General features: G+C 41.5%; 5 protein-coding genes and 1 pseudogene across 11 annotated transcripts; 4 read left to right on the top strand and 2 right to left on the bottom strand.

The window, feature by feature from the left end:
* The first annotated feature begins 16,376 nt into the window (after nt 1-16,376).
* LOC117527815 lies at nt 16,377-17,872 on the top strand (annotated as a pseudogene).
* Nucleotides 17,873-39,813: 21,941 nt separating this feature from the next.
* On the bottom strand, nt 39,814-52,511 carry st8sia6 (ST8 alpha-N-acetyl-neuraminide alpha-2,8-sialyltransferase 6). Its single transcript, XM_034191022.1, has 7 exons — nt 51,885-52,511; nt 45,721-45,795; nt 45,536-45,610; nt 44,163-44,307; nt 42,433-42,545; nt 42,225-42,317; nt 39,814-42,141 (listed from the first exon to the last, which is right to left on the bottom strand). Exons 1-7 carry the CDS (start codon nt 51,983-51,985, stop codon nt 41,658-41,660), a joined length of 1,086 nt encoding a protein of 361 aa, XP_034046913.1. The 5' UTR covers nt 51,986-52,511; the 3' UTR covers nt 39,814-41,657.
* A 17,758-nt stretch (nt 52,512-70,269) lies between these two features.
* Nucleotides 70,270-83,973, bottom strand: rpl19 (ribosomal protein L19). Its single transcript, XM_034190854.1, has 6 exons — nt 83,873-83,973; nt 83,515-83,621; nt 78,336-78,458; nt 75,018-75,138; nt 70,748-70,858; nt 70,270-70,459 (listed from the first exon to the last, which is right to left on the bottom strand). Exons 1-6 carry the CDS (start codon nt 83,875-83,877, stop codon nt 70,336-70,338), a joined length of 591 nt encoding a protein of 196 aa, XP_034046745.1. The 5' UTR covers nt 83,878-83,973; the 3' UTR covers nt 70,270-70,335.
* A 10,584-nt stretch (nt 83,974-94,557) lies between these two features.
* On the top strand, nt 94,558-191,036 carry cacnb1 (calcium channel, voltage-dependent, beta 1 subunit). 7 transcript variants are annotated; one of them, XM_034189462.1, is made up of 16 exons: nt 94,558-94,807; nt 109,085-109,171; nt 151,381-151,500; nt 151,723-151,845; nt 154,310-154,446; nt 158,574-158,641; nt 159,263-159,423; nt 168,168-168,248; nt 168,326-168,384; nt 176,279-176,388; nt 181,913-181,921; nt 185,428-185,579; nt 185,667-185,762; nt 187,061-187,246; nt 189,513-190,047; nt 190,088-191,036. In XM_034189462.1, coding segments are annotated over exons 1-16 (2,016 nt in total). In that variant the 5' UTR covers nt 94,558-94,717; the 3' UTR covers nt 190,090-191,036. The 7 variants fall into 7 exon arrangements, with proteins under 7 accessions (XP_034045353.1, XP_034045352.1, XP_034045355.1 ...); XM_034189461.1 differs by having other exon boundaries at nt 189,513-191,036; XM_034189464.1 differs by lacking the exon at nt 159,263-159,423 and adding an exon at nt 159,876-159,904 and having other exon boundaries at nt 94,559-94,807; nt 189,513-191,036.
* A 10,118-nt stretch (nt 191,037-201,154) lies between these two features.
* On the top strand, nt 201,155-207,693 carry arl5c (ADP-ribosylation factor-like 5C). The gene is made up of 6 exons (XM_034189468.1): nt 201,155-201,300; nt 202,601-202,661; nt 202,778-202,925; nt 203,785-203,868; nt 206,000-206,151; nt 206,249-207,693. The coding sequence occupies exons 1-6, from the start codon at nt 201,255-201,257 to the stop codon at nt 206,295-206,297; spliced, it is 540 nt and encodes a 179-aa protein (XP_034045359.1). The 5' UTR covers nt 201,155-201,254; the 3' UTR covers nt 206,298-207,693.
* Nucleotides 207,694-208,967: 1,274 nt separating this feature from the next.
* Nucleotides 208,968-260,391, top strand: LOC117528617 (plexin domain-containing protein 1-like). The gene is made up of 14 exons (XM_034191239.1): nt 208,968-208,972; nt 211,598-211,676; nt 237,763-237,911; nt 238,188-238,331; nt 252,365-252,434; nt 252,521-252,643; nt 252,730-252,848; nt 252,944-253,043; nt 257,410-257,505; nt 257,633-257,714; nt 257,796-257,856; nt 257,944-258,070; nt 259,774-259,931; nt 260,024-260,391. The coding sequence occupies exons 1-14, from the start codon at nt 208,970-208,972 to the stop codon at nt 260,138-260,140; spliced, it is 1,428 nt and encodes a 475-aa protein (XP_034047130.1). The 5' UTR covers nt 208,968-208,969; the 3' UTR covers nt 260,141-260,391.
* The last annotated feature ends 10,424 nt before the right edge of the window (nt 260,392-270,815 follow it).

Genomic DNA, 270,815 nt, shown 5'->3' with positions numbered 1-270,815 from the left:
AATGATGCCCACCACTGATGATAACTAAGCATGATACAGTAGTGTTCAGAATAATAGTAGTGCTATGTGACTAAAAAGATTAATCCAGGTTTTGAGTATATTTCTTATTGTTACACGGGAAACAAGGTACCAGTAGATTCAGTAGATTCTCACAAATCCAACAAGACCAAGCATTCATGATATGCACACTCTTAAGGCTATGAAATTGGGCTATTAGTAAAAAAAAAAAAAAAAAAAAAAAAAGCAGAAAAGGGGGTGTTCACAATAATAGTAGTGTGGCATTCAGTCAGTGAGTTAGTCAGTTTTGTGGAACAAACAGGTGTGAATCAGGTGTCCCCTATTTAAAGATGAAGCCAGCACCTATTGAACATGCTTTTCTCTTTGAAAGCCTGAGGAAAATGGGACGTTCAAGACATTGTTCAGAAGAACAGCATAGTTTGATTAAAAAGTTGATTGGAGAGGGGAAAAAATTATAGGCTGTTCTTCTACAATGATCTTCAATGCTTTAAAATGGACAAAAAAAAGAGATGCTTGAAAGAAAATGGCCCCCAAACTCTGAATTCAAGCCACAGTTCACAGTGAAGACAGTGAAGCATGGTGGTGCAAGCATCATGATATGGGCATGTTTCTCCTACTATGGTGTTGGGCCTATATATCGCATACCAGGTATCATGGATCAGTTTGGATATGTCAAAACACTTGAAGAGGTCATGTTGCCTTATGCTGAAGAGGACATGCCCTCGAAATGGGTGTTTCAACAAGGCAATGACCCCAAGCACACTAGTAAACGAGCAAAAGCTTGGTTCCAAACCAACAAAATTAATGTTTTGGAGTGGCCTGCCTAATCCCTGGACCTAAATCCAATTGAGAACTGAAGAAATGTGAATGAATTGTGGAATGTTGTTAAAAAATCTTGGAGTGGAATTACAGCTGAAAGGTGTCACAAGTTGGTTGACTCCATGCCTTGCAGATGTGAAGAAATCATGAAAAGCTGTGGTTATACAACTAAATACTAGTTTAGTGATTCACAGGATTGCTAAAAAAGCAGTTTGAACATAACAGTTTTGAGTTTGTAGCGTCAACAGCAGATGCTACTATTATTGTGAACACCCCCTCTTCTACTTTTTTTTACTAATAGCCCAATTTCATAGCCTTAAGAGTGTGCATATCATGAATGCTTGTTCTTGTTGGATTTGTGAGAATCTACTGAATCTACTGGTACCTTGTTTCCCATGTAACAATAAGAAATATACTCAAAACCTGGATTAATCTTTTTAGTCACATAGCACTACTATTATTCTGAACACTACTGTACATGGTCCAGACTATTTCTTTTTAAAACCCTGTTAACTTTAAAATTCAAGTGGCTAGTCTTTTTTTTTTTCAAAAGAGTAATGTCTAAGGAGTATTTCTGCCGAATTTGATGCTTGTATCACTATTTGCAGGATTTTGCTCTAAATATTCTCCTGCAGATTACTGAGCTGTGTTGTTGCGCCATTTGTACTTTCTGATCATTTGGAAAATTACTGACTGATAATGAGTTCTGTTCATCAGATTGATCCCAGATTTGATTTGTTTTCAGGCCACTGCTCTGCAAAGCGCATCGGCATCGTACTTCTTGAGACGTAAAAAAAAAAAAAAAATCACGACAAGCAAGGCAATACAACAGAATGTCATAAACGCATTAAAATGAAATCACAGTGTAAGTCAATGGCAGCGCCAAAAGCGGTGACCTTATAACGCAACAACTTGACCTTCCTGAAGGCTGCGTTGTGTCACTCATGTTCTGTGTCTGCCACCTCTCCAGTGAGACTCTAACGTTGTTCTGGCTGTGTTTGACCAATTGCATTATGTGCGCGTGCGTGCATGTGTGTGTATGTCTTCATAACACAGCAGCTGTTGCTCAGGAAGCGATGAGGGCAGCAGGAGGATCTTCATCTATACTCAACAAAAATATAAACGCAACACTTTTTGTTTTGCTCCCATTTTGTATGAGATGAACTCAAAGATCTAAAACTTTTTCCACATACACAATATCACCATTTCCCTCAAATATTGTTCACAAACCAGTCTAAATCTGTGATAGTGAGCACTTCTCCTTTGCTGAGATAATCCATCCCACCTCACAGGTGTGCCATATCAAGATGCTGATTAGACACCATGATTAGTGCACAGGTGTGCCTTAGACTGCCCACAATAAAAGGCCACTCTGAAAGGTGCAGTTTTGTTTTATTGGGGGGGGATACCAGTCAGTATCTGGTGGGACCACCATTTGCCTCATGCAGTGCAACACATCTCCTTCGCATCATCCGTGAAGAGAACACCTCTCCAACGTGCCAAACACCAGCGAATGTGAGCATTTGCCCACTCAAGTCGGTTACGACGACGAACTGGAGTCAGGTCGAGACCCCGATGAGGACGACGAGCATGCAGATGAGCTTCCCTGAGACGGTTTCTGACAGTTTGTGCAGAAATTCTTTGGTTATGCAAACCGATTGTTTCAGCAGCTGTCCGAGTGGCTGGTCTCAGACGATCTTGGAGGTGAACATGCTGGATGTGGAGGTCCTGGGCTGGTGTGGTTACACGTGGTCTGCGGTTGTGAGGCTGGTTGGATGTACTGCCAAATTCTCTGAAACGCCTTTGGATATGGTAGAGAAATGAACATTCAATACATGAGCAACAGCTCTGGTTGACATTCCTGCTGTCAGCATGCCAATTGCACGCTCCCTCAAATCTTGCAACATCTGTGGCATTGTGCTGTGTGATAAAACTGCACCTTTCAGAGTGGCCTTTTATTGTGGGCAGTCTAAGGCACACCTGTGCACTAATCATGGTGTCTAATCAGCATCTTGATATGGCACACCTGTGAGGTGGGATGGATTATCTCAGCAAAGGAGAAGTGCTCACTATCACAGATTTAGACTGGTTTGTGAACAATATTTGAGGGAAATGGTGATATTGTGTATGTGGAAAAAGTTTTAGATCTTTGAGTTCATCTCATACAAAATGAGAGCAAAACCAAAAGTGTTGCGTTTATATTTTTGTTGAGTGTATTTCCTGAATGAAAACGCTCGATTTAACAGGGTGAATAAGTAATTCATTCTTCATACCTTTACTTTTTAAAATTTCTCTTGGTTCTTTGTTAAACAATAACTCTGACTGCCCTCTAGTGGTAGCATCTGTACAGGGCTTCGCTTACAGGGAGTAGGTACCAGTTGCCACGGCTACCTGCATGCAGCCACAGATTAATTCAATCAATGAAGTCTTCCTCATATGCACAAGGCTGTTCTATCAAACCGTGCCAGATGTTCTAATGGAGATGGTTTAAAGCCATTATGATAAAATAATACGACCAAACACTGTTTGTGCGATGCAAGTGTCAGTGCCAAGATCCTAAAGCGGCCTGCCATCAGGCCTGTTTTACTGTAGCTATGGAATACTGTGGCCATGATCCTCCAACTGTCAGAAAATGCCTAAGTGAAACCTTTTTTGTTTTAAGTTTTGCCTATTGCATTTAAAGCATCTATCTCCAAAATGGAGCCAATTTTTTATGTTTCAAACTTGCGTTTTATATCAAAAGGATTTTTCCAAGGGATTTTTTTTTCATGTAAAATAAAGGATGAGTGAAAATATGGATGGTTATTTCTGTGATTTAATTGCCTTTCAATTGTTAAAAAAGTGAAATATGATAGTCTATTTTTTATAAAATGTCAGATACAATGACTTACTGACATAAGCTTAAAAAACAGACATTTACTTGTATGTTATGTGTAAGTATTTAATGTATGTATTTTAATAAACAGTGTTATCGCTTTTTCAATATTGTTGTGAGATCTGCTGAAGTGTCTGTGGAGAATAAACGACTCATTGAGTCCCCCAAGGAAAGAAATCCAAGTCGAATATTATAACAGAACCTGACAGGAACCTTCCAGTTACTTTGGAACACATAATTACAACAGACATCTAAAATACAGATGAACCCCGTTAACTTGGCTTTACTTGCGGTCGATTTGTGGGCCCAGTAAATTTATACTAGTGTAAAAAGTCTTTTTTGATCAACCTCATTAACTTACGTTTCAGATAACTCAAGTTTGATTTTGTGGACTCCAGCTTGCGCAAGTTAACAAGGTTCACCTATAATAACAAGCAACAGTGGCTCATTTCAAGCTACATGTAAATTCAAAACCAGACACATATTAAGAAACACAGCGAGAGAATGAAGAAGTGTCTGCTTCACAAGCTATATTTATACGATCCTTTCTGCAGGGTTGTGTGGGCTCGGGACCTCAACGTCTGACATTTAGGATGTAATTGCTGTGAAATCAATCAATCACTCAGTTTTATTTATATAGCGCCAAATCATAACAAACATTTGCCCCAAGGCGCCTTATAAGAAATCTGATTTTCTTTGCAAAAACCTTCTCTCTGTGTCTTGCTCTGTCTTGGACCCCACTCATTCTATACCTCTCTCCAGCATCTCATTTGTTCTCTTTTTTCTGTCATGGCTAAATTTTTTACTGAATCCTTTCTCCTGGGTTGTATGGTGGTACAACCCTGTTGTTTGGGTTTTAGAATATAACTGCTGTTAATCAGAAAATAACAATTTATTTCTCTCATTTAAAGCTATAGGGCCTTTCAAATTTTACAAAACTGAGAAAATTTAGTTTCCACCAAAATCCAAGCCTCACAATGTAGGTTTATTTTTGTAACATGTTGCAAAATTATAGCTCGTTTTAATGAAGAGGACATATTTAGCTGAAGGGAAAGCCCATAGTAAATAGTCTTTTTCCTTCATCACCATCATGCAGGTTAACTACAGGAGAACACACGTGTGCAAATTGCAGATGCATGAGATTTTAAGATTCCCTGTAACCCATCTTTCATTAACATCCATAAGATTTCTTAAATCTACCAAATGTTGGTCATAGCATCTGTTCCCTTGAATTTCTCCCCTTCAGGGGTTGAAATTCTAAATCATTTCCAGACAGCATGAATTATGATCATATTGGCAATATCATATCAATCCCCTATTTGAATGCTAAGGAATACAATTATATTCACGCTAAAGAAAATCCTTTTATTGACTTGAATTTTAAAAAACCCAGTGGCACTATACCTTTAATAAATTTTTGCATGGAATCGGTCTGTCTCTCTCACAGACCCCATTCAAGTTTCAAACTCAACCATCTCACTAAGTTAATCAAAATCCTTTCTGCAGGGTTATGTGGTGGGTTAACTGTATTATTTGACTTTTCAGGCATAACATCAAATAATCCAGCCCAGTCTCACACTTATTTTTATGCTCCCGTCATGAAATGTCACATTTTCATTGCATTTTTTAAAATGTATTTATTTTTTCTATCTCTAATCCTAACCATAACCTAACCCTATCCATAATCCCCACAGACTCCCCCACCACCACCACTCCACATTTCATGATACCATCACACAATGAATTCATGCTCCCGTCATGAAAATGTGGCGCTTTTTCGTGACGGTATCAGAAACTGACAGATTGATTTACTTTAAGTGATGCCATCAGGAAATGGTGTGAGATTGGGTTGAATAATCAGAAAGCACCTGTTTACATATCTGATTTCCAACATTTCTGTCTGCCTCTGTCACTAACAACTTCACCTGCTCCTAATGTCCATCATCTATCCAACAGCCACTAACCTTCCAGCAGGTGGTAGACCCGTCTGTGGTATATTACCAAAGAAAGACTATCCAGCTTTTTGGATTGATCCAGTCTACAATGTACAACTCAAGGCTTTTCCAAAGCCTCAGGTTGTTTTTTTTCACAATTCAGTACGTGCATGTGAAGTACCGATGTTTACGTCATGTACACACTACAGTAGAGTACTCACGACTCTGTCAACAGTTTGTTCACCAGAGCAGAAGACACACATAAAAACCACTAAGTGTACATTAGGAGGCCTCTCCTTGAGCAACAACTACCACCGACGCCGGTCTGACCGCAGTAAGTCGAAGGTGATTTGTCCAAATCCCTCCTCCCCTTCAGAGCAGTTCGCCCTCATTAAAGTCTTCACTAAACTGAGTTTCTTGTCTGAAGCATTTACTGCTGTTTGAGGAAACCAGAGTTTACTTTAAAAGCTCGGCGGACAGTTTAAATATGGGGACAGCAGGGGACGTCTGTGTCTGTCAAAGAGACGCAAAGGCAAACTGAGAATAGCAAGCATTCATTTTAATTTGGATTTTTTTAGTTCGCACCATACCATATACGTATCTCAAACATGCCAAGTAAGACCCTTCGGCTGCTCCCTTGTTTGCACTCGGGGTCGCCACAGCAAATCCAAGGTGGATCTGCATGTTGAATTGGCACAGGTTTTACGCCGGATGCCCTTCCTGACGCAACTCCACATGACATGGAGAAATGTGGCAGGGGTGGGATTTGAACCCGGAGCTTTCTGAACTGAAACCAAGCGCATTAACCACTTGGCCACCACGCCAACTTGTCATTAACTCAGTGGTTCGCAAAGTGGGGGACGTGCACCCAAAGGAGAATGCTGTAGAATTTCTATGTATGCTTCGTAGGGGTTCGGGGTGGATTCTTTGAGGCATCACGATGCAGATGTGGATGATTCTGAACAGATTCACAAAATGTAAAAAACTGATTTGACTAAAGTTATTTGCAGGGGCAGGTATGAGTGAAGGGTGCTGGTCACTGTCAACAAACACTTCAATGTTCCTGATATACACCGTATTTTTACTTTTACTAGTTTTTTTTTTTGTTTTGTTTTTTTGGAGCAAGTAAACTACGTTTTACTCATGTACATTTGCCAGACAGCTTCATGACACAGTGACCACGTGCAGCCGCTGCTGAGTGAAGGCTGCGTGATGAAACAGAAAAACCAACTGTTTAAAGCTAGTACGATTTTAAAAATCTCAAATCAGTTCAATTTAATCAGCTTATAAAGCGCCAAATCACAACAAAAGCCGTCTCAAGGCGCCTCACACAGACAGAGGTGTCAAGTAACGAAGTACAAATACTTCGTTACTGTACTTAAGTACTTTTTTAGGTATCTATACTTTACTCCATTACTTTTTTTTTTGCCTACTTCTGACTTCTACTCATTACATTTTCACACAAGTATCTGTACTTTCTATTCCTTATATATATATATATTTCACGTCATGTGCGCCTGTAATCAACTTTTCTGCAGCGCGGCTTTGCTTTGAACCGTGAACCAATTGAAGCAGTGGTTCGCAGATTGAAGCAATGCTTCGTTTATACTTTCTTTCTTTCGCTTAATTTTCCCCCGCTAAAACCCTAAAGAGCATACTTCTGTGAGTATTATTTACCTTTTCTATGTTAAACCGACCTGTTATGGTCTTCTGAAACAGTTGATAGATGTATTTTATAACAGGTTACTTTATACTTTTATACTTTAAGTAGGTTTTGGAGCACATACTTTTTCACTTTTACTTGAGTAAAGAGGTCAAGTTGATACTTCAACTTTTACCAGAGTGCTTTTAAACTGCAGTATCTATATACTTCTACTTAAGTAGCAAATGTGTGTACTTTTGACACCACTGCACACAGAACAGTTCAACATAAAAAATAAAAATAAATAAATAAAATGTAAAAAATTCAAATACATAATTAAAAACAGAAGTAAATGAATAAAACAGATAAAAAATAAAAACTATTCATAAGAAAGAGAATACCACTTTTGTGTTTTAAGTCTTGATTTAAAAATGTCCACGGACTCCGACTGCCTCACAGTCACGGGAAGACCGTTCCACAGAGCGGGTGCACGATAAGAAAAGGCTCTTTGAGCCGCTGACTTCTTCTTCACCCTGGGAACACAGAGTAGTTCCGCATCCTGCGACCGCAAAGCCTGGGCCGGCACGTAGGGTTCCACCATGTAAGCACATTGGAGGCTCAGCTGAAGGATCCCGTGAAAGCAGCTTGAATTCAGTTACTTTTTCTCTTCCTAGGCATTGGAAAAGCCTAGGCTTGTACCTTATAAAATGCTGGGAGGGAATGATTAGATAAATGAGTCTGTCCCCTCCAGTTTGTTAAAGCAGTAACTCAAAAACAATCAATGATGTCATCATGTACTCAGTAAATTAAATTGGCACATAATGAAGATGAACTGATTAGATGGTGGTCTAATTTCAGACATCAAATTTGGACATATGTGTAAATAGTGCAGGTATTGATCTTATCACATGCCAATGACAAGGATTAACCACTTGTGGTTAAAGTTGCATGTATCTTGAAATGAGTTTACGTATTTGTCATTTTCTTTTATTTCTGAAGCCGAGGCCTGATGGCCAACGAGACTACCGCTGCTTCTATGTTACAACGGTGAGCTTCTTACTGTGAGACCAATAGCTCAGGTCCTCCAACTAGACAGATAGATCTGGTTGCTGAGGTGTGAAAATAGGAAGTAACTGTTAATTTTCCTTTGGGGTTTTGCAATTAACTCTAGAAAAGTTGATTAAATCTCCAGTGATTCATACAATTGTCGCATTATTTCCTTTACCACGGAGGTTACAGGATGCCTTCAGTCGCATTTGTTTGTTGACATTTAATTCTGATTACTGAATATGTTACCTTGACTTCTGACCTTTGATCATTGATATGTGATCACCATCACTGATTTCTAATCTCCGATTGCAATCCTGCTTTTTGATCCTTAATCTCACCCTTAATTCTTGAGTCCGGTTGATGTTGTGGGTTTGGGGCTTGTCAATAAATTTCCATGTTAGTTGTACTTTGGAAAACAGGGGCCCTCATGTGCACAGAACCTGCTGTTCAAGCAGTTTTATGCTTTTCCATGGCAAAGGTCCTGCAAAATATTCTCATCTGACTTATTTATAGTTTGGTTTTATGTTTTGTTTGAGTTTTTCCACCTTTGGTTGAATGACTGTTCAAGTGTCTCCTGAGAAAATGCAACAATTTGAGCTCGAGGCCGCTGACTTAAAGTATTTAATTTGCCAGAATTAGGTTACTGCAGAGGTAAAAGCTGTGCAAGGGTGCAGGCGTGATGCCCGTCTTCCAGGTGCAGGACAGTTTTGTATTTATTATGCATAAACATTATAATAGAAGCAGGCAATTAAAAAAAAAAAAATCAAGTTTTTTTTTCTGAGCTGCCTGGACTGTATCAGATTCTTCAGGGATAATGTTCTCTCTCAGCATCTTTCTGTCCACGTGCAGCTTCTCAGAAGAGACTCTCTAGCGTTTCCCTACGTGTTATTACCATCACCAGTGTGACACATGCCATTAAAACCAGAGACATTTCGAACTGATTCAAACATGCATTTTTGTGCTTTATATGCCTTTTGTAAAATGTGCATTTCTTTTTTTTTTATTGTTTTTTTTTTTCCCATTTGATTTGCATGTTAAAAATGCCTATTTTCCTACAAAAATAAATGAGAAATGCATATTAAAATCAGTCTCCATATGATTTATTCAGGCCGCACCGCAAACAAATCCCCAGATGAAAACCTGGAAGATTTTTGTCGTAATCTTGTTGTCAATTAGTGAAGTGTGTTGATTTTGATTGGCAGGCAGTGAGGGGCCTATCAGGAGAATACAGTCGCATGTGTTGATGTCGTGTCAGTGTCAGCAGACACGCAAAGATGCCCCATCCGCTTATGTCAGCCGTGTCATTTTATTTGTCACTTTGGCAGTTCGTTTAGTGACAGCTGATCTTCAGAATGTCTGAGTCAGTGATGCTTAAAATTCACAAAAACATTAAGAGCTCTGTGTTACAGTTAACCCCTAACAAACCTATAGTTATCTGAAGTGTTCAATTATGATCCAGTTATTATTTAATATATATATAAACACAATTTTCTGAAATTAATTAGTATTAAGCGCCAAAAAACTGAGACATTAAAATTTGTAATTATAAATATATTCATGTGTGGAATCATCATATCATGAGAGAAATAGCAAAACATAAGCATGTTGTAAATTTTAAAATTATAAACTTTTTAACCTTTATTGCAAGCGGTTACAAGTTGTTTTAAAAACAGAAAACAGATCATTAAAAAACATTTTGTTTTTTTATGTTTATATGGTGCAGATACATGAAAAAATTCGTCAGTCTGTCGTATGAGTATCAGATATTTTACTGTGTCACTGACAGACGACTGATTCATCAAATGTTATCCACATTTAAATCCCAAATGGTGGTAATTTTACAAGATGGCTACCTTTATCACTGTTGTTTTGCAGGTTTGACGATGTGTTGATTGCGTAGGTCAGTCCCCATGACACTGACATGAACTCTTCCTGGGGGTTCCCATTCCCAAACCAGCTTTGAGATATAATCCTTCCAGTATTCCTGGGTCTTCTCCGAATCTCCTCTCAAATGGACGTGCCTGGAAGAACTCCCTAGGGACACCACCAGGGGGCATCCTCACTAGATGCCTTTTGATGCGAAGAAGCAGCTGCTCTACTCTGAATCCCTCCCAGATATTCAAGCTGCTCACCCTGTTCTGGAGTGTAATGGCCAAATGCCTTACAGAGGAATCTCATTTCCGTCGCTTGTATCCATGACTTTCAGTCATTATTACCCAACACTCATTATGTTGTGTGGTTCCAGAACAAAGTCCTTACTCACCAGACATGAGTCTACATTTTTCTGCTGCTCAATCATAAAATTATTTCCTCAAAGCTGTACACAAAAATCAGAGAGAGTCTTTTTTTTTTGCAGGCAAAAGGAAGCACCACACCGATCACGTTACAGGCGGTCACCGAGCCCAGTCTCACGTTTTGTTTTTTGTTTTGTTTTGTTTTGTTTTTTTGTCCTCTATCACGAAATGATTCAAATGACAGGGTTTTTTTAAACTCACTATTACTAACCCTACTCCTTCCTCTAACCTAACCATAACCACCCCCAGCCCCCCACTGCACATTTAATTACATGCAGCCATCACGGAATGAATTAGAATGAATTTTGCACTTTTTGTGACAATATGTCAAACCAGTAGTTTAATGTATATTTCGTGCTGCTAAATCATGACATGCCGTGAGACTGGGTTGGCATCACCATGACCGCTTCGAAGAATTTACACTGGACAATGCATTTTATACACTTCAGGGGTCAGTGACTCCAACCAAAATGAGTGGCCTTTCTAAACCTAACACTTTTTTACACCAATCAAAACAGTTATGACTTCATTATGCAAGATGCAAATAAGCTCATTTCTTGGAATTCAACCAGTCAGTGGGGTCACTCTTGGTCAGTTAGTAAGTAAGTAAAATTTATTTCTAAAGCACATTTTAGTTTACACTGACCAAAGTGCTGTACATAGTTAAAAAAAATAAGTAAATAGGCAGGAAATATACAAAGAAACAAAACAACTGATTACAACATCAGCAGCAAGATACAACAACAACATCATAACAGACAAAACTTGGCATAACCAGCTAGCGGTTCATTAGTAGGGAATGCTAGTGTAAAAAGGTGTGTCTTGAGCTTGGATTTAAAAACAGTAATAGATGGGGCATCTCTGATATCAGGAGGCAGATGGTTCCACAGTCGGGGACGCGACTGCGAAAGCTCTGTCCCCTTTTAACTTGAGGCGAGTTCGGGGGACATGAAGGAGAACTTTACTGGAAGATCTCAGAGACCTGGGAGCAACAGCAGGATGAATGGCAGTAGCTATGTAGTTAGGGGCCAGGCCATGAAGAGCTTTAAAAACCATTAACAATCATTTAAATTGGATCCTGTACTGGACAGGAAGCCAGTGTAATGTGGCTAGGACAGGTGAGATATGTTCATGTTTTTCCTGTTAGTGAGCGACCTAGCAGCAGCGTTTTGGACCATTTGAAGCCGTGACACCAGTGTTTGAGGGAGACCAAAGTAAATGGAGTTACAGTAGTCTAGACATGAAGTTATAAGTCTAGACGTGAAGTTACAGTTTGCAGGTGATATCATGGAAATTTACCAGGTCAGGGCCTTTGTGTCTGATTCACCAAAAATTTACTCCTCTAGTGAATCCCACGTTTTTAATCCAATGTTCATTTTCTTTACAGATTGTGTTTCACTCAAATTGTACTTTTAACTCCAAATTCTGGTCTTATAGTTTCCTTTGAAAGAAAACATACATTTTTGCACAAAACATATTTTCATTGATTTGATCCGGCACTGAGTACCCGTCCAGCAGGCTGTACAACCCTCTCTCGTCCTGAGCGCGAATCAATGGAGACCTACATCCGGGACTCCTTAGCTGCCGGGTTGATCCGGAACTCCACCTCCCCGATGGGTGCAGGTTTCTTTTTCGTGGGCAAAAAAGGCAGCGGACTCCGTCCATGCATAGACTACAGAGGGCTGAACGAAGTCACGGTTCGTAATCGATACCCACTGCCCTGTTAGATTCGTGTTCACGCCCCTGCATGGAGCCCAAATCTTCACCAAATTAGATCTTAGGAACGCGTATCACCTGGTTCGGATCCGGAAGGGAGACGAGTGGAAGACGGCATTTAACACCCCGTTAGGTCACTTTGAGTACCTGGTCATGCCGTTCGGCCTCACCAATGCGCCTGCGACATTCCAGACATTGGTTAATGACGTCTTGCGGGACTTCCTGCACCGGTTCGTCTTCGTATATCTGGACGACATCCTCATCTTCTCCCCGGATCCTGAGATTCATGTGCAGCATGTACGTCAGGTCCTGCAGCGGTTGTTGGAGAACCGGCTGTTTGTGAAGGGCGAGAAGTGCGAGTTCCACCGTACTTCTTTGTGCTTCCTGGGGTTCATCATTTCCTCCAACTCCGTCGCACCCGATCCGGCCAAGGTAGCGGCGGTGAGAGATTGGCCCCAACCGACAAGCCGTAGGAAGCTGCAACAGTTCCTCGGCTTCGCAAATTTCTACAGGAGGTTCATTAAGGGCTATAGCCAGGTAGTTAGCCCCCTGACGGCCCTGACCTCCACTAAAGTCCCCTTCACCTGGTCGGACCAGTGCAAAGCCGTGTTTAGGGAGTTGAAACGTCGGTTCTCGTCTGCACCCGTTCTGGTGCAGCCCGATCCCAATCGCCAGTTTGTTTTGAAGTGGATGCCTCTGGCTCAGGGATAGGAGCTGTGTTGTCCCAGAGCGGAGAGTCCGATAAGGTTCTCCATCCTTGTGCCTATTTTTCCCATAGGTTGACCCCAGCGGAGCGGAACTACGTCGGCAATCGAGAACTCATAGCGGTGAAAGAGGTCTTGAGGAGTGGAGACACCTATTGGAGGGAGCTACGGAGCCCTTCACGGTTTTCACGGACCATCGGAACCTGGAGTACATCCGGACCGCGAAGCGTCTGAACCCCAGGCAAGCCCGCTGGTCACTGTTCTTCTGGCGTTTTGACTTCTGGTTTACCTACCGCCCCGAGACCAAAAACCAGCGATTCAACGCCCTGTCCTGGGTCCATGAAGAGGAAGTCAAGGTCGAGCTGTCAGATCCACCGGAACCTATCATCCCCAAGTCCACTATCGTGGCAGCCCTCACCTGGGACGTGGAGAAGACCGTCCGGGAGGCCCTGGCACAGAACCCAGACCCGGGGACCGGCCCAAAGAACAGACTCTACGTCCCCCAGAGGCCAGAGCTGCTGTCCTGGACTTCTGTCACGGGTCCAAGCTCTCCTGTCACCCAGGGGTGCGAAGAACCGTGGCAGTGGTCCGGCAGCGCTTCTGGTGGGCGTCTATGGAAGCTGACATCCGGGAGTACAGCCAGCAATTCAAGGAGAACATGCGGCTAAACATGTCACTCCCGGTCCGATTGGGGAGGGGGGTTATAAACCCAACGTTAAGCTAGTCGTCATGGCTGGATTTTCCTCTCACTCCACTGCTTTGTCAGGGGTAAAATTCCATTCGAGATGTCACAATCTGTCCCCAAAGATCCTGTGAGGGACAGCAGTGTTTGGGTTCAGCTCCACTGCACCAGCTAATGTGGGTCTGCTGCTCGAGTCCCCACTCCAGTGCTTTGTGCTCAGCCACCTGCTGATCGTGCCGGTTTGGACGGACGGCCTGGAGCCCAGACCTAACCTACATAGGCAACGTGTTCCATTCCGTGACAGTGTGCTCAAATACACACGAGTGCACTGCGGCACAATGCCATTTACCTCCGCGCCAGACCAAACCAGTCAAGTTAACGCAATCCTGAAAACTGCACCTCACACTGAAGAAGGCTCACTAAGAGGATTTATTTCTTCAAAAAGCAGATATGTGCGTATTTGGCGATAGCACATTTCCCATTTGGATTATTTTGCCTCCTTCTCAGTGCTGCTTGATGTTTTTTTGATGCCAATATCCTCTTTCCCTCCTTTTTTAGTCTCCTAATTCCCCCCCCAAAAGCCTGAACTTGACAGCGACCCAACTGTGACACTGAGCTCAGAATTCTGTGTATTTATCCTGCAAGATGCAACACAGCAAGTTAACAATATCGACTGCCTCCTTCTCAGACAGCACTCATTTTAATTAAGCCACTCAGTCGTTTCACGTCTTGCTGCTGAACTTGCAGAATTGTCATTAGAAAAGAATTCTGACATTTTTAATGGAGTACTGTTTGTCAAATATTTGAATTCCATCATTTTTTGTACATGTTTGATCCAGTTAAGGGTCACGAGGGTCATTAAGCAAGAGGTGGAGTACACCCTGGACAGGACACCAGGGCTGCATTTGAAAATTAAAAAAAAAAAATTTAGCCATAATAACATGGTAACATAATAATTACCCATTTAATTAATCTTTTATGTGAAAAAAATTAACGACAAAACTTTGAATGTATTGTAAGTAAAGTTATTGTTTACTGACTAATTTTAGCAAAAACTTTCCTTTTTGCTAAAGCTTATAGTTAGGGCTGGATCAGGTGACCCTGAACCATCCCTTAGTTATGCTGCTATAGACTTAGACTGCTGGGGGGTTCCCATGATACACTGAGTGTTTCTTTCTCTTTTTGCTCTGTATGCACCACTCTGCATTTAATCATTAGTGATTGATCTCTGCTCCCCTCCACAGCATGTCTTTTTCCTGGTTCTCTCCCTCAGCCCCAACCAGTCCCAGCAGAAGACTGCCCCTCCCTGAGCCTGGTTCTGCTGGAGGTTTCTTCCTGTTAAAAGGGAGTTTTTCCTTCCCACTGTCGCCAAGTGCTTGCTCACAGGGGGTCGTTTGACCGTTGGGGTTTTTACGTAATTATGTATGGCCTTGCCTTACAATATAAAGCGCCTTGGGGCAACTGTTTGTTGTGATTTGGCGCTATATAAATAAAAATTGATTGATTGAATGATAGTTTAAAAAGAACTGCTGTACGCATAGCGACTATATGTATATATATATATATATATATATATATATATATATACATATATATATATATATATATATATATATATATATACAGTGATGCCGGTAACGCGTTACTAAGTCGATAGCAGCATTAAACTTGGTCTGTGGGCAGGAGGTCGGGGTTCGACTGAACTGCCCACTTTCAGTGAGCTGTGAGCTTATCATCCGCGGTTTTTTGCAGCTGCTCGACTCGTCGTCTCCTCTTAAAGCACGGTGATCAGCACACCTGCACTGAGCTTTACAAAGACATTTTTATACTTTTTTCCTCCTTTATTTAGAGCTGAGCTGAGCCGCTCTGTATCTGCACGTTAAAACAGCTGATCCTCTGCGACACGTTAACAACTAACACTATTTTCCACTCAAATGCACCTAAACTCTCTTTCTGAGGACCACATGATGTGAAAACACAATAAAACTTTCTTACCTGTAAATCTGGTCACGTTTTCTGCATAAATAAATGTTATCATTCTTTGTGCTCAAACGCCAAAGTAGGGGCGAATCCAGATGGAATGGGGGCGTGGGGCAAGGATGTGCCCCCCTCACAACACCCCTAGATTAAAGGTCCAGTTTTGAAGCCTTTTTTTACTACAACTACTAATACTACTTAATATATATATATATATATATATATATAATATATATATATATATATATATATAATATATATATAATATATATATATATATATATAATATTCCAATTAAATATTTTGCTAAATGTTTACATTGATGTATCTATATATTTGTTTCATACAAATATAAAAGTTTAATTGTTACATGTTACAACACAAATGTGATATTCTAATATTAAACAGTTTAGCTTGAAATACAATTACAGATAATGTTTTAAGTTAAATATCGAGAAAAAAGTGAGCTAAAAACATGTATGCTGATTTTAAAATGTATTTATTTTTGGCTGATAATGAAATGTGTCAAAATTTACCCTGTAGTATTTTTTATATCTTTATTTTCTTGCCAAGAGTAAACCTCTTGTTGGGACTGTAAACTCATACCATTTTCATTTCTTTTTTATTACCTTTTCTTGTCTTCCTGTTTCTTCTTTGCAGAGTCTGTGAACAGGTGAGAGAGGGACACTGTCTGCCCCACTGTCCAGCGACACCATGAGCTGGAGCTTCCTCACGCGGCTGCTGGAGGAGATCCACAACCACTCCACCTTCGTGGGGAAGCTGTGGCTCACCGTGCTCATCGTTTTCCGCATAGTTCTTACTGCTGTCGGGGGAGAGTCCATCTACTACGATGAACAAAGCAAGTTTGTCTGTAACTCAGGTCAGCCGGGCTGTGAGAATGTCTGCTATGATGCTTTCGCTCCTCTATCTCACGTTCGCTTCTGGGTCTTCCAGATCATCTTGGTAGCAATGCCTTCTCTCATTTACATGGGCTACGCTGTCAGCAAGATTGCACGATTGGACGAAGCCAAAAGGAGGGACCACCACTACAGCCAGGATAGCAGGAGGGGGCTACACACACAGGAAACCCAGGAAAATTTGCTTTGGAGCACGCCAGCACCGAGGCATCGAGGGAGACAGAGGAAGACCAGGAGGATGACCCCATGATCTATGAGGTGCCTGAGATTGAACCTCCAAAGAGACCACGGGATCCACTGCAACCAACACCCCGTCCCAAGTGCGCCACGACGGTCGAAAACGTATCAAAGATGACGGGCTGATGCGAGTTTATGTTTTGCACGCTAGTACAGTACGGTTCTAGAAGCGGGGCTTTCTTGCAGGTCAGTACTTGCTGTATGGGTTTCGTGTGATGCCCGTGTTGTGTGCTCGAGTCAACCTTGCCCTCACAGTGTTGACTGCTTTGTGTCCCGACCTACAGAGAAGACATCTTCCTACGCAATCATGTACGGTGTCACTGTCCTCTGCCTCACACTCAATGTTTGGGAGATGCTCCACTTGGGCATCGGATCCATTTGTGATATTGTTCACCGTAGGCGCTGCCCAGCTCAGGACGATGAGTACCAGATGGTTTTACTTGGCGCCAGTAGTGGATGGAGGGCTCTGGAGGAACATCAGGACCTGAAGCGGGTTCCGAAGGAGAAACAGGTGGAGATGGTACTGCTGACTATGTCGGATATCCCTTTTCGTGGAACACGCCGTCTGCTCCACCAGGCTACAACATTGTTGTGAAGCCTCGCAGATGCCATACACAGACCTCAGCAATGCTAAGATGGCATGCAAACCGAACAGGGGCAAACATTGCCCAAGAGGAGCAACAGCAATTTGGGAGCAAGAGGATAATTTTCCCACCAGAGGAGAGGCCCGCATGGCTATAAACAAAGACACGATCCAGCAAGACCAAGAACAGCTGGAGGCGGCCATTCAGGCCCTACAGTCAGCGCAACGAGCAGAGGAACAGCTCGGGAACAACCAGGATGACAAGCCCTCAAAGTAACATCATTCCAGGCCCAGCCTCAGCCACTGCCTCAAAGGAGCGCAAACGTCGGTCAAAGCACGCAAGGCAGGTAGCAGCGGGGAGGCAGCAGGCAGCAACAGCAGCAGCAGCAAATCAGGAGAGGGGAAGCCCTCTGTATGGATTTAACCCACTACACCACCCCACAAACAGAGATCTCTAGAACCACCTAAACTGTATGTGTGACAATGTAAGAGATATTTAAACGCCATAGTGCCCTTAAAGAAGTGAAAGCTGTAGAAGATTTGTGTGCCCAAGGTTTATAACGTACCCCACTAACGTTAAAGCTGACAGCGGTTTAGTCTGCTGTGATCATAAGCTACAACAATTGTGCCATCACAACCTATTGAGCAATCCCATCATTTCGTGTTCTAAATAGTGCAGCAGAGTAACAGAAACACTCCTGCAAATGGTGATACAAGCACTAAAGTCAGCACAAATATCCTTAGACATTACTCTTTTGAAAAAAAAAACAACTAGCCACTTGAATTTTCAATAAGCAGCCAGGTAGGGGTCAATTGAAGAATTACACAGGGGTCAAATTAACAATGCTTCAATCAAATTGAAAACTACATTAGTTATTTGTCTGATCATAATGATTACAAAAGGTATAGTTTGCACCAATTGTGACTAAATGTTCAGGAGTTATGGTGTAAAAACAGCAAAAATGGTGACAAAGGTCAGTTTCAGTTTGTACAGGGGTTCAAAAGTTAAAGTTACTTCAATTTTGTAATAACGTGGTGCAAATTATTGGTTGAGCTAATAAGATTAATAATGGAATAGTTTTGATTGTGTTGAATGTTTGGTCTCCAAAGTAAAGGTCAAACAGGTCAACGTCCATTGGATTCTATGACATGTGACATATGTTACCCTGTAACATGATAAGCAGTGATGGGCACAGCTGACCAAAAAGTTAGCTTCCATTACAGCTAATCATCTAACTGAAAAGTTAATCTTAAACTGATAGACCATCCAAAAATTTATCAGACGCTATAGCTAACGATAACCAATAACTTTAAAAACACCACGATCACAGACCCCAACAATGAATCACCACTTCTGTCTTTGTGCGCTGTGCCCCTGCTGGAAAATCCTGTTTACTACATATTTTACTCTACCGAACCATTACCACCAGGTTGTCACAAAAAAACGGAATATTCCTTAAACACATACAGCAATTCTGCATGAGGCAGAGGTCTTGGAAATAAAGCAGGTTTGACTTTTGCTTTTGATTTAGAAAATCAATTTATTCTGGATAGAATAACTACATTAATGACAATTCTGTCATTTGTGCAAAGTTAAAATATAACACGTATATTTTAATTTTAAATAATGCACTAATTTTGAAGTTTTGTAACACACACAGATGCCAAAGGGATTATGGGTAAAATGAGCCTCCGCTAACACTGATTGGTTGGACTCATTCATTCTATGTAAAAACAAACACATTAATGTGATGTGGGTGTTGGTTTACATACAACCCCTGGCAAAAATGATGGAATCACCGGCCTCGGAGGATGTTCATTCAGTTGTTTAATTTTGTAGAAAAAAGCAGATCACAGACATGACCACAAAACTAAAGTCATTTCAAATGGCAACTTTCTGGCTTTAAGAAACACTATAAGAAATCAAGAAAAAAAGATTGTGGCAGTCAGTAACGGTACTTTTTTAGACCAAGCAGAGGGACAAAAAATATGGACTCACTCAATTCTGAGGAAAAAATTATGGAATCATGGAAAAAAAAAAAAGAACGCTCCAACACATCACTAGTATTTTGTTGCACCACCTCGGCTTTTATAACAGCTTGCAGTCTCTGAGGCATGGACTTAATGAGTGACAAACAGTACTCTTCATCAATCTGGCTCCAACTTTCTCTGCTTGCTGTTGCCAGATCAGCTTTGCAGGTTGGAGCCTTGTCATGGACCATTTTCTTCACGTCCACCAAAGATTTTCAATTGGATTAAGATTTGCAGGCCATGACATTGACCTATGTGTCTTTTTGCAAGGAATGTTTTCACAGTTTTTGCTCTATGGCAAGATGCATTATCATCTTGAAAAATGATTCATCATCCCCAAACATCTTTCAATTGATGGGATAAGAAAAGTGTCCAAAATATCAACGTAAACTTGTGCATTTATTGATGATGTAATGGACAGCAATCTCCCCAGTGCCTTTACATGACATGCAGCCCCATATCATCAATGACTGTGGAAATTTACATGTTTCTTTCAGGCAGTCATCTTTATAATCTCATTGGAAGGCACCAAACAAAAGTTCCAGCATCATCACCTTGCCCAATGCAGATTCGAGATTCATCACTGAATATGACTTTTCATCCAGTCATCCCAGTCCACGATTGCTTTTCCTTAGCCCATTGTAACTTTGTTTTTTTTCTGTTTAGGTGTTAATGATGGCTTTCGTTTAGCTTTTCTGTATGTTAAATCCATTGCCTTTAGGCGGTTTCTTACAGTTCGGTCACAGACGTTGACTCCAGTTTCCTCCCATTCGTTCCTCATTTGTTTTGTTGTGCATTTTCGATTTTTGAGACATATTGCTTTAAGTTTTCTGTCTTGACGCTTTGATGCTCTTCCTTGGTCTACCAGTATGTTTGCCTTTAATAACCTTCCCATGTAGTTTGTATTTGGTCCAGAGTTTAGACACAGCTGACTGTGAACAACCAACATCTTTTGCAACATTGCGTGATGATTTACCCTCTTTTAAGAGTTTGATAATCCTTCTCCTTTGTTTCAATTGACATCTCTCGTGTTGGAGCCATGATTCATGTCAGTCCACTTGGTGCAACAGCTCTCCAAGTGTGATCACTCGTTTTATATGCAGACTAACGAGCAGATCTGATTTGAAGCAGGTGTTAGTTTTGGGATGAAAATTTACAGGGTGATTCCATAATTTATTCCTCAGAATTGAGTGTATTCCATATTTTTTTCCTCTGCTTGGTCTAAAAAAGTAACCGTTACCTGACTGCACAATTTTTTTCTTGATTTCTTATAGGGTTTCTTAAAGCCAGAAGTTGCCATTTGAAATGACTTTAGTTTTGTGTCATGTCTGTGATCTGCTTTTTTCTCTACAAAATTAAACAACTGAATGAACATCCTCCGAGGACGGTGATTCCATAATTTTTGCCAGGGGTTGTATAAATGTGCTTCTGTAAAATATGCCATTTTTTCATATGTAAAAAAAAAAAATAAAAAATTGCAAAAGCCAAACTTCAAGTTGTGATTAGACAACCGTCTGATATAACCGGGGTCAAAATAAATAGAACACTGCCATCTACTGGTGCCCAGATGCTCAGACCCTAACCCATAATCCTTTGTGCACAAAGGTTTTTTTAACATTTAACAGGTAGGGCTCTAAAATCTTTGATATCAGACTTTAAAAATGTTTATTAACTGTTAAAACTTTATTCACTAAGCTTGCAATAATATGTTAGTGGTCTAAAAATTATCAGACCAAATTTATCAGAAGATAATTGATTCGATGATGGTTTTCAAAGTTATCTGAAAAGCCAATCCGATAATGAAACATTAGCTTTGATAATTAGTGGTGAGCGGATTAGCGGAATGATGCCCACCACTGATGATAACTAAGCATGATACAGTAGTGTTCAGAATAATAGTAGTGCTATGTGACTAAAAAGATTAATCCAGGTTTTGAGTATATTTCTTATTGTTACACGGGAAACAAGGTACCAGTAGATTCAGTAGATTCTCACAAATCCAACAAGACCAAGCATTCATGATATGCACACTCTTAAGGCTATGAAATTGGGCTATTAGTAAAAAAAAAAAAAAAAAAAAAAAAAAGCAGAAAAGGGGGTGTTCACAATAATAGTAGTGTGGCATTCAGTCAGTGAGTTAGTCAGTTTTGTGGAACAAACAGGTGTGAATCAGGTGTCCCCTATTTAAAGATGAAGCCAGCACCTATTGAACATGCTTTTCTCTTTGAAAGCCTGAGGAAAATGGGACGTTCAAGACATTGTTCAGAAGAACAGCATAGTTTGATTAAAAGTTGATTGGAGAGGGGAAAAAATTATAGGCTGTTCTTCTACAATGATCTTCAATGCTTTAAAATGGACAAAAAAAAGAGATGCTTGAAAGAAAATGGCCCCCAAACTCTGAATTCAAGCCACAGTTCACAGTGAAGACAGTGAAGCATGGTGGTGCAAGCATCATGATATGGGCATGTTTCTCCTACTATGGTGTTGGGCCTATATATCGCATACCAGGTATCATGGATCAGTTTGGATATGTCAAAACACTTGAAGAGGTCATGTTGCCTTATGCTGAAGAGGACATGCCCTCGAAATGGGTGTTTCAACAAGGCAATGACCCCAAGCACACTAGTAAACGAGCAAAAGCTTGGTTCCAAACCAACAAAATTAATGTTTTGGAGTGGCCTGCCTAATCCCTGGACCTAAATCCAATTGAGAACTGAAGAAATGTGAATGAATTGTGGAATGTTGTTAAAAAATCTTGGAGTGGAATTACAGCTGAAAGGTGTCACAAGTTGGTTGACTCCATGCCTTGCAGATGTGAAGAAATCATGAAAAGCTGTGGTTATACAACTAAATACTAGTTTAGTGATTCACAGGATTGCTAAAAAAGCAGTTTGAACATAACAGTTTTGAGTTTGTAGCGTCAACAGCAGATGCTACTATTATTGTGAACACCCCCTCTTCTACTTTTTTTTACTAATAGCCCAATTTCATAGCCTTAAGAGTGTGCATATCATGAATGCTTGTTCTTGTTGGATTTGTGAGAATCTACTGAATCTACTGGTACCTTGTTTCCCATGTAACAATAAGAAATATACTCAAAACCTGGATTAATCTTTTTAGTCACATAGCACTACTATTATTCTGAACACTACTGTACATGGTCCAGACTATTTCTTTTAAACCCTGTTAACTTTAAATTCAAGTGGCTAGTCTTTTTTTTTTTCAAAAGAGTAATGTCTAAGGAGTATTTCTGCCGAATTTGATGCTTGTATCACTATTTGCAGGATTTTGCTCTAAATATTCTCCTGCAGATTACTGAGCTGTGTTGTTGCGCCATTTGTACTTTCTGATCATTTGGAAAATTACTGACTGATAATGAGTTCTGTTCATCAGATTGATCCCAGATTTGATTTGTTTTCAGGCCACTGCTCTGCAAAGCGCATCGGCATCGTACTTCTTGAGACGTAAAAAAAAAAAAAAAATCACGACAAGCAAGGCAATACAACAGAATGTCATAAACGCATTAAAATGAAATCACAGTGTAAGTCAATGGCAGCGCCAAAAGCGGTGACCTTATAACGCAACAACTTGACCTTCCTGAAGGCTGCGTTGTGTCACTCATGTTCTGTGTCTGCCACCTCTCCAGTGAGACTCTAACGTTGTTCTGGCTGTGTTTGACCAATTGCATTATGTGCGCGTGCGTGCATGTGTGTGTATGTCTTCATAACACAGCAGCTGTTGCTCAGGAAGCGATGAGGGCAGCAGGAGGATCTTCATCTATACTCAACAAAAATATAAACGCAACACTTTTTGTTTTGCTCCCATTTTGTATGAGATGAACTCAAAGATCTAAAACTTTTTCCACATACACAATATCACCATTTCCCTCAAATATTGTTCACAAACCAGTCTAAATCTGTGATAGTGAGCACTTCTCCTTTGCTGAGATAATCCATCCCACCTCACAGGTGTGCCATATCAAGATGCTGATTAGACACCATGATTAGTGCACAAGTGTGCCTTAGACTGCCCACAATAAAAGGCCACTCTGAAAGGTGCAGTTTTGTTTTATTGGGGGGGGATACCAGTCAGTATCTGGTGGGACCACCATTTGCCTCATGCAGTGCAACACATCTCCTTCGCATCATCCGTGAAGAGAACACCTCTCCAACGTGCCAAACACCAGCGAATGTGAGCATTTGCCCACTCAAGTCGGTTACGACGACGAACTGGAGTCAGGTCGAGACCCCGATGAGGACGACGAGCATGCAGATGAGCTTCCCTGAGACGGTTTCTGACAGTTTGTGCAGAAATTCTTTGGTTATGCAAACCGATTGTTTCAGCAGCTGTCCGAGTGGCTGGTCTCAGACGATCTTGGAGGTGAACATGCTGGATGTGGAGGTCCTGGGCTGGTGTGGTTACACGTGGTCTGCGGTTGTGAGGCTGGTTGGATGTACTGCCAAATTCTCTGAAACGCCTTTGGATATGGTAGAGAAATGAACATTCAATACATGAGCAACAGCTCTGGTTGACATTCCTGCTGTCAGCATGCCAATTGCACGCTCCCTCAAATCTTGCAACATCTGTGGCATTGTGCTGTGTGATAAAACTGCACCTTTCAGAGTGGCCTTTTATTGTGGGCAGTCTAAGGCACACCTGTGCACTATCATGGTGTCTAATCAGCATCTTGATATGGCACACCTGTGAGGTGGGATGGATTATCTCAGCAAAGGAGAAGTGCTCACTATCACAGATTTAGACTGGTTTGTGAACAATATTTGAGGGAAATGGTGATATTGTGTATGTGGAAAAAGTTTTAGATCTTTGAGTTCATCTCATACAAAATGAGAGCAAAACCAAAAGTGTTGCGTTTATATTTTTGTTGAGTGTATTTCCTGAATGAAAACGCTCGATTTAACAGGGTGAATAAGTAATTCATTCTTCATACCTTTACTTTTTAAAATTTCTCTTGGTTCTTTGTTAAACAATAACTCTGACTGCCCTCTAGTGGTAGCATCTGTACAGGGCTTCGCTTACAGGGAGTAGGTACCAGTTGCCACGGCTACCTGCATGCAGCCACAGATTAATTCAATCAATGAAGTCTTCCTCATATGCACAAGGCTGTTCTATCAAACCGTGCCAGATGTTCTAATGGAGATGGTTTAAAGCCATTATGATAAAATAATACGACCAAACACTGTTTGTGCGATGCAAGTGTCAGTGCCAAGATCCTAAAGCGGCCTGCCATCAGGCCTGTTTTACTGTAGCTATGGAATACTGTGGCCATGATCCTCCAACTGTCAGAAAATGCCTAAGTGAAACCTTTTTTGTTTTAAGTTTTGCCTATTGCATTTAAAGCATCTATCTCCAAAATGGAGCCAATTTTTTATGTTTCAAACTTGCGTTTTATATCAAAAGGATTTTTCCAAGGGATTTTTTTTTCATGTAAAATAAAGGATGAGTGAAAATATGGATGGTTATTTCTGTGATTTAATTGCCTTTCAATTGTTAAAAAAGTGAAATATGATAGTCTATTTTTTATAAAATGTCAGATACAATGACTTACTGACATAAGCTTAAAAAACAGACATTTACTTGTATGTTATGTGTAAGTATTTAATGTATGTATTTTAATAAACAGTGTTATCGCTTTTTCAATATTGTTGTGAGATCTGCTGAAGTGTCTGTGGAGAATAAACGACTCATTGAGTCCCCCAAGGAAAGAAATCCAAGTCGAATATTATAACAGAACCTGACAGGAACCTTCCAGTTACTTTGGAACACATAATTACAACAGACATCTAAAATACAGATGAACCCCGTTAACTTGGCTTTACTTGCGGTCGATTTGTGGGCCCAGTAAATTTATACTAGTGTAAAAAGTCTTTTTGATCAACCTCATTAACTTACGTTTCAGATAACTCAAGTTTGATTTTGTGGACTCCAGCTTGCGCAAGTTAACAAGGTTCACCTATAATAACAAGCAACAGTGGCTCATTTCAAGCTACATGTAAATTCAAAACCAGACACATATTAAGAAACACAGCGAGAGAATGAAGAAGTGTCTGCTTCACAAGCTATATTTATACGATCCTTTCTGCAGGGTTGTGTGGGCTCGGGACCTCAACGTCTGACATTTAGGATGTAATTGCTGTGAAATCAATCAATCACTCAGTTTTATTTATATAGCGCCAAATCATAACAAACATTTGCCCCAAGGCGCCTTATAAGAAATCTGATTTTCTTTGCAAAAACCTTCTCTCTGTGTCTTGCTCTGTCTTGGACCCCACTCATTCTATACCTCTCTCCAGCATCTCATTTGTTCTCTTTTTTCTGTCATGGCTAAATTTTTTACTGAATCCTTTCTCCTGGGTTGTATGGTGGTACAACCCTGTTGTTTGGGTTTTAGAATATAACTGCTGTTAATCAGAAAATAACAATTTATTTCTCTCATTTAAAGCTATAGGGCCTTTCAAATTTTACAAAACTGAGAAAATTTAGTTTCCACCAAAATCCAAGCCTCACAATGTAGGTTATTTTTGTAACATGTTGCAAAATTATAGCTCGTTTTAATGAAGAGGACATATTTAGCTGAAGGGAAAGCCCATAGTAAATAGTCTTTTTCCTTCATCACCATCATGCAGGTTAACTACAGGAGAACACACGTGTGCAAATTGCAGATGCATGAGATTTTAAGATTCCCTGTAACCCATCTTTCATTAACATCCATAAGATTTCTTAAATCTACCAAATGTTGGTCATAGCATCTGTTCCCTTGAATTTCTCCCCTTCAGGGGTTGAAATTCTAAATCATTTCCAGACAGCATGAATTATGATCATATTGGCAATATCATATCAATCCCCTATTTGAATGCTAAGGAATACAATTATATTCACGCTAAAGAAAATCCTTTTATTGACTTGAATTTTAAAAAACCCAGTGGCACTATACCTTTAATAAATTTTTGCATGGAATCGGTCTGTCTCTCTCACAGACCCCATTCAAGTTTCAAACTCAACCATCTCACTAAGTTAATCAAAATCCTTTCTGCAGGGTTATGTGGTGGGTTAACTGTATTATTTGACTTTTCAGGCATAACATCAAATAATCCAGCCCAGTCTCACACTTATTTTTATGCTCCCGTCATGAAATGTCACATTTTCATTGCATTTTTTAAAATGTATTTATTTTTCTATCTCTAATCCTAACCATAACCTAACCCTATCCATAATCCCCACAGACTCCCCCACCACCACCACTCCACATTTCATGATACCATCACACAATGAATTCATGCTCCCGTCATGAAAATGTGGCGCTTTTTCGTGACGGTATCAGAAACTGACAGATTGATTTACTTTAAGTGATGCCATCAGGAAATGGTGTGAGATTGGGTTGAATAATCAGAAAGCACCTGTTTACATATCTGATTTCCAACATTTCTGTCTGCCTCTGTCACTAACAACTTCACCTGCTCCTAATGTCCATCATCTATCCAACAGCCACTAACCTTCCAGCAGGTGGTAGACCCGTCTGTGGTATATTACCAAAGAAAGACTATCCAGCTTTTTGGATTGATCCAGTCTACAATGTACAACTCAAGGCTTTTCCAAAGCCTCAGGTTGTTTTTTTTTCACAATTCAGTACGTGCATGTGAAGTACCGATGTTTACGTCATGTACACACTACAGTAGAGTACTCACGACTCTGTCAACAGTTTGTTCACCAGAGCAGAAGACACACATAAAAACCACTAAGTGTACATTAGGAGGCCTCTCCTTGAGCAACAACTACCACCGACGCCGGTCTGACCGCAGTAAGTCGAAGGTGATTTGTCCAAATCCCTCCTCCCCTTCAGAGCAGTTCGCCCTCATTAAAGTCTTCACTAAACTGAGTTTCTTGTCTGAAGCATTTACTGCTGTTTGAGGAAACCAGAGTTTACTTTAAAAAGCTCGGCGGACAGTTTAAATATGGGGACAGCAGGGGACGTCTGTGTCTGTCAAAGAGACGCAAAGGCAAACTGAGAATAGCAAGCATTCATTTTAATTTGGATTTTTTTAGTTCGCACCATACCATATACGTATCTCAAACATGCCAAGTAAGACCCTTCGGCTGCTCCCTTGTTTGCACTCGGGGTCGCCACAGCAAATCCAAGGTGGATCTGCATGTTGAATTGGCACAGGTTTTACGCCGGATGCCCTTCCTGACGCAACTCCACATGACATGGAGAAATGTGGCAGGGGTGGGATTTGAACCCGGAGCTTTCTGAACTGAAACCAAGCGCATTAACCACTTGGCCACCACGCCAACTTGTCATTAACTCAGTGGTTCGCAAAGTGGGGGACGTGCACCCAAAGGAGAATGCTGTAGAATTTCTATGTATGCTTCGTAGGGGTTCGGGGTGGATTCTTTGAGGCATCACGATGCAGATGTGGATGATTCTGAACAGATTCACAAAATGTAAAAAACTGATTTGACTAAAGTTATTTGCAGGGGCAGGTATGAGTGAAGGGTGCTGGTCACTGTCAACAAACACTTCAATGTTCCTGATATACACCGTATTTTTACTTTTACTAGTTTTTTTTTTTGTTTTGTTTTTTGGAGCAAGTAAACTACGTTTTACTCATGTACATTTGCCAGACAGCTTCATGACACAGTGACCACGTGCAGCCGCTGCTGAGTGAAGGCTGCGTGATGAAACAGAAAAACCAACTGTTTAAAGCTAGTACGATTTTAAAAATCTCAAATCAGTTCAATTTAATCAGCTTATAAAGCGCCAAATCACAACAAAAGCCGTCTCAAGGCGCCTCACACAGACAGAGGTGTCAAGTAACGAAGTACAAATACTTCGTTACTGTACTTAAGTACTTTTTTAGGTATCTATACTTTACTCCATTACTTTTTTTTTTTGCCTACTTCTGACTTCTACTCATTACATTTTCACACAAGTATCTGTACTTTCTATTCCTTATATATATATATATTTCACGTCATGTGCGCCTGTAATCAACTTTTCTGCAGCGCGGCTTTGCTTTGAACCGTGAACCAATTGAAGCAGTGGTTCGCAGATTGAAGCAATGCTTCGTTTATACTTTCTTTCTTTCGCTTAATTTTCCCCCGCTAAAACCCTAAAGAGCATACTTCTGTGAGTATTATTTACCTTTTCTATGTTAAACCGACCTGTTATGGTCTTCTGAAACAGTTGATAGATGTATTTTATAACAGGTTACTTTATACTTTTATACTTTAAGTAGGTTTTGGAGCACATACTTTTTCACTTTTACTTGAGTAAAGAGGTCAAGTTGATACTTCAACTTTTACCAGAGTGCTTTTAAACTGCAGTATCTATATACTTCTACTTAAGTAGCAAATGTGTGTACTTTGACACCACTGCACACAGAACAGTTCAACATAAAAAATAAAAATAAATAAATAAAATGTAAAAAATTCAAATACATAATTAAAAACAGAAGTAAATGAATAAAACAGATAAAAATAAAAACTATTCATAAGAAAGAGAATACCACTTTTGTGTTTTAAGTCTTGATTTAAAAATGTCCACGGACTCCGACTGCCTCACAGTCACGGGAAGACCGTTCCACAGAGCGGGTGCACGATAAGAAAAGGCTCTTTGAGCCGCTGACTTCTTCTTCACCCTGGGAACACAGAGTAGTTCCGCATCCTGCGACCGCAAAGCCTGGGCCGGCACGTAGGGTTCCACCATGTAAGCACATTGGAGGCTCAGCTGAAGGATCCCGTGAAAGCAGCTTGAATTCAGTTACTTTTTCTCTTCCTAGGCATTGGAAAAGCCTAGGCTTGTACCTTATAAAATGCTGGGAGGGAATGATTAGATAAATGAGTCTGTCCCCTCCAGTTTGTTAAAGCAGTAACTCAAAAACAATCAATGATGTCATCATGTAACTCAGTAAATTAAATTGGCACATAATGAAGATGAACTGATTAGATGGTGGTCTAATTTCAGACATCAAATTTGGACATATGTGTAAATAGTGCAGGTATTGATCTTATCACATGCCAATGACAAGGATTAACCACTTGTGGTTAAAGTTGCATGTATCTTGAAATGAGTTTACGTATTTGTCATTTTCTTTTATTTCTGAAGCCGAGGCCTGATGGCCAACGAGACTACCGCTGCTTCTATGTTACAACGGTGAGCTTCTTACTGTGAGACCAATAGCTCAGGTCCTCCAACTAGACAGATAGATCTGGTTGCTGAGGTGTGAAAATAGGAAGTAACTGTTAATTTCCTTTGGGGTTTTGCAATTAACTCTAGAAAAGTTGATTAAATCTCCAGTGATTCATACAATTGTCGCATTATTTCCTTTACCACGGAGGTTACAGGATGCCTTCAGTCGCATTTGTTTGTTGACATTTAATTCTGATTACTGAATATGTTACCTTGACTTCTGACCTTTGATCATTGATATGTGATCACCATCACTGATTTCTAATCTCCGATTGCAATCCTGCTTTTTGATCCTTAAATCTCACCCTTAATTCTTGAGTCCGGTTGATGTTGTGGGTTTGGGGCTTGTCAATAAATTTCCATGTTAGTTGTACTTTGGAAAACAGGGGCCCTCATGTGCACAGAACCTGCTGTTCAAGCAGTTTTATGCTTTTCCATGGCAAAGGTCCTGCAAAATATTCTCATCTGACTTATTTATAGTTTGGTTTTATGTTTTGTTTGAGTTTTTCCACCTTTGGTTGAATGACTGTTCAAGTGTCTCCTGAGAAAATGCAACAATTTGAGCTCGAGGCCGCTGACTTAAAGTATTTAATTTGCCAGAATTAGGTTACTGCAGAGGTAAAAGCTGTGCAAGGGTGCAGGCGTGATGCCCGTCTTCCAGGTGCAGGACAGTTTTGTATTTATTATGCATAAACATTATAATAGAAGCAGGCAATTAAAAAAAAAAAAATCAAGTTTTTTTTCTGAGCTGCCTGGACTGTATCAGATTCTTCAGGGATAATGTTCTCTCTCAGCATCTTTCTGTCCACGTGCAGCTTCTCAGAAGAGACTCTCTAGCGTTTCCCTACGTGTTATTACCATCACCAGTGTGACACATGCCATTAAAACCAGAGACATTTCGAACTGATTCAAACATGCATTTTTGTGCTTTATATGCCTTTTGTAAAATGTGCATTTCTTTTTTTTTTATTGTTTTTTTTTTTCCCATTTGATTTGCATGTTAAAAATGCCTATTTTCCTACAAAAATAAATGAGAAATGCATATTAAAATCAGTCTCCATATGATTTATTCAGGCCGCACCGCAAACAAATCCCCAGATGAAAACCTGGAAGATTTTTGTCGTAATCTTGTTGTCAATTAGTGAAGTGTGTTTGATTTTGATTGGCAGGCAGTGAGGGGCCTATCAGGAGAATTACAGTCGCATGTGTTGATGTCGTGTCAGTGTCAGCAGACACGCAAAGATGCCCCATCCGCTTATGTCAGCCGTGTCATTTTATTTGTCACTTTGGCAGTTCGTTTAGTGACAGCTGATCTTCAGAATGTCTGAGTCAGTGATGCTTAAAATTCACAAAAACATTAAGAGCTCTGTGTTACAGTTAACCCCTAACAAACCTATAGTTATCTGAAGTGTTCAATTATGATCCAGTTATTATTTAATATATATATAAAACACAATTTTCTGAAATTAATTAGTATTAAGCGCCAAAAACTGAGACATTAAAATTTGTAATTATAAATATATTCATGTGTGGAATCATCATATCATGAGAGAAATAGCAAAACATAAGCATGTTGTAAATTTTAAAATTATAAACTTTTTAACCTTTATTGCAAGCGGTTACAAGTTGTTTTAAAAACAGAAAACAGATCATTAAAAAAACATTTTGTTTTTTTATGTTTATATGGTGCAGATACATGAAAAAATTCGTCAGTCTGTCGTATGAGTATCAGATATTTTACTGTGTCACTGACAGACGACTGATTCATCAAATGTTATCCACATTTAAATCCCAAATGGTGGTAATTTTACAAGATGGCTACCTTTATCACTGTTGTTTTGCAGGTTTGACGATGTGTTGATTGCGTAGGTCAGTCCCCATGACACTGACATGAACTCTTCCTGGGGGTTCCCATTCCCAAACCAGCTTTGAGATATAATCCTTCCAGTATGTCCTGGGTCTTCTCCGAATCTCCTCTCAAATGGACGTGCCTGGAAGAACTCCCTAGGGACACCACCAGGGGGCATCCTCACTAGATGCCTTTTGATGCGAAGAAGCAGCTGCTCTACTCTGAATCCCTCCCAGATATTCAAGCTGCTCACCCTGTTCTGGAGTGTAATGGCCAAATGCCTTACAGAGGAATCTCATTTCCGTCGCTTGTATCCATGACTTTCAGTCATTATTACCCAACACTCATTATGTTGTGTGGTTCCAGAACAAAGTCCTTACTCACCAGACATGAGTCTACATTTTTCTGCTGCTCAATCATAAAATTATTTCCTCAAAGCTGTACACAAAAATCAGAGAGAGTCTTTTTTTTTTGCAGGCAAAAGGAAGCACCACACCGATCACGTTACAGGCGTCACCGAGCCCAGTCTCACGTTTTGTTTTTTTGTTTTGTTTTGTTTTGTTTTTTTGTCCTCTATCACGAAATGATTCAAATGACAGGGTTTTTTTAAACTCACTATTACTAACCCTACTCCTTCCTCTAACCCTAACCATAACCACCCCCAGCCCCCCACTGCACATTTAATTACATGCAGCCATCACGGAATGAATTAGAATGAATTTTGCACTTTTTGTGACAATATGTCAAACCAGTAGTTTAATGTATATTTCGTGCTGCTAAATCATGACATGCCGTGAGACTGGGTTGGCATCACCATGACCGCTTCGAAGAATTTACACTGGACAATGCATTTTATACACTTCAGGGGTCAGTGACTCCAACCAAAATGAGTGGCCTTTCTAAACCTAACACTTTTTTACACCAATCAAAACAGTTATGACTTCATTATGCAAGATGCAAATAAGCTCATTTCTTGGAATTCAACCAGTCAGTGGGGTCACTCTTGGTCAGTTAGTAAGTAAGTAAAATTTATTTCTAAAGCACATTTTAGTTTACACTGACCAAAGTGCTGTACATAGTTAAAAATAAATAAGTAAATAGGCAGGAAATATACAAAGAAACAAAACAACTGATTACAACATCAGCAGCAAGATACAAACACAACAATCATTAACATGACAAAAACTTGGCATAACCAGCTAGCGGTTCATTAGTAGGGAATGCTAGTGTAAAAAGGTGTGTCTTGAGCTTGGATTTAAAAACAGTAATAGATGGGGCATCTCTGATATCAGGAGGCAGATGGTTCCACAGTCGGGGACCAGCGACTGCGAAAGCTCTGTCCCCTTTTAACTTGAGGCGAGTTCGGGGGACATGAAGGAGAACTTTACTGGAAGATCTCAGAGACCTGGGAGCAACAGCAGGATGAATGGCAGTAGCTATGTAGTTAGGGGCCAGGCCATGAAGAGCTTTAAAAACCATTAACAATCATTTAAATTGGATCCTGTACTGGACAGGAAGCCAGTGTAATGTGGCTAGGACAGGTGAGATATGTTCATGTTTTTCCTGTTAGTGAGCGACCTAGCAGCAGCGTTTTGGACCATTTGAAGCCGTGACACCAGTGTTTGAGGGAGACCAAAGTAAATGGAGTTACAGTAGTCTAGACATGAAGTTATAAGTCTAGACGTGAAGTTACAGTTTGCAGGTGATATCATGGAAATTTACCAGGTCAGGGCCTTTGTGTCTGATTCACCAAAAATTTACTCCTCTAGTGAATCCCACGTTTTTAATCCAATGTTCATTTTCTTTACAGATTGTGTTTCACTCAAATTGTACTTTTAACTCCAAATTCTGGTCTTATAGTTTCCTTTGAAAGAAAACATACATTTTTGCACAAAACATATTTTCTGTTAAACATCTGTTCAATGTCATCAGAAGTACACAATATAATCCTTTGAGGACAGGAGTGTAACTCGACTCGTAAAGACAGAGCCTCGCCTCTTAGCTCAGTTCGTCTTCGTTCTTTACCACACCGGTCCCTAATCCATCTGTGGATCTCCTGCTCCATGACATCACTGTATATATTTTTGAGCTTTTGTAATCTGATTGAACACTGTTGTATTTGGATTAACTGTGATTATTTTGCATGTCGAGATTTCTCTTTTGTGTCTGTGTGTGTTTGTGAATCCAAAACCACACATCCTGGGAAATTTACAGTAAAAAAATATATATATAAACAGCCTGAGTGTATCATTGTGATTCTTTGTAATTGAAAGGTTAGTGCTGATTTGTGCCATGGGGTCATTTTCTTCAAAAAGACACAAACAGTTCATCTAATTTGTAGGCCTGCTGGCTGCATGTGCTGAGCTTTGCATAAGGCATTTTGATGATGGGGTGCACAAGCTACCACTGTGAAGCAAAAGAGGACTAGACCAAAAAAATTAAACCTGCCCTGGTTCTTTCCAGAGCTATTCCAGTCTGTTTGTGCCCAGAGCATGTGAGAGTACTGTACAGATGTTTGCACGCTGGATCCACCCGGTAATTATGGTTTGCCTTGCAGCCAGACATACAGGAGGAATTTACTGCAGTGGAAGGTGTATGAGCACCAAAATATGAAGGTCACGATGGTCACAGATATTAAAACAGATTCACAAACATACATTACATACAAGTGTGTAGAAAGAACAGAGCAAAATACAAGGATATGGGGCCATTATTGTAGCAAATGTATTTGCAAGTGTGTGTGTATTTCAATCTGATCTGGTTACACACACACAGATTTTTTTTTTTACACATTTGTAGATTTGGTTACACACGCACAAATTGAAATACACACACACAGATTTTTATATATATATATATATATATATATATATATATATATATATATATATATATATATATATATATATATATATATATATATATATATATATACACACACATTTGTAGATTTGGTTACACATGCACAGATCGAAATACACATTTGCAAATACTTTTGCTGCAATAATGGCCCCATACAAGGGCATCATTTATAACATTCTGCCCACATTCAAACACAGATTGTCAATGCAAAACACCTCATGAATATTCATGAATACACGTGTACTTATCATGGCAACCAGGGTAAGGGCATGAAGAAGAAAAAAAACATTTCTGAAACACAACTGGTTGCACATTCAACTCAAATATTAGGCCATTACAGTTTATGACTTTTTAAGTTATATCCATATTATATGTGCCCAAAACACATGATTTTTTTCTTAGTTTTGAAGTAATGGAGTGTGTGTTTTTGAAATAATCAGAATCAAATGAAGCACTACTTAATAAGTGTAACATAACAGTATGTATTGTTTAGACATTATAACAATTTCCACTGATATAGGCTATTTTACTGTACAGTTTATCGCTAATTCTGCAGTTAGCAAGCTTGGCTAAGCTGGGCGTTAGAGGTGGGCAGGTCGATCCTAATATTGATAATATCAATACCAACACTGGTATTGATATCGAACAATCCTCGTGTAAAAAGATCGATACTCAAGCTTTTTTCTCTCCTACGCGCACGGACTGCTGCACACGCAGATTCGTCAAAGTCTACTTTCTGTCTGTAAGAGCAGCGCTGCGCTGTGTCAAACAAAATCTCCTACCTCAGGAGATTTTGTTTTAAGTTTTGTTGAGTGATATGTTTTTAAACAAAAATGTTTATTGTGATAATGTATTTTTGTTGTCACGTGCAATGTTTGGCGAAATTCTATCCTAGGTCTTTTGGATCCTTTGGATCTATGAAGCTTAAATATGAAAAAGTATCGGTATCGGTATTGATATCGGCAATATGGGGCCTGTATTTACTTGGTATCAGATCAATGCCTAAATTCTAACATTGTTTCTCTGGTCACACTTTGCTTGAAGGTATCGTCATAATAATGACATGACACTGACATAACTGTTACATGACACAGTTATGAATGTGTCATAAACATTATGTCAATGTCATAAACATTTATGAAGGCTGTCATTAAGTGTCATTCGGTTTTTAGAATGACAAGTTGACATTTTTTGCTTGTCTTGATTATAACAGCTTGACTTTAATCAAAGTGACATGACCAGAAGTTGTCTTTGACCTTTTTGGTCTTCAGCTGTATGGCAACTTGTCAACTTGTCATTATAAAAACTGAATGACGCTCAATGACAGCAGTCATAAACATTTATGACATTGACATAATGTTTATGACACAGTTATGACAGCGTTATGTCACTATTATGACGATACCTTCAAGTAAAGTGTTACCATTTCTTTTCCATGGTAGCCATTATTTAAAATAGGCATTTCTGTTTTGGAACTTTAAAAATAAAACGGTTGTGGTTTTTCTTTATTGTCATATAGCAATTGTTTCTAGTTTTTGCTGCTTGACCCAGTCAAAGGCCTTGGTTGCAACCAAGTTTATTTGAAAATGTAGCTGTTAGAATGAGGCAATGATTCCCAAATTGTGAGCCAGGTACTGCAAATAGGTCGAGGGAGGTCATTAAAAATAATTAAATTAAGAAAATATTTTTTAGCAATTTTGGAAGAAAGTTTCAAATCACCCAACTTATATGTTGTCCTGAAGTTATCCAACGTCATTCTTAGTTCCATGGTGTTTTTAGATTTGGGCGCGACTGTTGTTGTAGCATCCTTAAAAAGCTAAGGAGATTTCTTTGCTGTACAATAACTGTTCTCTTTACCTCTCTCAATCCCGTCCTTGGCATATACGTATAACATAAAATTTGAAGAACCTGTCAGATAAATATTTATTTGTTAACATTTTTATCTTTCATGTTGACCCTCCAGCTATTCACAAACATCAATTTAACAAACATTCATGTGATTTAATAATTGGTTCACTGAAAGTTCTCAGGTTTGGTCATACAGCATGTACATTATACATGTGAATTGAAAAAATACATAACTGGAAGAGTATTACAATCTCATTCAGACTTGAACCAAATATTATGTATAAAAAACAAAACAAAAAACAAAAAAAAAAAAACATTTTTAACCAACGTGTATAACAATGGAGACAGTTAAAGCTGCAGTACCAAAGAAACTTTTACAACTGTTCAAGAAAAAAAAAAAACACTTTACCAGTCTGGCAACTATGGTGATGTGGGATGATGTGCTGTCGTGGGATAACGTGACACCTGCTGGATCGTGTTTAGAGCCCTCAGAGGGCAGGCACAATGGCTTCCATTTGAGGCTTTTGTAATGCAGTTTAGAATGAAATCAGCCATCGACATCATCTTATTACAAGTGCAAGTGTTTAAAAGTGTGATATTGACTTAGACAGCAGAACCTGTGGGTTGATGGGGCTTTTGTCAGTTTCAGTTAGAATCATCTTCCAGTGAAGGACATATTCAATTTAAAGGGGTCATATTATTCACCTGTTAACAAGTTAATATATAGCACCAGGGGTCTCATTTATAAAACACTGTGTAGACTTCATGCTAAAAGTGTATGTACAAAGGCAAAAATGGTGTACAAAAAAAACACCTGCAAGCAAAATGCTCTTCATAAATCACACATTAGGGTGAAGAAGGATACATTCAGGAGTGGAGACATGGAGGAGCTGAAGAGTGTGCAGCTTGAACTGAGGGAGAAGATCACAGAGTAGAAGGGCAGTTACAGGACGAAGCTGGAGGGCAAGCTCGGCGCCTCCCATCACTACCTCTGCTGAGGATGTGAGAAGAGAATTTAGTCACCTGTGTCCAGGAAAGGCTGCAGGTCCCAACGGTCTCAGCTCCAGAGTACTGAAGGGATGTGCTTTCCAGCTGTGTGTGATTTTCCAGCACATCTTCAACTTGAGCTTGAGCCAGATGGTTGTTCCTGAGCAGTGGAAAACCTCATGTCTGATCCCTGTGCCCAAGAAGAACCCTAACACACTTAGGGACAACAGACCTGTGGCCCTAACATCAAACGTTATCAAGTCACTTGAGAGGCTTGTCCTGAGGCACCTCCAAACAGTCACTGAATCATTGCTGTGCCGCCTGCAGTTTGTGTACCAGCCCAAAAGGGGAGTGGAGGATGCTATCATCTTCATGCTGAACAGAGCTTACTCTCACAGGCACACAGCACTGTGAGAGTCATGTTCTTTGACTTCTCCACTGCGTTCAACACCATCCGGCCTGACTTCCTCAGTGATAAGCCATGTAACATGAACGTGGAGGCTCCACTGGTGGCCTGGATTAACAACTACCTCACAGGCCGCCCACAGTATGTGAGGCTTCGTGACATTACATCCGACTCTTCTTATGGCCTCGGACAGTGGACTCATCTCTGTGCTTGTTCTGTTAGACCTCAGTGCTGCTTTTGATACTGTTGACCATAAAATTTTATTACAGAGATTAGAGCATGCCATAGGTATTAAAGGCACTGCGCTGTGGTGGTTTGAATCATATTTGTCTAATAGATTACAATTTGTTCATGTAAATGGGGAATCTTCTTCACAGACTAAAGTTAATTATGGAGTTCCACAAGGTTCTGTGCTAGGACCAATTTTATTCACTTTATACATGCTTCCCTTAGGTAGTATTATTAGACGGTATTGCTTAAATTTTCATTGTTACGCAGATGATACCCAGCTTTATCTATCCATGAAGCCAGAGGACACACACCAATTAGCTAAACTGCAGGATTGTCTTACAGACATAAAGACATGGATGACCTCTAATTTCCTGCTTTTAAACTCAGATAAAACTGAAGTTATTGTACTTGGCCCCACAAATCTTAGAAACATGGTGTCTAACCAGATCCTTACTCTGGATGGCATTACCCTGACCTCTAGTAATACTGTGAGAAATCTTGGAGTCATTTTTGATCAGGATATGTCATTCAAAGCGCATATTAAACAAATATGTAGGACTGCTTTTTTGCATTTACGCAATATCTCTAAAATCAGAAAGGTCTTGTCTCAGAGTGATGCTGAAAAACTAATTCATGCATTTATTTCCTCTAGGCTGGACTATTGTAATTCATTATTATCAGGTTGTCCTAAACGTTCCCTAAAAAGCCTTCAGTTAATTCAAAATGCTGCAGCTAGAGTACTGACAGGGACTAGAAGGAGAGAGCATGTCTCACCCATATTGGCCTCTCTTCATTGGCTTCCTGTTAATTCTAGAATAGAATTTAAAATTCTTCTTCTTACTTATAAGGTTTTGAATAATCAGGTCCCATCTTATCTTAGGGACCTCGTAGTACCATATCACCCCAATAGAGCGCTTCGCTCTCAGACTGCAGGCTTACTTGTAGTTCCTAGGATTTGTAAGAGTAGAATGGGAGGCAGAGCCTTCAGCTTTCAGGCTCCTGTGGAACCAGCTCCCAATTCAGATCAGGGAGACAGACACCCTCTCTACTTTTAAGATTAGGCTTAAAACTTTCCTTTTTGCTAAAGCTTATAGTTAGGGCTGGATCAGGTGACCCTGAACCATCCCTTAGTTATGCTGCTATAGACGTAGACTGCTGGGGGGTTCCCATGATGCACTGTTTCTTTCTCTTTTTGCTCTGTATGCACCACTCTGCATTTAATCATTAGTGATTGATCTCTGCTCCCCTCCACAGCATGTCTTTTTCCTGGTTCTCTCCCTCAGCCCCAACCAGTCCCAGCAGAAGACTGCCCCTCCCTGAGCCTGGTTCTGCTGGAGGTTTCTTCCTGTTAAAAGGGAGTTTTTCCTTCCCACTGTAGCCAAGTGCTTGCTCACAGGGGGTCGTTTTGACCATTGGGGTTTTACATAATTATTGTATGGCCTTGCCTTACAATATAAAGCGCCTTGGGGCAACTGTTTGTTGTGATTTGGCGCTATATAAAAAAGATTGATTGACTGACTCCATCAGGAGCAGCACAGGGGCACCACAGGGAACAATCCTGTTCCCCTTCCTGTTCACAGTCTACACCTCAGACTTCAGGTTCTGGAGGCTGAGTACAGGAGTGTGGTGGACAGGTTTGTGGAGTGGTGCGGACTCAACCACCTGCAGCTCAATGTATCTAAGAAGATGGAGCTGGTGGTGGACTTCAGAAGATGAAAGACCCATCCGAACCCAGTTACCATTCATGGAACTGAGGTGGACATTGTGGACTACTACAAGTACCTGGGTGTCCACATAGACAACAAACTGGACTGGACTGTAAACACAGATGCCGTTTATAAGAAAGGTCAGAGCCGACTGTACTTCCTCAGGAGGCTCAGATCTTTAAATGTCTGCAGAAATGTGTTGCTGATGTTTTATCACTCAGTGGTCTCTAGTGTCATCTTCTACTCTGTAGTGTGCTGGGGCAGCAGGCTGAAGGCAGCTGACATAAACTCAACAAGCTCATCAGGAGAGCTGGCTCTGTCCTGGGGCTTGAGCTGGAGTCTGTGGTGGAGGGGTGATAGAGACGAGGATGCTCAGGAAACTGCTCAGCATCCTGGACAACACCTCCACCCCCTGTATGCCACACTGACATCCTGTCAGAGCACCTTCAGCCATAGACTGAGACCCCTGAGGTGCACCACAGAACACCACAGGAGGTCTTTCCTACCACTGGCAATCAGACTCTATAACTCCTTCCCTTTCTGCAGGATGAATACATAACAGTTAGTTATTCAGAGTTATTCCTTTATTCAGCGTTACGTATGTGCAATATTATCGAGCATCTTGTGCAAATGCATTCCAGTCATGTCATATAAATTTGTACTTATTGTGTAAAAAACCCAAAACACTGTTTCTGTTCTCTGACAAAATAATTTTCTTTGGCATAAATAAAATTGATCTTATATCTAAATTTGAATTGCACGCAGATGGAGCTGCCTCATATCTCTTCCATCCTCAAATGGTCAATACAAAACACCTCATGAAGCCCAAAATGTGTAGTTATCACAGTCACCGAGAGGAAAAATAGAAAAATGAAAATTCTGAAACAGAAATCAAGGCACTGGTGTGTGATTACAGCAGCGGGAATACACACACAGACACACACAAAAAAAAAATTAAACCAAATGTCACTAACGGGTACCAAATGTAGCACAAATGCTTTGAAGATGATGCTTCTTAATAACCATTCACTTATGGTCCTACAACTTAAATTGAGTTTGACATTACAATTACTTATTGGCATAACGTTAGCAAGTTTTAAGAAGCTTAAACTATAACTATCTTACAAGAACCAACATGAAACATTGTTTTTCCTCATGCCACAATTGATTTTCTACTTTTACTGACACAAAATTGTTGGAATTTGGCAAAGTTGAACAAGAATTAGCAACTATGTTCCATGTGAACAGGTAGATTGAAACAATATGACCCCTTTAAGACTACATTCAAAAATGTATTTGGCTCTAAAAACAACCACAGTGAACTATTTAACGATTACTCGTATGTTTAACAGAAGGCAACAATGCCTCACAAAATGTGAGTAAAATTCTCCAACCAGACTGGTGCTGGATTTTGCAATAAATACAAGTTTAAATACACGTTTATACAGTCTTGATTGTTCAAAGTTGAGTTCAGTGCAAATGTCTCATTTGCTGATGATTTGAGTCAAGTATCAACAGCATTCATGGCACACACTGAAGCCTTTCATCCATTCCAAAATATGACAAAGGCTTCATCCAGAAGCTACAGAAAAGGCACTGATTAAATCAGTGACCTGGAGCACATTCACTATATGTCGCTTAAAAGATCCAAGATCAGCTAGCTGATCCAGGATCTCCTGATACTGGTCATCCACTTTATTTCCAGTTCAGTGAGCCCAGGTGAGGTTTTGATTAGACAAGCTAGACTCACTCATCGGACACAACTGTGCACACTAGTGAAGCCTAACTAGGGTGTATCGGTTCTGCACATTATACAAATTTACAAAATTCTAAAAGTGGACCAGACCATATCAGAATTCTGTGTCTGTCCAAGACATCCAGAAGTCTGCAAAGCCATGGTACCAGTTGGGATGTTTTGAAAAAAATAATTTAGAAGGTTGTGAGGTAGCTGAGACATCAGCTCAGAGTCTCCAGAGTAGGCTGGAATAAAGGGGCATGTTATGATCGCACTAAATCATCAACAAATTAATCCAGCTACCGTGGTCATCCACATACAGAGAATGGGCTCCTGGTCACAGGTCCTCAAGTTTGCATTTGATTGGACTGACAATCTTCAAGGTGAATCCTCAGTACGCCCTCAGTGTGAAGTTGCAACAAGTGGTTAAACTCAGCAGGCATGGTGTGGAACTTCTTGTTAGTTGGTCTGTTGTCATAGTAGTGGTTAGTAATGGGCCGGAGATCATGAGGGTGAAGAGGAAAGGGCCAGAAACCATACAGGTGCACATTTGTACAGAGTTCTAGTGCCAGGCTCGCCATAATTATACCGGTGCTTAGCCGCACTGTCCTGAGGCCTTGGGAGCGCCAGAAGTGGGCCAGACTCTGGAGGTACTGAGGGTTGAAGAAGAAAGCCTGAGTGGGGCTTCCAAAGTCCTCAATGGTGTACAGGACCCGTAGGGAGACGGGTGTGTTGTGGCCAAAGGAGAAGGCAGGGAGTAGGAGCAAGGCATCACCATAGGTATGAAGGTTCTCCACAAATGTACGACGGCGTCCCAGCAGACCCCCGTACCTGATAAACCAAAACCAGCAGAGATGAAGAAGGACAAATGCAGCATCATGAGGAGACAGTCTTCTACCTCCACATTCACTCACCTCTCCAAGAAAATGCTCGGGTTTGCTGTCACAAGGTCAGTCTTGCTGCCTACATGTTTCTTATAGCCATTTTTCAAAGGAGGTAGATTACACCTGAACAAACACAAAAACCATCAGACAGTGTGGAATTTCAACAGGATCATGGATGAGACAGCTGATTAAAACTCTCATCTGGATTTCTGTCCCTTTGATTCACATAGATTCCCACCTGATAACAAACTGTGCTGAATCGATGGTGTCTCCACAGCTGCTGTTCACCAGGATTCCCCCGTTCCCAACAACTGCACATGTGTCCCATGTTTTATTTAAGAAAGGATGCACCTGGAATTAGCAGCAATGGATAATGCATGAATATTACATTCACCTGAAAAATGGACAGTATTTTCAAAAAGAGCACATTGTTCCCTATTACAACCCCAAATATGTGTGTATATATATATATATATATATATATATATATATATATATATATATATAAAAACACACAGTTGTGCTCAAAAGTTTACATACCCTGGCAAAATTTTTGTTTTTTGGCCGTTTTTCAGAGAATATGAATGACAACACAAAAACTTTATTTTCACTCATGGTTAGTGGTTGGGTGAAGCCATTTATTGTCAAACAACTGTGTTTCCTCTTTTTAAAATCAAAATGACAAGAGAACTACCCAAATGAACCTGATCCAAAGTTTACATACCCCTGTTCTTAATACTGTGTATTGCTCCCTTTAACTCTAACTTTAGCTTGGAGTCTTTTGTGGTAGTTTGTTGACGAGGCTCTCTGATGGTGAAGCTGCCACTGAATGTGTTTCGGACTTTATTTACATCAATTACAAAGAAATACAAAGAATATGGCACTCTGTGGTACATCTGCATGGCGTAGACTGTTCTGAAAAACAGAGTGACTGTGCAAGAAGAAGAGTGAGGAAAGCCACCAAGACACCCAGACAACCCAGAAGAAGTTATAGGCTTACGTGGCTGTGATTGGAGAAATTATGCACAGTACAAGCTTTGTATTTTGTATCACCATTTATTTATCTTCATGATGAAGTGGTATAGAGGAGGATTTTCTTTAAAAAAAAAAAGACCTGAAAGTTTAGCTACAAATTGCCAGAAGGTACATCTGAGATGCAAGCCTGGATTTGATCTGTATTGGTGAAAGAAAATCCTTCTCTGCTCTACTCCACTATGAAGCTAAGAGTAGTGATGCAAATCCAAAACTAGTTCTCTTGTCATTTTGATTTAAAAAGAGGAAACACTGTTTGCCAATAAATGGCTTCACCCAACAACTAGCCATGAGTGAAAATAAAGTTTGTGTTGTCATTCATATTCTCTGAAAAATGGCCAAAAAAAAAAAATTCTGCCAGGGTATGTAAACTTATAGCACAACTGTATATATATATATATATATATATATATATATATATATATATATATATATATATATATATATATATATATATATATATATATATACACACACACACACACTTGTGAATCCTATGTTGAACCCTATCATTAAATACTTCCATGTTTATAGTTCAACATATTTTGCATTTTAACATGCATGCTGCACACACTACTGTTTTCATATCAGTCATCTAGTAACACGAATACAACTTCTGTCAAATGTTTCTGAAAATGTTATGAAACCTGTAACGAATATGACACAGGCTGTATGTAAATACATAATGACACTTTTATATTTGCTATTTCTACATAATTGAAGCTAAACAGTTGTACAGAGTGTCAATGTCTCAGGGGTTGTTTGTGAACCCCTGACCAAAAATAAACTGTCCCGTGGAAGTCATGTGGATCAGAGTGCTGACATGTGAGAATGCATGACTTATAGCTGAACGTGCGTGAGCAAAGCTGCCGCAGGTGGTTAAAAAAAGCACACACACACACACATTTTAACCTTCAGGAGTGAGAAATAACAAACCTTGGCAAATGTGCTGAAGATCTCAGGCGTCACCTGGATGGCCTTCCTCCTTTCCCCATCATACACAATCTTTGTCCCAACTGGCGTGTTGGCCTGAGTGATGATGGCCTTACTGAGTCCATGGCACCGACTGCTCAGCTGAGATCTAAGGAGATAAAAATATCTTTATTTTAAAATCAATCAAATCTTCTTCTTCCTCCTTCATTGGGGGGCGCCACATCATCTCACCCTGTCCTCTGTATCTTCCTCTGTCACACCAACCACCTGCATGTCCTCCCTCACCACATCCATGAACCTCCTCTTTGGTCTCCCTCTTCTCCTCCTGCCTGTTGGCTCCATCCTCAGCATCCTTCTCCCTATATACCCTGGGTCCCTCCTCTGCACATGTCCAAACCATCTGTCTGGTCTCTTTGATGCCATTTCCAAACTGTCCTACCTGAGCTGTTCCTCCTTTACTGAGAGCAGTTAAAAGGGCAACAAAAGGAGAAGCCAGAAGAAGAACTATAAATCCTGTCCCTTTGTTGCTCCATGTCACCACGGCAGCTCTGATACGGATCTGCATGTTGATTTGGGATACGTTTTACGCCAGCGGTTGCTCTTACTGATGGAACTCCACATTACATGGAGAATAGACAGGGGTGGACATGAACTGGGATCCTTCGGGGTTGTTTGTTTGGTTGCTTGAGTTTTTCACCAGACAGACAGACTAACTAAGTAACATATAACACACAGATTTACATCTTACAGAATTATGGTATAGATAATTATGAAACAAAGCGATGCACTCATGACTAAACTCTGCAAGATGAACATTCACAAACACACACTTTATTTAGAGCTCGGCTGGTGTTCTATTGGTACCCATGTATTCTCAGCAATTTATATAACTAATTTATTCATTCATTTTCTGCTGCTTATCCGGGTCACAGTGGCAGTTATTAATATTATTGTTATTGCTACTGTCGTTTTTGTTGTCTTACGACATAATTGTGAAAGGTGAGTCGTACTATTGGAGGTTTTAAGGCTAACAATGTTTTTATGTGATTTGGGTTGTTAAAAGGGTGAACTTGTCCTTTAATTAATCCAACTGAGTGAAAACCCTGCCGCCGGCGCCTGCAGCTGAATTCCCTCTGTCTTTGGATCGCTCACATGACCTTAAGAGTGTGTGGTTGAACACTTCCACGTTCAATTCTTCCGCTTTGTACTTCTACTTTTATGTCTGTACTTGTTCCTTTTTCTGCTCATATAAATATAAACTAACTCACAGGACGTTTGTTCATCATAGTAAGTCTTTGAGAGCTCCCCCTCTCCCCCCACTCACATCCTCCATACGTCTTTTTTTTTTTTTTTTTTAGATTTTTTTAAAAATTTACCTGAATTTTTGTAAATTGTTCTCCTCCTTCTTCCAGGGCTGAGAGTAGCGCTCCACTGCCTTCTTAATGTCTTCCCTGTGACACGATAAAACACAGTCAGCTGTGACACCACACGATGTAATGATGACACTCTAAACTATGAGGCTGCTTGAGGTCAGCTTGTTGTTTGACACGGCTTGCGTCACCTGCAGGCTTTGCTTGTGTCAGAGGGCTTGGGGTCATTTTTCCTTTGAGTGTGCAGCCTGTGAGGTCCCACGTTACTGTGCAGAGATAAAACACTGATGGTGAGATGAGCAAAATGCAGTGTCAGGACTGGACGAGGGCAGGACACAAATGCAGGCTCGACAAAAGGAAATATACTTAAAGGGTGGTTTATTCAGGCTAGGGATCGTTAACAGCAAGGCAGTCCACGGAGCAAAAGTACTTGACAAGGATTAAGCAAAAGACGTGGTCCAAAGAACAAGCAAGGTCAAAACACGAGCAAACAGGTATGTCAGAGCAGAGGCAAAAAACAGGATCCAGAACACAAAACAGAGTCCAAAAACAAGGCTAGGCAAAACAAGAACGAAACAAGAGGCTGGTAAGTGAGGGAGTCAACAAACGAGCAGGGAAGAAGTGAACAGACGCAGGTTAAATAGGGACAGGTGTTAATCAGGAAATGAGGTGCACGTGGAGGAGGAAAGGCCTGGAAAGGGGGGCGTGGTCAGGTGACAGCTAAGAGGCCAATGATGCAAAAGGGCGGTGACAAATGGGCAAGAGAATGACAGATGAAGGGGCGTGGCTGACTGAGAGGACAAAGTGCAGGTGCGGAACAGAGTGCAGTGATCCGGAAAAGACTGTGGAAACAATGAGAGACTGACAAGCAGGAGCAAGAGAAAGGTGATTAGATACAAACATGACAATAAGAGATAGTACAAAGAAAACCATGAACACCACCCTAACTTGATCAAAACTGAAAAGCATACAAGAACGTGATAAGTGAATCATGGGAAATAATACAATAAACCTACTTAGAACAGACAGAAGAACTACAAGAAAACAAAACTGAAAACCAAAACCAGAAATACCCAAATACTTAACAGAAGAGAGAACAGTAACATAAGCAAACAAACACTAAATGCTGAAACATAAAAACAGACTGTGGGTAAACTAGAATGGAACTAAAACATAGCTGTAAAGTAACAAAGAAAGAAAGTGACAAAGCAATATGAGAACATTGAATAAACGTGAAGAAAGAGGCAATAACAAAACAAGACTAAAACATAACTGAGGTGAACAGTAACAAAGGAAGAAAGTGACAAAGCAAAAATCAGAACATGGAAAAAAAAACCCCACATGAAGAAAAAGGTAATTAACAAAACGAGGCTGATGCCAAAGGAACAGAACTAAAGGAAGAAGGGACATATGGGCTGAAGCCTGGAAACGGCCGGGACATGACATGCAAAAGTGAGAGATAAAACAGATCATCGAACTGGCTCTGACTCATTTCTTGAGTCTTTCTGTTCTGTTGTTCACAAAAATGGAAAAGGAAATCCTTTTCAATTCACGCTGTACTTTTTGATGCAAAGTGATTTCCTGCATTCCATTAAACTCACAGTACACTGCTTTTTTTAAAAGTAAGTCCCTTCGGCTGCTCCCTTGTTTTCACTCGGGGTCGCCACAGCAAATCCAAGGTGGCTCTGCATGTTGACTGGCACAGGTTTTACGCCGGATGCCCTTCCTGATGCAACTCCACATTACATGGAGAAATGTGGCAGAGGAGGGATTTGAACCCAGAGCCTTCTGCACTGAAACCAAGCGCATTAATCACTTGGCCACCACCCCTATTACACTGCTTTTTTTTAATGGTGCTAAATGTCACAAGCCTCTGCTCCATGTCACATATTTGCACCTCTAAAACATTTGAATAAGACACACACACAAAAAAATAAATAAAACAACATAAAATACATTGTGAAATATCTAGTATTTCTAATTAAATATATGCAAGTAAAATGTGGTTCTCCTCGTGTTTGTTCCCTCCGGGTGCTCCGCTTCCTCCCACATCAAAAAAACATACAGATTAGGTGAATTGAAAACTTTAAGAATTGACTGTAGGTATGTGTGTGTGTGTGTGTTTGTTTGTCTCTACACAGCCCTGTGACAGATTGACGTCCTGTCCAGGGTGTACCCCTCCTCTAACACTATGACTGCTGAAATAGGCTCCAGACCCACTCTAGCCCTTAATTGGAGTGACCACGTTTGAAAACCAGAGGAGATAGGACCTTCTCAATAGCTGCTCCCAAGCTGTGGAACAACCTTCCTTTAAATATTAGATCTGTGTCTTTCTTAAGTGATTTTAAGTCATTATTGAAGACCCCTCTTTTTGCACAGGCCTTCAACATTTAAGCAGTGTTGTTTTGAACTTTTATTGTATTTATTAGTGTTTGGATCTTGTATTATCTATTTTTGCATTTTTTATACCCTTTTATTTTGTATCTGTGAAGCACTTTGGGCAGCTTTGGTTGCTGTAAATGTGCCATATAAACAAATTTGACTTTGACTTTGACCAGGTATAGAAAATTTTCAACTTCTAAAATACTTTTTGCGTGATAAAATGACAAAAAAGGTAATCTGCAACACTGAAAGGATAGAAAATTATAATTGTGTTCTATTTTAAATGTAAAAAAATATATATTTAAAGCATTGAATATTTTAGCATTGAATGATCATCAGTAAATGTTTATATATTTTTGTGTACCATATAATACGTTTCATTTTTAATGAAGATTGTAATGGGATAACTGATTTCTTTAATAAAACAGAACATTTCACTAAAAAAAACTATGCCCATTTCACATTTTTTGTTGAGCAACTGATGAAAAGACAACACACAAAACACAGCTTGACTGTTTCTGGTGTTTATTACCAACAACTGGTCTTATTCGCTTTTTATATTAATTTCATTCATTCACTTCCAGGTCCAGGTCCAGGTTGCAGTGGCAGCAGACCAAGCAGCTCGTCCCACACTTCCCTATCCTCTTCCAAGTCCTCAAACTCTTTCCAAGGGATTCCATGTGTTAATTACAGTAGCTATTCACATATTAAGCATAGTTTTACTATGTTACATTCTTAACACAGGATTTTTTTTCAACTTTTGTTTATATTGACTTTGTATCACTATACTCAGCTTGTATCACTATACTTTGGAATTCTAATCCAATTACATTTTTTTCGCAAATCTGATTGGTTAATCATGTGAGATTTCAGACGATAAAATATCATGTAAACGGTGGCAAAATATTAAAACCATTTCACATTTAATGTATTAGTCCGCACCCTGACCACACGCGCTGCTACGCAGATTTAAATAACTGCGCTGTCACATGAGGGCGACAGAAACTAGTGCAACAAGGACGATTGCAAACTGCGTGGATTTAGTGGATTTAACTAGATTGATTGATGGATTTACCGTGGATTTAACTCAATGCAACTGATGAGATGGAAAAATCTATGGGTCTGCTCACAGAATTTCCAGTTTGGCATGAAGATGCTGTTGCAACGTAAGCTTTGACAAGACGACCACACCCTTTCACAACGATTCGCTGACCAAATTACTTACAGAAAAATAAACCGTGTAAACGTTGGAATTGTATGAGAATGTTAATAACCCTGTTGTGTTTGATGATTTGCGGACGTTAATGCTGGATTACGGTCGCAAATAGCTGTTTTACTCAGTTTTACCATTTAAAACTCAATTTGCGACCATAAAATCCAGCATTAATGTCCGCAAATCATCAGACACAACAGGATTATTCCCTAATTGTTAATCACTTTGAATTTGCCTAAAGAAACTGCTATATAAAAAAACATCACATCAAATCTGACTTTTTCATGTGTGATTCTAGATTGGATTTGAGTCTAATTTGGGTGAGTATATGTGGAACACATGTTTTAACACATTTTTGCGCTGGAGGTGACTTGAATTCCAAAAATGATCAAAATGAACAAATAAGTTGTATGATGTATGTACGAGTAAGTTGGATGATGCAGTTTGAACAACAAAACATCAGATGCACATGGATTCAGAATTGAACTGTATATTTTTACAGGACATGTGATATACAGACTTGCATACAGTAAAACTCACAAAAAAATGGATTCAGGTGGACCAGCGAATTTTGTCCATAATTTTTATTATTAGTTTCTTCTGTTTTGTGCATTAATCCCTGGAAAACCCTATATAAATAGCTATTAGTGTTAAGAAAAGTGTAATTTATTTATTTATTTGGTATATACTAAGTCGCACCGGAATATAATTCTCAGGGCCACTCAAACTCATGAAAAATAAAATAAAATAAAAATTGTGACTTATATTTCAGAAGATATCATAGATTTAAAATAAAATTTAGGGTACTGCAGCTGGCAATATAAATTTAGGGTGATGTTTTCAAAAAACTGTTGAGGCTCTAAGTGACATTATCTGAAATTAAAAAATTCTTCTTGCATCTTCATACCTTTTGTAAATGTGTTGTACTAGTTAAAATTAGGAAATATGATCAATGACAATCAACAATATCAAATCAGTCTTGTTCCTCTTTTGGCTGCTCCCGTTAGGGGTCGCCACAGCAGATTAATCATTTCCATGTCACCCTGAGATGGAAATGAGCTGAGCTGAGATCTAAGGAGAAAAAAAAATCTTTATTTTAAAATCAATAAATCTTCTTCTTCCTCCTTCATTGGGGGACGCCACATCATCTCACCCTGTCCTCTGTATCTTCCTCTGTCACACAAACCACCTGCATGTCCTCCCTCAGCACATCCATAAACCTCCTCTTTGGCCTCCCTCTTCTCCTCCTGCCCGATGGCTCCAACCTCAGCATCCTTCTCTCTATATAACCTGGGTCCTTCCTCTGTACATGTCCAAACCATCTCAATCTCACCTCTCTGACTTTGTCTCCAAACTGTCCCACCTGAGCTGTCCCTCTATGTTCCTTCTTAATCCTGTCGCAGAGAATCACAGGCTCTTCAGCCTGTCTTTTTGTTAGTGCAACTGTCTCTAAGCAGCACAACATAGCTGGTCTCACTACTGTCTTGTAAACTTTCCTCTTCACTCTTGCTGATATTCTTCTATCACAAATCATTCCTGCCATCTTTCTCCATCCACTCCACCCTGCCTGCACTCTCTTCTTCACCCCTCTACTACACTCTCCATTACTTTGGACAGTTGACCCCAAGTATTTAAACTCATCTACTTTCACCACTTCTACTCCTTGTAACCGCACTATTCCACTGGGCTCCCTCTCAGACCCCTGTCTGATCTCATCTGTCAACCTGTCCATCACCATTGCAAACAAGAAAGGACTCAGAGATGATCCTTGCTGTAATACCACCTCCACTTTGAATGAGTCTGTCATTCCTACTACGCATCTCACCGTTGTCACACTATCCTTGTACATATCCTGTACCACCCTCACATACTTTCTGCCACTCCACTTCATCCTTACTTTTCCTTAGCTTTTGCCACTTCTCTTTTCGCCTTCCTCTTCATCTCCTTGTACTCCTACTTTCTTTATCTCTCCAACTATCCTAATTCTTTTTTTGCCAACCTCTTTCTCCTTTTTGCTTTCCTTGACATATTTGTTCCAAGTCTCCTTGTCTTCAATCCATTGTCCAGATGTCACACCTTCCTAGCTGTCTCTTTCACATCTGCAGTACTTCCAGTTGTCCAAAATTGCTTCCCCTCCTTTCAGTGCCTCTGCCATGCTCATTGAATTTCATACAACAGTGTTTCTCCTTCAGCTTCCATCATCTGATTCTTTGTTGAGTTCTCACTCTCTTCTTCTTCTTCACTTCTAAAGTCATCCTACAAACCACCATCCTATGCTGTCTAGCTACACTCTCTCCTGCCACCACCTTACAGTCTCTCGTTTCTTTTAGCTTGGATCTCAAAGAATGTAGTCCACCTGGGTGCACTTTCTTCCACTTATATGTCACCCTGTGCTCCTCCCTTGTCTAGGTGTTGTCCAATATAAACCAGTAATAATATTTATTCAGTTTTGCACACTTTAGAGCTTGCCCAAATTTCTGTATCCTGGGTGTGTGGGAGGAAGTTAAAAAATGTTTAACTATCAAAGTCTGTCAAAAGACTCAATCTGCACCAACATCTTCCATGCTTCAGTGTACATCAGTTGTCTTTCTCTTTTGTGTTTCCTTCCTACTTGTATTTTTTTTGCAAAGAACTGGTCACCAAACAGCAACACGTCTCTTTACCTTTCCCCCCAATCCCACGAAGCAACCAACTCGACTTGCCAGACAGGATTTGAACCTATAGGGGATATGAGTGCATGGGGTTCGGTGCTACACTTACCTATCGTTGAATATGTACCAGATGAGAGTGGTCAAAAAAGTCACAACGAAGATGACAGTGATCATCAAAGACAAGAGTGACTTCAAGACCGTTCTCCTCATACCTCCTCCTCCGGCTAACTTCCTCCGTTAACCCCCTCTGCCTTATCTCTCTCCTGTTTAATGTCCACTTCGTATCTTTGTAAGTTTCCGAGGCCCTCTTCAGTTTGTGACTGAAGCTCCTTCTCAGCTCTTCCAGAATGTCACTCTTTAGTCTCTCTGCTTTCTGATGTTTTGTTTCCCTCCCCCCCCCGGCCGCCTTGTCTCTCTTCCTGTCTCAGTCTGGTCTCACACGCTCTCTCTCCCTGTGGGCACGTAGCAGCACGCCTCCTCAGTTATTGGGCTGTCTTGTATTTCTGCCTCATGTACACATTAGTCCACTGTCCTCTGTGCACCTCACCTTTTCCCACTTGTGTCCAACTCATGTCTCTCTTTTGTTCCACAGAGTCCTACTTTGGATCCTTGCGGTGCGTCGTTGGCTCTCCCATCATCTTTGTCTTTTTCTTGACAACTCCTTTCTCCTTTGGCCCAAAGCAACAGCAGGCACTCCTGATCTCCACCCCTTTCCCAGAGCCACTGCTTTCTCTGTGATTTCGCCTCCCTCCCCCAGCAGCCCTCCTCCCACACACCCCTTAAGCCCCTCTTCCCTTTCCACAAAAAGGAAGCAGTAACATGAGTGCTTGGTACCAAATTAGCCCACAATAACTCTCTTGTTGAGTGTGTCAGGGAACACATGCAAAGCCAACCTCACATTGGTGTGCTTCAAAGCAACCCACCCCAAGGCAGGATACAACCCAAACCCGCCTCTAATTTGTAAGTCACCGAGTTTGACAGCCTGTGGGTGGACGTTGCTCAATTAAAGAGGATGTATACCTGGAAAAAAGTGCTTTTCATACTTTTTCTTCCTTTTTTTCACTTCAACTTTGTCAGAGAAAGATACGCCATTTAAAAAAAATTTGTACTGCTGGATGTTTTTAGCTGTGCTTGGGGATGCCATCTCAGTTACTTCCAGGGGGGGGGGGAAACTTCCAGTTTTTCAAAGGTCAAGGTTAATATCTGTGTCAGGTAAGGTCTGATCCAGTCTGGGAACATGCTTAGCTGCTTCAACCACCCTACAGAATGGCTTAGGCTCCAAGACAGCATCCACCCAGGTGGCCAATTGAGATGAGATGAGATGAGATTTATTGTCATTGTCATTACATGAGTGCAACAACAATGAAACTACATTTATATTCCAATTACTTCAGTCGTAAGGTAAAGTGGGTGAAGGCTGCAGCAGGAGGGGCCCACACCGCCCAGCTTGGGGTCCCAAGCTGACTGACAAACTGGTCTATTTCCACCTCTCAGTGGTAACCATCTATCTGCTGCAGTCTCTCTTGGTTACAGGTCATTCCAGTGGTCCCCAAGGATTCTCCAATGAGAACTAGTATTAAGGACAACCAGTCATCACCTTGGGTTGCTGCTTAGCATCATGGCAAAGGGTGTGAATACTTGTTTACATGTTATTTCTTTTTCTTTTTTTTTAAATTTTGAATAAATTTGTAAAATTTGAAAAAAAAAAATCCTTTTTCACATTGTCAATATGGGGTATTGCATGTAGAATTTTTAGGAAAAAAAATAAATTTCATTCATTTTGGAATAAGGCTGTAACATAAAAAAAATGGAAAAAGTACGGTAAACTGCGACACTGTGTACAAAAAGAGACGCCAGCATCTGTATTATCTGAGAAAACTGTCCACTTTTAACATTGACAGAACCATTCTAACCTTGTTTTATTGTGCTTTTATAGAATCAGTTTTATCCTTTTGTCTTTTTTCATGGTTTGGAAGCGTGTGCCTCAAAAACAAAATTTTTTTAAACCGAATACTGAAATGGTCGAGCAGCCAGAGTCCGTATATACTAAACAGGTACAGAGGACAGCTGGCTCGATTCTGAGAGACGTCTCCCACCCTCTTCATGGTGAGTTCCAGCTGCTCCCCTCAGATCGGAGGTTCAGGGTACCAGCTTATAAAACCAAAACATTACAAAAACAGCTTTGTACCAGCAGCCATCGGTGCTGTTAACAAGTAACAGAAACTCCAATATAACTTATGTATTTATTTTTTTGTATAGTTTCTTTTACCTTGTTTTTATGAAAGGCCCATTTTTATTTATTTTTATCCTTTGGCTTGGTATGACATGTTCTTAGAGTTTTTATCTTTCTATTTTATCTTAGGGCCGTCCCTGTTCTTTTAACCTTTGCATTGTCGTCACTTTGTCTTGTTCTGCGTTTCTCTGCATTTTTACAAAACAAGATGACTCACTTGTGGTGAGTTGAAGAGCTCTGCATCAACTCACCACAAGTGGAGCATGTGTCAAATCGCTCAAGTACGTCACATATCTTGCACGTCATTAATGTGATAGTCCTACCACAATTGCCTTGACACTTTTGGCCATCACTGGATTAAGGACCTGTTAATTCTAATATCTTAAAGGCCAAGTTCACTTTTTCACTTTTTAACAACCTTAGGCATATTAATGTAGCAGGATGAAGGTCCTGGGCCCTGATTGAAAAAGACATTCCCGCTAGCTTGGTTAACGGGGAATTCCCCTTTGGCTGATGTGGTAGAGGAATGGTCTTTAATGCGTGCCATCCAGGGTTTGATCCCACCACCGTCCCTGCCACAAAGGTCCTACGGTCACAATTGGCGTTGTCGGCAGGATGTGGGTAGTCACAGAACATGCTTAAATGCACCTGTGACTTCGGGATAAAGTCAAAAATGGTGGTTAGATATGTAGCAGGATGAAGGTCGTGGGTCCTGATTGAAAAAGACGTTCCCGCTAGCTTGGCTAATGGGGAATTTCCTTTTGGCTGACCTGGTAGAGGAATGATCTTTAGTGCGAGCCATCCAGGGTTTGATCCCACCACCGTCCCTGCCACAAAGGTCCTACGGCCACAATTATTGTGACCGTCAGCCAAAGGGGGCCGTAGGACCTGTGTGGCCGGGACGGCGGTGGGATCGCACCCCAGACGGCTTGCACTAAAGACCATTCCTACCAGGTCAGCCAAAGGAGAACTCCCCATTAGCCAAGCTAGTGGGAACGTCTTTTTCAATCAGGACCCAGAACCTTCATCCTGCTACATTAAAACATTGTTACCAAAAAAGGCACTGAGCGGTAAGTAGGCCAATCATACCGAGAAACTGTACACTGAGTGTGTTCATTACAGCCGCAGCCACCCCGTACACTTTTGCCATCAGATTCGATACAACAGAGCTCTTGGAAACTTTTTATTTTGTAGATGTTTGGGATTGCATTAAACTTTAGCAATTCATTGTTGGGTTGTTTGGGTAATTTGGCCACATATAGCGAGCGGTGCAGCTAATAACATCAGCTAATAGCATCAATCAGATCAGACAGTCCTTAAGCAAAGTTAAAGCTACACTTAACCTGCTGTTAACATCAAACAGTCAAGTAACGGCACTCGAACTGATGTGTGGTATTCAGTCCGGACCCACTGATCTGGTGAATCTGAGCCTCTCATGAGGAATGCTAGCTATGTGTTAGCAAAGCGCTGCCCACCAACTGAATTTTATACATTCTTTGACAAATGACAGCTATAATTTGACACCACTGATGATTAATTTAATGATTACTGAATGACTGATAGTCAAATAAATCTATTCATTTTTATTTCTATATCAGTCTTTTCTGGATATAGGCTATTTAACATATTAGCTTGATTGTAAACCAGATTTCAAACTCACTTCTGGATGAAAAAAGGCCAATGACAGAAAATACGTGTGACCTTTCATGCATCATGAGACAAGAGCAACAATTTGATGAGAAATATGTGGTGAAAATGGGTCTGAGAAACCCCTTACTTCGCTTGTACACTGGTAGATCAAATAGCGAGACCCCACAACTCATGTCCCGTCGTCATAGATTGTGCTTTTGCCTCTAATACAGTCGGTGCCTTTTTTATCATCTGAGCTCCTCTTTTCAGCTCTGGTGAAAATACTATTAATGTCCTTCTTATGGAAGTACATTTCCAGTACATTATAGTTGTAGAAGTAGTTGTAGATGTGAAAAATAATTACACAGAAATTCAATATTATGAAAACAAGTCACATTTTCCAAATCCTGTCATTACAAATAATGATAATTTCAATTCAGTGTCTCGACACTTTGAAAGACAAAATGTTGACTGTTTATTTTATGACTTACAGCATCGAAATATTGAGTTTGTATCTCATAATTTGGATTTACAAAGTCAAAAATTTACTTTTGTCTGACATAAATAGTCAACAATTTGCCTTGATATATCAGACTTGTAAACTCAAACTTTTGACTTTTATTTCATAATGATAATTTAGGATGATGCACTGAGTCATAACTTCAACTCATGAGCTCATGATTTCAAAATGTTGACCCTTTATTTTAAGAATAAGAATAAAAAGAACTTTATTAATCCCAAAGGAAATTGTTTATTTTATCGCTTACAGAGTCAAACATTGGACTTGATATCTCATGTTTAATACTTATAAAATCAAAATGTTGACTTTTTATCTCTTAAATGTGATGAAAAGGTCAACATTATGATCTAATAAGTTATAATAAATTTTAATGTTTGACTTCTATGCCATAAGGATAACTTTGAAGTCCAACAGCACCTTATGACTTTTAAAGTAAACTATTTTATGACTTAGAAAGTCAAAATTATGACTTTGAATATCATATTTTGACTTGTAAGTCAAATTTTATTTTTTATCTGATATGTACAAGTTATAAATTCAGTATTTTAATTCTATAAGTGATCAAGGTTCAACAAAAATCTGTGATGCCAAAAAAAAAACCTGCAATATTTTGCACACACCAAATTTTGACTTACAAAGTCATAATTTGAATTAACACTGACAGTTATGTCTAGTTGGATTAAGAGACCAAGGCCCAGCCTTGGTCTCTTAATAACCTTTCTTGATAATAGTATGGCATCAGTTAGGGCTTGTCACTAGGTTGAAAGCATTCTTCTGAATAGTTAATCCCTTTGTTTAATTAAAAAAAAATTGAAATCCCCCCTTGTGTTGCAGCTAATCAATTTTATCATATAATGCCACTGATCACTGTCTAGCACTTTAAAAGTTGCAAAATATTTTCAGCATCTTATTTTGAAATTTCTTTGTTAAAATTATCAAAATGTTACATGTGTACTTTCTGGCATGAAATATGTAGTACCACAGGGATCATCATAGAGTAAATTTCTAATCCTTTGTTGGTGAAGTTCTGCTGTATTTAACAAAGTTGAGAATAAGTGTGTGAAACCTAAAGGGTGGGAAAGTACAAGATGCTGGTCATTGTTTCAGACAACCATAAAGCAAAAAACAACAACAAAAAATGTTTGTTGACATACAGTAGTGTTCAGAATAATAGTAGTGCTATGTGACTAAAAAGAATAATCCAGGTTTTGAGTATATTTCTTATTGTTACATGGGAAACAAGGTACCAGTAGATTCAGTAGAATCTCACAAATCCAACAAGACCAAGCATTCATGATATGCACACTCTTAAGGCTATGAAATTGGGCTATTAGTAAAAAAAAAAAACTACAAAAGGGGGTGTTCACAATAATAGTAGCATCTGCTGTTGATGCTACAAACTCAAAACTATTATGTTCAAACTGCTTTTTTAGCAATCCTGTGAATCACTAAACTAGTATATAGTTGTATAACCACAGTTTTTCATGATTTCTTCACATCTGCGAGGCATTAATTTTGTTGGTTTGGAACCAAGATTTTGCTGGTTTACTAGTGTGCTTGGGGTCATTGTCTTGTTGAAACACCAATTTCAAGGACATGTCCTCTTCAGCATAAGGCAACATGACCTCTTCAAGTATTCTGACATATCCAAACTGATCCATGATACCTGGTATGCGATATATAGGCCCAACACCATAGTAGGAGAAACATGCCCATATCATGATGCTTGCACCACCATGTTTCATTGTCTTCACTGTGAACTGTGGCTTGAATTCAGAGTTTGGGGGTCATCTCAAAAACTGTCTGCGGCCGTTGGACCCAAAAAGAACAATTTCACTCTCATCAGTCCACAAAATATTCCTCCATTTCTCTTTAGGCCAGTTGATGTGTTCTTTGGCAAATTATAACCTCTTCTGCATGTCTTTTATTTAACAGAGGGACTTTGCGGGGGATTCTTGCAAATAAATTAGCTTCACACAGGCGTCTTCTAACTGTCACAGCACTTACAGGTAACTCCAGACTGTCTTCATCATCCTGGAGCTGATCAATGGGTGAGCCTTTGCCATTCTGGTTATTCTTCTATCCATTTTGATGGTTGTTTTCTGTTTTCTTCCACATGTCTCTGTTTTGTTTGTTTTTTTTTTGTTTTTTTCCATTTTAAAGCATTGGAGATCATTGTAGATGAACAGCCTATAATTTTTTGCACCTGCGTATAAGTTTTCCCCTCTCCAATCAACTTTTTAATCAAACTACGCTGTTCTTCTGAACAATGTCTTGAACGTCCCATTTTCCACAGGCTTTCAAAGAGAAAGCATGTTCAACAGGTGCTGGTTTCATCCTTAAATAGGGGACACCTGATTCACACCTGTTTGTTCCACAAAATTGACGAACTCACTGACTGAATGCCACACTACTATTATTGTGAACACCCCCTTTTCTACTTTTTTTTACTAATAGACCAATTTCATAGCCTTAAGAGTGTGCATATCATGAATGCTTGGTCTTGTTGGATTTGTGAGAATCTACTGAATCTACTGGTACCTTGTTTCCCATGTAACAATAAGAAATATACTCAAAACCTGGATTAATATTTTTAGTCACATAGCACTACTATCATTCTGAACACTACTGTATAATTGTATACTCCCAACAGCAAGACAGTTATGGACCTTGGTGAAGTCTTCGACACTGTCTTATCATTTGAACTTGCCACGATCTTTCGATATGCTTCGAGTTTCACTGCCCTCCTTCGATTGTAGTTGTACAGCTATGAAACCTGTGTGAACCTTTGTGTGACTGATTTGACTATGACCTAAGGGCTGCAATCTCCTCCATCTGTGGTTTTGCAGTAATTCTCATACAACTACAAACCACCTGTGTTTCCTGTCAAGCTTTGGGTTTATAATAGTTTTTACCATATCAGGACAAAAATGTATACGCTGTTGGCAACATCACTGCAGTGACGCATCCTGTTATTGTCATCTATCTCCTCCTACCATAGCCACAGGCTTGCATGACTAATTCAAAGAAAAGAAAAATAAAATTTAATTATGCAAAGTGTCTATAATGATTTTAACTGAAAGTGCAGGAAATGAAAATGAGAAAAGTTTTGTGAATAATTGTATTTATCATTTGGCACATTCAGTTGGTGTCATGTTTTACAACTGGCAAGATTGAGACGTTTCCTTCTTTCAGAGTTTGGTTACCAGAGACTGATTAATGGTGATATCAATGTCCATTGTTCACTGTTGTTACTTAATATCCCTAATTTCTCTAAAAAATATTACTCTTAGCAACACTCCGTTTTCACGGCATTCATCCTTGACCCAAAATACATAAACATATACCAAACAGCAAATGTCAGCTCTCCCCAGTTTCTCCGTGATCAAAGTTACACACACACATAGACTTTATTTGTGTGAAGCGCCTTGATGCAACTTTGTTGTGATTTGGCACTATATAAATGCAATAAATTGAAAATGAAACACACACGCACACAGAGGCCTTTTAATATATAGATGAGAGCATAAATTTAAGCACAGACGGGGAAACGTGTTTGTCTCTCCGCATAAGCGTGCAAATACATTGTGAAAGAGTCAAAGCTGTATGTGTGTGATCTGAGGCAGGATCTCCCAAAATGTCGCTTCTAATTTAATTTTCCTTCCATTACACCACTGATTAGGGTTGACTAAAAAGATTCTGGTCCAAGGAGCAGGGGGGCATCTGGCCTAACTGTTGGAGTAAATGGGCCCTTTTCTTTCAGGGGTGGAAACAGTTGGCACTGAGCGTGTGAACCAATAGGCATCAGCATTTTCATTCTACAGAGCTCAGCAAAACAGCCATCAAACAGATAAAACTCAGACACACATTACTGTCACGCCACTTCAAGGACTCAAACAGAACCAGAGTGGAAATACTACGGCTTGTAACCATGTTGATATACGTCATAGGGAAAAATCCTTGGGATTGAATTCTGTTGAGTTAAACAAAAAAGCTGCAGGGGACGCTGTCCTGGTTGAGGGATCCATGTTTCCATGCTTTCCATGCATGTTTCCAGGGATCCATGCATTTATTTCCTCTAGGCTGGACTATTGTAATTCATTATTATCAGGTTGTCCTAAAAGTTACCTAAAAAGCCTTCAGTTAATTCAAAATGCTGCAGCTAGAGTACTGACGGGGACTAGAAGGAGAGAGCATATCTCACCCATATTGGCCTCTCTTCACTGGCTTCCTGTTAATTCTAGAATAGAATTTAAAATTCTTCTTCTTACTTATAAGGTTTTGAATAATCAGGTCCCATCTTATCTTAGGGACCTCGTAGTACCATATCACCCCAATAGAGCGCTTCGCTCTCAGACTGCAGGCTTACTTGTAGTTCCTAGGGTTTGTAAGAGTAGAATGGGAGGCAGAGCCTTCAGCTTTCAGGCTCCTCTCCTGTGGAACCAGCTCCCAATTCAGATCAGGGAGACAGACACCCTCTCTACTTTTAAGATTAGGCTTAAAACTTTCCTTTTTGCTAAAGCTTATAGTTAGGGCTGGATCAGGTGACCCTGAACCATCCCTTAGTTATGCTGCTATAGACGTAGACTGCTGGGGGGTTCCCATGATGCACTGTTTCTTTCTCTTTTTGCTCTGTATGCACCACTCTGCATTTAATCATTAGTGATCGATCTCTGCTCCCCTCCACAGCATGTATTTTTCCTGGTTCTCTCCCTCAGCCCCAACCAGTCCCAGCAGAAGACTGCCCCTCCCTGAGCCTGGTTCTGCTGGAGGTTTCTTCCTGTTAAAAGGGAGTTTTTCCTTCCCACTGTAGCCAAGTGCTTGCTCACAGGGGGTCGTTTTGACCGTTGGGGTTTTACATAATTATTGTATGGCCTTGCCTTACAATATAAAGCGCCTTGGGGCAACTGTTTGTTGTGATTTGGCGCTATATAAAAAAAAATTGATTGATTGATTGATGTTCTAATCCAGACTTCAGACCCAAAGATCAAGATGTGCAACTCTCACTTTTTCATTGCAGATAAAATACTTTAAAGAATCACAACCTTGTGGATCAGTCGTCTCCCTCGACCGCTAGGTGGCAGTATTTTAGCAAAATTAATTTAGGATTTTATTCACCCTTTTCTGAAATTGGTGGCAGATGGGGAAAGAAAATTAAAGAGATAATTCCTAATGGGACTGATAACAGACCTGAAATCATCAGATTCAAACACGATTTTGTAGTCAGATGGAAAAGGTTTAGTATGATTGTGATACTGTCTCTTCAGATGAGTCCCACTGGAAGCATCACCAGACTTTTTGTGTGTGCATTATCCAGCACACAGCTGGATGAGGACCTCAGCAGCTGGAGAAGGTCAAGAGAACACCATTTCATCTGGCTGGGGCAGATGGTTATTTTAGAGATGTGAGGATGGACTTGTTCTCTGCTTGATTGATTGCCATCCAAAACCCAAGGCAGTTCTGTGTTGGTGTTGTGGATGCAGTAAATTGGAGCACCAGCACATAGATTAGATTAGATAGAACTTTATCAATCCATTGGGATTATGCTCCTAGACTATTTGGATCATTGTGGGGTGTTATAATAATAATAAATCTTTGTATACTGTACAACAAAATGCATTCATATGACCCAAAAATTACTTTTCCCCCCCAGAAGGTATTTTTCATACCCAAGTATTCACCAGCAAATGAACAGAATTCAAATCATAATAGCATTTTGTGCCTTTGAATTCAGCACTCTTTTGAGAAGGTGCAAACAACAAACTTCTGCCGCATTCTTACCTTCATGGATGTGGTTCCTGTGAAGTCCATCTACAACCATGATGACAGACTGCGTAGGACTTGTATTATATGATATGTGCAAACCAACCACAGTAAACCTTAGTATGCACACAGCCAACCTTTTCACAACCTTGACACTTCCTTTGTGATGTCACCATGTACATTAACAAGATCCATGGAAATACAAGGGATTATTAAAGAACAGCAAAGGGCACGATGGATAAAAGGAACTTTCACACACCTTGAAAATCCCACCATGGTGAAAACAAGCCCGTAAGACCACAGCGCAGATGGAATATTGTATGAGTGATGGGACAGATTGGAATTTTTCTGTCAATTTTGCTTATTAGTCTAATTCTTTATCAATTCCTGGTCAATCTTCAACAGGTCATCAGCACCATTACCAAATATAATTGGTATTGATTTAAATTAAAATTTCAGGCCTTTAGCCAGGATTCTGAAATTGTTTTGTTTTTTTTTTGGAGGGGGGGGGTGCTTTTGTCAGCAGAAAATTTCAAGTTTTTGACATCCAAGGATTCTGGAGGGTTTTTTTTTTTTTTTTGCCAACCATTTTCTTCTTTTGCACATTTTCGCCATGTCTTTGCCTTTAACCAAAATGATATCACAACCTATGTTTGTTTAATAAAATTACTAACCACAAGAGCTGTAATTGTATTTCTATTTTTGGCTTCCCTCATCCTAATTGGCCTGATTTTAAAGCTAGAACCCCAAATAGAACCAGTACATTAAAAAAAAGAAAAGATATTGCTTCACATCCCACTTTAGTTATGCAGAAAAGTTAAATTAAGTGAACATATTTTTATATGGCCCATCAATTAAACTTAGTCCAGAACTATAGTAAAACACAAAGAAATACTTATTTTAAACATTGTAGTTGTTAAAATTAAGTCACTTCAGCTGGTTCTTGGTTTTCACTCATGGTCACCGCAGCAGATCCAAAGTGGATCTGCATGTTGGATTGGCACAGGTTTTATGCTGGATGCCCTTCCTGACAACTCCACATTACATGGAGAATTATAGCAGAAATGAGAACTGAACAAGGAACCTTCCGCAATGAAACCAAGCACTCTAACCACTTTGGCCACATTGTTATTATTACAATGTTCAGTTGAAGAAAAAAGCTGCAAAATGCCTTCAAAACTGGACCTTTATCAAGGGGTGTTATGAAGGGCACCCCCTACCCCCACATCCTTTTTCTGTCTGGATGTGTCCCTGGTTTGCGTCTCTGGACAGTAACAACCGAGAATTTCTGCATTTGAATGCGGAAAGCTCGACCTGATTGAGAGGTAATAAGGTTTTGAGTTATTTTACATCATGCTGCCCTCAGGAAGAGATTATAGGCATACTTTTTTGGGGGAAAAAAAAGCATGTTTGTTGTTAACGCATCTGCAGCAGTTTTTAATTTAGCCTCAGCGAGGACATTCGGAGCAGACTTCGAAAGTTTAAAAAAATGCGTTCGTAAAACTGCCCACTCATTACAGCATTGTGAGACAGCAAGCTACTTGGTCACCTCCCTGATTAAAGCCCTTCTCCCCAAGTCAATCAGTTTAGACAGGTGGCCAGCTCTAGGAAGAGTCCTGGTGGATCTGAACTTCCTTCCATTTACAGATGATGGAGGTCACTGTGCTCAATGGGACCTTCAAAGCAACAGAAATGTTTCTGTACCCTTCCTCAGATTTGCACCTCAAAACAATCCTGAGACAGGATTTGACTTCATGCTTGGTTTGTGCTCTGACATGCACTGTCAAGTGTGGGACTTTATATGTATATATGTTTGCTTGCCGCTACTGGTGGTTGGCTCTCACTGCGGTATTGTATCACTTCCTGTTCCGGAGCACAGCGGTGTTTTTCTGTATCTGTTAGCTGTTTAATCTGCGCAGTTAGATTGATCTAGTTACCTATACTCAACAAAAATATAAACGCAACACTTTTGGTTTTGTTCCCATTTTGTATGAGATGAACTAAAAGATCTAAAACTTTTTCCACATACACGATATCACCATTTCCCTCAAATATTGTTCACAAACCAGTCTAAATCTGTGATAGTGAGCACTTCTCCTTTGCTGAGATAATCCATCCCACCTCACAGGTGTGCCATATCAAGATGCTGATTAGACACCATGATTAGTGCACAGGTGTGCCTTAGACTGCCCACAATAAAAGGCCACTTTGAAAGGTGCAGTTTTGTTTTATTGTGGGGGGGATACCAGTCAGTATCTGGTGTGACCACCATTTGCCTCATGCAGTGCAACACATCTCCTTCGCATCATCCGTGAAGAGAACACCTCTCCAACGTGCCAAACGCCAGCGAATGTGAGCGTTTGCCCACGCAAGTCGGTTACGACGACGAACTGGAGTCAGGTCGAGACCCCGATGAGGACGACGAGCATGCAGATGAGCTTCCCTGAGACGGTTTCTGACAATTTGTGCAGAAATTCTTGTTCCAGCAGCTGTCCGAGTGGCTGGTCTCAGACGATCTTGGAGGTGAACATGCTGGATGTGGAGGTCCTGGGCTGGTGTGGTTACACGTGGTCTGCGGTTGTGAGGCTGGCTGGATGTACTGCCAAATTCTCTGAAACGACTTTGGAGACGGCTTATGGTAGAGACATGAACATTCAATACATGAGCAACAGCTCTGGTTGACATTCCTGCTGTCAGCATGCCAACTGCACGCTCCCTCAAATCTTGCGACATCTGTGGCATTGTGCTGTGTGATAAAACTGCACCTTTCAGAGTGGCCTTTTATTGTGGACAGTCTAAGGCACACCTGTGCACTAATCATGGTGTCTAATCAGCATCTTGATATGGCACACTTGTGAGGTGGGATGGATTATCTCAGCAAAGGAGAAGTGCTCACTATCACAGATTTAGACTGGTTTGGGAACAATATTTGAGAGAAATGGTGATATTGTGTATGTGGAAAAAGTTTTAGATCTTTGAGTTCATCTCATACAAAATGGGAGCAAAACCAAAAGTGTTGCGTTTATATTTTTGTTGAGTGTAGATAACGATTTGCTTCACAGTGTAATCTTCACGTGCCTTAACTAAAGCACTCCCTCTGCTGAATCACCTCTAAATTATTTACACATTATTCACTTTGTGTGTTTTTAGGAATCCGCTAGCTTAGCGCAGCTACTAGCTCTTAGCTGGTTTAGCATGGCGGCTTCTCCTGTCTCTCCCGCACTTTTCTGCTCTGGGTGTTAAATGTTTAGTTATTCCTCGGCCTCCTTTAGCAGTAATGGTACTTGTAATAAGTGTAGCTTATTCGTAGCTTTGGAGGCCAGGCTGGGCGAATTGGAGACTCGGCTCCGCACCGTGGAAAATTCTACAGCTAGCCAGGCCCCTGTAGTCGGTGCGGACCAAGGTAGCTTAGCCGCAGTTAGTTTCCCTCTGGCAGATCCCAAGCAGCCGGGAAAGCAGGCCGACTGGGTGACTGTGAGGAGGAAGCGTAGTTCTAAACAGAAGCCCCGTGTACAACGCCAACCCGTTCACATTTCTAACCATTTTGCCCCACTCGACGACACACCCGCCGAGGATCAAACTCTGGTTATTGGTGACTCTGTTTTGAGAAATGTGAAGTTAGCGACACCAGCAACCATAGTCAATTGTCTTCCGGGGGCCAGAGCAGGCGACATTGAAGGAAATTTGAAACTGCTGGCTAAGGCTAAGCGTAAATTTGGTAAGATTGTAATTCACGTCGGCAGTAATGACACCCGGTTACGCCAATCGGCGGTCACTAAAATTAACATTGAATCGGTGTGTAACTTTGCAAAAACAATGTCGGACTCTGTAGTTTTCTCTGGGCCCCTCCCCAATCAGACCGGGAGTGACATGTTTAGCCGCATGTTCTCCTTGAATTGCTGGCTGTCTGAGTGGTGTCCAAAAAAATGAGGTGGGCTTCATAGATAATTGGCAAAGCTTCTGGGGAAAACCTGGTCTTGTTAGGAGAGACGGCATCCATCCCACTTTGGATGGAGCAGCTCTCATTTCTAGAAATCTGGCCAATTTTCTTAAATGCTCCAAACCGTGACTATCCAGGGTTGGGACCAGGAAGCAGAGTTGTAGTCTTACACACCTCTCTGCAGCTTCTCTCCCCCTGACATCTCCTCATTACCCCATCCCCGTAGAGACGGTGCCTGCTCCCAGACCACCAATAACCAGCAAAAATCTATTTAAGCATAAAAATTCAAAAAGAAAAAATAATATAGCACCTTCAACTGCACCACAGACTAAAACAGTTAAATGTGGTCTATTAAACATTAGGTCTCTCTCTTCTAAGTCCCTGTTGGTAAATGATATAATAATTGATCAACATATTGATTTATTCTGCCTTACAGAAACCTGGTTACAGCAGGATGAATATGTTAGTTTAAATGAGTCAACACCCCCGAGTCACACTAACTGCCAGAATGCTCGTAGCACGGCCGAGGCGGAGGATTAGCAGCAATCTTCCATTCCAGCTTATTAATTAATCAGAAACCCAGACAGAGCTTTAATTCATTTGAAAGCTTGACTCTTAGTCTTGTCCATCCAAATTGGAAGTCCCAAAAACCAGTTTTATTTGTTATCTATCGTCCTCCTGGTCATTACTGTGTTTCTCTGTGAATTTTCAGACCTTTTGTCTGACTTAGTGCTTAGCTCAGATAATTATAGTGGGCGATTTTAACATCCACACAGATGCTGAGAATGACAGCCTCAAACACTGCATTTAATCTATTATTAGACTCAATTGGCTTTGCTCAAAATGTAAATGAGTCCATCCACCACTTTAATCATATCTTAGATCTTGTTCTGACTTATGGTATGGAAATTGAAGACTTAACAGTATTCCCTGAAAACTCCCTTCTGTCTGATCATTTCATAATAACATTTACATTTACTCTGATGGACTACCCAGCAGTGGGGAATAAGTTTCATTACACTAGAAGTCTTTCAGAAAGCGCTGTAACTAGGTTTAAGGATATGATTCCTTCTTTATGTTCTCTAATGCCATATAACAACACAGTGCAGAGTAGCTACCTAAACTCTGTGAGATAGAGTATCTCATCAATAGTTTTACATCCTCATTGAAGACAACTTTGGATGCTGTAGCTCCTCTGAAAAAGAGAGCTTTAAATCAGAAGTGCCTGACTCCGTGGTATAACTCACAAACTCGCAGCTTAAAGCAGATAACCGGTAAGTTGGAGAGGAAATGGCGTCTCACTAATTTAGAAGATCTTCACTTAGCCTGGAAAGAGTCTGTTGCTCTATAAAAAAGCCCTCCGTAAAGCTAGGACATCTTACTACTCATCACTAATTGAAGAAAATAAGAACAACCCCAGGTTTCTTTTCAGCACTGTAGCCAGGCTGACAAAGAGTCAGAGCTCGATTGAGCCGAGTATTCCTTTAACTAGTAATGACTTCATGACTTTCTTTGCTAATAAAATTTTAACTATTAGAGAAAAAATAACTCATAACCATCCCAAAGACGTATCGTTATCTTTGGCTGCTTTCAGTGATGTCGGTATTTGGTTAGACTTTCTCTCAGATTGTTCTGAGTTATTTTCATTAGTTACTTCATCCAAACCATCAACATGTCTATTAGACCCCATTCCTACCAGGCTGCTCAAGGAAGCCCTACCATTATTTAATGCTTCGATCTTAAATATGATCAATCTATCTTTATTAGTTGGCTATGTACCACAGGCTTTTAAGGTGGCAGTAATTAAACCATTACTTAAAAAGCCATCACTTGACCCAGCTATCTTAGCTAATTATAGGCCAATCGCCAACCTTCCTTTTCTCTCAAAAATTCTTGAAAGGGTAGTCGTAAAACAGCTAACTGATCATCTGCAGAGGAATGGTCTATTTGAAGAGTTTGTCAGGTTTTAGAATTCATCATAGTACAGAAACAGCATTAGTGAAGGTTACAAATGATGATCTTATGGCCTCAGACAGTGGACTCATCTCTGTGCTTGTTCTGTTAGACCTCAGTGCTGCTTTTGATACTGTTGACCATAAAATTTTATTAGAGATTAGAGCATGCCATAGGTATTAAAGGCACTGCGCTGCGGTGGTTTGAATCATATTTATCTAATAGATTACAATTTGTTCATGTAAATGGGGAATCTTTTTCACAGACTAAGGTTAATTATGGAGTTCCACAAGGTTCTGTGCTAGGACCAATTTTATTCACTTTATACATGCTTCCCTTAGGCAGTATTATTAGACAGCATTGCTTAAATTTTCATTATTACGCAGATGATACCCAGCTTTATCTATCCATGAATCCAGAGGACACACACCAATTAGCTAAACTGCAGGATTGTCTTACAGACATAAAGACATGGATGACCTCTAATTTCCTGCTTTTAAACTCAGATAAAACTGAAGTTATTGTACTTGGCCCCACAAATCTTAGAAACATGGTGTCTAACCAGATCCTTACTCTGGATGGCATTACCCTGACCTCTAGTAATACTGTAAGAAATCTTGGAGTCATTTTTGATCAGGATATGTCATTCAAAGCGCATATTAAACAAATATGTAGGACTGCTTTTTTGCATTTACGCAATATCTCTAAAATTAGAGAGGTCTTGTCTCAGAGTGATGCTGAAAAACTAATTCATGCATTTATTTCCGCTAGGCTATTGTAATTCATTATCAGGTTGTCCTAAAAGTTCCCTGAAAAGCCTTCAGTTAATTCAAAATACTGCAGCTAGAGTACTAGCGGGGACTAGGAGAGAGCATATCTCACCCATATTGGCCTCTCTTCATTGGCTTCCTGTTAATTCTAGAATATAATTTAAAATTCTTCTTCTTACTTATGTTTTGAATAATCAGGTCCCATCTTATCTTAGGGACCTCATAGTACCATATCACCCCAATAGAGCGCTTCGCTCTCAGACTGCAGGCTTACTTGTAGTTCCTAGGGTTTGTAAGAGTAGAATGGGAGGCAGAGCCTTCAGCTTTCAGGCTCCTCTCCTGTGGAACCAGCTCCCAATTCGGATCAGGGAGACAGACACCCTCTCTACTTTTAAGATTAGGCTTAAAACTTTCCTTTTTGCTAAATCTTATAGTTAGGGCTGGATCAGGTGACCCTGAACCATCCCTTAGTTATGCTGCTAGACTTAGACTGCTGGGGGGTTCCCATGATGCACTGAGTGTTTCTCTTTTTGCTCTGTATGCACCACTCTGCATTTAATCATTAGTGATAGATCTCTGCTCCCCTCCACAGCATGTCTTTTTCCTGGTTCTCTCCCTCAGCCCCAACCAGTCCCAGCAGAAGACTGCCCCTCCCTGAGCCTGGTTCTGCTGGAGGTTTCTTCCTGTTAAAAGGGAGTTTTTCCTTCCCCTTGTTGCCAAGTGCTTGCTCACAGGGGGTCGTTTTGACTGTTGGGGTTTTTACGTAATTATTGTATGGCCTTGCCTTACAATATAAAGCACCTTGGGGCAACTGTTTGTTGTGATTTGGCGCTATATAAATTAAATTGATATGTAGACAGATGTTTTACAATCAATGGAATTTACCTCAGGTGGAGTCTAATTTAGCTGTAGAAACATCTCAAGGATGATCAGTGGAAACAGGATGTACCTGAGCCCAATTTTGAGCTTCATGGCAAAGATTGTGGATACCTATGTACAAGTAATTTATTTTTAATAAATTTGCAACAATCTCAAATACTTTTTTTTTTTTTTTTTACTGTCACATGGGGTACTGAATTATTTTGAATGAAAATAAATAAATAATTTCATCCATTTTGGAATAAAGCTGTAAAAGTGCAGCACTGTTAACACTTTCTGGACGCACCGTCTACCTTGCGTACTGCCTCAAATTTACAGCTCAGAGTGAAACCTGCCTTTTGGCAACCCAGCTGACGAAGTATATCGCAGTGACTGAGAACTTTAATCCCTACATTACAGCCATTTGCCTTGTCGATAGAAGCAGTCTGAGGTAATAACTTGTTACAAAACAGAAGTGCCAGAACTGGCAAGAGGAACTGATAATGTCTAACACATACAACTCCAATAGGTAGAAAAATTTGCAATAGGTTCTTGGTCCAAATTCTGGTTCACCACCGATACCCTCCTGAAACCTGTAAGTCCGCTGGCCAACCACACGTGGTGAAGACTGTGCAAGCTTTGGTTGCGTACAACCACCACAGCAAGTCATTTCACAGACGACCAAGACCAAGTTGAGGAGGTAATCAGTAAAACCACCAGCAGGTGATTGGATGGAAGGACGTCCAGCACTGCCTACCCCTCTTCTACTTTCCAAGAGTTCCAACAGCAACCATTTCCAAAGAGGAAGAAACGATGAGACAAGTCATCAACTGTATGTACACTTTTATTTTCAGAGTTGGACTGGGAGAGTCGGGCAGGACAGAGAGAACCAGATTACTTCTTGCTCTCCTCCTCCTTGGACAAGGTTTTGATGATCTCCTCCTTCTTGGCCTGGAGACGCTCCTCTCTGCGCTTGCGGGCCTCCTTCGTTTTGGAACGACGAGCCTCAGCCTGATCACTGGATTAGAGAGAAAGGATGATGAATTTATGACAAATCCAATCCTTCCAGGAAGGCATAGTTAAACCAAAAACTGAGAACCAAACAAAAAACCTTCCGGTTTTAAACTTAAGGCTTGTCATGACTACTCTGCTAATCTGCTAAAGCACAGCCAAACGACTCCACGTTTTTTTTTTTTTTTTTTTTAAATACTCTGTCCTGAGTTTGCAGTGTGACTGGATGATGGGTAACACAGCACAAAAACGGGCACTTGGACCCAAAAACGGAATAAAGTGGATTAGGACTTACGCCAGGAGCTTCTTGCGAGCCTTGTCTGCCTTCAGCTTGTGAATGTGTTCCATCAAGATGCGTTTATTCTTGAACACATTACCCTTTGCCTTCAGGTAGAGGCTGTGGTACCTAAAATAACACGCAAAACAGAACCCATTAATCCAAACACCAGGCAACAACATGCCACTAACCATGGAGCTGATTTTACATATGTTCAGCACCAGTCTCCAAAGAACAGACTGGGGGGGGGGGGTGTACGCACACATATACATACATAATATATACATACATGAGCAGCTCTCATTTCTAGAAATCTGGCCAATTTTCTTAAATCCTCCAAACCGTGACTATCCAGGGTTGGGACCAGGAAGCAGAGTTGTAGTCTTACACACCTCTCTGCAGCTTCTCTCCCCCTGACATCCCCTCATTACCCCATCCCCGTAGAGATGGTGCCTGCTCCCAGACCACCAATAACCAGCAAAAATCTATTCAAGCATAAAAATTCAAAAAGAAAAAAATAATATAGCACCTTCAACTGCACCACAGACAAACAGTTAAATGTGGTCTATTAAACATTAGGTCTCTCTTCTAAGTCCCTGTTAGTAAATGATATAATAATTGATCAACATATTGATTTATTCTGCCTTACAGAAACCTGGTTACAGCAGGATGAATGTTAGTTTAAATGAGTCAACACCCCCGAGTCACACTAACTGCCAGAACGCTCGTAGCACGGGCCGAGGCGGAGGATTAGCAGCAATCTTCCATTCCAGCTTATTAATTAATCAAAAACCCAGACAGAGCTTTAATTTATTTGAAAGCTTGACTTAGTCTTGTCCATCCAAATTGGAAGTCCCAAAAACCAGTTTTATTTGTTATTATCTATCTTCCACCTGGTCGTTACTGTGAATTTTCAGACCTTTTGTTTGACTTAGTGCTTAGCTCAGATAAGATAATTATAATGGGTGATTTTAACATCCACATAGATGCTGAGAATGACAGCCTCAACACTGCATTTAATCTATTATTAGACTCAATTGGCTTTGCTCAAAATGTAAATGAGTCCACCCACCACTTTAATCATATCTTAGATCTTGTTCTGACTTATGGTATGGAAATTGAAGACTTAACAGTATTCCCTGAAAACTCCCTTCTGTCTGATCATTTCTTAATAACATTTACTCTGATGGACTACCCAGCAGTGGGGAATAAGTTTCATTACACTAGAAGTCTTTCAGAAAGCGCTGTAACTAGGTTTAAGGATATGATTCCTTCTTTATGTTCTCTAATGCCATATATCAACACAGTGCAGAGTAGCTACCTAAACTGAGTGAGATAGAGTATCTCGTCAATAGTTTTATATCCTCATTGAAGACAACTTTGGATGCTTTAGCTCCTCTGAAAAAGAGAGCCTTAAATCAGAAGTGCCTGACTCCGTGGTATAACTCACAAAACTCGCATCTTAAAGCAGATAACCCGTAAGTTGGAGAGGAAATGGCGTCTCACTAATTTAGAAGATCTTCACTTAGCCTGGAAAAAGAGTCTGTTGCTCTATAAAAAAGCCCTCCGTAAAGTTAGGACATCTTACTACTCATCACTAATTGAAGAAAATAAGAACCCCAGGTTTCTTTTCAGCACTGTAGCCAGGCTGACAAAGAGTCAGAGCTCTACTGAGCCGAGTATTCCTTTAACTAGTAACGACTTCATGACTTTCTTTGCTAATAAAATTCTAACTATTAGAGAAAAAATTACTCAACCATCCTAAAGACATATCGTTATCTTTGGCTGCTTTCAGTGATGCCGGTATTTGTTTAGACTCTCTCTCCGATTGTTCTGTCTGAGTTATTTTCATTAGTTACTTCCTCCAAACCATCAACATGTCTATTAGACCCCATTCCTACCAGGTTGCTCAAGGAAGCCCTACCATTAATTAATGCTTCGATCTTAAATATGATCAATCTATCTTTATTAGTTGGCTATGTACCACAGGCTTTTAAGGTGGCAGTAATTAAACCATTACTTAAAAAGCCATCACTTGACCCAGCTATCTTAGCTAATTATAGGCCAATCTCCAACCTTCCTTTTCTCTCAAAAATTCTTGAAAGGGTAGTTGTAAAACAGCTAACTGATCATCTGCAGAGGAATGGTCTATTTGAAGAGTTTCAGTCAGGTTTTAGAATCCATCATAGTACAGAAACAGCATTAGTGAAGGTTACAAATGATCTTATGGCCTCAGACAGTGGACTCATCTCTGTGCTTGTTCTGTTAGACCTCAGTGCTGCTTTTGATACTGTTGACCATAAAATTTTATTACAGAGATTAGAGCATGCCATAGGTATTAAAGGCACTGCGCTGCAGTGGTTTGAATCATATTTATCTAATAGATTACAATTTGTTCATGTAAATGGGGAATCTTCTTCACAGACTAAGGTTAATTATGGAGTTCCACAAGGTTCTGTGCTAGGACCAATTTTATTCACTTTATACATGCTTCCCTTGCATTTGCGCAATATCTCTAAAATTAGAAAGTTCTTGTCTCAGAGTGATGCTGAAAAACTAATTCATGCATTTATTTCCTCTAGGCTGGACTATTGTAATTCATTATTATCAGGTTGTCCTAAAAGTTCCCTGAAAAGGCTTCAGCTAATTCAAAATGCTGCAGCTAGAGTACTGACAGGGACTAGAAGGAGAGAGCATATCTCACCCATATTGGCCTCTCTTCATTGGCTTCCTGTTAATTCTAGAAGAGAATTTAAAATTCTTCTTCTTACTTATAAGGTTTTGAATAATCAGGTCCCATCTTATCTTAGGGACCTCATAGTACCATATCACCCCAATAGAGCGCTTCGCTCTCAGACTGCAGGCTTACTTGTAGTTCCTAGGGTTTGTAAGAGCAGAATGGGAGGCAGAGCCTTCAGCTTTCAGGCTCCTCTCCTCTGGAACCAGCTCCCAATTCAGATCAGGGAGACAGACACCCTCTCTACGTTTAAGATTAGGCTTAAAACTTTCCTTTTTGCTAAAGCTTATAGTTAGGGCTGGATCAGGTGACCCTGAACCATCCCTTAGTTATGCTGCTATAGACTTAGACTGCTGGGGGGTTCCCATGATGCACTGAGTGTTTCTTTCTCTTTTTGCTCTGTATGCACCACTCTGCATTTAATCATTAGTGATCGATCTCTGCTCCCCTCCACAGCATGTCTTTTTCCTGGTTCTCTCCCTCAGCCCCAACCAGTCCCAGCAGAAGACTGCCCCTCCCTGAGCCTGGTTCTGCTGGCGGTTTCTTCCTGTTAAAAGGGAGTTTTTCCTTCCCACTGTAGCCAAGTGCTTGCTCACAGGGGGTCGTTTTGACCGTTGGGGTTTTACATAATTATTGTATGGCCTTGCCTTACAATATAAGGCGCCTTGGGGCAGTCTGTTCCATTTTGCTCCATTCTGGCTGTTTTGCATTTTTAATTGCATGCGAGACACGTTGGTAGTGGTTTAGTGTAGCCTGGTCTCACAAGGCCTGTGTCCATCTGAAATTTTCTACATACACTTTGCCCCCACCACACCACAAAACCATCCTGGAACCAGTAAACAACCACAACAGCACGTCGTCCACCTGCACCTATCAACAGTAACCGAAATGAAACGTGGGTGTCCCCTTAGTCGTCTCCAGCTACTCGGGTCCTCAACGTGGAGGCACCTGTGTGCTGGATCATGCCCAGAGAAACGTGCCATGTGGCCACAATGTCTCATCTGACATCAATTCCACACCACTGAGTCCAAAATAACCCTTGGGTTGTGGGGGAGGCGGCTGTACTGTTGCATGCCCTTGTCCCTGGTGGGTGAACTCGGGTGGGGCACTGGCCTTCTCCCTCATGTCAGACTGGGGGTCTGTGCCCAGTATCTTGTGCAGCTGGGTGCAGACTCCACGCAGAGTTCCCTGGGGTCAGTTCTTGCATCCAGGTCTGCTGACCCGTGTTGCTCGTTTTTTCACTGCATGTCCTCCCTCACGCTGGCTACATGCTGTGGGGTCTCACCCACAGGGCAGAGGTGGTGGGGCCCCACTCATTAACTTCATCACACATCTGTGATACTCCATGTGATCACATTACCTCTAAAAATCAAGGAGGGGGGAATAGCCTTTTAGATTTAAAAATTACATGCTGTATTCTAAACAGTATGAACAGCTATGACTCTCACAACACATACAAACAGGGTGGGGCAAGGACTAAAACATTTAGGTGGATAGTAAAAAAAAAATAAATAAAAAAAATCCAGTAGAACAGAAATAAATAAAACCTACATGTGCCTGTCTATCTTCTTAGACTGCCTGTAGCGACGCAGCAAACGACGCAAGATCCTCATGCGACGCATCCAGGAGAGTTTCTCTGGCATACGAGCGTTGGCAGTACCCTTCCTCTTACCTGACAGGGTTGAAGACAACATGTCAGCTTCGTTTCAACTCAGTTCAGCCATGCAAGTAGTAACACACCCAACAAAATGAAGTAATCCTTGAAAACAAATTTTGTAGTGTTTCCTTACCAATATAACATTACGTCATGCAGTTTGAAATTAAACTTGTTATACCGACAGTGATTCATATTTCAAAAGGGTGTTTTACAGGCAAATGACCCCTTGGTGCCTGAAGTAATGGGCCATTTTCTCTAAACGAACGGCCCTTCTTAGACACCAATGGGCCTACACAAAGCAGAATAAAATAAAAGATTTGTAATGCTTTTTTTTTTTAATCTATTGTCAGAGCCACAACTCAAAACAATTTAGGCTAGTTAATTGCAGGGCTGTGAAATGAAACTTTTGAAATCTGAGGAAAATTTGCAGGGGGTCTGTTGGTGGGCATAGGCCCCCAGAAGCCGGGATCTTGGACCCCGTGGGATCCCAGAAAACAAATTAATTTTCTATCTAATGATAGATTTTCAGCATCTCCTGGAACAACAACAAACAAAAAAATCTCAAAATTAGTGCATATTTAAATGACCTTGAATTCAACCTTTCATTTGAGCGCTAATAATCATGTTGAAATAACAGAATATGACATGGAAGTAGGACCTGGAATGATTTTCCTTTTACTGGTAAACCAAATGATGCACTGACTCAGAACAATTAAACTACATGAAATTCATGAAGACTGTTAAAGCATTCCAACAACCACAGCTAAAGCTTGTAGAATATTTTGAAAATCAGGGTAAAATATCAATAATATACCTTATAGTAAAAAAGTCACATATTCTTGTAAATTCCTGTAAATCCACTCAAAGCCAGTGTCATTTTTCCCATGAAAAAAGTCTACATTAATAAAACAATTATATTCTTGTGTAAATTAATGTAAATCCATTCAAAGCCAGTCTTTTCCCCCCCCAATGAAAGAAAGCCTAGATCAATGACAAAAGTCACACAATCTTTTCTGAATCCTGTTTTAACAGCACAATGCTTATTTTCCAGAAAGAGAAAAATTCTTGCTGTGTTTCCTGATGGCACAGTTCACTTTTCCCGTTTCTTTTATTTTTCAGGTGTATTGATGAAGACAGCGACAATTCCACGGAGACTTTTTCAAACCATTTTTCTCGCCATCTTCTCTGTCTGATGTCGGTCCGTGACACAGACATGCTGCACAATTCTTTTAAAAACTTTAGAGCTCTAAAGGTTTGCGATGTCCACATGCTACATTTAGCTTAAGCTTCGCACAGGAGCCACACAGCATCACCGCAGCAACCAACCAGTCCCGCTTTACAACAGCCAGGCTCTGAGAAGGATTTTTCTCCTCGAAACTCTGCGGATCTGAGGACACCCGATTTGTATCTGGGTGATTCTGTGGTAACGGAATTACAACGGGAAAATCTGGCCATATTTTAGCTCCCCATTAAAAATGTGCTCCGATTATAATTCCGTTACCATAGAATCCGTTGACCGTTGGGGTTTTTCATAATTATTGTATGGCCTTGCCTTACAATATAGAGCGCCTTGGGGCAACTGTTGTGATTTGGCGCTATATAAGAAAAAAGTTGATTGATTGATTGAATCGCCCATCTGTAACATACAGGTCAGTGTCCGCGGACTTATAAAACTTGCACTGTGTCGTAACTGTGACGATCAGAGTAAAAGACTATAACAGCCCCCTCCTCCTCCCCATGATGAAATCTGCAGAATTTCGCAGATCCGCAGAGTTTTCACAGCCCTGTTAATTGTGAAGCATGTCTCATATTTCACATCATTTGATGTTAAGCACAGAACATAAATAATGTTTAATAGATGAAAAATAATATCGGCTGGACACAGAAATTCCTCCCTTCAGAATTTAGTTACATTACCTCTAATCTCATGAGACACAGCTGCTTTGTCAGGTATGGGAGCTTTCATTCTCTGCTGTGTCAGAATGTAAATGCAAATTTTCTTTAGTCATTAAACTGAGTTGAATTACATCCTGTCATTTATGTTGGAGGAAGTTACTGTGCTTTCAGCTCTGCAAGTTTCTGACTTTGAATGATATGCCACACCTTCAATAACATGTCAATTTCATGTTTGGGTTTTGCACAAATGGCAGCATCTCAAAACATCACACTGTAGAGTTTTAAAAATCATTGTAGACTGTCACTATTTGGCAAACATCCTATCTATGAAATCTTACAATAATTCCTTCAAAACAAATTTTTGTAACAAGCTCAGTGGCATTTTGCCACTGGTGGTAGTAAAGGAGATAATGTGGATCGGTGAAGTTTTACATTAATATTTCAGAATAAAGAGCAAGTTTGTTTGGAAGCTTTTCAAAGTGTTCTAAAAAAAATAATGCATCAATATCAGAAGCCACACTGAACTATGAATCACGTCATTGATCTCCCGCCTCTCAGTTTCTTTTAAATCGTCTTTCCATGACTGCTATAAATCGCGACATACAGTAGACTTATCTGCAAGTAGCTCATATTGGCTGATTATATCAAGCTTTTGATTTATCAGTCAAGCTCCAACGCTGACTACCAAACCAAAACTTGAAAACTTTACACTCCAGGTGTGAAAAGAGGACAGGCAGAAGAAACAACAGGCAATTTAGTTCCATAGAAAAACAACTCTCTGGTGAAGCATTTTGTGTTTCCATAAGAGAACATCACAAACATATCAGAATCTGAAAAAGGCACATTTGATGACTGTACAACCAAAAACTCAATTTGAAAGTAATGCTGGGAGATACAATAAAAATGTAGTTATTTGCAGGCAGAATTATGATCCATTCACTGTTCGTTTGGCAAATTACTGAACAGACCAGTAAACCAAACAGTTTTCCTTATTTAATGTAGTCTCCACAGAAGGTAACAAACCATAAAAAGAACAGACCTTTTGGCCAAATTACTTTTTCAAACAGAAGGGTAGAATTATGCAAAATATGAACTTTAAACTAAATGGCTGATGTGGTTTAAACTGGGAAACTTTCATGGACACCTTGATCAAAACACAGAATAACTTTTTAAATAAGTTAGACTTTGATGTTGTTCAGCCCTAATCCTCCCTTTAAAAAGGTTTTTTTGCCATTCACAAATTGCCTACTAACACATCTCAAGACTCTCACATCTATTACACATTTTATACTTTGTAGACAACACTTCACACATACCGACTCCCATGTGTCTTCCCTTGCGGCGTGCCAGCGTGTTCTTGCGGCAGCGGGCCCGGGAGTGGACAGTAACAGGTTTGCGAATGATAAGACCATCCTTCACGAGTTTACGGATCTGCTGACCTGAAGACAGAAGAGTGACAGAGATTCTCTGGTGTGTCTGCAGCACCCAGCACACTGTGCCCCGCCCTCCGCTCAGGCTGCCGAGCCTACAATGCAATTCTGAAACACCTACAGTAGTAGTGTTCAGAATAATAGTAGTGCTATGTGACTAAAAAGATTAATCCAGGTTTTGAGTGTATTTCTTATTGTTACATGGGAAACAAGGTACCAGTAGATTCAGTAGATTCTCACAAATCCAACAAGACCAAGCATTCATGATATGCAAACATTCCTCCATTTCTCTTTAGGCCAGTTGATGTGCTCTTTTGCTATTGTAACCTCTACTGCACATCTTTTATTTAACAGAGGGACTTTGCGGGGAATTCTTGCAAATAAATTAGCTTCACACAGGCGTCTGTCACAGCACTTACAGGTAACTCCAGATAGGGCTGTCACAATTATTACAATATTTGTCAATCGTGATTATTTTGCATATTCGCGATTACCGTGGATTATTTATTTTATCCGCAAAGCATAAAACGACTCAGAATCTGACGTCATTGTGCTGCAGCCTCGCTCTCGTCTTAAGGCGGGACAATAACATAGAGGCTGAGGAGAGAGATTTTAACCCGAGTGAACATGTTAAACAAAACGTGAAGCTTACTTCTCTCTGAACTTTCTCTAAAGGTGTGATTCTGCCGTTACCATCCTGTTCAACCCATGTGTGCGTCGTATGCTGAATTTATGAGATCATGAGATGAAATAAACGGTCAAATATCTTTAAAAACATATTTAAAAATGAGAATATATGAATGAGCTGAGCCACAAAAAAAAAAAAAAAAAACCCTGACATGAAGAAGCTGTGGTGATGTTCAGACGCGCAGATCACAAAAAGCAGGTGAGAACTCTGAACTTTAACAGCTATTACTTTCCAAAGGTATTTATTTGTTCAATCTTGAGCTTAATGTAGTGTTTAAGCACAAAACGTGATGAGGAGAAACAATTTCAGAAATGCAACAGAAACAACCACAAATCAGAAAAAGTTGGGACTGTATGTAAAATGAAGATAAAAATAAAAATGTTGCACCATTCCCAGTTTCTCCACTCACAGAAGCCAAACGTTTTCCAGAGTTGTGTAATTATACTACAATAGTAGAATATAAAGGGGGAAAAAAGAAAAAAAAAAATAGACAATATATTCGTCAATCGCAATTATTTGTCTGACAATTAATCGTCTCCAGAAATTCCTAACCGTGACAGCCCTAACTCCAGATTGTCTTTGATCATCCTTGAGCTGATCAATGGGTGAGCCTTTGCCATTCTGGTTATTCTTCTATCCATTTTGATGGTTGTTTTCCGTTTTCTTCCACGCGTCTCTTTTTTTTTTTTGTCCATTTTAAAGCATTGGAGATCATTGTAGATGATTGCTCAAGCAATGTCCAAGCATGAACCAGTTCAAACAGCGGTACAAAAATATGTTTTTTTCTGGGTATAGGGAGGAGGAAGGGTAATGAGGGTTAGGGTGTTTTTGGTTTTTGCTTCGGCATGTAAATATATAGTATTTTGTATGTAAGTAGGTAGGTGTATATTTATGTTTGTGTATATATATATGTGTATATATGTGTATGTATATGTATGTTGATGTGTGTATGTATATATGTATGTGTATATATATGTATATATATATATATTGATATCAGTTTAGGTGTGTAGGAATCTATGTGTATATGTGGCAAAGGGTATTACTGGTTGTGGGGAAGAAGGGGTAGGGATAAATAAGCTGATGCTTCACCCTACCCCTTTTCGGACATGTTGGGTACGCAGTAGGAACTTTTTTGTTGTTGTCTTTACTGATCTATCTTGTAATTGTTGTTGTATCAAATGTTCGAAATAAACAGTTTTCATTCATTTTCATAGATGAACAGCCTATAATTTTTTGCACCTGCGTATAGGTTTTCCCCTCTCCAATCAACTTTTTAATAAAACTACGCTGTTCTTCTGAACAATGTCTTGAACGTCCCATTTTCTTCAGGCTTTCAAAGAGAAAAACATGTTCAACCGGTGCTGGCTTCATCCTTAAATAGGGGACACCTGATTCACACCTGTGTGTTCCACAAAACTGATGAACTCTGACTGAATGCCACACTACTATTATTGTAAACACCCCCTTTTCTACTTTTTTCACTAATAGCCCAATTTCATAGCCTTAAGAGTGTGCATATCATGAATGCTTGGTCTTGTTGGATTTGTGAGAATCTACTGAAACCTTGTTTCCCATGTAACAATAAGAAATATACTCAAAACCTGGATTAATCTTTTTAGTCACATAGCACTACTATTATTCTGAATACTACTGTAGCGCGTCATATGGTGGCGCTCACTGCGCCCCAGCGGTACCAGGTTTGTCAACTGAAGGAACATTTGTCTCAATTACAAATATAAAATTTCTGCTCATATTTGGCCCTGGCTTGCTGCAAGAGTTCACTATAAAGCTGGTACGACATTGTGATGCTGTTACCGCATTGAAGCGGGAACCACCAAGTCCTGCGTTCAATTGCACATTGGAAGTTGTTAATTCTGAGCCTGTACTTCTGACGTCCGATCTAAATGCAATCCAGTGTCAGCTTCAGGAGAAGGACAAGCTCCTTTTTCCAATATTTTCATTCTCCATCCTGGGAGGGGAAGTGTTAGGAGCCTACGACTCACCACTTCACTGAGACCAACACCAAGGTCTACAACTCAATTCAGGCCCAGTCAGATGTGCGACTGCATAAACCCACCACTAAACACTACATACCAGCAAAAAAGAGAGTTATACGGAACAAATTTCCTCCTTTCAAATCAGTTTGTGTTAAAATTCCCAGATCAGACGTGAGATATCCCAGTTACCTTCAACTTGTGAAACACAGGTTTTTTGGACGATAATTAGCTTCTTTGAACGGTACAGCGTTTGCACAGTAATATCAAACAGTAAGATCTAGCTCTGAAGGCAATTTAAGAAGTTAACTTTTTGTGACATTCACCTCATTAAAACCTGAGACTCTGTGGACTTAATGATCTCTCACTGTCTCTCCTCCTCATTAAAGTTTAAAACAGCTCACAGTCTGCTACTTGCAGCCAATGTGGAAACACAACAAACAGTGTTTGTACCAAAGTCTACCCTTTTTAAAAATGTGAATTAAATAACAAAACACATTCTCCCTTGAAATGTATGGACTCAGCTCGAACATACTTTTAAGACATTGGTCAGGTCAGATTTTTGCTCATTAGTCTCTGCATATTTTTTCCTGGTAGGGCGGTGTGGATCACCTAACATGTTAAAAAAATTCTGCAGTTAGCAGTGACTAACAGATGATTGCATCATTTCTGCTTAAAACTGACTTTAGAATGAAAGAGAATTGATGTTGTCATACAATAGTTAATAATCACATTATTCCCTTTGATAGCTTTAGGTGTAGAGTCAGACTAAAGCCCCTTTCACAACGGGCCCACTTCGAGTTGCGTCGTGTGACGTCAGACATCACGTGGACGCAACCCAGTGCCGAGATGATGTAGCTCAACGCCACAACAGCACGAGGGATGCAAACAACAAAGCGAATTGGACGCCAAAAATTAAACATGTTTAATTTTTTTTGTTGCCCTGTGCTCAACGCAGAAATTAGGTGGTTTCAGTGCAAAAAGCCTGGACATCTCCAGTCCACTCACTGATGATTCGTTCGCGCGCACATGTGAACAATCAAAAGGGAAAAAAAAAAACAAAAAAAAAAAAACAACTGTCTGGATGCTGCAGTTCCTCACTCTCCGCTCAAACTCTCTCATCATTCTCTTAAATAAAGGACAAAAAAAGAACACAAGTCCTGCTCACAGACAGTCCTGCCAGAGACACGACATGTCCACATCAAGTACAACTCCAGACATCTCATTTACTGCCGGACGGTTCATTCGCGCACGCAGCTTACGATCAAAGGAAGAAAGATAAACTATAACAGAACTCAGAGCACAGACCTGCAGCTCAGCACAAGAACAAATATAAACTAGAAGAGAAATCAGAGCGCACAGTCTGGCTGCAGCCAAACTGCACACTGATTTCTCTGTGCAGGGAACCTGCAGGCTGCATCCTCACCTGCTTTCTGCCCCCTGCTACGCGCACCTGATGCAGACATTCCTGCGTCGTCATGACGCCACATGAAGCGGCCCGGTATGAAAGGGGCTTCAGTGAGAGTCTCAGACGTGCTGCTGTCGCGCTGTGATTGCTCCCCATTGTGGAAATGATTGTTGTACAAAAGCTTCAGATATATGTCGCTGAGATATATGGTGACTGGAGCACAGTTTTAAGCAGAAACGAGGCAATAATCGGTGAATTGCTACTGACACAGGGAGGTGGTGGCGTAATGGTTTACACGTTGGACTGGGATGCCAGCAATCCAGGTTTGCTTCCTGACTGGAGCCACACTACCAACGGGCACTTTCAACAACAGCACTGGGAAGGAGTGAGAGACACGTGCCATGGGCCCTCCTGGAAACAAACTTCAGGCTTTTGTTGGCTACCCACGTTAAATAAGAACCTCTACGACGCTCAGAAATGACGCATGCGCAACGAAGGCACAGTGAAGTGCTGAGCTCCTCACACAGGGAGTCTGTCCTTCGTAATTATCCTGCTTTTTTTAGACCCCCTGCTAAGTCCTTCAGTGCATCAAGACTCCCCATATTTCACTTTGTAGTATTTTCCCGCCGTAATTTGCAAAAATCAACAATAACTGAAGCCGAATCAGAGAAGAATGCGATCATATATTTAAAATCTTTTGGCCGCATTGGTTTGTGTACACAGCATTACCCTAGACCTCTACCCATGATGCCTTGCGTGCAGAAAACGTCGAAATCGCTTATTTATTTTTGAACGGCCATTCTATCGCAGTTTTCCCGAGTCGGAGATAGGTTTTTTTTCACGAGTACAATCGATCTCAGCAAAATTCTTGGATGTGTAGGCCGCCCCGTTATTGTCCCGCTTTAATAACGGACTCCATTCAGGCCCCTCAGGAAACTGGAACCCACGGAGACTTTTCTGTTTTTTACTTACGGGAGTTGGCGTTAGCGATCTCATTGGTCTCGTTGGGATCCAACCAGACCTTCTTCTTGCCGCAGCGTAGGACGCTGGAGGCCAGCCTCTTCTGGAGCCTGAGCATGCTGCAACCACACATACCGGGTCAGCTAGCCACACTTAGCCGGGTGACAACATGGCTTCTCCGGCTGTTACATCGTGTCACACCAGCCACGTACAAATACGACATTTTGCTTTCAGAAGATGGTAAAAACATTGTGTAGTTATGAGTAAGACACTCGATTGGAATAAAAAAAAAAAAGCAATGCAGCACTCAAACATGTGCGTTTTAGTCGGAAAAGGACAACTTTTAACGTAACACGAATCAAAATCTTACCTCATGGCTGCTACTTCAGTCGGAAAAGGAAGGCTCGCGAGCCGCAGGGGACGCTACCATTATACAGGAGAGCGCATCTCTGACCGTTAAACACGTATTTATAAACGCAGACTAGAACGAATACAGTAAATGTCTTAGATAATTTGCTGTGCTAATTTTTCGAATATGTTTTCAAATATTACACTGATAAAGTGATAAGCAGAGTGTTATTTTCACACTTCAACGATCTCACCCCTCTTCCTCGGTGTTGGTACCGCCCTGTAATGTTGCAAAGGATTATGGGGGAGCGTAAAAATCTTGGTGCAGTGTGTCTTTATGCCACAGGGCGGCAGTGTTTCAGACTACAAAGTTTTTATGTATTAATTTATTTTACGTGATTATTATAAATGTTTATTAATACACGCTAATAATTTAAATTAATGATATATGTTTTGGAATGGTTTAAACAATGGCTTCAAATAATATAATAATAATAATAATAATAATAATAATAATAATAATAATAATAATAATAATAATAATAATAAAGTGTAAGTTTTTTTTGTTGTTACAATATTTTTTTGTTATAATTTTGTTTGTATGGCTTTTTTGCTGACCCCGGAGGATAACAATGGAAATAAGTTGTATGCTTTTTAATATATCATTTAGATTTTACATACTTATTAATTCAATTACCAATTTCAAATAAATTAATCAGTTATTTGGGGAAATTTTCTGCTGGGTTTTATGGTTTTAAAAATACTTTATACCACCCACAAACATCACCATCACATTTTCAACAGTTACAACATTCCTATGATTTGGAAAACCAAATGCCTACATAGGCAACAGAAGAAAATTGCACCAAGTGGGGGTGAGCATTATGGGAAGAGGCCCCGCCCCCCTTCATGTGGAATGTTTTTATTCTGTTAAATGGTGCATTCTGAATCATTATGTGTACTTTGTACAGTGACTTTAATCAATGAGTGTCGATAAAACCAACTGCATAAGAATTTACTTTTTTCTTCAGAATCACAATCAGAATCAAATTTATTGCCAAGTAAGTTCTGACATACAAGGAATTTGATCTGGTGTTATTGGTGCATAAACAATAATAAAAATAAAAGGAAAAAATACTTCTGTAAGAAGTAAAGGATTCAAATAGGCAAAACTATGTTCACTGTTTTATAATATATAATCTTAAATATAATCTTACTGATTATTTTTAATAAGGTGGGTACAAATTCTGGTTTATTTATTTTTTATTCATTGTATTCTGGGCTTTGTGTGATATTAAATTTTATACTATTACATCATTTGATTAGTTGGTGTCATGTACTCAAATTATTTTATGTTTCCATTGTTCTGCAAGAAAGATCCAGCAGCAGAGTAATGCTCATGTCCCCCCCCCCCCCCCAAAAAAAGACAGAAAATTGGTTATGCAATAATTAATAAAATTTGATTTTAGGAAAAACATGAAGGCTTTATGTGTTATAAGGATTAAAGGCTTCTTTCTGTGTGTTGCATATCACTGTTTAAAGATGTGATCTGTTAATATAAATATGATGAAAACTTTCCTGTTTTTAAACTCAGATAAAACTGAAGTTATTGTACTTGGCCCCACAAATCTTAGAAACATGGTGTCTAACCAGATCCTTATTCTGGATGGCATTACCCTGACCTCTAGTAATACTGTGAGAAATCTTGGAGTCATTTTTGATCAGGATATGTCATTCAAAGCGCATATTAAACAAATATGTAGGACTGCTTTTTTGCATTTACGCAATATCTCTAAAATCAGAAAGGTCTTGTCTCAGAGTGATGCTGAAAAACTAATTAATGCATTTATTTCCTCTAGGCTGGACTATTGTAATTCATTATTATCAGGTTGTCCTAAAAGTTCCCTAAAAAGCCTTCAGTTAATTCAAAATGCTGCAGCTAGAGTACTGACGGGGACTAGAAGGAGAGAGCATATCTCACCCATATTGGCCTCTCTTCATTGGCTTCCTGTTAATTCTAGAATAGAATTTAAAATTCTTCTTCTTACTTATAAGGTTTTGAATAATCAGGTCCCATCTTATCTTAGGGACCTCGTAGTACCATATCATCCCAATAGAGCGCTTTGCTCTCAGACTGCAGGCTTACTTGTAGTTCCTAGGGTTTGTAAGAGTAGAATGGGAGGCAGAGCCTTCAGCTTTCAGGCTCCTCTCCTGTGGAACCAGCTCCCAATTCAGATCAGGGAGACAGACACCCTCTCTACTTTTAAGATTAGGCTTAAAACTTTCCTTTTTGCTAAAGCTTATAGTTAGGGCTGGATCAGGTGACCCTGAACCATCCCTTAGTTATGCTGCTATAGACTTAGACTGCTGGGGGGTTCCCATGATGCACTGTTTCTTTCTCTTTTTGCTCTGTATGCACCACTCTGCATTTAATCATTAGTGATTGATCTCTGCTCCCCTCCACAGCATGTCTTTTTCCTGATTCTCTCCCTCAGCCCCAACCAGTCCAGCAGAAGACTGCCCCTCCCTGAGCCTGGTTCTGCTGGAGGTTTCTTCCTGTTAAAATGGAGTTTTTCCTTCCCACTGTAGCCAAGTGCTTGCTCACAGGGGGTCGTTTTGACCGTTGGGGTTTTACATAATTATTGTATGGCCTTGCCTTACAATATAAAGCGCCTTGGGGCAACTGTTTGTTGTGATTTGACGCTATATAAAAAAATTGATTGATTGATTGATTGATTGGCCAGGATGCATAAGAGCATCATTAGGGCTCTGAGCGTTAATTGTACAAGTTCACTATGCCAAAATAATCAGTTTTACAAGAGCAGTTCTGCACTGATCATGATTTTGTAAGAAGAAACTGTGCATCTTGTTCTGCATGAATGCCAGGATTGCTATTTGTATGTGTGCGCATGTGTTATTAAAACAAACAACTTGATTTCAAAGTGGGTTAAGACTGGCACATTTAAACCAAGCCAATATAAACAGTCGATGGCTTCCCTCACCTGTGCACGCTTTCTCAGTTTGCACAATAATTTTATTCTTGCACTAAATATTCTGCTGTCTTAATTCTTGGAGACTCTGTGCTGCAGTTTATTCAAGATAATTGTAGACTGTTGAAAAGCACAGTGGACCCCAAATGTGTGCGTTTCCAGCAGGGGACGTCCTCAGACTGCTGCTGGAGCATCACAGGGGCTCATCGGAGATCACAAAAAGCATCGCCTCAAATTTAAGCAGGATGAAGGAAAGGCTTTGTGACAGTTCATGGTGAGAGGAAGTCTGTGGAATCAGCATGGTGTAAAAAAAAAGGATTAGAATATCAGCAGCATGTCAACCTGTCAGACCATTGAGGGAACAAACACCTCAGACAAACCCGCAAACACACAACACCTCACAAAACCGACAATCAGGTGATTTAATTATATGAAGACAATCGGACATCCGACCCTAGCAGTTTTGACCTTCACCCAGATTGGTTGACCTCTGGTTGTCCTTGCCAGAGCAATTCTGGTATCCACCTAAGTGTGAACATGTGATCCAAATAGGTTTGAAAATCAAATCCTTTGACCTCACCCTTTGCTCATCTGTTACAGTACCAAGATATCAGTATTGAGATACAGATTTAGTTTAAATCCCTGCAAGGCAGTGAAGATTAAAGATTCTGTGCTTTTTTATTTTATTTTATTTTTTTAAATCAGGGAACAACATGACTCTTGCTTTGTCTGCATTCAGAATAAGTTTCAAATCACATAAAGTGTGTTACACAGCTTTAAATCAAGTTGTTGCTGACAGAGATCCTGATTTGTTGTGGGTGCAGGAGATCACGGTATCATCAGCGAAAAAGTGAATTAATGGTCTTGCATTTTCGTGCAAGACCATTAATATATATAATAAAAAGTAGTGATCTGAGGACTGATCCTTGGGGCACACCTTTGGAAACAAGCCCTGGGATTTTCCTGACAGATAAATCACTAAAAAGGGCTGCACATTCATGCATGCAGTTGAGAAATGTATTAAAATCATGAACTATTTTTAAGACTGCTAAATTTGAATTACAAAAAAAATTTGATTGTATATTAAAAAGTCCTTCTGTTGTTCATTGACAATCTAGTCCTGGTTCCAACTGAGAATCAAAGTAAACCACGCTGATGATAAGCTGAACACTGTTATAAGGCTTCCACCCTGAATAAACTCAACATGAAATGATCATTACCTACTTCAAGAAGAAATGAATGTTATCTTGCATATCTTAAAGTCGTCTTATTGTGTAAAAATCTGTGTTTTTGAAATCTGCCTTTTGCTGTTAAATATGGTTGGAGTTTCACCTTAAATGTCCTTCAAATTAAATTTTTTTCTAAGTATGCACCAACTGCAGTGCCATAAATCAAATCAATGCCTGAAACGGCTCGTGTTAACCTTCTGTAACATACAACACAAAAGTCCACATACGGACTACCGCTGCTCCATGTGACACGCCCACAAGCTGTGCTCATATGTCACTGCAGTAAAATGCATTTTGCAAGTGTTTCCTCCATTATTGCGCACAGTTTTGCACAGCAGAAAGAAATACACTTTACAGAGGCGCACTACAATACAGGCTCAAATTTCGTGAATTTTGACCATGTTCTTCACTGACCGTTGTACATGCTGCCTAGGAGTGGGCGGAGTGTGGAATAGGTGGAGGGCGGAGTATGGCGATGACTCTGCTCGCGTTGAAGAAGCTAATGCTATGTGGTTCGGAATTTGCAGAATTATGGAAAGCAGAATCAGTTTCAAGTCAATCTCAGCATTAAATGTGAGGAAATCAGGTTTCAAATGGAGCTGTGCAATTTGTTCTCACAGTCATTTCAAACCCGAATGAATGCAGCGAATATAGTTAAGTGACTGACACAGCTAATGCTAGCAATGGAACCAAACCGGAGCGTAGCATCGTCACCACCAACAGTGTTGGGGTTATAAAGAGCTGACTGACATCGACTGTAGTGAACCCAAACAACTGTTTTGTGGTTAGCAGAAGCAATTTTTATTCTTTATCACATTAGGCAACAATTATTAGCTTTTTTTTTTTTTTAACAGTGCGACAGTTGACTTTCCGCCAACACGCTTTGGGGCCCCTGTTTCTGGAAACCACTAGTTAACAGCGCTCTCTCTCATACTGAGGACCCATCACTAAAATCACATAAAATACAAATAATAAAAGGAGCCGGTGGTTGTATTGTTCTTCCATCAATCCATCAGTGAAGGTGGGGTCTGATCAGCGGGGCGTGGCCCTCGAATCCCAGCTGGAGTCTGTGGAGCACACGCAGAAAGAAAGAGCGTCAAAGCAAACTGAAGGAAACAAAGTGATTCCTGTAAGGGGGACAAAATTTGCCTTCAAAATAAAAGCCTACTGTTATTACACGAACTGCATTCTAATTACATTTTGTTGTAAGTCCGTAAGTAAAAGAGTGCTGGTTAATTGAATCTATATGAAATGTGGAGTATTAAATGCTCATTTGTTTGTTTAATTTTTGTGCATCCTGTTGTATGACAAAATCAAACTATCTTTTGGGGGAGGTGATGGTCTAGTGGTTAAGGTGTTGGGCTTCAGACCAGAGGATCCTGGGTTCAAATCCCCACCTGACTGGAAAATCACTAAGGGCCTTTGGGCAAGGTCTTTAATCCCCTATTGCTCCCCTTTAATCCCCTATGAGCACCTTGTATGGTAGCACCCTGACATCGGGGTGAATGTGAGGCATAATTGTAAAGCGCTTTGAGCGTCTGATGCAGATGGAAAAGCGCTATATAAACGCAGTCCATTTATTTCTTTTATGCTATCTGTTGGAAGGTGTCCATCTATTCTATTCTATTCTATTGTTAGATTATGCACAACAGACCAAACACAGACATTTCCCCCCATTATATTATTTATATTATTTGGTGTTTAAGTCAGGAATTCCAAACTGAAATCAGCTTGTTCTCTCTAAGGGGGCCAAATTAATACTCAAATAATTACCAAATCAGCCTTCACCTTATCAATCAATCAATCAATTTTTTTTTATATAACGCCAAATCACAACAAACAGTTGCCCCAAGGCGCTTTATATTGTAAGGCAAGGCCATACAATAATGATGTAAAACCCCAACGGTCAAAACGACCCCCTGTGAGCAAGCACTTGGCTACAGTGGGAAGGAAAAACTCCCTTTTAACAGGAAGAAACCTCCAGCAGAACCAGGCTCAGGGAGGGGCAGTCTTCTGCTGGGACTGGTTGGGGCTGAGGGAGAGAACCAGGAAAAAGACATGCTGTGGAGGGGAGCAGAGATCGATCACTAATGATTAAATGCAGAGTGGTGCATACAGAGCAAAAAGAGAAAGAAACAGTGCATCATGGGAACCCCCAGCAGTCTACGTCTATAGCAGCATAACTAAGGGATGGTTCAGGGTCACCTGATCCAGCCCTAACTATAAGCTTTAGCAAAAAGGAAAGTTTTAAGCCTAATCTTAAAAGTAGAGAGGGTGTCTGTCTCCCTGATCTGAATTGGGAGCTGGTTCCACAGGAGAGGAGCCTGAAAGCTGAAGGCTCTGCCTCCCATTCTACTCTTACAAACCCTAGGAACTACAAGTAAGCCTGCAGTCTGAGAGCGAAGCGCTCTATTGGGGTGATATGGTACTACGAGGTCCCTAAGATAAGATGGGACCTGATTATTCAAAACCTTATAAGTAAGAAGAAGAATTTTAAATTCTATTCTAGAATTAACAGGAAGCCAATGAAGAGAGGCCAATATGGGTGAGATATGCTCTCTCCTTCTAGTCCCCGTCAGCACTCTAGCTGCAGCATTTTGAATTAACTGAAGGCTTTTTAGGGAACTTTTAGGACAACCTGATAATAATGAATTACAATAGTCCAGCCTAGAGGAAATAAATGCATGAATTAGTTTTCAGCATCACTCTGAGATAAGACCTTTCTGATTTTAGAGATATTGCGTAAATGCAAAAAAGCAGTCCTACATATTTGTTTAATATGCGCTTTGAATGACATATCCTGATCAAAAATGACTCCAAGATTTCTCACAGTATTACTAGAGGTCAGGGTAATGCCATCCAGAGTAAGGATCTGGTTAGACACCATGTTTCTAAGATTTGTGGGGCCAAGTACAATAACTTCAGTTTTATCTGAGTTTAAAAGCAGGAAATTAGAGGTCATCCATGTCTTTATGTCTGTAAGACAATCCTGCAGTTTAGCTAATTGGTGTGTGTCCTCTGGCTTCATGGATAGATAAAGCTGGGTATCATCTGCGTAACAATGAAAATTTAAGCAATACCGTCTAATAATACTGCCTAAGGGAAGCATATATAAAGTGAATAAAATTGGTCCTAGCACAGAACCTTGTGGAACTCCATAATTAACTTTAGTCTGTGAAGAAGATTCCCCATTTACATGAACAAATTGTAATCTATTAGACAAATATGATTCAAACCACCGCAGCGCAGTGCCTTTAATACCTATGGCATGCTCTAATCTCTGTAATAAAATTTTATGGTCAACAGTATCAAAAGCAGCACTGAGGTCTAACAGAACAAGCACAGAGATGAGTCCACTGTCCGAGGCCATAAGAAGATCATTTGTAACCTTCACTAATGCTGTTTCTGTACTATGATGAATTCTAAAACCTGACTGAAACTCTTCAAATAGACCATTCCTCTGCAGATGATCAGTTAGCTGTTTTACAACTACCCTTTCAAAAATTTTTGAGAGAAAAGGAAGGTTGGAGATTGGCCTATAATTAGCTAAGATAGCTGGGTCAAGTGATGGCTTTTTAAGTAATGGTTTAATTACTGCCACCTTAAAAGCCTGTGGTACATAGCCAACTAACAAAGATAGATTGATCATATTTAAGATCGAAGCATTAAATAATGGTAGGGCTTCCTTGAGCAGCCTGGTAGGAATGGGGTCTAATAAACATGTTGATGGTTTGGATGAAGTAACTAATGAAAATAACTCAGACAGAACAATCGGAGAGAAAGAGTCTAACCAAATACCGGCATCACTGAAAGCAGCCAAAGATAACGATACGTCTTTGGGATGGTTATGAGTAATTTTTTCTCTAATAGTTAAAATTTTGTTAGCAAAGAAAGTCATGAACTCATTACTAGTTAAAGATAATGGAATACTCAGCTCAATAGAGCTCTGACTCTTTGTCAGCCTGGCTACAGTGCTGAAAAGAAACCTGGGGTTGTTCTTATTTTCTTCAATTAGTGATGAGTAGAAAGATGTCCTAGCTTTACGGAGGGCTTTTTTATAGAGCAACAGACTCTTTTTCCAGGCTAAGTGAAGATCTTCTAAATTAGTGAGACGCCATTTCCTCTCCAACTTACGGGTTATCTGCTTTAAGCTACGAGTTTGAGAGTTATACCATGGAGTCAGACACTTCTGATTTAAAGCTCTCTTTTTCAGAGGAGCTACAGCATCCAAAGTTGTCTTCAATGAGGATGTAAAACTATTGACGAGATACTCTATCTCCCTTACAGAGTTTAGGTAGCTACTCTGCACTGTGTTGTTATATGGCATTAGAGAACATAAAGAAGGAATCATATCCTTAAACCTAGTTACAGCGCTTTCTGAAAGACTTCTAGTGTAATGAAACTTATTCCCTACTGCTGGGTAGTCCATCAGAGTAAATGTAAATGTTATTAAAAAATGATCAGACAGAAGGGAGTTTTCAGGGAATACTGTTAAGTCTTCTATTTCCATACCATAAGTCAGAACAAGATCTAAGATATGATTAAAGTGGTGGGTGGACTCATTTACTTTTGAGCAAAGCCAATAGAGTCTAATAATAGATTAAATGCAGTGTTGAGGCTGTCATTCTCAGCATCTGTGTGGATGTTAAAATCGCCCACTATAATTATCTTATCTGAGCTAAGCACTAAGTCAGACAAAAGGTCCGAAAATTCACAGAGAAACTCACAGTAACGACCAGGTGGACGATAGATAATAACAAATAAAACTGGTTTTTGGGACTTCCAATTTGGATGGACAAGACTAAGAGACAAGCTTTCAAATGAATTAAAGCTCTGTCTGGGTTTTTGATTAATTAATAAGCTGGAATGGAAGATTGCTGCTAATCCTCCGCCTCGGCCCGTGCTACGAGCATTCTGACAGTTAGTGTGACTCGGGGGTGTTGACTCATTTAAACTAACATATTCATCCTGCTGTAACCAGGTTTCTGTTAGGCAGAATAAATCAATATGTTGATCAATTATTATATCATTTACCAACAGGGACTTAGAAGAGAGAGACCTAATGTTTAATAGACCACATTTAACTGTTTTAGTCTGTGGTGCAGTTGAAGGTGCTATATTATTTTTTCTTTTTGAATTTTTATGCTTAAATAGATTTTTGCTGGTTATTGGTAGTCTGGGAGCAGGCACCGTCTCTACGGGGATGGGGTAATGAGGGGATGGCAGGGGGAGAGAAGCTGCAGAGAGGTGTGTAAGACTACAACTCTGCTTCCTGGTCCCAACCCTGGATAGTCACGGTTTGGAGGATTTAAGAAAATTAGCCAGATTTCTAGAAATGAGAGCTGCTCCATCCAAAGTGGGATGGATGCCGTCTCTCCTAACAAGACCAGGTTTTCCCCAGAAGCTTTGCCAATTATCTATGAAGCCCACCTCATTTTTTGGACACCACTCAGACAGCCAGCAATTCAAGGAGAACATGCGGCTAAACATGTCACCTTATAGATTAGCAGTATTGCCACAGTTACTTTGAAAAAGTAATCTGATTACTGATTACTCCTTGAAAAAGTGCCTTAGTTACTTTACTGATTGCTCAATTTAAAAATACTTACTTAAGTTAGATTGCTACTTACTTTATTAGTTACATTTGGCAGCTGCCGAAAATAAAGTAACAAAAGTAACTGTGGCAACACTGTAGATTAGAGTAGATTTATTGTCATTGTCATTGCACAAGTGCAACAACAACAAAATTACATTTACACTCCAATTACCTTAGACAAGATACAGCAATTAATCCACAAATATTACTTATTTACCATAATAATGGCACACATCAGAATTAAAGACAACACATATACATTTGACATTGTTTATGTGCACTAAACTTGAAGCAGTCCATCATCCGAATTGAGGCAAAGTGGGTGAAGGCTGCAGCAGGAGGGGCCTGTGCCGCCTAGCTTGGGGAGTTGAAGGCTGCAGCAGTAAAAAAAAAATGCACTGCCTCCAGGGTGGCAGGGAGGAAGCCAGGGTGAGGGGAGTGGAGGAATGTGACCGTCCTTGCCGGGGTCCCAAGCTGATGAGACATGATACTGTTGTAATATTAAATTCAGTGATGGAATCTATATTGTCCATACTGCATTCTGACCTTCATTTCAGATTTATAAACATATGTTCTGGAGTAAAATTTAACGTTTTTGTTAGAAATAATAAATTCTGAAACTGAGGCGTTCGTATCAAATATTTGCAATTCAATGATGATGATGATGATCACGGTGTTGGTGGCTTAGTGGTTAGCACTGTTGCCTCACAGCAAGAAGGTCCTGCGATTGTTGATTCTTAGGTCGTAACTTTTCCATCCCCCACCCTCCGCAAAAAAGATAAAAATGTCACTTTTTGTATTAATACCATTACTTTGACAGTGCTATCCGGATGTGCCGTGTTTTGACTGCGATGACTTGACAGCGGTGTGAGCGCAGTGTGGAACGCTATTGGCTGGAGGGAGGCAGCTGTTGCCATTATATTAGCAGGCAGCTCAGATACATCAGCGCTGTTATTACCTTCAACCTCAAACCCCCAAAAATGAGCTTGTCGGTGCCATAATAATACCAAAACTGAAAATATAGATTTAAAAAAAAAAAAAAAGTTAAATCAATGGTACAGAAAAGTAGTATGTCCAGGACGCCTTCGACCTCAACCCAGGAGATCCAAATGGACATGTTCGACCATCATCCACACACACAGGTAAGAAAATAAAATAAAATAAAAAACAGCGACAAAAACTCACATTACTGACTGAAAGCTTCAAATGTGCAAAGAAAAGCGAAAGGTATGAAAAGGCGTTTGAAAGAAAGCAAAGCAAATTGGCCCTGAAAGATTAACAGGTTGTTCCTCAGTTAAACAAGGCAGAATTTTGGTGTAAAATGGTGTTTTAATGTTGTTTAATGCAGAGATTTCAACAGTTAAAGGATTTTTAATTTTTTTTTAAATGAGATAAAAATATAAAATAAGTTTTAGTTTATACCTTTAAAAAAAATCTGTATTCCGTGTCTGTTTCCTTTATAACTATATATTTATATGATGTAATAAATGTTTATGTCTTTTGGAGTAAAACCAAACCTTGTTTGAGCTGATAGATAATTTTGATATGTGGACAGGGTCACTGAATTATAACACAGGTGAACTTTTCCTACCAGATGTGCAATTTTATTTTATTTTATTATTTGTTATTTTTGAACCAGTGCCATGAAATCAGTTTTATCTCCACACGTTCCACCCTTTTCAGAAAAAGAAGGAAAAAACCCCACTCGTCATTCAGTCACTTGTGATGGTGTGACTTTTCCACGCTAACACGACGCTGTGGGCAGTTTGAATGGGAGAGGATACATGACGAGTATATCGAGAACAAACACACCCACTGTGCCGAAAAAACAACAACAAAAAAAGAATCCTCACTACACACACAACTAATCCAAATCTCCCGCTCCTCCTTTAGCTCCTCGTCCCCCCTTCGGCTCATCAAACCTTCCTTTCACCGTCCTCCCACCACCTCGTGTCTGTTTTTAGAAATTGGATCTTTATCAGTTGCGCTGGGAAACAGATGGACCCCCTCCTGTGTGGCCCCTTGGATCACTTCAGTATGAAGTTGACACAGATCTGCGGCGGGTCACGGTACTCGCCGTGGTTATAACTCTGCTGTGGACGGAACAGGCAGGGAGCGGCTTTTCTCATATCCTGAAGGAGGCCGCGGGGTTTGTACCTCCAGAACGCTTGAGCAGATCCAAAATCAAAAAGTAGGATGAGGGGTGGGGTCGCTTCCATTAAAGATGATGTCCACTAGTGGCTGAGGGTTGGTGGCGATATCGTTACGCGACATGTCCTCAACATTCACTCAAGACTGATATCGCACATGCAACAGCATCTTTAATTAAGATGGGAGGATGTTCACCAACAGGAATCCAACCCCCTCCCTTCCTGTGGTATTTTCCTGCCCTTTGGCAGCGGGAATCATTCGTGGATTGGGGCAGCAGGTGTATCCCTAAAACAGAGATACATACAAGGGGACATCAAAATGATTTAACTGAAAATTAAAGGTTCCTGAACAAGGGCTCATAGTTTGAATCCCAATGGGGTCAACTCCAGTAAGATTCCTTATTGTTAAACAACTAAGCCTACTGGGGCCACTCAGTGTCCAAGAACAAGATAAGTGCTCAATCTTTCATTATTTTGTTGGTGTGCACCCTAAAAATGAGGTGGTCAAGGTCAAATCAACCAATATCTTATGTTGAAATTGCAGTCATCTGGGAAGTATTCACAGCACTTCAAGTTTTCTACATTTTGTTATTTTGGAGCCTTCTACCAAAATGGAGGAATTTCAGTTTTGATCTCAAAATTCTAAACACAATACCCCATAATGACAATGTGATTTTTTTTTTTTTTTAGATTTTTGCAAAGTTAGTGAAAAAAATCCCCCTCACATGTACATAAGTATTCACAGCCTTTACCACGAAGCTCAAAATTGAGCTCAGGCTCATCCTGTTTCCACTCGTCATACTTGAGCTGTTTCCACATCTTAGTTGGAGTCCACCTGGGGTAAATTCAGTTGATTGGACATGATTTGGAAAGACACACACCTGTCTACATATAAGGTCCCACAGTTGACAGAGCACAAACCAAGCGTGAAGTCAAAGGAATTGTCTGTAGACCTCCGAGACAGGATTGTCTCAGGATTGTCTTGGGAAGGGTACAGAAACATTCCACGTCCCAACAGCCAGGGGCTGTGAGCATGGACCGGGCCGCCGGGCCACCCGCCCTTGACCGCCACCCAATCCTCTCTGCACCCAACTCCCATGGCCCCCTCTGCAGGTGCTGAACCCACAGGAGGGCGGGCCCACGTCACTCTTTCGAGCTGAGCCCGGCCAGGCCCCATGGGCTAAGGCCCAACCACCAGGCGCTCGCGCGCGAGCCCCAACCCCAGGCCTGGCTCCAAGGTGGGACCCCGGCTCCGCCATACGGGGCGACGTCACGGTCCTTGATCTTTTACTGGTCATGGAGGTTCTGAACTGCCCTTAGTCTGACCCGTCACCTAGGACCTGTTTGCCTTGGGAGACCCTACAGGGAGCAAAAGCCCCCCGCGACCCGACTCCAGATAAAGTGGAAGAAAATGGATGGATGGATGGATGGATGGATGGGTACAGAAACATTTCTGCTACTTTGAAAGTCCCAATGAGCACATTGGCCTCCATCATCCTTAAATGATCCATTTACTTATATTTGTAATCTGTCTCTGTCAACTGGGGTTTTTCCAGATGAAATGAAAATTGCTAAGGTAGTCCCATTATATAAAAATGGAGACAAACATAATTTTTCTAATTACAGGCCAGTATCATTGCTTCCACAGTTTTCTAAAATTATGGAAAAAGTTTTTGTAACAAGATTGGATACATTTATTGAGAAACATCATATTTTAAATAATGCTCAGTATGGATTCAGAACAAAACATTTGACAGCTATGGCAATTATGGAACTAATAGAGAAAATATCAACAACAATAGATAATAAGGATTATTTTGTAAGTATTTTTATTGACCTGAAAAAGGCTTTTGATGTTATAGACCACTCAAGATTGCTCCACAAGTTACAACAATATGGAATAAGAGGTGTTGCACATCAGTGGGTAAAAAGCTACTTAGAAAATAGAAAACAGTTTGTTCAGATAAATAATACCAAATCAGAATTGTGTAACATTATTTATGGAGTACCACAAGGATCGGTACTTGGACCCAAACTGTTTATTTTGTATATCAATGATTTTGTGAATGTATCCAATGTGCTTGGCAGCATTTTATTTGCTGATGATACAACGCTGTTTTACTCTGGATCAGATATACAGGAAGTAGCACAAGTGATAAATACAGAGTTGGAAAAAGTTAAACATTGGTTTGATATAAACAGATTGTCACTAAATGTTAATAAGACAAATTTCATATTGTTTAATGATAGAGCGAAAAAAAATAATGTGTCATTACAAATAGATGGAATGGATATACAAAGGGTAAAAGAAATGAAATTTTTAGGAGTCATGATTGATGAAGATCTTACATGGAAGTCACACATAAATTACATAAAAGGAAAAATAGCGAAAGCCATTGCTGTTTTGCATAAAGTAAAATATTCATTAAATAGTTATGGTTTATTAACATTGTACAATTCATTGATTGTCCCATATTTAACTTACTGTGTAGAAATCTGGGGATCAACATATACAACCTATATACAACCTTTATTTATTTTGCAGAAAAGAGCTTTAAAAGTGATTAGTAACAGTGGTTTTAGAGATCCATCTAATCCATTGTTTATTAAGTATAGGGTACTTAAATTTCATGATTTAGTTGATTTTAAAATATTACAAACGATGTACCAAGTTAATAAAAATACTTTACCAACAAACATTCAAAATATGTTTGAAAAAAGAGTAAGTAGTTATAAATTGAAAGGAATAGAAGTCTTTAAAAAAACAAGATTTAGAACCAAAGTAAAGGAAAGGAGTATTGCAGTAAATGGTGTCAAATTATGGAACAATCTTAATAAAGAAATTAAAGAATTAAGGTCGCTTAAATTATTTAAAAAACATATTAAATTAGATGTATTAAGTAAGTATGAAACTATGAAGTAAGTCAGTGGGCTGCAAGAAAGTCAAAAAAAAAAAGTAAACTTAATAATGTTTGGAGTGTCTTAAGTTTAAATGTAACCTATCAGTGATGTAATCTATTAATTAATGGTCATAATTATGAAATGGGTCAGTGGTATGTGACAAGTTAAAGAAATGCAATCTGTTAAATAATGTTGACTATGATGCTGTATATTGAAAGATTGTATTGTTAAAAGGGGCAGAAATCATAAGACTTGTTCTTCTTTCTGCTCCTTTTCATTCTGGTATTGTGGTGCTTTTGTTTTTTGCTTTTCTGTTTTTCTTTTAAATGAATGAAATAAATATAAAAAAAAAAAAAAAAATGGAAGAAGTTTGGCTCCTCCAGGACTCTTCCTAGAGCTGGCTGCCCATCTAAATTGAGCAATCTGGAGAGAAGGGGCTTAGTCAGGGAGGTGACCAAGAACCCATCAGTCACTCTATCAGAGCTCCAGGATTCCTCTGTGGAGAGAGGAGAACTTTCCAGAAGGACAACCATCTCTGCAGTACTCCACCAATCAGGCCTGTATGGTAGATTGTCCAGAAGCCACTCCTTAGCAAAAGGCACATGACAGCCCACCTGGAGTTTGCTAAAATGCATCTGAAGGACTCTCAGGCCATGAGAAAGAAAATTCTCTGGTCTGATGAGACAAGATTGAACTCTTTGGTGTGACTGCCAGGGGTCATGTTTGGAGGAAACCAGGTACCATCCCTACAGTGAAGCATGGTGGTGGCAGCATCATGCTGTGGGGATGTTTTTCAGCAGCAGGAACTGGGAGACTAGTCAGGATTGAGGGAAAGAATGAATGCAGCAATGTACAGAGATATCCTGGATGAAAACTTGCTCCAGAGCGCTCTGACCTCAATCAATCAATCAACTCTTTTTTTATATAGCGCCAAATCACAACAAACAGTCGCCCCAAGGCGCTTTACATTGTAAGGCAAGGCCACACAACAATTATGAAAAACCCCACCGGTCAAAACGACCCCCTGTGAGCAAGCACTTGGCTACAGTGGGAAGGAAAAACTCCCTTTTAACAGGAAGAAACCTCCAGCAGAACCAGGCTCAGGGAGGGGCAGTCTTCTGCTGAGACTGGTTGGGGCTGAGGGAAAGAACCAGGAAAAAGACATGCTGTGGAGGGGGGCAGAGATCGATCACCAATGATTAAATGCGGAGTGATGCATACAGAGCAAAAAGAGAAAGAAACAGTGCATCATGGGAACCCCCCCACAGTCTACGTCTAAAGCAGCATAACCAAGGGATAGTCCAGGGTCACCTGATCCAGCCCTAACTATAAGCCTTAGCGAAAAGGAAAGTTTAAGCCTAATCTTAAAAGTAGAGAGGGTATCTGTCTCCCTGATCTGAATTGGGAGCTGGTTCCACAGGAGAGGAGCCTGAAAGCTAAAGGCTCTGCCTCCCATTCTACTCTTACAAACTCTAGGAACTAAAAGTAAGCCTGCAGTCTGAGAGCGAAGCGCTCTATTAGGGTGATATGGTACTACGAGGTCCCTAAGATAAGATGGGACCTGATTATTCAAAACCTTATAAGTAAGAAGAAGAATTTTAAATTCTATTCTAGAATTAACAGGAAGCCAATGAAGAGAGGCCAACACGGATGAGATATGCTCTCTCCTGCTAGTCCCCGTCAGTACTCTAGCTGCAGCATTTTGAATTAACTGAAGGCTTTTTAGGGAATTTTTAGGGGTAACGGTTCATTTTTCATCAGGACAGTGACACTAATCACACAGACGAGATATCAAAGGAGTGGCTTCAGGACAACTCTGTAAATGTCCTTGAGTGGCCCAGCCAGAGCTTGGACCTGAATCTAATTGAACATCTCGGGAGAGATCTGAAAATGGCTGTGCATCGACACTCCCCATCCAACTTGATGGAGCTTGAGAGGTGCTGCAAAGAGGAATGGACAAAACTGCCCAAAGATAGGTGCACCAAGCTTGTGATAGTACATTCAAGAAGACGTGAGGCTGTAATTGCTGCCAAAAATTTCATCAACAAAGTATTGAGCAAAGGGTGTGAATACTTCTGTATGCGTGATTTCTTTTTTTGTTTTTTTTTTGTTTAATAAATTTGCAAAAAAAAAAAAACACTTTTCATGTTGTCATTATGGGGTGTTGTGAGTAGGATTTTGATAGTAATAAAATTAATTTATTCCATTTTGGAATAAGGCTGTAACATAAAATGTTTAAAAAGTGAAGAGTTGTGAATACTTTCCAGATGCACTGTACATAAGGTCGTGTGAGCTTCATAGAGCTGAAGGAACACAGTAGACCTGCAAAAAAAAAAAAAACAAGAAAACAATATAAAACAGGCTACCAGAAAATGCTGGATAAAATCTCAACATACAGTTGTATGTAAAAGTTTGGGCACCCCTGATGATTTCCATGAATTTCCTTTATAAATCATTGGTTGTTTGGATCAGCAATTTCAGTTAAATATATCATATAGCAGACAAACACAGTGATATTTGAGAAGTGAAATGAAGATTATAGGATTTACAGAAAGTGTGCAATAATTCTTAAACAAAATTAGGCAGGTGCATAAATTTGGGCAGCTCTAAGGAAAAAAAAAACATCAATATTTAGTAGATCCTCCTTTTGCAGAAATAACAGCATCTAAACGCTTCCTATAGCTTCCAATGAGAGTCTGGATTCTGGTTGAAGGTATTTTGGACCATTCTTCTTTACAAAACATCTCAGGTTTGTTGGTTTCTGAGCATGGACGGCCCGCTTAAAATCACACCACAGATTTTCAATAATATTCACGTCTGGGGACTGAGATGGTCATTCCAGAACATTGTACTTGTTCCTCTGCATGAATGCCTTAGTAGATTTTGAGCAGTGTTTAGGGTTGTTGTCTTGTTGAAAGATCCAGCCCCGGCGCAACTTCAACTTTGTCACTGATTCATGAACATTGTTCTCAAGAATCTACTGATATTGACTGGAATCCACGTGACCCTCAATTTTAACAACATTCCCAGTACCTGCACTGGCCACACAGCCACACAGCATGATGGAACCACCTCCTAATTTTACTGTAGGTAGTAAGTGTTTTTCTTGGAATGCTGTGTTCTTTTTCAGCCACGCATACCGCCCCTTGTCATGTCTAAATAACTTAATTTTACTTTCATCAGTCCACAGCACCTTATTCCTAAATGAAGCTGGCTTGTTCAAATGTGCTTTAGCATACCTCAAGTGACTCTGTTTGTGGTGTATACACAGAAAAGGCTTCCTCTGCATTACAGCATCATACAGCATCTCTTTGTGCAAAGTGCGCTGTGTAGTTGAGCGATGCACAGACACTATCTGCAGCAAGATCATATTGAAGATATTTAGAGCAGTTCTGTGGGTTGACTATGACTGTTCTCATCATCCGTTGCTTCAGCTTATCTGAGATTTTTCTTGGCCTGCCACTTCGGGCCTTAACTAGTACTGTGCCTGTGGTCTTCCATTTCCTCACTATGTTCCTCACAGTGGAAACTGACAGCTGAAATCTCTGAGATAGCTTTTTGTATCCTTCCCCTAAACTATGATGTTGAACAATCTTTGTTTTCAGGTCATTTGAGAGTTGTTTAGAGGTTCCCATGTTGCCACTCATTGGAAGAAATGCAAAGAGGGGAAACATTTGCAAATGGCCACCTTAAACACTCTATCTCATGATTGGATTCACCTGTGTAAGGAGGTCAAGGGTCAATGAGCTTACCAATTTCTCAACATTGCACCCAGTGAGACAAAATTTCACTTTCTCGATGCCATAAAAGCTGACTTTAAACCTTGCACATGTGCATTCTCTTTCATGTTGTCTGCAAAATCTCACAAAGTGAGTTCACTATATTTACCATTTAACACACCCCCCATCCACCACCACACACACAAAATACTTTACCAGTAATATTATACCACAGAAATAAAAGTATTTTATAATTACTACATTTTAGCATGTAGAAACATTTGTCAGTCTGTGGAAATTATAAAGGCACAACGACTTTAAAAGTTTTCCTGAAAATTATTAACATAACGCAAACAGTTCAGCAAAATGGTTCCATTAAAGTGATAGGCTTAAAAAAAATGCAAAAATGGCACAATTTCCCCTCTGTATTATGGTGACACTATACAGAACCAATGTTTTATGTTGTTAATAATTCGACAGTAAAATCTTAGACAGCCAGTCCAGAAATCTACACTTACTGGCAGATTGTGACATGAGCGGGTTGTGCACCACAATAAAGGTATGCCTGATAGCATACAAACAAAATAAAAAAAATAAAAAATCACATTAAAATTCATTTTAAACATCTAGCTGCAAATTAACCGTAATTTTCATATTTGTAACATTGCATATTATTTGAGTAGTTTGCCCACTATATCTGTTTATAACAGACTTGCTGATTTAAATAATCAATTGACTACTATTGATTATTGATAAATCATTTGCATAAGGAGATTTATCAAGTACATACGTCTTATACTTTAATTTTGGGGTTTTGGACTATTGTTTGCGCACACTAAGAGGGATGGAGATGACAGTTCGGGAATGTTTCTGAGCATTTTTTTCCACTAATTTCTGACATTTTATAGACCACGCGATGCATCATTAATGGAATGGATGATTCAGTCAGGGAGTTAATCATTAGCAGCATCCGTTACCTGTTATTACATTTTATGCACCAGCCTTGTTGCTGAGATATCAGTTGATATGGTAACAGCAGGTCATGCAGACTATAAGGCAGATTGTAAACAAATCCGCAGAAGAACCGTTCTGCATATCAACAATAACCATTTTTCTTTGCTGTCTTTGCAACACATTTTACACTTCAGATGACTTCTGCACAAATAAATCGAATTTACTGTTTCACAGTCACATGTTCAGTGTCATGTTTGCTTTTAAATAATTTTTTATAATTTGAATGTTTATTGTCAACTGACCGTCTTACCTTTCATGCTGCAGATCTTAGCTGTTTAGACAGTGAGTAAAATATTTTCCAGTAATACAGAAAGTTGAAATTATGTTGCACTTTTTTTCTTTAACGCCAGGAAAAGTAGTTTCTTAAAGAGGAGCTCTTTATATTTCCAGCATGGTGTATTGCATTGTCATGATTCTTATTATATTTTGTCAACTGTATCTATTTTTTGTCTTCGATCTGCATACGTGCACGTAGATTTCAGCCTCAGTTGTCCATCTCCATCAAACCTTTTCTAGGATTTTGTGACCTCTTCTCAACTTTAACATTAAAATCTGCGTACAGGTGTCAGACTTCATGCATCATCACTGTGATCAGATATCATCACGGCGGCGGTGGCAGCAGCAAATTAAGGTTGGCATGCAAACCTTTTCAGATACGGGAGGTTGAAATAAATTTTAATGAATTCTCGAGTGCCGTTTTTGGATCGGAGCATCTGACAGATGTGTTTTCTCTTTTATTTCTCGGCCACACTGTTTTGATGTTCACGCCATTTGGTGCTGATGTCGCTGGTCATATTTGTTTAAAGACAGACAGACAGAGTCATACGTCTGAGGCCCTCAGTCTGCCTGTGTTTTACCACGATAACAAAATACTGAGCGCAGGCCCAGTTTCTGCCATCATGTAGTTGACCTGCCGCTGTATCTGGGATTGTTAATTTGTTGTGAGAAATAGCCCTATCTTCCACCTGGTGCAAAGCAGTGCATAGCGCAAGACTGGCATCATTCATAGTTTCCAGCTTTCCAGTTGGTGCAGTTGTCATTTTCACACCCGGTGCACGAGTCCTTTAATTTGCAAGTGCGTTTCCCCTCATTTGTGCACATAAGGGCTGGCTGATCGAATGTTGGTCGTACACCAACACATTGGTACGACACGATTCCAGGTCACTGCAAGACTGTAGAGGACAGCAGGCTGCGGTGCAGCATGCACTGAGTAACTGTGAGAGGATTGTGTGTGTTTCTGAGATATGATTGCATTGAAACATTTCAAACATGCTCAAAATGTCTGCAATGCCATTTGTGTCGCGTGCCATCATGACGCATGTTGCATGGTGTTACATTCATGTTATTACAGAAAAGGAGGTAAACACAGCACAGGTGTGCACAGGGGCGCACGCACACACACACACACGCTACACATTTGTACTCGACACCACTTCATCATCCATAAAGATGCTTGTGTTGATTTGATATGTGTGTCTCCTACTACGCCAGATAGATAGATAATAGATAGATAATGGGCGTCAGGACCAATATAGGCCCTACATCTTGCTACATGCTGGTTTATATCTACCCTGCTCTGTTCTTGGAAGATAGTTCCAGTTATTTTCTTTACGGTGGATGTGGTGCAATTTTAAGGTACTAGAAGTCATGGTTTGTGTTAATGTAGAGCTCTACCATAGTTGCCCTACTAATAAAGGAGCCCAACCGGTATATCAGTTAGCTTAGAATATCAGCCGATATGAGCCTTTCCAAACATATTAGTATTGGCGTTATTTTTCTCCAGCAGGGGGCACTCCTACAGCGTTGTTTACAATGTTGTCAAGCCTGCTGCGACTCCCCCCCCCTTCACTGCTCAGTCACATTAACTATGAGAGACAAAGGCAAAGCGATAAGCTGCTATTCATTTTCAATCAGAGTAGCCGTTGTACAGCGACAGAAGACAACACAACTATGCCTCCAGCTGGGTGGGGCCAAATGACGACTGTCGATTCGAGTAAACACAGCCTAATGCCGTGTTCACACCGGACGCCACGCGATGCCACAAATTCATCATTTGCTGCAGGAGCAGCGTCTGGATGACGGCCGCTTTCAGCGGTACTTATGCCTCTCCAGGACCCAGTTTGAGGACCTCCTGTCCCGTTCGCGCGCGCACATGTAAATAAATTAAAAAAAAAACTGGCTGCTACTGAAGCTTATCACTCTCCCCTCAGACTCTGTCATAATTGTGTTAAATAAAGGACAAAAGGGACATAGGTCCTGCTTTGATTACCAGAGACAGGACATGTCCACATCAAGTATAAACTCCAGACATCTCCACATCTCTACATATCCAGTCCCTGATTGGTCATCACTGCATGACAAGACGAGAAAGTTCAGATTTTTCAACTTGGGGAAGAGGGCGACGCGGCGCGTTGCAACGTGATATCAATCAATCAATAAATCAATTTTTTATATAGCGCCAAATCACAACAAACAGTTGCCCCAAGGCGCTTTATATTGTAAGGCAAGGCCATACAATAATTATGTAAAACCCCAACGGTCAAAACGACCCCCTGTGAGCAAGCACTTGGCTACAGTGGGAAGGAAAAACTCCCTTTTAACAGGAAGAAACCTCCAGCAGAACCAGGCTCAGGGAGGGGCAGTCTTCTGCTGGGACTGGTTGGGGCTGAGGGAGAGAACCAAGAAAAAGACATGCTGTGGAGGGGAGCAGAGATCAATCACTAATGATTAAATGCAGAGTGGTGCATACAGAGCAAAAAGAGAAAGAAACAGTGCATCATGGGAACCCCCCAGCAGTCTACGTCTATAGCAGCATAACTAAGGGATGGTTCAGGGTCACCTGATCCAGCCCTAACTATAAGCTTTAGCAAAAAGGAAAGTTTTAAGCCTAATCTTAAAAGTAGAGAGGGTGTCTGTCTCCCTGATCTGAATTGGGAGCTGGTTCCACAGGAGAGGAGCCTGAAAGCTGAAGGCTCTGCCTCCCATTCTACTCTTACAAACCCTAGGAACTACAAGTAAGCCTGCAGTCTGAGAGCGAAGCGCTCTATTGGGGTGATATGGTACTACGAGGTCCCTAAGATAAGATGGGACCTGATTATTCAAAACCTTATAAGTAAGAAGAAGAATTTTAAATTCTATATTGCACAACAAATGCACCATTCACTCAAAATCGCTTTATTTGCGTCGCTTTATTTGCATCCATTGCGTCTTATTGCGTGGCTTGGACTTTTGTGGTGCCACAACACGTCCTTCCATAGGGACATGGCAATCTATCGCTGCCGTCGCTCACTTGGTGTCCGGTGTGAACGTAGCATAATGTGCGCTGGCTGGGTGTTGGTTATATTTTTAAAACATCGAGCGTTAATAACATTTCTTTGTTATAAGGGTTTGATAATGAAGTGTTAGGAAGTATTGCCATTTTTGAATTATATATCAGCCAATATACTGGTTTTTACTTCCTGTATTGGCGCCCTGTAGTTAATACTCATGTATCTCCTTTTACAACTATTTTTAAAAAGTATTCCTCAGAGTCCTGCTTGTCTTGATGATGATATGACTGAAGTTGTAAAAAAAAAACAAAAGACAAATAAAAAAAAAAGAACTTGTGTTTGGATCATATCACTGTTTTTATCATTGTGATAATAATCTGAAACAATAAAGATTAATGCAGGTTCAGTGCAAAAGTTGAACTAAGAGCGTTCACAGTTGCTCCACTGTGTCATGCACATTTACGTTTAAATGTGATTTTCTGTGTTTTGTTGGTTGAAAACAAACCACAGTGTGAAATGACAGGTAAAACAATCCTACATGATTTTGTAAGTAATACTGAACTAATCAGTGCTGGTTAGTGCTACACGCTCCATCCGTTCATATCTGGGTCCATAATAACCTTCTACCCCTGAGGTAGGGACTAAATAAAGCTTTTACAACATCATCCTTAGAGATGCTGTTCTTCCAGTGGAAACACACAGTGTTTGCTTAATTCCGCTGTTAGTTCCTGCAGTGAAAATCGCTTTTACTTGAAATTGGTGATATTAATCCACTTGCTTAATCAAGAGCAATCATTAACGGCAATTACTGTCAATCGTAAGTATTGCATATTGTTCCAGTTCCAGTTGCATGTTTTGTAAAAAGACGACGGGTAAATGTACCATCTGTGCAAATTGTATATATTGGGTTGAAACATGCAAAATAGCTGTTAAGGTCGTTTTACAGTAGAAGTGATCTAATAAAAAAATCATGATTGGCGATGCAGACAAATCCTCTACCACTGAGCTATACCCTATCTGTTTTGTTGGCATACTTGAAGCTTATTCCACTTCCAGTTTTACACACTCTGGGAAAACAGCCATTTTCCTGATGGCCAACAAATGCAATTAGTCAGGATTGTGTAACCATGGCAATGTGGGCATGTTGGGCTCGTAATGCAATGCATGGCCTCTGCCCAACCCGGATAAACCATTTGCCAGTGGTCTGCCAGTCACATTACAGAGTCTCAGTTTGCATCAGAACATGAAAAATGACAAGTGTTGATCCTGATCAGGAATAAATTGGAATAAAACCAGGAAACAGTCACTGTGGTCCAATCAGGGCCTGGTGACGCTCGGCAGGGCTGGATTTAAATCAGATGATTTAAATCACTGTAAAAAAAAATCAAAAAGACCGTCAAAAATGATTTTTTTTTTTTTTTTTGTGGACAAGTGGTTAATGCGCTTGGTTTCAGTTCAAAAGGTTCTGGGTTCAAATCCCCTGCCACATTTCTCCATGTAATGTGGAGTTGCGTCAGGAAGGGCATCCGGCGTAAAACTTGTGCCAATTCAACATGGATTTGCTGTGGCGACCCCAAGTGCAAACAAGGGAGCAGCCGAAGGGACTTACTTTTTAATACTTATAACATCACCGAACTATGAAATCAGTACCATTAATTAATGGTAATTGTGGTTACTTGGACAAATGATGACTGAGAATCTCAAGTCAGTAATTTCCTGTTAAGATCACAGTGGGCTAATTAGAAGATTATCTTCATGCATGAATGGAGGCCCCATGAAAAGAAATCTGTCAATCATGGGCCCCTAGAACCCTTCTCCTTATTCTCCCTTTTTCGGCAATCCTGCCTGTCACTTCTTATGATAAGAAGGAAGCTTGAAAGTCGCAGCCTGAACGTTGCATATAGCTAAATAAGTACCAAATAGGACTAAAATGCTTTAAAATATTGAACAATGGCATTCTCCAAACCGAGAATTTCCTTTCAGAAAATGGGACGTTAGTTGTAGTCATTATATTTAGCATGGAATAACCTTGTACCTGTTGTATTTTCACCTTTATGTTTTAATATGTCAATAAAGATTTTAACTCATGGTATCATTTGTATCATCTCATTTAGAAGAGTGAAATGAATAAAAATGAAAAAAGTCGATTTAAATCAATAAAGGTCAATTTTAAATAAAAAATGATGACTTTTTACAAAAAAGTTGATTTCTTTACCAGCCCTGATGCTCTGAGTCTTGTAGAAGTGGTCTGTCAGGGATGTTGAGCTCTTGGAGCTTTTGAAGAAAAAAAAAAATCAAGACAAACTTGCCATAGACCATCACGATTATTCTCTCCTTCCAATGCTGCTTCTTCATTTTTCTGGCAGGGAAAATGTGCCAAGAGGAAGAGTCGATTCAAGCGTTCAGACGGAAGCACCTCTTCTGACACCACCTCCAACAGCTTTGTCCGACAGGTAACATGTCACACTCAGTGGTTGTGTCAGGCTGTTGACTCAGGTGATAGTCTTATCCTTCCTCTCACTAAGTATGAAAGTTTAATGAAGTTGAAGTGGCCTTAAAGGCTCCATCTTACCTCTGCCTCCTTCTGTTTCACTTCATATCTGTGTCTTAGCAGGATTTTTCCAATTAGTATTGAACCCATTTTTGTTATGTTCCTCACGTGTATGTGTTTCAAGCTGTCTCAATACATGGTGGACACTTGATACTGTCACCATAGGTAACCCCTGATTAGGGTTTGATGCATGCCCTCTTTATTTGGTTCCTATGATAAAGCAAATGGCAGCACACAGTAAACGTGGCATGTAGATCTACACTGAACAAATATATAAAAACGCAACAACTTTTGTTTTTGCTCCCATTTTCATGAGCTGAATTCATTGATATAAAACATTTTCTATATACACAAAAAACTTGTTTCTCTCAAATATTGTTCACAAATCTGTCTAAATCTGGATAAAGTGAGCACTTCTCCTTTGCCCAGATAATCCATCCCACCTCACAGATGTGGCATATCAAGATGCTGATTAGACAGCATGATTATTGCACAGGTGTGCCTTAGGCTGGCCACAATAAAAGGCCACTCTCAAATAATGAATGTTTTTTCATTTGTGCAATGGAAAGATGGAAAGAATATTTCAAGATGAAATATTCTTTCCATCTTTCCATTGCACAAATGAAAAAACATTCATTATTTACATACTTAACATATTTGGAATATGTGTATAATATGGTGGCACAATGTAATGACAGAAATGTTCTTGAATGGTTGATGAGAGTCTTCAAGTTCATTGTGTGTGGGGGGGTGAGACGATGGTGTAGTATCCAGTTTGTTTTTGTTTTTTATACACTTTTTCAATTCAGTTTCAATTTATTTCATTTATATAGCTCCAAATCATAGCAAATCTGCCTCAAGGCGCTTCACACAAGTAAGGTCTAACCTTACCAACCCCTAGAGCAAGCACACAGGTGACAGTGGTAAGGAATAACTTCTTCCAATGATTTGAGGAAGAAACCTCAAGCAGACCAGACTCAAAGGGGTGACCCTCTGCTTGGGTCATGCTACCAACACAGTTGACAATATAAGTATTAACAACTCTTTAATTTGGGATTTTTGTGCATTGCTGTAGTGTAGGTCCTGATTTTTTTAAATCAGGACCTTCAGCGTGCACTGGGGCAGTTTGCAGCCGAGTGTGAAGCGTCTGGGATGAAAATCAGCTCCTCCAAATCCGAGGCCATGGTTCTCAACCGGAAAAAGGTGCCTTGCCCTCTTCAGGTCGGTGGAGTGTCCTTGCCTCAAGTGGAGGAGTTTAAGTATCTCAGGGTCTTGTTCACGAGTGAGGGACGGATGGAGTGTGAGATCGACAAACGGATCGGTGCAGCGTCTGCAGTGATGGGGTCGTTGTATCGGACTGTCGTGGTGAAGAGAGAGCTGAGTAGGGGGACAAAGCTCTCGATTTACCGATCGATCTACATTCCGATCCTCACCTATGGTCATGAGATTTGGCTCATGACCAAAAGAACAAGATCGCGAGTACAAGCGGCCGAGATGAGTTTCCTCCGCAGGGTGGCTGGGCACTCCCTTAGAGATAAGGTGAGGAGCTTGGTCACTCGGGAGGAGCTCGGAGTCGAGCCGCTGCTCTTCCACGTAGAAAGGAGCCAGCTGAGGTGGCTCGGGCATCTTTTCCGGATGCCCCCTGGACGCCTCACTGGAAAGGTGTTCTGGGCACGTCCCATTGGGAGGAGGCCCCGGGGAAGACCCAGGACACGCTGGAGGGACTATGTCTCTCGGCTGGCTTGGGAACGCCTCGGGGTTCCCCCCGGAGGAGCTGGGGGAGGTGTGTGTGGATCGGGAGGTCTGGGCGGCTTTGCTTGAGCTGCTGCCCCTGTGACCCGTCTCTGGATAAAGCCGTTGAAAATGGATGGATGGATGTTGTAGTGTACTCTTTCTTACAGGCATTTATTATTGTGTTATTAGAGTTTATTTTGTTTCATGTTTTGATTCCCGAGAAAGTCCTTTATGAATCGTCATCATCATATTAATAATAATTATTCATAAGGGATGTGTGATTTTTAGGTATATACATCTCACTGGAGGATAAGTCACAGAAGCTCCCAAGCTAGTAAAAAAAACTGCGACCTATACTCCGGAAAATACATTATATATATATATATATATATATATATATATATATATATATATATATATATATATATATATATATATATATATATATATACAATATGTGTGTGTATGTAATGGCATATACAGACATGGTAACTGGAGTGCCAGCTTGCAAATTTTGCATTATTGTTATTTTTTATTAAAGATTTTGAATGTAATTCTTTTAAAATTGATTTTTGTAAAAATCTGATTAGGTAAAGGAAATAAAACTGAGAAGGAATTATGGTCATTACTTCCATCAAAAAACAAAAATCCCTTAAACTCAATGGGTAGTTTGACATATTTCTATATTCAAGAAGATGATGATTAACTGAATATTGTTTCATTTTTTTATTACTTTACTATTATTGTTATTATTTTGAAATTAAATCAGAATCCTTAGGTGCTTTAACCTTCTAAAGACCAGTTCAAGTACTGTTATTTGTTAGAAATATAAGTTTATACAAGATGAAGAAACCATCAGAATGTGCTGTTGATCTGCAGTACAGATCAAGGAGTTCATCGTCATCTTCTTGAATATAGAAATATGTCCAAATACCCATTGAGTTTAAAGGAGTTTTGTTTTTTAGTGGAGGTAATGACCATGAAGCCTTGTCACTTTTATTTCCTTTACAGACTCATCTTTTTTTATATTTATAATTTTTTAAGAGTTGTGTTAAAAATCTTTCAGTACTCTCGCCTAGATAATTATTTAGCAGCCTTTAAAGATTAGTTTTGACCAAACCATTAATGTAGCTCTGATAAACAAATGTATTTATAACCTCTGAATTATTATTTAATAGAAGTAATGATATTGGAGGCACAATTCCTGTCTGTTTTACAGGAATTAAATAAATAAAAAAATAAAAAAGCAGACACTCCTTTACAGCCATACTGGTGACCACATATAAGAACACACTGAGCATTAATTTAAGCTACAATACAATAAGCAGTTATAAAGCTTTACTGCTGTATTTTCTGTATCCTAATTATTCTTTAACTGTTAAATCACGTTTTGGTGTAAGCGACATGTTAATGCTTGAATTCCATCCCCAAACAATAGACATCACATCTTTTGATTGCAAGCTTTCATTTTCTTTAGGGACTTAAAATGTGGTTGTAATTATTTGTACTTTGTGTATTTTTTTTTAAACTGTACAGTAAAAAATTTAGCTGAGACAGAAAATGACAGCTAATTTTTACATTTATAATTCTAATAACAGCACACATGGAGGTGAGAGATTCAAAATAATAAATTTCAAGTGTGGGTCAAATTTATTACCACCTGTGATACAAAATTATTTGATATTACAGCAAAATGGATTTCATTTGCACCACTGTTATAGTACCTTGTGATCAAGTCTCTGTTTATCTGCTCTAACTTTGCTTTTTTTCATCTTTGTTATTTTCCAGTTTATCTGCTGTGTCTGTGAGAACTTTTTTTTTAATGCCCTTATCTTGTGTCACAGCCCACATACTTCATCTCGCGTACAGTAAACACTTTGGATAAACATCACCAGCGACAGCAGTAAAACATCCGTGAATAAACCCAAACACATCTTTATTGTTGCAAAAGCAAACCTCCGGTGCTGAAAAATGAAGCCCACATGGAAGTGCCAAATCCTGCATTTCCTCAAACGGCCACTTGAAGTTGGTTCCAAAAGCGAGTCAATCCCCATGGATCCAACATGTTAAAATGTTAAAACTTTACAGCAGCAGTGAACATGTTTTGCAGCCTAGTACACAAAGTGATAGGACTGGTTTTTTGCTCATGACAACTGTACGGGGATGGTGGTGGTGGTGGTGGTGTAGTCATCAGCTGAAATTTTATCAAGCCATAAATGCATGTATAATTAGAGGTGTGTTCAATTTGAGAGCCAGCTGCTAGCGTTTCTGATGATTTTAATACAAATATCTGAAATAATATGGCATATTGTATATTAAGTATACTATCAGACTGTCTAAGATGTCTGTACTCCAGTGTTGTTGGTGAGTAGTATTTTAGTATTTTTTAAAATTTGTATGTAGGGGCACTAATTAACAGGTATTGATAGCTAGATCACTTCAGCTATACTGGCAGTGCCACAGTTTTTGAGGCTATATGCCAGTCATAGTTTTTAATACCCACATGCAAGCCGCCCGTCATTAGATCCACCACCCAAGTCAACTCAAGCTCTCCAATGCACAAAATATGTATGAATCAATCACCCAAACGCAGATCTGTCAGCATGTTGGGCTTATGACCCCGCTGAAGCTTCAAACCCATCTTCAGGAATCCTACACAGTCTGTGATGTCAAGAAGGTTTTGTCCAGTATTTTTCTGTGACCACAACTGATGGAGCTACTTGTAAGCAGCTCTTTTATCAGTCCTGCAGGAGCGGAAGTTAATGTTTCCGGCTGGGAATGAGAAAGCAGACCTCTCTTTACTAGATTTCATTCCCTCTGGGAGTTCAGGCGGTGGGTTGCGACGCCACACACTTATGACCCAAGTGCCCGGCCTCTGTCTGAACAAGACATTTCTCAAAACCACACTGTATCACAGTTAAAAGTCCCACTTTTCCATCTGACCTCTTCATTTGTGAGAGGGGATGTTGAGTGACATTTAACAGCTCCGTGGTGGTGTTGCTTTAAAAATAAGTAAAGAAAATCAGCCCCCTGTGCCGGAAGATGCAGGGAGCTGATCTCTCCTGGGGTTTGTAAAGGTTAGCTGCGCCTCCATCTGCATGCACCATCCTTCAGGCTCCTCTCCGACTTGGCATGGAGAAGGAACCTGTGAAAAAGTCCAGCTGAGGCGGCATTGAGGACAGTTTAGGCTTTCTGAATGTCCTCTGGTCCCTCATGTTATTGCAAAGCCTTTAAATACTTATAGTGGAACAGACATGGAACAATCATGCATTTGGTGGTAAAAGCTTCAAATCTGGCACGGTGATTCACCTGATATTAATTAGCATACTTGGTTGATTGGCCAGTTGAAAATTCAAAATGGTGGCCATTTTCCAAGATGGCCACCAAAACGGCCCATCAGAAATCACTTTTTGCAAAGATATTCTCCTATATGTTTGATTAATATGATATTGATGCCAAATTACATTTTGCTCTATTATACTTTATTTTATTTGCTATTTATAGCATTTGCTATGTTTTAATTATCTTCTGTGCCAAATTAGAGTGAAGTTTATTACATTTAGTATGAATGGCTTCCATTCAGCATGCTTTGAAAGTTTTGATCTCTTAAAACTATTGTGTGTAAGCCGATTTAAAAGTCTTTAGTGTTGAAGATATTGTGTTGTTATTTTTAATGTCTACAGTCATCATGGACAAATGGCAATTTATGCCTCTAAAACTGTCATATTGTTTGTTGGACCATGAAAATTAAAGCCAGCATGCCTTAAAAATGTACAATTTAACACCAAAATCACACAAATCAAATAAGTAACAAGGAGGATCAATTTGGATGCCGTCTTGACATTCACTGCTGTTGTAAAACAGATCCATTGTGATCGAATCATTTCTATGCAAAAAGTAATTTTTGATAGGTCATTTTCCAAGATAGCCGCCATCTTGGATTAAATGGCCAATTGACCAGATTTGGGAAGTGTGACCTTGGGTATTGTCATGCAAAATTTGACACATTAGACTTAGACTCGTTTTTATTGTCATTAAGTAAAAAACATCACAGATGCTATCACAGAACGAAATATCGAGACACATGAATAGATACGTGAATACATAGAAATACATGAATAGATACATGAATACCTACATACATGAATAAATAAAACACAGAATAAAGCACAGAATACCAGTCCAAGGTGTGTGATAGTGGTAAATAATGTTTTTTTTAACCTATTGATAACTGTCTTTGCATCTGTGTATACATAACATGCAATAATAAATAAAGGACACACGATATTGCACATATGAAGATGCTACAAGGATAAAGTTGCAACCAGATCCATCCATCCATCCTCTGTGTAGCATCTGTGCTAGCATCTGTGTATCCTGGAGAATACTCAGATGCTACAGTGTATTCTATATCCTACATTCTACATTGCACAGTTCTTTCTATCGATTTGTATTTAACTGTCTTGTGGTTGGATAAAAGCTGTCTCTGAATCTGCATGTTTTGCAGCTGAGGCTACTGTACTGTCTACCTGAGAGCAGGAAGGAAAACAGATTGTATATATATATATATATATATATATATATATATATATATATATATATATATATATATATATATTCAAGATTCATCACTGAATATGACTTTCATCAAGTCATCCACAGTCCACGATTGCTTTTCCTTAGCTCATTGTAACCTTGTTTTCTTCTGTTTAGGTGTTAATGATGGCTTTCGTTTAGCTTTTCTGTATGTAAATCCCATTTCCTTTAGGCGGTTTCTTACAGTTCAGTCACAGACGTTGACTCCAGTTTCCTCCCATTCGTTCCTCATTTGTTTTGTTGTGCATTTTCGATTTTTGAGATATTGCTTTAAGTTTTCTGTCTTGACGCTTTGATGTCTTCCTTGGTCTACCAGTATGTTTGCCTTTAACAACCTTCCCATGTTGTTTGTATTTGGTCCAGAGTTTAGACACAGCTGACTGTGAACAACCAACATTTTTTGCAACATTGCGTGTTGATTTACCCTCTTTTAAAAGTTTGATAATCCTCTCCTTTGTTTCAATTGACATCTCTCGTGTTGGAGCCATGATTCATGTCAGTCCACTTGGTGCAACAGCTCTCTAAGGTGTGATCACTCCTTTTTAGATGCAGACTAATGAGCAGATCTGATTTGATGCAGGTGTTAGTTTTGGGAATGAAGATTTACAGGGTGATTCCATAATTTATTCCTCAGAATTGAGTGAGTCCATATTTTTTTTTCCCTCTGCTTGGTCTAAAAAAGTAACCGTTACTGACTGCCACAATTTTTTTTCTTGATTTCTTTATAGTGTTTCTTAAAGCCAGATAGTTGCCATTTGTGTCATGTCGGTGATCTGCTTTTTTTCTACAAAATTAAACAACTGAATGAACATCCTCCGAGGCCGGTGATTCCATAATTTTTGCCAGGCTCCACCATCAATGCTGTGCAAATATAGCAGGATGTTAACAGTCTGCTATAAAACAAGTGTTTCTACATAAGTATTTGTGAAGCGACACAGATTTTTTATTTTGCCTCTGTGCAGCAAATCAATGCGTTTTAGCTTTAACACTCAAAGGTGTGCTGGTTGAATAGACTTTAGCTTTAATTCAAGGAGGTATAATGAAAATATTACATTAACCATCCATCTGGGAATTGTAGCCAAATATATACCCAGTCCCTCCATTTTCACCTTAACTAATTGGACAATTGACCGGCAAGCAGTATCATGGCCAGGTGTATCAGTTCCCCCATTATTCTACAGCAAATTAAGCAGATAAAAAGTCTGTTGATTCAAATTGATTCCAAGTGTTAAATTTGCATTTGGTAGTTCTCCAGTGGAACGCTCAACATGAAGTACAAATAGGTATTGATTCAATTAAGGGAGGCCATAATTAGGCTGGAAAAATGAATAAAAACCAAAGTCACAACTATCAGATACTTAATGATAAATCAATAATTTTTTTTTTTTTTTTTTTTTTTTTTTTTTTTAGCCAAACCACACCAAAAGGCTCCTAAGATCTAAGAAGACAACTAAAGTGGATAATAGCAGAATTATTTTCTTGGTGAAGAAAAAACCTCTTCACAACATCTAACCAAGTCAAAAAGTGTCATTGTCACAGTCTACAATCACGAGATGCCTTCATAAATGTAAATACAAAGGGTTTTTTACGTAGAGGTAGAAATCACTCAAGAACACGAAGGCCAGGTTAGACTTTGCCAAGAAGACATTTAATAAATCCTGCCCAGTTCTGGAACAAGATTAATTAGACACTAGCACGAGCCGATTACTCGCCCCAGGGCAGCTCTGATTCAGAAAGTGAGCTGAAAACTTCATCTTCACCAACAAAGCCGTCACCTTCCACCTATCCTGGATTCCGTGACACGACTAAAGCTGCTTCAAGCAGAGACAGCTGCTATTATTATTACTACTACTACTACTACTACGACTAGTAAGTCAAAGTATAGGTGTGCCAAGTTTGGCTCACTTGTGCAACACAAAAGTGTCTCTCCTCTTAACTACAACAACTACTTCTAATACTGCTACTACTACTACTGCTAACCTATGCTACTCCATGTAGAAGCATGCAGAGAAGGAAAGGAATGGTTCATGAGTCAAACTATACCGAGTGCCAAAGTACGGCTGCCAATGGAAATGTGACACTTGTTTATTGGTGATGTGACCAGCATTATGAAGTGTATAATTCCTACACTTCAGGCACATTGTCCAAATACATATGGACCTAACTGTGTGAGCACATCTTAAAATAAGAGAGGGAAAAACTGGCTTTAATTACAGAAAAAGAAAGGTATTATATTCTATAGGCCTTCGGTACATATAGGCTATTTTTCTTCCCTCCACTTGAGTAACTTGAAGCATGGCTGCATATAGGCTTTACAGTCAGACACACCTACGCACGTGCACACACACACACACACACACACACACACAAATGCATGCAAAGCCACAATCAGCCAGTGTTCGAGCTGGCTGATACACTTGGCCTAGTTTCCATGGCAACCGGGCCACTGAGTCTCCCTGTGTTTGCAGGCACAGTGGGATGGAGAGACGGAGGAGAGCACGTTTCCATGGGTTTGCGCGTGTGGGTGCAAGCCTCCGTGTTTGAGCGCTGCTGGTTTGCGTGACGCGTTCGGCACAAAGACTCAGTGCGCAGGTGTGCAAAGGTAGATATTCACTGTCTGCTGGCGTCAAGGAAAATCAGCAGCATGCACCAGGAGTGTGATGGTTTCTAAGGCTGAGGGTTTTTTTTTTTTAGTCATTAAGGTCATTTCTGAAGCCCATATTGTTCTGTTCTGATTCTTTTTATTTCAGGAAACCTGGTGCAGCCTGTGCTTAGCAGCATGCACCAATCACACTTTTTTTAACACACGTAGTGAGAAATGTTTAAAATCGCCCCAGTTGTGCAACGTTCAACCCCAAGGGCTCCCAAAATGAAGCTCCAGACACGCCTGTCTGATATTTTATGATCTTATTGAGTATTTACCTGATTGTGCGAGAAACAAAAGCATCTCATATGAATCATGATCAGTGATGACAATATTCACACATCTCTATGATCTGTTACATCTCACCCAAATCTTAAAATAAAAGAAAATGTGGCTCTGTCGCGTGGCTGATGCTTAGCGTTCATCATCACCTAATGTTTAATTTAGTCTGTGCTCCACGCTGGGCCGGGTACAGTCAGCCGGTCTGTGCTTGTTTACGGGAAACAACTGCCTAGAGTTCTCTGCATGGTTTTCTTCTGAGTGATCCCATTAACATCATATAGAGACTCGTGAGTCATCGTTAGGACCAAAAATAATGACCTTATTTTCGGCACAGATCAATGGCTTTTCAGAGCTGTACTTTGATCAAGACTTAAATAAAAACAACAACCATACATTCGTGCAGTGAACATCATTTGTCTGTAATTTGTACCACGGCATTCAAGTGGCTAAGTGACAGACAAATTAGGAAACATTCACTTAAGTGTGTGTGTTTTCTGATGGTGTAATTGGAAATAAAAACATCCTGCTGTGTTGCTGATCTAACTATGTTATCTCATTGGGATTTGGCTAAAAATATGGCCGGTCTGCTTTCAAAGATAGGTTTAAATTCATGTACATCAAGTACATGAACGGGCGGGATGGTATTGCATTCGTTTTATCGTACTGTTGTGACAAAACGGGAGCTGAGCCAAAAGGCCAAGCTTTCGATATACTGGTCAGTCTTTGTTCCTACTCTCACCTACGGTCACAAGGGTTGGGTCATGACCGAAAGAACTAGATTGCGGGTACAAGCGGCCAAAATTGGTTTCCTCAGGAGGGTGGCTGGTGTCTCCCTTAGAGATCAATTCAATTTTTCAATCAATTTTTTTTTTTATATAGCGCCAAATCACAACAAACAGTTGCCCCAAGGCGCCTTATATTGTAAGGCAAGGCCATACAATAATTATGTAAAACCCCAACGGTCAAAACGACCCCCTGTGAGCAAGCACTTGGCTACAGTGGGAAGGAAAAACTCCCTTTTAACAGGAAGAAACCGCCAGCAGAACCAGGCTCAGGGAGGGGCAGTCTTCTGCTGGGACTGGTTGGGGCTGAGGGAGAGAACCAGGAAAAAGACATGCTGTGGAGGGGAGCAGAGATCGATCACTAATGATTAAATGCAGAGTGGTGCATACAGAGCAAAAGAGAAAGAAACAGTGCATCGTGGGAACCCCCCAGCAGTCTACGTCTATAGCAGCATAACTAAGGGATGGTTCAGGGTCACCTGATCCAGCCCTAACTATAAGCTTTAGCAAAAAGGAAAGTTTTAAGCCTAATCTTAAAAGTAGAGAGGGTGTCTGTCTCCCTGATCTGAATTGGGAGCTGGTTCCGCAGGAGAGGAGCCTGAAAGCTGAAGGCTCTGCCTCCCATTCTACTCTTACAAACCCTAGGAACTACAAGTAAGCCTGCAGTCTGAGAGCGAAGTGCTCTATTGGGGTGATATGGTACTACGAGGTCCCTAAGATAAGATGGGACCTGATTATTCAAAACCTTATAAGTAAGAAGAAGAATTTTAAATTCTATTCTAGAGTTAACAGGAAGCCAATGAAGAGAGGCCAATATGGGTGAGATATGCTCTCTCCTTCTAGTCCCCGTTAGTACTCTAGCTGCAGCATTTTGAATTAACTGAAGGCTTTTTAGGGAACTTTTAGGACAACCTGATAATAATGAATTACAATAGTCCAGCCTAGAGGAAATAAATGCATGAATTAGTTTTTCAGCATCACTCTGAGACAAGACCTTTCTAATTTTAGAGATATTGCGTAAATGCAAAAAAGCAGTCCTACGTATTTGTTTAATATGCGCTTTGAATGACATATCCTGATCAAAAATGACTCCAAGATTTCTCACAGTATTACTAGAGGTCAGGGTAATGCCATCCAGAGTAAGGATCTGATTAGACACCATGTTTCTAAGATTTGTGGGGCCAAGTACAATAACTTCAGTTTTATCTGAGTTTAAAAGCAGGAAATTAGAGGTCATCCATGTCTTTATGTCTGTAAGACAATCCTGCAGTTTAGCTAATTGGTGTGTGTCCTCTGGCTTCATGGATAGATAAAGCTGGGTATCATCTGCGTAACAATGAAAATTTAAACAATACCGTCTAATAATACTGCCTAAGGGAAGCATGTATAAAGTGAATAAAATTGGTCCTAGCACAGAACCTTGTGGAACTCCATAATTAACTTTAGTCTGTGAAGAAGATTCCCCATTTACATGAACAAATTGTAATCTATTAGACAAATATGATTCAAACCACCGCAGCGCAGTGCCTTTAATACCTATGGCATGCTCTAATCTCTGTAATAAAATTTTATGGTCAACAGTATCAAAAGCAGCACTGAGGTCTAACAGAACAAGCACAGAGATGAGTCCACTGTCCGAGGCCATAAGAAGATCATTTGTAACCTTCACTAATGCTGTTTCTGTACTATGATGAATTCTAAAACCTGACTGAAACTCTTCAAATAGACCATTCCTCTGCAGATGATCAGTTAGCTGTTTTACAACTACCCTTTCAAGAATTTTTGAGAGAAAAGGAAGGTTGGAGATTGGCCTATAATTAGCTAAGATAGCTGGGTCAAGTGATGGCTTTTTAAGTAATGGTTTAATTACTGCCACCTTAAAAGCCTGTGGTACATAGCCAACTAACAAAGATAGATTGATCATATTTAAGATCGAAGCATTAAATAATGGTAGGGCTTCCTTGAGCAGCCTGGTAGGAATGGGGTCTAATAAACATGTTGATGGTTTGGATGAAGTAACTAATGAAAATAACTCAGACAGAACAATCGGAGAGAAAGAGTCTAACCAAATACCGGCATCACTGAAAGCAGCCAAAGATAACGATACATCTTTGGGATGGTTATGAGTAATTTTTTCTCTAATAGTTAAAATTTTGTTAGCAAAGAAAGTCATGAAGTCATTACTAGTTAAAGTTAATGGAATACTCAGCTCAATAGAGCTCTGACTCTTTGTCAGCCTGGCTACAGTGCTGAAAAGAAACCTGGGGTTGTTCTTATTTTCTTCAATTAGTGATGAGTAGAAAGATGTCCTAGCTTTACGGAGGGCTTTTTTATAGAGCAACAGACTCTTTTTCCAGGCTAAGTGAAGATCTTCTAAATTAGTGAGACGCCATTTCCTCTCCAACTTACGGGTTATCTGCTTTAAGCTACGAGTTTGTGAGTTATACCACGGAGTCAGGCACTTCTGATTTAAAGCTCTCTTTTTCAGAGGAGCTACAGCATCCAAAGTTGTCTTCAATGAGGATGTAAAACTATTGACGAGATACTCTATCTCACTTACAGAGTTTAGGTAGCTACTCTGCACTGTGTTGTTATATGGCATTAGAGAACATAAAGAAGGAATCATATCCTTAAACCTAGTTACAGCGCTTTCTGAAAGACTTCTAGTGTAATGAAACTTATTCCCCACTGCTGGGTAGTCCATCAGAGTAAATGTAAATGTTATTAAGAAATGATCAGACAGAAGGGAGTTTTCAGGGAATACTGTTAAGTCTTCTATTTCCATACCATAAGTCAGAACAAGATCTAAGATATGATTAAAGTGGTGGGTGGACTCATTTACATTTTGAGCAAAGCCAATAGAGTCTAATAATAGATTAAATGCAGTGTTGAGGCTGTCATTCTCAGCATCTGTGTGGATGTTAAAATCGCCCACTATAATTATCTTATCTGAGCTAAGCACTAAGTCAGACAAAAGGTCTGAAAATTCACAGAGAAACTCACAGTAACGACCAGGTGGACGATAGATAATAACAAATAAAACTGGTTTTTGGGACTTCCAATTTGGATGGACAAGACTAAGAGTCAAGCTTTCAAATGAATTAAAGCTCTGTCTGGGTTTTTGATTAATTAATAAGCTGGAATGGAAGATTCCAGATGGAATGGAAGAGATAGGGTGAGAAGTTCGGTCATCCATGGGGAGCTCAGAGTAGAGGTGCTGCTCCTTCACGTTGAAAGGAGCCAGCTGAGGTGGTTCAGGCATCTCGTAAGGATGCCCCCTGGGCGCCTCCCTAGGGAGGTGTTCCAGGCACGTCCAACTGGGAGGAGACCCCGGGGAAGACCCAGGACTAGGTGGGGAGATTATATCTCCACAATGGCCTGGGAACCCCTCGGGATCCCTCAGTCAGAGGTGGTTATGCCCCCGTCACACATAGCAAGAATGTACCAGAACCATGCCCAATACGGCAAATATTGCCATAGTCTGACGCAGTCGGGAGGAAAAGAGGTGTGGTCAGCCTTGTCATAGTGCAGACGGACTGCCTTGTCCACACCTGTTAGATTGTATCCAGAGCGTATGTAGACGACACAGTCTGGTGTCAGATGGCCATAAAAGGCGCTGCAGACTGCCTGTTCTCCAAATGTCTGGATGGCAGACCGGAGCGCTGTTTTCCTCACTCGCACGTGTGCTCTGCGCACACACATGGGGCTGTAATTATCACTCAGCCGTGTGTGTGTGTGTGTGTGTGTGTGTGTGTGTGTGTGTGTGTGTGTGTGTGTGTGTGTGTGTGTGTGTGTGTGTGTGTGTGTGTGTGTGCATAACGCTGCATGGGCCACTAAGTACGCACGCCTGCCACAGGACAGCTTTGTGCCGAAGTTTGCTGGCATTGGGCCATGCAGTCCCTCAGACGGAGCGCCTTTCCAGGGAACTTTCTTTTTTCTTGTTTGCACACTTCAGGAGCACAATGCAACTCTGGACACTGCGATGGTTGGATTATCACCTGAAATTAATTTTTTTTGTTTGGGTTAGAAAATTCTAACCGCAGGTTGCTGTCCTGGCTTCATGTACATGTTCTGCACCGTGAATCACTCCTGGAATGCTGTTGGAGGCGTGGCCTGGCACAAGCTCCATGTCTTGTCACCTCCAGAGTTAGAAGGTGAACATTTATTACAAAGGCGAGATCCGTCCAGCTCCGCGCCTGACGCGTGCAATGATGCGTTACTGCGCACCACGGAGAGGCGCAGCTGCCTGTGTTATGATGGAGACAATTGTTCACATTATTTACGTTGCCCATGAGAAGGAATGGACAAATATCTGTACTGTAAGGTCTATTGTGGATATAACAGCCTGCTTTGCAGCGGCATGCGCACAGTAGCGCACGGTGCTTTTGCTTTGATAGCAGCTGTTAAAATTCACTGTACATGATAATAATTCAGAATTATTATCGTGATGAAGCGTCCCACATACATTTCAACAGTTCCTTTATGCTCCGGGGGAAGGGGGGGTTGGGGCATTATTATACGTGGCAGTGCAGGTCATACCGGCAGGCATACTGTGCAAGATCTATCTCGAGGTTCCCTCATATGTACTCAAATCATTTTGGATCGCATTTTGCTGCCATCGGAATAGTTAAATTGGGGTCAGATGCTCCTCAGATAACACATGGACCACCGTTGGATAGGTGTCCCATCTGGACGATGCCCGAAGAGTTTTGAACATGTGCGGAACACTTGGGGCTGCCGGCTGATTTTGACCAACTGTGTTGACTTCCACAGATGGCTGTCATAACATTTTGGAACTGAAATCCGACACTTTTTGGATGTGCGCCAATTCATAAGTCCAACATCATTCTCCATGATTCCGGCTATGTGTGATGGGGTATTAATGTGGCCCGGAAAAGGAAAGTGTGGGGCCTCCTGCTGGAGCTGTTGCCACCACGACCCAATCCCGGATAAGTGGTTGAAGATGAGTGAGTGAGTGAGTAGATCAAGTATTGACTTTTTTGTAGCTAACTGAGATATGAATAAGAATCAGCTGATTCTAAAAACAACAATGACAACAACAAAAGAGGCCACAATAAATATGATTATACCATGGTCAGTGAGAATTTTGTGTATACGCACACATAGTTTGGCAAGTTAAGTCACTGTTATAATCACTCCGCTCTGGTTATCACCATAGCAATGTGCAAATCAATTGGTGCAGATCAGCTTTGTTTTGACAGGTGAATGACAGAAACACGATAAAACATGGACTTCCAAGTGAATTTTAATATTTTTGGCCAAAATAAAAAGTTTGAGGAATGGAAAGAGGAGGAGAGCAAATGAGAAGAACAGCAAAAGCAACGGCATAAAGATTTAAGATCGGACGAACTGGACAAGACTGAAGACGGGATAGAAGACGAGAACGATTGCCAAGGATGAAAATATCTTGAGACTGGCATAAAATAGTCCCAAATACTCACACATATTTATCAAGTTCTGTTAACTTAAATAAATATTTGTGTGTTAGTTCACTGTGTGGGACCATGGTATAAGCGGATTAAACAACGAGAAGCCGTGCATTTAACAGTTTGAGTGCATGACGCAGAGTAACATCCTCCCGCTTTGCGTTGTGGTGTTTTAGACTCCGCGTCGTGCATTCAAACCGTATAATGCACGGCTTCTCGTTGTTTAATCCTTACATATAAGTCATATTTTTAGTAGTAGTAGTAGTTTGGGAGGTTCTAGCTAGCTAGCTAGTAATTCTAAGGACTTTCCCAGGAATCAAAGCACTGAACAAAATAAACTCTAATAATAAAATCAATGATGAAAATAATAAAAAGTACCCTACAACAATACACAAAAATCCCAAAATAAAGGCATGATACAGATACAGAAACAGGTGCAACTTATACTCTGGTGCAACTTATATACGTGTTTTTGTTCGTTCTTCAAGATGCATTTTTTAAGAGGTACAATTTATACTCCGGAAAGCAGTTAAGTGCTTTTGTTTCCAGTATGGAACGTTCTCGGATCAAACCTACCCCTGCCTGTTCTCCATGTAATGTGGAGTTGCATCAAGAAGAGCATCCGGTACAAAAACTTGTGCCAAATCAACATGCAGATCCACCTTGGATCTGCTGTGGAGAACCCGAGTGAAAACAAGTGAGCAGCCGAAGGGACTTACTGAAGTATGTTTTATTAAATAATCTTAAGTAAACCTTGAGTTTATTTCCTAAGTACTCTTTATAGTACTTTAAAGTGTACTATTTTAATACTCCTTGGGATGAAATTAGCCCAATTTTTAGTTTACAAAAGTATAATTGTAAGTAAGTACACTTCAAGTCTAAAAGCAGTAAAGTTTGAGTATACAACTAGTTTTGTTTTTATAATCCAAGTGAGTTTATAAGTACTAATGTAGTTTTGTATAACTACCTATTAGTTTATGAAAGTAGATTATACCCCAGAGATTGTAATGCTGTTCCCTAGTTACAAGACTACTTTCCTAACCCCTGGAAAATGAAGTCTAGATTTTCCGATTGTCTGATGCTTATTATAGTTGCAAGTATATTTGTGAATATGCACCAAGTGTAGAGATTTTTGTTGTATAATTATTAGTATCAACAAAGTATACTTCAAGTATAAACTGTTAAGTACATAAGTACATAACAAGTAAAGTGTACATATACTTGCTTATTTTTAGTTCAAAAAGAGGTATACTGCTAGTAAACTTTGATAAACTTCTTTTGGGATAAGAGTAAAAGGAACTTGTGAATCCCAGTAATGCTCCAGGTGCAGCTTGTCTGTGATGCACTGTTTGAGATGTCCAACTCAGATTTGGTGAAAATCACAGAAATACACTAGCAGATGGAGTCCAGTTCTCTATCATCTTTTCAACACTACAAAAGACCCAGGCTGTCCTTCTCAGGACATCTTGTTGTGGTTTGAGTCCAAATGATACCTTTTGAAGCAGACTACACAAAGGAACCACATGGGCATACATGTACCATTTGAACCACAGCAAAGAGTTCATGTCTGGATGTACTTCTGGGAAAAAGAGAAATTAACATACATTAATCCGGATGACAGACGGGATTGGTTTTCTTTTTTTTTATATCAGCAAGATTCCAACATCAACACCTACAAGTACTAACCAACATGTCAACATTGTCAACATTGGACACAGTGAGTCAAAACTTCACACATTCTCGAGAAATGTTGGTTTCTCAGAATGCAAAAGATGGAGAACAGCACCCTGCTTTTTCTGGGTCTGGCTCAAAACATCTCAATCGCCCTTCATATGTGTAAGGTTTTAGAGTTGGAACACAAATTTGCAGCATTCCTGTCCATCCTGACATATGAATCCCAGCACTGACTCGCTTGCTAATGAGTCTGTCTGTATAAGGCGCCAACTGCTGGACTTGTGAGCGGCTCGCTGTTTTTTCCTTCTTTACCCAGATGACTCAGTTGTCAACAACTACTGTAGCAACACATGAGAGCTGTGAACAGTCCGGTCTGTCGTCATGGAGACATCACCGTGTCTGAGGTCGCCCTCTAGTGGCGACATGGAACTGAGACATGCATCAATAAAAACCTTTGACGTGCTTTCACCCTGCATTAGCTTTGAGACGGTCACAGTGGATGAACGGGGTCAGCTTTGGGTCATTTTGGCTTCCACGAGGATGAAAATGTTTATAAAAACCCATTTTTGAAGGCTAACTATTCAGCAGCTGCTTCAAAGGTTTAGATTGTTGCTCTTCATGTCACAAATTTACTGCCCTTGTACCGAACCAAACTATCCCTTTTATTTCGAACACCCCTCATATCCATAATAATCCCCCATCTGATACCTTTTTCCTAAGAGACAGATGGAGACGTACATAAACCAAAGACAGCGCAGGACAGAGAGGTTTAGAAGAATGGGATCGGAACAGAGGCCACGAGGAATGAAAGAGAAGGGGGTGGGGGTTTCCCTGGGCACTGTCCCAACCTTCTCCCACGTCAGTCGTGGCATTGAATGGCTGACGGGCGCATACCAATCTCCCTTCTGGGTCTCAGTGTGTTCATGTCCCTGTTTCTGCCTGGCTGAGGCTAAATATATTTCCCCAGTTTGCATATGTAGCACAAGTACTGCAACCCGACCCCCCGCAGCCAGCCAGCCCCAGCTCCCTTCCTCTACACAAGGTTCACGTTCCTCTGGGTTGTGGCGGCGGCAGCGGCGGTGGTTGGAGTTTGGAGTTTGGGGGGAAGGGGTTGGAGGTTAAGAGAGTGTGCTCCTATTTTCACACATACAGCTTGCTCTTCTGTTCTGACTGTCCGTCCACTTACACTTATGCACTCGTTCTGGCGGTTTGGCTGGTCTGGCGGTTCTGTCCTTGGTTTGGCCGGGCTGTGAGGAGGAGCGTTGCAAAAGAGGCATGGAGAGGGACGAGAAGGTTCACAGGCCCAATGTGGTAAGAAGGATTTGGATCTCAGTCCACCAGCTGTACAGATTTTGCTGCATGTTGCTGAAGTCGACGAAGTATTCACACGGATTTCTGCGTAGGATTGTATGCACCGAGTTTGGAAAGTTGTACTCTGGGACGTGACAAGCTCCTGGTTGGCGCCTTTCTCTGCCGCCTCTCGTTTGACTGCATGGTGCAGTTCCATTTTGGTCTGGGCCACAGCTGCTGGAAAGGCTCTCTGTGTTTTTAATTAGACTTTCAGTCCCACTGTTTGCTTGTATCCCGGCACTGTGGCCATTTCAGGGGGTTTCTAGGCCCTGTATTCCACACAGAAATGAATTGCATCAACAGTTTAGCCTGTCATTATAAGTTGTTCTGTTACATAAGAAATCACCATTTACAAAAGGAAAGTTGTTTTTTGGTTATGGCTTCAAAATGTCATCTGTTGATTGGATGGTCATGGTTCCTGCATTGAAAACCTTGCTTCTTATTGCTTGTTTAAATTCGGCATTTGCACTCTGTTCTGTTTTTGAGTTGTTGCCAGCACTTTGGTGACATTTCAGACCAACTTCCTCATGATACCACAGTCATCCAGGTGGTTGCTTTGATGCTAACTGGACAGCGAAAAGGAATGTGACCATTTGCACTATAAGAAAAGAGCCGTACGCTAAAAAAAAATAACTCATTGGATGAACTCAGATCAATCACGTGCAGGATTTCTATCCATTCAACCATTTTCGTAACCCACTTATTCCAATTAAGGGTCACGGAGGGCTGGACCCTGTCCCAGCGATCAGTGGGCAAGAAGCAGGCTTCATCCTGGACAGGCTGCCAGTCTATCACAAACCATTTGGTATATAGATCCTCAAAAAGGATAACCAATTGCTGCCCAGCCTTACCCAAATAAAATTAAATTATAGTGCATAAATGTTCTTTGTTTTGAGTTGTTATGTTTATTGGATGGAAATCCGGACCAACAGTGAATTGAGTTCATTATTTTTTTAAAATGTATATTTACTTAATGTAGTTATGTCAACTGGCTTTGCAAAACTTGGTTGTTTAAATGGGAAAAGCAAATTGCTACAGTTAATTGCATATTATGTTTTCTGTTTAAACATTCGAGTTTTGTGAGACCCGTTGACATAGCTAGATTAAATAAATATAACATTGAATGAGCACGTTTTTTTTTTTTGTTGTTTTTTTTACAATTTACTTAAAAAGAAATCTAAAATTCCAAGGAGTCAGACTTTCTAGCACCATGTTATGAATCGAGTGTTGGTGTCGCTGTCTGAGATGTTCAGTGAGCAGATAGTGGGAGGATAATAAATGATATACTTTTCCTTTCTCTTTTCAAATCATCTGAGCTGGTTAAGATATTTTACCTGCATAATTACCAGGGAAGCACATGTATTAGCGCTCAGGTGGCGTTCACAGTCTCTGGACTGTGGTTGGTGGTGGACTGTTGATGTTGCTAATGATGATGATGATTATGAATGTTTGTGTTTTTTGTGACGGAATTTGAATGAAGCTGCACTTCAAATATTAGTACATCCAGAATGTTTTCTTCCTTTACATTAACTCCAAGTGCAAATTACTGCTTCCAACAACCGCGTCTTTTTTCCACTTCCCTTTTCTACATTTACAAAACGTGTCAACACAGCAGAAGAAATGTTAAATATATAAAGTAATTTTCTTGCTGCCAGGTGATTCTTTTCAAATCTTATTATTCAAGCACTTCTCTTTTCCCGTCCCCCACCTTCACTCTTTATTCTATCATGTCCTTCCCTCTGTTTCTCTTTTTTGTTTAATGTGTTTGTTTGATATTAAAGTGAGAATTTTTCACTCGAGCAGCCTTCAGTCTGTGGACAGTGGAGGGAAAAAACAGGTGAGATTAATTTTTCCCAGAAAATGATATTGTGAACTCACGCAATATGTTGCTTTTGTGGCGGCACCAGAGATTTTGTTGGGGGGCAAAATCATTGAATTTGTAGTACTGGTTTGCATTTTAATGTAAGTTTCAAATGCCTACTACATATGGGTACCATAATAAAAAAACTGCTTTCTATGTATAATTTATAAATAAACATAACTCATAACAACTGTTTTGTAACAGCTGTAAAAATAATAATAATAATAAAAAAAAAATACTAGAAATACCAATTCTTTTAGATGATAATATTGCATCATTTCTTTCAGGGCATCTCCTTCAGTTTGTAATAAATTCTGGCTGCAGTGTATTTGTTTTTAAAAAAATAATAATTTAATTTTTGAATGATCATTGGCAACTGTCTTGTGTAGTCATGTATCTAGCAGTAGATCTACAATCAGATTTGTTTCAATAAAAACACACAATTAGAGTGGTTTTTATATTAATAACGATGATTTTTTTAAGTAATGTTTCTTTTGATTCTTGTGTACATATGATTAGTTGAATAATTCAAGTTAGAATTTCTGTTGATGCGCAATGTTTTAGCTTCATGCAAGTGTGCTTCAACCATCTGCACAATATTTACTGTGTGAGTATCACAAAACCTTGCTATAGCAAGGCTGGGGGAAAGGAGAGACGAAAGCTCATCCAGGAGGAGGTGTGTGCAGAGGTGGAGGTGATTTGCTTCAATAGAGTGTCCAAGCAGGAAAACTGGACCAAGTGGGAGCATACGGCTAGCCGGGAGATCACCTGATCAGAACTTTAGAGAATGGAGCCACACAGATTCAAGTTCTTGGTCCAGTCGGTATACAGTGCTCTCCAAAAGTATTCAGCCCCTTGGTATTTCACACATTTTAATTTGTTTATGACATTTCAAATACAAAAAGTAAATTGGGCTTCTCAATATAAAAATTTCTATAATTGTCTTCCTTAAGCTCAAACTGAAAGCAAATATCTATAACTGGATATAAATTAATTAAAAAATATAAAAACCAAGATGATGGGTTGCATAAGTAATCAGCCCCTTTTGTATAATACTTGTAAATACTAAATTTTATTGCCTGTTTTCTTCAGACAAGTCAGGGGATGGATACATAAACATTTCCAAGTCACTGAATATGTCTTGGACTTTATTTACATCAATTTTGAACAAATACAAACAGTATGGCACTCTATGGTAAATCTGTGTGGAGTAGACAGTTCTCAAAAACGAGTGACTGTGCAAGAAGGAGAAGAGTGAGGAAAGTCACCAAGACACCCAGACAACCCAGAAGAAGTTACAGGCTTCTGTGGCTATGATTGGAGAAATTGTGCACAGTGCATGTTTTGCATTTTGTATCACCAGTTATACAGCTTCATGATGAAGTGGTACAGAGGAGGATTTTCTTAAAAAGAAGACCTGAAAATTCATCTACAATTTGCCAGAAGGTACATCTGAGATACAGGATGCTAACTTCTCCTGGGTTGTTGGGGTTCCATACTGTTTGTATTTCTTCATAACTGATGTAAAGTCCAAGACATATTCAGTCACTTGGAATTAATTATTTTTTAAATTTATTTCATTTATGTAGCGCCAAATCACAGCATAGTTGCCTCAAGGCGCTTCACACAAGTAAGGTCTAACCTCAGCCCATCATCTTGGCTTTTATGTTTTTAATTAACTTAAATGAAGTTGGGGAGATTTGCTTTGACCTTGAGTTTAAGGAAGATAATTTTAGAAATTTTTATACTGAGAAGCCTGATTTACTTTTCCTATTTGAGACCGTATAAACAAATAAAAATGTGTGAAATATCAAGCGGCCCAATACTTTTGGAGGGCACTGTATGATGTCCTACCATGTCCTTCCAACCTGTTCACCTGGGGCCTGGCAGACACACCGCCTTACCAGCTTTGCCAGAAAAGGGGGTCATTGGACCACATCATAAGCTGCTGCCCAAAGGCCTTGGAAGAGGGGCGATATCGTTGGTGCCACGACCAGGTTCTGCAGGCAGTAGCAGATACCATCTGCACCGGCATCACCTCTAGTAAGTGGCAACACCCTGCAATATGCTTCACCTTTGTTTATGTTGGGGAGAAGCCACAACTTCACTGAAAACACAGGGTGGGCTGCTCTCAGTGGCAAGGGATTGGCAACTCTTGGTTGATCTCGGCAGGCAGCTAAAGTTCCCAGACACAATCACAGTTACCACTCTTACGCCAGACATGATCATGATGTGTGAGGCAACCAAGAAAGTGGTGTTGCTGGAGTTGACAGTTCCCTTGGAAGACAGGATGAAAGAGGCACAAGAGAGGAAGGGAGCCAAATATGCCTCTCTAGTATTAGCATGTCAGAGACAGGGGTGGAAGGCTCACTGTGAACCTTTTGAAGTGGGCTGTAGGGGATTTGCAGGGCGTTCATTATACCAGGTCCAAGGACTTCTAGGCATCTGTGGAGAGACAAAGAGCCAGCAAGAACATCTTGGAAACAGCTGAAAAAGTTTCCCGGTGGCTCTGGATTAAGAGGGGTGATGAGTGGCAAAGTGAGCTACCTGGACACAAGTCAGGGCCTGATCACCCTGGCTGGCTCGCCCGAAGGAGGGTGTCTGGTGATAAGACCCCAAACACCCAATGATCCCGGGTTCTTCACTGACTATGTGTCTAGGTTTCACATAATTTAGCATGTATGGCACATGGCACAATTACAATTTTTTTTAAAGCGTCTATAAAGATCAGCCTTCGAACAGTGAAAAGCTACGGCCAGAACATTACAAAAACTACACAGCTAATTACAAGTGACCTAGCTGCTCTGTTTCCCCCTCACACTGTCAATGTCGGAGCTCCCTTTTCTTGTTTTCACCACGTTTTGTTGTCTTTAAGGGGTTTTTTGCAGCATTACACAAGTAAGTCAGAGCAAACTCCATAATGAGCATAAGAATAAAAATAAATACAACTTGTTATGTAGTCCGACCTCACTCACTTGATCTCTGTGCAGCTCTTGCACGGGTGCTATGGAAACTGGGAGAGCTAAAGGACTGGACCAGTTAGGAGAAAACAGGATTTTCAATGCTAAATCTCAATTATCTGTCCAGATATAGGAGAACTGCTGAGATTCTTGCCAACGTAATGTCGCCTGTGTGTATTTTACCCTGTATTTCCTGCACAGTGTATTTACTATTTAGATTTTAACGGTGAAATTCAGAAAATGTTCAGCTTTTTTTGAGTTTTTGTGCAAATATTTTCTTTTGGGTGTAGATGTAATTCTCCACACGGAAGCCTCACACCTCATAGGGTGTGAAACGAAAACTCATTGACCACCTCTTGAAAAGCTTTTATATATTTTCCCCACCACCGATTCCCCTTCGAGTTACTTTATTTCCTATCGATTCTCGTGTCATTTCTGTGTTTCCTTGTGTGTTGCTAATGCAGTTCTCGCCGGGTGTAATAACCTGCTGAGATGGTTACCGTGACACTGCAGGAGTTTCTGGTCTGGCGCTGCCAATCGGAGAGCAGCTCCGCCATCAGGAGGCCTGTAGCTATTTTGAACAGGAGCTGTATGTGAAGTGAAGCAAGCAGCTGAATTAGAGACACAACCCATTACCAAGGAGAGAAGAAGGAGTGACTGAGAGTGCCACACTTTCAGAAACACAAAAAAAAGGTTGAGGAAGCAGGCTCAGCTGTTTGCTCAGTCGGGTATCGATCGGCTACTGTTGTGTCTCAGTCCCGCTCTTCCACCTGCGCCGCTCCTTTATAAAGTATTGACTTTGTGTACGTGTGAACGCGCGCTTCTCGCCTTCTCATTCTGCTCTGTCTGTCCGTTCTTAGCTTTGCTTCCCGCTTATTTGTGACATGAATTGAGTGGACGAGTGAGTCAGAGACACAAGCAGCTGTATGCTTCCACACCCACAAACACGGACACGTAGAGACACACACACACAGAATCATCACAGTCCCTCCCACTCCACGCTGCATCACCGACCTGTTGCAGCAACGAAAAGGTCCCAGGTTACTCCAGACGTCATCTTTTTATCACCGGCTGCTGATGAAGTCAGCGACAGAGTTGAAAACGAGTGCATCTGTCCATCTGTGTGTGTGTGTGTGTGTGTGTGTGTGTGTCTGTACAGTGATCAGGATATGTTATTACATATTTGTGCTTTTACCACCTTATGGTTTTGTGAAGACTGTTTGCAATTTGGCACCTGTCACCAATTTTTTTTAATTTATAGTGCACAAATCTCTGTTATTGAACACAGTATCTCATTAACTGTTTGTATCTTTGAGATCATGTAATTTTTACATCCTCCAGGACTTGGTCCTGACCTCACTGGGTCACAACCAAGATGGTAGACGTCTTGGCAGCTGTTGTGAAATTTCTGTTTAGAATACTCTGACTGGCAACCATATATATATGCTTCTGGATTTTAGACACGATCGGGTCTAGGAGTATACACTTGTACTGTGTATCGACACATCCATTAAACAGTGAAACCATTCTAGGTCCGCATTGGCACCTACCAAGGAAGACCATCCCCAGCTCCCCAATGCAGCAGTCTTTCTGCCACAGCCAGATGATATTTAGGCGGCTACGCCCACTGAGTTCTGAGTTCACTAAGTAACCTTCTTGTTGGAGAACTGACCTTTCTGCTACATTTACACAAGGCATTATAACAATAATAATAATAATAATAGTAATAATAACCTTTACTGTATTTACCCAGGTAGAAACCCATTGAGATCGAAACATCTTTTACAAGGATGACCTGGCCAAGAAAGGTGGCAGCACACATAATGGATAATGGATGGGTTATACAGTCATCTTGGTCATAGTAACATTGCAAACAATGTAAGGGCTCAAATAGATTGAAACTTAGAAACATAGGCATTACACAAGAGTCCCATTCGCGATCTCATAAAATACACCGGAAGGTGTTCAAAGAAGTCTAGACAGTTTCCGATCGGATTGGAGAACGTTCCAATCAGAGGGAGCTGATAAACTAAAGGCATTCTTTCCCGCTTCAGTGCGGACACAAGGTACACGAAAACGTAACATGTCAACTGATTAACTGATTCTTGTATTCAGATTGTATCCCATTGTGATTTTAACCTGATTACATTGACACATCTCATCACCTCTTTCCACGGAATGATCTCCTTGTGTGTGGCATCAAACTTTGATTTATTTGGGGAAGACTGCAGTTGGTGTTATCCAGAAGAAACATGAATTTATACAGTTGGAGAAGAGGGTCACAGTGCCCATTTGGCAACACCAACATAGTTGATCTATGTGGATTGGAAAGACATTTACATTGTCGTCACAATGCATTCCTGACCACCTCTGGAGGCGGTGTGGCTGATTAGATCACAGTACATCCTCAGCACTTGTTGGGTTCATTTACACCTGTACTTTTAACTGTATGCAGTCAAGCACTATGTGACTGCAATCCGATCACCCCAAATACTTTTTAATGGCGGGTGTAAATCAGACAGTCATCAAAATCCAGCTTTGTAGGCGCTGATGCTTAACTGACAGCATTGCAAGGCTGTTTTGACCTTCATGAGATACAGTAGACCACAGGTATGTTTTAAGCTGTTTCAACATACCAAAAGCGCTTTACGCAGCAGGCACGGCCACGGGCAGAGTGCAAAATGTATAAGCACTATAAAAAAAGCTGTATAAAAAAGGCTTTGTAGATGATTCTTCCAAACTGTATTTGACAAAGTTTGGAGGGAAAACAGCAGCAGCACAACTACAAGAACAACTTTGGTTAAGGTCCAGTCACACCAGGGGATGGGACCAAGGGCTCGTGACAAAATGTCGCACATGTGAGCGACAGATTTGCTCAACATTTGGCAGTGTTGCAGGGTGAAAATCTGTGGCAGAGTGTATTGTCTACTTGTTCAAAATATGCTTTGTGACTCCTTTTTCTGTAAAATGCGGCGACTGGTTTTAAAGAAATGTACCTCAGTGGTGCCACTTGTGGGCCACAGAGGTGAGTATGTCAGCGTACCAAAACATGTGGGCCACATGGATACGGTTTTGAGATGTTGCGCTGAAGTGAGAGCAACTGTTTGTGAAAAAGGGAAAAAAGGAGGATAATGAGGAGGTGCTGTCTGAGGTGCTGACCTATGCAACCTGATCTCCCCCCCCAAGCAGGACACATCGATTATGTGTACTCGTACCATTCTCTCTGGACCATGCCCAATCACATTATGCCCCCAAATTCCAGTTTGTTTGACTAGTGCGAGTGCTCTGGACTGTGGCCGGGGCTGGCCCGCTGACACAGATCTGGCCCAACGTATAGTGGTGGTCATTGGCCCTGGTCAATCTGGACATAACAGATCACAGCCATCATGTCACTGACAAGACTATTCAATTTGAAAATTACCAATAATGTTATTATTACTACTTGGATAATACAGTCTTCAAATCACTCAATAACATTTGGGATAAAAAAGCGGTCTGGCTGGTTTCTTATCTTGCTGATGAATGGGAATCATAGCCAGCAGGGGTATCTGTAAAATCCTCCATAATCAGCTGTTCTGTCTGTAAAAATGTTGTTGTACATGCAGTATGATTGATCAATCGACAAGAAGGCATTATGTTATCCATTTATCTCCAACTTTATTAATTTGTAGTTGGCAAGCTCCTAATTCCTACAGTTCTCCTGTTGATTTGACATGTCCCACTCAGTGGAGGAATCCCTATCCAGGTGGGGTCATGTGAACAATTGGGAGCTTCAGTTTTTACATGGGGTCCAGACAATAAGAAGCCAGATTACCAATGCAAACATATCTTCTGGAAATACTTCAAGATGCATCTCAATCTGTGCTTTGATACAAAACACATTACAGGCTCTTATCACATGTTCCAACCTTATAGCGGATAAAGAAAGTTTATTCCAACTAATCGTGTCACAGCGCACAGAGTGAACAACAATTAAAGACAGAAACGGGTCTTAACTTTTCTCATTAAAAAGTACAGATGCACACAGGCTGAAACTGATGCACATTGGTCAGTTCTTTATATACTGCAGCTTCAACAGGTGTTAATCCAACTGTCACCGCAACTTGCAGCAATATGTAATTTTTCACCAGCTGATTCTGTCTTTCCCTGTCTGCACAGATTTGTTTCTTCACCAGAAAACCTCTCCACACCTTTCACTTGCATCGTTTCAAAAACCACTGCCCAGTGCATTGGCTGATATCCCTAAAAATTCGCATTAATAATGGACTGGATAAACCCAACCTCTTTGCAGCCTACATTCATGCTGACACTTGGTTTATCTGCCCACAAGGTAGCGACAAGGACTTGGGCACACCACAAATGGATTTGCATTCTGTGGCACATGGTGTGGTCATGGACAACATGCGCACACCATATATGGACTGTAAAGGCTCCCATTTTCCACTGAGCCACCTAAGTAACCATCGCCTTTAAATTCACTGCCTATGCAGCGCCAGTGTAGCGCCTCTGTGTAACTGAAACATTTGTATTGTACTAAACAACAGCCCACACATGCTTTCTAACATTTAGTCAAAGAAACTCTGCAATGTTCAGTTGTCCCTCGTTAAAAATAAGGACATTTTGTGAGTGCTACATGGATTAAATTGTATTCATCTTCTTCTTTCTTCCCTGCACCGTTTGGAAGACTGTGCATTGCAGCCATGTATTTGTGGAGGCACGCTGACCAAACTGTACTGTTAAGGTTTTTCTGTTTATCTGACGAGTTGACTCGGTGCATCTGCTTGCTATTCTTGTACAAGTGCAAAGCCCACGGTGCAGAGATAGGAGCAGAGGTGCAAACGTGTGGGTTTCATTCAAATCATAGAGCACCAAGTGAGTCTTTGGCGTTTTAGAAGGTTGCCAAGTCTTACGTTGAAAACAGTCCTTTCAGCACTGTGTGTTCCTGGTGCAAAAATCACTGAGCAAGTAACTGTGTGCACTACTGTAAATACACAAGCCGGTAGGCTCATTTAAATATAGATCATTAAACTTTAAAATGTGATGACAGCTGGAAGTTTGTCCTGAGCTATAAATGAATGGATGATTCTTAGTGTATCTGCTTTTATATTTTGTAACACTAAGAATAAAATATTGCAGCACTGAAGTGAAGCTGCATCATGTGCGGGTGACAATGCTTTGGTGCGAAGAACAACAGACTTAAAGCTACAGTTTGTAGGATTTACTGCCATCTAGTGGTGAGGTTGCAGATTGCATTATGCTGTCACCAATCATGATTTTGTTTCCCTCATTACTTTAGTGACAGGGATTCATAAAAATGAGGGTCCTCAACCTTAGTTCCTCGTGGGGAAATTTGCGCTCGCCTACTTTATCGTTGCTTTGACTGCACTAGCAACCAGTAGACAGTGTGCAGGTGAACACCCGCCCATTCCTCTTCTTTTTTTTTCCTTTCATTTTCCAGCCATGGTTGCAAAATGCAAAAGACACAGTATGTATGTCCCTTTTGGGCTATACCGTATCAACATGGCAGCCTCCATGAGATGTGAAGGGCTCATTCTAAGCTCATGAAAACCCATTGATTCCTTCTTTCACCCTGAAACAACAAACAACAAGTTACCTGAAACTTTCAAGTAATGGTTGTGAATACTATGTTCCATTTCTGCGTATAAACACTCCTAAATCTTACACACTGTAGCTTTAAATAATAACTGTACACGTCTGCTCAAACGGAACAAGACAGGTACTCGAAAGTGGTTGTTCAGGTTTCACTTTTAAAAATAGATTTTAAGAGGGAAATCTGTTATATTGCGATACAGCCAGATTGTGACTGTCACAATATTTTAATTGATGCATTCAAATAAATTGATAAATAAATTTTTGTTTCTCTTTTTTATGACTGTCATTAGTGTCTACAACTGAGTTAGATTTTAAGCCTCGTTGCTGCAAAATAAAACCTGTAATATTAGCGAACAACGTGTTCAGCGTCTGACATACGTCTCACTTTGCTGCAGATTTCGAGTTCCGTGTATTCACATTTGTCATTCTTGTCATCAGAGGGGATTTTTCACATATTTCTTTGCTGAAATATACTCATCATGCCGCACAGTGATTTGCACAGCTGTTTACAAGGAAAGAAGTAATATGAGTGACTGGGAGGATACCGATTACTCACCACACACTCTGATTTAGGGTGACTGGATTTATGAAGGCTAAATACAGGACAGCTCTCTGTCGGCTCCACACCTCTTTCTCTGCCTTTCCAGACCTGGTCCTACTTGGCCACCCAGTAAATGGAATAATTGCTCATAGCTGCCGCTGTACGCATCTAATTTCTCTTGGTTGAATTACTGAAATATGAGATTAATCAGAATTTTTGTTGTTTTTAATGCAGTATTGTGCAAAATATTTTGGCATAATGGGCCTCATGTATCAACGTTGCGTACGGCGATATTTGAGCGTATATGGGGTGTACGCCAAAACGGCTGCGCTACTTGGCATTTATCAATGTGGTCGTTGGCGTACGCTGCGCTGAAAATATACACCAGGTCGAGAGGTGGCGTAAATTATACACCAAAATGAACCAGCGCTGGAATCCACATAAGAATGAAGATGATCAACATGATAAACAGTGCCATTATACAAATCAATGCATATGTTACATAAATAACACTTTCCTGATTATACTACATAATAATCAATACAAATCCCGCCTTTGCGGGATTGTTATGGAGCGTGGCTACAGCGCTGACTGCAAAGAAAGCGCTGCTTGCCTTTTTCTCCAGACTTCGAGCCTGGAGCCAGAGCAGCGCTAAGCTTAACTTCATGTGGTGTGATCGTGTGTCTGAAGCGGAGTCTGAATATTTATGGGCGTGTTTATTATAATTACGATCGTTTCCACCCGCTGCATTTATCAAGATCACATCAGGCGTACGCCAGAAATGGGCAAGTGCGCACTGCTTGATACATGTCACAGCGACTTTGGTATATTTCAAGTTTACGCCGTAAATTTACGCCACAAGTGCGCAGCATTGATACATGAGGCCCAATGTCTCTAAAACTCAGTATATTTTTTCTTCTCTGGGCTGCTGTTATTTGAGTTGGGAAACCGTAACTTATTTTTCTTACATTTTACACTGGGTGCCCTTCTTGGCACAATTCCGAATCTAAAAGGAGGGAGGGAACCCCTTCTAAACATTTTTAGAGCTCTTTGCAAAACTTGATTGTACCTGCATTAATGTTAAGTGTCCACCAGGTGGAGATATTGGTCCATTTCAAGAACCTTGAGTATAAGGAGCTGTGGGACATGACGATAACCAACCTGTTGCTTATATTAGTAGATTCATAAATTTCTTATGGATAGTGATGTGTCATTTATGAACAAACAAATCTGAGAGATTTAATCTTTAAAAGAAATAAATGGATCACGCTCTCCTGTCAACAATTTGGCATTTCAGTGCACTTTTTGGTCAAACATTTACCGTAGTCATCAGCGGATAGCTGTGAAATAATTGCTAACTAACCCACATCCTGACAACATGCAGCTTGCCTTTGTCTCTGTTGATTCGGGGAGTTGAGTCAAAGAACCTGTGAGCCACCAAAAAATGAACCATCATGAAAAAATGCAGTGCAGGAAATGAATGAGCCAAGGAGAGTTGGGGAAGAACTGAAAACAGCATTTGTTGCTGCTCTACATGTCCAGGTTGATTAATCGTAAATGTATGAGATCAGATAAATTAAACAGAGCCATGACTGAAGTCTTATAGATTAATGAACGTGTGATCCAAGAAGCAGAAGTTGCGCTACAAGAAAAGACTGAATATGAGATGAAGGAGCCAAAATGTATCATTCTTTCCAAACATAGCAGGGATGAGCGGACTGATATGTAAGCTGGTAACTTAATATATAAATTACCTAAAAATGTCAACAAACGAAGAATCAAATGAAAATGTTTTTAAATGAATGATTCAGAAAGAGCTGGTTTAAGTGAGCGATTTTTGCTATCACTATCGGGCTGGATGGTTAGGAATGGCAGGGCACAAATGCACGGCTCAAACAGACAGCTGTGGTTTTCAGAAGACTTTATGATTGTGGTTAGCGGAGGTCGGTACATGAGTAAGCAGTCCATAAAAAACAACAGTACAAAAATCATCAAGCAAACAGGCGTGGTCAAAACAACAGGCTGGAGGTCAGGTACACACAAGGAGGCAGGCAGGACTATGGAATGCAGATACAGAGCTGGAATGAAGGCACAGGGCATGACAAACTGGCGATAGACAACAACCTCAGTGAGCTTATAATACCCCAGGTGGCAATCAGCAAATCAGAAACAAGTGTACATGGAAAGCACCAGAACTAGGGCGTGGCCAGAGAGAGAGAGAGAGTATTAGAGTAAGAGTAACATAGATAGACAACCCTAAGCAGAAAAACCCAGCAAGAGATTAAAACAAACCAGACCCAACGAAATACACAAAATAACAGAACAAAATAAAACAGACAACCAAAACCAAAAACTCAGCTCCAATGAGAAAATTAGCTTTTATTTATTTGTTTTATTTATTTATTCAGATTTTTTTGATTGCGTGATAACACCTGTCTACAAATTTTTAGATGTTGTCTGCTTCAGAAATAAAATGTGGTATTTGTGATGGATTTTGGCTGAATTCAAATACAAAAGCAATGTCTGATTGGCTGCTGTTTCCAAGATATTTACATTTTTGAATTTTTTTTTTTTTTTTTTTTTAATTTTGAAATTTGAATTCTAAAACAGGACAGCTTTTACATTTTACATCTACAGGATTATACTGTGTTGATACTTTTCATGATAAATCATAAACATAGATCTCTGATTATTTATATATTAGTAGTTCGCCTTTTGTCTTTTTTAACACTTTAAAAATCAGCAAAAAGGTTTTTTATATATATATACACACACACACAGTGGTGGGCACACTTCCGATAATCCGATAACAGATAATTATCGAAGATAATGTTTTCATTATCAGATTATCTTTTTAGATAAATTTAAAAACCATCGTCAGACTAATTATCTTCCGATGAACTACCGTCCGATAACTTTTAGACCGATAACGTACTAAACTAAGCTGAACAGTGAAAAACATTTTTAAAACTGTTAAAACTGTTGAGACCTACCCGTTAAAAGTTTCCTAATAGACATGTTGTTCTATTCTGTGCAAACAGAAATCACTTTATCGTCTGTAAGCAAAGAAGAACTGGTGGCCAAAAGAAAGTAATTTCCTTTAACACCATACTAACATAATCGCAATGTCACCAAGTCATCCAGAGGCATACATGTTTAACTTATGGTTCAAATTTTAACCACTCATTTTAGACAAGTTATTTAAAATTATTCTCATGTCTGAAGTTTATAAAGTGAAAATATCAGATATATGTTTTTGTTTTAAAGTAATGTGCTAATTTTAAGGTTTTGTGAGCACATGCTGTGCCAGGCAGCAGTGCATTATGGGTAGCATAAGGTAATCTCAGACGTTCACGACAGGACAAATGCATTTCAGACACTATGTTCAGGGTCCACAGATAACAGCATTAAACTCTAGTGCCTAAAACTCTCATGAATATATTCTCTGGGTTTATAGACGTTAGTGTATTTGCGTTTGTTAAATTCCACGCATCTTAAATGTAGCAGACACGGATTATCTGGAATTTTGTTTGACATTTTTTTCAAGGCCGCTACTGCCATCTACTGGCCAGGAGTGTTCGTGGCAGTATTAAACATCTGGGTACATGGCTGCTCTCAAAGTGTTGGTATTGTCCATTGTCCAGGCGCTTTTTGTGTGCATATATGTTAACTTTGTATTCTAAAACTACGGTTAGAAGTAATTCTGACTCCTTATCAGTCCACATGAACGAGGTTGGCGCCATGTTTTTAGTTTTTGTGGAAGTGATGACAAGAGAATAAGGCTCCTGATTGGATAGAATTTTAATCAGTACCGCCACCCAAAGGTTTGGCAGACTAATTACAACACATTTATACGGTTCGATGTGGATGGATTTTTTTTTTTAAATGACGTAGTGTGGATGAAGTTTTTTCCCCAAACTGAAAGGGTAAGATATTCGGTTTTACAAATACCTGACAACGTGTGTACATGGCCTTATGTCTGTGAAAGGCACTATATAAATAAATTTACTTACTTACTAATATTGAGTGCACGTTTTACAACATCATAAAAGTTTTAAAACATGCAATTGCGATGACACTTTCAGGGCTCCGTAAAAATGCCTGTTTTTAAATTTATTTTGGAAACATTTTGGCTGTAGAACAATGTAATTGGCAACTGTATTTCCATTGTTGTAGCAGACTGACCACAAAATCAAGTTGTTTTTTTTTTTGTTTTGTTTTGTTTTGGAAATGGGGTTTGTAATTTCACAGCTGATTTGTTTGTTTGAAAATGTGGTTTGTAATTTCACAGTTGATTTAGTTCTTGTTTGTTTTTTTGTTGTTGGTTTTTTGCTCATCAAATTCAAAAAAGGAAATCCCACATATGATTTTTGTTGGATTATAAGTGTTTGGAGTTTTCGGAATACATTTTCTTTTGACCCACTAATGACAGATCACAATTCCAAGGTGGCTCGGTCTTTTGCACACCATTGGACTTTGGTTGGAATACTAAACAAGGACCTATTATGCAGGACTGACTGGAGAAGCTAAAAGTCTAATCACCAAATTCTGACCTATAAAGTAGTTCAGCTGACCTAATTATAATGGGGGGGAGAGGGTAAATATAGAAAGTACAGGCCCATGCACTGATGACTATAGGGTTGTGGCGGGGGGGGGGGGGGGGGTGCACAGGCACTGTCTGGAGGAGATCAGGCCTCTAGAGAGCATGTCAGATTATGACCTCAAAGACACGCCTGTGTTCCAAGAAGAGGAGCTCACACTAAACATTTAGTGATGCCATTTGTTATGTATTAATTTACTTTCTGAACCCACTTATTCCACTTAATGGTCAGCAGGAGGTTGGGTCATGGAGAGGGGCTAGAGCCTATCGGAGCAGCCATTGGACAAGAGGTGGGGTACACCCTGGACAGGCTGCCACTTTGTCGCAAGACCACATATTAACAGACAAAAACATTTACACTCGCACTCACACCTATGGTCAATTCACTGAACCTGTGTGTCTTTGGAAGTGGGAGGAAGCCGGAGCGGCTGGAATATTGCTGCACAATATGGTCATTTGCTGGTAAGACAGTACTAAAACCTTTAGAGCAACTTTATAAAAAGCCATCAAAGTGTTTGCCAAAACGCCATATTCCAATCACTACTGTGAAATTCTAGAGAAATACCATCTTCTACGTTTTAACAATTTTACAGTTTTTAAGCGTGCTTGTCTCATTTACAAAACTCTACATAGCCTAGCCCCTCCTCCTCTGGAGGAATTTATTAGACATAGAGATTGTAACCTCAGGACTCAGTCTGTTTCTAGAGGGGACTGTGAGGTGCCCTTTAGATGAACTGCCACAGAACAACACACCATCTCTGTGAAGGGTTGTACAAACTGGAACAGCCGTCCAACAACTATACGAGACAGTCCCACCCCGAGTGCTTTTAAAAATGAGCTTAAAAAATGACTAAAAAACAATCAAACCTGTCAACACAGGTGAGATGTATTGTATATAATTTAATGTTTTGTGTTTATTGTAATTATTGTTTGTTTTTGTGTGTCTGAGGACTACAGATGCAAAGTAGCTTTTTGGTAAATCTGGCATATTTACACTAAGGCATGAAAATGTATAAAGTGTTCATTAATGTGCATTGTCTTCATCAAATAAACAATAAAGAAAGAAAAGGATCCCACGTGAACACGGGGAGAACATGCAAACTCCACACAGAAAGGACCAGGTGGGAAGCCAAAAACTGGGAAGCTGAAGGGTTTTACATTCTCTGAAATTTGTTCTCCTGCATCTTAGAGCAATAAATTGAAGACATTTCACAGAGAGTTTCATCAGAAGATTTGAGAACATCTTGTGAAATTCAGCAGTCTGAGTATTTATTAACGATCACAAAGTTACGCATGTGGTGACAGTCTAGTAAATAATATACTGTACATCTGTCCTCAACCTTTTATGTGCACAGCAGTAAAAGTTGTACTTGTCTTTTATCAACTTATTCAGTCCTTACCTCTATTTGAGTGTTTTCTGAAAGGGCTGTTTCCCACGTTGTCTGTGAGTTTTTCTGCAAAATCCTACTATATTCAGTAGATAGCTTTAGCGTGAAAGTGAATGTGGCTGATGCAGAGTCCTACGTGTGACCAAGTTGATTTATTTTTTTATTGTTTTGTTTTAACCAATCTGTAGTGCGAACAGATGAGTAAATGGACAACTTCGTCTCAGCAGTTTTTTTCGTGCTCCCATCACGACATGAGTCACATTTTCGTGACGGGGTTTCTTTTTTATCTTACTATTACTAACCCTACCGCTCCGAACCATAGCCCCCCTCCCCAGACCCCCCTGCATCACTTTTCATTTTGTGCTTCCGTTATGAATATGTGACACTTTTCGTGACAATATCACCATCAAATTAGATGTGTATTTCATGCTGCTGAATCACAAAATGCTGTGAGATATGGCAGCAAATGGAAGAACTAAACTGAGCAAGTGCAGAATTGGCTTCAGAACCAGCAATCAATGACCAGATAGTTGTCTAAAACCACTATATTTGTGACTTTCAGATCTTAATGGATCTGCATTGAACTCGAAGACCACTGTGGAAATCCGTGATTCCACAGAAATTTCTCATCCCTATTATATACAGTAGTGTACAGAATAATAGTAGTGCTATGTGACTAAAAAGATTCATCCAGGTTTTGAGTATATTTCTTATTGTTACATGGGAAACAAGGTACCAGTAGATTCAGTAGATTCTCACAAATCCAACAAGACCAAGCATTCATGATATGCACACTCTTAAGACTATGAAATTGGTCTATTAGTAAAAAAAAAAAAAAGTAGAAAAGGGGGTGTTCACAATAATAGTAGTGTGGCATTCAGTCAGTGAGTTCATCAATTTTGTGGAACAAACAGGTGTGAATCAGGTGTCCCCTGTTGAACATGCTTTTTTCTTTGAAAGCCTGTAGAAAATGGGATGTTCAAGACATTGTTCAGAAGAACAGCATAGTTTGATTAAAAAGTTGATTGGAGAGGGGAAAACTTATACGCAGGTGCAAAAAACTATAGGCTGTTCATCTACAATGATCTCCAATGCTTTAAAATGGACAAAAAAAACAGAGACGTGTGGAAGAAAATGGAAAACAACCATCAAAATGGATAGAAGAATAACCAGAATGGCAAAGGCTCACCCATTGATCAGCTCCAGGATGATCAAAGACAGTCTGAAGTTACCTGTAAGTGCTGTGACAGTTAGAAGACGTCTGTGTGAAGCTAATTGATTTGCAAGAATCCCCCGCAAAGCCCCTCTGTTAAATAAAAGACGTGCAGAAGAGGTTACAATTTGCCAAAGACCACATAACTGGCCTAAAGAGAAATGGAGGAATATTTTGTGGACTGATGAGAGTAAAATTGTTCATTTTGGGTCCAAGGGCCGCAGACAGTTTGTGAGACGACCCCCAAACTCTGAATTCAAGCCACAGTTCACAGTGAAGACAGTGAAGCATGGTGGTGCAAGCATCATGATATGGGCATGTTTCTCCTACTATGGTGTTGGGCCTATATATCACATACCAGGTATCATGGATCAGTTTGGATATGTCAAAATACTTGAAGAGGTCATGTTGCCTTATGCTGAAGAGGACATGCCTTTGAAATGGGTGTTTCAACAAGACAATGACCCCAAGCACACTAGTAACCAAGCAACATCTTGGTTCCAAACCAACAAAATTAATGTTTTGGAGTGGCCTGCCTAATCCCTGTACCTAAATCCAATTGAGAACTTGTGGGATGACATCAAAAAAGCTGTTTCTGAAGCAAAACCAAGAAATGTGAATGAATTGTGGAATGTTGTTAAAGAATCTTGGAGTGGAATTACAGCTGAAAGGTGTCACAAGTTGGTTGACTCCATGCCTCGTAGATGTGAAGAAATCATGGAAAACTGTGGTTATACAACTAAATACTAGTTTAGTGATTCACAGGATTGCTAAAAAAGCAGTTTGAGCATAATAGTTTTGAGTTTGTAGCGTCAACAGCAGATGCTACTATTATTGTGAACACCCCCTTTTCTACTTTTTTTTTTTTACTAATAGCCAAATTTCATAGCCTTAAGAGTGTGCATATCATTAATGCTTGGTCTTGTTGGATTTGTGAGAATCTACTGAATCTACTGGTACCTTGTTTCCCATGTAACAATAAGAAATATACTCAAAACCTGGATTAATCTTTTTAGTCATATAGCATTACTATTATTCTGAACACTACTGTACACCCTCAGTGTTGACTGCTTCATTTCAACAAAATCATCTCTGTGCCAATACATATGTACCTGATTTTACATTGATGCTGCTGAGTGTTGAAACTGTATTTGATCATGTGACGTGATGATGTGATTCCAATTAGTTTAGGTGCAAAATCTGTCAAGTTTGACAAGCTGAGCGCACTTGGAAGAGAAGTGAGCAGGACGAGCCAAGCGTAAATGTGGATAGAAGAAAGTGACACGAGAGAAAAGAACAGGAGGGTAAGGTAGCAACGCTCCCTAAATTAAGATTCCTTTGGATTTCTTACAGTCACCAGCCCATGGATGACCCCCCCCCCGCAGCAGTCACGCTGCTGCTCTCTGTGGTGTGTCAACATACACGCAGCAGGTATAGTAATGAGGAAGTGATCGGAATGTTACACTATTTCTGTTCCATAGATTTTAACGATGTTTGGAAGGATTTTGCTCAAATCAACTCTTGCCCACAACCATTCATATAGTGTGTGTGTGTGTGTGTGTGTGTGTGTGTGTGTGTGTGTGTGTGTGTGTGTGTGTGTGTGTGTGTGTGTGTGTGTGTGTGTGTGTGTGTGTGTGTGTGTGTTTCATAATGAATGTCTACTTGGATCTGTCATAACTACCTTATGCCACCGATTCAAATTGTAGAGCACGCTCGGAAACACCGACGGAGCCCGTGCACAAACAGACCTCAGCCTTTGAACTCCTCTGAATAAGTGCGCCATGCTGGAGTGCGCCTGCAAGATGGGACCTGGCGTCCTCATGTTGCGGTATAACATTCAGTTATTTCTCCTTCAGTAAGATGCAGGCACATCACTGCAAGTGTTTTGAGTTGTAAATAAAACAGAAATTGGTTTGTGGATGCTGGTGGATGCTTGCCGTCGTGAACCATTGCCTTAGCAACAGGGAGTCGTCCACATTCGCTCTGTTGCCAAGTCACAGAGCGTGCCGATAGGACAGGTGGCCGGGCTAGAATCAACAGTTGTATTTGTCATTTTATTTTAAACCACACAGAGACATGTGGAGGGTAATCGAAGTTGCAGAGGCTCATTAATCACACGTAAATGGACAGGCAAACACACTAACACAAAGCGCAGATGCTTCTCTCTTCCACACGACCAGTTTTCTGTCTGGGTGTATTTATTTTATTAGCTCTGCTCTGATGTTTGCAGCGTTTGATGAGAAATGAGCCGCTTGTCTTCGCCTCGAGCATGCCATGACGCTTTATCTTTCAGGAATGCAAAAGTCACAGATTTTCTTTTCAAATTTAAAACAAGAGTGAAGATGCATGGAAAACTTTTTTCCTGCAGTCAAGACCCACCGTGTAAAACCCTTTAGCTCCTCCAAGTCTTGTTTTTGGGCTGGTTTAATCATCAGGATTACAGTGTCAAATATTCATTCATTTTCTGCCACTTATCTGGGTCTGGATCACAGTGGTCGTAGATCAAGCAGCTCAGCCACACTTCTCTATCCTTGGCCATGTCCTGTCATTCTTCCTGGGGGATCCTGAGGTGTTCCCAAGCCATCTGGGAGATATAATCCCTCCAGTGTGTCCTGGGTCTTTCCTGGGGCCTCGTGCCTGGAAGACCTCCATAGGGAGATGACCAGGGGGCATCCTCACCAGGTGCCCGAACCACCTCAGCTGGCATCTTCCAATGCGAAGAAGCAGTGACTCGGCTCCAAGTCCCTCTTGGATAGTTGAGCTTCTCACCCTATCTAGGAGTGTAAGCCAGATTCCCAAAGGAGGAATCTCATTTCCGCTGGTGACCTTATTCTTTCATTACCCAAAATTACCCAACGTTCATGACCATCGGCAAGGACAGGAGCGTAAATTGACTTTCTTCATCATGACAGTCCAGTAGAGTATCAATAAATCACCAGACATCACCCCAATTGGTCTATCGATCTCATGCTCCAATTTACTCCCACTGGTGAACAAGACTCAGAGATACTTAAAGGCCTCCATTTGAGGCAATAACTCTCCCCTGATCCACCCTTTTCTGACAGAGGACCATGGTCTCAGATTTGGAGGTGCTGATTTTCATCCCTGTCGCTTCACACTCGGCCTCAAACCTGGTCAGTGCCTATCAAAGGTCACAGCCTGATGAAGTCAACAGAACCACCTCATCCACAAAAAGCAGACATGCAACTCTGAGGTCATCAAACTGGACACCCTCCAGTCTCTGACTGCACCTTGAGATCCCGTCCCATCCACAGGTTTGATGACAAGAGGCAGCCCTGATAGAAGGATATGGTCAGGGCAGTAAGGGCCACCCACTTTGCACCCCTTCAGAACTAAACCAAACCAACTTATTTTGGTTCCTTTGTCAACCCCAAAACACAATCAGGTTGTTCCCAAAAAAATGGGCCTTAAGGCAGATATTCAAGGTGGCATTAAAATGTATTCAACAACATATAAAGGAGTTAATTTAAAAAAAATAAGTCACAAGAAGAAAGTTTCAGATCACAATAAATATATTCATGCAGAAATAATTAAATTCATGGGGTTTAAATTTAAAATGACATCTAAAATGTTTTGTTTTTAGAAGCTAACACCTGCGTGTTTGAGTTCATTGCAACTTTGCATCAAGGTTTATACAATTATTACTTTAAAAACAAGTTGTCGCGATGTGACAGTAAATCTGTATTTCACATGTGTTATCTTAATTTTGCAATTAGTCCACGGTTCATTTTCCCGCTGAACTGTAGGAGACAGTCTGTACGGATCACAGATTGATTACAGTTTTCTCAATGGTATAAAATTAGTTAAAAATTATTCAATCTTGGCATGGCTCTATATTCTACACTTTTGACTATTGGTAGGGTGGCACAGTGGATAAGTGGTTAGCACTGTTCCCTCACAGCTAGAGGGTCCTGGGATTGCATCCCGCCTAGTCCTTTCTGTGTGGAGTTTGCATGTCCTGGATTCCCTCCAGGTCCTCCAGCTTCCTCCTACTTCCAAAAGACATGCAGGTTCGATGAATTGTAAACTTTAGATTAATCATAGTTGTGAGTGTAAATGAGTTTGTCTGTCTATTTGTGGCCCTGCGACAGACTGCCGTCCTGTCCAGGGTGTACCCCACCTCTCGCTGCTATGACTGCTGGGATAGCGCCCCCCCCCCCACACACACACACAGTGACCCTTGATTGGAGTAAGCAGGTATAGAAAATGAATGAATGCCTATAGGTTCTATAGTCTCTCAATAACAATCTCACTCCCAACTTGGCACATTTTTACACCGGCACCCTGTTGCGCCATTTAATGACGGGTGAGGAGACCAGTTTTTTTTTTGTCAGCGGAGTGGATTTTTCTTTTTCTGGTTATGGTTAAGGTTAGAGTTAGGGGTTAGGGTTAGCGTTTCCCCGTGCATTACACAGTGATGCAACAGGGCTACCCAAGTCGTCACTCGTCACATGTTGACATTCGTGCAAAATGTGATGATTTGGGTTTGAGATTATTCCAGAGTCCAAGTGACAAATACTGCTTTTTCATCCAGGTAACAATCACCTATTGAAACATTTCAGTACAGAGTCATGCAGTGAGAGATATCTGGCGCTGATTGTTTAACTACACGTGTTAACTGTATCTGCAAGTTGTTTCTTTTTAATTCCCCTCATTATCATTACATATGCTGCATGTCATCTTTGCGCATTCTCACCTCTATTTTCGAAGCCCACATCTAATGACTCACTTCTCCTGCCCGGCACATTCAGCTGTCCGCATTCTTGTCGGCGCCTCCCACAAATCTGCAGGCAGTCTGTCAGCTGCCGATAAATAAATAACTAAATAAACCGGCAAGAAGAAAAAAGTGGGATTATTATATAAATTTAAAACAATGAGATGTTTCGCGAGGTTTGAGCTTCCTCCCTGATTCCAGAGCTGCTGAGCTGATGGTCAGACTGCCGGGAAGCTGTGTTTTTATTACGGTGTGGGTCGCTGGATGCACAAATGGTGCATGTGCTGGAGAATTGATGACGCTTTATGAATGACCATCAGGCCATATTTGGATCACTTGGTACCTCACGGTACCTGTTGTACTGGGGGGAACCTCAACCCGACGGAGCTCGCAGTGGAAATATTGGTCTTTTGTTTTGCATCTGCACTGCTTCAGGTTACAGAGTCAAGTTTCCTGCAATATGATGGCCGGGGTACCTTTTGTTTATAAGTAGGTCAAGGCAGCCTGGAAATTGCGGAATACTGCAAAGGCAGGGCCACATGTCAAATGCTTCCAGTTCATCAGAAGTCCTGGAGGGGATATCTGGAGATGATCAAACAGGTTATGATTGTTACATGTATCCTGTTACCTCTGACAGAAAGGTGGAGCTTTTTAACCTTAGTTTAAATGTGCTGTTTGTGTTTACCCCCAGGGCTCTGCAGACTCTTACACAAGCCGGCCATCGGACTCAGATGTGTCCCTGGAAGAAGACCCAGAAGCTCTGAGGAAAGAGGCCGACAGACAAGCTCTTGCTACGCTCGAGAAAGCAAAGGTCAGAGATCGCCCGTTGGAGTTCCATCTGTTGGACATAGTGTCAGTTTAGTAGTCATTTTTGTGTTAATCTTTCTAATACTCTTGAATTTGTTTCTTGCTGGTAAACCTTTTCATTACTGTGGTGACAGATTGTCAAAAGAACATGACATCAGCTTGGTCTGCTGTATTTGGAGAGCCGCTCTCTGAATGTTAATGCCTGTCTTTCCCGTTACGTTTTCAGACCAAACCGGTGGCTTTTGCTGTGCGTACAAATGTTGGATACAACCCCGGCCCCAGTGATGATGTTCCTGTGCAGGGCATGGCCATATCCTTCGAAGCCAAAGACTTCTTGCACATCAAAGAGGTTTGAACTTTTCCAGATATCATCAAACACGTAGGCATGGCAGACGGACATTATTGTACCATCTTAGAACACGTAAAAGGTCCAAAATTTTGAATCAGATCTGAAACAGTCATGAAAAACCTCTGCAAGCCTGAATAAAAATGATTGTTTTGAATATTAAGAGATCAAGCCAAAAAGACTCATCCAAAATGTGACCTGTGTGGGCTGAGAGTCATCACCAATAATGAGGCGGTAATACTGAGCAGCACCATGTGATCAAACCTGATGGGGTTCAGGTGGAACCACTTGGGTGTATTTGGGTCGACAATGAGACCGAATGAAATTTGGATGTACTTTTTTCCACTATAAAGGCAAAAGTAGGAAGTGTAGAGATTTGTAACAGCTCAGCTTGAATATAAAATAAGTTGCTTTATTAAACTGAGCATTTGCCTGTTCTTACTTAGCTCGGGCTACAGGGCGGTGAGTTCTCTTAGCTGCACAGTTTTGGTTGGTGTCATTGTTAAAAAGGTCAGTGAACTGATTTGTGGATTTGAAATCAGCGGGTGAATGGCAACCATTGGCATGTTAAACTCGTCGTGCACACTCCGGTAGACACTGGTACTGGCGACAACTGCTGGCATTTGTGTGGCCTTCATTGGCATTTAAAGTAGCGAGTCATCTGCTGCTTCCTGACCAGTTGTTGTTTCTTCCATTTTATTATCGATTTAGAGTTTCTGAACAAACTGGTGCTTTCCAGCCTTTTCCACAGATGGTCTGTGCGCGGTGAGTTAGTGGCACGTAGTAAGCAGCACACCCTAACGAGTGGCAGCAACTTGGTGTCGTGTGACGTGTTTGTGGTGAGTAATAAAGTGTTTGTGTGGTGGTGAGTTGGGTGGCGAGTGCGTCATGTGTCTCTAAACTCCTAAACGCACACACCTTCTGTGTAAGAGAGACTACAGGTTTATCCTGGTTTGAAAGCAAGCCGCAACCTCCGGTGCAGCAAAACAAAGCAAGGAGGAGGTGCCAGAACTTGCAGCACCTTGAATGGTTGCTTTAGGTTGGCTCCAAAAGCGACTTAGTCCCCATAGAAATCCATGTTAATATGTCCAACACAACCGTCTATGTTCCCAAGGAAAAACAGCACCCCCAAATCAGATGTTGCAGTTCCATTTGAAAGATAAATCTGGGTTAATACAACTATAGTTCCTGGACAATTTGAAGGCTTCATTTTTCACTTGGGAAATTTAGAATTTTGTGTATCATTTTAATAGCCTATTTTTTTAAATCTATTTATTTATTTATTTTTGCATCCATCAGTAACTCAGTCATTTTATCATTACCTCCGCCAACGAAGTTGGAGGAAGATATGTTATCACCCTAGTTTGTTTGTTTGTGAACAGCCTGGTACCGACAATTTTCCATATACGAGTATCATTATGGGTTTTTTTTTGTTGTTGTTTTGTTTTGGGTTTTTTTACAGAAGATCCATATCCTGATAAGCAAGAACTGATAAATTTTCAAGGTCACAGGTCAAAGGCTAAAGTCAGGAAAAATGTTGGGAGAAAATCCCTATCTTTTAACATTGAAGGAATATTCAAAAATTGATAACTCTGTCAAAAAAGATAAAATGGCTTTCATATTTGAGAGTGTTATGTAGGATGGTATCCTTTATCGTCGGACAAAGTTTGATCCGGATCTGATCCAGATTACAGATTTTGTGCCATTTAAATTTAACATTGAAAACCCCATTTAATGTATATTTTACATTACAGTATATCTTAATCAAACGTGGCCCAATTACTCTCATATTTAAAAGAGAGGTGCAAACTGGCACCCACTATCACCTGACAAAGTTTGATCTGGATCTGATCTGTACTGTGGATTTTGTGGACATTTGAATTTAAATGAATGAATTTAATGTTGAAAAGTCCATTTGGTGTACATTTTGCATTATATCTCAATTGAACGTGCCTCAGTCACTCTCATTTTTCTCTTATGGATTTACCTAAACCACCAAAATTGGATGGAGGTTCCAATTTTATACCTGTTTGTCTTCCAGTTATCAGTCGGAAACCAAATGCCAAAATGCAGTGACAAATTGTGTAAAGCAGATATAATCAATGTCCTGTGAAAATTATCTGAAAAAGAATTCAGAAACTGAAAAGGTTAAAAAAAAAACCTGACAACACCACAAAAAACTACAATTCAAGTGCATGAACTAAATACATACTCCTGACATTTGATCACATTTAATTTAGCTTATGAAAACCACTTTGACCTTGAAAATGTTTTCCAAGGTAAAATTTGGTGGAATTGGAAAGTAGTGTTAGTGGAGGCTTGCACTCCACGTGCATGGTGCTCTAGTTATTGTATTTGATGGTGCGACCATGTTTCCAGAGGTAGTGGTTGTCTGGTGGTGAAGTGATCAATGTGAGCGCGGAACAGACCGCTGAGGGGTTACTGATACCTGGCTCTCTCTGTGCAGAAGTACAATAATGACTGGTGGATTGGGCGACTGGTGAAGGAGGGCTGTGAAGTGGGTTTCATCCCCAGCCCCGTCAAACTGGAGAACACTCGCCTGCTACAAGAGCAGAGGATGAGACAAAATCGTCTCAGCTCCAGGTAATCAGCGCTACAAACTGTAACCTCACTTTTTTTTTTAAAAGATCAAATCTGACTCAGTTTACACACAAGGTAATGATAAGCTTCACTAAACGGTGTTAAAATCACTGCAGTGAATCAGGATCATGCACATTATAAAAAGTCTCATTACCTTTGCAATAGAAGTTTTGTTTTCACTTATTTTCACTAATATTTCATTTAACTGTTTTCTGTGAAAATGTGTAAAGGTTGAACTTTTAATTTTTAAAGAAATTCATACTGTAACGTTAATGGAACAACTAAAATCAACAGTGTATGAATAGAGATGAGATTTAGATTTCAAAAACAAAAATTTTGTTTTAACAAATGGCTGGAATGTTTGCCACAATCAGTAGTTCATTTGTATTTCCTTTCAAGACATGTTATCTGAGATATTCCATGTGCTATTAACATCTGTCTACAAGTTACTGTGTGTTCATGAGTTATTAACCTGTGTCTGTGAGTTATTATTGTGTGGCCATGATTTGTTGTTGTGTTTCTATGAGTTATTATTATGAGTTATTAACCTGTGCCCATGAGTTATTATTGTGTTTCCATGAGTCTTACTGCATAGCCATGAGTTATTATTTCATGTCCATGAATTGTTATTGTGTAGCCATGAGCTATTAACATGTGTCCATGAGTTATTATTGTGTAGCTATGAGTTATTAGCCTGTGTCCATGAGTTATTATTGTGTTGCCATGAGCTATTAACCAATGTCCATGAGTTGTTATTGTGTTGCTGTTGTGCAGCCATGAGTCGTTATTGTGTTTCCATGAGTTATTATTGCATAGTCATGAGTTATTATTTTGTGTACATGAGTTATTATTGTGTAGCCATGAGCTATTAACCTGTTTCCATTAGTTATTATTGTGTACCCATGAGTTATTAGGTGGCCATGAGTTATTAGCCTGTGTCCATGAGTTATTATTGTCTTTCCATTAGTTATTTTTGCATAGCCATGAGTTATTATTGTGTGTCCATGAGTTATTATTATGTTTCCAAGAGTTATTATTGCATAGCCACAAGTTATTATTGTGTTTCCATGAGTTATTATTGTGTGGCCATAAGTTATTACTGTGCAGCCATGAGTTACCATTGTGTAGCCATGAGCTATTAACCTGTGTCCATGAGTTATTATTGTGTAGCTATGAGTTATTAACCTGTGTCCATGAGTTATTGTTGTCTAGGCATGAGCTATTAAACTGTGTCCATGAGTTGGTATTGTGTTGTTATTGTGCAGCCATGAGTCATTATTATGTTTCCATAAGTTATTATTACATAGTCATGAGTTATTATTTTTTTGTTCATGAGTTATTATTGTGTAGCCATGAACTATTAACCTGTGTCCATGAGTTATTATTGTGTACCCATGAGTTGTTATTAGGTGGCCATTAGTCTGTGGCCATGAGTTATTAGTCTGTGTCCGTGAGTTATTATTGCATAGTTATGAGTTATTATTGTGTGTCCATGAGTTATAATTATGTTTCCATGAGTTATTATTGCATAGTTATGAGTTATTATTGTGTGTCCATATGTTATTACTGTGTGGCCATGAATTCTTATTCTGTGGCCATGAGTTATTAATGTGTGGCTATGAATTATTCTTTTGTTTCCATGAGTTATTATTCTATAGCCATGAGGTATTATTGTGTTTCCATCAGTTATTATTGCATAGTCATGAGTTATTATTTTGTGTCCATGAGTTATTATTGTGTAGCCATGAGCTATTAACCTGTGTCCATGAGTTGTTATTGGGTGGCCATGAGTTATTAACCTGTGTCCATGAGTTATTATTGTGTAGCCATGAGCTATTAACCTGTGTCCATGAGTTGTTATTGGGTGGCCATGAGTTATTAACCTGTGTCCATGTGTTGTTATTGGGTGGCCATGAGTTATTAACCTGTGTCCATGAGTTGTTATTGGGTGGCCATGAGTTATTAGCCTGTGTCCATGAGTTATTATTATGTTTCCACAAGTTATTATTGCATAGCCATGAGTTATTATTGTGTGTGCATGACTTATTAGTGTGTGGCCATAAGTTATTAATGTGCGGCCATAAGTTATTACTGTGCAGCCATGAGTTATTATTGTGTTGCCATGAGCTATTATTAACCTGTGTCCATGAGTTGTTATTGTGTAGTCATGAGTTATTAACCCATGTCCATGAGTTGGTATTGTGTTGTTACTGTGCAGCCATGAATCGTTATGTTTCCATAAGTTATTATTGCGTAGTCATGAGTTATTATTTTGTGTCCATGAGTTATTATTGTGTAGCCATGAGCTATTAACCTATGTCCATGCGTTATTATTGTGTACCCATGAGTTGTTTTTGTGTGCCCATGAGTTATTAGTCTGTGTCCATGAGTTATTATTGTGTTTCCATGAGTTATTATTGCATATTTGAGTTATTATTGTGTGTCCATGAGTTCTTATTATGTTTCCATGAGTTATTATTGCATAGACACGAGTTATTGTGTTTCTATGAGTTGTTATTGTGTGGCCACAAGTTATAATTGCGCAGCCATGAGTTATTAATGTGTGCCCATACGTTATTACTGTGTGGCCATGAGTTACTAATGTGTGGCTATGAATTATTATTGTGTTTCCATGAGTTATTATTGCATATCCATGAGTTATCATTGTGTGTCCATGAGTTAGTATTTTGTTTCCATGAGTTCTTATAGTGTGGCCATGAGTTATTATTGTTTGTCCATACGTTATTACTGTGTGGCCACGGGTTCTTATAGTGTGGCCATGAGTTATGAATGTGTGTCCATGAGTTATTATTGTGTGGCCATGAGTTATTACTGTGTGTCCATAAGTTATTACTGTGTGTCCATAAGTTATTACTATGTAGCCATGAGTTATTACTGTGTGGCCATGAATGTATGGCCATGAGTTATTACTGTGTAGCCATGGGTTATTACTGTGTGGCAATGAGTTATTACTGTGTAGCCATGAGTTATTACTGTGTGGCCATGAGGTATTACTGTGTAGCCATGGGTTATTACTGTGTGGCAATGAGTTATTACTGTGTAGCCATGAGTTATTACTGTGTAGCCATGAGTTATTACTGTGTGGCAATGAGTTATTACTGTGTAGCCAAGAGTTATTACTGTGTAGCAATGAGTTATTACTGTGTAGCAATGAGTTATTACTGTGTGGCCATGAGTTATTACTGTGTGGCCATGAGGTATTACTGTGTGGCCATGAGGTATTACTGTGTGGCAATGAGGTATTACTGTGTAGCCATGAGTTATTACTGTGTGGCCATGAGTTATTACTGTGTGGCCATGAGGTATTACTGTGTGGCCATGAGTTATTACTGTGTGGCCATGAGGTATTACTGTGTGGCAATGAGGTATTACTGTGTAGCCATGAGTTATTACTGTGTGGCCAAGAGTTATTACTGTGTGGCCATGAGGTATTACTGTGTGGCCATGAGTTATTACTGTGTGGCCATGAGTTATTACTGTGTGGCCATGAGGTATTACTGTGTGGCAATGAGGTATTACTGTGTAGCCATGAGTTATTACTGTGTGGCCATGAGTTATTACTGTGTAGCCATGGGTTATTACTGTGTGGCAATGAGGTATTACTGTGTAGCCATGAGTTATTACTGTGTAGCCATGAATTATTACTGTGTGGCCATGAGTTATTACTATGTGGCCATGAGTTATTAATGTCTGGGAAGACAATCCTCATTATGTGCCCACACGTTATGCATGAGAACAAGATGACTATTCCATGGCTAACCCATGGTGATAAATAAAGTAACCAACGTTTGTTACAGTAGAAGGTGTTTACATTCCAAGATGAAAATAAAGATCATTTCAAACATATCCATATTCAGATGACAGCAAAGCTCCTAAGAAGACGTGTGTCAAGTGAACACACAGTGTGCCTTATGTTAATAATTTTTTTCTCTAAATAGTAACCACACAATAATTATGTCATTCCCACACTGTGGGCATACATAATTTATTTTTTCATAAATGCCACCCCCAGGGTCTGGACATTATTTGAGGTAATAAACCTCTTTGATTGTCGGCATGTATATTTCTTTTACTATGAATCAAGCAGTAACTTTTCTTTCCTTTTGCAGTAAGTCTGGAGGAAGCTCCAGTCTGGATGTTGCCACGGGAACCCGCAGGCCCACCCCACCTGGCACAGGTGAGGTCACGGGGTCGTGCTCATCAACTGGCGGAATAGTGATTGTGTGTCAGGCCTTGTGCACATTTAAAAGACTACAACATGACAGGATTGGGTGCCTGACATTTAATGAGGATTTTAATTGGTTCGTTAGGTGTGACGATGGATTGCAGCGTTGACTCTGCGGGTTGTGATGTGAGCGAGATCTATTATCACCACACAGGAAAGACTGAAATAAACCTGAGAATGAATTGCTTCAGCTGAACTGTGTCCTTTGTGAGGACGTCTGGCTTGGGTCTGTGCGTCTCCACGAAGACACAGGACTGTATTTTCACACGTTAGCATCCTTTATGACCCATCTGACCCGGAGCAGACATTCCTGTTATGTCATTCATACATCACCAAAAACAAACCAGCCACATACCTTTATTCCCAGCTTTCAGCTCGATTTTGTTCTCTCCTCTCCTCCAGTTTAAATAACACTCGCCTTCTTTTTTTGTTTATCTTACTGTATGCCCTCTCCTGTGGTTTCCTCCATAGCTCTCATGTTCTTCTTTCTATTTACCCTCCTTCAATTTCCTCTCATTTCATCCTCTTTCCTTTCTTTTTGTTCCTCTCTGTGCCTCACCCGCCCTCCCCCAGCTCATGTGGACATGTCCACAGTGGCCTATGACGTTGACCCCCTCGACCTGGATGCTGAGGAGCCCCCTGAGTCACAGGGTGAGCCTCGCTCCTCCAAGAGCATGTCAGGCAGCGTCACGTCCCCTCAGGCCAACGCCCACCGATTGCCCTTCTTTAAGAAGGTAACACTAGGGGCCAGGACGCCGCTTCCCCTCCTGCATTCACCCACTGGTCCTCCGGTGATGTTGTCAGGTCTAATCCTGTACCTCCTCTCCTTTAACTCCCTCCTCTCCCCGTTTCTCACTAACGTCTCACGGCTGCACCGTCCCTGTTGTTCCATCCCTAAATCTATCACAGTCATGAAGGTTCCACTGAGATATGTTTGGGTGTTTCTGTGCTTGTCAGCTGGAAGAGGCGTTGAGCTAACCAATAACAGTGTGCAACCGTTGGAAATCTGTCAAATGAAGCACCGCAGTCTGTATGTGCTTTGTTTTAATCACTAATCAGCTCCTCTCCCACCTCATCCCTGCACTAACCTGCCAATAACCAAATGTGCTCTTGTGTTTTGTGCCCTTTTTTTTTTTTTTTTTGTCTCTTTTGCTGTCTCTGGTGGGATTTTTGTATGATGCTGTAGGTGGCCCCGCTAAACAGAAACAGAAGTCGGTGAGTGTGGTTTGTCGTCTCTTCAGACTAACCTCCAATGTTTCTACATTTTTCTGTCTCCTCGTCTTCTGTTGTGCTGTTTGTGGTCATGTGTGCGGTTAAAGGGTCATTTGTGGGTGAGAATCGGAACATATGAGAACTGTTTCCCAGGTGATGGATTTGTCTTTTGGTGAAATAAACAATAAATAAATAAAAATGGGATACTACCTTTGGATGTTTTCAATTACAGATAAAATCAAAGTAATAATCAGGTGAGAGATCAGTTGGAAAAACAAAATTATAAATGAACAGCAACAACAAAAAACTTTGTCTTTTCATTAAACAGATTTATTTTTTTAACCATGAATTTTTTAAACCATTCTCTCCAGTAGTTATTTGTATTTCTTTTACCACCACTAAAGATATAGAAGTTACACAACACCCGTAACACACCGGCTAAGAAACCAACCAGATTATAAACTGACCCGACTAATTAATATTCCTATTTGAAAGATAGATTCCAAAACCGGAGCGGGGACAATTGCACATATTGCCCAACATACACCCCTGGCAAAAATTATGGAATCACCGTCCTCGGAGAATGTTCATTCAGTTGTTTAATTTTGTAGAAAAAAAGCAGATCACAGACATGACACAAAACTAAAGTAATTTCAAATGGCAACTTTCTGGCTTTAAGAAACACTATAAGAAATCAGGAAAAAAAACAATTGTGGCAGTCAGTAACGGTTACTTTTTTAGACCAAGCAGAGGGAAAAAAAATATGGAATCACTCAATTCTGAGGAAAAAATTATGGAATCATGAAAAACAAAAGACAACACATCACTAGTATTTTGTTGCACCACCTCTGGCTTTTATAACAGCTTTCAGTCTCTGAGGCATGGACTTAATGAGTGACAAACAGTACTCTTTATCAATCTGGCTCCAACTTTCTCTGATTGCTGTTGCCAGATCAGCTTTGCAGGTTGGAGCCTTGTCATGGACCATTTTCTTCAACTTCCACCAAAGATTTTTCAATTGGATTAAGATCTGGACTATTTGCAGGCCATGACATTGACCCTATGTGTCTTTTTGCAAGGAATGTTTTCACAGTTTTTGCTCTATGGCAAGATGCATTATCATCTTGAAAAATGATTTTATCATCCCCAAACATCCTTTCAATTGATGGGATAAGAAAAGTGTCCAAAATATCAATGTAAACTTGTGCATTTTTTGATGATGTAATGACAGCCATCTCCCCAGTGCCTTTACCTGACATGCAGCCCCATATCATCAATGACTGTGGAAATTTACATGTTGTCTTCAGGCAGTCATCTTTATAAATCTCATTGGAACGGCACCAAACAAAAGTTCCAGCATCATCACCTTGCCCAATGCAGATTCGAGATTCATCACTGAATATGACTTTCATCCAGTCATCCACAGTCCACTGCTTTTCCTTAGCCCATTGTAACCTTGTTTTCTTCTGTTTAGGTGTTGTTTGTATTTGGTCCAGAGTTTAGACACAGCTGACTGTGAACAACCAACATCTTTTGCAACACTGCGTGATGATTTACCCTCTTTTAAGAGTTTGATAATCCTCTCCTTTGTTTCAATTGACATCTCTCATGTTGGAGCCATGATTCATGTCAGTCCACTTGGTGCAACAGCTCTCCAAGGTGTGATCACTCCTTTTTAGATGCAGACTAACGAGCAGATCTGATTTGATGCAGGTGTTAGTTTTGGGGATGAAAATTTACAGGGTGATTCCATACTTTTTTCCTCAGAATTGAGTGATTCCATATTTTTTCCCTCTGCTTGGTCTAACAAAGTAACCGTTACTGACTGCCACAATTATTTTTCCTGATTTCTTATAGTGTTTCTTAAAGCCAGAAAGTTGCCATTTGAAATGACTTTAGTTTTGTGTCATGTCTGTGATCTGCTTTTTTCTACAAAATTAAACAACTGAATGAACATCCTCCGAGGCCGGTGATTCCATAATTATTGCCAGGGGTTGTAGATGCCTCTCTCTTACACATGCACAAAGCCGTAATCAATCCTGGAGTAGTCGTGTGTGTCAAAGTGTTCTTGAGGAGGACCCTAACCCATAATCTGCACCCAATTCTGAACAACGTTAAGGGCCCTATCTTCCAAACATCATAACTCAAGGGTCAGTTGCAGTTTGCACCCAATGCTGATGTGGTTTTCGCATACTTATGCTCATTTGTGTGTGGTGGGTGTGTTGGGCATTGGTATTGTCGTGCAACAGAAAGTGTTTACAGCACAGACGAGCAAAAACCGGAGCAGCATCCATATGCATTTTACATAAGTGGGTCCATGTAGATCAGGTGGATGAACAGTGAGGCTGACAGACTTTTCACAGGCAGTCTGGACTTTAAATATCATTGGAGACAAAAAGATAGACCGCTGATATTAAATTAGTCAGATGTGTGACAACCTGTGTTTTGAAACTTAGAAAAAGGTACCCTGACCCCTCCATCTAGAGTTAGAGTGAACAGAGTTTAACAACACCAAATGCACTGCAGGCAACAAGCCTGGGGACTTCCATTCATTTCTACATGAGGTCCATTAAAAAGGCCAGCTAAAGTTAGTTAGTTGCATTGTACGGACATGTGCACGTGCACATTGGTCAGTGAACGAAATCCACACAAAGCAGTGGATTGTTGTCCTTGTCAGAAAACCTCTCACTCCTGGATCATTAGCAATCACATGGTGAAAACACTTGGTCTGCTTGTATCTTAAAGGTTTAGAGATTTTATCTTAAGTCCACAACACACCCATGACTAATTAGGTGACATAATCCAGCCAGAACCATGGCTCAGTCTGATGGCATGTAATATTTTATATTCATTGACAGACTTATTATGAATTCACTAGAGCTCTGAAATTCTGTATTATTGGTAAATGTCCACCAGGTGGAGATATTGCTCCAGTTCAAGAACCTGGGACCATGAAAATTCAGTAAGGTATATCTTATATATTATATTCCAATTCTAAGGTGGAACTATGCCAGTATACAAAGGTATATCTAAATATCTAAAAAGGAAGAGTAAAATAGAAAAGAGTAGAGTAGAGCCACTTAGGTGCCTGGTCTTTAGAACCAGGGATGGTAGGTTAAAAAGCTTTTTTATCCCATGGGAACTCTCCCTACCCACCCAAGCAGCTCAAGAAAAAGGTATATATACACTCAACAAAAATATAAACGCAACACTTTTGGTTTTGCTCCCATTTGTATGAGATGAACTCAAAGATCTAAAACCTTTTCCACATACACAATATCACCATTTCCCTCAAATATTGTTCACAAACCAGTCTAAATCTGTGATAGTGAGCACTTCTCCTTTGCTGAGATAATCCATCCCACCTCACAGGTGTGCCATATCAAGATGCTGATTAGACACCATGATTAGTGCACAGGTGTGCCTTAGACTGCCCACAATAAAAGGCCACTCTGAAAGGTGCAGTTTTGTTTTATTGTGGCGGGGATACCAGTCAGTATCTGGTGTGACCACCATTTGCCTCATGCAGTGCAACACATCTCCTTCGCATAGAGTTGATCAGGTTGTCAGTTGTGGCCTGTGGAATGTTGGTCCACTCCTCTTCAATGGCTGTGCGAAGTTGCTGGATATTGGCAGGAACTGGTACACACTGTCGTATACGCCGGTCCAGAGCATCCCAAACATGCTCAATGGGTGACATGTCCGGTGAGTATGCCGGCCATGCAAGAACTGGGACATTTTCAGCTTCCAAGAATTGTGTACAGATCCTTGCAACATGGGGCTGTGCATTATCCTGCTGCAACATGAGGTGATGTTCTTGGATGTATGGCACAACAATGGGCCTCAGGATCTCATCACGGTATCTCTGTGCATTCAAAATGCCATCAATAAAATGCACCTGTGTTCTTCGTCCATAACAGATGCCTGCCCATACCATAACCCCACCGCCACCATGGGTCACTCGATCCACAACATTGACATCAGAAAACCGCTCACCCACACGATGCCACACACGCTGTCTGCCATCTGCCCTGAACAGTGTGAACCGGGATTCATCCGTGAAGAGAACACCTCTCAAACGTGCCAAATGCCAGCGAATTTGAGCATTTGCCCACTCAAGTCGGTTACGACGACGAACTGGAGTCAGGTCGAGACCCCGATGAGGACGATGAGCATGCAGATGAGCTTCCCTGAGACGGTTTCTGACAGTTTGTGCAGAAATTCTTTGGTTATGCAAACCGATTGTTTCAGCAGCTGTCCGAGTGGCTGGTCTCAGACATGCTGGATGTGGAGGTCCTGGGCTGGTGTGGTTACACGTGGTCTGCGGTTGTGAGACTGGTTGGATGTACTGCCAAATTCTCTGAAACGCCTTTGGAGACGGCTTATGGTAGAGAAATGAACATTCAATACACGAGCAACAGCTCTGGTTGACATTCCTGCTGTCAGCATGCCAATTGCACGCTCCCTCAAATCTTGCGACATCTGTGGCATTGTGCTGTGTGATAAAACTGCACCTTTCAGAGTGGCCTTTTATTGTGGGCAGTCTAAGGCACACCTGTGCACTAATCATGGTGTCTAATCAGCATCTTGATATGGCACACCTGTGAGGTGGGATGGATTATCTCAGCAAAGGAGAAGTGCTCACTATCACAGATTTAGACTGGTTTGTGAACAGTATTTGAGGGAAATGGTGATATTGTGTATGTGGAAAAAGTTTTAGATTTTTGAGTTCATCTCATACAAAATGAGAGCAAAACCAAAAGTGTTGCGTTTATATTTTTGTTGAGTGTAATATGATGATGATGATCAACCTGTCGCTTATAGTAGTAGATAGTGTATACTTGAAAATATGATAACCTGTGATAAACTGGCGACCTGTCCAGGGGGTACACTGCCTCTCACCCACTGACTCTTGGTGAACCTTAGTTGGAATAAGCGTATTTACAAAATGAATGAATGAAAAGAAAGTGGAATTAATATTTTTCTACTTTACAGACATATGTAGGTTAAATCACCTCATCAAATCAACAAATAAAATAATTGTTGATGCCTGAATTATGTGAATAGTCTCCACGACCAGTGTGAGTTGACTAACTCATCGAGTGTTACATTGTGAACACTGTAAGTCGCTGTGACACCTCTGCCAACCGCCTTGTGCTCGTCGCCCAGCTGTCAGTGCCCCGTGACTTGGCGCAGCGGTAATTCATTCCGACATGTTTTCATTTCCATTTTATGATAACTGATTTGCGTGCCTTCAGCCCACATTCGGTTGCTTCTACGCTTTTCATCACGATTTGACTCAGTGTGGCCACAAGCTGCACAGCAAAAACCTGTTATGTTTGAATCATCCGTATGAGCAAATGTAACCTGTTAAAATTTCATCCCGTTGAGTCTTTTTTTTTAAAGTTTTCCGATTCTGTAACTACAGCATTGTGAAAATGGATGACGTTAAGTGAACCATCATCTCTGTTGCTCACCGCACTAAACTGTGCTCTGTGTGAACGTTTTTCCAAAATGAATGACCACTACTGCTGTGTGCTTTTCCCTTTTACAGATAAGGGCCATTTGGAAAAGTTTAAAACCTGTATTTTTAGCCTTTGTGAATGCAAATGAGGTGAGATGAGCTTCTGTTTTATGTAACGTAATGCAGTGAAGTGGGACCCATCCACCACGATCTGCTGCTAAAAGAGCCGTAGAGCACAAAGAGAAGGGGGCAGGAACTGAACATGCATCTTAAAAAAACGATTACGCTGACATACAATTTGCCTCACATCAGGGTATAGGAATTGTGACTCTTGGAACATTATTCTCACTGAAAAACAGACTGTATCTAAAGAGGACAGATGCTTATGGAGCTCCCATAGAGGATTCACATCTTTCATGAGTCATACCGATATACCTAAAGTTCATGAACTGCAGTATGGATTACGTGTGTGTGTATGTGAGAGTGGGTGGGCATTCAACATAAACCTATGTGCTGTCTTGAGATTTCTCCATTTTTAGTGCCAGTGCCTTAACAGAGATTTCTGCATGGATTATGTTAGAAGGATTTCAGCTTTACAGCACAAAGAGATAAATCCTTGGCTGGAAATTTGAATTACAAAAGGTTCACAGTTAATGTTATTTCTTAGGAAAACTGCACAGTTTCCGTTAAGTGCTTATGCATAATAAGGGCAATACCAAGTCTGACCCATGCAAGGTTTTACTAACGTTTAATCTACAGTACCAAGTTATATCACAATCCATGAAATAAGTCTTTTATTTCAAATGTGTTCCACATTTCTCCTTCATATATAAAGTCTTTGTCAACCTATCACATGCACAAAGATTCACAGAGTCCTGGTCGGCACAGTTAGGATTAAAATGTGCCCGACGTCAAGTTTGTCTGAGGTCTTGATGAGATTTCCTCCTGCACCAAGTTTCCACTTGAGACAGTCTTTTTTTTACACTGTGTACAAAAGAGACTCACCCACTTGTTAGCTCCAGTTATAATCAAAAAGTGTCCAACATCAAACCCTTGTGAAGTCTCAGTGAGTTGATTTTGTGTGCCAAGTTTCACCTTGATGTACGGCATCTTTGTCAAGATATCGCTTACAATAGCTCAGAGACTCAGTCCCCTGGTGCACACAATTAGAAACATTCTCAATATTACCTTTTGTCTGAGGTCTCAGTGAGATGACCTTGTGTTCCAAGTTTCACCTTGATATACGAGGTCTGTCAATAAAGTATAGGTCCTTTTTATTTTTTTCAAAAACTATATGGATTTCATTCAGATGTTTTTCCGTCAGACATGCTTGAACCCTCGTGCGCATGCGTGAGTTTTTCCATGCCTGTCGGTGACGTCATTCGCCTGTGAGCACTCCTTGTGGGAGGAGTCGTCCAGCCCCTCGTCGGAATTCCTTTGTCTGAGAAGCTGCTGAGAGACTGGCGCTTTGTTTGATCAAAATTTTTTCTAAACCTGTGAGACACATCGAAGTGGACACGGTTCGAAAAATTAAGCTGTTTTTCAGTGAAAATTTTAACGGCTGATGAGAGATTTTGAGGTGATACTGTCGCTTTAAGGACTTCCCACGGAGTGAGACGTCGTGCAGCGGTCCCAGGCGCCGTCGTCACCCTGTTTCAAGCTGAAAACCTCCACATTTCAGGCTCTATTGATCCAGGACATCGTGAGAGAACAGAGAAGTTTCAGAAGAAGTCGGTTTCAGCATTTTATCCGGATATTCCACTGTTAAAGGAGATTTTTTTAATGAAAGACGTGCGGACGGATTGCAGCGTCGGCTCGCAGCCGCCGCGACGCTCCGCCACAGGAAAAACACCTCTGTTGGAAGCCTTAAGGACAAGTTGGAACATGTCCAGCTGTTAAACAATTTCTCATATACTCCCTCCACTGAAAGCCATCAAAAGCCGCCTGGATTTTACAAATGGTTATCAACACGGAGGTGTTTTTCCTGTGCCGCCGCACCGCACCGGCTGCGTCCCGACGCGCGGACCCGTCCGCACGTCTTTCATTAAAAAAAAATCTCCTTTAACAGTGGAATATCCGGATAAAATGCTGAAACCGACTTCTTCTGAAACTTCTCTGTTCTCTCACGACGTCCTGGATCAATGGAGCCTGAAATGTGGAGGTTTTCAGCTTGAAACAGGCTGACGACGGCGCCTGGGAGTGTTGCACGACGTCTCGCTCCGTGGGAAGTCCTTAAAGCGACAGTATCACCTCAAAATCTCTCATCAGCCGTTAAAATTTTCACCGAAAACCAGCTTAATTTTTCGAACCATGTCCACTTCGATGTGCCTCACAGGTTTAGACAAAATTTTGATCAAACAAAGCGCCAGTCTCTCAGCAACTTCTCAGACAAAGGAATTCCGACGAGGGGCTGGACGACTCCTCCCACAAGGAGTGCTCACAGGCGAATGACGTCACCGACAGGTGTGGAAAAACTCACGCATGCGCACAAGGGTTCAAGCATGTCTAACGTAAAAACATATGAATGAAATCCATATAGTTTTTGAAAAAAATAAAAAAGACCTATACTTTATTGACAGCCCTCGTATGTGAGTATATTTTGCGAGAAATCGATTTCTTCCTCCCAACATTTAATAAAACAAACAGACTGCATCATCTTGAACTCACCATGGATCATAACTGTGAGTGTGCGTTTGTGACTGTAGATTTGTGTGACCTTTGTGTTAGTGACCTTTGTGTATGCTCGCACACGGCCCAGCAACATGACTTACCACGTCTTGGTGTTATCCTTTCCTGGCTTAGATGGAGCACGTCCCCCCCTATGATGTGGTTCCTTCCATGAGACCCATTATTCTGGTCGGACCGTCGCTTAAAGGCTACGAGGTGAGACAAATGAGTCACATTTAATTTTTTTACATTAACATTCTATGAACGTAGACTTATATATGTCTCTTCTTTAGGTGACAGACATGATGCAGAAAGCACTGTTTGACTTTCTGAAACACAAGTTCGAGGGCAGGTAAGAATTACAGCAGCCATGATGTTTTATTGTAAAGTCATTGGCGGCTCTATGGTTGGGTTTCATGGTGCAGAAGCCCCACCATAACACCATATTCTGTGGATAAATTTTACATAACAATAGGGTGTTCCTAATTCAAATCTGCAGCTGCCAGTTTGGAAGAAAAGTGCAACTCAACAGCAAAGTATAAACAAAGCTCAAGTTATTGTGATTTTAGCAACGCATCATCAGCAAAGAGGGACTTCGGACACAGTGCCATTTTTCTAAGCTATTGTTGCCGTTTGGCAACAGTCTCACAATGATCTGAGTTGTCCTGGCGTTAAAGATTGGCTGCCATGTCTGAATTACAAGTTAGTATCTGATAGCTAGCAAACAAGCTTGTATTAGCTATCAGCTAATACCAAAATATTTCTCCTTGTTCAAGTAAAATCTGCCAGTCAAACAAGGACCAAAATAATATCATGCCGCATTCATATGTTGACAGCAGTAAAACAGTCCGGCCTGATGTTTAAAGGACATGTTGCACTGAAATCATATCAGTTTAGATTTAGACTGTTAGTGGCCATCCGATGATCCACTGGGATTACTTTGTGCACTTCCGTGACCGGTTTCAAAGTATACAGCATTCGTAGCAAACAGCTACAGAGACGTTCAAAAACAAAGTACTTAGGTGTTTCCGACAGGTGACGTAGTTACTAGAAGCACCCCAGCGTGCGCTTCAATGGAATGTAGCTGCTAACATTAAGAAATGAGGCACAGATTAATTCCAAAGTTTTCACAAGTGTGATGTTGTGTTATGACAACTCTATTTTTAAGTAAGAACTGTTCATTTTGATGCAGTCATCATTCATGTGAAAAGGTTTTCTGCACCTGTGGCCACGAGCCATAAACGCAGCCTGTTAAAGATGCTATAAGTGTTGTATATAACTGTGAAAAATCTAATAAATATATATATATATATATATATATATATATATATCTGTGTCATCATGGAGACATTCCACATCCATTAAGCGGCAATAAACAGCTGACATGCAGGTTAAAACAGCATAACAGCTGTTTTAACCTGCATGTCAGCTGCTTTTTAAGGGAATATTCAACATTAATTCTCTTTTTAAAAGTTCCTTATAGAGATTGACAGTTTTATGACATTTGAGAGAGTCTACAAGCTTAATACTGATTATATATTGTTCAAATTCAGCCAGAAGTCCGTGTAAATTGGGGATTAAAACAGGTGTTGCGCACACACACACACACACCACATCCACAGACTTCTCAAAGTACAAAAAAACGTTCATTGAAAGCTCCATTGAAAAGAACACAAAGCAAAAGAAAAAAAATAACATTCCACTCACTCCAGTATAAAGGTTTCCAAATTATTCCACAGAAAAATAAGCCCTCACGCATGCGTGTGCGTGATTGCAGTTGCGATCACCAGCCATGGAACGGTCCACTCATCCTCACTTGGATCCACAGCCAGAGCTGATTTTCAAGTTCCACTCCACCAGAGAATAATGTCCAGGTCCACTTGCTGTCAGGTTATGATCGCCGCGCCAGTGCATAATGTCCGATCACAGCTCTGCCTTCAACTCAAATTCTGTCAGGATTGTGACACAGAGATTCTATTATCTCCTGAAAATAACGTGTTTTGAGTTTCTCCAATACGAGACATACATCTGCGTGTCCAGGCACGTCCCTGATCACAGCAGCAGTAAACCAGCAGCGTCACAACAATTTAAGTTTCAAAATCCGACAGACTCTGAAAAAGTTAAGAGTCATCTTCTCTGTAAATCTGAGCCACTGCTTTCAAAGAAAAGTTCAGAAGCTTCGTTATCGGACAGAACCACATTCATTTTGCTCTGTCTGGGATATTTTCTGTTTTGCTATTAACTACATCAATCAATCACTCAATCAATCAATTTTATTTATAGCACCAAATCACAACAAACAGTTGCCCCAAGGCGCTTTATATTGTAAAAACGTAAAAACCCCAATGGTCAAAACGACCCCCTGTGAGCAAGCACTTGGCGACAGTGGGAAGGAAAAACTCCCTTTTAACAGGAAGAAACCTCCAGCAGAACCAGGCTCAGGGAGGGGCAGTCTTCTGCTGGGACTGGTTGGGGCTGAGGGAGAGAACCAGGAAAAAGACATGCTGTGGAGGGGAGCAGAGATCAATCACTAATGATTAAATGCAGAGTGGTGCATACAGAGCAAAAAGAGAAAGAAACACTCAGTGTATCATGGGAACCCCCCAGCAGTCTAAGTCTATAGCAGCATAACTAAGGGATGGTTCAGGGTCACCTGATCCAGCCCTAACTATAAGCTTTAGCAAAAAGGAAAGTTTTAAGCCTAATCTTAAAAGTAGAGAGGGTGTCTGTCTCCCTGATCCGAATTGGGAGCTGGTTCCACAGGAGAGGAGCCTGAAAGCTGAAGGCTCTTCCTCCCATTCTACTCTTACAAACCCTAGGAACTACAAGTAAGCCTGCAGTCTGAGAGCGAAACGCTCTATTGGGGTGATATGGTACTATGAGGTCCCTAACATAAGATGGGACCTGATTATTCAAAACCTTATAAGTAAGAAGACGAATTTTAAATTCTATTCTAGAATTAACAGGAAGCCAATGAAGAGAGGCCAATATGGGTGAGATATGCTCTCTCCTTCTAGTCCCCGTTAGTACTCTAGCTGCAGCATTTTGAATTAACTGAAGGCTTTTCAGGGAACTTTTAGGACAACCTGATAATAATGAATTACAATAGTCCAGCCTAGAGGAAATAAATGCATGAATTAGTTTTTCAGCATCACTCTGAGACAAGACCTTTCTAATTTTAGAGATATTGCGTAAATGCAAAAAAGCAGTCCTACATATTTGTTTAATATGCGCTTTGAATGACATATCCTGATCAAAAATGACTCCATGATTTCTCACAGTATTACTAGAGGTCAGGGTAATGCCATCCAGAGTAAGGATCTGGTTAGACACCATATTTCTAAGATTTGTGGGGCCAAGTACAATAACTTCAGTTTTATCTGAGTTTAAAAGCAGGAAATTAGAGGTCATCCATGTCTTTATGTCTGTAAGACAATCCTGCAGTTTAGCTAATTGGTGTGTGTCCTCTGGCTTCATGGATAGATAAAGCTGGGTATCATCTGCGTAACAATGAAAATTTAAGCAATGCCGTCTAATAATACTGCCTAAGGGAAGCATGTATAAAGTGAATAAAATTGGTCCTAGCACAGAACCTTGTGGAACTCCATAATTAACCTTAGTCTGTGAAGAAGATTCCCCATTTACATGAACAAATTGTAATCTATTAGATAAATATGATTCAAACCACCGCAGCGCAGTGCCTTTAATACCTATGGCATGCTCTAATCTCTGTAATAAAATTTTATGGTCAACAGTATCAAAAGCAGCACTGAGGTCTAACAGAACAAGCACAGAGATGGGTCCACTGTCTGAGGCCATAAGAAGATTATTTGTAACCTTCACTAATGCTGTTTCTGTACTATGATGAATTCTAAAACCTGACTGAAACTCTTCAAATAGACCATTCCTCTGCAGATGAGCAGTTAGCTGTTTTACAACTACCCTTTCAAGAATTTTTGAGAGAAAAGGAAGGTTGGAGATTGGCCTATAATTAGCTAAGATAGCTGGGTCAAGTGATGGCTTTTTAAGTAATGGTTTAATTACTGCCACCTTAAAAGCCTGTGGTACATAGCCAACTAATAAAGATAGATTGATCATATTTAAGATCGAAGCATTAAATAATGGTAGGGCTTCCTTGAGCAACCTGGTAGGAATGGGTTCTAATAGACATGTTGATGGTTTGGATGAAGTAACTAATGAAAATAACTCAGACAGAACAATCTGAGAGAAAGAGTCTAACCAAATACCGGCATCACTGAAAGCAGCCAAAGATAACGATACGTCTTTGGGATGGTTATGAGTAATTTTTTCTCTGATAGTTAAAATTTTATTAGCAAAGAAAGTCATGAAGTCATTACTAGTTAAAGTTAAAGGAATACTCGGCTCAATAGAGCTCTGACTCTTTGTCAGCCTGGCTACAGTGCTGAAAAGAAACCTGGGGTTGTTCTTATTTTCTTCAATTAGTGATGAGTAGTAAGATGTCCTAGCTTTACGGAGGGCTTTTTTATAGAGCAACAGACTCTTTTTCCAGGCTAAGTGAAGATCTTCTAAATTAGTGAGATGCCATTTCCTCTCCAACTTACAGGTTATCTGCTTTAAGCTGCGAGTTTGTGAGTTATACCACGGAGTCAGGCACTTCTGATTTAAAGCTCTCTTTTTCAGAGGAGCTACAGCATCCAAAGTTGTCTTCAATGAGGATGTAAAACTATTGACAAGATACTCTATCTCACTTACAGAGTTTAGGTAGCTACTCTGCACTGTGTTGGTATATGGCATTAGAGAACATAAAGAAGGAATCATATCCTTAAACCTAGTTACAGCGCTTTCTGAAAGACTTCTAGTGTAATGAAACTTATTCCCCACTGCTGGGTAGTCCATCAGAGTAAATGTAAATGTTATTAAGAAATGATCAGACAGAAGGGAGTTTTCAGGGAATACTGTTAAGTCTTCAATTTACATACCATAAGTCAGAACAAGATCTAAGATATGATTAAAGTGGTGGGTGGACTCATTTACATTTTCAGCAAAGCCAGTTGAGTCTAATAATAGATTAAATGCAGTGTTGAGGCTGTCATTCTCAGCATGTGTGGATGTTAAAATCGCCCACTATAATTATCTTATCTGAGCTAAGCACTAAGTCAGACAAAAGTTCTGAAAATTCACAGAGAAACTCACAGTAACGACCAGAAGGACGATAGATAACAACAAATAAAACTGGTTTTTGGGACTTCCAATTTGGATGGACAAGACTAAGAGTCAAGCTTTCAAATGAATTAAAGCTCTGTCTGGGTTTTTGATGAATTAATAAGCTGGAATGGAAGATTGCCGCTAATCCTCCGCCTCGGCCCGTGCTACGAGCGTTCTGGCAGTTAGTGTGACTCGGGGGTGTTGACTCATTTAAACTAACATATTCATCCTGCTGTAACCAGGTTTCTGTAAGGCAGAATAAATCAATATGTTGATCAATTATTATATCATTTACTAACAGGGACTTAGAAGAGAGAGACCTAATGTTTAATAGACCACATTTAACTGTTTTAGTCTGTGGTGCAGTTGAAGGTGCTATATTATTTTTTCTTTTTGAATTTTTATGCTTAAATAGATTTTTGCTGGTTATTGGTGGTCTGGGAGCAGGCACCGTCTCTACGGGGATGGGGTAATGAGGGGATGGCAGGGGGAGAGAAGCTGCAGAGAGGTGTGTAAGACTACAACTCTGCTTCCTGGTCCCAACCCTGGATAGTCACGGTTTGGAGGATTTAAGAAAATTGGCCAGATTTCTAGAAATGAGAGCTGCTCCATCCAAAGTGGGATGGATGCCGTCTCTCCTAACAAGACCAGGTTTTCCCCAGAAGCTTTGCCAATTATCTATGAAGCCCACCTCATTTTTTGGACACCACTCAGACAGACAGCAATTCAAGGAGAACATGCGGCTAAACATGTCATCATCACATCACACGCAGAGAAATGCAAAGAATTGCAGAGTGCGATGTTTTCAGGAAATGCACCTGTTAACTCGCTTAGGGAGAGGAATAAAAAACATCAGAAACCACTAATTATGAGCCCATGTGTGCAGGGAGACTTACAATCATGAGTACTTTGATGTTGTGTTGCTAACTGGGAAGTTAAAAAGCATGCAACATGTCCTTTAAAGCAACAGAAAATCTGTAGAGAATATATGATTTTGCCCTGTTAACTACACACGGACAATGATTTGCACAGTGCTGTATTAAAAACGGGATCTGATTGTTGTTTAAGGGATCAACTTTTTGTGAAGTGGCAGCTTAACCTTTCTTTGCATTGTCACACAAATGGTTTTTGGTTTATCTGTACAAAACTTGCATCTGGATTAAAAGAAATTATTTATCACTATCCATGTTTGACCATTATCTTTGTGGACAAGCAAAAAAAAAAAAAAAGAAGAAAAAGAAAAAACTGTTAAAATTTGGTCCAGCGACTAGCCACATCAGTAGGAGCACCCTATTCCTGTTGTTGATTCTATCTATGGTCTAATATATGTGAGAATTAACAGACATATATTTAATAGAAATAAGATGAGATGAGATATACTTTATTGATCTCACAGTGGAGAAATTACGTTTACACTCCAGTTACCTCAGACAGCAATTAGTCCACAATTATTACTTGTTTACCGTAATAATGGCACACATCAGAATCAGGCCCAGCGCCAGAAAAAAAATATTAAGGGGGCGATGAGTTTATCACAGGAGGCGGGGTCGCTCCCGCCTCCAAAAAAGTGCGCACCAGAGGGTACCTGCCTCTGAGCGTGTGTAATGAATTGGGTGCGCTCCTAGAAAGCTCGTGTATTTAGGCTACACCGTTGTAAGAGACTGACTGAGTAAGAGTAAAGAGTGATGACAGTATTTTTTAATTATTATTTGAACGTATACGAGGTCTGTTAGAAAAGTATCCAACCTTATTATTTTTTTAAAAAACCATATGGATTTGAATCACGTGTGATTGCGTCAGACAAGCTTGAACCCTCGTGCGCATGCATGAGTTTTTCCACGCCTGTTGGTTGCGTCATTCGCCTGTGAGCAGGCTTTGTGTGAGCACTGGTCCACCCCTCTCATCTATTTTTTATTGTGAATAAATGTCTGAACGATTTGGATCAATTTTTTTCCAGAAACTGTGAGAGACCTCCAGGTGGACACCGTTTGAAAAATTAATATGGCTTTCAGGGGCGATTTTATGGGGATTAAACAGATTACGGGGTGTTACTGCCGCTTTAAGGACGGCCCACAACTGCTGAGAGCGCGGCGCACTCCCAGCCCCCATCGACAGGCTGACACCCTGCTGGAACAACCAGATCATTTCCAACGTGAAAGCTTTGTTGATCCGGGACCTCGTCTGACTTTCACAAAAAGGCAGAAGATGTGGACATCAGCACTTTTTCCGGCACATTCCATCGTTACAGGAGTTTTTTTCATGGAAAGAAAAGTGGAGGGACGCACCACGGCTCCGTTCATTACGCGGGACAAAACCACCTCGGTGTTGGTCTCACAGGACGGCTTTCAGGTGGATTTCAGACGGATTCCGGTTGCTTTCCAGTCGTGTGAATATCAGATTGTGATTGTGCATGAGCTGGACATGCCAGAACATGTCCCGTGAGGCTTCATCACGGCCCTGCAGAAGGGAAGGGGGGTGACGTGAGCAGAAGCCAGAGTGGGGGGTCTGTGATGGGGGTGGGGGGGTGGGTGGGGAGAGGGAATGGAGCATGCTTCAGTCCTGTGAAACAGTTTATTGTCTTTGTGAGTTGAGATAAGAAAGGAGCCAAATAATCACCAAGGCCTGAAGACATTCCTCTGGAGGAAAACAGTCGAGCAATTTGTCCTTCAGGCTGATAAGCCTGCCGTGTTGTAGTTTGAGCAGTGAAAAACACTTTTTACAGCTTCACTTCAACAACCAAATCCCAATTATGAATTAAGAATATTCCCCGGCCTCCGAAATCTTCATCTTCATCTGCAAGGCACGCATCTGCTCCAAGATGTCATCCAATTTGCGTCTAAGACATCGCAGTCTGAGAATGCACTGCCTTGCCCACCCACCATTTTAAATTGACTTTAAAATACATATCTATACATTTTCTGCAAACTCTATCCCTTCACTCCTAAATAATCTTGCCCCCCTCCAAGAAAAAAATGTCAGTGCCGCCACTGTGTAGGCTGTACTTTTCCTAGCTTTCTCCCTATATTAACCTAATAAGGATGGGTGGATCTTCGTTTCAGGATATCCATCACACGAGTCACAGCGGACATCTCTCTGGCCAAACGTTCAGTCCTCAACAATCCCAGCAAACATACCATCATTGAACGCTCCAGTACCCGCTCCAGTCTGGGTAAGATGAGGTCCAGTCTCTTCAGTTCTTTTCACACCTGACAAAATGGCCATTATCTTTACTATTAAGATCACTGATTTTGATTAGCACTTTATTTGGGCAGACACTGGAATATTAGAGTGTACTGAATTAGCATGAATCAGCAAAAAAGAAGACGCTAGTGTCATATTTTGAAACATCCACTCTATAATTTTTTGCTGTTTCATATCTCAGTGATGCTTAACATTAAACTAACTAGCAACCATTACTAGATAGGGTGGAGCTGTACAAAAGGCCTGCCCCGAGCGGATCGCGGCCCCACCATCTTGGAAGGTTGAAGCGCTGCAGCGGTCTCGCGCTGTCAGTAGAAAATGCATGCTCTGCGCTTGTAATCACTGTCGATTCTCTGGCCAATTTCTCCGCTGTTATTTACATTTAAGATGTGAAAACTTGTGCTTAGGTCAATTCAGATAAGTAGATTCGATTTCTGAAGTTAGATTTAGCATAACTGTTTATCGGTTCTCCCTATAAGGCTGCGAATGGAGCGTAGAGTGGAGCTCCTGACAAGACAAAACTTGTCATCAGTCAACTCTCTGGCTGATTCCTCTTTTTTTTTTCTCTGTGCTTTGACAGTGAAGCATTAGAACAAAATCATCCTGTGCTGGAATGCAGCCCCCAGCCAACCGCACCCACTGCTCGCCGAGGAAGGGCAACCAGGCGGAGCGCGTGGGTGCCGGAGCCCCTGCCCACCCGGCGGCTGCACTCAAGCACCCGACCGCCGAGATCCCTGAACTGGCCGGCAACGCTGCTCATGAGCTCCTCGTCGTTGCGGACAGCCAGCTGCAGGTGACGGGAAATGATTCGTCTTCCCACTGTCCCAAGCAGCGCCGCCGGCCAGCTTGAGGATCACAGTGGCCAGACAGTTGAATACAACCGCGATGTAAACGGGGGCTCCGCATGACACGCCCCGCACAGCCGCCCCCTCAGCAGACAGTGGACACAGCCGACTGGAAACTATTGTCGACTATTGTCCACTATTGTCGGTGCCCTCACGTGGGACGTGGAGGGGGTAGTCAGGGAGGCCCTGACCCGACAACCGGACCCAGGAGGAGGACCCACCAACAGACTGTACGTGCCACTAGATGCTAGGACTGCCGTGTTGGACTTCTGTCACGGTTCCAAGCTCTCCTGTCATCCGGGGGTGCGAAGGACCGTGGCAGTGGTCCAGCAGTGGTTCTGGTGGCCGTCAGTCGAAGAGGACACTCGGGAATACATCCGGGCCTGTACCACTTGCGCCAGGGGCAAGGCAGCACATCAGGCGGAGAATGGGCTTCTCCAGCCTTTGCCCATACCTCGTCGCCCCTGGTCCCACATAGGTCTGGATTTCGTCACAGGCCTCCCTGCGTCCCAGGGGAAGACTGTCGTGTTGACAATAGTGGACCGGTTTTCTAAGGCGGCCCACTTTGTGGCCCTCCCGAAGCTCCCAACGGCCCAGGAGACAGCAGACCTCCTGGTCTACCACGTCGTGGTAGAAATAGTGGAGAGGAGCGAGTCTTCGCCTTGGCTCTGGCTTTACCGCCTGTGTTGCCTCTTCCACTCATGATTTCGTTCTAATCCTTCGTTGTCAAAGCACAAAGAAAAAAGAGGAATCAGCCAGAGAGTTGACTGATGACACAAGTTTTCTAATTGACAGGAGCCCCATTTTACGCTCCATTCGCAGTCTTATAGGGAGAAACGATCAACTGTTATGATAAATCTGACTTCAGAAATCGAATCTACGTATCTGAATTAATCTAAGCACAAGTTCTCACGTCTTAATTGTAAATAACGACGGAGAAATCGGCCAGAGAATCGACAGTGATTACGAGCGCAAACTTTGCATTTTCCACTGACAGCGCGAGACCGCTGCATCGCTTCAACCTTTCAAGATGGGCGGTTCAGCACTCCAGGTCACGTGACCAAAATACCTGTCTATTATGGGATGTCTATGGCTGTAACAAAGCTAGGAATTAGCTTTCTGTGAAAAGCCCTAGGTAATAATGATGTAATTCTTTTTGCCACCATGATGCTAGTTAACGAGAGTTAATTTGAATGATATTAACAGGTGTTTGGCAAATATCAGCCTGTTAAAACTTCAGTTCCCAACTGTAAAGTTTTGTGAGTGTTGCTATGGAGATTCCAAGGAGTTTGCCTGGTTTTCAGAAACCCCACTAGTTAGAAGGCACGGTTGGGTCAGAGTTAGAGGTAAAGGTTACGGGCAAGAGTTAAGAGTTACGATAACGGTCAGTGTTAGGGGTAAGGGTTAACATTAGGGGAAGGGTTAGGGTTACATTTTTCTATTGAACCCAAGAGATTATGTCTGTTTTGGGCCTGGTGAGTAACAGGCCTTCTGAAATTTAATATGCTACTGATGTTAAAGGGTACCTTCTGCATGCATACGAGGTCTATTAGAAAAGTATCCGACCTTATTATTTTTTTCAAAAACCATATGGATTTGAATCACGTGTGATTGCATCAGACAAGCTTGAACCCTCGTGCGCATGCGTGAGTTTTTTCACACCTGTCGATTGCGTCATTCGCCTGTGAGCAGGCTTTGAGTGAAGAGTGGTCCACCCCCTCGGCGGATTTTCATTGTCAGGAAATGGCGGAATGATTTGGGCTTTTTTTCCATCAGAATTTTTTCAGAAACTGTTAGAGACTGGCAGCTGGAAACCATTAGAAAAATTTATCTGGCTTTCGGTGAAAATGTTACGGGCTTGGTAGAGAATAAGGAGTGTTACTGTCGCTTTAAGGACGGCCCCCAGCGGCTGTGGGGCGCGCCGCGTTCCGAAGCCGCCATCGACAGGCTGAACGACCATTTCATTTCTAAACGGATGGCTGTCTGGATCCGTGACCATCGTGTGCCATTTCTCTGGTTATCGCAAGAGCTGGACATCAACCATTTTCCGGCAGATTTCACTTTTAACAAGAGATTTTGTCATGGAAAGCCGAGCGGAGGCTTCGCGCGTCACGATGGATTTGCTACTGGAGCGAGACAAAACCACCTCCATTTTGGTCTCACAGGATGGCTTTGAGATGGCGTTCAGACAGCTGTCGGTGGTTTTTCCATCGAGTGATTATCCGAGAAATTGTGGATGTGCCTGGACATGCCAGAACATGTCCCGTGAGGCTTCATCATGGCGTTGCTTTGCACCTTGCGGCACCGCCGCGATGCGCGGAATTCCTCCGCACGTCTGTCTCAATGTGCTGAAAAAGTGCTGATGTCCACGTCTTTTCACAATTCCTGTGCTAGTCAGACAACATCGCGGATAAAACACAGGCTTTCCATGACAATGTCCAGCTCTTGTGATAACCAGAGAAATGGCACACGATGGTCACGGATCCAGACAGCCATCTGTTTAGAAATGAAATGGTCGTTCAGCCTGTCGATGGCGGCTTCGGACCGCGGCGCGCCCCACAGCCGCTGGGGGCCGTCCTTAAAGCGACAGTAACACTCCTTATTCTCTACCAAGCCCGTAACATTTTCACCGAAAGCCAGATAAATTTTTCTAATGGTTTCCAGCTGCCAGTCTCTAACAGTTTCTGAAAAAATTCTGATGGAAAAAAAGCCCAAATCATTCCGCCATTTCCTGACAATGAAAATCCGCCGAGGGGGTGGACCACTCCTCACTCAAAACCTGCTCACAGGCGAATGACGCAACCAACAGGCGTGGAAAAACTCACGCATGCACACGAGGGTTCAAGCTTGTCTGCCGCAATCACACGTGATTCAAATCCATATGGTTTTTGAAAAAAATAATAAGGTCGGATACTTTTCTAATAGACCTCGTATAGTCAGGGTAAAGGTCAGTGTTTGGGTAAGGGTGAAGAGTTAAGGTAAGAGTTAAGGGATAGGGTTAACGGTTCATTTTAAGGTAATTTTTTTTCTGCTGAAACTCAACTGATTTTCTAACTACCGGGCCTGCTGACTAACACAAATTCAGAAAATAAGTGTGTCACCGATGCTGAACGGTAGCTTCTGCATGCTTATAGCAACACTGAATATTTGTGACTAAGCACAAGTATTCTAAGTATTACGGTAGTTAGGTTGGGAAGGAGATCAGGCTTTTATGTCGGTGCAGAAACCGACAGATATGATAGACGCACAACACTCATTTTGAATGTGTTTATTAATGTGAATGTAAGGAAGCCAAGATTGAGGTCTTCACAGGACAAAAATTTTGACATAGTTCAAAGCCATAAAACCTGCGAAACCTGAATAGAGTAAATAACTAATCTTTTAATAAAACAACACACATCCATGAAACATTTTTTAGCTCTTCCATTTTTATATTTTACACTCTCCATTTCACATAAAAGCAACAACATATCTTACACCTGTCATGATTATTAGTCACCATGTGTTTTTTCAACTACGAGTTTACTGAATAAAACGGTTTACTAAACCCCGTGAAGACCTCTCATCCAAGAAATGCTTACATTCTGGGTTTGTGCTTGACAAAATATCAGAATTAACAGGTTGATATACTTGCTGTATGTACAGTTGGGTCCATAAGTATTTGGACAGTGAAACACTTTTTGTGCTTTTGCGTCTGTGTACCACCACAATGGACGTTAAACAAAACAGTCGTGCTTGTCGTGTTGTATGTTTAACAAAATATTGCATGAACACTTTAGAAATAAAGAAACAGCCATTTGCATGCACAGTGCCTCTATTTTTTTTACAGCCCATAAGTAAAAACTGACTGTGGAAGAAGGAAACAGTGAGGGAAGCTACCAAGACATCTAGACAACAAGCAATTGCAGGTTTCTGTGGCTATGATTAGTTGCGTTAGTTGCATGAGCAGTTACGGAACTTCATGTTAAAATGGAAGATAGAAGGATTTTTGTGAAATGAAAGCGTGGCCTTTTCGCTGCAGTTTACCAGAAGGCACATGGGAGGCTGAAGCCTAGATCTGAGCTTTTTTCCCCTCATATAAAATTCCTCTTCTGGATTAGGGTTAGATCCAGTATGAAACTACTACTTGTGATGCAATGAGCAAAAACTGGACAATGCACAGCCACAAAAGCCTCCTTCACAATTGTCATGGATGTCTTGGTGGCTTGCCTCACTCGTCTCTTTCGTGCACTGTCGCTCAGTTTTTGAGAACTGCCTATTCCAGACATATTTACCAGACAGTACAATGCTGTTTGTATTTTGATTTTAATGATTGATGAAAACTCCTTTTATTAAAGCTATAAATCTACACTACTGTCACAGCTTGACTGTTTCATTTCGACTCTGCTCTGGTGGTGCACAGAGGCAGCATGACAAAACTGTGTGCCTGTCTAAATACTTTTGGAGATTCCTGCAATTCCAAAATCAGAAGTCCACTTCATCCAGAGGACTGTCAGTGTCATGTTCTTCCCGTTAATTCCTGCTATGACTGCCTGACTCTGATCTGGCCTCCTCTCTGTTCATCCTGTCTTTTCTTCCCTTCGCCCACCCATCCTCCCTCACCCCCCACCCCCCGCCCCTATCTCTTCCTCCACTCTTTTGTTTCAGACGTACTGGGTACGTATGCTCCCCTTCCTGCAGGGAAACAATGAGGCCTCTTCTCTACCCTCCCATTTCTTCTCACTATATTTATCATCTGCTCATACATCGTTTGTTTGCCTGTCTGCTTGCTTGTCAGTTTCTCTGTTCCTCATACTTCTGTGTGACAGCCTGTAGTCTAACAGTAACATTAAAAAAACAGAACGAAAAGCATTACAAAACCAAAGTGGGCGCAGATCTGTGGGAGGAGAGCGATACGGTTGGGAACTGTGAGCACAAAGCAATGTTTTCCGTGCTGTTGAATACAGTCTTATCCGCATGCTGTATGTGAAAGACGACAGTCTCAGTGGAGCCCCAGGAGTTGACATCACTCAATCTAGTCGCCGCCGCATTGACAGGAAGAGGCGGAGTAATAATAAGTAGACTGGGACTCATCAGATCGTATACCAATATCTGCCAAATGCAACAAAGTGATGGACCTGAGAGCCACTGTGAAGCCCCAAATTAGGGAAACCAAGTTTATTTGAGATGAAAATATGCCGGGGAATGTTAATCCAGTTGTAAATGGCCTCTGAAGATATTTCAGTAATTATAATCTCAGTAATATTTCAGTATTGGTCTTGGTATGTGTGTTCAGTTTCCATCAATGCTAAAACAAGTGCACTTTTTAAGTGCACAACAAAAACAAACGTTATTTTAATGCAGTTTGAGGTCCTATCTTTACAGTCGATACAACGGGTGGCGCAAATTATTTTGAGGCATGTCCAAGTTATAATTACTGTCAAGAGAGTGCATAAATTGGGTGTAATGCTGGTCACCTAGTGTTGGTTTTACCATGTCCATGAGTTAACCGTGACATTACAGCCCTCACATCAAAGTGGTTGATTATGATTACAGGCTGCGGTCATCCCTGTTGCTTGTGCATCTTTTCCTACCACATGTTTCTCTTCCAGTCAACTTTCCAGGGATATACTTTGATACAGCAGCACTCTGTGAGCTTCTTTTGGAGGGCGTCAGTGAGTGTCTGCTGAACAAGTCAGCAGTAGTCCCCATGGTTGTGGTTGCATGTACTGAACCAGACAGATATTCATGATATTTATACAGTGTAAATAATGAGTTACTCAAACTTGAAATTAAATATTCTAATATGATGAAATACATGTTTTTTCAATTTTTTAATTATCAAAATTGAATATGTTAGATAAAGTTTTAAGGTATTAATATAATTTATTTCCAATATATTTCACAGCCGTTACTTTCAGGGGGATTTTAACCTGAGCCAGTGCAATTATGGTTAAATTTGTAATAGGGAAGCCTCTAAGATGAAGACAGTTAGCTTATAGGACCTAACTTTTCCGCTCTCACGGCTTTTCTATTGTTTAGAATCTTATTATATTAAAAGTAGGTGAGCTGATTGACGTAATGATTAGTTAACTGCTTTGACGCTAATATCACAACAGCAAGTTGTAATCCAAAGACAACATCGATCAATCAATCAGATTGTCACCTGTTGAGTGTTGAGGACCACAGTGGCTGGAGAAGGCCAAGGGGTCGTCCATGTTTCATCTGGCTGCAGCAGATTGATGGTTACTTTTGAGAGTTGGGAATGAATGATTTGTCTTCCTGTATGGTTGCCACTGAGGACCCAGTGTGGTTATGTCATATGGTGGATACGGGGATGTGTGGCAACAGCAGATGTTCACAAATTTGACTTTTGAAATAACACCTCTATCAACCTGTATTTCATCTTCATTTTACACAAGCAGCTCTTTTTACATTTCTGGGTTACGTGTATGCTCGAGAGAAATTCTCTTGTACCTGCACTAATGGTAAATATCCACCAGGTGGAGCTATTGCTCCATTTCAAGAGCCTTGAGTACAGGCTGCTGTGAGACATGAGGATGATCAATCTGTTGCTTATATTAGTAGATATCCACCGCTTACTGTTGGAACAACATGAATTTTAGTTCAGCTCATTGTTCTCATGTTTCCATTTCCAGCTGCCACATCTCAGTTAGCAGAGTCTCAGATGATTAGTATAATTTAGCAGTCAGTAGAAACTAAGCGTAAATGAGCCAGATGAATGAATCTTTGACAGAGAAGACTCGGAATATTTAACGTTCATTCACATCATTGCTTGGTGGAGATGCAGTATCTTGGGTGCCTTCTAATCATCACCTTAGTTGACATCAAGAATAGCTGAATAGTTACTCGGTTAACAACCAATATTTGTATAATCGTATCACACTTGTATAGTAAGAAGCCTCTTGAAAGGATTTGTGATATGTTGCGCTAAAGCTCTTGGAAAAATTCTATTGTACCTGCATTAATGGTAAATGTCCACCAGGTGGAGATATTGCTCCATTTCAAGACCCTTGAGTAAAGGCAGCTGTGGGACATGATGGCAAACCTGATGCTTATAGTAGTAGACTTCTTTTAGATTAAAACACACACATAGCTTGGCTTGCAATCAATATACGTAAGCTCACTTTGTCCTGTTGTCAGATTGAGACGTCACATCCGGAGCTCTACAGAAGCTGAACTTTGAACTAATAAACAGCCTGGTATATATTTTTTTTGTTTTTTTGTCACGGTGAAGGAGCAAGTTTCTCACTGGTGTCAAGTCTAAATTTCCAAAAAGGTTTTTAAGGTTAATGGAATCCTTACTTCCCGTTTCTTTATATGAGTTAAAGTTCACATTTCTTATCATTCTACAGAGACGCTGTTTCACAATTCTCAGCTGTGTGGAAGCTGCTAAAAACGTCTGCAGCTCCCGTCTCTCTGCAGATTGCTTCGCCCATGTTATCTCGCGCTGCCACGAGGTTGGCAGCCTCCTCTTTGGAGGCGCTGAGGTTTGACCAGACAGACGAGGAACATTCTAGTTTCCTTTTTTAATCTCTTTCTCTCTCTCTCTTACATGTCAACAGGCTGATAAAAGGGGAACCGTGCCCCAAATACTAAATAACAGGCTGTTGTTGAGGAACAATGAGAACAAAATGCCCGAGCGGCCTTGAGTGGTTCACCTGATAGAATCATAAGTACGACGCCTGTTTGCTCCAACAATAGCCAATGTGCCACTTTATGTGTTTGATGAAGGCGTTGGTTTTTTGTTTGTTTTTTGGGGGGGGTTTGGTTTACGTGGTGAGAAACTGTGCTCGTATTGTTAGTTATTCCAAGTGCTTCAGGCATTTCATTCTTCAGTGCCTCCTCCCTTCACAACTTTGACATGAAGAAATCAGAAACGCACACCGGAGTCGTCAGTGTTGGGAAGCGGCAACAGAATGAGAATGCTGCGCCGCTCCATTTTGCTGTGCACAAATGAAACTGGAAACATGATTCTAACTCATACACTTAGAATTTAGTATTTTCTGAGATTTTAACACGCATGATAAAGTACTGATAATGTGCGCGTGGCAAAATAACAGACACCTGGCTGATATTGCATCCGCAAACTAGTAGTGTGCACTTTCATCGCTGTGGCGTGCTGTGATTTACACATCTGATGTGTGTTGGTGGGCTTCCAGCGGAGGTGCAGAGTGAGATTGAACGTATCTTTGAGCTGGCTCGGACCCTCCAGCTGGTGGCTTTGGATGCGGACACCATCAACCATCCTTCTCAGCTGGCTAAGACCTCCCTGGCTCCCATCATTGTCTATATCAAAATTGCCTCTCCTAAGGTATAGCAACAGAAACTCTTTGAGTTCCCCACAAAGTGGAATTACGACAACTTTAAAGTTAACAAAAGTGTTGTTGTCTCCCTTCAGGTTCTCCAACGGCTCATCAAATCCAGAGGGAAGTCCCAAGCCAAACACCTCAATGTGCAGATGGTGGCAGCAGACAAGTTAGCTCAGTGCCCACCTGTGAGTTTAATTTCATCCTCTTTGGATTTTTACATCCCTCACTCTGTACATCATCGAGTCCAGGAGTGTTTGGGCAGTGACACACTTTTTGTCATTTTGCCTCTGTATACTGTACCACCACAGTAGAGTTGAAATTAAACAACCTAGATGTGCTTGTAGTGCAGAATTTCAGCTTTAATTCAAGGGATTGAACAAAAATATCCCATTAACCACTAAGGCTCAATCATTAAGAAATACCAACACCATACTGTATGGTAAATGTGTATGGAGTTTGCAGTTGTCAAAGAGATACGCGAGGGAAGCCACCAAGACATCCATCACAATTCTAAATGATATACAGGCTTCTGTTACTGCGCATTTTGTAATTTTTGCCTGTTGTTGTCCCTTCTGGAAAACTGTAGGTAACAGGTCACACCTTCTTTTCTCAAACATCCTTCTCACTTCCACTTTATCATGAAGCTCCATAAGTACAGAAAACTATAATGACTTCAGAGTTGTCTGGATACCTTGGTAGCTTCCCTCACGAGTCTCCTTCTTGCACAGTATTTTTTGAAAATAGAGGTCCTGTTCAAATAAAATGGCTATTTCCTTATTCCTAAATTGTTATGGAATATATTTTGTTAAACCTCTTAAGTGGCCATGCAAGAAGGAAGCAAGTGAGGGAAGCCACCAAGACAAACAGAAAACTGGCAGATGAGCTACCAGAGGAGTAAACAGTGGGTTGGACTCAGGAAGTTACAGACGCAGAAAGAGAAAGGTTACAGCGTTGGGTAACAACGGACTTCCTGCCACACTGAGGAAGATCAGCTGGTCCAGTAGATGAGCGCTGGAAGTCAAAGAATTGAGGACTCTGAACTCATATGACATCACATCTGAATGTGACTATGATGGAGGTGTGAAAACTGCGGAATGTCAGATTGATGTGGCATCGATGAAATCGCTGATTTGTTTGGTCTATTTTGTGGCGACTCTGGTGATCACCTCGTTTTCCTTTCAGCCATCTGTCAGGAACACTGGATGAGAACAGCTTTCTTAGCTGCAGCTGATCTGAAAACTCTTTGTTGTGCCTTTGTTTTGTTGGTATGGCCAAAGCAGATGGTCACCCCACTGAATTCTGTCTGTTTGATGTTTCTTCCTGTCGTGCTTGATCGTGGGAAGGGTAAAGTTTAAACTTTAATCTTCGCTCGTGATGTTGTTGTTCAGCATCGTGTAAATAAACTGAACTCTGGCGGACTTACAGCACCGTTATTGTGCATCCAAATTTAAAAAAAACTAACCATCATTTGGTTTCTGTGCAGGAACTGTTTGACATCATCCTGGATGAGAACCAGCTGGAGGACGCCTGTGAGCACCTGGCTGACTACCTGGAGGCCTACTGGAAGGCAACACACCCCCCGAGCAGCAACCCTCCCAACCCTCTGCTCAACCGCACCATGGCCACGGCGGCCCTGGCCGCTTCTCCTGAGCCTGTGTCCAACCTGCAGGTACAGGTGCTGACCTCCCTGCGCAGAAATCTGGATCTGTGGCCTGACATGGAAGGGTCTGTAGTCAATACAGAGAAACAGGAAGAACACGCTGTCTGAAGTCCAGCAGAGTCGGTGGTGGTTGTGGTGGTGGTTGTGGTGGGGAGGGGGGGACTTCACCGGCAACTTGACCTCAGCAAGCTGGTTTTGAGATACATGAACACCCGTCTCGTTTTCGTCTACCCTGAAGGAAGAGTTCGTTAAAATCCTGGTTTGGTCATTCGCATGCTTCATATCCGAACACATGATGAGGTGGTCACGGTGCCCGGCGGGGCTTTGTGTCGGGTCGGTTCAGCCACGCACACACACACACACACACACACACACACACACACACACACACACACAGACCGTGCATGAACCCAAATCAACTCCAGAGGAGTAAATTTCTCTCATTGTTTGCCACACGGTTCAATCCAGATTCATGCAGTAACCCATAAACCACCTCTGCCGCCAGGCCCCCGCCGTTTCACTGTAATCAAGAGGAAACCGATACGTTGTGCCCCCGCCCGGCCCTCTGTAGGTCTGTGGCCTCCTTTCTTCAGCACTTTTTATTCTCTTGGAGGCAGAATACAGTCTTCCTCCGTGTTGCCATGGTACCGCCCCTGAAAACAGCAAGTTACGTCCGCCTCTTCACGCTGCGAAGCCAAGGCTGTTACTAATGCCGTCCACTTTAATCCAGCGCCATTTTAATCTGTTTTAACGTGAAAATAACTGAAATCACAGATTGTCCCTGCCCCACCATCCCGAGCTGTGACCAGCTACTTGTTACTTGCAGGATGTTATGATTACTACATTAAAAAAAAAAGTCTAGTGAAAAAGTGGAAACACATTTATAGCGGAATTCGACTCATTCTGGTATTTTACAGTAAGATTTTATAGCTTTTCATGGAATGGTTTTAAAGAAGTTTGTTAGTCAGTGTGATTTAGTTTTGTTATTTTGCCATGGAGCTACTGAGCCAGGAGGTGGCGCTGTTGGATACGTTAGTTTTCAGATTAATCAGCCTGCTTGTTGAATAACTGCTTGGGTTTGTGTTTATCTGCATGCAGATCAAATGATTTTAGTGATGATGATACAGTGTAGGGGTTCCCAAAGTATGGGGTGGCGTTGGGGGGGCAACTGCTAAAAAAAAAAAAAAAAAAAAAACATTCAACAAAACTTGGATTATTCATGCTGGAGCCATGAGAAAAAAAACACCCAGTCATCAAAAAAAAAAAAAAAAAAAAGAAGCACAAAACAGGAATAAATCAAACGAATCAAACAAACATCAGACCTCTGTAAAGATGATCTGTTTGGATACCGTCCATTTATTCAACAGAAGCAGAAGTTGAAAGTGAACCTGCAGGACGTGTTCGTTAATGACACCTGTAACATTCAATTTCAGCTATTTTTTCTTTTATTATGCTAAATAAGTTAGTAAATCAATTTATTGGAAAATATTAAGTACTGAGTACTCAACTTTTTTGACTTCCAGTGGGGGGGTTTAGGGGACCACTAACTCAGTGGAACTAAAATGTTAGGCCCAGTCAATGCCAGTACAGCTGGGTGGATTCAGACAATGCAGACAAGGTGTCTTATCCAAGGACACACACAAGTAGTGTGACTGGGACTCTAACCTGGGTCTAAATCTTGGCAGCCTGCACAGTTAGCTGCCTGGTGTATGAGGCTTATCAATTCCCAAAAGGGGGTGGGGGGGCTTGTTGGGGAACCACTGTTGGCCCTTTTTTAACTTGGTGTGTGTGTATACAAACTGGAGCACTGCTTGTTATTTATATAGTGCTTTTCCATCTGCACCAGAAGCTCAAAGCACTTTACAATGATGCCTCACATTCACCCAGACACACTCACACATCAGTGTCAGGGTGCTGCCATGCAACATGCTCACACACCAGGAGCAACTACAGGATTAAGGACCTTACCCAAGGGCCCTTAGTGATTTTCTGGTCAGGCTGGGGTTTGAACTGAGGATCCTGTGGTTTGAAACCCAACGCTTAACCACTAGACCATCACCCCCCCCCCCCCCCCCCCCCCCCCCACTAATGAACACTAATGTTTTAAAACTGCTGGGGCTGTACATATGTATATAATGTATACATATAGTGCATGTACGTTTGTATCTATACAGTTTTTTGCGTGTGCCCCGGCTCCTCATAATCTTGGCAACTAACCACTCACAGTTTGCATTTCCTGCTGTTTGTGTCTCTGCATGGCTGTGGCTCGCCGCAGGGGCCGTACCTTGTGCACGGAGAGCAAAAGCGGGAAGGTCCTCTGACAGAGTGCGGGGGGAGCGGCGCTCTGCATGACTATCAGACCGACGTGGGCGGAAAACCCCCGCAGCAGCAGCACCAGACGTACCTGTGCTCTTCTCGCGGCCAGCTGCGAGGAGGAAGCGGGCGCGGCCTGTCGCGCCAAGACACGTTCGATTCCGAGACCCAGGGCAGCCGGGATTCGGCCTACACCGAGGCGGGCGATTCCTGCATGGACATTGAGACTGACCCCTATGAGGAGCCCGAGCCCTACCGAGGGGGCGGGGGCAGTCGCCTCCACCTGGCTCAGCATCACGGCCGGCAGGCCTCTTGGGAAGACGAAGGCGCCGAGCCAGATCAGGAGAACCTGAACCACCCTCCCATCCCGAGCCAGATGCAGGCGCACGGACGAGCCAAGCTGAGGGAGCGCTACTGCCAGGACCCCGTGGACACGGGGTCCGCCATGAGCCGCAACAAGAACCAGGACGACTGGGGGAGGGATGTCTACATCCGCTGAGCGTGCATCAAACCGCAGGGGCAAAGAAAGCTGCTGGAGAGGCTGCGGATGGAGTGGGTCCGGACTGGGGTCGGGTTTGAGGCCTTGCCAGTCAGGCTGACAAATCGATCTGTTTACATCCAAATACAGTGTAAAAAAACAAAAACAAAAGATCACCTGCCAGATGCCACTCTCATCACCTCATCACTGCAGTTCAGTTAATTTATGTTTATGAAAATAAACATTGATTATTTTTTTTTTTATGTTAAAATTAACACTGCATGGATATTATTTCTTTACTGGCAGCACGAAAGCAGTAATTGTGTGATTGTGATGTGCACGACTCCTGCAGCTGCAGGAGCGGCGGTCCGTCCCGTAAACAGGGTCTGACCTTTACTGGCCTCATGTCACATGTCAGGGTTTCTCTCGCCGCCTCCACTTTCTCATCACACGGACTTTAAATCATCGGCGGCTAATCGGCCATATTTTAATCAAGAGGCGTTTTTGATGTTGTTACGCTCCAAAGATGTTTACTTCTCCTCCTTCTTCTCCTTCTTCCGTGGCCTGGTTCAGCTGCTGTACCTGCCTGTCAACGTCGGTCCTCCCATTCCGCCGTGCTCTTCTTCGTTGGTGCAGAGGGCAACAACAACTTCTGCTCCTAACGTATTCACTCGCGCTCTGGTTTTCATGCAAACGAAGTGTCCTGCCTTAGTCAGTCTCACCTTTACTTCAAGAAAACTCCAGTCACAAGTGCCGGAATGTCTCTCGCCAAGCCATGTCCACCACTGCCACGGTGGGACGTCTTAACTCGCTTGTCACGCTTGTTTTCTCACTACACCTGTGTCTCTTTGTGTCTCTTGCATTGACGCTCCAGCTCCTCGCTCACCTGGTTTACTTTGCACCAGCTTTGTTTATTTTTCAGGGTTAACGTTTCTCGAAAGACCACTCGTGTGTCCTTCAATCCAGAATCCAACCCTCACAGCTAGCTTGTCTGATATTTAAAAAAAACAATCTCTTCTTACTCTTTGATTTCTGACTGAATCGGTGTTGTTTATTTCCTGTGAATGTTTACTTTTTTTTTTTTAATCTTCAGTTCTGGTGAGGTAGTGAGAGGAGTATTTCGTGGGACGGGGTTATATAATTAACGTCGGCCTTTAGTAGTTCATTCTATAATGGAAACTCCATGAATGTCTTCGAGGGGCTGTTCCGTCCCCGTCGCTGTCTTCAGTTGACTAAATGAATATGACATAATGATCAGTAAATAATGTTATTGTTGCATTATCGCAATTGTTAAAAATATGAAATCACATGTATCATTGGTGCCTGATTGTAGCCACATTTTGCTTTTTCTGCCTTTCATTTTTAATCTGTGGATAAATTCGTATTTTAATTAAAAATGTAAAGAAACTGCCAACGTGTCCGTTAATTCATAAAGTACGAGTGACTGATTATCAAAGGGATGGAAAAAATCATGTAAGGAGTCATGTAAGATTTTTTAATGCCCTTGACTGAAATAGCTGCTGGGATTATGTCAACATGAAAAACCTTTTCCAGCCAATATCGCAAAAAAGAGATTTTTTTTTTTCTATTTTTTCCCCCCACATTTGGTTCATATAATTTAAGCCAGTAGGAGGGTTGCAGTGCAGTTTAATTTGCTTTTATGAATGTTTGGATTGTATTTATGTATTTGTTTTTCAAGTTTTAAAGAAAATATTTCTGGAAATTAAATTTGTCTGGGAGAATTTACAAAAATTTAAATTTTTCTTCAAAAAATTTTGTAAACATTTTGTACAAACTCCCTTTAATAATTATTAAAGGGACCCCCCCCCCCACCACACACACACACACACACACACACACACAGTTGGATCATATGATCTGTGCCAAAAGCAAAGGTGCAATGCAAAATTTCATTTGCTTTCATGACTTTTTCTTTTTTTTAAATAGGAATTTTCTTGCAGTTAAATTTGTGCTGTATTTGCAAAAACAATTGAAGGATTTTTTTTTGTATTTCCAGGAAATTTATTTTTGTTTTATTTTATGTACAATTTTCTTAATTTTTAAAGAACTTTTTTTCATGATTAAATGTGTCCTACTGAATTTACAAACGTTATTGAAGGGATTTTTTTTCCCATGTTTGGATCATATGATCTATGCCAATAGGACACGTGCAATGCAAAGTTTAATTTACTTTTAAGATTTTATTCATTTCAAAATTTAAAGTCAATTTGTCTGCCTGAATTTACACCAAAAGAGGATTCATTGAAAAAAAGAATCACTTCTAGTATAAGGTGTTCGACCGTGTCCCTTGGGGGCACCCTGTGGGGCGTGCTCCGGGAGTCCGGGGTCCTTTGCTTAGGGCTATCCGGTCCCTGTACGACCGCAGCAGGAGCTTGGTTCGCATTGCCGGTAGTAAGTCAAACCTGTTTCCAGTGCACGTAGGCCTCCGCCAGGGCTGCCCTTTGTCACCAGTTCTGTTCATTATTTTATGGACAGAATTTTTAGGACGTTCAGCGTGCACTGGGGCGGTTTGCAGCCGAGTGTGAAGCGTCCGGGATGAAAATCAGCACCTCCAAATCCGAGGCCATGGTTCTCGACCGGAAAAAGGTGCTTTGCCCTCTTCAGGTTGGTGGAGTGTCCTTGCCTCAAGTGGAGGAGTTTAAGTATCTCGGGGTCTTGTTCACGAGTGAGGGACGGATGGAGCGTGAGATCGATAGACGGATCAGTGCAGCATCTGCAGTGATGCGGTCGCTGTATCAGACCGTCGTGGTGAAGAGAGAGCTGAGTAGGGGGGGCAAAGCTCTCGATTTACCGATCGATCTACGTTCCGATCCTCACCTATGGTCATGAGATTTGGCTCATGACCGAAAGAACGAGATCGCGAGTACAAGCAGCCGAGATGAGTTTCCTCCGCAGGGTGGCTGGGCACTCCCTTAGAGATAGGGTGAGGAGCTCGGTCACTCGGGAGGAGCTTGGAGTCGAGCCGCTGCTCCTCCATGTCGAAAGGAGTCAGTTGAGGTGGCTCGGGCATCTTTTCTGGATGCCCCCTGGACGCCTCGCTGGAGAGGTGTTCCGGGCACGTCCCATTGGGAGGAGGCCCCGGGGAAGACTCAGGACACGCTGGAGGGACTACATCTCTCGGCTGGCTTGGGAATGTCTTGGGGTTCCCCTGGAGGAGCTGGGGGAGGTGTGTGTGGATCGGGAGGTCTGGGCGGCTTTGCTGGAGCTGCTGCCCCTGCGACCCGACTCCGTAGTGTAGTGCACACACAGTTGTCATTGTGTTGTCAATAAAAATCCATAATGTAATGTGTTAACATTTCACGGAGACACATGCAAATGAAATTGCAAAAAATATTACTGAAGGCCTTTTTTGGACAGACTGTGTCCACACACGTTTTTTCCGAAGAGAATAACTTTGGGTAAAATGGTTCTGTGTGCGCACTGTAACATTTCATTATTAGATTGATAAACTGCATAAATTAAGGTGTTCTTGAATTCTGGTCTATGACGGTGGGTATGAAGTGGCAGATTTATGTGGGTTTGGGGGTATTAATTAGTGAGTCTCACTTTTCTGCTTGTTTCCTTCAAAAAGGTGCTGGGATTAGTTCATATACCCATCAAAAGTTGGGGGGAAAGGGCAAATCTCTTCCTCCCAAGCAGGGATGATCGGAAATTCACAGGAAGGATTAAATGCTGATTTTTCCCTTACAGTTAACTTGTCCATCATTAATGTGTTCACACTGGTTAAATATGGTCCAATAACAGTCTGACCTAGTCTCTGAATCAAGGAGGAAATGAAAATAGGAAAAAAAAAATTTGAAGGTGCAGCTGGTTCCAGGAAGTGGTTTTTACGTCTCACATTATTTTCTTTTTTCATCTCATCTGAACTCTGAGCTAACACTGTTATTTTGTAAGTTTTAACACTTGAATTGACTTGTAAAAGATTTCCTGAAAACCCACAGTGACTGAAGCATGTTTGGGTGCATTAACTCTGGTTTTATGATCACTCGGGTAAAGTCCTGCGGTCTTTTGCCAACTTTATTCACGTAACTTCATCGTGTTGTGTAGATACTCTTTAGATCTGAAACTCAGTCTGGATCCACACCTGGATGTTGATTTGGCACAAGTTTTACAACAGATGTTCTTCCTGACATGATGTGCATGAAGAACAGGGCACAGGTGGCCTTGAACCAGGAACCTTCGGTTTTGGAAGCGATCACACGATCCATCTGCGAATAAATCAAACGTTTGATCCCTTGACCTCCTCTGACTTGCAAAGCACAAACTCCACAACTGGAAAATTCTAAGACGCTTAAAAAGCAACAAAGCTTGAAATAAAGCAACATACATGATGATAACATCAGTGAAAAAAAAACGCGTGGAGTGTGTAACTTTCCACGAACACACTTTTACTCTCCAGAGTATTGGTAAGCAGTTTGAAATCCAATTTCATCAATCTATATGGAATAATAAGTCTATTTTAATTAGGGGTGGGCAAACATAAAAAATCTTAATCGCATTAACTCAGTGACTTTCTGTGATTAATCATGATTAATTGCATGGTATATGTGAAACCCAAAAATGAATTCAAAAGCCGCTTAAAAGCAGAGTTTTATTTGAAAATGTAAATTTCAACTGAAACACACTAATGAAATCAAATATAAAACCACTGGCAGGTCATTTGTTATCCTGTTTCATATCAAAATAACAATATTCATGTCCATGACTAAATGTACTAAAACAAATACGTCACAATTGTACACATACCACAATTTGATGTGTACAATTGTGATGTATTTGTTTTAGTATATTTAGATTTTGTTATTTGGCACTTTATAAGCCGATTAAACTGAATTGAAATTGAACATTTTATTGAGTCTTAAAGTAAATAAATATGAATTTGGTCACTGGATCCTTAAACTTTGTACATAATAAACTCTACATGGTGAATCCTTGATCTCTGGACATAAATAGGAATAAACAAAATCTGTAGTTTTTGTCAAAAGCATTTCCTTTCAGACATTATTGGCATGAATGTGTTTCCATATATCTGAGCTGAGCTTAGAGCTGCTGTGCTTCACTTCAGGATGGAATTTGAAAAGAAAATACAGCACGTTTCATTTTGGGAGGAAAAAAAACGTTTTAGTCGATTGTAGTTTCGTGTCTGTATTACATTTGGAAAGAGGTGTCATTTTATTTAAAGCGGCGATTCATTTTGAAGTTATTAATTCCGACCGGACTCTGTCTCAGCCGCGCAGCGTTTCGAGCTGTGTGAACGGAACGGAGGACGATTCTCGTTTCTTGACAGCAACAAGAGTCCCAGTTAGTGACTTTAATCCACACAAAAGTGCCTGACGATATTTTAATGGCTTTGCGAGGGGTTAAGAAGCGGCTTGCCGTTTCTGAAGAGCAGTGGATCAAAGAACCAACGAGCTACTGGATCGAAGCATTGCTTCAATGGTTCGTGGTTTCAAAGTGGAGCCGCGCTGCAGAAATAGTTTATTACAGACCAAACCCTGAATATCCGACTTTATTTGCACGTCCGTATGACTCTGAAACTCGGAAAAATCCGTATAATTTACGGACTATAGGTTAACATGAAAACCACCGAAAATCTGTGTTCACCGCGGGGACACGTTCGGCTATTCGAGATTATTCAAGATTTTTTTTTTTTTTAACCGATGACGAACGATGCGTAAAAAAAAAAAATTGAACCGGTCTGGATCCGGGCCTGATCCTGTAGAACTTTATACCGAAAATGTCCATTCAAAAGTTCGGCGTCTTTCTGCATTTTGTTTTGTTGTGCATAGCCCGTAGTTTTCGCGATCCTCGTGTCGTTTTCTGTGTGAACTCAGCGATCAGCAGGAAGCAGCAGCATAAGCTCGCCCCCGGCTGACGCTTTCAAAATAAAAGGCAACGAGCAACAGTCATAAAAGGCAAAAAAAAAACAAAAAAAAAACTGCAGCGTTAAGGGGAGGAACAAAATTGTCGGCGATAATGACCTCAATAATTAAGGCAACGTTAGCGCGTTAACGTTGCCCAGCCCTAATTTTAATACATTTTCATTCTTTCAATAACACAATTAGAGAAGTGGCTTTGATCTGTGTTTCTACCAGAACACGACTTTGTAAATTAAAGAAACTAATCCACAAGCTCAATTCAAGATACATATGTCACTTCAGCCACACCTGCTCCTAATTTCTATCGTGCATGTGATTATGATAATGTTGCATTCAAGAAATGTCAGCAAATGGAAAATTATTTACAAACTTCAGTTCAGGCAAAAGTGATTTGAATGCATGGTTGGGTTGGATTTTACTCTTATTATTATTATTATTATTATTGCTTGGGAATTTGTGCAGAAATTCACTACTGACTTGTGCCAGAGTCTGAAAAAAAAATTGTTATTCACTCAGATACAGTGAGGCAATAAGTATTTCAACACCCTGTGGTTTTGCAAGTTCTCCCACTTAGAAATCATGGAGGGGTCTGAAATTTTCATCTTAGGTGCATGTCCACTGTCAGAGACATAATCTAAAAAAACAAAAAAAAATATCTGGAAATCACAATGTATGATTTTTTTTTTAATAATTTATTTGTATGTTACTGCTGCAAATAAGTATTTCAACACCTACCATTCATTCATTCATTCATTCACCTTCTACCGCTTAGTCCAATTAAGGGTCGTGGGGGACTGGAGCCTATCCCAGCAGTCATAGAGCACGAGGCGGGGTACACCCAGGACAGGATACCAGTCTGTCGCAGGGCCACAAATAGACAAACACAGACACACACACCTACGGACAATTTTTTAAAGAGTCCAATCCACCTACAGTAGTGTTCAGAATAATAGTAGTACTATGTGACTACAAATATTAATCCAGGTTTTGAGTATATTTGTTATTGTTACATGGGAAACAAGGTACCAGTAGATTCAGTAGATTCTCACAAATCCAACAAGACCAAGCATTAATGATATGCACACTCTTAAGGCTATGAAACTGGGCTATTAGTAAAAAAAAAAGTAGAAAAGGGGGTGTTCACAATAATAGTAGTATGACATTCAGTCACTGAGTTCGTCAGTTTTGTGGAACAAACAGGTGTGAATCAGGTGTCCCTTATGTAAAGATAAAGCCAGCACCTGTTGAACATGCTTTTCTCTTTGGAAGCCTGAGGAAAATAGGACATTCAAGACATTGTTCAGAAGAACAGCGTAGTTTGATTAAAAAGTTGATTGGAGAGGGGAAAATTTATACGTAGGTTCAAAAAATTATAGGCTGTTCATCTATAATGATCTCCAATGCTTTAAAATGGACAAAAAACCAGAGACACGTGGAAGAAAACGGTAAACAACCATCAAAATGGATAGAAGAATAACCAGAATGGCAAAGGCTCACCCATTGATCAGCTCCAGGATGATCAAAGACAGTCTGGAGTTACCTGTAAGTGCTGTGACAGTTAGAAGACGCCTGTGTGAAGCTAACTGATTTGCAAGAATCCCCCACAAAGTCCCTCTGTTAAATAAAAGATGTGCAGAAGAGGTTACAATTTGCCGAAGAACACATCAACTGGCCTAAAGAGAAATGGAGGAATATTTTGTGAACTAATGAGAGTAAGGGCCGCAGACAGTTTGTGAGACGACCCCCAAACTCTGAATTCAAGCCACAGTTCACAGTGAAGACAGTGAAGCATGGTGGTGCAAGCATCATGATATGGGCATGTTTCTCCTACTATGGTGTTCGGCCTATATATCACATACCAGGTATCATGGATCAGTTTGGATATGTCAAAATACTTGAAGGTCATGTTGCCTTATGCTGAAGAGGACATGCCCTTGAAATGAGTGTTTCAACAAGACAATGACCCCAAGCACACTAGTAAACGAGCAAACTCTTGGTTCCAAACCAACAATGTTTTGGAGTGGTCTGCCCCAGTTGGACCTAAATCCAATTGAGAACTTGTGGGATGACATCAAAAAAGCTGTTTCTGAAGCAAAACCAAGAAATGTGAATGAATTGTGGAATGTTGTTAAAGAATGTTGGAGTGGAATTACAGCTGAAAGGTGCCACAAGTTGGTTGACTCCATGCCTCGTAGATGTGAAGAAATCATGAAAAACTGTGGTTATACAACTAAATACTAGTTTAGTGATTCACAGGATTGCTAAAAAAGCAGTTTGAACATAATAGTTTTGAGTTTGTAGCGTCAACAGCAGATGCTACTATTATTGTGAACACTCCCTTTTCTACTTTTTTTTTTACTAATGGCCCAATTTCATAGCCTTAAGAGTGTGCATATCATTAATGCTTGGTCTTGTTGGATTTGTGAGAATCTACTGAATCTACTGGTACCTTGTTTCCCATGTAACAATAAGAAATATACTCAAAACCTGGATTAATCTTTTTAGTCACATAGCACTACTATTACTCTGAACACTACTGTAACCCGTATGTCTTTGGATGTGGGAGGAAACCCACGCAAACACGGGGAGAACATGCAAACTCCACACAGAAAGGCCACGGGAATTGAACCCACAACCTTCTCGCTGTGAGGCAACAGTACTAACCACTAAGCCACTATGCTGCCCCAACACCTACCAACCAGCAAGAATTCTGGCTCACACAGACCTGTTAATTTTTCTTTAAGAAGCCCTCTTATTCTGCACTCTTTACCTGTATTAATTGCACCTGTTTGAACTTGTTACCTGTATAAAAGACACCTGTTCACACACTCAATCAATCACACTCCAACCTGTCCACCATAGCCAAGACCAAAGAGCGGTCTAAGGACACCAGGAACAAAACTGTAGACCTGCACAAGGCTGGGTTGGACTACAGGACAACAGGCAAGCAGCTTGGTAGAAGACAACTGTTATGATTATTTATTAGAAAGTGGAAGAAACACAAGATAACTGTCAATCTCCCTCAGTCTGGGATTCCATGCAAGATCTCACTTTGTGGGGTAAGGATGATTCTGAGAAAGCTCAGAACTACACAGGAGGACCTGGTTAATGACCTGAAGAGAGCTGGGACCACAGTCACAAAGATTACATTAGTAACACATGATGCTGTCATGGTTTAAAATCCTGCAGGGCAGCAAGGTCCCCCTGCTCAAGCCAGCACATGTTCAGGCCCATTTGAAGTTCACCAGTGACCATCTGGATGATCCAGAGGAGGCATGGGAGAAGGTCATGTGGTCAGATGAGACCAGAATAGAGCTTTTTGGAATCAACTCCACTTACCATGTTTAGAAGACGAGAACAACCCCAAGAAAACCATCTCAACCGTGAAGCATGGGGGTGGAAACATCATACTCTGGGGGTGCTCTTCTGCAAAGGGGACAGGACGACTGCACCGTATTGAAGGGAGGATGGATGGGGTCATGTATTGCAAGATTTTGGCAAACAACCTCCTTCCCTCAGTAAGAGCATTGATGATGGGTCATGGCTGGGTCTTCCAGCATGACAATGACCCCAAACACACAGCCAGGGCAACTAAGGAGGGGCTCCGTAAGAAGCATTTCAAGGTCCTGGAGTGGCCTGGCCAGTTTCCAGACCTGAACTCAATAGAAAATATTTGGAGGGAGCTGAAACTCCAAACCAGGTGTTGAAATACTTATTTGCATTAGTAACATACAAATAAATTATTTTAAAAAAATCATACATTGTGATTTCCGGATTTTTTTTTTTTTTTTAGATTATGTCTTTCACTGTGGACATGCACCTAAGATGAAAATTTCAGACCCCTCCATGATTTCTAAGTGGGAGAACTTGCAAAACTGCAGGGTGTTCAAATACTTATTTTCCTCACTGTGTATATAAAAACACTAAAATGTAAAGTGAAAATACATGCAGAGACCAGAACAAGCTACAAAATAAATAAATAAAACTAATCAAATGGCCTTCACAATAATTAAAATACAACCCCCCCAAAAAAAAAAATCAATTGTAAACATATAAAAATAAAAAAATAAAATTTCACCATTTTGTCAATATTCAGTTCTTCAATGATATATATATGTATATATATGTATACGTATATATATATATATATATATATATATATATATATATGTATATACGTATACATATATATACATATATATATCATTGAAGAACTGAATATTGACAAAATGGTGAAATTTTATTTTTATTATTGCTGCTGAATTGATCATCTGCTAGATTAAGTATTTATCAAACTGTTTTGATCTTCCAATTTAATAATTTACGCATAGCAGAATTTGTAAAGAGGTGAATTCCAGCGAATTTTTCCCCTGAAGTTTTCAGGGGATTCCTGTTTCCTTCAGTTTGGTTTCGTTTGTTTTTTATAGTCACGTTCCTGTTAAAGTGGAACAAATCGAACGCCCACTTCCTTCACCATATATGGACTGGACTATTGCGTCATCTTCTACGTCATCAGCCATCCCCATGCATCGGAAACAAGATGCTTTCAAATACTACTGACAAAGACCCGATTTCTGAGCTTCATAAACTTCTGATCTGTAAATGATTTAAAGTGACAGTAAATAGACTGAATCGCTCAGTGTTAGTTACAGACGTGTTAACGAGTCGTTTAAGAGGGTTGTTGAACAGAATAAAAAAAAATGATGGAGGCCCATTTTCAAAATAAATCAGTAAAAAAGATAGATATGAATTTTGTATATTCTGTATAAAGCCTTTTTTAGGGTGTTCTTTTTGGTTTTTATACTTATCTATTTATTGTTACTTTTCCACCTCTTGTCTCATTGCACAGCTATAACAATTTCCCCAGGAAATATTTTATCTTATGCTATCTTATCTTACTGATATCATTTATTTTAGTATTCATTTGGGGTATTGTCAACTACACAAGGTACAGCAGCAAAAAAACAAACAAACAAACAAAAAAAAACACGTTATACACACACTATGCATACTATATATGTGTGTGTGTGTGTGTGTGTGTGTGTGAAACAACAATTACAGTTTAATGAAAATAGAAAAAAAAAAACAGATAGGATCCAGTCGTGGGATCTTATTTCTTGCGGCGCGCTGTCGTGATATTTCCCACAGTACTCGAAGGCAGCACCACTCGCTTCTAAGCTCCGCCCACTGTTTTGAAGTAGAAAGTGGAGGTAAGACGAACAAACAGATCAAAGCTCGACACTGAGCTGTTAACAGGTTTTCTCCGCCGTTACTGGAAGAGATTTTCTTTTCTTTCGTTCTTTACTACCACGCTCTTATTTTCGTCATGGGATTCCTCCTGACCAAGATGATGACTGTTTTTGGGGACAAAGGTACAACTTCAACACACAATTTTACATTTTAAATTTACAGCTCTAAGTGGTATTTTTAATTTACATTTTTATTCTCACATATATATATATATATATATATATATATATATATATATATTACCACCGTCTCAACTTTATAAATTGTCACGAGCTGCTCTTGCCAAAAGCTTTGTCACACAGAGAGAACATGACGTCACAGGTATTACTGCTATGCAGTGACGTAAGGAAACTCCATACCTGACGTTCATAGTTCATCAGTCCATCAGATAAGGTGTACTCGCTTCTTCTCGTTGCCTCTGTATCTCACGTTTATCAAGATATCATAAGAACGCCGAGTCTGATTTTGATCAAACTTGGCAGCTGGGCACATTGATGCGAAGAAGTGATTTGATCTTGGTTAGGGTTGGTCACCTGCCAAGGTCAGAGGTCAAAGGTTAAATGTGTGTCCTCACACTAAAAAGTAGGAATGTGTCAGATTTCATGGAAATGAGTTTGTAATTAAACTGACTGTTTATAAACTCATGTGCCCTTGTCTGTGCACGCCTCATACTTTGAAATGTGGGTGTGGCATCGTTGTGCTGTCGAAGCACTTTTGATTTCAGTTCATCTCAGTAGAAAATCAAAGCTGAAACATCCAAACATTAATAACAAAAAAAACCCCTTTTTTTAAATTAAATAAATTATCACGTGGCAGAGGAACTGTGACCCCGTCGAACCCCTGGAGGAGACTTACCACGGAGCCCAAAACGGCCATGTGGACTTTCCATCTCCACCCTGTGGGCATACCACCCACAGGGGGAACCGCTGTGGTCGGGTGCCCTGTCCCATAGCTGGCAGTGAAAGTCGAGGACCTTGATGAGTGTGGAACGTTACCTTGCTGTGAGGAAGGAGACGGAGCTGGTGCAGGAGGTGGAGCGCTACCAGTTAGATCGGGTGGGCCTCACCTCCACGCCTCAGCTCCGGAACTGCTCTCCTTGACAGGGCTTTGACCTTATTCTCTGGATTTGCCCAGGGTGTGAGGCACCGGGCGGGTGTGGGGTTTACTCACGAGTCCCCAGCTGAGCGCCACTACACTGGAGTTTACCACGGCAGGCGAGTGGGTTGTTGTTTGTGCGTATGCACCCAACAGCAGTTGGTAGTATTTGAGCTTTTTGGACTCAGCCGACTCCTTTCATCTGCAAAAACTGATTAAAAAAAAAAAAAAACTTTACACATTTTGACCCCTTTAAAAGAGGAAGTAGCACCAAAATCCAACACTTAACTGTCAAGTGAACACATTCCATGTCTGTCTGTCCTGCAGAGCACAAAGTCATCATTGTGGGTTTGGACAACGCTGGAAAGACGACCATCCTCTACCAATTGTAAGTGACGAAAACAACTGACAAACTGCAGCTCTCACACACCTGATGTCATAGTTACGTGAATTTGTGCTTTCTCACAACCACCCAACCCCCCCACACACACACACACACTCCAGTCTGACTAAAGAAGCCGTCCACACTTCGCCCACCATTGGCAGCAACGTTGAGGAGATCTGCGTACGGAACACCCACTTCCTGGTCTGGGACATCGGAGGCCAGGAGAGTCTTCATGCCAGCTGGTACTCCTACTACAACAACACCGAGGTACGGTTTATAGACTGCAGCTGCCTGTGCACACACGAGCCTACAGTCGGGTCCATATGTATTTGGACAGTGCTTGTAGAGTAGATTTTAAGCTTGAATTCAAAGAGATTTTTTTATATTGCATTAAGCAATCAGGAATTAGTTTTATTTTCCATACAAAATCACTTTTCTCTAGACAACTCAGAGGATGGATAAGGGAACAATTCCAGGTCACTGGGTATGTCTTCATTTACATCAGCCGGCAGTTTTCATAAACTGAGCAACTGTGAGGAGGCAAGTGAGGGAAGCCACCAAGACGCTTGTTAACAGCTCTAAAGGAGTTATAGGCATCTGTGGCTGCTGTTCGAAAAATTATGCACATTTGTTGCACCGGCAGGCACAGTTGGACGAGCGGAAGAAGATTTTCATTCATGAAAACAGATCAAATCCAGGCTCAAGTCTCCCATGTGTCTTCTGGCAAACTGAAGCTGAAGTTTTGTCCCCTCTTTAGAGAAATACTTTTCTGCTTCACGCCACCATTTAGTTCTACAACAGCCAAAAGCTACATCATGCACAGGTCCACCAGTACACACACCCTTTGAATATTAATTATTGATATTCAGCTCCACTGTGCAAAGAGGAGAAACTCCAAACGTGACTCCTCACATACATACGGACCCGCCTGTAGGAGCTTTCATGCTTATCGTGATGAAGCACAGTACAATTATATAACCATTTTACATCATACTTACACCTGTGTGATGGCATTTGTCCTCACCGTGACCATTCCAGCAGTTACTGATAATCCCGGCTCTCTGACTCAAACTTGTGTGTTGCAGAAGGTCGGTTTCAACGGTAGAAACTGTTGTGTAACTTTCAGATCGTCATTCTGGTCGTGGACAGCACTGACCGAGAACGTCTCACCGTGTCCAAAGGAGAACTACACCGAATGCTCGCACATGAGGTATTAAACTAACATCAGTACGACATTTACACCGTGTGTGTGTGTGTGTGTGTGTGTGTGTGTGTGTGTGTGTGTGTGTGTGTGTGTGTGTGTGTGTGTGTATACTCGTTTTCATGACAATTCAGGACATTTCTATAACACACCTCCAATATGAGGACACTGGGGAAAAATGAGGACATTTTCCACGTCCTCATTCCGAGCACTCTAAAGCATTCTACCCCCCACCCCCAACATGCTCCCAGACCAAAAATCTCTGATGTCCTAAAATATCACATTTTTGGAGAACAAGTGTGTATCTGTTTTTACTCATCTTCAATTTCACCACCTAGTGGCCACATCTGGAACTTGACATACTTCTCACACATTCAGAATCAGAAGAAGTTTATTGCCATTGCCGGTGAACAGGATTCACAGACTAGGAATTTGCTTCGGTACAATGGTGCAATATAAATGAGATATAATGCTAAGATAAAATATAACGTGTCAAAATAAGATAAAATATAAGATAAAAAAAAAAAGAAATATGAAAGGCTGTGTGCAACAGAAAAACAGAGAAACAGAAAAAACAGTGCAGTGGGAGGAGTGCAATTAAAAATCAAAGTACATTGTCTAAAGTGACCCGTGATAAAATGATAAAGTGACAGAGTTAAGGTTAAGGTGACTGAGTTATGAGGTGTTTATGAGTCCAACGGCAGATGGGAAGAAACTGTTCTTATGGCGGGAGGTCCTGGTCCGGATGGACCATAGCCTCCTGCCCGAGGGGAGTGGCTTGAATAGACCATGTGCAAGGTGAGAAGGGTCAGCTGTGATCCGACCTGCTCGGCCCAGAGTTCTGGAGACGTGCAGGTCGTGGAGAGATGGAAGGCGTGATCCATCACACTGTTTTAGTGTGATGTTATTGTGCTCATAAGTTACATAACCCTGACAGTGTCCCCATAAGTAGCATATATTAAAAAAAAAAAGAAAAAAAAAAAAAAATCAGGTTTGACCAAAATATAGGCACAGCCAAAATCTCAACAGATGGACATATTCTTTTAATCATGGGTCAGAATGAGTTTGAGTACCAGGCAGGACGTTGGGAAAGGCATGTTCCCATTTTTCACTCCTGAAAACACCTACACACACACACGTGTAAAATTCAGTATGGCCAAAAACAACTGACGTGAATATACTGTCGAAATATTTAACGTGACATGTTAAAAAAAAAAAAAAAAAAAAAAAAAAAAAAAAAGATTCTCTTCCATGTTGAAATGTACTTTTTAATAAAGATCCAGAATGTCATTTGGATCCAGATTTTCATTTGGTTTTCTGAGACATTTGATTTGATCTCCTGAAATTTTTATTCATTTTTTTGTGGTTTTAATCTGTTCCATGCGTTTTATAATCGGGGTGCACATAACTGGTGCTTGTGCGTGCTAAAAATAAATGATGTGCAGCAGAAACATAAGGAAAGTGCTTGCAATGACAGATTGTAGGAAAAGTGTTTCCCTCGGCTGTGCATCAATGATGTTTAGCACATACAAACAATGCGTACCAGTTATGTGCACCAATCATATCAAGGTTTCAATCAGACAATCCTTTAAAAATATATAATTACGATAAAATTCCAGGAACCAGAATCGGGCTCTTTTGGCAAACAAATCAGTTGTCAGACTGATCTATCACAAAATCTGATCCTGGCTACAAATAGCCATAAACAAACCAAAACAAAGGTGGAGATAATAACAATAAAAATAACTTTTCACCTCATTACCTTTAAAAACACCCTTTAAAACAGAAGGAGCGGCTCTATGACATCAAACAGGTCGTGTAAACACGCTTTGATTGCTGATGTGATGTCACTTCTGTTAGTAATGTGAAGTGTCCATATCCATCCATTTAGTCATACTCGCTGAGTGACTAAATCGGCCACAGATACAAAACCTGCCCGTCAACCTCGCGACACACGAGGTTTCACGCTGCCTGAATGAGTCAGTACGTTGACATGAATTTCCGCTGATGCTGCTGATCTCTGTTCTCCAAAATGATGCCAGGTACACTGTGGTGGTTTCTAATGGAAAGTTTCAGCAAAGTCAGCGGTAATGTAACCCAACCTGTTTTTTTTTTTGTTTTTTTGTTTTTTTAAACATAGGACCTTCAGAACGCTTCAGTTCTGATTTTAGCGAACAAACAAGATGTGAGGGGTTCCATGACCGTGGCAGAGATCTCCAACTGTCTCACACTCGACTCCATCTCCAAGCACTCCTGGCACGTGCAGGCCTGCTGCGCCCTGACGGGAGAGGGGTATGCCTCACTACTGCATGATACACACCGGAGTAACTCCGTTACATCTCCTCAAATCTAAAAAAGGAATCTTGTTTTCTTTCCTTGTTCTCCTCAGTCTTCCTGCCAGTCTGGAATGGATGAGGTCACGGGTTATGGCAAACTAGTCCCGCCCTCTTTCAATCTCTTAAAACTGAGCCGACCTCCGTGACCCTGTGGACGCTGCGCTGTCAGGACGTCATCACCTGTGCGCGTCCAACCACACTGGGAGAGACTCTGCTGCGTGTCAGGTTCAGTCTCTAAAACTGGAAGAGCTTCACCAGGATTGGAGGTTTACAACAGCCAAATACGGGCATAAGAAGACTTGTGACTTCTGTGTGAAAGGACGCAGTGGTCACACAAGTTATTCGAACTGAGCAATAACAAACCTTACTATTTTGTTTTTTTCATTATCGTTCACTATGTCTCTAAATAACCCTTTTTAAATTCAGAAATTCACTATTTACCAGTGAGAAAGGCTATGTTCATATTGATGTATGATGTTACCTTAATCAGACTTTTTTAATGAACAGGAGACAGAGCTACAGAGGCCTGGGGTGACATTTAGGAAAATATATTTATTTGTGGTCACGTTTTATTAATTAATAATGTGTGGTTACAAATACGTCCTTATTGCTTGACTATGAGTTACTAGTGCGTGGCCACTAGATATTCATCCTCAGCTTCATTATTATCCCAAAGGAATTTTGTGTAGCCATTAATCCATTACTTATTGCATGGCCACCAGTTATTACTGCGTGGTCACCAATTATTGAGTGGCCACCGGTTATTGATTGCACACCAGTTATTATTGCATGGCCACCAGTTATTGAGTGGCCACCAATTATTACTGCATGGCCACCAATTATTATTGAGTGGCCACCAGTTATTACTGCATGGCCACCAATTATTATTGAGTGGCCACCGGTTATTGATTGCACACCAGTTATTACTGCATGGCCACCAATTATTGAGTGGCCACCGGTTATTGATTGCACACCAGTTATTGCATGGCCACTAGTTATTATTGAAGGGCCACTACTTAGAGCATCAGTGAGTGGCCACTAATTATTAGTATATGACTATGAATTAATATTTATCTTGTACCTCTTCATTTTTAACTCACTGGTGTGCTATACTGTGACTGTACTACGTATAATTAAATTTTTACTAAATGGCACTTCCCAGGTTAAGTATAGAGCTTTTTTCTGGGTAGTGTGTACATGCCTTTTATTTATTTGTATCTACTTATCAGATTTAACTTATGGCATAAAAGTAAAATGTCCAGCTCCCCCCCCCCCCCCCCCCACACACACACAGTCAAAACAGGGTAATTGTATTATATATACATAGGTTACTAATTTATTTTGTTCATATTCTTGAAGCATTTATTTTTTTACTGAAAATTTTCTGAACAGAAGAAGCTCGCTGCTACAGATGATCAGTCAGATTTTAAAGGTGTACACTGTATGATGTGTAAATATATGTACAATAAATATTTAAATAAATGTTAGTCTTGAAAAAGAGCCCCTGATGAATATCTGCTGCAGTGACAGTTAACTGTCAAAACCACATCGATGCTCCCAGATTTAGTCAAAAATAAATTCAGAGCCAGCTGGATTTATTTTGTCACCCAACTGGCTAATCAAGATATAAACAGACTGATTTACAGCTGTGTATTCTCTCCAACTGCAGAGACATTCCAACCGCATTCTCTGCAACTTTCTATTCTTTGTGCCGTAACAGGAAAACATGTGAACCTTGTACTGTCAATGTTCTGGATCTCAAACAGTCCAAAGGTGTGATTTGAATCACAGCAATGAGGACGATTTCAGCATCTGACCAGAAAATTAGATAGAATTTTAATACCTTGGGAAGACTCCCTCAGGGAAATTGAGCTTCCAGCAGCATTGTATAACAGCACACAGGGTAAGAAGCACACAGTATCAAAAATGAAAGTAAAAAACAATTTGCAAAATGTACCGTAATTTCCGGACTATTAGCCACTACTTTTGTCACACGCATTGAACACTGAGGCTTTTGCAATGATGTGGCTAATTTATGGGTTTTTACAGGCTTTTTCCTAAGCTCAAATACATCAATTGATTTCCTGAAAGCTGCACTCTTCATGCTGTGTAAATTCACACACAGTGTAAATATAAGGTCTTACCCGTTTGTTTTAGTGAAGAAAAGTCCCTCTCTGGCGCCATAGTCGCGCTGTCAGCAGAGTGGAGCCTTCTCCCACAGTTCTCAGTCTTGGCACAAGTCGAAAATGTCACAGCGCCTCATTAACGTCTCATTTACCACAGACTCCATCTGATCCTGGCTGCACGCAATGAAATCTCAAGAAAAAGTTAAAGTTACTCAGTTCTCTGTGTGGAGCAGAGAAGCTGCGCGACCCCGTGCGTGCGTGTCAATATTTACATGTAACACTTCAGCGGAAAAAGCATTTACAGTACATATTTAATTAAAAGTTTCTTTGTGTAAATATCTCATGTTACAATGTGGAGACATGCGGCTTATAGACAAGTGTGACATATTTATGTACAATTTTTTTCTTTTTAAAATCGGTGGGTGCAGCCAATATTCAGGTGCACTCTATAGTCCGGAAATTACGGTAAATACAAATAGAAATACCAGACATACTGATCAGTACTGGTTTACCGTGTACTACTGTTCCTCTCATTCCTGTCCTCTGTCTTCCTGTTACTCCTCCTCCCCCTGAGTGAGTTGTAGTCTGTTGGTCCAGCACTTGGGAAGGAGCAGTCTGTGGCTGAAGAGGCTCCTCGGGTTGCTGATGATGGTGTGCAGAGGGTGACTGGCATCGTCCATAATGTCCAGCAGTTTGTCCAGTGTTCTCTTCTCTGCCACCGTTACCAGAGTCCAGCTTCATGCCAACCACAGAGCCAGAGTGTTTGAGTACAACAGAATGGCTGCAAAAACCCAGTGTAAATATTATTTCCTTTAATATAATAAGTCCCTTCAGGTGTTCCCTTGTTTTTCCACTCAGGGTTGTCACAGCAGATCCAACGTGGATTTGCATGTTGAATTAGCACAAGTTTTACACTGGATGCCTTTCCTGACACAACTCTACATTACATGGAGAACTGGCAGGGGTGGAGTTTGAACTGGGAACCTTCTGCACTGAAACCAAGTGTCCCACATAAAAAAAAAAAAAAAACAACTCATTGAATGAACTCAATGCAATTATGTGCAGGATTTCCATCTAATAAATGTCACCCCAATTAAAAGAAAAGCACATCCATGCAAGATCATTTAATTTAATTCAGATTGGACTACATTTATTTATGAGATGGAAATCCAATCCAATGAGTCAGTATTTTCTAGTGTAACCACTTGGCCACCACCCTGCAACTATATTACCTTTCCTTTAATGCAAATAGCAATAAAGGAATAAAATGAATGAAAAAAATTTCCTTTAATAATACATATATTAATTTTGCATTCATTTTATTTTTTTTTTTGCATCAACTTTACATTTCCAGAGGCAGGTTTAAAACTTAATGACGCCCCGTTTGACGTTGAAGCAGACATCACCTGTGATTTCCTCTCAGAACACCAGAGGGCAGCATAACGAACACTGGTGGCCTGCAGCACAGCACTCAGTTATAGACACTGCACGTCCTCTGGTTACTATGACAACGAAGCGCTCACCTGCACGAGAATAATTTCCACAATTAGACAAAAATAAATTAAAATAGACTATGCCAAACCATGAGTGAACATTAAAATGCACAATGTATGGCTGTATTAAGTAAATAAATGTGAAAGTGCTGCACAAAGACAACTGATAAAGTAAATAAGAATGAAAGAATTAAAAAAATACAAAATAAAAATAAAATATTCATTCATGCATTAGTTTTCTGAGGCTTATCTGGGTCGCAGTGGCAGATTCATCCCACGCTTCACTATCCTCTGCCAAGCCCTGTAACTCTTCCTGGGGGATTTTGAGGCGTTCCCAAGCCAGCTGGGGGCCTCCTCCCAGTTGGACATGCCTGCAAGACCTCCCAAGGGGCACAACTAAGGGGCGTCCTCACCAGACACCTAAACCACCTCAGCTGGCTCCTCCTGATGTGAAGAAGCAGCGGCTCTACTCAGAGTTCCTCTCAGATAGTGGACCTTCTTGGATAAATAAATACAACTGTTATGCAAAGATACACAAGGTTCCCGGTTCGAATCCCACCCCTACCACATTTCTCCATGTAATGTGGAGTTGCGTCAGGAAGGGCATCCGGCGTAAAACTTGTGCCAATTCAACATGCAGATCCCGCTTGGATTTGCTGTGATGACCCCGAGTGCAAAAAACAAGGGAGCAGCCGAAGGGACTTACTTATGCAAGGATACACATAACAGAAGCAGACTTACCTTATTATTATGTATCATATATATGTGCACAGATATTACAAACATTCACTAGATTTTTGTGCAACAGCTTTTTTTTGCAAAATCCACATCTGTAAACCTCAACATTTTCACTTTTCATGCTCCTCACTGGTGCGAATTAAAGCAAGATGAATGAATAAATGATAGCATTTACCCGGATTCACCTCTTCATAAAATTCTTAAATATTCCCAAAATAATCTAGAAGTTGGAATGTTAAACGATGGGATATTTATAGACATTTCAACATCTGGGTGTTTGTTTCCCAGTAAGACGCCTGTCTGAAAACCCACCCGTGCTTCCGCGCACAGCAGCCCTGCCGTTACGCAGTCTGGATTAAGGGATCGGGCACTGATTGCCTTTCCAGCTGTGAATCCAATAAAGGCTCAACTCTCATTCCGTGTTGCAGATCGAAGCGATGGAGTCAACCACAGTGCTCGTAAACTTGGCTTGTTTCAGTGGTACTTGCCATGAAGAACAAGGATTTGACATGAACATTTGGAAATAAAACTGCAACACGGGGACTTTTTTTTTTTAATTTTAGATTTTCTGCAGTCATAATCAGGAATGACGTGGAAATGTAAACATCACATGCTTGAGTTTAGACAAAGTCTGGTTGATGTGGACGTATAATCTCAGATGTCACTTTTTGGCCATTTTGATGGTTTGGACTGAGGGAGGCGCCAGACAGATGTCCAGTAAATACGTCTACGTGTGTGTGTGGCTGGGAATGAAAGGAGAGGTCCATAAAGACAAATAAAGACCTGAAGCTGATGATTAGGCCTCCAAAGCGTGAAGTTTTGACCTCCTGTCATCCGCCAAGCTGCATCACTCAACCCACATGGTTCTGCTGTTGCTGTGGCAATGCACAGACAGCACTGAGGAGGAGGGAAAGAGTAAAGTTAGAAAGAGGGTGTGTGGAGGGAGCAGGGCTGTGAGGGAGGTAGAGCGTGGCAGGTCAAAGTGGGACTCAGGACGCGGAGAGTCAAGACAAAGCTGGGTTTAGTGTTCTTTTTCCTGCTGAAGATGTCTTTCAGACTGACGATGCTGCTTTGCTGTCTTTGTCCCACAGAGGCATCGCAGGTTTGGGTCCAGCAGCAGACAGGTGAGTGTCCTGTCTCATTATCACGAGTCCTCACCGCCTCTTCTCCAGAAACACACACACACACGCGCTTAAAGATATAATGCCACTGAGTTTAAGATTTAAGTCATAAAAAGAATGTTCTTTGACACCACTATAATTTTATTCCTCCACATTTAGTTGAGGGATTGATAATATGATATTGCCAATATGATAAAAATTCATGCTGTCTGGAAAGGATTTAGTATTTCAACCCCCGAGGGGGAGAAATTCAAAGGATCAGATGGTATGACCAACATTTGGAAAATCGGGAAGTGATTTACAAGAAATGTTAAGGATGTAAACGTAAGATGGGTCACAGATAATCTCAAAACCTCACGCATGTGCACACACGCTTCCTCCTGTATTTTAGATAGTCTGCATGACAGTGATAAAAGAAAAGACAATATTCACTATGGAATTTCTTACTAGATAAATGTCCTATTCATTAAAATGAGCTGTAATTTTGCAACCTGTTCCCAAAATAAACCTACATTATAATGGTTGGATTTCAGTAGAAACTAATTCTGTTTTGTGAAATTTGAAAGGCCCTATAGCTTTAATGCCTACGGATGCCATCCATTTCTCTTTCTTTAATTAATAGGAATTAGCATGTTTACTCTGACAGACTTTACATGAGCACATTAATCTGGAAGCCTTTTTTTTTTTTTTTTTTAATTTCGTCACTGATTCATACACATTTTGATTCTGAGTTTTTGGTAACCTTTACAATTTCACATAAACGGTGCAAAAAAAAAAAAAAGAAAAAGAAAAAGAAAAAAGAAAAAGTGAATGAGTAGAAAAAACCCTCTTCCACAAGCATGCGTCTGAGTCTAAACAACAATCCACAAACAGCCTGTCTCAGGTTTAAAATTAGATGCCGTTTTTCCCTCTTTGCCTCCATGCTCAAGTTTGGAATCATTCAGAGGTTCTGGAAATGGAGACAGAGCTTTATCAGTTACTACAGCACATACACTACCATTTTACATTCCATTTTTTCAGTATACAGTTACAATATACAGTGTTACGTCAGTCAGAACATCTATTTCAGTGCACAGTTCTCTAAAAATAATAGTTACAAGACAGATTTCAGTTTTTATTCACTGTCAGATTTTCAGAGGGTCAACAGCTGGCTGGTTGACTTTATTTGGTAAAATAAATGAATAAATTTTACATTAAAACATACAAATAAATTGCAGAAGATAACCCATAAAAGTGTTGTGGCCCTCTTAACCTACACAAAGATAAAGGCATCTAACCAGCACAGTCCAAAAACACAAAGTTTAAAAGCTTCTCAATAGTTAAATGGCATCATTTGTGGTTTAACTGAGGAACCTTTGGGTATATTTAACCCCATCCTGTAAAACCAGCACCTTATTACATTTAGGAAGGAGAGGAAAAAAACAAAAAATTCTAAAGAATTAAGCTGAAGCCTCTGGATCACAATTTTGGATCTTCCCTCTTCAGGTTCCTCCTAAGGAACTATCTTGAAGAGACTGAAGGAACCACATCCAACTGTGGTGTGATTAATCCACCTCAATGAAGGAGGAGGCACAGATTAACACCCAGGAATGAATAACCCTTTGTTTTACAAGCCCACTATAATTTCTGTATCATAACTAAAGAGCTGAAGATAGAAATGTGTCATCATCCACCTTTGAAAGATCGCACCATCTCCATGACTTAAAAGGTTTTAAAACTGACAAAGGACATGTCGCACCAAAATCATAATTTAGAGTTAGGTTGTTAGTGACCATCTGATGATCCATCAGGATTACTGTGTGCACTTCCGTGACCGGTTTCAAAGTATACAGCATTCACAGCAAACAGCTACGGAGATGTCCGAGAACAAAATACTCCTGAGTACTCGAGTGTTTCCGACAAGTGACATCGCAACTAGAAGTGTCCCAGCATACGCCTCAATGTAATGTATCCGATAACATTAAGAACAGAGTCACAGATTAATTCCAAAGTTTACATAAGTGTGATGTCATGTTATGATGACTTAAGTAAAAACTGTTCATTTTGATAGTCACGGTAAAAGCTGCAGCTCTGAAGGTTTGTGTGCACCTGCACAGCCATGAGTCAGAAACACAGCCTGTCAATAACCATCTCCGCTCCAGCTCTGTGTATGATTAATTATGAGTGTTATCAATAAAACAAAAAAAAACATCTGCTGTCGGGGAAAAAAAACCATCTTGGAGACATTCCTTTTTGCAGTGAGATGAGGGGAACAGTAAGCAGCAGCGCACACACACACGCGCTCCTCAACGCAAAACAAAAACGCTTGCCACTACGGAAGCATTTTTTTTTAATCCAGTGAATGCAATATGCTTCCGTATGCCACAAAACACAAAAGGGTAAAATCCTGAATATGCCACTCACCCTCCTGTGGGTTCACCACCTGCAGAGGGGGCCATGGGGGTCGGGTGCAGAGAGGATTGGGTGGAGGTCGAGGGCAGGTGGCCCGGCGGCCCGGTCCATGCTCACAGCCCTTGGCTGTTGGGACGTGGAATGTCACCTCGCTGGGGGGGGAAGGAGCCTGAGCTTGTGCGGGAGGTTGAGAGATACCGACTAGAAATAGTCGGGCTCACCTCCATGCACAGCTTGGGCTCTGGTACCCAACTCCTGGAGAGGGGCTGGACGCTTCATTTTTCTGGCGTCGCCCACGGGGAGAGGCGGAGAGCTGGGGTCGCATTGCTTATTGCTCCCCAGCTCAGTCGCCAAGTGTTGGAGTTCACTCCTGTGAACGAGAGGGTCGCGTCCCTACCCCTTCGGGTCGGGGACAGGTCTCTCACCATTGTCTCGGCCTACAGGCCGAGCAGCAGTGCAGAGTACCCGACCTTCCTAGAGTCCCTGGGAGGGGTACTAGATAGCGCTCTGACTGGGGACTCCATTGTTCTCCTGGGGGATTTCAACGCCCACGTGGGCGGCGACAGTGAGACCTGGAGGGGGGTGATCGGGAAGTACGGCCTCCCCGATCTGAACCCGAGTGGTGTTCAGTTGTTGGATTTCTGTGCTAGTCACAGTTTGTCCATCACGAACACCATGTTCGAGCACAAGGGTGTCCATAAGTGCAAGTGGCACCAGGACGCCCTGAGCCGGAGGTCGATGATCGACTTTGTAGTCGTATCATCTGACCTTCGGCCACGTGTCTCGGACACTCGAGTGAAGAGAGGGGCAGAGCTGTCGACTGATCACCACCTGGTGGTGAGTTGGATCCGCTGGGAGGGTAGGAAGCCGGTAAGACCTGGGAGGCCCAAACGTATCGTGAGGGTCTGCTGGGAACGACTGGCGGAACCCTCTGTCAGTGAGGTCTTCAACTCCCACCTCCTGGAGAGCTTCTTCCAGATCCCGGGGGAGGTTGGAGACATGGAGTCCGAGGGGACCATGTTCTCCACCTCCACTGTCGATGCGGCTGCTCGTAGCTGTGGTCGCAAGGTCTCTGGTGCCTGTCGTGGCGGCAATCCCCGAACCCAGTGGTGGACACCGGCAGTAAGGGATGCCATCAAGCTGAAGAAGGAGTCCTACTTATCTTTGTTGGTAGGTGGGACCCCAGAGGCAGCTGACAGGTACCAGCAGGCCAAGCGTGCCGGAGCCCGTGCGGTCGCAGAGGCAAAAACTCGGGTCTGGGAGGAGTTCGGGGAGGCTATGGAGGAGGACTATCGGTCGGCCTCGAAGAGATTCTGGCAAACTGTCCGACGCCTCAGGAGGCGGAAGCAGCTTTCCACCAGCACTGTTTACGGTGCGGGTGGGGAGCTGTTGACCCTGACTGGGGATGTCAGGCGGTGGAAGGAGTACTTCGAGGATCTCCTCAATCCCATCGTCACGTCTTCCGAAGAAGAAGCAGAGACTGGGGACTCGGAGGCGGACTCATCCATTACCGAGGCCAAAGTCACCGAGGTGGTTAGAAAGCTCCTCGGTGGCAAGGCTCCTGGGGTGGATGAAATCCGTCCTGAGTACCTTAAGTCTCTGGATGTTGTGGGGCTGTCTTGGCTGACACGCCTCTGCAACATCGCGTGGCGATCGGGGACAGTGCCTCTGGATTGGCAGACCGGGGTGGTGGTCCCTCTGTTTAAGAAGGGGGACCGGAGGGTGTGTTCCAACTACAGGGATCACACACCTCAGCCTCCCCGGTAAGGTTTATTCCAGAGTACTGGAGAGGAGAATTCGACCGATGGTCGAACCTCGAATTCAGGAGGAGCAGTGTGGTTTTCGTCCTGGTCGCGGCACACTGGACCAGCTCTACACGCTCCATCGGGTGTTCGAGGGTTCATGGGAGTTTGCCCAACCAGTCCACATGTGTTTTGTGGATCTGGAGAAGGCATTCGTCCGTGTCCCTCGGCGCACCCTGTGGGGAGTGCTCCGGGAGAACGAGGTCCTTTGCTAAGGGCTATCCGGTCCCTGTACGACCGCAACAGGAGCTTGGTTCGCATTGCAGTCAAACCTGTTTCCAGTGCACGTTGGCCTCTGCCAGGGCTGCCCTTTGTCAGCGGTTCTGTTCATTATTTTTATGGACAGAATTTCTAGGCGCAGCCAGGGTGCAGAGGGGGTCTGGTTTGGGAACCACAGAATCTCGTCTCTGCTGTTTGCGGACGATGTGGTTCTGTTGGCTTTGTCAAATCAGGACCTTCAGCGTGCACTGGGGCAGTTTACAGCCGAGTGTGAAGCGTCCGGGATGAAAATCAGCACCTCCAAATCTGAGGCCATGGTTCTCGACCGGAAAAAGGTGCTTTGCCCTCTTCAGGTCGGTGGAGTGTCCTTGCCTCAAGTGGAGGAGTTTAAGTATCTTGGGGTCTTGTTCACGAGTGAGGGACGGATGAGTGTGAGATCGATAGACGGATCGGTGCAGCATCTGCAGTGATGCGGTCGCTGTATCGGACCGTCGTGGTGAAGAGAGAGCTGAGTAGGGGGGCAAAGCTCTCGATTTACCGAGAGATCTACGTTCCGGTCCTCACCTATGGTCATGAGATTTGGCTCATGACCGAAAGAACGAGATCGCGAGTACAAGCGGCCGAGATGAGTTTCCTCCGCAGGGTGGCTGGGCGCTCCCTTAGAGATAGGGTGAGGAGCTCGGTCACTCAGGAGGAGCTCGGAGTCGAGCCGCTGCTCCTCCACGTCGAAAGGAGTCAGTTGAGGTGGCTCGGGCATCTTTTCCGGATGCCCCCTGGACGCCTCGCTGGAGAGGTGTTCCGGGCACGTCCCACTGGGAGGAGACCCCGGGGAAGACCCAGGACACGCTGGAGGGACTACATCTCTTGGCTGGCTTGTGAATGCCTTGGGGTTCCCCCGGAGGAGCTGGAGGAGGTGTGTGTGGATCGGGGGGTCTGGGCGGCTTTGCTTGAGCTGCTGCCCCCGCGACCCGACTCCGGATAAAGCGAAAGAAAATGGATGGATGGATGCCACACTCACCATGTTATATTGTTTCCAAATGTAAACTCTACACAAAGAAGTGTGAGCGCACGCAAAGCCGGCTCCAGCCTCTCTCTCAGTCGTGGCACGTTAATCTCCATTAATTCCTGGAAATAATGTATTCTGACTTTTTCCAATGTACAAATCTATCTGTGTCCAGGCAGTCTGTTAAAAACACTGTCAGATGTCCACAGCTTTAGTAAACCAGCATCCACACTGACAGCGTGTCACCACACTTTAAGCTCCAAAATCCGACACTATGAAAAAGTTAAGAGTTTCTGGGTGAAACGTGTCGTCTCCTCTGTAAATCCGAGCCATCACTTTCGAACAGCAGCTCAGAAGCTTCGTTTTTGGACGGAGCAGGTTGTTTTCCCTTTGTCTGTCTTTGGAATGTTTCTGTTTTGCTAATTAGGACGTCACACACTGAAAAATGCTGAGAATTGCCAAGTGAAATGTTTTCCGGAAATGCGGCTGCCAACGATCAGAGAGAAAGGATCAGATCACTAATTATTAGCACGTGTGCAGAGACAATCATGAGTACTTTTATGTTGTCTTACTAACTGGGACGTTAAAAAAAAATGTGATACATGTCTTAAATAGCTTCACAGAAGACAAATTTACAGCTGATCACCAGAACAAAGGCTGATACCGTTTATTGTTTTTATTATGTCTGCCAAGGACATAATAAAAATAAAACTACTGCTTGGATTTTGCTGTCTGGAAAGAATTTATAATTTCAACCTAAGGGGGAGAAATTCAAGGGACCAGATGTTATGATCAATATTTGGTAGTTCTGGAAGTGATTTACAAGAAATCTAAGGATGTTAGCGTAAAATGGGCTAAAATAATCTCAAACCTTCATGCATGTGCATGCACGCGTCCTCAAAACTACTTCACTGATCTCACCAGATTTACACCACAGATAGATATTAGGCTATGGAAGACTCCATTAAATTTTGGCAGTGATCCAGATCAGGGTTTCACTTTATAAAGGCTTTGAAGGATTACGTCAAAACTAATACACTGATTCTCAACAAATTTACACCACGGATAGATATTAGGCCGTGGAAGACTCCATTAAGGCACTTGCCTTAAAAAGTGAAAGCAAATAAAAATAAAACTTCCTTGTTGTTGTTCTTGGGGGATTTCAAATCAGGTTTAGAGGTGGATACCGCCACCTACTGTACTGGAGTGTGTGAAATAGGCATTAATTCGTTTTAGTTTGAGTAAATACAATACAAACACTAGGACAGTCATATACGGGCCCTCGTTCCGCGCAACTGCCTACCCAGGCCACTGGGTGCCCTTGTGACCACATGTGGGCATGTGCATGCAGGGGTAACCACTCATCACACAGTTAAAAGTTTAAACAAATCACACAATGCATCAAGGAGTTATGACATGATTGTTCATCCACTAGGGGGCGCTCAGTGTACAAACAGAGGGGCTGGGTGTGTTCAGGGGCCAACCGTCATCATACATGTGAAGTTTCAAGTCAATCAGGCAAAGCATGAAGGAGTTATCATGACTTGATGTTCTATGGCAAAGGGTCAAAATGGCGGCACCATAGCGGCCACACCCTTCAACATAGAGAAAAGCTTTTGATAACTTTTGTTCAGTATCATCTTTGGATGTTGTCAAAGAAATTTGAAGTGCATTGGACAAAATCCCTGGGAGGAGTTCGTTCAAATACAACATGTGGAAATTACGCCAAAATGAGAAGAAAATTCAAAATGGCTGACTTCCTGTTTGGAATAGACTCATGGTGCAAGAGACTTTTTTGTACATCTATGAAAGTCACATGTGTACCAATTTTCATCTCCCTACTCCAAAAAAACCCCTATGTGGAGGGGTTTTTGAAAGTTTCAAGGGTGCGCTATTGAGGCATTTTGCCCCGCCCATGGGCGACGCCCCTATGAATTGTAAGAGGTTGTCATGCTTGACCTGTGTATCAATTTTCATGATGTGACAAAATTAAAGCCATCAAAATGAAAAACAATTTCATGGCAAATGGGCAATATTCGGCACGCCGCCAAACGGACGCCGTTACTCGTAACTTCACGGCGTTCATCGCCTACGTTCACCAATTTGTTCTGCATGTTTTAGAAGTGGAATGAAGTTGATTGGGTTAAGTATGTGACATCAGGACCTCTTAAAGTAAAAATAGGACATTTCCCACCACCACCGGGGGGCGCTATGGCGCAGGTGGGAACTTAAGATATGCAGACGTTCAGGGCAGAGCCCTCATGTCCAGCACGTTTGAAGGATCTACGATGAAGTATGTGGGCGTGACAGCCGTTCGAAGTGAAATGGCGTGCTCCGAAAAGCTCGCCAAAGTTTGACGACCCCTAGCAGCCATGCCTTTTGACTTAATTAGAATCTTTTGATAACTTTTGATCACCTTTGTGTTGTGATGATTTTGACCAAATTTGAAGACGATCGGATAAAATCCCTAGGACGAGTTCGTTCAAATGTAAGTAGTGGAAACGGCCAAAAATGGCAAAAATTTGCTCAAAATCGAAACTTAAAATCAAAATGGCCGACTTCCTGTCAATATTTCACCATGACAGTAAGAGACTTTCGTGCGTCCTGGCATGGTAAATATGTGTACCGAATTTCGTGAGGCTACGACGAAAAAGTCCAATGCGGAGGGGTTTTTGAAAATTTCTAGGGGGCGCTATTTTGTGATTTTTCTGTGACCATGTGCGACGCCCCCAAAATATCGAATTTCGGATCCGGCCAGACGAGTTTGGAAAGTTTGGTGAGTTTTTGAGCATAGGAAGAGGCCGAAATTTCGATTTCAAGAGTGAGAATAATAATAATAATAATAATAAACAGCGCAATGGAAAGTTTGGTGAGTTTTTGAGCATGGGAAGAGGCTGAAATTTCAATTTCAAGAGTGAGAATAATAATAATAATAATAATAATAATAATAAACAGCGCAATGGAAAGTTTGGTGAGTTTTTGAGCATAGGAAGAGGCTGAAATTTCAATTTCAAGAGTGAGAATAATAATAATAATAATAATAATAATAATAAACAGCGCAATTACAATAGGGTCCTCGTAGGACGTTGCCTACTCGGGCCCTAATGAAATAAAATGAAAACTATAAATCTTTGCACTATTAGGAAATGATTCAAGTTTGATAGTTTTATCACAATCATACAGAACTTTTGAAAGACAGAACTAAAACCACTGCATTGATGTGCTGATTCCAACAGTGTGCATAGAGTTTTATTTTTATCTTTTTATGAAAAACTCTTAAAACATGGTCGTTACTCCTCACGCAGGCTTCCCGTACCGCTGCTTGTGTCATTTAAATGAGTCTGCTCAAAAAGTCTTATTTCTTCTTGTACGGTGATCCGGACCCAAGCTTATGGTTCTGTACCACTATATATTTTACACAGAGTGAGAAACACAAAAACAAAGAAAAATTCCAATCTCCCTTGGTGGCGTTCGTGCAAACAGTTTCTACAAAACTGGATGCCATCATCCGCGGTTCCTCCGTGAACTCTTTTATAAAATGCATGTGCGACTTGAAGAAATAACGAAGGGGGAGGAATAAAACCTGTGCACTGCCAACAGGTCAATGTTTATTTCTAGGAAAAATGTCATTTGGAACAACATTTGTGTAGGAAAAAAGGTTTTGGCCCTAGACTATGTCTCCGTCGAATTTTGTTATCAGACAATGAAAAGCAGAACAAATCCGTGTCTAAAGTTTGCAGGGACTGGGTTTCACCATAACAGAAGAAAAGCGAGCCAACGGGTTCACCCATGTTTTCCTAACAAGACTTGACTGAAATTGGAACGTCTCCTGTATTTGTCATTTTTGAGATTACCCAGCATTATTGTGTGTGGGTTTTTTTTTTTTTTTATAAAGGAGGCCTCTTTTAAAGTTACTGTTATGGTAAATGCTGTTGTACTACATCAGCATCTACTAAATAAAATACACATTAACAGGTACAACAGTTTTGTTTTGTTTGTTGGGGTTTTTGTGAGGTGGGGCAGGTGATACGTGAACCAATTGATACACATTTCCGTTTGGAAGTGAGAGATGTTTGTGACAGGATGACATATTTGTGGCAGGGCCACAGTGGGATTCGAACACTAGATTGTGTATACTTGACACCAAGGTGGTAGCAGAGCCTTGGTCTCAAGAATGCCTTGAGAACCAAGTACCTTGGCTTATTACCTCAGAAGTAAGTACCTCAGAGCCTTGAGACCAAGTGCTAAACAAATTGCCAGGCTGACCTGGTAAGATATTCGGTTACATAGGCTACATTTGTGATAAATATTGTCTTTCAGACTAAAGTAATTCGGTCTGATGCCTGCGACTGAGGGAATGCACATCTCTAATCCAACCAGAAATTAAAAATATATGCTTATTGTGGGTGACGTCAAGGAGTCCATACCAACTACTGCAGCCTCTCCGGAAAGGGTGTGCCCTCTCAAATCGTGCTCTGCACTGACCGCTCACAGAAAAAGCCACAGAAATGTGGTGGTTTTTGGTAGCACTTTCTTAAATCTGTGGATAGAAGTCAGGGTTTACCGTCAAAAATATTTCTAGCCTCTTATTCTACCAGGAATCCTATGACCTACTGGCTGGTCCAGGTATATTTAGCAAATGAGTTTAAATATTTGGGGTCAACTGTTCAAAGTAATGTAGAGCATGGTAGAGAGGTGAAGAAGAGAGTGCAGGCAGGGTGGAGTGGGTGGAGAAAGGTGGCAGGAGTGATTTGTGACCGAAGAATATCAGCAAGAGTGAAGGGGAAAGTTTACAAAACAGTAGTGAGACCAGCTATGTTGTATGGTTTAGAGACAGTGGCACTAACAAAAAGACAGGAGGCAGAGCTGGAGGTGGCAGAGCTGAAGATGTTGAGATTCTCTTTGGGAGTGACAAGAATGGACAAGATTAGGAATGAACAGAGGGACAGCTCAGGTCGGACGGTTTGGAGACAAAGTCAGAGAGGCGAGATTGAGATGGTTTGGACATGTGCAGAGGAGGGACCCAGGGTATATAGGGAGAAGGATGCTGAGGATGGAGCCACCAGGCAGGAGGAGAAGAGGGAGACCAAAGAGGAGGTTCATGGATGTGCTGAGAGAGGACATGCAGGTGGTTGGTGTGACAGAGGCTGTGGCGACCCCTAACGGGAACAGCCGAAAGACAAAAAAGAAGGTTGCCTGCTGATGTTGCCGACTTAAACTTTTGGATATTTGCACAATCTGCAACAAACCTGGCTAAAACAGAATTTAGCACAAAATGTATTTTCCCCCCTTAATGTTTTATTGTGTGAAATTTTAAACATTTCACATAATTTCTGAACTTCTAGAGTCAGGCTGCCTGCTCACACATGAACACTGAGAAAAATTATCACTTCTTAACTGTTAAATGATGGATGCCCCACCCTGTCCCAAAGAAAGTAATCCAAATAATCCTGATTACTGCTGCTGGATCCTGATTTCTAAACTCTGACCCCAAGTGGTAGTGCTTAACCTTTGGCCTTTAATTCTGATAGCTGAACTTTGATGATGATTGCTGAACATTCATCAGGATCAATGCCCTTTGATCTTGATTGTGAACACTGCCAAGTCTGAGACCATGGGCCTCTGCTGGAGGAGGGTGGACAGAGATACTGCCCCAAGTGGAGAGGCAAAATCTCGGTCTTGATCACAAGTGTGGATAAACTGGAGCGTGAGCGACACTTTACGGACGCTGTACCCGTCCGTCATGGTGAAAAAGGTGAGACTCTCGACGTACCAGTGGATTTACACTCCAATCCTCACCTATGGCCATGAACTTTGGGTAATCACCAAAAGAACGAGGTTCCAGATACATGTGGCAGAAATGAGATCCCTCCAGATGGTACCTGGATTTAGAAGCATAAATATCCAGGAGGGACTCTGAGTGGAGCGTCAAAAGGAGCCAACTGAGGTAATTCGAGCATCTGGTGAGGATACACCTGGTCATCTCTCTAGGGAGGTCTTCCAGGCACATCCTACTGGGAGGGGTGCCCCCACGGATAAGAGGGATTACATTTCTGAGCTGGACTGGGAAAGCCTTGGGATCCCCTAGGAAGACCAACTTTGCCAACCTGGACCCAGAAAAACAGAAAACAACATTGCCCTTTGATCTTGACTGCTGATCTTTGAACCATATAGCTGTATTTTACTCCTGATCAGACCTGAATGATGACCTTTGGTATCATGCTGAGTGATCTCTGATCATGAGCACTGATCTTTGATTCTAATGACAGGATCAAAGAAGCTTGGATCCTGACACCAGTGATGCACTGAGGACCAATACCAGGAGCCATTCTATGAAACCCACATCTTAATTCTAAACTGTTTAAAAAAAATAAATAAAAAGAATCATGAAAATAATTGACTGCATAGGGTGGAGAGTGAACAGCTCATTTTCTGAGGTTGAGACCTTTGTGTTGTCACTTCAGCCGTTTGTTAAGTGAAAACGCTCTGACGGCTGTGAAAGACATCAGCAACTGAGTGCAGCGCAGTGTTTAAATCAGGTCTCATCAACCAAAGTCCCACGCGGTCTGAACTCTGGGGGTTTGGATCAGGCCACAGCTAAGTCTCTGCCTCATGGAGACAAATCCAGGCATTGCACCAATATCAACATTTTACTGATGTCAGAGGACACGCGCTGGGTGCGTGTGTGTGTGTGTGTGTGCCAAGGCAAAACACATGAATTAAGTTGAGGTACATTACTTTTACAGCATTCCTGTGAACAACAAACATCTGCAAATGTGAAAAAAGGATTAAGATCTAATCTGCTAATGTTTTTGTCAGCATGGGTTCGCGGTAAACGTAGGAGGGCGTTATTGGCGCGTCTGCGTGCAAGCAAGCAACCGTAAAACCAGGGATTGACGCATTCTTCTATTAACAGCCGAGCTGAAGCAGCACAAACAAATTCATAATGTCAGAATGAAACAAGTTTTACTGTTGGCTAACTGGAGCTGTCTGCACGTTCAGAGATTTCAAAGAATAAAACTGGCAGAGATGCAACCAAATATCAAAGCACTGACTACTACACTCTGAAGGTTTCTACAAGTCTTAGTCATAGTATTATTCACCTTTTCAGCAAAATATATGTCATCTTAAAAACAGATCATTTACATAAATACCCTATAGACAACATGATTGATCAAAAAATAAATCTGTAAGTCTATATGAAATTACCTGCTTATGTGCCTGTTGCTTCAAATAGAAAGGCGCTGCCATCAACTTTGAAGATACTGGAGTTGCAGCACGCAACTGACCTTTAAACCTCAAGCAACCAAGTTATTTTAGTGACTGATATGACCGAGTGGGGTTATTTGTAACCCCACTGACTTCATATTGGAATACTTCTGTGTAAATTATTGTTTTAGGGTTCTTAATATTTCAGTCTCTAATACAACCCCTGGCAATAATTATGGAATCACCGGCCTCGGAGGATGTTCATTCAGTTGTTTAATTTTGTAGGAAAAAAAAAAAAAAAAAAGAAAGCAGATCACAGACATGACACAAAATTAAAGTCATTTCAAATGGCAACTTTCTGGCTTTAAGAAACACTATAAGAAATCAGGAAAAACAATTGTAGCAGTCAGTAATGGTTACTTTATCACCCTGTAAATTTTCATCCCCAAAAACTAACACCTGCATCAAATCAAATCTGCTCGTTAGTCTGCATCTAAAAAGGAGTGATCACACCTTGGAGAGCTGTTGCACCAAGTGGACTGACATAAATCATGGCTCCAACATGAGAGATGTCAGTTGAAACAAAGGAGAGGATTATCAAGCTCTTAAAAGAGGGTAAATCATCACGCAATGTTGCAAAAGATGTTGGTTGTTCACAGTCAGCTGTGTCTAAACTCTGGACCAAATACAAACATGGGAAGGTTGTTAAAGGCAAACATACTGGTAGACCAAGGAAGACATCAAAGCGTCAAGACAGAAAACGTAAAGCAATATGTCTCAAAAATCGAAAATGCACAACAAAACAAATGAACGAATGGGAGGAAACAAGTCAACATCTGTGACCGAACTAAGAAAACGCCTAAAGGAAATGGGATTTACATACAGAAAAGCTAAACAAAAGCCATCATTAACACCTAAACAGAAAAAAACAAGGTTACAATGGGCTAAGAAAAAGCAATCGTGGACTGTGGATGACTGGATGAAAGTCATATTCAGTGATGAATCTCAAATCTGCATTGGGCAAGGTGATGATGCTGGAACTTTTGTTTGGTGCCGTTCCAATGAGATTTATAAAGATGACTGCCTGAAGAGAACATGTAAATTTCCACAGTCATTGATTATATGGGGCTGCATGTCAGGTAAAGGCACTGGGGAGATGGCTGTCATTACATCATCAATAAATGCACAAGTTTACGTTGACATTTTGGACACTTCTTATCCCATCAATTGAAAGGATGTTTGGGGATGATGAAATCATTTTTCAAGATGATAATGCATCTTGCCATAGAGCAAAAACTGTGAAAACATTCCTTGCAAAAAGACACATAGGGTCAATGTCATGGCCTGCAAATAGTCCGGATCTTAATCCAATTGAAAATCTTTGGTGGAAGTTGAAAATGGTCCATGACAAGGCTCCAACCTGCAAAGCTGATCTGGCAACAGCAATCAGAGAAAGTTGGAGCCAGATTGATGAAGAGTACTGTTTGTCACTCATTAAGTCCATGCCTCAGAGACTGCAAGCTGTTATAAAAGCCAGAGGTGGTGCAACAAAATACTAGTGATGTGTTGGAGCGTTCTTTTGTTTTTCATGATTCCATCATTTTTTCCTCAGAATTGAGTGAGTCCATATTTTTTTCCCTCTGCTTGGTCTAAAAAAGTAACCGTTACTGACTGCCACAATTTTTTTTTTCTAGATTTCTTATAGTGTTTCTTAAAGCCAGAAAGTTGCCATTTGAAATGACTTTAGTTTTGTGTCATGTCTGTGATCTGCTGTTTTTCTACAAAATTAAACAACTGAATGAACATCCTCCGAGGACGGTGATTCCATAATTTTTGCCAGGGGTTGTAAAATACCATCTGAAGCTATAATGTCTAAAATCTCATCTTCGTGGAGTCACTTATGATCGCCTTTCAGTTTGGATTATACTTACCACACAGACTAGCCGATCCTTGCAAAATTCTGTGAACAAATAGATTAACAAATTCATGATGGGAAACTTTCTGATTAACAAAAATAAATAAATACACACTGTCAGGTGAGCGTTAAACTTGGAGCGAAAGCAAAGAATCACTTACACTTCACCTAAACGATTCACGCTCAAATGATTAACCCGACCTTTGTCGATTGAGAATGAAAAGTTTATTAATGTTGAGCAGCAACGAGGTCCACAAGTGGATGCCCACCGTGTTCTTGGAAACATTTTAAACATGCTAAAACAAAATGCAAATGTTGAGCCAACCACGGCTACATTAGGTCCACTAGCACGCAGTTGCTGCTCACCATCGCCGGTCAATGTCAGCGGCCAGAAGCACCGTCTCTTCTGGATCCCTTGGGCATGAAGAAATGTAGACAATGTGTCTTGACCATGCACCAGCGGTGACGCAATCGCAGAGTCCCATTGACTTTATATAGGCTACATCATCTGACGTCACAAACGTTGACTATCAGCTCCAGCCAGGGTATACTACTTCTCCTTGGAGTGTGCCGCTAATGGGACTGCCGTCTGATGATGCAAATTTAACCAGTGGACCGTCGCCAAACTCAGAGCTCTGCCAGTACGTTGCCCTTTGCCGAGTTATGTCGACCTGCATTGAAGACAGGTAATGTGTACCCGTGGAGTGAGTCTTTGCCAGCGTGACGCGCAACCCAGTCCAGTCGAAGATTCAAGGTTCTCTACTCTGGAAACCACCTGGACAACTGAGAGCCTTCACAGAAACATTAAATTGATTTGTTGAATTAATATAAAAGTGCTTATGATATGTAGTTTCATATTTTCAGAAAAATGAAGCAAAAGCGGAACAATGCAGTTATTTCCCCTCGTTTCCTATGGGACATTGTGCCCCAGTACCAGACTGTGGTCTGTGGACCCCGGTATGGTGGCCCTGAAGTGCAAAACAGCAAATCGCACAGCACAACAGCAAAAGAGAAACGACAACAACATTAACCAAAACGGAAAAGGTAGGTACCTTCAAGCAACATGAATCGTAGCTGATTGGACAGTGGTCCGTCCTATCCTGTGAACCAGAAGACCGTATACTCAGGCGCCAGACGAACAGAAAACAAACATGCCGTGATGTATTGCCAAAACTGTGGCAAAGCGTTCGAGAAAAACCCAAACTTTTGCAGTGATTATGGTAAAAGGCTAAAAGTCAGTGACGACACTCGCGCAACCTTCAAGTTTAAGAGCACATACGTTTTCACTAGCGGTGCTCATATTTTGATAACATGTAAACCTTCTGGTTCACAAGACAGACCACCGTCCAATCAGTGATGATTCGTGTCGCCCGAAGGTACCTACCTTTTCCGTTTTGGTTAATGTTTTTGTTTCTCTCTTGCTGTTGTGTTTTGGACTTCAGGGCCACTGTACCCCTGGCCTAAATATTAGCACAGGACAGTCTTTTTGTACCATAAAATAGTCAAATTTTAAGTCTAACCATACAAGATTTTTTTTCCCCCTAAGAAAAGCCATATTTGTTTTGTTGTTGTGATTTCCTCGTGATGTCACTGGGGTTCATTTTAATGCACCAGTATATAAAATATTCAAATTATATTATCACATGACAAAAATCGCTTCATCCCATGATTGATGAGGTTTTCTCACAACACTCATGCCATTCACTGTTAAATCACTAAACAAAATGTATAAAAAAAATTATACACTAACAAATCATCTATGAGCAAGATAAGAAAATGATAATGCTGTACTAGTTGCTTGCATGTATGATATATTGATAGCAGTAAATGTATTTCTTTATTGAAAAGCCCCCCACACACACACAGCCAATTACAGGCCCCAGACTAACTTTCAGTAGTGGCACAGTTCCCCCTCACTCGTCCATGAGCCATTTCTGCAAAAATGTTTTCTTGTGATCACAACTAATATTTAAATATTACATTTCCATGTGAAAAAACTGTAACGGGGGGGGGGGGGGGGGGGCACTAGTATTGTGCATTCTCCTTAGAAAAACAACCCATAATTATTGAAGTGCAAATTTGACTTAACCACCAGTTACGCATTCCGATTACATATAAACATGGACAGAAATAAAAATGCACGATGTTCATCACATTTTACTCACTTCAGCAGTTTGTGAATCATCCACCCTGAAACAGTGATAATTTCAAATAATTTTTTAAATTCTATTTAAGTCGGCAGTGTGGGAAAAATAATCTCTTTCAAGTTACCACACAATTTTGAAACGCTGTATCTTGGGAAAAGACCAGTTGAACTGGTAGAACAATGGAAGAAATACATGTACAATATATACTATTGGCAGCCGGAAAGAAAAGTATTACAAGGAAGTGGTTAAGTGATACTGCCCCCACCCTGGACGAGTGGATGAATGCTGTCCATGATATTTATGTTATGGAAAAATTGTCGTCTTTTAAGCTTGAAGTTGATAAATTTTCCAAATACTGGAAAGCCTTTATAGAATTTATTACCCCATTTAGATCCGACTTTAACTGAAGGTAATTGCTGAAACCATTGCATTGTTTGTTATTGTTCCCATTTTTGTAATTTTAATTTCTATTTTTTTTTGCTTTGTACATTTAAAACGTAAAACTGTTAAGTACGTACAGTGAATTGATCTATTTGGAAAAAAAGGGCTAATAGTTATTTTCATTGTATTATTGATATGTCAATGTATGATAAATTCTGCCCTCAATAAAAATGGGGAAAAAATAATTTCTATTTAAGTCAGCAAAACCATAGTGGTGAAGTTCGCCATGGTGCATAAAATATTCTTTTTTATTGTAATAAATACAGAAATGAGGTTCCTGCAAAACATAGAAACCCATGTGTAATATAGATAAGACCCCTCTCCAAATTATGCATAACTTTACACCTTCTGTATATTTCTGTGTTTCTGAACAACAAGCAATGTGGAAACTTCACCAATACACTCACCAGCAATGTATGTGATAACATTCTCCACTACAGGTGACAATTTATACAACCCCTGGCAAAAATTATGGAATCACCGGCCTCTGAGGATGTTCATTCAGTTGTTTAATTTTGTAGAAAAAAAGCAGATCACAGATATGACACAAAACTAAAGTCATTTAAAATGGCAACTTTCTGGCTTTAAGAAACACTATAAGAAATCAAGAAAAAAGATTGTGGCAGTCAGTAACGGTTACTTTTTTAGAACAAGCAGAGGAAAAAAAATATGGAATCACTCAATTCTGAGGAAAAAAATTATGGAATCACCCTGTACATTTTCATCCCCAAAACTAACACCTGCATCAGATCAGATCTGCTCTTTAGTCTGCATCTAAAAAGGAGTGATCACACCTTGGAGAGCTGTTGCACCAAGTGGACTGACATGAATCATGGCTCCAACACGAGAGATGTCAATTGAAACAAAGGAGAGGATTATCAAACTCTTAAAAAAGAGTAAATCATCATGCAATGTTGCAAAAGATGTTGGTTGTTCACAGTCAGCTGTGTCTAAACTCTGGACCAAATACAAACATGGGAAGGTTGTTAAAGGCAAACATACTGGTAGACCAAAGAAGACATCAAAGCGTCAAGACAGAAAACTTAAAGCAATATGTCTCAAAAATCGAAAATGCACAACAAAACAAATGAGGAACGAATGGGAGGAAACTGGAGTCAACGTCTGACCGAACTGTAAGAAACCGCCTAAAGGAAATGGGATTTACATACAGAAAAGCTAAACGAAAGGCATCATTAACACCTAAACAGAAAAAAACAAGGTTACAATGGGCTAAGGAAAAGCAATTGTGGACTGTGGATGACTGGATCAAAGTCATTCAGTGATGAATGAATCTCGAATCTGCATTGGGCAAGGTGATGATGCTGGAACTTTTGTTTGGTGCCGTTCCATTGAGATTTATAAAGATGACTGCCTGAAGAGAACATGTAAATTTCCACAGTCATTGATGATATGGGGCTGCATGTCAGGTAAAGGCACTGGGGAGATGGCTGTCATTACATCATCAATAAATGCACAAGTTTGTGTTGATATTTTGGACAATTGAAAGGATGTTTGGGGATGATGAAATCATTTCACAAGATGATAATGCATCTTGCCATAGAGCAAAAACTGCAAAAACATTCCTTGCAAAAAGACACATAGGGTCAATGTCAATGAGCAGATCTGATTTGATGCAGGTGTTAATTTGGGGGATGAAAATTTACAGGGTGATTCCATAATTTTTTTCCTCTGCTTGGTCTAAAAAAAGTAACCGTTACTGACTGCCACAATCTTTTTTTCTTGATTTCTTATAGTGTCTTAAAGCCAGAAAGTTGCCATTTGAAATGACTTTAGTTTTGTGTCATGTCTGTGATCTGCTTTTTTTTCTACAAAATTAAACAACTGAATGAACATCCTCTGAGGCCAGTGATTCCATAATTTTTGCCAGGAGTTGTAGAAGTCATAGTCATGGTCCAGATGCACCAACCTTTTCTTCAGGTTCGTTAGCATTTTATTTTTTCAAGGCTAACTGAAGGAGCCACTTCAAGTCACAACTTTTGGCATTTTCGGCTACATTTGGGACCCTCCTAGGGCCTGCGCCCTGAATAAGCCCAACGCTAAGTGGGAGAACTCCATCCATACATTCCTATATCATAAGATCAATGAGGCTTACTGAGGGTGCACAAAGATATTCAAAGGTCAAAATCCACATTTCGACTATGTCACTGTTTTGGCCCCTTTAACCCCTACCCTAAAAAGGGCTGTAATTTTCCTCCCGAATGGATTTTTGGATTAAAAAAAAAATAAAAATTTTTTTGTCCATTTGGACAATACATCTTCCCCTTAAAAAAAAAAAAAAAAACACATCAGTAGCCTACTGAAACATATCACCACCCATTTGAAAGTTAGATTTCGGCTCTTAATTTATACTAATTAATAGACAAATTGGACCTAAACAACGCTTCATGTTTTCATAATACAATGTCTTGTCCACAAAAACAAAGATGTGAAATAAATTATATTTTTATCCAAACACCATAGTTTATTTTTTTGAGAAAATTCGCAGATTTTAGTGGAATTACTTTTGCTTCTTTGAATTAAGGGTACCCTGGTATCGCCAATATAAGAAATCACACCAAAGAGGAAGGGGGTGGGACATAGGTCTGGACTAGTACTACCTGAAGATGAGGTGGGAAGATGAACTTAGTGGGCTCAAAGTGTTTGCCGCACAGCAGGCTGCTCGGCCCAGGGTCCCAGTGGTATTTCTTCTTCCAGGCATTGTACCTATCCCACTGTTTCAGGGTTTGGGAACCTGTTGACACATATTTGGATCAAATATTACACAGTACATACTAAACAATATTTAAATTTGAGGCTGGTAAAAGTCATTAAAACATCAACAGTACTGTATGGCAGACCAAAGGAAAATTAAGTGAGAATCTATATGATGCACAAATAGCATCAGTTCAATGGATCAAGATTTTCACAGAGTATCTTGTTATATATTACAGTGATCAAGTCAATAACAGCAGAGAGGTCAAGACAATAACTATTTATGGAAGGATATCCCTCTGGCTTTGCTGTGAGAATTCGTGTAGTTGTAGCATTCCCACGCATAACATGGCACCCTTGGATTTTTTTTTTTTTTTACCTTGCTCAACTTTCCAGTGACAATTTCTTCTTCGACTCTGATAGTAATTTTTATTATCATGATCCTGGTTTGCTGCTTGAAGCTGAAAGGCTGATCAACAATTATCAATGACAGTAACAGACATGCCAACTTCTGGGGGAGAAATTCTGGGTCACTAGCACTTCATTTAATGAAATGGTTAAAATACTAAAAAAAAAAAAAAAAAAATTCAGGGTCTGACCCAGGTAAACCGGGTCACTTGCATGTATGCTGTAGCAATTCAATTGACAATCAGCCAACTGCCAATGCCATTGTTTTAAAAACAAGTCATTTACTAAGGATGCGTATAAAAATTCTATCCCATACCTCCAACAGCCAAGAGCAATGCGAATTGCAGGGAACGCCCTGTGCAACTCCCAAAATGCAGTCACATGCAATTATGCAGAACCTAATCTAGATGCTGGCCTACTTGCCCACATCCCTACATGTACTTGATTTCACCGTTGTCAAAAATCAGTCTCAGACACTCTGGTGTTCAATCACAACAAGCTGACTTTACATCACGTTCAACATAGATTTTGATGACAAACCGTGAAAGATGAGGGGTCATTTCAACATCACTGTCATCAGTCACGCATCTGTGCTTGAAGACCCTCCTGTCCTGTGAACCAACAGCATTTCCTGTATATTCATTTTGTGAATTGTTCAGTAATTTATGTTTGTAGCATGGCCCAAGCAGAGGGTCACCCCTTTGAGTCTGGTCTGCTTGATGTTTCTTCCTCAAGAGGGAGTTTTTCCCTCAACACTGTTGCTCTGGGGGTTAGTAAGGTTAGACCTTACTTGTGTGAAGCACCTTGAGGCAACTCTTGTGATTTGATGCTATATAAATGAAAATAAATTTAAAATCAGTTCAATAACAATGTCAAACCATGTCTTGTCACAATGCCACAATCTGCTCTGGGTTTTGGTCAAATCTGTCGACTTTATACAGAAAACAGTTTTACATGTGCTACAATAACTTCATAACTTATTTAAACATTATTAACCAAAATAATTCACATTCTTACCAAAACTCCAGCGAAATTTCAGATTTCTGCTCATCTGTTCTGAGGGAGCGTGCAGAAGAACTGCTGTGCATTCAACCTTCCAAGATAGACAGCTCAGCGAGCTAGGTCACGTGACCAAAATACCAGTCCATTATGAGATCATACTCTCACGTGCACCACTAGCTCAGGCAGTGAATGCTCTTGTTTTGGCCAAACGATATAGTGTCTGTATATTCTGTGTTAGTACCCGCCCGCTGTGCTTGATAAACTCCTGAGCAAAACGTAATTAGATAATTTAAAAAACTAGATAATTGCGATATATTCCTGTGAGATAATGAGCATCTCATCTAAACCAATTCTAACATTTACCAGTAATACAATTATAAGGGTAACTGAAGTTTTAAGAGTGGTAGTAATAAGTATTTACAAAACTTAAAAGTTTTGGAGCAACTTCACCTAATATCGCTCAAGCACATTGTAAACATTGACACAATGGAGTTTGATGTGGAAGGGTTAAGAAATATACGATTGGAATAGTTTACCATTTACAGTTGGCAATTAAAGACTTGGATGTTAACTTTGTGTTAAAGTCAGAACAAGAAGCTACACTGAAAGCGATCAATCTGGGAGGAAACACATTCTGCATGTCACCCACAAGTAGGCATTTGCTTTAATTTTCACCAGGAAAAGTCTTATGATTTCGCCATGATTTTTTTTATTTTCATATTACAAAACTTTTGGCCTTAAGCTCCATAAGCAGTGTGGTCATGGTTTCTAATCTTCGCAACAGCGCCTCCTTCTGTTTGTGGAGGACCGCGTTGCTAGCTTAAATAGCTAGCATACCAAGAAAAAAAAAAAACTCACTAGTTACGTTTTAAGTAGATAAAGTGTCTGAGCTCAGGCTTCCTGACAGGGCCACTGAAAGACCAAGTAGCGTCGCCCAGCTCAGTTTAATCTGCTCAGTTCGTGTCCGGACATGAAGACACCGGAGCAGCAGAGACGAACTCTTCGCGGCAGCCTCGCTGACCACGGCGGCGGTTTCACGGCGTTTCTGTCCAGAACTGAGCGCTGCGGAGTGAGTCGCCTCGCTTTTTTTCAACTGGGACACATTCTGCACTACACAAATAACCTCCTGTAGTTCACTGAAAGCAGAGACCGAAAAAACAGCGAACGTTCCGTACAGAAGGTGAACCATATTTAGGGTTAGGTTAAACACTCCGCAAAGAAAAGCCCGCCCCCATCCTGGGCTTTTATAGTCTGCTCTGATGTGACGTCATGTAGCGTAAAGCGTGTAAAACAGACGCAAGGACGATTACCGTAATACTTTCAAAAGACTTGTAAGATTCCAAAATAAGCACACTCTTTCTTTTTTCAATAAATGAATAAATACATACATACGTAAGTATCAAAAATCATATTTTTTTTAAACTTGGTTATTTTAAGTACAACCCCAGTTCCAATGAAGTTGGGACGTTGTGTAAAATATAAATAAAAACAGAATACACTGATTTGCAAATCCTCTTCAACCTATATTCAATTGAATACACCACAAAGACAAGATATTTAATGTTCAAACTGATAAACTTTATTGTTTTTGTGCAAATATTTGCTCATTTTGAAATGGATGCCTGCAACATGTTTCAAAAAAGCTGGGACAGTGGTATGTTTACCACTGTGTTACATCACCTTTCCTTCTAACAACACTCAATAAGCGTTTGGGAACTGAGGACACTAATTGTTGAAGCTTTGTAGGTGGAATTCTTTCCCATTCTTTCTTGATGTACGACTTCAGTTGTTCAACAGTCCGGGGTCTCCGTTGTTGTATTTTGAACTTCATAATGCACCACACATTTTCAGTGGGTGACAGGTCTGGACTGCAGGCAGGCCAGTCTAGTACCCGCACTCTTTTACTACGAAGCCACGCTGTTGTAACACGTGCAGAATGTGGCTTGGCATTGTCTTTCTGAAATAAGGAGCGACGTCCCTGAAAAAGACATTGCTTGGATGGCAGCATGTGTTGCTCCAAAATCTAGATGTACCTTTCAGCACTGATGGTGCCATCACAGATGTGTAAGTTGCCCATGCCATCGGCACTAACACACCCCCAAACCATCACAGATGCTGGCTTTTGAACTTTGCACTGGTAACAATCTGGATGGTCTTTTTCCTCTTTTGTCCAGAGGACACAACATCCATGATTTCCAAAAACAATTTGAAATGTGGACTCATCAGACCACAGCACACTTTTCAATTTGCGTTTGTTCATTTCAAATGAGCTCGGGCCCAGAGAAGGCGGCGGTGTTTCTGGATGTTGTTGATGTATGGCTTTCACTTTGCATGGTAGAGTTTTAACTTGCACTTGTAGATGTAGTGATGAACTGTGTTAACTGACAACGGTTTTCTGAAGTGTTCCTGAGCCCACGCGGTAAGATCCTTTACACAATGATATCAGCTTTTAATGCAGTGCCATCTGAGAGATCAAAGGTCATGGGCATTCAATGTTGGTTTTGGGCCTTGCCGCTTACGTGTAGAAAGTTCTCCAGATTCTCTGAATCTTCTGATTATATTATGGACTCTAGATGATGGAATCCCTAAATTCCTCGCAACTGAACATTGAAAAACATTGTTCTTAAACTGTTGGACTAGTTTTTCATGCAGTTGTTCACAATGTAGTGATCCTCTCCCCCTCTTTGCTTGTGAATGGCTGAGCCTGTTGGGGATGCTCCTTTTATACTAATCATGACACTCACCTGTTTCCAATTAGGTGTTCTTTGAGCATTCATCAACTTCCCCAGTCTTTTGTTGCCCCGTCCCAACTTTTTTGAAACATGTTGCAGGCATCCATTTCAAAATGAGCAAATATTGGCACAAAAACAGCAAAGTTTATCAGTTTGAACATTAAATATCTTGTCTTTGTGGTGTATTCAATTGAATATAGGTTGAAGAGGATTTCCAAATCATTGTATTCTGTTTTTCTTTACGTTACACAACGTCCCAACTTCATTGGAATTTAGGTTGTAAAGTCCAAGAAATAATCAGCAACTTGGAAATGTTGTGTCCTTACCCTCATTTGTCTAAAACTAACTGGCTGTAAAAGTGATAATTTAATTGTGTCTTGATTAAAAAAATGAGTACTCATAGCATCCAAACTATTATTTTGTGTTTTATAATTTTATTTTATTCAAATCATGTTGCACAAGTATATTTTTTACTTTTACATTAAATTACATAATTTGTAAAAATAAATAAATAAATAAATAAAATACTGTAAGCAAGCACGATTTTTTTGTTCATTTTATTTGTTGTAGTAAAGCAACAAATCATATAAATGTTTAAGTGTAATTTAATAACTATTATGAAATCATCAGCCTTCAGAGTCCAACCAGCTTGTTTGTGCAAATATTAGAAACATGCAATTTTTCAACACAACAAACTCCAATTTTTAATTTTTTTAGCAATATTGCTGGTGTCACAGACCAAACGGTCCCCCCTAAAAATCAGTCTTCACTGCGCATGCATCATTTCAAAGCGTCAAGGAATATTGCCTCGTTTTTGCTTAAAATGACCTTGTTTCTGCTTAAAACTGTCTTTAGAATCATTTAAGTGGTTTTACCTTGTCATCTGATGGTGAATAATCCCATTAATCCATTTGATCTCTTTGGATGAAGAGACTGTCTCAGACGTGCTGCTGTGGTCCGAAATGATGCATGCACAGTGGGAGGCAGAGTGGACCAATTTTTAGGGGGGGACCATTCTGCAATACCAGTAATTGTGGTGGAGCTTAAAGTGTCTCAGATTGTGAAATGATTGGCACCTCTGCAAACTGTTACACAAAGAACACAATCTGAGATTTCTAATGCCTGCCAATCCAGATCTGGACTACCTTCAAAATTCAGTGGAGACTTCCATGGCCTAATATCTGTCTGTGGTGCAAATTTGGTGAGAGTCCATGAAGTAGTTTTGAAGTAATCCCTCAAAGCGTATATAAAGTGAAATCTTGATCCAGAATCTGGATCCAGATCCGGATCACCTCCAAAATTTAATGGAGTCTTTCATGGCCTAATATGTGTCTGTGGGGAAAATTTAATCAAAATCCATGAAGTAGTTTTGATGTATTCCTGCTAACAGTCAGACAGACAAATAAACGCCGATGATTTTATCACGTTGTTGGTGGACGTAATAACTTCTCCTGCAGCAACTGCCTTCATCAGATTCTCAGTAATAACTGTTAGAGCTCAGAACCCAGAATGTCTTACGGACAGAGATGTCCAAGTCCACATTGAAGTCCTGCTATAAACATACATCAGATGTTCCTTTTCCCCACTTCAAAGAAAGTTATAACGTGGTGCTAAAATAAAAATAAAATTAAAAAAAAATCCCAACATCAGCTATAAAGTAGCTTTCATTCTGTGGTTTTCAACACGTGTCTGTAAAGAAAGACCCGTCATAAATGGATAAAAACACCTCCCTCCCTCAGCTGGTTTTCCAGTGACGGTTACAGTGTTTGTAGGATTTGACAGCTTCTTTCAAACATCTGTGGAAGTTATTTCCAGTGGTTTTGTCTATATTAAACAATAGTTTTACCTGACACGGCTGAGACTAACACTTTCTACAGCAAACTGTAATTTTTTTTTATGGCTGACTGAGTACTGTAAACATCCTGAAGAAAACTGGCACTTCACATGTTGCCGTGAACGCTGCTGCCAGGGCCAAAAGGTTCCTTTTGCTCTCTTTTCATGTTGAAATGGGATTACAAAATGTTTCAACGCTCCCAGAAGATACGTCTGCAGCACCTGATCAGGACAACATGTTATTTAACTTAATATACACCTTATTTCTTGGACAGACAATGGACAGATAGTGACCTCAAAACAGTCTGAGAAGTTACCAAGAGGTCATCCGACGTCATCTTCAGGGTATTCTCGGATCAACAGGGCCGTCGTGGGTGGAGAGGTAGCCATCAACACCCTGCCTGACAATATGACACGTGTTGTGGTGAGTGCCGTGCCACAATGGCCCTGTGTGATGGTTTGTGGCATTTATTACGTTTTTGGCTTTTGTATGTCAGATTTGTTTCCACTGGAGTCTAACACTACCCTCTCCTGGAAAGCAAAATGTAGTCTTTTCCACTCACTTGATCAAAAAGATGGCAACGTATGAATAAATTCCAGAGTCCAGACTGACATGAACTCAGTTAGAACCTTACAACCTAAAGTATTCTATCCAAAAACAGTTTTTTTATGCCTTTCTCTGTGTTTTTCTGTTCAAAAGGAGGATTCTGGCAGGTACTATACATGGCGTAGCTTTGGTCCCAATGACCAGCGCACACATGAACTCTGGGTAGACATGAGTGACACCCGACACGGCCAAGTTAGAGTCCATGGCATTTTATCCAATACTCACAAACAGGCTGCGGTGAGTCACACGTACTCCAAAATACATTACCTCCCTCACTGACTTCACAGGTTATGTATAAAAAAATATTTTAACCAGACACTGGAATCTCTCCGAAGAATATCAGCAAGAGTGAAGGGGAAAGTTTACCGGACAGTAGTGACACCATCTATGTTGTACGGTTTAGAGACGGTGGCACTAACAAAAAGACAGGAGGCAGAATGAACATATCAGAGAGACAGCTCAGGTGGGACGATTTGGAGACAAAGTCAGAGAGGCGAGATTGAGATGGTTTGGACATGTGCAGAGGAGAGACCCAGGGTATATAGGGAGAAGGATGCTGAGGATGGAGCCACCAGGCAGGAGGAGAAGAGGGAGGCCAAAGAGGAGGTTTATGGATGTGCTGAGGGAGGACATGCAGGTGGTTGGTGTGACAGAGGAAGTTACAGAGGACAGGGTGAGATGGAAATGATTGATCTGCTGTGGCGACTCCTAACGGGAACAGCCGAAAGACAAAGAAGAAGACACTGGAATCACTGGATGTTCTGATTGCAGTACTTGAGAACCTGGGTGAAGAGTTGGACTGTTTGGGTTTGACATGGTCCTGGATTGGACTCAGATCTAGGCTTTCAGTGACTTCCTGGAGCCAACAGACAGAAGCAAACTGTTTGGAGGAAAAGTGTCAAATTTGCAGAGATTCAAGTCGTTTGGGTCCAGGTGCTTCCTGTCTTACTGTATGATTGTGAGACTTGGCTGCAAACATGAGGCTGAGTGCATGTCTTTAGTACATGGTCTCCTCTGAGGATCTTCAGGTGTTGTTAGAATGATTTTGTGTCAAAGACGCTGTTACTTAGGTAGACTCAGAAAAGGCTACTTACATTGTGAGGCAATGACAGTTAAGACATTTTGGATGTTTCCCTGAGCATAATCTAGTACACAGGTGCCTCAGTGTTGAAAACCCCAGTAAACTGTGAAAGGCAAAGGGTCCACCCATGTATCACTTGGCCAACGGCTATTTTTGTAAGGTTGAGATGGACTGGTGGTCTGTCTGGCTGGTTGCCATCCAGGACCCAAGGCAGTTCTATAGTGTGGTGGATGCAGAGATACATGGCACCAGAGCATGTTCCCAAACCTGGCTTAACCTAACATTTACTACTGCATGTTGTAATTTTGAGTTTATTGTTTAATTATTCCCAACATAGAAAACAATCACCACATCAGATCAGTTATGGATCCGCATGTTGATCTGGCACAAGTTTTACGCCGGATGCCCAGGGTGGAACCAAAAACATTTTACTCTGAAAACAAGCACACTAATTGCTTGTCCACCACATAACCATAAACTGGTTTACTGCAACTGTGATTCTTTACATTCTGTTAAACTTATTTCTTCCATAGAACTATTTTGCTGGCATCCATCTGGGTTAAACATCAAAACAGGAATTTTTGTAGTGACTCAAGGGCAAGGCAAAGACCCCATTGTAGAGAACCACAATGATAAATGGTTTGAACAGGTTTTATTGTCCAGTTAATATTAAGTAGAGTATAGCAGCAAAACATGACAGACAGGATGGTCTATACACAGGCTCAGGTCCAGTACACAATAATGAGTCTAATGCTAACTCAGTTTGTTTGAGGGGAAATGCAAGAGAATAATCTAGAGCTAGTCACTGTTTGAAAACCATGTTTCATATACAGCAACAGTCTTTTGAGGCATTTAGTAGTAGGATTGTTCAAAACACAAAATGGTTCAAAGTCCAGGAATGTTGATACCATAGAGTTCAAAGGGGCAGACAAAAATCAGGCATCTGGAAAGACAGCAAGAGTCAATAAGGGGAGATCAGTAACACTGGAACAAGAGCAGAAACAGCAGTCAAAAGGAGAAGTCCAAAATGACAGCAAGAATCAGAAACATGCAGTCAAACACTGTAACATGAACGCTAGAGAGCAGGACAGAACATATTACAATCTGGCAAGGAGGAGACTGTTGTGTGGGCCGCTGAAGAGGAGGTACTGCTGGCCCACCACCACAAGATGGCGCCCTGCTTGAAGTGCGGGCTTCAAGCACGAGAGGGCGTCGGAGCGACTGGGAGTGACAGCTGTCACTCATCATCTGTACCAGCTGTCACTCATCCACTACTCAACACCATCACCATAAAGGCCGGACTGCAACTCCACCTCCCCACGGAGAAATCAGCTACCCTAAAGGTAATTTCTCTGCTGACTTAAAACTGAATAATAGTCTGAACTCTTTTGCAGCCGTTTTCCTGTGGTGTTGCCTTATCTGTGGCTTTGGCGTTTGGTGTGGACTGCGACGGCTTCACCTCACACCCCAACCAGATAAGTGGTTTTCCAGGAGCTGTACGAGTGTGTTATTGGAGGTGGAGGTTCTCCCTCCTTACAGGACACAGACTGAAGAATTACTGAGTGTGCAAACTCACACTCACCTGCATTGTTTCTGTTCTCTCTGCCAGCAGTACCAGGTCTGACAGCTGGAGACGGTGGCCACCTGGGGACCCAGGACTTGGCGGCTCCGGTGTTCTTCAGATCCGTTGGTGGTGGAAGCCGTGTGGGATCCGACTCATTTCTGGACGGACGTCTCCTATCCTCGAGCCTGCCCACACGTCACTCAACGTATAATTGACTGTTTTTCCAAACCTGTTTTGTCTGTATTCCGTTGTGCACGTCATAACATTAAATTGTTACTGTTTTGGCTTATCCATTGCCCGTTCATTTACGCCCCCTGTTGTGGGTCCGTGTTCCTACACTTTCACAACAGGATTTCTCGGCCAGCGTCATGGATCCCGAGGGGCGTCAACCATCGCTTGAACAGCCAATGGAAGAACGAGGTGCACAGGCGCCAGCAGGAAGCGTGTTAGGTGAGCTGCAGCACATCTTAACCGCTTTTACTGCTCGGTTGGACTTAGTTACCGAGCAGAGCATTATTCTCAATCGAAGGATGGAGGCTCTCACCGCCCAGGTGGAAGCGCATGCTCAGGGCGCTGCTGCAACACCTCCTCCTGCTGACCGAATGCCAGAAACAGACATTCCACTGGTCGTTCAATGAACCCCCCCACCTTCCCCTGAAGCATACATAAGCCCTCCGGAGCCGTACGGAGGCTGTGTCGAGACATGCGCGGACTTCTTGATGCAGTGCTTGCTCGTCTTTTCACAGCGTCCCGTCATGTACGCGTCAGACGCTAGCCGGGTGGCTTACATTATAAATTTGCTTCGAGGAGAGGCACGCGCCTGGGCTACGGCGCTCTGGGAGCAGAATTCACGGCTCCTAATGACATATGCTGGGTTTGTGAGGGAGTTCCGACAGGTGTTCGACCACCCTCATAGAGGCGAGACCACTTCAAGCGTGCTGCTGTCGATAAGACAGGGGTGTCGGAGCGCAACGAAGTATGCAGTCAACTTCCGCATCGCGGCAGCGCGAGCCGGCTGGAATGCTGTTGCGCTCCACGCCGCCTTCGTAAACGGACTGTCTCTGGTCCTTAAGGAGCACCTGGTGGCGAAGGACGAGCCGCGGGATTTAGACGGACTTATCGACCTGGTTATACGGTTAGACAACCGATTAACAGAACACCGACGGGAGCGAGACGAAGGGCGTGGTCAGGCACAAGCCGTCCCTCTTCCTCCCGGGTCTGAAAGGGAGCCGTCTTCCCCATGCTCCACAGCCAGGGCACTCCACGTGACGACAGCTCCCCCTGCTGACATTGTTAGAGAGACGAGCAGGGCCAAACGGCGATCAGATCAGAAACAAAGGAGGCTGGTTCGTGGGGAGTGTTTTCTCTGCAGCTCAACCGAGCACACACAGAAAAAATGCCCCAAATGGTCAATACAGCAGCACTCGTCCTTAGATACTGGGCTAAGGGTGGGTCACAATACCCACGCGGGGAGACCCCGAAAATCTGCACGCATCCCAGTCACGATCCTGAGTGGGGATCTAACCCTTCACGCCCCAGCACTGGTGGACACGGGGTCGGAGGGGAATCTGCTGGATAGCAGATGGGCAAAGGAGGTTGGGCTCCCTCTAGTGGCCTTACCGTCACCATTGTCGGTGCGGGCACTAGATGGCACCCTTCTTCCACTAATCACACTCCAGACACAGCCAGTGACATTGGTGGTGTCTGGTAATCACAGGGAGGAGATTGTGTTTTATGTAACACCTTCTACCTCACGAGTGATTTTGGGTTTTCCATGGGTGATAAAACACAATCCCCGGATTGATTGGCCGTCTGGGGTTGTGGTTCAGTGGAGTGAAACCTGCCACCGGGAGTGTTTAGGATCCTCGGTTCCACCCGGTGTGACAGCTAAGGAGGAGGTTTTAGTCCCCCCCAATCTGGCGGCGGTGCCAGCCGAGTACTATGACCTTGCTGACGTCTTCAGCAAGGATCTGGCACTCACGCTGCCCCCGCACCGTCCGTATGATTGTGCCATTGATTTGATACCGGGCGCTGAGTACCCGTCCAGCAGGCTGTACAACCTCTCACGTCTGGAACGCGAATCAATGGAGACCTACATCCGGGACTCGTTAGCTGCCGGGTTGATCCGAAACTCCACCTCCCCGATGGGTGCTGGTTTATTTTTTGTGGGCAAGAAGGACGGCAGACTCTGTCCATGCATTGATTACAGAGGGCTGAACGAGATCACGGTTCGCAACCGATACCCATTACCGCTGTTGGATTCAGTGTTCACGCCCTTGCATGGAGCCCAAATTTTCACTAAACTGGATCTCAGGAATGCTTATCACCTGGTTCGGATCCGGGAGGGAGACGAGTGGAAGATGGCATTTAACACCCCATTAGGTCACTTTGAGTACCTGGTCATGCCGTTCGGCCTCACCAATGCGCCCGCGACGTTCCAGGCCTTGGTTAATGACGTCTTGCGGGACTTCCTGCATCGGTTTGTCTTCGTATATCTAGACGATATACTCATCTTCTCCCCGGATCCTGAGACCCATGTCCAGCATGTACGTCAGGTCCTGCAGCGGTTGTTGGAGAACCGGCTGTTTGTGAAGGGCGAGAAGTGCGAGTTCCACCGCACTTCTTTGTCCTTCCTGGGGTTCATAATCTCCTCCAACTCTGTCGCCCCTGATCCGGCCAAGGTTGCGGCGGTGAGAGACTGGCCCCAACCAACAAACCGAAGGAAACTGCAACAGTTCCTCGGTTTTGCGAATTTTTACCGGAGGTTCATCAAGGGCTACAGTCAGGTAGTTAGCCCCCTGACAGCCCTAACCTCCACTAAAGTCCCCTTCACCTGGTCGGATCGGTGCGAAGCCGCATTTAGGGAGTTGAAACGCCGGTTCTCGACTGCACCAGTTCTGGTGCAGCCCGATCCAAAACACCAGTTTATAGTCGAAGTGGATGCCTCTGACTCAGGGATAGGAGCCGTGCTATCCCAGAGCGGGGAGTCCGACAAGGTTCTCCACCCATGTGCCTAATTTTCCCGCAGGTTGACCCCGGCTGAAAGGAACTATGACATCTGCAATCAGGAACTTCTTGCAGTGAAGGGGGCTCTGGAGGAGTGGAGACACCTGTTGGAGGGAGCTTCGGTACCATTTACAGTTTTCACGGACCATCGGAACCTGGAGTACATTCGGACCGCCAAGCGTCTGAACCCCAGGCAAGCCCGCTGGTCACTGTTCTTCGGGCGTTTTGACTTTCAGATCACATATCGCCCCGGGACGAAGAACCAACGATCTGATGCCCTGTCCCGGGTGCACGAGGAGGAAGTCAGGACCGAGCTGTCAGACCCGACGGAAACCATCATCCCAGAGTCCACTGTCGTGGCCACCCTCACCTGGGACGTGGAGAAGACCGTCCGGGAGGCCCTGACATGGAACCCGGACCCGGGAACCGGTCCGAAGAACAAGTTGTATGTCCCACCAGAGGCCAGGGCTGCAGTCCTAGACTTCTGTCACGGTTCCAAGCTCTCCTGTCATCTAGGGGTGCGAAGAACCATGGCAGTGGTAAGGCAGCGCTTCTGGTGGGCGTCTCTGGAAGCCGACGTCCGGGAATACGTCCAGGCCTGCACCACCTGCGCCAGGGGCAAGGCTGACCATCATAAGGCCCCAGGCCTCCTCCAGCCTTTGCCCGTGCCTCATCGCCCCTGGTCTCACATCGGCCTGGACTTCGTCACGGGCCTCCCGCCGTCCCAGGGCATGACCACCATCTTCGCGATAGTGGACCGGCTCTCCAAGGCGGCCCACTTCGTGGCCCTCCCGAAGCTCCCGACGGCCCAGGAGACTGCAGACCTCCTGGTCCACCACGTCGCGCATCTGCATTGTATCACTTCCTGTTCCGGAGCACAGCGGTGTTTTGCTGCATCTGTTAGCTGTTTAATCTGCGCAGTTAGATTGATCTAGTTATCTAGATTACGATTTGTTTCCCAGTGTAATCTTTACGTGCCTTAACTAAAGCACTCCCTCTGCTGAATCACCTCTAAATTATTTACACATTATTCACTTTGCGTGTTTTTAGGAATCCGCTAGCTTAGCGTAGCTACTAGCTCTTAGCCGATTTAGCATGGCGGCTTCTCCTGTCTCTCCCGCACTTTTCTGCTCTGGGTGTGAAATGTTTAGTTATTCCTCGGCCTCCTTTAGCAGTAACGGTACTTGTAATAAGTGTAGCTTATTCGTAGCTTTGGAGGCCAGGCTGGGCGAATTGGAGACTCGGCTCCGCACCGTGGAAAATTCTACAGCTAGCCAGGCCTCTGTAGTCGGTGCGGACCAAGGTAGCTTAGCCGCCGTTAGTTACCCCCTGGCAGATCCCGAGCAGCCGGGAAAGCAGGCTGACTGGGTGACTGTGAGGAGGAAGTGTAGTTCTAAACAGAAGCCCTGTGTACACCGCCAACCCATTCACATCTCTAACCGTTTTTCCCCACTCGACGACACACCCGCCGAGGATCAACTCTGGTTATTGGCGACTCTGTTTTGCGAAATGTGAAGTTAGCGACACCAGCAACCATAGTCAATTGTCTTCCGGGGGCCAGAGCAGGCGACATTGAAGGAAATTTGAAACTGCTGGCTAAGGCTAAGCGTAAATTTGGTAAGATTGTAATTCACGTCGGCAGTAATGACACCCGGTTACGCCAATCGGAGGTCACTAAAATTAACATTAATCGGTGTGTAACTTTGCAAAAAACAATGTCGGACTCTGTAGTTTTCCTCTGGGCCCCTCCCCAATCAGACCGGGAGTGACATGTTTAGCCGCATGTTCTCCTTGAATTGCTGGCTGTCTGAGTGGTGTCCAAAAAATGAGGTGGGCTTCATAGATAATTGGCAAAGCTTCTGGGGAAAACCTGGTCTTGTTAGGAGAGACGGCATCCATCCCACTTTGGATGGAGCAGCTCTCATTTCTAGAAATCTGGCCAATTTTCTTAAATCCTCCAAACCGTGACTATCCAGGGTTGGGACCAGGAAGCAGAGTTGTAGTCTTACACACCTCTCTGCAGCTTCTCTCCCCCTACCATCCCCTCATTACCCCATCCCCGTAGAGACGGTGCCTGCTCCCAGACTACCAATAACCAGCAAAAATCTATTTAAGCATAAAAATTCAAAAAGAAAAAATAATATAGCACCTTCAACTGCACCACAGACTAAAACAGTTAAATGTGGTCTATTAAACATTAGGTCTCTCTCTTCTAAGTCCCTGTTGGTAAATGATATAATAATTGATCAACATATTGATTTATTCTGCCTTACAGAAACCTGGTTACAGCAGGATGAATATGTTAGTTTAAATGAGTCAACACCCCCGAGTCACACTAACTGTCAGAATGCTCGTAGCACGGGCCGGGGCGGAGGATTAGCAGCAATCTTCCATTCCAGCTTATTAATTAATCAAAAACCCAGACAGAGCTTTAATTCATTTGAAAGCTTGACTCTTAGTCTTGTCCATCCAAATTGGAAGTCCCAAAAACCAGTTTTATTTGTTATTATCTATCGTCCACCTGGTAGTTACTGTGAGTTTCTCTGTGAATTTTCAGACCTTTTGTCTGACTTAGTGCTTAGCTCAGATAAGATAATTATAGTGGGCGATTTTAACATCCACACAGATGCTGAGAATGACAGCCTCAACACTGCATTTAATCTATTATTAGACTCTATTGGCTTTGCTCAAAAAGTAAATGAGTCCACCCACCACTTTAATCATATCTTAGATCTTGTTCTGACTTATGGTATGGAAATAGAAGACTTAACAGTATTCCCTGAAAACTCCCTTCTGTCTGATCATTTCTTAATAACATTTACATTTACTCTGATGGACTACCCAGCAGTGGGGAATAAGTTTCATTACACTAGAAGTCTTTCAGAAAGCGCTGTAACTAGGTTTAAGGATATGATTCCTTCTTTATGTTCTCTAATGCCATATACCAACACAGTGCAGAGTAGCTACCTAAACTCTGTAAGTGAGATAGAGTATCTCGTCAATAGTTTTACATCCTCATTGAAGACAACTTTGGATGCTGTAGGTCCTCTGAAAAAGAGAGCTTTGAATCAGAAGTGCCTGACTCCGTGGTATAACTCACAAACTCGTAGCTTAAAGCAGATAACCCGTAAGTTGGAGAGGAAATGGCGTCTCACTAACTTAGAAGATCTTCACTTAGCCTGGAAAAAGAGTCTGTTGCTCTATAAAAAAAGCCCTCCATAAAGCTAGGACATCTTTCTACTCATCACTAATTGAAGAAAATAAGAACAACCCCAGGTTTCTTTTCAGCACTGTAGCCAGGCTGACAAAGAGTCAGAGCTCTATTGAGTTGAGTATTCCATTAACTTTAACTAGTAATGACTTCATGACTTTCTTTGCTAACAAAATTTTAACTATTAGAGAAAAAATTACTCATAACCATCCCAAAGACGTATCGTTATCTTTGGCTGCTTTCAGTGATGCCGGTATTTGGTTAGACTCTTTCTCTCCGATTGTTCTGTCTGAGTTATTTTCATTAGTTACTTCATCCAAACCATCAACATGTTTATTAGACCCCATTCCTACCAGGCTGCTCAAGGAAGCCCTACCATTATTTAATGCTTCGATCTTAAATATGATCAATCTATCTTTGTTAGTTGGCTATGTACCACAGGCTTTTAAGGTGGCAGTAATTAAACCATTACTTAAAAAGCCATCACTTGACCCAGCTATCTTAGCTAATTATAGGCCAATCTCCAACCTTCCTTTCTCTCAAAAATTCTTGAAAGGGTAGTTGTAAAACAGCTAACTGATCATCTGCAGAGGAATGGTCTATTTGAAGAGTTTCAGTCAGGTTTTAGAATTCATCATAGTACAGAAACAGCATTAGTGAAGGTTACAAATGATCTTCTTATGGCCTCAGACAGTGGACTCATCTCTGTGCTTGTTCTGTTAGACCTCAGTGCTGCTTTTGATACTGTTGACCATAAAATTTTATTACAGAGATTAGAGCATGCCATAGGTATTAAAGGCACTGCGCTGCGGTGGTTTGAATCATATTTGTCTAATAGATTACAATTTGTTCATGTAAATGGGGAATCTTCTTCACAGACTAAAGTTAATTATGGAGTTCCACAAGGTTCTGTGCTAGGACCAATTTTATTCACTTTATACATGCTTCCCTTAGGCAGTATTATTAGACGGTATTGCTTAAATTTTCATTGTTACGCAGATGATACCCAGCTTTATCTATCCATGAAGCCAGAGGACACACACCAATTAGCTAAACTGCAGGATTGTGTTACAGACATAAAGACATGGATGACCTCTAATTTCCTGCTTTTAAACTCAGATAAAACTGAAGTTATTGTACTTGGCCCCACAAATCTTAGAAACATGATGTCTAACCAGATCCTTACTGTGGATGGCATTACCCTGACCTCTAGTAATACTGTGAGAAATCTTGGAGTCATTTTTGATCAGGATATGTCATTCAAGGCGCATATTAAACAAATATGTAGGACTGCTTTTTTGCATTTACGCAATATCTCTAAAATCAGAAAGGTCTTGTCTCAGAGTGATGCTGAAAAAACTAATTCATGCATTTATTTCCTCTAGGCTGGACTATTGTAATTCATTATTATCAGGTTGTCCTAAAAGTTCCCTAAAAAGCCTTCAGTTAATTCAAAAATGCTGCAGCTAGAGTGCTGACGGGGACTAGAAGGAGAGAGCATATCTCACCCATATTGGCCTCTCTTCATTGGCTTCCTGTTAATTCTAGAATAGAATTTAAAATTCTTCTTCTTACTTATAAGGTTTGAATAATCAGGTCCCATCTTATCTTAGGGACCTCGTAGTACCATATCACCCCAATAGAGCGCTTCGCTCTCAGACTGCAGGCTTACTTGTAGTTCCTAGGGTTTGTAAGAGTAGAATGGGAGGCAGAGCCTTCAGCTTTCAGGCTCCTCTCCTGTGGAACCAGCTCCCAATTCAGATCAGGGAGACAGACACCCTCTCTACTTTTAAGATTAGGCTTAAAACTTTCCTTTTTGCTAAAGCTTATAGTTAGGGCTGGATCAGGTGACCCTGAACCATCCCTTAGTTATGCTGCTATAGACGTAGACTGCTGGGGGGTTCCCATGATGCACTGTTTCTTTCTCTTTTTGCTCTGTATGCACCACTCTGCATTTAATCATTAGTGATCGATCTCTGCTCCCCTCCACAGCATGTCTTTTTCCTGGCTCTCTCCCTCAGCCCCAACCAGTCCCAGCAGAAGACTGCCCCTCCCTGAGCCTGGTTCTGCTGGAGGTTTCTCCTGTTAAAAGGGAGTTTTTCCTTCCCACTGTAGCCAAGTGCTTGCTCACAGGGGGTCGTTTTGACCGTTGGGGTTTACATAATTATTGTATGGCCTTGCCTTACAATATAAAGCGCCTTGGGGCAACTGTTTGTTGTGATTTGGCGCTATATAAAAAAATTGATTGATTGATTGATTGATTGATTCCATTGGACATCGTCTCGGATCGTGGTCCTCAGTTCTCCTCTCAAGTCTGGAGGAGTTTCTGCAGGGAACTGGGGGCCACCGTAAGTCTCTCGTCCGGGTACCATCCTCAGACGAACGGACAGGCAGAGCGGGCGAACCAGGATTTGGAGCAGGCCCTCCGCTGCGTGACCTCCGCGCACCCGACGGCCTGGAGCAACCATCTGGCCTGGATCGAGTCCGCTCACAATAGTCAAGTATCATCTGCTACCGGCCTCTCCCCGTTTGAGGTGTGTTTGGGGTACCAGCCCCCATTGTTCCCGCTGGTGGAGGGAGAGGTCAGGGTGCCCTCAGTCCAGGCCCATCTGAGGAGGTTCCGTCGGGTGTGGCGTACCGCCCGCTCTGCCCTGCTCAAAGCCTGGACTAGGGCCAAGGCCCATGCAGACCGCCGGTGTTCCCCGGCCCCTGCATACCTGCCCGGGCAGGAGGTTTGGCTATCCACAAAGGACATCCCCCTGCAGGTGGAATCCCAGAAGCTAAAGGACAGGTTCATAGGACCTTTTACCATACTCAAAGTCCTCATTCCGGCCGCAGTGAAGCTGAAGCTGCCAGCTTCACTGCGGATACACCCCGTTTTTCATGTGTCAAGACTCAAGCCCTGCCATACCTCACCACTGTGTGCCCCTGGACCAGCGCCGCCTCCTGCCCGGATCATCGACGGGGAGCCCGCGTGGACAGTACGCTGGCTCCTGGACATCCGTCGAAAGGGCCGGGGGTTCCAGTATCTGGTGGACTGGGAGGGTTATGGACCCGAAGAGCGCTCCTGGGTGAAGAGGAGCTTCATCCTGGACCCGGCCCTCCTGGCCGACTTCTACACCCGTCACCCGGACAAGCCTGGTCGGGGCGCCAGGAGGCGCCCGTTGAGGGGGGGGGTCCTGTTGTGTGGGCCGCTGAAGAGGAAGTACTGCTGGCCCACCACCACAAGATGGCACCCTGCTTGAAGTGCGGGCTTCAAGCACGAGAGTGCGTTGGAGCGACCAGGAGTGACAGCTGTCACTCATCATCTGTACCAGCTGTTGCTCATCCACTACTCAACACCATCACCATAAAGGCCGGACTGCAACTCCACCTCCCCGCGGAGAAATCAGCTACCCTAAAGGTAATTTCTCTGCTGACTTAAAACTGAATAATAGTCTGAACTCTTTTGCAGCCGTTTTCCTGTGGTGTTGCCTTATCTGTGGCTTTGGCGTTTGGTGTGGACTGCGACGGCTTTGCCTCACACCCCAACCAGATAAGTGGTTTTCTAGGAGCTGTACGAGTGTGTTATTGGAGGTGGAGGTTCTCCCTCCTTACAGGACACAGACTGAAGAATTACTGAGTGTGCGAACTCACACTCACCTGCATTGTTTCTGTTCTCTCTGCCAGCAGTACCAGGTCTGACAGCTGGAGATGGTGGCCACCTGGGGACCCAGGATGTGGCGGCTCCGGTGTTCTTCAGATCCATTGGTGGTGGAAGCCGTGTGGGATCCGGCTCATTTCTGGACGGATGTCTCCTATCCTCGAGCCTGCCCACACGTCACTCAACGTATAATTGATTTTGTCTGTATTCCATTGTACGTCATAACATTAAATAGTTACTGTTTTGGCTTATCCATTGCCCGTTCATTTACGCCCCCTGTTGTGGGTCCGTGTTCCTACACTTTCACAACACAGACTTTCTCACAATGTATTTTAAGAAAGTGGAGCAAATTAGGAGCATAGAGACATGACCATGGAGGTTAACAACCTGGAAGCCAAAACTAACACAAGAGGCTCACCAGAATAAGAGCACTAATGAAAACATCACAGATTAAAATAGAGTGAAAATAATCAGAAATAACTGAGCGTGACTATACGGGAGACAAACACAGCAGTGGAACCAAAACATGACCGATGACAATTAGACATAATGTTTTGGGGGGAAAAAGTTCATTTGGAGCAAATGGAAACTTTGGCTTTCTGAGTAATTTAAGACCAAAATCTACTCTCTAACCTCACTGATTCCTGACATACAGCGAGCTGCCATTTAATTGAAGTCAAAGATCAAAACAAATGTTTCTGGTCAGGAAACATGTTAATTTGGAGCAAACACAAACTTGGGTTGAGTAATTTAAGATCAAGCGGGTGCATTGTGTTGTTTTTGGCTGCTACCACTTCAGTATTTAAGCCTATAGAATCCTGTGTCATGCAAATAATTTAACATCAAAGAAAAGAGCCTCCAACCAGCATTCTTTAATTTAATTTAATTACACCCATAATGATTAACTTTGATGTGCCAGATCAAAAAAGCAACTTAGTTTTTCCTATGTAATATCCCATAGATGTGTCTGCCACCTGCTGGATAGATTGTGGAAAATTACAAACAGCTGTGGTTGAATTTACATTTGTCTGCTCTGCATGATGGTCAATATGTGGGCAAACAGAGGATTAAATATAAAATAGAATGGGTAATTAAAACCAGAAATAAAGACTGGATAGAATGTATGGCTTGGGATGACACAAAAACTTTTCATCTGACACAAAATCTTTTCATCTGTACTGTAAATTAGCCATTGCAAACTTGAAACACTGTCCAAGAATCTTTCAAAACCTTTACAACACCTGTGTTTTGGAACCTTGTTTTCTCGCCTCCATGTTTAAAGGGCTGCATGAAATGGGGCCACATGGTGCCATGTTCCATGTTATTCATCCCTGACTGGGTTCAATCATAATAAAGCACAAGTGAATGAATGGTGCAAGTGAATGAGTCTTTGCAGCCTCTGCCATGGGTTAACGTTGTCTCACAGCAAGAAGGTCCTGAGTTTGCTTCCCACCTGGTCTTTTCGGGGTGGTGTTTGTATGTTCTCCTTGTGTTTGTGTGGGTTCCCCTCCAGATGGTCTGGCTTGCTCAAACTTCCAAAGACATGCAGGTTAGGTGGACTGGAAACTTTAAATTGACATTTTATGTTTGACTGTCTACATGTGGTCCTATGACAGACTGGCGTCCTTTCCAGGGTGTACACCACCTCTTGCCCTGTGACTGCTGGGATAGGGTCCAGCTCCCCTGCGACCTTTAATTGGAAAAAGCGGGTATAGAAAATGAATGAATGCTATATACATCTAGTAAATGTCTTGTCTCTTTTCAGAGGGTTGCCCTGTCTTTTGACTTTCCTTTTTATGGGCATTATCTGAGACAGATTACCATCGCAACAGGAGGTACTTTTTGATTTTGTAACAAATGCTGAAGTGTGGTAATGAGTCATCGTATACCACATAGTATTTGTCCTCTTGTCTCTTTTCAGGGTTTATTTTCACAGGGGACGTTACTCACCGTATGCTTACTGCCACACAGTACATCGCCCCACTGATGGCAAATTTTGACCCTGGCTACTCTAGAGAATCCACTGTGCAATACCTGGACAACGGTAATCCAGAATTTGACCTATAAACGTGACTTTGTCTGTGAAGTTGTCTGGTCGGTCACCTTGGTTGTGAACCTCTGTATTTGTAGGGGAGGTGTTTGTGGTTCAGTGGGAGCGGGTTCGGCTCCAAGGCAAAGAATCAGACGGGGCATTCACCTTTCAAGCTGCTCTTTACAGAACAGGAAAGATCACATTCAGCTACCGAGATGTGAGGTGCACCTCTAGTCTGTGATTAACCTGATTCTTTTAGAATTGTTTTATGAGTAAGACTCGCCTGTCTTTCTTTACATACCTGTTGAACAGATCCCTCGTTCAATAGATTTGATCAGTTCATCTGAGCATCCGGTCAAGGCAGGTTTGTCTGATGCGTTCTTGGTGATGTCACCTTCTCCTCAGTCATCCGGTCAGTAACGCTGTTCATACATGTCCTCTTACACAGCTGAAGAAATTTATGTTGTAAATATTATTCACTATGTCAAATGTGCATTTTAAAACTGGGGGAAAGATTCCAGGAGATTCCAGAAACCGATGTAATTACTTTTAAAAGCTCCTGATTGACTGGCATAAATCGTGATTATCTGGGGAACCTGCGGATGCATTTAAGGGTCTACTTTGTCAAGTTGGTGCCTTCTTGTGGTCAAGAACATGGGGGAAAAAACAAATAAACTTATCCAAGGCATCCAGAGAACAACTGGGAATCTCCACAAGTCAGGTTGCTTCATAGAAACACTCTCCAAATGATTCAAAGTACCACAAGGACTGAAGTCTGCACAGTCTTTTGTATATAAATGTAACAATGAGGGGACATTTCATTTATATTTATACAGCACCAACCCTAGAGCAATAAGCACACAGGCGACAGTGGTAAGGAAAAACTCCCTCTAATGATATTGAGGAAGAAACGTCAAACAGACCGGACTCAAGGGGGTGACCTACTGCCTAGGTCATACTAATAAAAAACAGAGTTTGCATCATTCCAGCGGGTGGTTCAAATCAACACTCAGGGAGGAACAAACTGTGTTTCCAAAGCTCCCAGAAAACCTCAGGATCACAAGTAAGGAACTGATGAAGGATTTGTAAGCATCAAAGAGAAAATATGACCTCATCCAAGGATGGATCCACAAAATAAAATTTTAGTGGGGGGTTTAATTCATTACATTCGGGCAATACACTGAACAGATTCCACTCATTCAATGAATCCTGTACAGGCCTCCCGTAGCATCAAGCAGATCAGAGTCTACTCCCCCTGGACGGGACACCAGTCTGACACAGGTTACTTCCCCAGCTGAGGCAGTTACCCATTTACAGCTGGATGTACTGAAACAATGAGATTCGAACCCAGGTCTACATATTGGCAGGCAGGCTCTTTATCCACTCAGCAACCTGCTCTATTCATGGAATGAATATTGTCACTGGTTTCAAGGTCAAATATAAATTTGTATTGTAAACCATATCTTTCATAATCACCAGTGAATTTTTGACAGATTTTGCAAGCAATCTCCAAAAACACTTTAATCTATAAAAGTGTCATGAAGATCATAGAAGGTTATCTACGAGGTCTGTTAGAAAAGTATCCGACCTTATTATTTTTTTAAAAAACCATATGGATTTGAATCTCGTGTGATTGTGTCAGACAAGCTTGAACCCTCGTGCGCATGCATGAGTTTTTTCATGCCTGTCGGTTGCGTCATTTGCCTGTGAGCAGGCTTTGAGTGAGGTGTGGTCCACCCCTCTCGTCTATTTTTTATTGCGAATAAATGTCTGAATGATTTGGAGCTTTGCTGCATCAATTTTTTTCCAGAAACTGTGAGAGACCTCCAGGTGGACACCGTTCGAAAAATTAATATGGCTTTCAGGGACGATTTTATGGGGATTAAACAGATTACGGGGTGTTACTGCCGCTTTAAAGGACGGCCCACAACTGCTGAGAGCATGGCGTGCTCCCAGCCCCCATCGACAGGCTGACACCCTGCTGGAACAACCAGATCATTTCCAACGTGAAAGCTTTGTTGATCCGGGACCTCATCTGACTTTCACAAAAAGGCAGAAGATGTGGACATCAGCACTTTTTCCGGCACATTCCACCGTTACAGGAGTTTTTTCTTTCTTTCAGGACAGCTTTCAGGTGGATTTCAGACGGATTCCGGTTGCTTTCCAGTCGTGTGAATATCCGATTGTGATTGTGCATGAACTGGACATGCCAGAACATGTCCCGTGAGGCTTCATCACGGCGTTGCTTTGTGCCGAGCGGCTGCACCGCGATGCGCGGTGGAGCAGCTTCTCTTTCCATGACAAAAACTCCTGTAACAGTGAAATGTGCCATTCATTTTTAAACTGGACGCTGTCTTGATCCGGTATGTCATCTGACTAGCACAGGAATTGTGAAAAGACGTGGACATCAGCACTTTTTCCGGCACATTCCACCATTACAGGAGTTTTTTTCATGGAAAGAAAAGCGGAGGGATGCGCCACGGAGCCATTCATTACACGGGACAAAACCACCTCGGTGTTGGTATCACAGGACGGCTTTCAGGTGGATTTCAGATGGATTCCGGTTGCTTTCCAGTCGTGTGAATATCCGATTATGATTGTGCATGAGCTGGACATGCCAGAACATGTCCCGTGAGGCTTCATCATGGCGTTGCTTTGCGCCGAGCGGCTGCACCGCGACACGCGGAACTCCTCCGCATGTCTGTCTTAATGTGCCGGAAAAGTGCTGATGTCCACGTCTTTTCACAATTCCTGTGCTAGTCAGATGACATACCGGATCAAGACAGCGTCTAGTTTAAAAATGAACGGCACATTTCACTGTTACAAGAGTTTTTGTCATGGAAAGAGAAGCTGCTCCACCGCGCGTCGTGGTGCAGCCGCTCGGCGCAAAGCAACGCCGTGATGAAGCCTCACGGGACATGTTCTGGCATGTCCAGCTCATGCACAATTACAATCGAATATTCACACGACTGGAAAGCAACCGGAATCCATCTGAAATCCACCTGAAAGCGGTCCTGAGAGACCAACACTGAGGTGGTTTTGTCCCGCGTAATGAACGGAGCCGTGGCGCGTCCCTCCACTTTTCTTTCCATGAAAAAAACTCCTGTAATGGTGGAATGTGCCGGAAAAAGTGCTGATGTCCACATCTTCTGCCTTTTTGTGAAAGTCAGACAAGGTCCCGGATCAACAAAGCTTTCACGTTGGAAATGATCTGGTTGTTCCAGCGGGGTGTCAGCCTGTCGATGGGGGCTGGGAGCACGCCGCGCTCTCAGCAGTTATGGGCCGTCCTTAAAGCGGCAGTAACACTCCTTAATCTGTTTAATCCCCATAAAATCGTCCCTGAAAGCCATATTAATTTTCGAAAGGTGTCCACCTGGAGGTCTCTCACAGTTTCTGGAAAAAAATTGATGCAGCAAAGCTCCAAATCGTTCAGACATTTATTCGCAATAAAAAATAGACGAGAGGGGTGGACCACACCTCACTCAAAGCCTGCTCACAGGCGAACGACGCAACCGACAGGCATGAAAAAACTCACGCATGCGCACAAGGGTTCAAGCTTGTCTGACGCAATCACACGAGATTCAAATCCATATGGTTTTTTAAAAAAATAATAAGGTCGGATACTTTTCTAACAGACCTCGTATATGAACAGATGATACAGCGTAAAAAAAAATCATATTGAGCACAGTGAGATAGATTCTTTTTTTCAAGTGGAAGATAATGACTAAGAAATGATGGCAAACATTAGATTATCAAAGCTAAAAACTTTCTCATTTTATTTCTTTATTTGTTTTTCTTTTTGAAACTTTTTTTTCTTTTTTTGGCTGGTGGGGGTGTATACTCCCCCCCCCCCACACACACACAGATCCATCCCTGACCTTGTCAATCTTTAACCGAGTGCTCCATCACCATGATCTGCAATTGCTACAAACATAATGTCGCAAAAGGTCAAAAAAGGTTTGCAGTTGATCAAGATTAACCAAGACACACACTCTAAAAATTTCGAGAAAAATTTATGTAACAATTTGCATTGCTTTTTAGAGTTATTTCAACTCAGTTATTTCAACTTTCAACTGAATTACCGCAATACTTCTCTAGTTAAGTTGAAACAACTTTAGTTAAGTTGAAATAACTTAATAAAAATCTTTGCAAATTCCTAAATCACTTATTCTCATTGAGACAGCGCTTCATTTTTTAGAGTTTAGACCAAGTCTTTTGGATGAATGTTCTCAGTTCAAGAGGAGAAAAAGGTTTGTGTAGGTGTTTTCCTGGTAAGGTGAATGTGCACTCCATGAAATAAAGCGGCACCAGTTTAAAATTCTCAAGCAAGACCTCAAGATATCTTCCAGCAGGACAATCATCCCAAATGTACCTTGGCAAACTGTCTGAGTGGAAAAATTGTGGATTAAACTGGCAAAACTTGAAAGAGGGCCACAAACCTGGCCAATTTACACCCATCCTGTCAGGAGGAACAGACCAGAATTCCGACAAATGACGGATTCAAGTTAAGCAGTTAAAAGCTAGTACGAACAAAGTGTATGTAAACTTTTAACGCACTGAAAATCTCATGTAGTATACAAACGTTTAAACAAATCTGTCTCAGTCATCATTTTGAATTGAAAAAAAAAAATCATTCTACCGGTACTTGACACATTTTTTGATACCTTGAAATGTGTGGAGTTGTGGAAAAGCTTTTTATCCAAGGTGTATGTAAACTTGTGGCCTTAACATTATGAGATGCCACCAAACATCCGATCTTTATTAAATATCTGACACAGATACTCAACCACAAACGATTTATGAATATCATCGGGTTGAGGCAGACACAATGAAGATCACCAACCACTCCGCCTTCGAGTTCCTTCCACTGCCGAGTGAGTACCTGTTGTCCACGCCGCACAAAGAGGAGAAGATTTTTAATTCGTGACTACACCGGCCTGCGGAATTCGTAAAATAATATCAGCATTTTCTCTTTTCTCTCCTTTTGCTGTCACGGCACAGCATGCTTGCAACACCACAACTGTGAGCGCTGCCTGACTTCCAACCAAACATCTGGCTGCAGTTGGTGTAACGTTCTCCAGAGGTGATCCTACTATTCTGCCAGTCCAAACGTTACCACAGTGAACCGAATGACTGTCGGTAAACATCTGGCTGGTGTTTGCAGGTGTTCTGATGGTATGGACAGGCACAGGCAGGAGTGGGTGGACTACGCCTGTTTGGAAAAGGTGCCAGTGGATGTTAAAAGTAAGCGCTTGTTGATTTAAGCATGTGGTAATGTGAGCGTGTCCTTCTGCTCTGTTGTTCACGGGTAGAGTAACGATGTCAGCTGTGAGGATTACTCCAGCGGTGAGGCTGACAGCTCCGCAGACCCCTCTGTCACACCAGACGCCGAGGCCATATCCTCTGCGTCTCCTCGATGGATTGGCTGTAAAATTGACGGTGAGGCCGGCGATCTTTATGTTGTGCCCCTGTTGGGGTTTTGAGCTTCATTTTACTGTTAAGTAAAGGACACTCAGAGGGTCACGTGTCTTCTTTAACTGTCTTTTAGGGACAAGCTCACTTTTTTTGCAACCTCATTCGCATTATTGTTAGCAACAAAGGCTCTGTGTGCTCATGGGTATCCATGGCAACCATGTATGTGGTAATGTGGGCAAATATAAGCAGGTTTTAAGCTAAAATGGGACGGCTCTAGTTGGCAATGTCTGACTCCACCTACCTACCACTCAGCCAACAAAATAAAGTTCCCAAAACATTATAAGAATGCTTGTCAAATGTTATCAGATTGTTAGCTGTAAAGTTCTCGAAATGTTTTTAAGGAAAGATTTTTTTTTTTTTTTTTGGTTCCCAGAACATTTGACATTAACATTAACACATACATTTTGAGAATGTTATACCTAACATCCTGGGAATGTTTTAAGGAAGGTTTCTTTTTGATTCCCAGAACATTTGACATTAATGTTAACACAAACATTTTTGAGAACGTGTGACCTAACATCCTGGGAATGTTTTTGAGCAAAGGTTCTTTTTGGTTCCCAAAATGTTTGATAGTACACTGAAAAAAATAGAATGTTTGAACCAACTTAAAAAACTGTTACAGTCTGTAAAAACCTGAATGAATTAAGTTGTTTGAACTTAAGTTTGAAAGTTAAATCAACTCTAACTTACAAACTTAAGTTCAAACAACTTAATTCATTCAGGTTTTTACAAATTGTAACACTTTTTTTAAAGTTGGTTCAAACATTTTCTTTTTTCAGTGTAACGTTAGCACAAACACTTTGAGAATGTTAGACCTAATGTCCCGGGAATGTTTTAAGGAAAGTTTCTTTTTGTTTCCCAGAACATTTGATAGTAACATTAGCACAAACGTTTTGAGAATGTTAGACCTAACATCCTGGGAATGTTTTTAAGGAAGGTTTCTTTTTGGTTCCCAGAACATATGACATCAATGTTAGCACAAACATTTTGAGAACTCTGTTTTTAAGGAATGTTTCCTTTTCGTTCCCAGAATGTTTGACATTAGCATTAGCGCAAACATTTTTAGAATGTTAGACCTAACATCCTGGGAATATTTTTAATGAAAGTTTCTTTTTGGTTCCCAGAACATTTGACATTAATATTAACACAAACATTTTGAGAACATGTGACCTAACATCCTGGGAATGTTTTTAAGGAAGGTTTCTTTTTTGTTCCCAGAACATTTGATAGTAACGTTAGCACAAACGTTTTGAGAATGTCAGACCTAACATCCTGGGAATGTTTTTAAGGAAATTTCTTTTTGGTTCCCAGAACATTTGATAGTAACATTAGTACGAACGTTTTGAGAATGTTAGACCTAACATCCTGGGAATGTTTTTAAGGAAATATCTTTTTGGTTCCCAGAATGTTTGACATTAGCGTTAGCGCAAACATTTTGAGAATGTTAGACCTAACATCCTGGGAATATTTTTAAGGAAGGTTTCTTTTTGGTTCCCAGAACATTTGATGTTAACATTAGTACAAACATTTTGATAACGTTAGACCTAACATCCTGGGAATGTTTTTAAGGAAGGTTTCTTTTTGGTTCCCAGAACGTTTGTCATTCCTGTTAGCACAAATGTTTTGAGAACATGAGAGGTAGTTACGATGATGGATCCTTTCAACAGACGTGAAGACGGAGTCTTCAGCGCAGAGTGACGGCTGGTTGAATACAGGACTGATAGCCGGCGTATCAGCTGCTCTGGTCTTGGTCTTGGCTCTCATACTGTTAGCTCTTTACATCAACAACCACCACTCTGCTGCATCACCGCTCTATGTCCTGCAGGTGAGGCTGCACAAGAACCAAGAACCCAGCTGTGGTTGAGATCTGAACTTTGCTGTTGGTTTCATCAAGTATGTTTTCTTTGATTTCCTCAGCGGCGTCAGAGCTTCTGGCCTTCTCTGAAGTTTCACAAGTGCCATTTTCAGGCCGGTTATGCAGAAGTGGAAGGAGGTCATGAGAATGACAGCATTGTTGAAGCTGGACCACGTTGAAGGGATGAATTTTATATATACACACACATATATATATATATAGAGAGAGAGAGAGAGAGAGAGAGACACTGTTATTACTGTTTGTGAGTGAATGTTTTATTAATTGTGGATTTATTAGTATGTTCCACCTCTGCTGGAAGAGAAGCTGATTGTATTCCACTGTTTTATTTTTGTTCTACGATGCACACACAATGACTATGACAAGTTGAATGAGGTCAAATTATATAAGTTTTTAGGAAGCTTATATACTTCACCAGGTGTTTTAATAACACAACATTTGTATGTAAAAACAAATATACATATATATTAGACATACCTGATGCACCTTGTTATATCACAGTATATAATAATAATAAATATCAGGTGTCAACTAAAAATAAAAATAAAAAACAAAAAAATTTAAATTGACTTTATGTGTTTGTATTGTTGCATAATATATGTTCATGTTGAATTTCCAAATGAAGCCTCATCAACCCCATCTGCAAATCACTAAAAAGTAGATAAAAACTGATCTTACACACTATGACTTCGATAAAATGTACTGTGTAAATATTTAAAATGTGATCACTTTTCACCTGTAAAATAAACAGTCTCTTTTCAGTGGTCTCCTGCAATCCAGAAGAGTAATCAGGTTGTGTTTTATGTTTTCTTAACAATCATTTTGTGATCTGTTTGGACACATACATAGAAATCACTTCTTATCTTAATGACTTTTTGTAATTTGATAATTGAATGTATGTGTGTGTGTGTGTGTGTGTGTGTGTGTGTGTGTGTGTGTGTGTGTGTGTGTGTGTGTGTGTGTGTGTGTGTGTGTGTGTGTGTGTGTGTGTGTGTTGTAAAAAGAATGGATATTTAAAAAAAATATATAATTATATTTTTTGTCACATTGATGAAAGCCATTAAATACTACTTTTTTTAAAATCAAAACTTTACAGTGCCTAAAAGTTTAAGTAATGACCTCACAACTTGGTAAAAATGAAGATTTTATACGATTTCCTTCAAAGCTTTACTTATTTATTTATTTATTTTTATTATACACCAATGTTGTGGTTTCACATCACCCCTGTTATTCCTCAGCTTTGACAAAACCTAGAACTATGCCCTGTAAATGCAGTGAGTGAATGAATGAATGAATCAATAGATAAATGGTTCAGTTTATCCCCTCCAGGTTGTTAACACAATTATTCAAACACAATATGTGCTGTCATCTTGTAAATCCAGACTAAAAGAGCACATAATGAGGTTAACTGATTAGAATTGGGTTAACTTTGATACAATCGGCAAGTTTGTTTCGCTTTTGTAAAATACCATGTGCTACCCAGACATGTATATATATAACGGGGGTTGTCACTGAAGGATTACAGAGGGTTTAACATTTAAAACTGCTCCAATCATATACAGCATTATTTGTCTGATTATGAAGATTCCAACAAGGTGCAGTTTGGACAATCTGTGACTGACCAATGAACCAAAGAAGAACACTGTAAACTTTTCAAATACAACCCCTGGCAAAAATTATGGAATCACCGGCCTCGGAGGATGTTCATTCAGTTGTTTGATTTTGTAGAAAAAAAGCAGATCACAGACATGACACAAAACTAAAGTCATTTCAAATGGCAACTTTCTGGCTTTAAGAAACACTGTAAGAAATCAGGAAAAAAAATTGTGGCAGTCAGTAATGGTTACTTTTTTAGACCAAGCAGAGGGAAAAAAAATATGGAATCACTCAATTCTGAGGAAAAAATTATGGAATCATGAAAAACAAAAGAACGCTCCAACACATCACTAGTATTTTGTTGCACCACCTCTGGCTTTTATAACAGCTTGCAGTCTCTGAGGCATGGACTTAATGAGTGACAAACAGTACTCTTCATCAATCTGGCTTTAACTTTCTCTGATTGCTGTTGCCAGATCAGCTTTGCAGGTTGGAGACTTGTCATGGACCATTTTCTTCAACTTTCACCAAAGATTTTCAATTGGATTAAGATCCGGACTATTTGCAGGCCATGACATTGACCCTATGTGTCTTTTTGCAAGGAATGTTTTCACAGTTTTTGCTGTATGGCAAGATGCATTATCATCTTGAAAAATGATTTCATCATCCCCAAACATCCTTCCAATTGATGTTCTCTTCAGGCAGTCATCTTTATAAATCTCATTGGAATGGTACCAAACAAAAGTTGCAGCATCATCACCTTGCCCAATGCAGATTCGAGATTCATCACTGAATATGACTTTCATCCAGTCATCCACAGGCCACGATTGCTTTTCCTTAGCCCGTTGTAACCTTGTTCTTTTCTGTTTAGGTGTTAATGATGGCTTTCATTTAGGTTTTCTGTATGTAAATCCCATTTCCTTTAGGCGGTTTCTTACAGTTCGGTCACAGATGTTGACTCTTTCCTCCCATTGTTCCTCATTTGTTTTGTTGTGCATTTTCGATTTTTGAGACATATTGCTTTACGTTTTCTGTCTTGACGCTTTGATGTCTTCCTTGGTCTACCAGTATGTTTGCCTTTAACAACCATCCCATGTTGTTTGTATTTGGTCCAGAGTTTAGACACAACTGACTGTGAACAACCAACATCTTTTGCAACATTGCGTGATGATTTACCCTCTTTTAAGAGTTTGATAATCCTCTCCTTTGTTTCAATTGACATCTCTCGTGTTGGAGCCATGATTCATGTCAGTCCACTTGGTGCAACAGCTCTCCAAGGTGTGATCACTCCTTTTTAGATGCAGACTAAAGAGCAGATCTGATCTGATGCAGGTGTTAGTTTTGGGGATGAAAATGTACAGGGTGATTCCATAATTTATTCCTCAGAATTGAGTGAGTCCATATTTTTTTTCCCTCTGCTTGGTCTAAAAAAGTAACCGTTACTAACTGCCACAATTTTTTTTTTCCTGATTTCTTATAGTGTTTCTTAAAGCCAGAAAGTTGCCATTTGAAATGACTTTAGTTTTGTGTCATGTCTGTGATCTGCTTTTTTCTACAAAATTAAACAACGAATGAACATCCTCCGAGGCTGGTGATCCCATAATTTTTGCCAGGGGTTGTAGCAACGATGGTGACAAAGGTCAATTTGAATTGAAAAGTGTAGCGTTCTTCCAATTTTGGTGAAAAGTGATTCAAATTATTGGTTGAGTTCACAGGGCTCTAAGTTGGAAGAGTTTGCACCATCTGTCATGCCTAGCTATCACACTATGGGGTAACATACAGTATGTAACATCATTGTATCCAGTGGAGGCCGACCTTGTTTGACCTTTACTTTGGAGACCAAATATTCAGCGCAGATAAAAATATTCCATTTGTTAATCCAATTAGCTCAACCAATAATTTGCATCACTTTGTACCAAAACTGGAGCATCTTTACCTTTCTGCTCCTGCTCCTACTTGAGATCCATGTCATAATTTTCACCATTTTTATTCTAAACTATACATTTTTGGAATCTTTATGATCAGATGAACAATATGGTATACTTTTCAATATGATTGGTGCATTTTAAATGTTGACCTCTGTGTAATCCTTTATTGACCTGTCTACAGCTGCCACCCTGGAATGGCCACCATGGATTTTTCAGGTTCAAATAGAATAGAATATACTAGAATATAATGGAATAGAATAAAGTTTATTTGCCATTTGCTCATGTACATTTAAGTACAAACACATTGAAATCCTTGTGCGTTTCTCCGAGTCATAAAAAATGCTTAAAAATACACATAGAAAACACAATAGTAGTGTTGTGTGGGCCGCTGAAGAGGAGGTACTGCTGGCCCACCACCACCAGAGGGCGCCCTGCCTGGAGTGCGGGCTCCAGGCACCAGAGGGCGCTGCCGCCTTATGGGAGTAGCCTGGGTGACAGCTGTCACCCATCACCAGACACAGCTGTTCCACTCAGCACAGAGGTATATCAGGAGGACGGCGTCTCCACCTCAGTGCCGAGATATCGCCTTACGTTAGAGGTAACGATTCTCTGCTACATTATATTGTCTCTCTGAGTTTTGCGGAACAGCTGACTACTAAAAGATAAGTACTCACCTTTCTGCAGTATTGACGTGAGGTGGAGTCAGCTTCTTCCCTCTCTGTGTACTGGGTGCAGCCGCATCCACACCTGTGTGTTTGTTCTCTTGCCAGCAGTACCGGATCCGACGAGCGGAGGCAGTGGCCACCTGGGAATTCGGGACTTGGCGGTTCCAGTATTTCCAGGGTTCGGTGGCAGGGGAAATCTGGGTGGTTCCGGCTCGACTTGGACGGACGTCTCCTACCTTCGAGCCTGCCCACACGACACCAGTGGAATTCGGTGTAAACCCAAATTGTCAATTGTTGTATTGGTTGTGCACTTTCACGACAGTAAAACTTATTTACTTTCTCCATTGTCCGTTCATTGCGCCCCCTGTTGTGGGTCCGTGTTCCAACACTTTCACAACAGGATATCTCGGCCACCGTCATGGACCCCGAGGGGCGTTCAACGGTCCCTTCCTCCGTCCCCAGAAGCATACATAAGCCCCCCAGAACCGTACGGAGGCTGTGTGGAGACGTGCGCGGATTTTCTGATGCAGTGTTCGCTCGTCTTCGCACAGCGTCCCGTGATGTACGCGACTGATGCTAGCAAAGTAGCTTATGTAATAAATCTGCTTCGCGGGGAGGCACGCGCTTGGGCTACAGCGCTCTGGGAGCAGAACTCACGGCTCCTTCATACATACGTTGGGTTTGTACGGGAGCTCAGAACGGTGTTCGACCATCCCAACAGAGGAGAGTCCGCTTCAACCGCGCTACTGTCAATGAGACAGGGGCGTCGGAGCGCAGCTGCCTATGCAGTCGCCTTCCGCATCGCGGCGGCGAGATCCGGCTGGAATAGCACTGCCCTCCGCGCCGCCTTTGTAAACGGACTGTCATTGGTCCTAAAAGAGCACCTGGTGGCGAAGGACGAACCGCGGGATTTAGACGGGCTCATCGATCTAGTCATACGACTCGACAACCGGTTAGAAGAACGCCGTCGGGAACGAGGCGAAGGGCGTGGCCAGGCACGCGTCGCCCCTCTCCCTTCCGGTTCCGATCGAGCTCCGCCTTCCCCACGCTCCACAGCCCCTGCGCTCCGTGGGGTCACAGCTCCCCCTACTGACGAAGCTAGGGACATGAGTAGGACAACATTTAGGGCACCAGATGCACAGAGGAGATGGACCCACGGAGCGTGTCTTGTTTGTGGTTCAATAGAGCACCATGTGAGAGACTGCCCCGAGCGGTCAAACGCCAAACGCCCGCCCCTAGAGACTGGGCCAGGGGTGGGCCAAAACATTCACGTGGGACACACCCACATTGCTACACGACTCCCAGTCACGATCCTGTATGAGGATTCAACCCTGAAGGCCCCAGCACTGGTGGACACGGGCTCTGAGGGGAATCTGCTTGACAGTAGATGGGCCAGGGAGATGGGGCTCCCTCTGGTGGCTCTTACCTCGCCTGTGCAGGTTCGGGCACTAGATGGCTCCCTACTCCCACCAATCACGCATAAGACACCTCCAGTAACTCTGGTGGTGTCAGGTAACCACCGGGAGGTGATCGAGTTCTTTGTGACTCAGGCCACCTCCCGTGTGGTTTTGGGGTTTCCATGGATGCTAAAGCACAATCCCCGGATCGATTGGCCGTCCGGGGTAGTGGTTCAGTGGAGCGAAACCTGCCATCGGGAGTGTCTAGGTTCCTCGGTTCCTCCCGGCTCCCAAGCTAAGGAGGAGGTCCGAGTCCCGCCCAATCTGAAGGCGGTGCCGGCGGAGTACCATGACCTCGCTGACGTGTTCAGCAAGGATCTGGCTCTCACGCTTCCTCCCCACCGCCCGTATGATTGTGCCATTGATTTGGTTCCAGGCAGCGAGTTCCCGTCCAGTAGGCTGTACAACCTCTCACGGCCGGAGCGTGAATCAATGGAGACCTACATCCGGGACTCATTAGCTGCCGGGTTGATCCGGAATTCCACCTCTCCGATGGGTGCTGGTTTCTTTTTTGTGGGTAAAAAGGATGGCGGGCTTCGTCCATGCATTGATTATAGGGGGTTGAACGAAATCACGGTTCGCAATCGATACCCGTTGCCCCTGTTGGATTCGGTGTTCACCCCCTTGCATGGAGCCAAAATCTTCACCAAACTTGATCTTAGGAATGCGTATCATTTGGTTCGGATCCGGAAGGGAGACGAATGGAAGACGGCATTTAACACCCCGTTGGGCCATTTTGAGTACCTGGTCATGCCGTTCGGTCTCACTAATGCTCCCGCGACCTTCCAAGCGTTGGTAAATGATGTCCTGCGGGACTTCCTGCACCGGTTCGTCTTCGTGTATCTGGACGATATACTCATCTTTTCCCCGGATCCTGAGACTCATGTCCGGCATGTCCGTCAGGTTCTGCAGCGGTTGTTGGAGAACCGCCTGTTTGTGAAGGGCGAGAAGTGTGAATTCCACCGCACTTCTTTGTCCTTCTTGGGGTTTATCATCTCCTCTAACTCCGTCGCCCCTGATCCGGCCAAGGTTGCGGCGGTGAGAGATTGGCCCCAACCTACAAGCCGTAGGAAGCTGCAACAGTTCCTCGGTTTTGCTAATTTCTATAGGAGGTTCATTAAGGGCTATAGTCGGGTAGTTAGCCCCCTGACAGCCCTGACCTCACCATAAGTCCCCTTCACCTGGTCGGATCGGTGCGAAGCCGCGTTCAAGGAGTTGAAACGGCGCTTCTCGTCTGCACCAGTTCTGGTGCAGCCCGATCCTAGCCGCCAGTTAGTGGTTGAAGTGGATGCCTCGGACTCAGGGATAGGAGCGGTGCTCTCCCAGAGCGGGAAGACCGATAAGGTCCTTCACCCGTGTGCCTATTTTTCTCGCAGGTTGACCCCCGCTGAACGGAACTATGACGTCGGCAATCGGGAACTCCTTGCTGTGAAAGAGGCCCTCGAAGAGTGGAGACATCTGTTGGAGGGAACAGCCGTGCCATTCACGGTTTTCACTGACCATCGGAACCTGGAGTATATCAGGACCGCCAAGCGGCTGAACCCCAGGCAAGCCCGCTGGTCACTGTTCTTTGGCCGTTTTGACTTCCGGATTACCTACCGTCCCGGGACCAAGAATCAGAGGTCGGATGCATTGTCCCGGGTGCACGAAGACGAAGTCAAAACGGAACCGTCGGATCCCCCGGATCCCATCATCCCGGAGTCCGCTATCGTGGCCGCCCTCACCTGGGACGTGGAGAAGACCGTCCGGGAGGCCCTGACCCGTGTCCCGGACCCCGGAAACGGACCAAAGAACAGACTATACGTCCCACCAGAGGCTAGGGCTGCAGTCCTGGACTTCTGTCACGGTTCTAAGCTCTCCTGTCACCCAGGGGTGCGAAGGACCGTGACAGTCGTCCGGCAACGCTTCTGGTGGGCATCCCTGGAGGCCAACGTCCGGGACTACGTCCAGGCCTGTACCACCTGCGCCAGGGGCAAGGCCGACCACAGAAAGACCTCAGGGCAGCTACAGCCACTGCCCGTGCCTCATCGCCCCTGGTCCCACATCGGTCTGGACTTCGTCACGGGTCTCCCGCCGTCCCAGGGAAACACCGTCGTCTTCACGATAGTGGACCGTTTCTCCAAGGCGGCCCACTTCGTGGCCCTCCCGAAGCTCCCAACGGCCCAGGAGACAGCGGACCTCCTGGTCCACCACGTCGTCCGTCTGCATGGCATACCATCAGACATCGTCTCCGATCGCGGTCCCCAGTTCACCTCACATGTCTGGAGGAGCTTCTGCCGGGAACTGGGGGCCACGGTCAGCCTCTCGTCTGGGTACCACCCCCAGACCAACGGGCAGGCAGAGCGGGCGAATCAGGAACTGGAGCAGACACTTCGCTGTGTGACAGCCGCGCACCCGACGGCCTGGAGTACCCACCTGGCCTGGATCGAGTACGCCCACAACAGCCAAGTGTCATCAGCCACCGGCCTCTCCCCGTTTGAGGTGTGCTTGGGGTATCAGCCCCCCTTGTTTCCGGTGGTTGAGGGAGAGGTCGGTGTGCCCTCGGTCCAGGCCCACCTATGGAAGTGCCGTCGGGTGTGGCGGGCCGCCCGCTCTGCCTTGTTGCAGGCCCGGACGAGGGCGAAGAAACATGCAGACCGGCGGCGAGCCCCGGCCCCCAAGTATCGTCCTGGGCAGGAGGTCTGGTTGTCCACCAAGGACATTCCTCTACAGGTTGACTCACCAAAACTCCAAGAACGGTACATCGACCTTATAAGATCCTCAAGGTCATCAACCCCGCCGCAGTGAGGCTCCAGCTTCCGGCCTCACTGCGGATCCATCCAGTTTTTCATGTTTCCCGGATCAAGCCTCTTCACACCTCACCCCTCTGCACCCCGGGTCCGGCGCCGCCTCCTGCCCGGATCATCGACGGAGCACCGGCTTGGACTGTCCGCCGGCTCCTTGATGTCCGTCGGATGGGCCGGGGTTTTCAGTATCTGGTGGACTGGGAGGGGTACGGACCCGAGGAGCGCTCCTGGGTGAAGAAGGGCTTCATCCTGGACCCGGCCCTCCTGGCCGACTTCTACCGTCGCCATCCGGACAAGCCCGGTCGTGCGCCAGGAGGCGCCCGTTGAGGGGGGGGGTCCTGTTGTGTGGGCCGCTGAAGAGGAGGTACTGCTGGCCCACCATCACCAGAGGGCGCCCTGCCTGGAGTGCGGGCTCCAGGCACCAGAGGGCGCTGCCGCCTTATGGGAGTAGCCTGGGTGACAGCTGTCACCCATCACCAGACACAGCTGTTCCACTCAGCACAGAGGTATATCAGGAGGACGGCGTCTCCACCTCAGTGCCGAGATATCGCCTTACGTTAGAGGTAACGATTCTCTGCTACATTATATTGTCTCTCTGAGTTTTGCAGAACAGCTGACTACTAAAAGATAAGTACTCACCTTTCTGCAGTATTGACGTGAGGTGGAGTCAGCTTCTTCCCTCTCTGTGTACTGGGTGCAGCCGCATCCACACCTGTGTGTTTGTTCTCTTGCCAGCAGTACCGGATCCGACGAGCGGAGGCAGTGGCCACCTGGGAATTCGGGACTTGGCGGTTCCAGTATTTCCAGGGTTCGGTGGCAGGGGAAATCTGGGTGGTTCCGGCTCGACTTGGACGGACGTCTCCTACCTTCGAGCCTGCCCACACGACACCAGTGGAATTCGGTGTAAACCCAAATTGTCAATTGTTGTATTGGTTGTGCACTTTCACGACAGTAAAACTTATTTACTTTCTCCATTGTCCGTTCATTGCGCCCCCTGTTGTGGGTCCGTGTTCCAACACTTTCACAACAAGTAGAATAAACACAATGTACATTATATGTACAGTGAGGAAAATAAATATTTGAACACCCTGCAATTTTGCAAGTTGTCCCACTTAGAAATCATGGAGGGGTCTGAAATTTTCATCTTAGGTTCATGTCCACTGTGAAAGACATAATCTAAAAAAAAAACAAAAACAAATTCGGAAATCACAATGTATGATTTTTTAATTTATTTGTATGTTACTGTTGCAAATAATTATTTGAACACCTGTGAAAATCAATGTTAATATTTGGTACAGTAGCCTTTGTTTGCAATTACAGAGGTCAAACGTTTCCTGTAGTTCTTGACCAAGTTTTCACACACTGCAGCAGGGATTTTGGTCCACTCCTCCATACAGATCTTCTCCAAATCTTTCAGGTTTGGAGTTTCAGCTCCCTCCAAATATTTTCTATTGAGTTCAGGTCTGGAGACTGGCCAGGCCACTCCAGGACCTTGAAATGCTTCTTATGGAGCCCCTCCTTAGTTGCCCTGGCTGTGTGTTTGGGGTCATTGTCATGCTGGAAGACCCAGCCATAACCCGTCTTCAATGCTCTTACTGAGGGAAGGAGGTTGTTTGCCAAAATCTCGCAATACATGACCCCATCCATCCTCCCTTCAAAACGGTGCAGTCGTCCTGTCCCCTTTGCAGAAGAGCACCCCCAGAGTATGATGTTTCCACCCCCATGCTTCACGGTTGGGATGGTTTTCTTGGGGTTGTTCTCATCCTCTAAACATGGTAAGTGGAGTTGATTCCAAAAAGCTCTATTCTGGTCTCATCTGACCACATGACCTTCTCCCATGCCTCCTCTGGATCATCCAGATGGTCACTGGTGAGCTTCAAACAGGCCTGGACATGTGCTGCCTTGAGCAGGGGGACCTTGCTGCCCTGCAGGATTTTAAACCATGCCAGCATCATGTGTTACTAATGTAATCTTTGTGACTGTGGTCCCAGCTCTCTTCAGGTCATTAACCAGGTCCTCCTGTGTAGTTCTGAGCTTTCTCAGAATCATCCTTACCCCACAAAGTGAGATCTTGCATGGAATCCCACACCGAGGGAGATTGACAGTCATCTTGTGTTTCTTCCACTTTCTAATAAATAATCATAACAGTTGTCTTCTACCAAGCTGCTTGCCTGTTGTCCTGTAGTCCATCCCAGCCTTGTGCAAGTCTACAGTTTTGTCCCTGGTGTCCTTAGACAGCTCTTTGGTCTTGACTATGGTGGACAGATTGGAGTGTGATTGATTGTGTGAACAGGTGTCTTTTATACAGGTAACAAGTTCAAACAGGTACAATTAATACAGGTAAAGAGTGCAGAATAAGAGGGCTTCTTAAAGAAACATTAACAGGTCTGTGTGAGCCAGAATT

The sequence above is a fragment of the Thalassophryne amazonica genome, chromosome 16 (assembly GCF_902500255.1).
Source record: "Thalassophryne amazonica chromosome 16, fThaAma1.1, whole genome shotgun sequence".
Classification (NCBI taxonomy): Eukaryota; Metazoa; Chordata; class Actinopteri; order Batrachoidiformes; family Batrachoididae; genus Thalassophryne; species Thalassophryne amazonica.
This window is presented reverse-complemented; position numbering and strand designations above follow the sequence as displayed.

Excerpts from the sequence above, each read along its gene's own strand:
- cacnb1 (XM_034189462.1), top strand. The coding sequence starts at position 94,718 with ATGGTACAGAAAAGTAGTATGTCCAGGACGCCTTCGACCTCAACCCAG. Across the intron at positions 94,808-109,084 it reads ACCATCATCCACACACACAG|GGAAAATGTGCCAAGAGGAA; the intron begins GTAAGAAAATAA and ends TTTTTCTGGCAG. Across the intron at positions 151,501-151,722 it reads CTACGCTCGAGAAAGCAAAG|ACCAAACCGGTGGCTTTTGC; the intron begins GTCAGAGATCGC and ends TTACGTTTTCAG.
- st8sia6 (XM_034191022.1), bottom strand. The coding sequence starts at position 51,985 with ATGAGGAGAACGGTCTTGAAGTCACTCTTGTCTTTGATGATCACTGTC. Across the intron at positions 42,546-44,162 it reads TCTTCAGCACATTTGCCAAG|GTGCATCCTTTCTTAAATAA; the intron begins GTTTGTTATTTC and ends TGCTAATTCCAG. Across the intron at positions 42,142-42,224 it reads CCGAGCATTTTCTTGGAGAG|GTACGGGGGTCTGCTGGGAC; the intron begins GTGAGTGAATGT and ends TTGGTTTATCAG.
- arl5c (XM_034189468.1), top strand. The coding sequence starts at position 201,255 with ATGGGATTCCTCCTGACCAAGATGATGACTGTTTTTGGGGACAAAG. Across the intron at positions 202,926-203,784 it reads CCTACTACAACAACACCGAG|ATCGTCATTCTGGTCGTGGA; the intron begins GTACGGTTTATA and ends TGTAACTTTCAG. Across the intron at positions 206,152-206,248 it reads TGCGCCCTGACGGGAGAGGG|TCTTCCTGCCAGTCTGGAAT; the intron begins GTATGCCTCACT and ends TGTTCTCCTCAG.
- rpl19 (XM_034190854.1), bottom strand. Across the intron at positions 75,139-78,335 it reads GGGAAGACACATGGGAGTCG|GTAAGAGGAAGGGTACTGCC; the intron begins GTATGTGTGAAG and ends CAACCCTGTCAG. Across the intron at positions 70,859-75,017 it reads AAGAAGATAGACAGGCACAT|GTACCACAGCCTCTACCTGA; the intron begins GTAGGTTTTATT and ends GTGTTATTTTAG.
- LOC117528617 (XM_034191239.1), top strand. Across the intron at positions 257,506-257,632 it reads CGAGTTCCTTCCACTGCCGA|CATGCTTGCAACACCACAAC; the intron begins GTGAGTACCTGT and ends GTCACGGCACAG. Across the intron at positions 257,715-257,795 it reads TGGTGTAACGTTCTCCAGAG|GTGTTCTGATGGTATGGACA; the intron begins GTGATCCTACTA and ends TGGTGTTTGCAG.